Source organism: Symphalangus syndactylus, chromosome 8, assembly GCF_028878055.3.
Source record: "Symphalangus syndactylus isolate Jambi chromosome 8, NHGRI_mSymSyn1-v2.1_pri, whole genome shotgun sequence".
NCBI classification, from domain to species: Eukaryota; Metazoa; Chordata; class Mammalia; order Primates; family Hylobatidae; genus Symphalangus; species Symphalangus syndactylus.
In genome coordinates, this window is record NC_072430.2 from 146,050,486 (window position 1) to 146,327,847 (window position 277,362).

The following is a 277,362-nucleotide window of genomic DNA, read 5'->3' on the forward strand; positions in this document are numbered from 1 at the left end:
CTGTAAGAAGAAAGAAAAGGGAAGAGATTCATCCCTTCTTAATTTCTTTTTTTTTTTTTTTTTCAGACAGAGTCTTGCTCTTGTCTCCCAGGCTGGAGTGCATGGTGCGCTCTTGGCTCACTGCAACCTCCAACTCCTGGGTTCAAGCGATTCTCCTGCCTCAGCCTCCCGAGTAGCTGGGATTACAGGCATGCGCCACCACACCCGGCTAATTTTTTGTATTTTAAGTAGAGGCGGGGTTTCTCCATGTTGGTCAGGCTGGTCTCGAACTCCTGACCTCAGGTGATCCACCAGCCTTGGTCTCCCATAGTACTGGGATTACAGGCGTGAGCCACTACACCCAGCCCCCTTCTTAATTTCTTAGGGAACACTTTGGAAAACAAACATCAGCAGAAAAAAAACATGTACAGCCTACACAAATGATAATATTCAAAATCCTCAGCCATAAAAATAAAGGCCTTTTATTTGGTTTTTCTATGCCAGTACAGAAACATCTGGACCACACTCTTGAGCCTGCAGAGGCTCACGGCCACACCCACTTCTGCTGCAGGGACTGTCTGCCGAGGAGCCGAACCGTTGAGACACAGTAGCCAGGCCCTCCTGAGGGCTCCAGAAGCTCTAGGTTACGGGGTCACCTTCTTGTAGGTGACGTGAAGATGCTGAGTCATTGGCTGTGTAGTGGTTGCCATGGAGACTGTCTGTTCAAGTTTGCCTTCAGAATTCAGCCTGAACTTCCGGGTAATCTGAGCAGGAGAATGAAACAAAAATACCTTAGTTTTATCTTCAGAAGATTCAATCAATGCCTGTGTGCCCACTGCATGCCACACACTCGTCATGGGCTGTGAGCCAGGCAGTGGCCCTGCCAGAGGAGGACAGACACACAGCCCAGGGCCCCTGGGCATGTCACAATCCAGGTGCCCCTCAGCTGCCTCCAGAGGACCACCAGGTGAACACAGGGATTGTTTATTTAGAAGTCACCTTTTTTGTCGATGGCCATACTACCCTGAACGCACCCGATCTCGTCTGACATCAGAAGCTAAGGAGGGTTGGGCCTGGTTAGTACTTGGATGGAACAAGTCACCTTTTTTTGGTCTCTACAAATTATATACCTGATCAGACAAGTGCTGAGCTTCCAACGCTTCCCTTCTCCATTGCCTCCCACTTTCACTGTAACTAGAACTGATGTCCAGTGTGTTCTTGGAAAGCTCAGAAACAGCATCTTTGGAACAGTAATTCATCAGAATAAATTATAGCAGCTGCTTCCAACAAGAATCCAAGCCTATGGCAGCTAAATCCTGAATGAGTCAGCCCTACATGCCCGGAACGTTTGCTGGCAGATTGCGAGAGTGACCACTGTCAAAAGACAATTCTCTGATGGGCACTATCTCTCTAGTGCCCCAGACGTGTAGGGGTCATGTGGGGGGCACCAGAAGTGGATGAGACGGAGTTCTACTTATGGCCACGGCTGGCTACTCTGTAACTGACCGACCCTCTTGCAGATAACAACCCAGGTTTTAGGAAGTTCCTTTAAAGGTATCAGAGAACCACCAAGTCAGTGAGGACCAGCACCCCAAAGAGAAGGAAGTGTGGAGGTGAGACCCAATTTGGAGCAACTGGCCCTGATGCTTTTGCTGCCTGGAAGTCAAGGGGTTCAAGGGGTGGAGGCTGAGAGGGATGTGGTAGCTAAGAGGCTGAGAAGCTGAGTGGGGCCCTCTCGGACTCATGGAGCTAGAGGGACAAACACTGGAATTCAGTGTCCGTCTAGGAGGAGAGGCACAGCCGGGCGTGGTGGCATGCACATGTACTCCCAGCTACTCGGCAAGCTGAGGCAGGAGAATTGCTTGAACCCGGGAGGTGGAGGTTGCAGTGAGCCGAGATCGTGCCACTGCACTTCAGCCTGGCTGACGGAGCAAGACTCCATCTCAAAAAAAAAAAAAGCACCCCAAGCTTGGGCGCAGTGGCTCACGCCTGTAATCCCAGCACTTTGGGAGGCCGAGGCAGGCAGATCACGAGGTCAGGAGATCGAGACCATCCTGGCTAACAGGGTAAAACCCCGTCTCTACTAAAAATACAAAAAAACATTAGCCAGGTGTGGTGGCGGGTGCCTGTAGTCTCAGCTACTCGGGAGGCTGAGGTAGGAGAATGGTGTGAACCCAGGAGGTGGAGCTTGCAGTGAGCCGAGATCGCACCACTGCACTCCAGCCTGAGCAACAGAGTGAGACTCCATCTCAGAAAAAAAAACACAAAAAAACAACAACAAAAAACACACCCCAGCTTTGGGTGGGGTCTCTGAAGGGTCCCCTCCCAGAAACAGGCTGGGAAGTCCGGTTTCAAACCAGCTCAGCCTCTACTGAACACGAGCTGTCCATCCTTGACTGACAGGCAGAAGCACAGAACTGCTCTTTGGTGAGGATAACATCAAAGAAAGCCTCAAGTCATCTCTACAATTTTTCATACATAATGTCTAGAATCCAAGAAAAAAAGAAAAACTCTTTAGGTTACTAGGAGTTAAGATCAAAAGAAAAAACAGGAAATAGACACCTCCCCCACCCTCACCCAGGGGATGCCAATATTGGAGTTGTTAGAAGACAATACGGAGAATTTCTGCAGATAATCAGAATTTTATCAAAAAGATTAAAATATAAATTCTACAACTGAAAAACATAATAACTCAAATTAAGGCCCCAATAATGAAATAAACAGATTAGACACAGATGAAGAAAGGATTAGTAAACTGGAAAATGATCAGTAGGAAATATCCACATTGAAGCTTATAGAATAATGGAAAATATGGATGAAAGCATAAGGGACACACTGAAAACTGCAGAAGATTGAACACATGTGTAACCAGAGACCCAGAAGAAGACAGGAAAGAAAACAGAACACAAGCAATATTTGAACAGATCACGGCCAATTTTCTGAGCCTAACAAAATATATCAAGCCACAAATTCTAATTATATCACAGCAAAACTTTGGCTGATAATCAAAGGCAAGACAATACAAACTTGAAAGCAGCCAGGGGTGGGTGTGGGTGTCATGGTTAATTTTAGGTGTCAAATTGACCAATTAAGGAACACCTAGAAACCTGGTAAAGGATTATTTTGAGTATGACTGAGAAGATGTTTCCAGAGGTGACTGACCAGGTGAGGAAGATCTACCCTCCGTGAGGGTGGGCACCATCCAATAGGCTGGGGGCCCAGATAAAATAAAAACAAAGACAAGGCGAACATGTCCATCTGTTTGCTGGAGCTGGGATACACTCTTCCTCCCCCGTCCTTGGACAACTCCAGGCCCCCCGACCTTTGGACTCCCAGATGTCACCAGCACTTCCTCTCTCCTCAGGGCTCTGAGGCCTTTGGCCCGGGATCAAGAGTGACACCACTGACTTCCCTGGTTCTGAAGCCTTTGGACTTGGACTGAGCCAGGACACTGGCATCCCAGGGTTTCCAGCTTGCAGAGGGGACTTTTATAACTATTGAATGCTACATTCGTTAAGTGTACATGAGATATTCATGAAGTTAGGTCATATACTAGGGCATAAAATAAGTCTCCAACATTTTTTAACAGACTAAAATATTAGAGGGTATGTTGTCTGGGCCTTATAGAATTGAATGAAAAATCCTGAGCAATAGAATCTATTTTAAAAATTCTCAAATATTTGGAAAATAACATATCTCTAAATAACCCTGTTCAAAGAAAAAAAATCACTACAAAATTAGCCAGGTGTGGTGGCACATGCCTTTAATCCCAGCTACAAGGGAGGCTGAGACAGGAGAATCGCTTGAACCGGGGAGGTGGGGGTTGCAGTGAGCCAAGATCGTGCCACTGCACTCCAGCCTGGGCAACAAGAGAGAAACTCCATCTCAAAAAAAAGAAAAAGAAAAAGAAAAAAGAAAAAAATCACTAGAGAATAGCCACTGTACTCCAGCCTGGGCAACACAGAAGACCTTGTTTATATTGAAAGAAAAAAGAAAAAAGGAGAGAAAAGAAGGAAGGAAGGAAGGCAGGGAGGGAGGGAAGGAAAAGAAGGAAAAGAAAGAAACTACAGAAATGAATGAATTTAACAAAGTCACATGATACAAGATCAATATGCAACAGCTAATTGTACTTCTATATACTTGCAACAAATAACTGGAAAATTTAAAAATCATTTATAATATCATCCCAAACCACAAAATACGTAGGAATAAATTTAACAAAATGTGTGCAAAACCAATACGTTGAAAACTACAAGAAAATATAGGATGAGACTGATCTAAATAAATGGAGCACCTTACCATGGCACTGGATTGGAGGACTCAGTTTGCCTAAGATGACACTTCTTCCCAAATTTATTTAGAAATTCAAGTAATTCCAATGAAAATGTTTCTAGAAACTGACAAGCTGATTCTGAAATTCATATGGAAATGCAAAGGGTCCTAGGATAGCCAAAACAATTTTGGAAAAAAGAAAAAGAAGAAAAGTTGGGTATCTTCTACCACCTGACTCAATATAAAGCTACAGTGATCAAGACAGCATGTTAACAGTATAAAGACCGAAACAGAGAAGAGAGAGTTCTGGGGAAGAACCACACACACAAAGTGAGTTGCTTTTCGACAAATGCACCGCATACTTTAATTAAAGTTAAGGGTTCTCTTTTCAACAAATGGTGCTGGAAACGAGGTATCTGTATGAGGAAAAATGGAAAAAATGTGACTACTACCTCATACCATCTAGAATTAGCAATTCCAAATAGCATATATCTTAAAGTAAAACTATAAAACTTTTTGAAGAAAATGCAGGTGAAAATCTTTGCTGCCTGGGCTAGGTGAAAAATTTTAAGACATGACACAAAAAGCACTAACTAGAGAAGAAAAAATGGTTAACAAAATTAAAACATTTGGTTCTAGACTGCGCATGGTGGCTCACGCCTGTAATCTCAGCGCTTTGGGAGACCAAGGAGGGTGGATCACCTGATGTCAGGTTGAGACCGGCCTGGCCAACATGGTGAAACCCTGTCTTTACTAAAAATACAAAAAATTAGCTGGCCATGGTGGTGGGAGCCTGTAATCCCAGCTACTTGGTAGGCTGAAAGAGGATAATCGCTTGAACCCGGGAGGTGGAGGCTGCAGTGAGCTGAGATCACGCCACTGCACTCTAGCCTGGGCAACAAGAGCAAACGATGTCTCAAAAAAAAAAAAAAAAAAAACCCCAAAAAAGAAAAACAACATTTGGTTCTTCAAATGGAACTGTCTAGGAAACAGAAAGGCAAGGCACAGGGCAGGAACATCGTGTTGGCAAGTGCACCTGATAAAGGACTTATACCCAGAACAAACAACACTTACAACTCAGGAATAACACAAACACTCAAACAAATGGGCAAAGATCTGAATGTTCATTTCACAAAACAAGAAATACAAGTAGCAGATAAGTACAACAAAAAGAGAGCAGCATCGTTACTCAGCAGGGAAGTGCAAATTAACATCACAATGAAATACCACCTTGTAGTGGCCAGGATAAAACTCAAAGGCCAACCCTTGGCGAGGCTGTGGGACAACCTTGCTGGGGTGTCAAGGGGGACAGCCACTCTGGAAGAGATTGGTGTTTATCACAGAACCCAGCAGTTCCAATCCCAGGTATGCACCCAAGAGGAAAAAAAAACATGTGTCCACACAAAGGTCTACACATGCTTACGGCTTTATTCCTAATAGCCTGGAACTGGAAACAAATCAAATAAACATCCATCAACAGAAAGGATAAACAACTGACACACTCACTGGTGGACCACCACACAGCAACAAGCAGATGTGGCACATGCAGCAGAACTGTTGAATCTTGACAGCATTTCAGTGAGGAAAGGAGATCGGAAACAAATGAGTGCCTGTGCTGTGGCTCCACTGATGATGATGAGCACTAGGACACTCAGAGCTGCTCGGTCTGCAGTGGCAGAAACCCGGCCGGGGGCTGCGAGAGGGCAGCGGGGGCTGCGAGAGGGCAGCGGGGGCTGCCTACGGAGCACACGGACTTTCTAGGGCGCTGGGACTGTTCTCAGTCTTGACTGGGGCAGTGTTACAAGATTATATATGCTGTCCAAATGTATCAAACTGCACACTTGAAGTGTGTGCATTTATTCCATATAAAGTATACCTCAATAGAGGTGATTTTTAAAATGCAGAAGCCATGATAATGAAGACAGGTGGTACCAGCACAGGGACTGACAAACAGACCACCTGGAACCAGGGAGAGAGTGACAAGCAGACCCCGATGAAGGATACTGAGGCGCTCGGGGGGCGGCTGCATGGGTGAACAGTGGGGCCAGGCTCTTCAGGCAGGGTGCAGGGCAGCTGGCCCTCATCTGAGAACAAGGAGAGGGGACAGCACTTCACACAATACACACCACTCAACCCCAGGTGGATTAATGACCTAAAGGAAAGATTTTAGGTTGAACTGTGAAGCTTCCAGAAAAATTCAGAATACATATTTTGACCTGTTAGTAAGGAAAGACTGCTTAACTAAGACACATTAAAAACAGAATCCATAAAGGAAGAGACTGGCAAACCGAACCACATAAAATCCAGAGCCTCTGTTCTTCAAAAACAATTGTAAAACTCAAAAGATAATCACAGACCGAAAAAGCTATTTGCAACACATTTAGCTAACAAAGAGCTTTATTCAAATTATATAAAGAACTCTGACATGTCAGCCAGAAGAGGCACAGTGGAAAATGGTCACCAGACCTCAACAGGCACCTCGCTGGAGGATGACCCAGCAACGACGTGAAAAGATGCTCAAGCTCACAGGTCACCGGTGGCAGCCCAGGCTGCAAAGCTAGGTCCAGAGCCACCCACATAAGGCAGGAAGCGGGGAGGCTCTGCCAGGCTGGGGGCCTCTCTGAGCCTCACTGTAAAATGGGGCCTGGGCCTGGACCTGCCTCTTCTCAGGGCTGCTGCAAGGCACGTGCTGCACAAACTGCACGGGGCCCTGAAGTTACAAAGCACATACACACACAGCACAGGGAATGTGCAGGTCAGTGGGAGCCTGGGGACCCCTCAGGCCCTCCCCAAAAGAGTCACATGAGCCTCTCCCAACACGCTCAGTTCTCCCCTGGGGTCTGCCACCACTGCTCAGTCACTAGACATGAACGACAAGCTGTCCCTGGGGCAAGCTGGCCAGGGATCCTCGGCAGCTCATAGGCTCCACCAGGCTCAGTACACAGCTCGTGAAGGCACTGCTACCCTCTGCGGGGCCTGCAGTCTGGGCCATGCCCACCAACACCCACACAAACAGTAAAGACACTCACACGTCCCGTCCCACCCTGATCCCCCAGATGCCACGGAGCAGCTAAGGGAAGGCCTCACTTCCCCAATACAAGCCTCGCTCTCTTCAAGAGGTTCCAGCCCACTCCTCCAGAGCGAGGGGGAAAACTGGGTGCCTCTGCATCCACATGCAGACACCGTGTCTGAGGCTATGGCCGGCAGCATCAATCCTCACAGCCGAGGAGGAGAAATGCCCCAAACAGCAGTCAGCGGAACCACAGTGCCTAACAAGGGCCACAGGACAGCTGTACGGGGAAAAAGGGAAAATGGGACCGCTACCTCACACTACAGAGAAACAATAATCCCAAATACCATGTATCTTAAAGGAAAAACTGGCCAGGCATGGTGGCTCACACCTATAACCACAGCACTTTGGGAAGCCGAGGCGGGTCGATCACTTGAGGCCATGAGTTTGAGACCAGCCTGAGCAACAAAGTGAGACCCCCATCTCTATTAAAAATACAAAAAATTAGCTGGGAGTGGTGCTGAACGCCTGTAGTCTCAGCTACTTGGGAGGAAGATGTGGGAGAATCGCTTGAGCCCAGGAGGTGGAGGCTACAGTGAGCCGAGATCAGACTGCTGCACTCCAGCCTGGGTGACCGTGCAAGGCTCTGTCTAAAAAAAAAGTAATAATAAAATAAAAAGTAGAAAATTTTAAAAAAAGGTAAAATGTAGATGAAAATCTTGCTCACCCAGCAACCCGGCACAGAGCTCTGAGGTGAGGCCTCCCGGGTGAGGACAGCGCTGTGGCTCCTGCATGGCCCCTACTGGAATGGCAGTGAAGGAATGCTGTCCACAGCGTGAATCCACAGGAGAAAGAGGGGAGGCGGCACAGCCACAGAACGTGAGGGGCTGGAAATGAGACGCACGGGGAACTGACGCAGCCGACCCAGCAAGGCCGAGGCTGAATGCAGCACCGGGACAGGCCAACAGCCTGCCTTACGCCCCACAAAAGCTCCGTGGCATGGCCTGAGTGTCTCTACGAGTGGCTGTGGATGAAGGCTGAAAACAGCAGGTTTGCTTGAAAATGTGTTTCAGAGGCAATTCAGTATTATTTCATGTATTTATTTTGAGACAGGGTCTCACTCTGTCACCCAGGCTGGAGTGCAGTGGCATGATCACTGCTCACTGCAACCTCCGGCTCCCAGGCTCAAGCGATTCTCCCATCTCACCCTCTCAAGTAGCTGGAACTACAGGCATGCCTCCCCAAGCCCGGCTACTTTTTGTGTTTTTTGTAGAAACAGGTTTTGCTATGTTGTCCAGGCTGGTCTTGAACTCCTGGGCTCAAGCAATCTCCTGCCTCAGCCCCACAAAGTGTTGGGATTACAGGCGTGAGCCACCACGGGAGGCACAGTATTCGTCTTAACAGCCAAGATTCAGTTAACAACCAACTTGCCCATCAATGAGGAATGGATAAACAAAATACAGCACATCATCAATGGAATAATTCAGCCATGAAAAGGAGTGAGGCCTGAGGCATGTTCCAAGTTGGATACACCCTGGAAACCTTACACTAAGTGACAGTCTATGGCCCCAATTCTTTTTTTTTTTTTGAAACGGAGTCTCGCTGTCGCCCAGGCTGGAGTGCAGTGGCGCAATCTCCGCTCACTGCAGGCTCTGCCTATGGCCCCAATTCTATGAAATGCTCAAGACAAGCAATCTACAGAGAAGGTAGATTAGTGGTAGCCAGGGGTTGGGGGAGATGGAAGTTGGGGCCGACAGCTAAAGGGTACCAGGTATTTTTTTGGGGTATAAAAAATGTTCTGGCCAGGGGTCGTGGCTCACACCTGTAATTCCAGCACTTTGGGAGGCCAAGGCAGGAGGATTGCTTAAGCCCAGGAGTTCGAGACCAGCCTGGGTAACATGGCAAAACCTTGTCTCTATAAAAAATACAAAAAAATTAGCCGTGCTCATTGGGTGGCTCATGCCTGTAATCCCAGCATCTTGGGAGGCCCAGGTGGGTATACGGCTTGAGTTTAGGAGTTCCAAGACCTGCCTGGGCAATGTGGCGAGACCCCATCTCTACTAAAAATACAAAAAACAAACAAAAAAACCGGGCATGGTGGTGCACACCTGTGGCCCCAGCTACTTGGGAGGGTGAGGTGGGAGGATCGCTCAAGCCTGGGAGGTGGAGGTTGCAGTGTGCCAAGATCTTGCTACTGTATTCCAGCCTAGGTGACAGAATGAGACCCTCTCTTAAAAAAAAAAAAAAAAAAAAAAATTAGCCAGGTGTGGTGGTGTGCATTTGCAGTCCCAGCTACTGAGGCTGAGGTGGGAGGATCACCTGAGTCCAGGGGGGTTGAGGCTGCAGTGAGTTGTGATTGTGCCACAAAAGATAAATGTTCTAAAATTAATTGTAGTGATGGGTACAAAGTGCTATGAATATACCAAAAACCACAGAATTGCACACTTTGAGCGATTTGAATAGTATGTGAATATCCTTTTTTTTCTTTTCTGATAATGGAGTCTCGCTCGGTCGCCCAGGCTGGAGTGCTGTGGCGCCATCTCAGCTCACTGCAACCTCTGCCTCCCAGGTTCAAGCAATTCTCCTGCCTCAGCCTCCTCAGTAGCTGGGATTACGGGCATCTGTCACCACGCCTGGCTAATTTTTTTGTATTCTTAGTAGAGATGGGTTTTTACCATGTTGTCCAGGCTGGTCTCGAATTTCTGACCTTAGGTGATATGCCCACCTTGGCCTCCTAAAGAGCAGGGATTACAGGCGTGAGCCACCGAGCTCAGCCCTGCATTATATCTTTAAAAAGCTGTTAAAAATACATGAGACAGCTGGGTGTGGTGGCTCAGCACTTTGGGAGGCTGAGCTGGGCAGATCACCTAAAGTCAGGAGTTCAAGACCAGCCTGACCACCATGGAGAAACCCCGTCTTTAATAAAAATATTAAATTAGCCCAGCATGGTGGCACATGCCTGTAATCCCAGCTACTCAGGAGGCTGAGGCAGGAGAATTGCTTGAACCCAGGAGGCAGAGGTTGCAATGAGCTGAGATGGCGCCACTGCACTCCAGCCTGGGCAACAAGAGCGAAACTCCGTCTCAAAAAAAAAAAAGAAGAAATACATGAGACATGCTGAGTGACAGGTATACGGCAAACAAACATGGACACAAACAAGGCAGCAGCAGTCACTCCCCAGCTTCCGCTACCAGCTCCCCGTACCAAGGCAACTGTGCCTCCCTCTACTGGCAGAGGGTGACATGAGAATCTGGGCCTCGGCTGTGCCCAAACACTGGGAGCAAGAACCAGGCAGAGGCTGCTGCAAGACCAGCCCTGGAACGACCCCGGGCACTGAGGTTCTGAAGGCCTTCCCTAGTTGGGACACTTCACTCCTGTCGCTACAATATGATGCTGGGCAATGGAGCGCGTCCTGTGGGCTGCATGTGGAAAGGATGCTGGAAGCTCCAGACTCTGCCCCGTGCCCTGCCCTGTGCTGACCGTGCTCCACATCCTTCCGCTGTAGTAAGTCAGCTCCTGTCACGTCCTATGAGGCCTCCCAGTGAACCTGGATGGGGGTGGTCCGAGGGACCCCAGACATCTAAAGGCGGCCTATAAGATGCAATCCAGAACCAAAACAAACATTAAAAGCAACTTGGGGCGGGGCACGGTGGCTCACGCCTGTAATCCCAGCATTCTGGGAGGCCAAGGAGGGCGGATCACCTGACATCAGGAGTTTGAGAACAGCCTGGCCAACATGGTGAAACCCTGTCTCTACTAAAAATATAAAATTTAGCCAGGCATGGTGGCACATGCCTGTAATCCCAGCTACTTAGGAGGCTGAGGAAGGAGAACCGCTTGAACCTCGGAGGCAGAGGTTGCAGTGAGCCGAGATTATGCCACTGCACTCCAGCCTGGGCGACAAGAGTGAGACTCTGTCTCAAAAAAAAAGGCCAGGTGCGGTGGCTCACGGCTGTAATCCCAACACTTTGGGGAGGCTGAGGTGGGCAGATCACCTGAGGTCAGGACCAGCCTGGCCAACATGGTGAAACCCTGTCTCTACTAAAAATACAAAAATTAGCCAGACATGGTATCGCACGCCTGTAATCCCAGCTACTCGGGAGACTGAGGCAGGAGCATCGCTTGAACCCGGGAGGCGGAGGTTGCAGTCAGCTGAGATCATGCCATTGTACGCCAGCCTGGGTGACAGAGTGAGACTCCGTCTCAAAAAAAAAAAAAAAAAACAAAAAAAAAAAAACAACTTGGAAGGAATACAGGTATGGAGGAGGAAGAAGAAAACCAAAGTCTCCCATTAATGTCCTTGGGGAGGTAGAGAAATTGTTGTGTCCATGAATGAAATGAGAACAGGACGCCAAGGACGAGGTGCATGGAAGACAAAGGGAGCTCACAGAGTATGAGTTCAACAGCAAAACAAAATCTTCCATACAACTACCAGACATCAACAACGAGGAAACCTCCCAGAAAACAGCAAGAGATGGGAGGAAAAGAAAGGGAGATTAGAAAACAAAAGGCCACTTCAGGAGTTCCAGGAGAAGGGGGGGTAGTGGGGAGGGAGTCTCAGGACGGCAGCTCTACTCCTTGGTCTCAACAGAGCAGACCAAGCAGCTCTGAGAGTTCTGCAGGTGGAATTCAGGTATCACATGAGTACCCAAGCTGAGTTTTAGATACCGGCAGAACGCACGGTGCTGACTCAGGGATAAGCACGTAAACATTGAGAAAACAAACAAAAAAATAACATTTTTAACTCAAAAAAGGTGCACGGAAAAGGAACAGCCATTGTGGAGCCCGTGATCTGGCTGTGAGCGTGGGGACTTGGCTGTGACAGTGGCAAGCCAGTGAAATCAGGACACACACTCTCCGGGAAGGCGGGAGTAGGACATGCATGGGAACCGAGCTGGGGTCTTGGGTACCACAGCAGAATCTTCTTCATCCACGGCGAGCAGGCGCTCGGTCAGTAAGGTGTAGTCGGCAATGTTAAGAGGGGGCAATCAACACACCTCACGGCTAGATATGGAGCTAAAAACTAAATGAATCAGTTAAAAGAGTTGAGACCGTTTACCTCTAACGAACAAGAAACAGGGTGAGCTGAGTGAGAACACTATGTAACAGAACTCACACTGACAGATGAAGAAGAAAAAAGAGCCAAAGAGAATTTCAATCACATGATTAGAAAGTCTGATTTAAAGACAAACAGCCACACGTTGCTTAAGGACAGATGCATTCTGAGAAATGTGCCATTTGGTGATGTCATCATTGTGCGAACATCACAGCGTGCACCTACACAAACCTAGATGGAATGGCCTCCTCCACACTTCAGCTCTCTGGGACAGCCCATGACTCCTTGGCTAGAAAAACCTGCACAGCATGTAGTCACGTGTATATGTATATGTACCATATATAGACTGTACTATATACTATAGGCAACTGTAACACAATGCAAAGTATCTGTGCATCTAAACATAGGAAAGGTACAGTAAAAATTCGGTATAAAAGATTTTTAGGCCAGGCGCGATGGCTCATGCCTGTAATCCCAGCACTTTGGGAGGCTGAGGCGGGCGGATCACAAGATCAGGAGATCGAGACCACGATGAAACCCCGTTTCTACTAAAAATACAAAAAATTAGCCAGGCGTGGTGGCGGGCGCCTGTAGTCCCAGCTACTCAGAGAGGCTGAGGCAGGAGAATGGCATGAACCCGGGAGGCGGAGCTTACAGTGAGCCGAGATTGCACCACTGCACTCCAGCCTGGGCCACAGAGCGAGACTCCGTCTCAAAAACAACAACAACAAAAAGTCCACCTGTCTGGGGCATGAACCATGAGTGGAGCTGGCGGGACTGGCAGATGGTCTGGGTGAGTCAGTGAGTGAGTGGTGGGTGAATGTGAAGGTCTAGGACATGACTACCATAGACTTTATAAATACAGTACAGTTAGGCTGCATTAAATTTATAAACATATTTTTATTTTTAAAAGGTAATTGTGCTACATTAGATGGCTTCTCACTCATGAAGTGAGAAATTTTTCAGCTCCATTACAATCTTATGGCCTGACCATCATACGTGGGGTCTGTCAGTTCGTCACTGAGGGAAACTTCTTCTTTCCCGAGATGGAATTTCGCTCTTGTCGCCCAGGCTGGAGTGCAGTGGCACGATCTTGGCTCACTGCAACCTCCGCCGCCTACCGGTTTCAAGTGAGTCTCCTGCTTCAGCCTCCCGAGTAGCTGGGATTACAAGCACCCGCCACCACGCCTGGCTAATTTTTGTATTTTTAGTAGAGACAGGGTTTCACCATGTTAGCCAGACTCATCTCGAGCTCCTGACCTCAGGTGATCCACCTGCCTCAGCCTCCCAAAGTGCTGGGATTAGAGGTGTGAGCCACTGCGCCCAGCTGGAAAACTTCTTTATGCAGCACATAAAGCTACAGAACTCTGAACCTAACAAGGAAGACACATTTCCCCCAATACATATTGGAAACACGATAAACACTGACTTTGTATTTGGCTACAAACAAAGTCCCAGGAAATTCCCCCAACACTGTAATAACAGGGACAGCTCCTTTCACCCCCGCACAACCCTAGTAGGACAGGCCCTCCAAGACCCAGCTCTTGCCTCCTGCTCTCCTTCTAGCCTCAAGGTCCCTGCCTTCTGTGTGTGCTTCCTGGCTTCCTTGGTCCTGCTGATGTCAACCCAATGGGGATGCCCAGCCCCTCAGGTTGTGCTTCCAGCTTCTGTCCATTAAGTCGCTCCGCAGAGGACCCCAAAGCCCCCAGGGTGCAGGGGCCGCATGGCACAGAGCCTTCCCCTGAGCGCCACGCCCAGGCTTGCCAACTCCATTGTCTCTGTCTCCTCCCTCTATTTGCAGAAAAAGAGGCACTTTTTGTTTAATTAATAAAACCCAAATCTAGTTATTTAGCAAAAATAAGCAAACAAAAAAAAACCCAAAACACCCTGGTAAAATAGATAACCTCTGACAAATACGATCAAGAAAAAGAGAAAACACACACAAAACATCAGTAAAAGAGAAGTGACACAGAACGGCAGATCAAGAGAAAACAGTATCTATTACTTCTTCCAAAAATTCTGAAAATCTCATGAAACGGACACTTTTCCAGGAGAACATGAGTTTGCAGATGGAGTGAAGTAAGAAAGTGGAGAGATGAGCATCATGGAACAAAGTAAAAGCACAGCTGAGGTCTGTGTCCCAGACACCTTCCCACAGAGGCCGACCAACTCCGACGGGGCCACCCTTCGCCAGATAACATTTGCAAAAGCTAAGAAGCTCCCAGCTAGCCTGTGAATAACTCCAGTACCAAAATGGACAATGATGTCTAAAAACAACAGATCATGACAACTCAGGGTTATCCCCCAAAAACAACCATGATCCAACAGTGATGAGCTATTAATATAATTTATTACAGCAGTCCCCAAACTTTTTGGCCCCAGAAACTGGTTTCATGGAAGACAATTTTTCCACAGCTGTGGGGGTGGGGGTGGGGGTGGGGGTGGTTTCGGGATGAAACTGTTCCATCTCAGATCATCAGGCATTAGATTCTCATTAGAAGCAATACCTAGATCCCTCATACGTGCAATTCACAGCAGGGTTCGTGCTCCTACGAGAATCTAATGCTGCCACCTGATGGACAGGAGGTGGAGCTCGGGAGGTCATGCCCACTCACCTGCTGGCCACTCACCTCCTGCAGTGAGGACTGGTTCTTAAGCTGCATTAACAGCTTCAAGAGGAAGACAAGGGGGAAAAACATAGACTCATCCCCAAAAGGTTATAAAAGCATTTGATGAAATTCAAAATTCATTTCTGAATACAATTCTTAGCATACTAGAAACTGAATCTTCTTAACCTGAAAAAGACTGCCTTCACGAAGATATGCACCTGCACTGGAAAAAAAAAGTAGAAAAATTTTACCACTAAAAAAAAGGCTATCCAGCTGGGCGCAGTGGCTCATGCCCAATCCCAACACTTTAGGAAGCTGAGGCGGGTGGCTTGCTTGAGATCAGGAATTCGAGATCAGCCTGGCCAACATGGTGAAACCCCGTCTCTACTAAAAATACAAAAATTAGCTGGGTATGGTGGTGCACGCCTGTAACCCCAGCTACTCGGGAGGCTGAGGCATGAAAATCACTTGAATTCAGGAGGCGGAGGTTGCAGCGAGCCACGATCGCGCCACTGCACTCCAGCCTGGGCAACAGAGTGAGACTCTGTCTCAAAAAAAAAAAAAGCCACCTTCTTATCTACCAGTAAGTAATCTACAGTGAGCATTTTACAGGTGGTGACACACAGAACTATTTCCACTAGAGTCAGGGACAAGCATGCAACAAACATTCACGCCTGTTGTTCTATCTGTGCTGTGCCTAAGATCCTGGCTGTCTGAAAGTTACACAAGTGGCCCAGTTCAACACAGAGAAATCAGAAGTGTCCATACAATTATCAATAATCAATTTGAAGATTAAATGGGAAAAAATCTATTCACAAGCAACAAAAATGATAAAGCACTTGAGTTTACCCTAACATGAAATGTACAAGACCTGTATAATTAAAACTATAAAGAAATAAAGCTTTTCTATATACTAAAATACACAAAACATGACCTAAAGTCACCGTAATACACTGCCATGCTGCTGTGTATTGCTACCCATGAAAATATGTCAATTCTCCCCAAATTCATTCATGTATTCAGTGCAGTGTTGATGCACATTTTATAAGCCTTGAGATGTTTATTCAAAAGTTCACCTAGAAGAGGAAATGCTTAAGAATGAGTAAGAAAATTTGGAGAAAAAATGTGGGAAACATTCCCTTAGACATTAACGTGTAATATACGGCTGTGAGAGCTAAAAATGTGTTACTGGTAAGGAAGTGGACAAGCAGACGAAGAAAGACAAACAAGGCTGGGCACAGTGGCTCATGCCTGTAATCCCAGCACTTGGGAGGCTGAGGCAGGCGGATCACTTGAGGTCAGGAGTTTGTGACCAGCCTGGTCAACATGGCTACTAAAAATAGAAAAATTAGCCGAGCGTGGTGGCGCGTGCCTGTAATCCCAGCTACTCGGGAGGCTGAGGCAGGAGAATGGCGTGAACCCGGGAGGCGGAGCTTGCAGTGAGCCGAGATTGCGCCATTGCACTCCAGCCTGGGCGACAGAGCGAGACTCCATCTCAAAAAAAAAAAGAAAAAAAAAAAGACAACGACAGAGTATTTTTATAATTTTGGAGTGGACAACAACTTCCTTAGCAAGAACTGAAATCCAGACATTGTAAAGGAAACAGCCCAGAGGCAACAACAGGAAAGCTGGGCACCTGTGGGGCGCAGCCCATCATGGACCAGGCTGCAGACCAGGGAAGTATGTGTCACAAATAAAGCAGACAAGAGATTAACCCATGGCATATAGAAAGCTCCTACAAATCCTTAAAAAAAAAGGACGATCTGGCTGGGCGCAGTTGTTCACACCTGGAATCCCAGCACTTTGGGAGGCTGAGGCGGGTGGATCACCTGAAGTCAGGAATTCAAGACCAGCCTGACCAACATGGAGAAACCCTGTCTCTACTAATAATACAAAATTAGCCAGGCGTGGTAGTGCATGCCTGTAAACCCAGCTACCCGGGAGGCCGAGGCAGGAGAATCACTTGAACCTGAGAGGTGGTGGTTGCGATGAGCCAAGATCCCACCATTGCATTCCAGCCTGGGCAACCGAGCGAAACTCCGCCTCAAAAAAGGACAACCCATAGAAAAACAGGCAAAGACTTTCAGTATCAAGTGCACAGAATTAAGAAGCACAAACGGCCAATGAGCATGGGGAATGAGCCCTCCCGCTTCTAAGTTAGATTCAAAACACGAGTGAGATTTCATCTTTTATTCTCAGATCTGAAAGGACCGAAATTCTGAAAATATGCCATGCTGTTAAGGAGTGGGGAACCAGCTGCCCTCACGCAAGAGATAGTGGGAGGATAATCATGAAGAAATACAATCTAACAGTGTGTATCAAATTTAAAATGTACCTGTCCTTTGATCCAGCAATTTAACTGGGAAAAATCTGTCAATAGATATGGATATATCTGCAAACGTGGACAACCCAAATGTAAAAGGATGTTTGTGACAAACAACAAACCTCGAAAAAACCACACCACCGACCAGCCAAGGAGTAGGCAATGAAATTAGGGAACATCCACCCTGGGATGGTCCGAGAAGGGAAAAGAATGAGACAGTGAAGACAGGCCTGTGAGACACAGTAGCAAGACACGCGCTACCTCATGGAAGAGGAAGAGGCTGACTCCACAGACCGCTGCAAACACAAGACAGGAGCGTGCTGGGGGCAGGGCTGGACTCACCTGCTCTACGTGGGGCTCCTTGGCGAAGGAGATCCTGGCAATGGAGTGGGATGCGATGCACAGCTCCTGCCCGTTCACCTCGCCCTCCTCCACTTCCACCACACCTGCAAGGGAAGGGTGGTCAAGCTCACACGGCAGCTGCTCGGCTCGCAGAGGGGCAGCCTTGACTCTCCTTGCCTGCAAGCCAGGACTCCACAGGAGGCCCCAGCTCTGCAGCTGTGGAGGCAACGACATTTCTCCTCCTCCCCACGTCACCCTGTGGGTGCGGAGGGAAAGACACAACTCTCCTCACGGCACAGGAAGGTGCTCTATGGAAGGCCGCCCTCTCCAGACTGGGCGCCAGCCCTCCCACCTCCACCCACCAGTCAGCCTGCAGAACCACCCCGAGCACATGCAGTGGCAGGAGTCGCCGGTGGGAATGGACGTCCAGAAGAAACACTGATCTAGAGTCACGCAGGCTGTTTTTTCTTTCTTTTTTTTGAGACAGAATCTCGCTCTGTTGCCCAGGCTAGAGTGCAGTGGTGCAGTCTTGGCTCACTGCAACCTCTGCCTCCCAGGTTCAAGTGATTCTCCTGCCTCAGCCTCCCAAGTGGCTGGGATTACAGGCATGCACCACCACACCCAGCTAATTTTTGTATTTTTAGTAGAGACAGGATTTCAGTATGTTGGCCAGGCTGGTCTTGAACTCCTGACCTCAAGTGATGTGCCCGCCTCAGCCTCCCAAAGTGCTGGGATTACAGGCGTGAGCCACTGTGCCCAACCTGTTTTCCAGCGATTCCTAATGAACACACATAGCGGATGGCCATTTCTGCAGACGTGGCACTGGGTAAACAAGCCCTCACGGTCAGGGGGCTGCATGCACACAACTTGTGTGCAGGAGGCCCCTGCAGCTACACAGTCGGCCCCGCAGGCTCCCACGACCACTCTCAACACTCAGGGCCAGCCCCACGGTCCCCACCAGCACGCGCCTCAGCAGGGTTGCACATGGGCATCCCTGCACCCTGCTTAGAATGCAGGCAGCGGCCTCCCACGGCCAGCACTCCCACCCCACAAGCCGGGCCTCACCTGTGTTCTGGGCGCTGACAAAGGCCACCTTGTTGGTGTCGGGCTTGAGGCGGATGAAGCCACACTCTCTGTGCATCGGCTTGCGCGTGTCCGGGTGGAAGGAGTTGAACCTGGACGGGAAGTTGGGGATGGGAAGCCCAGGCACTGGCCTCCAAGATGGCGTGGGCTGCGTGGATGCCAGGACTGTCCAGGCTGCCCTCCAGATGGCTGCTCCAGCCACGCCCGCACACCTGCCTGCCCCCACCACCACCTTGCTCATTGTGGCTGTGTCTGTCTTACCTGCTGACCCTCCACTCCTGAAGACGGGCTGTTCCAGCCATGCCCACACAACTGCCTGCCTCCTCCACCACCTTGCTCATTTTGGCTGTGTCTGTCTTACCTGCTGACCCTCAGCTCCTGAAGACAGGATTGTTCTTAATCACCTCAGGGCATATCCTTGCCCTAGGCCCGTTAGCCCAGGCCTCACACAGTGTCAGCCCTCAGCACTCCCTGGCAGTAAACCTCACCCTAACACAATCTTTCTCTTTTGAGCTATGTTCTCGTGTAAGAATCTAATCAATTCCTACGGTAAAAAACAGAGCAGGTGCTGAGTTACGGTATGGTTTCTTATCACCCTTCATCATTAGTGCAAATTCTCAACAGTAAAAGACAGGTACCTGCATCGTGAACTGAGGGCACAAACCCACGGCTTAAAATCTAACTCACTGGCATGGTGACTCAAGGCTGTAATCCCAGCACTTCCAGGATACCAGTCAGGTAGATCTCTTGAGCCTAGGAATTCGAGACAGGGCTGGGCAACACAGACCCTGTTTCTACAAAAATAAAAACAAAAAAACCAAACCAAAAAAAACCAAAGCCTCATTTATCATTTCACCAACCTTATGAGTTTCTACAGGGAATCCATCTCTATGATTCTTAGAGATAAACTTTATTTATTTATTTTTTTGCTCTGTCACCCAGGCTTGTCACGGTCTCAGCTCACTGCAACCTCCGCTTCTTGGGTTCAAGTGATTCTCCTGTCTCAGCCTCCTGAGTAGCTGGGATTACAGGTGCCCACCACCACACTTGGCTAATTTACTTATTTATTTATTTATTTTTTGAGACAGAGTTTCTCTCTTGTTGCATGATCTTGGCTCACTGCAACCTCCACCTCCTGGGTTCAAGTGATTCTCCTGCCTCAGCCCTCCCGAGTAGCTGGGATTACAGGCATGCGCCCCCATGCCCAGCTAATTTTGTAATCTTAGTAGAGACCAGGTTTCTCCATGTTGGTCAGGCTGATCTTGAACTCCCAACCTCAGGTGATCCGCCTGCCTCAGCCTCTCAAAGTTCTGGGATTACAGGTGTGAGCCATTGCACCTGGCCACACACCCGGCTAATTTTTGTATTTTTGTATTTTTTTTTTAGTGGAGACACAATTTCACCCCATTGGCCAGGCTGGTCTCGAACTCCTGACTTCTAGTGATCCACCTGCCTTGGCCTCCCAAAGTGCTGGGATTACAGGCGTGAGCCACCGCACCCGGCCAAGACAAACTTCTTATTTATTAAAAAAAATTTTTTTAGGGTCTCACTGTGTTGCCCAGGCTGGTCTTGGACTCCTGGACTCAAGTGATCCACCCGCCTTGGCCTCCCAAAGTGCTGGGATTACAGGCACAAGACACTGCACTGGGCCAAGATAAACTTCTGCTGGGCTAGTGATGGTGCTACACCTTCTAGAATGGTACATGCTAACATAACCCCGACAAAGAAATACATTTACACCATATTCTAGGACACACACACAAACACACATACCATCACATTTACTGAAATATATTTTCCACTGTGGTTCATTTTTCTTCAAATGCTAGTCACAAAATTGACTTTCTGACCTTTTCGTGGGTTATAATCTATAGTTTAAAAAAGACTGCTTGGGTTCTGGGTTATTTTGTATTACCCAGAATTCTCACCTTTTGGTTTATGTGCAGATATATTACTTTGATCTCATCCATTCAATCAGTAATAATATAAAAAGGTATGAGATATTTTTAAAAACAAGGAGATCTTCTAAAAGGGGATGGAGGGTCTCAGAGCTGGGGGTCCGAGAGCCAGGTGCCCAGCCCCGTTCTGAAACTGCTAGGCATTATACAAATAGTACCAAGTTGGTTTAATAAGATTCTTAACATACAGTTGTGTAATGGAGACTGAGGAAGGAAGAGTTTGCTTTTTATACTTTATTGTTTAAACTTTAAAAAAACTGTGTATTACTTCTATAATTAAAAAATAAAGATACTTCAACCACTCCCCATCCCTGGTGGCTCCCCTCTACTTCAGAGGCCCACACTGCTATCTCCCTAAAAGCAGGCAATTTCTCCAACTGTGGGGTGGAGGTGGTGGGAAGGGATACTGAGGGACCTCAAGGGGCTTTTGCTTTCTTGTATGGTAAGAATATGAGAACCACATACTAACAGCTTCCTTGTGACCCCAAATAGCTCAGGGGTATGTGTAAAATACAACCACGCACTATTATTTTCAGTAATACTGGGTGACTAATTTTTTTCTTTTTTTTTGAGACAAGTTCTCACTCTGTCACCCAGGCTGGAGTACAGTGTTATGATCACGGCTCACTGTAGCCTTGGCCCTCCCTGGGTTCAAGCAATCCTCCCACCTCAGTTTCTTGAGTAGCTGGGACTACAGGCATGTGTCACCACGCCTGGCTAAATATTTACTTTTCAGTAGAGACAAGGTCTCACTATGTTGCCCAGGCTGGTCTTCAATTCCTAAGCTCAAGCAATCCTCCTGACTCGGCCTCCAAAGTGCTGGGATTACAGGTATGAGTTACCGCACTGGCCAGAGTGATTAATTTTGATACATAAATTAAGTACATGCATTTGTTTTTATGTTTGGATTAACAAGCCTGTAATTTGGTGGTCAGCTTAATATCTCCAAAACTATGACAGAACCAGAAAGTATCATTTTTACCAACTCTGTGTCTCAGTTGCACATTCGGGCAAGAGGACACCTTTCTGAAATAGATGGACAAGTTCCTTTTACATCTTCCTGCTTGGCCTTTGTCTTTGATCAGTCTGGAATTATTTTCAGAGACCTAGGCGGCCCACGAGTCAAGCAGCGTGGGGTGGAGGGAGACAACTTACGAGAAGTTCAGCATGGGCTGGCCCACGTGGGAGATGTGAACCTCCTCCAGGTACTGGAAGGGCTGCAGTGTGGGGTAGGTCCCGGCTCCAGGTGGGTCCGACAGCCAGGTGCCCAGCATCCAGGACAGTGGTTCCACCACTGGGTTCATCTTGGGGGGCTCTGAGGACAAAAGAATGAGACTGTCAGTGGCCTCCCTCCAACAACACCTTGCTGAGCTTTAAGCAGGATGCACATTCCATATTGATGCTTGCTTCTGGTGGCCACAGCTAATCCTGGGGGACCTGTCAAGAGGGGGAGAAAATGGTCAAGCAACTGTAAATGTCATACTGAGAGATCCAGCCTCAGAAGCCTCTGCAGTTCCCGCAGAAAAAAGAGATCCAAGAGAGGCCAGGCGGGGCGCAAGCAAAGCCAGAGGCCTCGTGTCCTACAGCAAGGCAGAAAGCAGCTCACATGGGAGGCACGGTGCCCTGGCATGAAGAGTGCGTGAAGGAGACAAAGAGCACGAGGGAGAAAATGAAAAGGGGACGCAGGGTCTCAGAGCAGGTAGAGCGTGAGGAGCCCAGGGGTAGGCGGGGTTTAAACAGGAAGTAAGATCCCGCTTCCCCGAGGAGGGGCTGGGGCTTCACAGCAGCCTGTGTAGTGGCCAGGAGACCCCTTTAGGAGGTCTCCTGTGGGGGTTCAGTCTCTCATCCCACTAAGTGTGAAGGATGACGCCACAGGCCTGGAACTGAGGTGGGGGTGCAGTGACAGGACAGCAGGGAGGTGCGGCTGGGTTGGCTGTTCTGCTGGGCGAACTCAAAGGGACCCCTGCTTCCCGCCTCGCTCAGCAAGGACGGGGTGCTCCCGAGCGGCTTTTCAGGATTCACTCACATGACCCTCGCCCTGGCTGGATGCACGGGCCCTGCTCTTACTCATTTTCTAAGGGAGACCTGTGCGGGGACCACAGCAAAGCCCCACTGCGTGCCACCCACCAAGGGCGCTGGAAGAGAAGGACTGATCCCCAGAGGCAATCCCAAAGACCTGCTTCCCAGGCCTGCTTATCCCTCAAGTCTCAGTGCTTCAACTGACAGAACGGACACTGACACCCAGGAGCAGCAGCAGGGAGAGAAGCAGCTCTGTGGCCGCACGAGCCTCATCTACGGAGCCCACAGATGCCCAAGCACAGAGACTGGCCTGCGCATCAGGACTGACCCCCGGTGTCTCCTCCAGGCCTGCACAAGCAGAAGACGGCTGATGGGGACAGGATCAGGACTGACCACCCGTTTCCTCCAGGCCCATGCAAGCAGAAGACAGACTGACGGGGACAGGAGTTTTTGGAACCATCGCAGCTTCTGAACTATAAGTTCCAGGCAGTCTGGGAAAAGGAGATCTGGGGAAAGGAAAGCAAAGGCTCTGGGGGTGGAGGAGACCACGTCCAAGAACAGCTTGGCATTGAGGAGGGCCGCACACGTGGCCTGGCCCAGTGGCCGAGCCCTGGGGCCCAGAGTGAGAACCGCGGGTGGAGAGCAGGTGATCAGCACTCCGCCTGCTGGCTGCACAGGGCAAACGTAGGTGCCCTGGGGCAGGAGGGTGGGAGAGTCCGTCCCTTTTCTAGACTGGCCTGTGGTCTTTCAATATTTCCTTTTTTGTTTTTTTTAAATGATGATTAAAAAAATTTTTTTTTTCAGTATTTCCTCCTCAAACTCCCTGTGAAAAGTAGGAAGGTGAGGATGGGAATATTTGGATTTTAATAAAACTTTCCTAATTAGACAATAAGAGAATTTTTAAATCAAGATTTTCATTGCAATCTTTCATAGAAATAAGGAATAGAAGCTTCTGAATCCAATGTGTGACAGCCTCTGGAACTAGGCTTGTGATCTATCATTCTTTCATCATTCAACGTGCTGGACACTCTTCCAGGGAGAAGCTAACGGGACAGTCATACATCCCTACGGAGCATAATCCTAGCGAGGGCAGACAATACACAAGAAATGAGTGAGTGATGCAGAACTGAATGTACATTAGGAGATGAGGCAGAATGGCAGTCGGGGCTGTTGGGGCACTGTGAAAACCTACCCAAAAATGACAAGGACACCCTCCCTGAGAAGTGTGCACAGACCAGGCAGGGGATCAGGGTCCCTGCAGCTACCCTGGAGAAGAGCAGACCAGGTGGAAGTGCCAGAGACAGAGGTCCTGGGTGCACAGGCCTGGCCTTGCTGGGGAGGAACAGGAGGCCAGTGTGGCCGGGGGAAAGAGATCCTCGCCCCTCGGAAGGGCCGTGACTTTGACTCTGAGCAGACAGAAGCCCTTGAGAAGGCTGAGTGGGAGGGACGAGGTCTCTGATCGCAACCACAGGAAGCCAGGGAGGGCAATGGCAAAAACCCTGGTGGCAGAGGAGGGTGGCCTGGGCCAGGTGGCTGTAGTGGAGGCAATGGAAAGGACCTAGATTCTGGATCTATCAGAGCCACCCGGATGTGCTGATGGTCTGGATGTGAAACACGTAAGAGAAAACGGTAATGGAGGTTTCTGGCCTGAGCAACTGAGAAGACAAGTTACCATCAATGGAGAAAAGGAAGAATGAGAGAAGAATCTTGGGAGGTGTGAAACGTGCTGATTTTCTAACAGCAAAACTCAGTTACCTGGGATAGCCCAAGTCCCAAGATGGGCTAAACAAACACCATAATTTCTCAGACAGCCAGTTATAGCCTTGGAGACCTTTCAGTTTGGTAGACTTTATCTAGCTCAGCACTGAAAAGAAAGAGGCTTTGGGCAGGGCGCAGTGGCTCACTGAACCTGTAATCCCAGCACTTTGGGATGCCGAGACAGGCAGATCACCTCAGGTCAGGAGTGTGAGACCAGCGTGGCCAACATGGTGAAACCGTGTCTCTATTAAAAATACAAAAATTAGCCGGGCGTGGTGGTGCACGCCTGTAATCCCAGCTACTCGGGAGGCTGAGGTACAAGAATTTCTTGAACCCGGAGGAGGAGGTTGCAGTGAACCGAGATTGTGCCACTGCTCTCCAGCCTGGGCGACAGAGACTTTTTCTCAAAAAAAAAAAAAAAAAAAAAAAGAAAGAAAGGCTTTGCAAATCTCAGGTTTTTGAGCCAGCTCTCTGGCCTGTGCGGAGCACACCCCACAGCGACTGCCACGGGGCTCTGGCTCTCCTGGGACCGGGTGGACTCACTTCCACTGGCGAGTGCAGCCTGCATGGGAGCTGAACCCTGTGGGAAGCGGCACCCTGGGCGCTGGGGAGCAGCGATCCAGAGTCCAGGTTCTGAGCTGCTGCACCAGGGCCGCGATCTCCACCCCTCACGCCCGAGTCCCCGGCACGGCCACCACCGGCGCCTGGGTCCCGAGGGCCCCGAGGAAGAGGCTAAGGGGCCTGGCGGCGCCCCCCAGGGTCCCAGTGGAACAGGTGCGCCAGGGCCGTGGCGCCGGGCATGGCCTTCACAGTCCCCACGGGGCAGGACAGCCCTGGGCTGGGGTGAGCGGCGCGCGCCGCAAGTCCTGCCTCTGCTCCGGGGCGGCCCCCTCCAGCCTCCGCCGGCCCCGCCCCGGAAGCGCAGCCCCGCCTCAGGCGCCGCAGCTCCGCCCTCTCTTGCGCCTGCGGGACCGGGTGGGCCGCGCTCGCCCCCTAGCGCCAGGGTCACGCCACCGCGCCCTGTTTGGGGAGCGGCGGAGAGTCAGGGCGGCGCTGGGCGGCTGGGCGCGCTCACTGGCTGCCACCTCACCTAGCAGGCGTCACAGGGCTCACTCGAGACCTCCAGCAAGAGCACAGGCGGGAGCCTCGCCAGCCCCTCCACAGACCACAGCGACTGCGCCCCACGGCCCGCGAGCCCCCGCCCTCCCCACTCCTGCTTCCCCGGCCACGGGGTCTTCTCCCGGCCCCTCATCTACTTGGCAGACGCCTCTCACCGGCACCCTCTGCCTCCCCCTGGTCTTTCCCTCCCACCACCCACCGTGGAGTCCTCTCCGGGAGGCCCTGTCCTCCATCCAGCGCTCCTCAGAGGGGACCGGAGAGGAGGCGCTCCTTAAATGGGGGAGAAAGACGGACAGAGCCAGGGACAGCGAGAGACGGGACGGGGACAGAGACAGACAGACACAGACAGAGACAGAGAGAGACAGGGCCAGAGAGACACGGGGATGGGGCCAGAGACAGACGCAGAAAGGGATCTTACTCTTTCTTCCCTTAAAACCAGAGTCTCTGGGGGTCTCCGAGGGGGACCCTCAGGTAAGTAACAATATTATCACCTTCCCTCCCAAGAATTAAAAAAATAATAAAAACGAAAAAACCTTTTCCCTGAACTTGATTTTGAGGGAAAATAGGTCACAGATAACCCACAGCCACCAAAACACACATACGGATGCTGTGAGAAGTGGTAGGTCAGTGCCTCGCTGGAGGACAGGAGGGGCCTCTGCGAGCTGGGGCAGCGGCCCCTGAGGAGAAGCCTCACGGTCTGGCCTGGCTCAGAGGCCTGGGGCAGAGTGGGGAGCCCTGGAGGCTCTTCTGGCCCCTGCTCTGCCACAGGGAGCTCCTGCAAACAGCAGGCCCAGGGCACCCCACGCGTCCGCCCAGGACACCCCAGGTGTTTGCCCAGGTGCTGAAGGGCCAGGCTGGCCTCCATGCAGGGCTACCCACCACCTGCCATCGAGAAGTAATGCGCCACTCCGAAAGAAAGGGGTGCTGCCGGCCGGGCGCGGTGGCTCACGCCTATAATCCCAGCACTTTGGGAGGCCAAGGCGGGTAGATCATCTGAAGTCAGGAGTTCGAGACCGGCCTGGCCAACATGGTGAAATCCCGTCTCTACTAAAAATATAAAAAACTAGTGGGGCATGGTGGCGGGTGCCTGTAGTCCCAGCTACTAGGGAGGCTAAGGCAGGAGAATCACTTGAACACCGGAGGCAGAGGTTGCGGTGAGCCGAGATTGTGCCACTGCACTCCAGCCTGGGTGACAGGGTGAGACTCTGTCTCAAAAAAAAAAAAAAAAAAAAAAAAAAAAGAAAGAAAGAAAGAAAGAAAAAGGCGTGCTGCCCCTGAAGACTTTCTGCTTCTCCAGCAATGGACTAATGGACTATAAGACACTGCCTGAGTTCAGAGATGGACAAAAGGTGACAAGACACCAAGTGTGAACAAGAGCAGTAAAACAAACTGCAAAATGTTGATGGGGCAAAGGTGAAACTAAGAGAAAGGGTCTTGCTCTGTCACCCAGGCTGGAGTGCAGTGGCATGAATACAGTTCACTGCAGCCTTGACCACTGGGGCTCAAGTGATTCTCCCGCCGCAGCCTCCCAAGTAGTTGAATGAAGCTGCTCCATGAAGAAAGACCACTAACTAAACATGTAAGAACTCAGGAGAGAAACGGCAAGGAAAGAGAAGGTGAAATGTGACCTGGCAGAAGTCGAGAAAGTAAAAGAAAAAAAATCCAGCCACCACCCAAACGAAGTGGAGATTGGAAGGAGCGCAGGGAGAAACAAACAGCGGAACACAGAGGACAGAGATGAGTCAAAAAAAAGAGATAAAAGATAGAAAAACGGAAACAAAGTTAGAAGGACGGGAACGCCTGGCACACTGCTGATGGGGACGTGAACTGGCACAGCCTAGTGAAGGCTGTCTGGCACGTGCTTGAGAGGTTAAGCGTGGAGCAGTGGCCCAGGACTGCCACTCCTGGAGACATGCGTACCCAGCAGAAATGACACACCTGTCCCCACAAGACGCTGCCCATGAATGTTTACAGCAGCACCATTCCCAACAGCCCCAAGGTGGAAACAACACAGATGTCCGTCAACCAATGAGTAAACAAACTGCAGTATATCCAGACAATGAAATGTTATTTGGCCATAAAAATGAAGTACTAATACAAGCTGCAATTCAGATGACCCTTGACAACACACCATGTGAAAGCAATCAGGCTCAAAAGAGCACATATTCTGCAATTCCATTTCTGTGAAAGGTGCAGAACCCACACATCTACAGAGACAGAACGTGGGTTAGTGTTTCTCCACAGCCGCGCTCTGTGGCAGAAGATGCTAGTCACACGTAGAAGGCGCATGAGGAGGGAAGGTGAGTGGCAAGGATGCTATGGCTGGCCACAACGATCCTTCCAGATGGCAGGCGCATGAGCTGGTTCACTGACACGTGCAGTGAGTGCAAGCTACAAACTGGATTCCGAAAACTCAGTCCAAAAAGTCTTCAAATAATTCCATAATCTTATATTATCGGTGGTTGCCTGTTGAAATAATTTTTAGATAGTATCAGGTTAAATAAAATATATTATTAAAATCGATTTCACTTGTTTCTTTTTACCTTTTTAATGTGGCTATTAGAAAATATTAAACTACCTAAGAGACTCATTCTCTAGACCTTTTCGACAGTGCGGGAATGGAGTTTCAACTCTCAGCACGCAGGGAGCTTTGTTTCTATGTCTTCTTCCTGAGGACATTACCAGCAGCTGGATGTCATCAGGAGACAACAGGGAAATGATGTGGAAAGAAACCTCCGTAAACACTGAATGTGCTAAGCCAAAAAAAAAAAAAAAATGCGGTTATAGACACAACAAAAAAAAATGGTTATAGGTGGTAGATGCCGGGTCGTACAGGCATGACACTCAACTCACAGGACCCTTGAAGGGGCAGAACCCCCGGCTGGTCTTGTCCCTGAGAGCTGACACTGCAGAGGCTTACAAATGTAGTAGTAGTAGAAGATTTCATTTTAAAAACTGGGCCAGTCGCAGTGGCTCACACCTGTAATCCCAGCACTTTGGGAGGCCGAGGAGGGCGGATCGCCTGAGCTAGGAGTTTGAGACCAGCCCAGGCAACATAGCAAAACCATCTCTACTAGAACTACAAAAAATTGGCTGGGCGTGGTGGCACGTGCCTGTCGTCCCAGCTACTCAGGAGGCTGAGATGGGAGGATCACTTGGGCCTGGGAGGCAGAGGTCGCAATGAGCCGAGATGACATCACTGCAATCCAACCTGCGTGACAGAGCGAGACCCTGTCTCAGAAACAAAACAAAAACAAACCAAAAAAAAACTAAAACACAACAAGCATAATATAAAATAAGATGACAGAACCAAGACTAAAAATGCTTGAACTTACATATTAAAAAGCTTTTCAGGGCCAGGCATGATGGCTCATACCTATAATCCCAAAACTTTGAGAGACCAAGGTGGGTGGACTGCTTGAGTCCAGAAATTTGAGACCAGCCTGGGCAACATAGTGAAACCCCATCTCTACTAGAAATACAAAAAAATTAGCCAGGCATGGTGGTGCGTGTCTGTAGTCCCCGCTACTTGGCAGGGTAGGTGGGGAGAATCACTTGCGCCCAGGAGGTTGAGGCTGCAGTGAGCCAAGATCGCGCCACTGCACTCCAGTATGGGCCAACTGGAGAGACACCCTGCCTTGAGGGAAAAAAAAAAAGGGCTTTTCAGACTGGACCACAAAGCAAGACCCTCACCTCTTTTGCTGTAAATGAGAGATGCACCTAAAATAAAGCAATTCAGAGAGACATTCCAGAAAGCTGGGCAATAAGCAATAAGGAAGCAGGCTTCCCGATCTTACCATCACGTAAAACGCATGGAACTAGACAAAGAACGGCTCTTCCGAATGAAGGGCAGAATGCACAATGAAGACGTAACCGTGAAGGATACTCATGCACCAAGCACAGCAACATCTATAAAGCAGAAATTACTGATGACACACGAAGATGTCGAGAAAGAAACTAAATGAAACTGCAATTCACCTGTAAGTCTGAACGAATACAAATAAAACAAAATTCCCAAATAATATAATTAATAAGGTAGTTCTGACTGATACATATTGAATTCTGTAGCTTACAACTAGGGAATACTGCCGGGCGCAGTGGCTCATGCCTGTAATCCCAGCACTTTGGGAGGCTGAGGCGGGTGGATCACCTGAGGTCAGGAGTTCAAGACCAGCCTGACCAACATGATGAAACCCTGTCTCTACTAAAAACTCAAAAAAAATTAGCCGGGCGTGGTCGCGCATGCCTGTAATCCCAGCTACTTGGGAGGCTGAGGCAAGAGAATCGCTTTAACCTGGGAGGCAAAGGTTGCAGTGAGCCGAGACTGCACCATTGCACTCCAGTCTAGGTGACAAAAGTGAAACTCTGTCTCAAAAAAAACCCACAAAAACACAAAAACAAACAACTAGGGAATGCCTTCTTCAAGTTCCTCTGGAACAGTCATGCAAACTGGCCTTCTAAATGGTCAAAGCCTGTAAGTTCCAGAAAGCAAAAAGAAGTCTACTGTCTGATCACAATACAGTGAGACTAGAAATGAAAATGAATCAGGTGTCCCTTGAAAACACTGCGCTAAAAGAAGACAGACAAAAATGTATATATTCTATGATTCCAATTAGATGAAATTTGAGACCAGGCAAAATGGATGGAGGGTGGGGGAATCTGAACAGTGATGGGGAGGGGCTTGAGGGGAGTGCAAAGGAGAACGTGGACTGCTGGACGTGGGTGTGGCTGCACAGGCGCCTGCACCTGCCAAAACTCACCACGGGAACACGTAGGAGCTTGTGTTTCACTTAGGCGAATTATACCTCAATAAAAATGTTATAAAGAAAAACCTCCCCAAAGAAATTAATATTTCAAAAAGCAGAAAACTAAAAAAAACTAAAAGCATTTTATCCCAAGAGTGTTTAATATGTTACTGCAGCACAGGGCTCTGGGCAGCCTCAGAGCAGGGGATGTGGTGGGGAGTGGGGTTGGCCTCACAGCTCAGGGCCTTGGCTCCTGGCCCCAGGGTCTGCTGCCACCCAAGCTGCAGCCCCTACTGTAGATCTAATATTTCGAGAAAAGCCAGAGGCTGATTTTGGGCTAAAATATCCCAATTTCTAAACATCTGTTCAAATTAAAACAAATGACACCACTGTGGCGTGAGTCGCATACTTTGGGGCAGGTGCAGAGGGCCAGAGAGGGCTGGAGCCACACACAGCGCCCTGCCCGGTGCCTCTCACCTCCCACCTCTCTTCTCCACTCCTCTCTTCTCCCAGGTGGGAGTGAGGACGCCACTGGCGGCCACCCAGCACATCCCCGCGCCCCAAGCCCACAGTTCCCAACACATCAGGAGAGCTCTTCGCTGCCCTCAGCCGTGTTTCTGAGTAGGTTTCGCGTTCCTCAGGATGCTGGGGAGCTGGCTGTAGACACAGGCCCAGCCCGGCTGGCCCGGCAGCAGGGAGGGTGCCCCGGGGACACACTCTGCCCCAGTCCTGCAGCCGGAGCAGCCCAGAGCCCCTGCCATAAGACGCCTGGGAGAACTCGGTCAGGGGGCTGGCAAGGACAGGTGAGCACAGCTGGCTCCTCTGAAGAACTGGGCTTATCTGAAGTCTGGTCAAGTTGAACTGGACCATCTATTCCCCCAGGTGGGCCTGGATGGGCCAGCGCCTTTTACCTAGAAGGAGGGACATGGCCCGGGCTTTCTGCCTCAACCCTGCCTCGACGACTAGCCCAAGGGAGATGGAAATGAGAGTGAGACGAGAGGGATGGGTGGGCTGGAGATGGCCAGCAGCTGGCATTGCTGGCAGCTTGGAAGGGGACCCGTGACATCAGTGAGAAGGGCGGGTGCAGGCGCACGAGAGCTGAGGGCGAGCCCTGGCGTCAGGACCAGAGAGGCCACCACAGAGTGGGTAAGCAGTGGCGCCTGCGCAGGGGGATGGTGTCCCGGTAAGAGCAGGTAGGGAGAGTCTGCCTCAAAAATTCTGGCTAAAAGTGAGCTTTTAAGTGGACTTCGCTACGCGCATGCCAGGTCAGGGAAGCAAGTCCCGCGGGCCCTCGAGAGGAGCTACCCTGCAGGCGGCTGCTGCTTCGGGAGCACGGGGCCCACACCACACTTGGGGACAGGACAGGACGCAGCACTTTGGGGGCACGGGGCCCACACCACACTTGGGGACAGGACGCAGCACTTATGTGGCAATTTCTTTTTAAAAAACTAGAGAATTCTAAGATGGCTCTGAAATTCAGAAGGAACGCTTTTGAGTAGAAAAAATAACATCTGACTGGAAAGGAAGGAGCACGAGGCTAAGCAACTAGATGGAGGCTTATGGCTGTGACCATCTAATGGCTGTGAGAAATACTTCCCGTCCTGTTGCCCTCCCGGCTTGCTGTTATTTGCTCTGAATCTTAATGGAGTTTAATTTGGACACGGACAACAGGTCGGGCAGTAAACAAGCAGTGGCGGCGCCTCCTTCTGGCTACGCTGCACCTCACCAGGTTAACCTGCTCCTGGGGCCGCTCCCCCTGCACCCTCCACCACTTCAGGCTGCGCGGAACGTGGCAGCATCCTAGCCACTGTCCCTCCTTGTTGTCACTGAAGCATGGGTGGGGGTGAGGACGAGGTCGACCAGTAAGAGAATTTTAGAATCCAGACAACCAGTAAGAGAATTTTAGAATCTGGATGACCAGTAAGAGAATTTTAGAATCTAAACATCAGGTTACGTGAGTCTAGATATATGTTAAGATCCATCAAACTGTGACCTCAATATCTGTGTATTTTACTCTCTGTAAATTATACTTCGTTAGAGAAAAATAAATTTAAACATGAAACAAAAAATACTATAAAGGACCTAGTCTATTTGTCACTTTCCACCTCTTTAAATAAACCAGACAGGCTTTTCTAGGCATTTCTTTTCTGATTTCATTTTTCTTTTATTAAAATCTCAACCAAAATGCAAAAACAAATTTAAATTTCCTGCAAGAAATTTAAATTTTCATGTTTTGGCCCAAGACACTGAAAGTAGGCTTACCCATCCCTAAGTTTTCTAAACTCCGGACACTCGTCAAGGTTCCTCAAGGTTGTTTTCTGCCAATTGACAGGAAATGTTTGCACCTGGCTCTTAATGGCTCTGCAGGAAGTGAATGCTAACTTTAAATGGTGCATTCTGGGAATTGTAGTTCCACTATGAAAGATCATCTCTCAGAAGAAAGTAAAAGACAATGACAGCTCAGATCACAGAATTTTGGAGCTGGAAGGAGCTTTGGAGGTTAGGTGAATTTTATGAAAGAGGGACTGGCCAGAGGTCTGGGCGGAGTGACGAGTGCGGCTTCTACCCTCAGGCCTCCTCCACCAGCTACATCAGAGGAAGGCAACACCACAGAGCCAGGCACATCCTAAATGCTTTCTCTCTCCAGAGCAGTCTCTCTGGTCACCCCTGGCATGTTCTTTTCTGTCTCTTAGAGGCTGGCTGGCGACTCATCTTCACCTGGATGTGGAGGCTCAGGCTGTTCTGTCTCCCGGCAAGCGGCCCGGGAACCCAGGACAGGAAGTGGGCAAATGCACCCACAGGGACCTGGGGACGGCTCCTTCCTGGAGCTCCCACCCTCACATCTCTTTGTGTTAGTGACACGGTGTTTCCTGCCAAGGCACACACAGAAAGGGACACTTGCTGCTTGGTACAATAGGGTGCATGGAAGCTGAGGCTGCGCAGCCTGCGCTGGCTGTCCCAGGTGGGGAGGAGCCGTCCAGGAACACCATACTAGGTTTGGGCCCACTGACAAGGCATACCAGCAGGGAACTGTCGTTTTAAAGTGACACCAAGGCCCTCAACTTATCAACCATGAAACGGAAGGAGCTGCATGCCCAGGGGAAAAACAGAAATCATGATGGAGAGAAAACACAGCAAGTATTTCTATAAAATATAAAAAGGACATAAAGTGGGTACACATAATTTGCAAATATTATGTTTGATTACCTCGTTAATCCGAGTCTCAATTGAAGAACTATTAGAATCTACAAGTGAATTTGATAAGATGGCCAATTACTAAAATTGGTAGCTTTCCCACATGCTAGCAATAACTGAAAAATAATGGGGAGTAAGCTTCCGGTTTCAACTCTCACATGTAAAGAGCTTAGGAGTCATATACCACAGCCTTAAAACTGCAGCAAAAAACACTGAAAGAAGTGAAAATCAACAACTTTTCTCGGATCCATAAGGAAATGAGGTCACACATGTCTCTCCTGCCACAGAGAATAGCAGTGAGATCAGCTCACGTGGAGCAGAATCTACAGTCTACAGGGGACAGAACTGGTGGGAACTTGATTTGGACAAAATGCTGGAGGCTGAACATGGCAGGAGTGAGAATCTCCTGCGGTCCTACATTTTCACAGGTTTCACCTCCAGGAACCCCATCAGGTTCTCCCCATGAAAAGCCAAGAAAAAAAAATCACCTCATGTCTCTGGGATGAGGAGGGGGAGGTGACCACCTTGAAATAAGCCCAGAGCGTTCTCCAGGCAAAGGCCAGGCCTGCTCCGCAGCGAAGCCGACTTCACCAGGAACTCATCTCAGCTGGGAAGGTGGGAAGGGCATTTCACCACTCCAGCCCCACCAGTCTCCTGTCTCACCCAAGCGGGGAGGAGAAAGGGAGGGACACATATGAAGGTCACAGCTCAGGGACACAGGCCACTAAAGGGCTTAAATCGACTCACAGGCTGGAGCCTGCTTCCCCTCCCAGCCCTGTAGGCTCCAGCATAACATCCTGGGTGGGAGTGGAAAGGGCCCAGGCGCAGGCTGTGGAAGGCACGCTCGGAGAAACTCCACAACAGGGAGACAAAACAAGGACCCTCGAGGAATTGTACAGCCACTGCAGGATTAAACACAGCCCGACTGCCAGCCAGGTTAAGGGGATGCCTTCCAAAGAAGGCTCACTTACTTCACCTTTCAGTCACGCAGCCCTCACCGATGGGGGATGCGTTGACAAATGCGTCACGAGGCAAGTTCATCATTGTACAAACGTCACAGAGTGCACTTACCACGTACCGCGCACCTAGGCTGTATGGCAGAGCCTGTGCTCCCAGGCTACAAACCCCAGCGTGTTACTGAATACTGTAGGCAGTTGTAACACAATGCCAAGTGTGTGTGTACCTAAAACACATCTAAACATAGAAAACCTACGGTAAAAATATGGTATAAGAGACAATGGTTCACCTGCAGGGGGGCACTCACCAGCATTGGAGTGTGCAGCACGGGCAGTTGCTCTGGGTGAGTCGGTGAGTGAGGGGTGAGTGAGGGGTGAGTGAGGGGTGAGTGAGGGGTGAGTGAGGGGTGAGTGAGTCGGTGAGTGAGGGGTGAGTGAGGGGTGAGTGAGGTGGTGAGTGAGGGGTGAGTGAGGGGTGAGTGAGGGGTGAGTGAGTCGGTGAGTGAGGGGTGAGTGAGGGGTGAGTGAGGGGTGAGTGAGGCGGTGAGCGAGTTGGTGACTGAGGTGGTGAGTGAGGTGGTGAGTGAGGGGTGAGTGAGGGGTGAGTGAGGGGTGAGTGAGGGGTGAGTGAGGGGTGACTGAGGTGGTGAGTGAGGGGTGAGTGAGGGGTGAGTGAGGGGTGAGTGAGTCGGTGAGTGAGGGGTGAGTGAGGGGTGAGTGAGGGGTGAGTGAGGCGGTGAGTGAGGGGTGAGTGAGGTGGTGAGTGAGTCGGTGAGTGAGTCGGTGAGTGAGGGGTGAGTGAGGGGGTGAGTGAGGGGTGAGTGAGGGGTGAGTGAGGCGGTGAGTGAGGGGTGAGTGAGTCGGTGAGTGAGGGGTGAGTGAGGGGTGAGTGAGGGGTGAGTGAGGGGTGAGTGAGGGGTGAGTGAGGGGTGACTGAGGCGGTGAGTGAGGGGTGAGTGAGGGGTGAGTGAGGGGTGAGTGAGGGGTGAGTGAGGGGTGAGTGAGGGGTGAGTGAGGCGGTGAGTGAGGGGTGAGTGAGGGGTGAGTGAGGGGTGAGGGGTGAGTGAGGGGTGAGTGAGGGGTGAGTGAGGGGTGAGTGAGGGGTGAGTGAGGCGGTGAGTGAGGGGTGAGTGAGGGGTGAGTGAGGGGTGAGTGAGGGGTGAGTGAGGGGTGAGTGAGGGGTGAGTGAGGGGTGAGTGAGGGGTGAGTGAGTCGGTGAGTGAGGGGTGAGTGAGGGGTGAGTGAGGGGTGAGTGAGGCGGTGAGTGAGGGGTGAGTGAGTCGGTGAGTGAGGGGTGAGTGAGGGGTGAGTGAGGGGTGAGTGAGGGGTGAGTGAGGGGTGAGTGAGGGGTGAGTGAGGGGTGAGTGAGGGGTGAGTGAGGCGGTGAGTGAGGGGTGAGTGAGTCGGTGAGTGAGGGGTGAGTGAGGGGTGAGTGAGGGGTGAGTGAGGGGTGAGTGAGGGGTGACTGAGGTGGTGAGTGAGGGGTGAGTGAGGGGTGAGTGAGGGGTGAGTGAGGGGTGAGTGAGGCGGTGAGTGAGGCGGTGAGTGAGGCGGTGAGTGAGGGGTGAGTGAGGGGTGAGTGAGGGGTGAGTGAGGCGGTGAGTGAGGGGTGAGTCGGTGAGTGAGGGGTGAGTGAGTCGGTGAGTGAGGGGTGAGTGAGGGGTGAGTGAGGGGGTGAGTGAGGGGTGACTGAGGGGTGAGTGAGGGGTGAGTGAGGGGTGAGTGAGGGGTGAGTGAGTCGGTGAGTGAGGGGTGAGTGAGGGGTGAGTGAGGCGGTGAGTGAGGGGTGAGTGAGTCGGTGAGTGAGGGGTGAGTGAGGGGTGAGTGAGGGGTGAGTGAGGGGTGAGTGAGGGGTGAGTGAGGGGTGAGTGAGGCGGTGAGTGAGGGGTGAGTGAGGCGGTGAGTGAGGGGTGAGTGAGTCGGTGAGTGAGGGGTGAGTGAGGGGTGAGTGAGGGGTGAGTGAGGGGTGAGTGAGGGGTGAGTGAGGGGTGACTGAGGTGGTGAGTGAGGGGTGAGTGAGGGGTGAGTGAGGGGTGAGTGAGGCGGTGAGTGAGGCGGTGAGTGAGGCGGTGAGTGAGGGGTGAGTGAGGGGTGAGTGAGGGGTGAGTGAGGGGTGAGTGAGGCGGTGACTGAGGCGGTGAGTGAGGTGGTGACTGAGGCGGTGAGTGAATGCGAAGGCCTGGGAGATGACTGTACACTATGGTAGACTTTCTCAACACTGCACACTGAGGCTACACTAAATCGACTAAAAAAAATTATACTACGATGTTACAATGGCTACAATGTCACTAGGTGACAGGACTCTTTCAGCTCCATTAACATCTTATGGGACTACCATGGTGTATGTGGTCTGTCATTGACCAAAACATCATCATGTAGCACACGGCTAGATCTGATGTATCATGTCTACCTCGCGACCAAAAATTACAAGACATGCTAAGAGGCAAAAAAAAACATCTGAAGAGACAGAGTGAGCATCAGACCCAGACTCAGGTATGGCAGAGATTTTAGAATTACCACATGGAAAAATTAAAATCACTGGTTAGTTCGGGCGTGGTGGCTCACATCTGTAATCCCAGCACTTCGGGAGGCCGAGGTGGGTGGATCACTTGAGGTCAGGAGTTCAAGACCAGCCTGGCCAACATGGTGAAACCCCATCTCTACTAAAAATACAAAAATTAGCCGGGCGAGGTGGCAGGCGCCTGTATCCCAGCTACTTGGGAGGCCGAGGTAGGAGAATTGCTTGAGCCCAGGAGGCACAGGTTGTAGTGAGCCGAGATTGCGCCACTGCACTCCAGCCTGGGCAACAGAGCAAGACTCCATCTCAAAAAAAAAAAAATAATAATAATAATAAGTATGATTAATATGCTAAGGGCTCTACTGGAAAAAGTGGGTGATAGGCAAGAAAACATGGGCAACGTAAATGGACAAAAGAACAGAAAGGAAATTGCTGCAAACCAAAAACACTAACAGAAATGAAGAATCTCTAAAGGCTCATCAACAGGATGGATATGGCTAAAGAAAGAATCACTGAATTGAAGATGTCAATAGAAACTTCCCAAAATGATACGCAGAGAAAAAAATGGCAAAAAAACCCCCCAGAATATTGGAGAATTGTGGGGCAAAAGTGTTACATGAGCATAATGGGAATGCCAGAAAGAGATGAAAGGAGCAGAAGTATTTAAATTAACCATAGTTCAGAGTTTTCCAAAATTATCGACAGACACCAAACCACAGATCCAGGAAGCTCGGAAAACATCAAGCAAGATAAATACCAAAGAATCTACACATAGGCATGTCATACTCAAACTGCAGAAAACCAAAGACTAAGAGAATCAAAAGAAAAAAAATCCTTACACGTAGAGCAGAAAGAGTAAGAATTACAGGCCGGGTGCGGTGGCTCAAGCCTGTAATCCCAGCACTTTGGGAGGCCGAGGCGGGTGGATCACGAGGTCAAGAGATCGAGACTATCCTGGCTAACACGGTGAAACCCCGTCTCTACTAAAAAATACAAAAAAATTAGCCAGGCGTGTTGGTGGGCGCCTGTGGTCCCAGCTACTCGGGAGGCTGAGGCAGGAGAATGGTGTGAACCCAGGAGGTGGAGGTTGCGGTGAGCCGAGATTGCGCCACCGCACTCCAGCCTGGGGGACAGAGAAAGACTCCATCTCAAAAAAAAAAAAAAAAAAAAAAAAAGAATTACAGCGGACTTGTCAGAAACCACGCAAGAAAAAAAAAAAACCAAACCAAACCAAAAACATATAATTCTATATCCAGTGAAACTATCCTTCAGGTGCAAAGGAGGAGTAAAGAACTTACATTTTTCCTACTTTTTTTTCTAAATCTCTGAAAAAGAAACTCAGTATAAAGACTTATTTAGGCCGGGTGCGGTGGCTCACGCCTGTAATCCCAACACTTTGGGAGGCCAAGGCAGGTGGATCGCCTGAGGTCAGGAGTTCGAGACCAGCCTGGCCAACATGGTGAAACCCCGTCTCTACTAAAAATACAAAAAAAAAACACTGGGCCTGGTGGCGGGTGCCTGTGATCCCAGCTACTTGGGAAACTGAGGCAGGAGAATCGCTTGAGCCCAGGAGGCGGAGGTTGCAGTGAGCCGAGATGATCACACCACTGCACCCCAGCCTGGTGACAGAGCGAGGCTCTGTCTCAAAACAAAACAAACAAACAAACAAAAAAAAACTTTAAATAAAAACAGAGGATTCACTGCCAGTACCTCTCCCCTTTGAGAAATATTGAAAGTTCTTCAGGGAGAAGGAATATGATATATGTCAGAAACTAAAATGTATGTTAAAAAAAAAAGGGAGAGCATCAGAGAGGAGTAAGTGAAGGTAAAATAAAATCTTTTCTTATTCTTAATTGACCTAATAGAAAACAAAAAAAAAAAGTTTTTTTTTTTTTTTGAGATAGGGTCTTGTTCTGTTGCCCAGGCTGGAGTGCAGTGGCATAATTACGGATCACTGCAGCTTCAACCTCCTGGGCTCACGCGATCCTCCCACCTCAGCCTCCTGTGTAGCTGGGACTACAGGTGTGCACCACCATGCCTAGCTAATTTTCTTTTTTTTTTTTTTTTTTGTAGAGATGGGGTCTCACTATATTGCCCAGGCTGGTCTCAAACTCCTGGGCTCAAGCAATCCTCACACCTCAGCCTCTCAAAGCTGGGATTACAGGTGTGAGCCACCTCACTTGGTCCCAAATATATGTTGACTATAAGAAACCCACTTTGAGGCCGGGCACGGTGGCTCACGCCTGTAATCCCAGCACTTTGGGAGGCCGAGGCGGGGGGATCACAATGTCAGGAGATCGAGACCACCCTGGCCAACATGGTGAAACCCTGTCTCAAATAAAAATACAAAAATTAGCTGGGTGTAGTAGCGCATACCTGTCATCCCAGCTACTCAGGAAGCTGAGGCAGGAGAATCACTTGAACCAGGGAGTCGGAGGCTGCAGTGAGCCAACGCTGCACCACAGCACTCCAGCCTGGTTACACAGTGAGACTCTGTCAAATAATAATAATAATAAAAATAAAACGACAAAAAAACCCACTTTGAATATAAAGACATAGATTAAAAGTAAAGGGATAGGCCAGCACGGTGGCTCACGCCTGTAATCCCAGCTCTTTGGGAGGCTGAGCCAGGCAGATAGCTTGAGCTAGGAGTTCCAGACCAGCTTGGGCAACATGGCAAAACCCTGTCTCTACAAAACATACAAAAATTAGCAGGGCATGGTGGCACGCATCTGTAGTCCCAGCTACTTAGGAGGCTAAGTGGGAGGACCACCTCAGCTCAGGAGGTGGAAGTTGCAGTGAGCCGAAATCACACCAGTGACCTTCAGCCTGGGTGTCAGAGCAAGACCCTGTCTCAAGAAAGAAAAAAGGAAAAAAAAAAAAAAAAAAAAAGAGAGACGGTACAAATTATTGATATCATTAAAAAAAAGAGAGAGGAGGGGGTCAATCGCTGTTAATCCCATGGCCATTAAAAGGTTAATAGAGCAGTATTATAAACACCTCCATGCCCACAAATTTAATAATATAGATGAGATGGACGAATTCCTTGAAAGATACATCCACCAAAACTCACACAAGAAGAAATAGATAATCTGAACAGGCCTATATTGAATATAGGGAAAAAAACAATCTTTTTCTCTATATGCACACTCTCAGGACACTTCTATGGCCACAGGCAGGTCTTTTCCCACACTGACCAATTCTCTGATACCATTTAGGTGTCCTGCACGTCAATGCAGTTCTGACACCAACTGGAGTTCGTACACATCCCACAGGTAAAGGGCTCAGTCCCACAAGACTGCCCCCATCTGAGGACGATGGCAAGTAGTGGGTTCCAGGTTACTCACAGCCTCTGTCCCACCTGGCTACTAATCCAGGATTCCCACAGCCCCTTCCCCGGGTTTGATAATCTGCTAGAAGGCTCACAGAACCCAGAAAAAGAGTTTATTTACTAATGCCAATTTATTACAAAGGATATTTTAAAAGACATAAATAGCCGGGCGCGGTGGCTCACGCCTGTAATCCCAGCACTTTGGGAGGCCGAGGCGGGCGGATCACAAGGTCAGGAGATTGAGACCATCCTGGCTAACATGGTGAAACACCGTCTCTACTAAAAATACAAAAAATTAGCTGGGTGTGGTGGCGCGTGCCTGTACTCCCAGCTACTCAGGAGGCTGTGAGGCAGGAGAATCGCTTGAACCCGGGAGGCGGAGGTTGCAATGAGCCCAGATCGCGCCACTGTACTCCAGCCTGGCAACACAGCGAGCCTCTGTCTCAAAAAGAAAAAAAAAAAGATACAAATAAACAGAGGAAGAGCTCAGGGAGAGGTCTGGAAGGGTCCTGGGCAAGGGGCGTCTGTCCCTGTGGAGTTGGGGTGCACCACCACCTCATCCAGCACATGGATGTTCACCAACCTGGAAGCTCTCCAATCCTGCAGTTCTGAAGTTTTCATGGAGACTTAATTACACAGGCATGATCAGTTATTAACTCTACCCCACTCCCCTTCCTGCAGGACGGAGGCGTGGGGCTCAAAGCCCCTAGCTTCTGTTTATGGCCTGGTCTTTCTGGTGAGCAGCCCTCATCTGCGAGCCCCCAAGAATCACTTTATTAGAACATTCCAAGGGATGAGGAGCTCTGTATGAGGAACAGAGCAAAGACCGACTCTGAGAACGGAAGGTGGCCGGAACGCCGTTTTGCTCAGGAGACGACAAGGGTTTTAGGAGCTCTGTGCCGTATTCTGGGGCAGAGACTAAATATATTTTTTTACTACGTCACAGCATCTATTACAGAAATGGAAAAATTAATAGCTTTCCAAAACAGAAAGCACCAAGCCCTGCTAGCTTCATTGGTGGATTCTACCAAGCATTAAAGGAAGAAATGAAACCAGAAAACAGTAGCAGAGGAAATGCTTCCTAACTCATTCTATGTGTCCAGCAGGGCCCTAATACCAAAACACACACACTACAAGAAAACTACAGGCCGGGTGTGATGGCTCACACCTGTAGTCCCAACACTTTCAGAGGCCAAGCTGGGAGAATCACTTGGACCCAGGAGTTCGAGACCAGCCTGGGCAACAGGCTGGGACCCTGTCGTACAAAAAAATTAAAAAACTAGCCAGTGTGACGGCATGTGTCCATAGTCCCAGCTACTTGAGAGGCTGTGGCAGGAGGGTCACCTGAGCCGAGGAGGTTGAGGCAGCAGTGAGCCGAGGTCACACCTCTGCACTATGCACTCCAGCCTGGGTGACACAGTGAGACGCTATCTCAAAAAAAAAAAAAAAAAAAAAAAAAAAAAAAAAAAAAAAAAAAAAAAAAAAAAAAAGAAAAAAGAGGCCAGGTGTGGTGGCTCACGCCTGTAATCCCAGCATTTTGGGAGGCCAAGGCGGGCAGATCATGAGGTCAGGAGATTGAGACCATACTGGCTAACACAGTGAAATCCCACCTCTACTAAAAAATATAAAAAATACAAAAAATTAGCCGGGCATCATGGCAGGCGCCTGTGGTCCCAGCTACTCGGGAGGCTGAGGCAGAAGAATCGCTTGAACCCGGGAGGTGGATCTTGCAGTGAGCTGAGATCGCGCCACTGCACTCCAGCCTGGGCAACAGAGCAAGACTCTGTCCCAAAAAAAAAAAAAAAAAAAAAGAAAAAGAAAAAAGAAAATTACAAATATCTCTCATGAACACAGATGCAAAAATCTTTAAGAAAACATTTGCGATTGAATAAAAAAATGTATAAAAAGAATTGTATGCCATGACCCAGTGAGATCTATTCCAGGTATGCAAGGCTGGCTCTGTGCTCTAAAATTGATTAACATAACCCGTCACATTAACAGGCAAATCATCTGACCATAAATCACAGGATCACATTAATAGGTGCAAACAAATCATCTGACACATTCCAACATCCCATCCATGATAACAGCTCTCAGCAACAGGAATAAATGGGAATTTTGTCAACTTGATAAAGGACATATAAAAAAACTACAGCTTGGTGGCTCAGGCCTGTAATCCCAGCACTTTGGGAGGCTGAGGTGGGTGGATCATGAGGTCAGGAGATTGAGACCAGCCTGGCCAACATGGTGAAATCCCACCTCTACTAAAAATACAAAAATTAGCTGGACATGGTGGCACATGCCTGTAATCCCAGCTACTTGGGAGGGTGAGGCAGGAGAATTGCTTTAACCAGGGAGTCGGAGGTTGCAGTGAGCCTAGATCTCGCCATTGCACTCCAGCCTGGGCAACAAGAGCGAAACTACATCTCAAAACAAAAACAAAAACAAAACAAAACAAAAAAACCAAAAACCAAACAACAACAACAAAACACTACAGCCAACATCATAAGAAGGAAAAAAATCAGTTATTCTTTCTACTATTTCTTAACAGTATTTTTTTTTTTTTGAGATGGAGTCTCGCTCTGTAACCCAGGATGGAGTGCAGTGGCGTGATCTCAACTCACTGCAACCTCCACCTCCCGGGTTCAAGTGATCCTCCTGCCTTAGCCTCCTGAGAAGCTGGGATTATAGGCACGTGTCACCACGCCCAGCTAATTTTTGCATTTTTAGTAGAGATGGGGTTTCACCCTGTTGGCCAGGCTGGCCTCAAACTCTTGACCTTAAGTGATCTGCCTGCCTCGGCCTCCCAAAGTGTTGGGATTACAGGCATGAGTCACTGAGCCCAGCTAATCTAGATTTTTGAACAACTTTTTATTGTGAAAAATCTTGAACATTACAAACTAAACAGAATAGTGTAATAAATCCACACACCTGTCCCTAGTTTCACCATTTATCACTCTTCTGACATTCCTGTTTTGTCTGCACTTCTCCAAACTCTTCAGCTTCCATTTATTATTTATTAACAGATTGTTTTTAGGACAGAAAAATCCAGCAGGTAGTACAGAGAATTCCTTCACCCTCTCACCCCCTGCCCTGTTCCCCTATGATTAACATCTTGCATTAGTGTGCTATGTGTGTCTCAAGTTACGAACCAATACTGATTCATTGCTACAAATAGGGTCCATAGTTTACATTAAGGTTCACCTGTTTTGTACTTGGATTTTGAAAATCCAGATTTCAAGTATTATATGTAGATAATGAATCCATAAAGGAATAAAAAGAAAACAGATTTTGAAGCAAGTGTTAAATTACTGAACTTAGGAAACAGGTGAATAATATTTAACAGGCGTTGGTATCCTTACTGTATCAAGAACATTTATAACTCAGTGGGCAAGCAAGACCGCGAACATGTGGTTCATAGAAGTCCTAACAATGTACCCTCAAGGAATTGCCGCTGGCGGAGAACAACACCACGTCCACAGAACGCCAGCGGGCACTGCCTCTGGAGGGTGGCTTCGACCCACCTCTAAAGCCCACTGGCCCGGATCCTTCAGTTTGGGGAACCTGCCCAAAAGTAGACACTGGCTAACGAGCTGAATAGACACATGTGTAGCCCTTTCCACATAAATCCCTAAAGAATGACCCAAAGATTCTGTCGCTTAAGAACAAATCCACACGGGCAGCAAGAACCACAGAGAGTGCAGACCCCGGGGCCTGCGACACAGGAGGCAGACGGTGTGACAGACTGCAACCCCAGGGAGAGGATGTCCTCTTCCCACCACATCCTCGCTCCTGACACCCCCGTGCCCACGCCGCATGCCCAGCCGTGGCCTGGCCTCACCTTTGGAGGCGCACAGGGCATGCAGGGTGGTGCCTGCACCTGTCCCTTGCTCTCCGGAGCCTGGCCCTTCACAGCCCTCCCCACTGACACACTCTCTCTGGAGCCACACTCCCTCTGGCTCCTGTCTACTCACCTCACTCCTCTTCACGGCCAAACCTGGCCCTGACCCCTCATCACTGGCCCCCTCTCCGCCCTGTTCCACCGGCCTCTCCCGTGAGATTCTAGTCACCAGTGACCCTGGGAGCGCGTCCAGCCCCCTTCTCTCCATTCTGGTCAGAGTAGCACCCAGCACAGCAGGGCACCCTTCTTTCCTGAACAACTCCTCGGCCTTTCCCTGGACCCGCCTCGGCTGCCCCTCTCTCAGCGAGGCCTGCTCCTGGGCCAGGCACTGAAGCCCAGCCTAGAACCACACTCGACCCCAAGGCCTCAAACACCTCTGCCCTCCACCCCCACACTCACATGCCCAAATCCCAGAAGCCAGCTGCTGGCCTCAGACTGCCTGTTCAAATCCTGGCCTCAGCGCCCAAGAGCATCTCAAATTCCGTTCCTCATCCCCGTCTCCTGCTCCTCCCCAAAAGCCTCTCCCACTCGGCACCCTCCAGGTGCTCAAGCCTCATCCCTGTAGCTGGCCTGCTGCTCTTTTGCTTCTCAACCCCCTGAACCCAGCCAGTCCTCTAGCATTGCTACCACCGCCACTCTCTCCCTCAAGTCTGAGCCATCGCCATCTACCCTGGGACGGCCACAACAGTCACCAGCACCCCCCTCAAAACTGTACTGGAATAGGAATTTTTTTTTTTAAAAGTCATGGCTGGGTGCAGTGGCTTACCTGGCCAACATGGTGAAACCCCGTCTCTACAAAAAAAAAAAAATACAAAAAAAAATACAAACAATTAGCCGGGCATGACGGCACATGCCTGTAGTCCCAGCTACACAGGAGGCTCAGGTGAGAGGATCGCTGGAGCCCAGGGGGTGGTGGCCGCAGTAAGCCGAGATCATGCCACTGCACTCCAGTCTGAGATTGTCTCAAAACAACAACAACAAAAAAGTCATTAAATACTGCCAAAAAGGTGGGGAAACTTGGATACAATAAACAATAGTAAATAAAGTAACCAGTAAAATGTATACTTCAATCTAATAATCATGGCTGCTTGATGGGGGGAATAAGAAGCACCTGGAACTAAGATTGCATACAGCCTCCATCTAGGGAAGGTGGCACACAGGACCGATCAGCTCTCAATAGTTACACAAAGAGTTACAAAAAGGCTCATGTGTTTGTTTTTAAAACTGAAAGATGGGCTGGGCACAGTGGCTCACAACCGTAAACCCAGAGCTTTGGGAGACTGAGACGGGAAGATCACTTGAAGCCAAGGGTTCAAGACCAGCCCAGGCAACACAGTAAGACCCTGTTGCTACAAAAAATTTAAAAAATTAGCTGGATGTGGTGGTACGCGCCTGTAGGCCCAGCTACTCGGGAGGCTGAGGTGGGAGGATGGCTTGGGCCCAGGAGGTCAAGGCTGCAGTGAGCTGTGATAGAACCACCACACTCCAGCCTGGGTGACAGAGCAAACCCCTGTCTCTTAAAAAAAAAGAAAAGAAAAAATTGAAACGTATCCACTAGAAGAATAGTAAGAAAACGGTGAGGAAGCCTAACAAATTAAAAAGGTAGGCCCGAATTCCCACTTATCAGTAATCACAATTATAAATGACTAAATTACTCTACAAAAAGACTTTTGGATTGAGTTAAAAATATAAGTATAAAATAAGATGAAAAGGTTGAAAATAAGGAAATGAAGAAATAAGACTTTAAATGGGACAAAAAGGAGTTTCTTGTGTTGGTAACAGGAAAACTTATGCATCAAACAGCATGGTCTTGAGGCGGAAAGCAAAACTTGGACATACAAGCAGAAACGGGCACCTCCAGAACCACAGGGGAGGCCTACCTCACCTTTCTCGGAAATCAGCAGACCGAGGGCCTGACAAGGAGCTAGGGAACGCTCTGGTCCGCTGACTAACACAAGTAAGCAAGTGCCCAGCTTCAGGCGGGAACAATGTAACCAAGGAGTGGTGAGGACACATTCTTCTAGCACCACACTGCAACAGTCACAAAAAGGGACTGTGTTAGCCACAGTGAAGTCTCAAAGGATTCCAAAAAGCAGAACTCCTTCAGATCTTACCATTAGACCTTAATGCAATCAAATTATAAAGTAACTACAAAAAAATTAGCTCCTCTCCTCCAATCTGTGTGCACTTAAAAATCTGTCAACACCCTTTTAAATAACCACAGGGTTAAAGGGGGCATCAAGGCTGGAATTACAAACGATTCAGAAATGAACAGCAACAAAAGCAGAGAGAGGCAGATCCACGGCGCGTAGCCAAAGGAACAGAAGAGCCACAGCCTCCGCTGCAGGGTTAAGGAACACACCAGGAACAGAACTACAAGAAAAAAACCCAAGAAAGTAAAAAGATGTAAAACTTAATGAGCATAAATAACAACTCAGAGACACGAAGGGCTGGCTGTTTGGAAAAACCTGTAATGGTAACAAACTTCAGGAAGTTTAACCAAGAGGAACAGAGAGAAGGTGTCAAAAGCAGCATCAGCTCTGATAACTATAAACAGCTTTAAAATTCCAAGAGAAGCTGGGAGGCCGAGGCAGGTGGATCACCTGAGGTTAGGAGTTCGAGACCAGCCTGACCAACATGGAGAAACCACTGTCTCTACTAAAAATACAAAATTATCCGGGCATGGTGGTGCGTGCCTGTAATCCCAGCTACTCAGGAGGCTGAGGCAGGAGAATCGCTTGAACCTGGGAGGTGGAGGTTGCGGTGAGCCAAGATTGCACCATTGCACTCCAGCCGGGGCAACAAGAGCAAAACACTGTCTTAAAAAAAAAAAAAAAAATTCCGAGAGAAGGCCTGGTGTGGTGGCTCACACCTGTAGCCAACATGGTGAAACATCATCTCTACTAAAAATATAAAAATTAGCCGGGTGTGGTGATGGGGGCCTGTAATCCTAGCTACTTGGGAGGCTGAGGTAGGAGAACTGCTTGAACCCAGGAGGCAGAGGTTGCAGTTAGCTGAGATCTCACCACTGCATTCCAGCCTCGGCAACAGAGTGAGATGATTTCAAAAAATAAAATAAAATTCCAAGAGAAAATAGTATACAATTTCAACCTGAGAATCAGGAAATCTAGATTTGATCTGAAAATCTAGGTCAGCAGTACTCAGTGGCACTGCTCCTCCCCAGGACACATCTGGACAACATGTCGGACGGGCTTTGTTTTCGGTTGTGCTAACGGCTGTTACCCTGAGGATCCAGGAGGTCCTGAAAATCTTGTTCCACTATCAGATACTTATTGACAAGCATTGATCCAGATGAAGTCAACAATGTGGTAGGAATATGATTGTCCTATGTATAGGACAGGCAAAGGAAACCACCCGCCATATGTAAACATCTAGAAATCAATTTTAAGAAGTACTTAACAGTAAAATACGGGAAAAAACAGAAATAGAGCTAATAAGCATACAAAGATTACACAGGAAATTGTTTTTCGAGACAGGGTCTGTCACCCAGGCTGGAGTACAGTGGTGCGATCACAGTTCACTACAGCCTCGACCTCCCAGGCTCAAGCTATCCTGCCTCAGTCTCCCAAGTAGTTGGGACCACAGGTGTGCAACACGATACTTGGCTAATTTTTAAATCATTTATAGAGATGGGGTCTCCCTGACGGAGCTTGCAGTGAGCTGAGACCGCACCACTGAACTCCAGCCTGGGCGACAGAGTGAGACTCCGTCTCAAAAAAAAAAAAAAAGAGATGGGGTCTCCCTATGTTGCCCAGGCTGGTTTGAACTTCTGGACTCAAGTAATCTTCCCTCTTCGGCCTCCCAAAGTGCAGAGATTACAGGCAAGAGCTACCAAATTTTTAATAACAACAAGGAATAGAACTTGGGAGGTGGCTGAGAAACAATTTTTTACCACTTCTTAGTCTACATTTCTGCAGTTTTAATTTTTGCAACAGAGAATGTATTGTATTTTTTTTTTTTTTTTTTTGAGACAAAGTTGTGCTCTCTGTCACCCAGGCTGGAGTGCTGTGGCGCCATCTCAGCTCACTGCAACCTCCGCCTCCCAGGTTCAAGCTATTCTCCTGCCTCAGCCTCCTGAGTAGCTGGGATTACAGGAGTATGCCACCACGCCCGGCTGAGAATGTGTTTCAATAGATGTGTTTTGTTTTGTTTTTTTTTTTTTTGAGACAGAGTCTCACTCTGTCACCCAGGCCAGAGTGAAGTGGTGCAATCCTGGCTCACAGCAACCTCTGCCTCCCAAGTTCAAACGATCTGCCTGCCCCAGCCTCCCCAATAACTGGGATTACAGGCGTGCACCACCATGTGCAGCTAATTTTTGTATGTTTTAGTAGTATGTTTTTGTATGTTTCACCATATTGGCCAGGGTGGTCTCGAACTCCTGACCTCAAGTGATCCGCCCACCTCAGCCTCCCAAAGTGCTGGGATTACAGGTGTGAGCCACTGAATCCAGCCTCAATAGATGCTTTAATTGAATAGATGTTAAAATAATTATTAATGTTCATGATGATTTAACTTCAAGGATATTCATTAAAACGTGAACGGAAAGAACCTCCTCATGATTTTAACAGTTTCTGATATTTGCTTTTTCTGAGCGTTTACTCTCTTATTTTCCATCTAGCTCCTAACTCATCTGGAATTTCTGTTGCATAAGGTATGAAACAGAAGCTATCTTTCCCTGTGCACTCTCCACGGAGGCATTCAGGCGCTCCCGGCTGATGCGTGCTGCCTGCCTCCTTCATGGCCTACATCCCTACACACACGGATGCCTCTTGTGGGACCGGCTGCAGTGAGGCCTGCTTTCTAACCTGGGTTCCCTCATCCACAAGGTGTGGCTACGACCAGAGCTTCCTCCTGAGAGCACAGGGAGCTTGTGACACCCCCCAGAAATGCTCAGGGGACGTCGGCCACCTTGCAGAGAAACCCCTCCTAACAGGAAGAGAGCATGGGTACGCGAGGCTCCGGTACTGACCGCGGCTGGGCGACAGCAGGCCACTCGGGTAGGGGACGCTCACTCTCCTCAGCTCATCCAGCTTCTCCTGTAGCTTCCGCACCTGGCTGTCAGAGCGGCTGACCCTCTGCCGCAGGCTCTTCAGCTCACCGTTCTTCTTCTCCACCTGCTCCCGCAGGCAGCACACCTGGCTCTTGTTCTGCCGGGAGGAGAAGCAGTAGGAGTGCAGTGAGTCGATAAGCTTGCAGGCCCCTGACGCCGACAGGATGACCTCATTGATGGACATGGGGCTGGCGTCGCTGTGCTCGCTCTGCACGGCTTCTGTGGCTGGCTTCGGGGTGACGTCGGCAGGAGGGGCAGAGGGGCTCTGGGAAGGCTTCTGCGGTGTCGCGGTAAGTGATGAGCTGGGGGGGCTCTGGGCCAGGCCCTTGTCGGGCCCCAGGCTGCTCCCACTGCAGCTTGGTTCCACATCTTTCTTCGGCCTCTTGCGGTCAATGGGCTCTCGGGGGACAGATGGCCTTTCTCGGGTGTGCTTGGAGGAGAAACTGTACGAATGAAGTGAGCCGATAAATTTGCACGCCCCAGATCCTGGGGGCGTAAAGTCATCCATGGAAATGCCACTCTTATCTGCCACGCCCCCTTCGACGGAGGAGGTGGCGCTCTCATCACCAGCATCTGTGGCAGACGCTTCTGCTTTTCCCTGGCTGCCTGCCACCATGGTGGCCAGTCCATCTCCTGGAGTTCGTTCCAGGGCTTGCTGGGCCTGCTCCTGGCTGGCGGCCTCCTGGGCCGCCCTGAGTGCGGCTTCACCCTGCAGAGCAGCTCGCTTCAACCTGCGGGACTCTGGCTTGGCCATCGGGTTTTCACTCGAGGACGGGGACCAACCTGCAGCTCCTCTGCCGGTGGCGGCACTCGAGTGTCCCCTCACACCCCCTGTGGCCTTGCTGGCATCTTTTCTCCGGATGCGGCCATGGCCTCCAGCCCCCCTCTTCTTCTCGGTCAGGTGGAAGATGGATGGCACGGCCGTGGGCTTCAGCAGGCGATGCTGGTCCTCCAGCCTCTTGGAGAAGCTGTCTTTGGTGAAATGCTCACTACAGAGAAATGAATACTTAGTGGGAGTCCAGTTATCCCTCTGAACAGCTTTTAACCATTGGATTAGACGTTTTGAGTCCTTTAGGGGGAACCTACAGGACAAATGACAAAAAGTAATTAGAAATAATTAAATGTCTCCCCTTAAAATAATCAACTGTAAAAGCAAAACAAGTATTTTTGAAAGCACCCTAAGCCGTATTGACTTTATCCACTTAAAAGAATACTTCAAAAAGATTTAAGGAACATCTTCTACCCCAAGTTATTACTGGAGTAGAAATCTGAAAGACCTGTTGTCTACCCATACAGAGCTTATAGTCTGTAGGGCGGATGGGAAAGAAGGTAACTAACTGCTCCCCAGGCTGTGGTGAATGCCCTATGGGGACACAGGACGCTGAGAGACAGTGCCAGAATGGCCTCAGGACAGCAGGAAATAGCTCCTAGAAGCTGACTGCTAACCAACCCTCCCACCCTGCCTGGAAGGTAGGACTCTGGGTACCAAAACCAGGGCCAGTGTCCACAGAGACTAGGGCGTGACCGGTCAGGACTGCACGGAGGCAGCCCTGGCTGTGCGCAAGCAGCTAAGAATCTGGAGACCTCCAGAAGACTCCAGAGCTACAGTTCTGTGTTCCTGTTGCATGCCCACCTCCAAGAGTAAAAATGCTCCTTTTAAAAGTCAACCAGCCCAGGGACAGGGCACAGTGGTGCTCGCCTGCAGTTCCAAGTACTTGGGAGCCTGAGGCTTGAGGGTTCTTTGAGCCCAGAAATTCGAAGTTACAGTGAGCTAAGACTGTACCACCGCTCCCCATCCTGGAGAACAGACTGAAAAAAAAAAATCAACCAATTCAGATGAACCTTGAGGACATTATACTGAATGAAATAGGGCAGTTGCAGAAGACAAACACTGCATGATACCACTCACATGAGGTACTCAGAGTAATCGAATTCACAGAGACAGGAGAATGCGGGTTACCAGAGCCTAAGGAGAGGAGGACTGGGGTATTAGTGTTTAATGAGTGCAGAGATTCGGCTTTACAAAATAAAAATAATTCTGGAGATGGATGGTGGTGACAGCTGCACAACAATGTGAATGTATTTGTTGCCATGAACTGCACACTGAAAAAGTGGTAGGAAAGGCTGGGAGCCGTAGCTCATGCCTGTGATCCCAGCTACTCTGGAGGCTGAGATGGGAGGACCACTTGGGTCCAGGAGGTTGAGGCTGCAGTGAGCTACGGTCATACCATTGCACTCCAGCCTGAGTGACAGAGTGGGACTCTGTCTCCAAAAAAATTTAGGATGCTAAATTTCATGTTACATGTATTATACCATAATTTAAAAACTGTGGGAGAAAACCAACCAGCACAGGAAGATACTGAATAGGATGCTTAGTCATTTCTTCTTTATTACCTAATAAAGATCCTTCATAACCATTTCTTCATTAAGGCAAGCTCTGTGTTTAAGAAAACAGGCCTGGGCCGGGCGGGGTGGCTCATGCCTGTAATCCCAGCACTTTGGGAGGCCGAGGCAGGCGGATCACCTGAGGTCAGGACTTTGAGGCCAGAGTTCGAGACCAGCCTGGCCAATATGGCGAAACCCTGTCTCTACCAAAAATACAAAAAAATTAGATGGGCGTGGTAGCGCGTGCCTGTAATCCCAGCTACTTGGGAGGCTGAAGCAGGAGAGTCGCTTGAACCCAGGAGCGGAGGTTGCAGTGAGCCGAGATCGCACCAATGCACTCCAGCCTGGGCGACAGAGGGTGACTCCATCTCGAGAAAAAAAAAAACCCAGGCCCTAATGTGCACATAAGGGACAGGGTGGTCAGTTCTAACTGCTATTTGCTCTACCTGAGGCCAGTGTGGACCAGGACAAATCCTAACAGGATGGACTGGGCCGTTCTAAGCAACAGGACCTTCTAACCTCCTTTCTGAATGCTTTGTGAGGCCAACTCCAAAGGTACGCCCCCCACCCCCAATTCCGATGTCCTTTCCTCCCATACCATGTTAGACCCTTGCAACACGTTGCCTCGTTTTCAAGAAACAATAACAAAACTTCTAGGACACAAGCTCTGAAGGAAATTGTCAAGAAAGTGCGCTGGCTGACTTGTGAAATAATCTAATGTTATTAATTCTTATAATACATTGCAATGATTTAAGACTTACAGCAAACTACTGTGAACTTTCAATAACACTATAAATAACACGTGCCATTCCCGTCTTTAAAACTTAAATAACACCAGGCAACATAAAACAGAAACATCTGCAAAGTGGTTTTTAAAGTCTGTTCGCGGTTCTGGTGCCTCCCGCGTGTAATCCGCAGAAATCTCACTCAAATAGGCTGAACTCACAAGGCCTTAGGGGGGTTTGGGCCCTGCTGCGGGGGCCCACGTGGGAAGCGGCCGAGAGCCCCGGGCCAGGCTCTAAGGGAGCGCAGGAGGATGCCGTCCCTAGCCGGCCGTCCCGTAGACTTTCCGCGCGTACCCGCGTCCTGGGCTCGGGGGCCCAGTCCCGGAAAGCCCTCCCGGGGGCTGTCAGCTAGGGAGGCGCAGGTCGCATCTGCCCGGTCGCTCCTGCTCGCAGACATCCAGGCCGACCGCCCGCGCGATCCGGAGAGGCAGCAGTCGCGGCCGAGCAGGACAATCGGCCCAGGACCTGCGCTTCCACAGCGTGCGGCTTCTGAAGCCGCGGCGCCGGCCGGATCGAACGCGCGCAGGGCGGACCCAGGCGGCCGGGGTGGGGGCGGCTGCGCTGTCCGAGGCGCCCGGCCCAGAGACGGCGGCCGGGCCAAGGTCACACAGCGCCCACGCCCGCTCCCCCGCGCCCCGGCCGCCAAGGCCCGGCGCCCCCGCCCCCCGCGTTCGGGACGGCCGCGGGGCCTCAGTTTCCCCGCAGGGCCGGGTCGGGGCGGGGGCGTGGCGGCCCGGGGCCCGCGTACCTGTGGAAAGAGACGGCGCGCTTCTCGCCCTTTCCCTGCCGGTTGGAGCAGTTCACGGCCGCACAGCAGATCACCATCGCGGGCCTTGGCCCAGCCGCGCAGCCAGGCCCCGGCCCTAGCCGCCCGCCCGCCCGCGGACCGCCCCGAGGGAGGGAGCGCGGCGGCGACACGGCTCGGGACGTGGGCCGGCCCGCGGCGTCCGCGCCGTACGGCAAGATGGAGGCGCAGGCGCCCGCCGCGAGCCCGCCCCCGCCCCCGCCCCCGCCCGCGTCCTCGCCAGCCGCGGGTTCGGGCGTCTTCGGGACCAGCGGGGCGCAGCAGGCCCCTCGCAGCGTCCGCCGGCAGGCGGGCAGGCGGGCGGGGGAGTCGCCCCGGCGGGGCAAGTCCGTACGGCGACATGGGCGCGCCGAGCACGTCCGTACTGCAAGATGGCTGCTCGGACGGGGACCGAGCTCGCCTCTGCCGCCTCGACAACTGCTCCCGGGTCCTCTAAGAGGAGGAAGCGCCACCCATGGCACGCAGTGTCCCGTCGGACAGCAGAGCGAGCCGTCGTCCCGCGACACGACCTCACGCTGCCCGCAGGGCGCCCCGGGGCTCGCGTCGGCCCGGCCGTACGCCAAAATGGCGGCTCCCACGTATTTCCGCTCGCGCGCCGTATTGTTTTCGCCGCCTGCGCCGGCGCTCCGATTGGCCCCCGCGGCATCCCGTCGCCGCGTCGCGTTGCGGGCCAGTCGGAGCGACGCCGCTCGGGTCAGTCGGCGGCCGGACTGGGAAGATGGACGCAGGTGAGGAGTTGCCGGGGGTCGGTCTTTCCGCAGGAGGTGCTCCCCTTGTCATTGTCCTCCCCTGCTCGGGCCTGGCTGCCGCGACTCGCCTTGGGGCACGCCGGTGCGGGCCAGGCTGGGCCGGGGAGGCGGGCGCTGCGGGAGCGCGGGGCGGTGTTGGTGGCTGGTGGGCGGTGGGCGGTGGGAGCGGGAGGGGGACGGCGGCGCCCTGCGCCGCGGAACCGGCCGTCGGTTGCGCTGGAGCTTCTCCTGCTTTTCCGGTCCCGTCCGGAGCGCTCCGGAGGTTGTGGCTGCACAGGCCCTTGCGACAGGTCGGCCGTGGAGGGCGGCGGAGCCTGCCGGGCGGGGAGAGGCGCGGCGGCGGACGGGGCGGCCGCGATCCGGGCCGGGGACACGAGCGGCGGGCGAAAGCGTAGCCTTTCCGCAGCTGAGCGTGAAGGGATGGAAACTCTTTAACTTTTATGAAGTTATTGGTAGGTTGGAGGTGAGAAACATGACGTGTTCATCACAGTATACGCATCTTTTTTGTTTTTGTCTTCAATTTAGTAACCAGTAGATTCTCCAAGCTGCTTTTCCGTGACGAGAAAGAGAAACAGTGAATTTGTATCATCGGGTCTTAGTTTCTTGGGGCCCTAAGAGAGAGAGAAAGAGAGGGAGTGTGTGTGTGTGTGCGTGTGTGTGTGTGTGTGTAGGGAGTGTTGGGTTTTTTTCCTATCCTTTCATGCTTCCACTCCATTTTTGCTAGCAAGATATTTTAAGTCAGTGACAAACTCATCGCTTGCCCAGTAGCCCTAGAAATATTTTTACACAGATGTTTTAGCCCATTCATTCTTTGTGGGAACTGATTTGCCTTTTATCAAGTATCCCCCATCTGTAAAGAAAGATTTTCATCTGGTTTAATTCTGTCGTTCTGAATGGGATTGATTTTACTTTTTATTTTTCTGGTAGTTACAACATAAATTTATTAACATCTGAGTTGGAAAACTGTAATGTGTATTGCCAGTATCTGCTTAAATGATTTGTAGCAGCTCACCACTTAAATGTGGTAGGTGGCTGGAGGAAACAGCCCTGACTCCCTAAGGAGCATGTTGATCAGGTGTATATCTTGTGAAGTTTGTTTTTTGGAATAACTGTCAGACACGGTTGAACTATTTGCAGCTGTGTACTATTTGTTGTTTACTTTTTTACAGCTGTTGTATTATATCTTTTTAGGTATTATTGTTTGTGATGCAGGATTTTTCTCAGCCACTTTGCCAGCCAGAGACCTCCGGCTGGCGAGGCCCCTGCCCAGGCCTTAATTGGGTCCTGGCTCGCCGCAGGAGATGCCCCATCTACTTGGTCCACCGATGGGCACCTGGTTTGCACTATGGCACGGATACCATGGCCACCATGACTGTATGCTCAGCCCCTCGCGGGAGTGGGTGTGTGGGTGAGTGAGTGCCGGGTCCTGCCAGCTGTTTAAAGCACAGGCACCAGAGTGGGCTCTGCAGAGCTTACAGCTAGACATGTGGCAAGCAACTCCTGCAGTGGACTCCAGCGTCCAGACAAGGGGACAGTAGATTCTGGTTTCCAGACAAGAGGAAGGCAGTGGTGCCCAAGCAGGGGTGCTTGCAACCCTGAAGCCCAAGAGGGGGTGTTGCAGAGTGTCAGCAGCCCTGTTACTCCCATTGCCCTGCTCCAGGCTATAGCTCTGGGGCTGCCTCCGTCCCCCGCTGCTTCCCGTTGCTGCCTCCTGTCATGTGGGCTGTGACGTGGGGCGGCTGCCCTTTGCCGGCAGAGGGCCAAGGGCCACAGTGTTACAGCCTTCTTTGTACCTGCATTCATTGGGTCCCTAGTTCTTGTCCCACGTCCAAGAAGAATGAGATTACACTTACACTGACAAAGGGTGAGGAGGATGGAGAATAGTTTCATTGAGTGATGAAACACCTCTCAGCAGAGAGGGGACTCAAGGGTGGTCTTCCACCCAAAGTCGGGTGGTCTCCCTTTGTGTGGCTGGGTCCAGGGCTTTTATGGGCTCAGAATGGGGAATGTGTGCTGATTTTTTTGTGAGTATGCAAAAAAGGCTAAAACAAAGTCACCACTCAAAGGTGGGCACAACAGTGTAATAAACCAATTAGAGAAGGGTAGGTATATGTAAAATAGGTGAAGGGTGGGGATTAATTAGAGGAAAGCACACCAAACAGGAAGAGAGGTTCGCAGTCCAGTCTGTGGATTTATCTGAGACTCATCGCTTGGCTTTCAGGCTTTAAGCTGTGGCTTGAAGGTTGGGTTTCACTGGTGACCCGCCCCTCTCTGCCTAGGATTTGTCTGTCTCCTGCCTGTATCATTTCGATACCTTGAGGCTGGAGTATCATGAGAGACTTGGCTAAGGTCAAAAACACAGTTCAGTGTCGGTCATATGACCTAAAATGTGAAAATCATCATGTTCAAGTTAGGAGAACAGTTATGTTGTTACATGACGATACTTTATCTTTTAAATTTTCCTTTGACAACCATATTGACACGATGATACTTTAATAGGACATGGGATGCTGCTGCATGTGGGATCAGAGTAGAAAAGGTGTTTGCATTTAAAGGTCTCTGTTTATGCTGATAAAAACGTATATGATGTTTGTAGGATATCATGAGGAATTTTCCTTCGGACTTGATGCTGTATTTCCTTTCAGAGATGATTAATGATCTGCCCTCCTCTGATCGCTAGAGTTCTTGAAGATTCTGCCTTCCTTGACCATGTGTAATACAGTTTTTGTTTGTTCTGATAGTCATTCATTCAGTACACTGCTTATTACTGACTGTCAGGTATGTGTTAGGCATTGTTCTAGGCACTAGGACTACAGAAGTAACAACAGATGAAAACCATTGCCCTGGGGTAGCTAACGTTCTAGACATGAGACCACAATTAGCAGTGAAGTGTGTGGGTCCTGGGGGACGGTGATTTGGACCAAGGATGAGGAGGATTGGAATTGTAGCCAGGATGGTCAGGAAGGGTCACTCTGAAGGCTAAGTTTTGACCGAGACTTAAAGCAGTGTAGGAGGAAGGGCAGGTAGCAAGAGCCTGGTGTGGCTCAGGTGCAGCAGGTGGCTGTGGGAGAAGCAGGAACTGAAGATAGAATGGTGACTTAGGCTAGGTCATAGTGAGGACTTCAGTGTTTGTTCTGGATAGGGTGGCAACCCTTTGGAAGGTTTTGTTCTAGAGGAGGAGTAACATGATAGACTGTGTTTAACAGGCTTCTCTGGCATCTCTTTTGAGAATGTACTGCAGAGGGACGAGGGCAGCTAAGAGACTGTTAAACAAGGCAGCAAGGAGATGCCAGTGGATTAGCTCAGGGTGGGTGAGAGGTTGACTTCGGCATGTGTTTTGGAGGTTGAGACAATAGGATTTGTTTGTAGATTGGAAGTTGGGAGAGGGATGGGTGGAGAGGGAGGAGTTAAAGATGGCCCCAAAGTGTATGGCCTGAGCTAAGCAACTCAGATGGGGGCCGGGCGCGTGGCTCCCGCCTGTCATCCCAGCACTGTAGGGGGCCGGGCGCGTGGCTCCCGCCTGTCATCCCAGCACTGTAGGAGGCCAGGCGCGGTGGCTCCCGCCTATAATCCCAGCACTGTAGGGGGCCGGGCGCGGTGGCTCCCGCCTGTCATCCCAGCACTGTAGGAGGCCGGGCGCGTGGCTCCCGCCTGTAATCCCAGCACTGTAGGGGGCCGGGCGCGGTGGCTCCCGCCTGGAATCCCAGCACTGTAGGAGGCTGGGCGCGGTGGCTCACACCTGTCATCCCAGCACTGTAGGAGGCCGGGCACGGTGGCTCACGCCTGTAATCCCAGCACTGTAGGAGGCCGGGCACGGTGGCTCACGCCTGTAATCCCAGCATTTTGGGAGGCTGAGGCGGGCGGATCACAAGGTCAGGAGATCGAGACCATCCTGGCTAACATGGTGAAACCCTGTCTCTACTAAAAATACAAAAAATTAGCCGGGCGTGGTGGCGGGTACCTGTGGTCCCAGCTACGCAGGAGGCTGAGGCAGGAGAATGGCGTGAACCCGGAAGGCGGAGCTTGCAGTGAGCCAAGACTGCACCACTGCACTCCAGCCTGGGTGACAGAGCGAGACTCCCTCTCAAAAAAAAAGAAACTCAGATGGGGAAGACTTGGGGAGGTCCTGTCTGGTGGGAAGCTTTCTGTTGTGAGTTTGGATTTATGTGTGTTGAATGTGAGGTGCACGTTAGACATCCTTGTAGAGCAGTGTCCAGTGGGCTTTTGGGTCTGCAGGTTTGGAGCTAAAAGAATAGGCCTGGGCTGGAGATAGACTGGAGGTCACATCAGATGAGGTCACCCAGGGTCTGAATGTGGGTGGGAATGAAAAGAGGCAAAGGGCTTCTGCAGGTGTGGAGAGGTTCAAGAGGTGGCAGGCAGACCACACAGTGTGGCTGTGTTCTCCACCAGTCCCTAGCACTGTCCCTAAAAGCACGCTCCACATGCAGAGGACTGGCAGGTGCCAGCACTTAAATAGCCACACTGCCCATTCCTTGAGGACAGAGCTGGCATCTTGTGCTTGCATTTCCAGTGCATCACTTGTGTCTGTGGTTGGTAATCAGAAAAAACAGAACTTGAATTAATAATAACCTACACATTCCCCTACTATAAAAACTTTCAGTTTGTAGAATTTAACATGAATGCAGTATGTTAGCATAACGTGTAATGAATGCAGAGGCTGCTGGGGAGTGGGTTTTTTTTTTTTCTTGAGGTGGAGTCTTGCTCTGTCGCCCAGGCTGGCGTGTGGTGGGTGCGATCTTGGGGAGTGGGTTTTAATGTCCACAGTCTGCCCAGTGTGTGCACTGAAACAGTGTTTTCTAGTTTTCCGATGTAGCTAAATTTGGAGTTCCTTTCTCTCTCTATTTTCATTCAGGACTGAACTACTAGCATTCTCATGTAAACTCTTGGAGATTAAAAAAAAAGTAGTAAACCTAAGAGTTTTCTAAAGGAAAAGAAGAACCCTTTGTTGAATTTATAAAATATAAATCTCTTGGAAAATAACTTCTAAGTGTTTTAGGAAGGTTTCTTCGAAAGGAAGTGCTTAACAGTAAGCTCTTAAATTTACTCTTTTTTTTTTTTTTTTTGTAGTCCTCTCTGGTTGAATGAAGTGTAATTGGTACTAAATGGAGAGAAGTTGGTTAAATTCATTGAGTACAATTCCCTACATTTCTGCCTGTCAGATTAATAATACTAAGTCACATTTTTTTTCTGATGGAATTACTATATTATTAAAATGCCATCTGCCGTCTTCTGCTGGTGATCACAGAAGTCCCAGGGAAGAGGGTGTGGAAAATCAAGTGTCTGGGATCCAGCCGACCAAATGGGAGAACTGCTTCTAAGGGGGAGTCTTTCTTAAGGTGTGCAGTACCTCTCCGTCTTTTTTTTTTTTTTTTTTTTAAGACGGAGTCTCACTGTCGCCCAGACTGGCTGGAGTGCAGTGGCTCTATCTCGGCTCACTGCAGCCTTCGCCTCCTGGGTTCAAGAGATTCTCCTACCTCAGCCTCCCGAGTAGCTGGGATTACAGGTGTGCACCACCATGCCTGGCTAATTTTTTTATATTTTTAGTAGGGATGGGGTTTCACCATGTTGGCCAGGCTGTTCTTGAACTTCTGACCTCAAGTGATCTGCCTGCCTCGGCCTCCCAAAGTGCTGGGATTACAGGCGTGAGCCACTGCACCCAGCCTGCCTCTTCATTTTGTTCCTCCTGCGTGTCATCTTTTTTTGATTTTTTTGAGGCAGGGTCTCACTTCATCGCTCAGACTGGAGTACAGTGTTGCAGCCACAGCTCATTGCAGCCTTGGCCTCCTGGGCTCAAGTGATCTTCTTGCCTCACATTCCTCAGTAGCTAAGACTACAGGTGTCCACGCCTAGCTAATTTTTTTTTTTTTTTTTAAGAGAGACAGGGTCTCCCTGTGTTGCCCAGGCCGGTCTCAAACTCCTGGGCTCAAGTGATCCTCCCATCTTGGCCTCTTAAAGTGCTGGGATTACAGGCATGAGCCACCGCGCCTGGCCTTACATGTCATCTTACTTCAAATTAAAATAATTACCTGGGAGTCTAGAGATGGGTGTGTGTGTGTGTGCGTGTGTGTGCGTGTGTGCATGTGTGTACGTGTGGGTGTGTGTGCGCGTGCGTGTGCGTGCATGCTCGTGTGCGTGTGTGTGTGCGTGTATATATATATATATATATATATTTATCCATCTGTCGTCCAGGCTGGAGTGCAGTGGCGTGATCTCGGCTCACTGCAACAGGGTTTTGCCATGTTGGCCAGGCTGGTCTTGAACCCTTGACCTCAGGTGATCCACCCACCTCGGCCTCCTAAAGTGCTGGGATTATAGGTGTGAGCCACTGCGCCCGGCCAGTGGGTATTTTCTTCGAAGCTTGACTCCTTTTCTGTCAGGAGCTATGTGAATTACCTTATAAATCACGTGATGTAGCATGTGAAGATGATGAAATTATGACGGGGCTGTGAAATAAGACAAGGGACCCTCTCCATGGAGAATTGCTGAGGCACCTGGCCTCAGGCCTAAGTGGATCTCATTCATCTGAGAGTCAGTGAAGGAACCTGGCTGGGCTTGGTGGCTCACACTTGTAGTCCCAGCACTTTGGGAGGCTGAGGTGGGTGGATCACTGGAGCCCAGGAGTTTGAGACCAGCCTGGTTAACATAGCGAAACCCCACCTCTACAAAAAATACAAAAATTAGGCATGGTGGTGCATGCCTGTAGTCCCAGCTACTCAGGAGGCTGAGGTGGGAGGATCCCTTGAGGCCGGGAGGGGGAGGTTGCAGTGAGCTGAGATCACACCACTGCACTCCAGCTTGGGTGACAGAGCCAGAACCTGTGTCAAAAAAAAAAAAAAGAAGGAACGTTTGGGAATGGAATCATCGTGTTGGTCCATCTGCAAATGTTAGTGATTGTGAGCGTTAGTTTTGCACCCATTGTGGGTTCTCACCCCACTGGGAAAACTGGTGGCTGTGCCCCATTTCATGGGTGAGGAGACCGAGGCTGGAAGAAGTCCAGGCCTGTGTCTGTCCTGTAGCTATCGAGCAGGCACTCAGACTCCAGAAGGAAACCTCAGTAGAAATCAGAAGTGTCGGCTGGGCGCGGTGGCTCATGCCTGTAATCCCAGCACTTTGGGAGGCTGAGGTGGGCGGATCATCTGAGATGAGGAATTCGAGACCAGCCTGACCAACATGGGAGAAACCCATCTCTACTAAAAATACAAAATTAACCAGGCGTGGTGGCACACACCTGTAATCCCAGCTACTTGGGAGGCTGAGGCAGGAGAATCGCTTGAACCCGGGAGGCGGAGGTTGCAGTGAGCCAAGATCGCGCTATTGCACTCCAGCCTGGGCGACAGAGCGAGACTCCGTCTCAAAAAAAAAAAAAAAAGGAAGAAATTAGAAGTGTTGGCCGGGCGCGGTGGCTCACACTTGTAATCCCAGCACTTTGGGAGGCCGAGGCGGGCGGATCCCGAGGTCAGGAGATCAAGACCACGGTGAAACCCTGTCTCTACTAAAAATACAAAAAATTAGCCGGGCGTGGTGGCGGGCGCCTGTAGTCCCAGCTACTCGGAGAGGCTGAGGCAGGAGAATGGCGTGAACCCGGGAGGCGGAGCTTCAGTGAGCCAAGATTGGGCCACTGCACTCCAGCCTGGGCGACAGAGCGAGACTCCGTCTCAAAAAAAAAAAAAAAAAAAAGAAATTAGAAGTGTTAATTCCAAAAAAGTTATCTTCCTCCATTATAAAGTAGGATCTGGAAGGTCAGAGAGGTCTCTGTACCGTTCCGATGCCTCAGTCCATGGCTCCTTGTGGTCTTCCTCTTCAGCTGCAGCTGTGAGGGTGTCCAGGAGGGGTGACTGCTGCTCGGAGGGCCTGCCAAGGGCATTCCCTCCTGTCCTCCAGCATGAGAGGGACAATGTGGGGCCCCTAGAGTACGGGGAAGACCTCCTCCTAGCTGAAGGGATGCGAGTCTGAGAGTTTATTGGCTCTTTTGTAGGAATCGCTGCAGGTCTCTCTGGTCCTTGGAGCTAGCCCGGGAAGCGGGTGGCAGGCTCTTGCTCTCTAGATGCAGTCACTCTTGGAGGAAAGGGCGTTATGTTGGATTCAGTGTTAGTAGAAAGACTCATGTTTGGTCGGGTCTCTGTTGACCTTGTGCTCCGTGCTGCACCTCCGCTTACGGAACACCTCCCATCCATGCTGGGTCATGACCGCGCACCCGTTTCAGTGATCTGAGAAGGCTGGCCCCGAAAGAGCGGTTACTGCTCCTGTGCGGTTTAGAGCTCTTCCTGTGCCTTAACTTGTCCGTCTCACAGTGAGGACACCGAGTCGCAGGAAGGTCACCAGCCTGTATGGTTGCGTGACTGCTCAGTGGTGGGTTCGGACTTCTGACTCCACAGCTGGCGCTCCAGCTGTCAGGAACGTGCTCCAGGTGTGACGTGTGGACACTCCCCACTTGCAGCGTCCTCCACAGTACAGAGAGGAGGGTGCAGTGTGGTGGGAGAAGCAAGGGATCGTGTTTTCAGGGTGTCCGCCGCTAGCCCAGGGGAATGTGTGACTCACTCCCAACAGAGGGCAGGATTCTGGGAGAGGGCAGGAGTGCGTTTCTCTAGACGGAGAAGCAGCGCAGCTTGGGGCACAGTGGTGTGGGAGCCCTCCTTAGGGACCCCATGGGTCGTGTTCGCCGTGGCTGCGTTGCTCCTGTTCGCTGTCAAGCACTGTGATTGCTCCTTGGTTTTGCTCCCCTCGGGTTTCCTGGTCTCCTTGATGGTTTATGCAGTGAGGAATCTGAGGCCACACACCCGTAATTTTCACAGTTACAGCTGGAGGTGTGGTGGTGTATTTGAACTTAATGGAACACCTTATTCCCTTCACTCTGAAGTTGGCTTCCTTGCCTATAAAGTTTGCTAATAAACCCAAGAAATACACCTTCTTTGCATCTTACTGCTTCCGTGATGAAAATCCCTTAACTTCACAGCCGCTCAGGCCGCGTAACCCTACTTTCAGAGGGAGCTTTTTTCCTTTTCTTCCTTATCTATACTTCTCTCATTCCTTTATCATTTATATTTTTAATATGGGAAACTAGACATCCCAGAAATTTCTCAGTTTCCAGATTCTGATACTGCAGACTGTTACTGATTCAACAGTGTGGTCTTTTTTCTGATGACATACACCACATTCTTCTGAAATACAGATGGTCTCCAAACTACCATGGTTTGACTTACAATTTTTTGACTTTATGATAGTGTGAAAGCAGTATGCATTCTATAGAAACCATACTTCACGTTTTGAATTTTGATCTTTTCCTGGGCTAGTAGTATGCCCCCAGATACTCTGGAGATGCCAGATAGCTCCTCTTCAGCCACATGATGAGGAGGGGGAATGACCCCTGCTCTCCAGGGCACTGTGTTGCCAGCTGAGTTTGCCTAACTGTAGGCCAATGTAAGTGTTCTGAGCACATTTAAGGCAGGCTAGGTTAAGCTATGACGTTAGGTAGGTTACATGTATTCAATGCTTTTTTTTTTTTTTTTTTGAAATAGAGTTTCACTCGCCCACCTGGGCTGAAATGCAGTGGCGCGATCTCAGCTCACTGCAGCCTCCGCCTCCTGGGTTTAAGCAATTCTTCTGCCTCAGCCTCCCAAGTAGCTGGGATTACAGGCGCCTGCCACCATGCCCGAGTAATTTTTTGTGTTTTTAATGGAGATGGGATTTCACCATGTTGACCAGGCTGGTCTCGAACTCCTGACCTCAGGTGATCCAACCGCCTTTGCCTCCCAAAGTGCTGGGATTACAGGTGTGAGCCCCTGTGCCTGGCCTCAGTGCATTTTTGACTTAAGTATTTTCAACTTACAATGGGTTTATTGGACATAATCCCATCCTAATTAAGGAACATCTGTAGTCTACAAAGAGATACTTGCCAGTGTTCATTTAGCTCTGCTGTACTTTAAATAAAAGATATGTGTATCTTTAGTTCAAAGCTGGTGCCTTGGAACAGTCTCAAACATGAGAAGAATGTTCCAACAGCAAGATGGAATCATTGTCCTGCATTGTTGAAATTAGACCGGTGGTGTCCAGGCACAGTGGCTCACACCTGTAATCCCAGCACTTTGGGAGGCCGAGGTGGGCGGATCACTTGAGGTCAGGAGATCGAGACCATCTTGGCTAACACGGTGAAACCCCGTCTCTACTAAAAAAAAATACAAAAAATTAGCTGGGCGTGGTGGTGGGTGCCTGTAGTCCTAGCTACTCGGGAGGCTGAGGCAGGAGAATGGCGTGAACCGGGAGGCGGAGCTTGCAGTGAGCTGAGATCACGCCACTGCACTCCAGCCTGGCGGGCGACAGAGCGAGACTCTGTCTCAAAAAAAAAAAAAAAAAAAAGAAATTAGACCGGTGGTGTTTTCATCCTTTTTCCTTGAGAATAAATTTTCTGGATTTTAGTCTATATATTGAATAAAGCCTAGAGGTCAAAGAATATTAGGGACTTCTGAAAATTCAGGAGTGGCTTTAGAGAGGTAGCAGGGACATCATGATGTTTTTCAGCTCTTTAAAAAGATAGGAGTGGGCCGGGTGCGGTGGCTCACGCCTGTAATCCCAGCACTTTGGGAGGCCGAGGTGGGTGGATCACTTGAGGTCAGGAGATCGAGACCAGCCTGGCTAACATGGTGAAACCCTGTCTCTACTAAAAATACAAAAATTAGCCGGGCATGGTGGCAGATGTCTGTAATCCCATCTACTCGGGAGGATGAGGCAGGAGAATTGCTTGAACCCGGAAGGCGGAGGTTGCAGGGAGCCAGGATCATGCCACTGCACTCCAGCCTGGGCAACAGAGTGAGACTCCATCACACACACACACACACACACACACACACACACACACAAGGCATGGACCTTAATTCATCCCAATTCAGTTTTTATAATCATGTGGAGAAACAAGTAACATATGTATAAAAAGGCAGGAGAGAATGTAAACTTGGACTTTATTCACAGTCACCAAGCAGTTTGGTTGATATTGTCTCTGAAAGCATGGACAAGTGAAATGTATAAGAGCGGAGCTCTTGGGGGCCAGGTGCAGTGGCTCACGCCTGTAATCCCAGCCTTCGGGAGGCTAAGGCAGGTGGATCGCCGGAGCCTAGGAGTTTGAGACCAGCTTGACAACATGATGAGACCTCATCTCTACAAAAAATACAAAAATTAGCTGTGTGTGGTGGCACATGCCTGTAGTCTCAGCTGCTCAGGAGGCTGAGACCGGAGAATTCATTGAGCCTGAGAGTTTGAGGCTGCAGTAAGCTGTGATTGCACCACTGTACTCCAGCCTGGGTGACAAAATGAGACCCTGTCTCGAAAAAAAAAGGAGCAGAGCTCTTGGACAAAGCCCTGCTGTGGAAAGCTTGCTTCATCTGGCTCCAGCCACTCCACAACGCCTGTCACCTTGCTCAGGAAGCCACAGCACTACTCTAGGAAAAGGGCGGAGAGGGGCCTGGGTCTCCCACAGCTGAGAATCCTTTAAACAATGTCTGTAGTGCCCTCTGTTGTGGATTTGGTAGTTCTGCCTGTACTGAGGGAGATGCTTGCAGGTGCTTCTGAACCCTGTGTTTGGGAATTAGCTGCGCATACAATTAAGGCTTTTGGGTATAGTAAAATGTGTGTGCCTTTGACCCTGTGGTTCTGAGTCCTTGATGTTAATGACAGAGCTGACATTGGAGCCCTTCTGTCTGCCAGCCAGCACCTCATTGGAAATGTTTCATGGAAATGTCACAGCCACATGCTGAGGCTGTCCTGTTATTATCCCATTTTATGGATGAGGGAACATTCACACTTAGAAGTTAAGTGGCCCAGGAAACTACAATTTACCAGTACCCAAGCTGGGCTTTAAATTCTGACTGCCCCTGCCTCCCCAAGGGGATTGTGCACAGCACAGAGGTACACACACTATGCTTTATAGTATCAGCTTAGGTGGAGATGTGTGTTTACGTAGAATGCTGAGGAAACCTCAGGCATGGTATGATTTCACGTATGAACCTGTGCATAAAGACTTCTGGAAAGAGTCATTGCTGGGCGACGAGGCTTCACGTGATTTGTGTATTTTTGTAGTCTTCGGTATTTTTTATAATTAGCGTATGTCATTCTTATCGAAGTGTGGGGTTGTTACCAAAAAGTAAATTTAGATGTGGGAGAAATTCATATGTGATTGATTTCAAAAGATTGCTGTAAAGCTGCTGGTGAGGGATGAGTGATCAGGCACCATCAGAGCTGGAGAGGCAGCAGATGGGAATTGTGTGTTCCCGGTTCTGAGAGCAGCTGGAGAGAGATGCCTCTGGTGCCGCTCCAGAATACGCGATGGGCGTCTCGCCACATGGGTGTTTGGGCTGGTGCATTGCTGCTGGCTGGCGCCTTCTTTTCAGGAACATCGTGGGACATGGGTATCCTCAGCCACAGTTCTGTGGACAGGAAGACCCTGGGCCTCTCTAGTTTCTTTCTTTTTTCTTTTTCTTTTTTTCTTTTTTGAGATGGAGTTTCACTCTTGTCACCCAGGCTGGAGTGCAGTGGCACAATCTCAGCTCACTGCAGCCTCCACCTTCTGGGTTCAAGTGATTCTCTTGTTTCAGTCTCCCTAGTAGCTGGGATTACAGGCGCCTGCCACCACGCCCGGCTAATTTTTGTACTTTTAGTAGAGACGGAGTTTCACCATGTTGACCAGGCTGGTCTCAAACTCCTGGCCTCAGGTGATCCGCCCACCTCGGCCTCCCAGAGTGCTGGGATTACAGGCATGAGCCACTGTGCCTGGCCTAGTTTCTTAATTGAAGTAAAACAGAGTGGCTCTGCATCCAGCTGCCTCCTTGGAAAGTGGGGTGTTGCCCCATGGAAGTAGTGGCATGCCCTTCTGGTAGCATTGTTGACATGAAAACAGGTTCAGTCCTTGATCACTAGGCTTTTTGTACCCTGGTACCTCTGGGGACTTGGCAGAGTTTGATCTCTCAGTGTCCAGGGGTTAACTTTCTACCTGGGAATAGCACCCCATTGCTTCTCCAGCACCTGCTCCTAACCAGGAAATTGGGGTAGACCAGAACCCCCAGTCTTCCCAGCAGCTCAGTGTTTCTTGCCCTGGAGCATCTGCCTTCATCACAGTGACTCTGAACACGCTGCCATGGTGACATCTGGTAAACCTTAGGATGGCCATGAAAAATGACTCTGCTCTGTTTCTTCTGTGGCTTCCCTTGTGTACAAGGATGAAGGAGGTGGTTTCACTTTATTTTTGTCCTTTACGTTTTAAACATGTTTAGGTCTAAAGTAAGTGCTTGAATCGGGTGGCTTTTTATTTTTTTGCTTTCTCACCCCTCAGGTTGGCCCCTAACTTGGCCTCTCATCCTCGTGTCAGCTGTTAGACACTGACTCAGTGGCTCAGAATGTGAAAGGCTCACGAAGTAGCATGCTGGCCCTACCTCCCTGTCCCCATACCTTAGCAGAGCAGCTGCCCAGCAGGGCCTCCTGCGCTTTCCCAAGAGTTTACTCCATCCATGGTGGGTGTCTTGGTAGGCCTGAGATACGAGAGGGTGTGCTGCTGTTGAAGAATTTACGATTGTTCTCTTCAGCACAGAAATGCTGTAAACGGCCTCTTTCGATACTAGTTTATGAAATTAGAAGTGTCTGATGATTGTGCATCTTTGGTTTCAACAGCTACTCTGACCTACGACACTCTCCGGTTTGCCGAGTTTGAAGATTTTCCTGAGACCTCAGAGCCCGTTTGGATACTGGGTAGAAAATACAGCATTTTCACAGGTATCGGCCATGCTGGAGCCCACCCTGGTCTGACCGCTTGGCCTGCAGAAGCATTTTGTGATCATTGTTCTCTGCTAACTCTGCCATAACTTGTGACTTGCAGACTTAAGGTGTTGTGTGTGTGTGTTCTTTTTTCTTTTCAACAACCTCTAGAAAAGGACGAGATCTTGTCTGATGTGGCATCTAGACTTTGGTTTACATACAGGAAAAACTTTCCAGCCATTGGTAAGTAGTCTGTTTTATTACAACGCGGGACAAAATATACATGTTTTTAGGAAGAAGGAAAACTTATGTTTGTAGATTGGACTTCAATATGCCACTGACTTCATTTGAATCTTCACAGCAGTCCTGGTGAAATGAATTGGCCGAGGCCTCACATGTAGTAGTGGCAAAGCTAGAACCCACGGCTCCTGACTCTAGGCCAGTGTTTTTCCAGCTGCAAATCACAGCTTATTACTGGAGCTGGAAATCAGTGTCATGAGTTACGACCAACATTGTTTTAAATGTAGGACAGAATGGCATAGAAAGCAGTGTGTGTCCGCCGTGGGCGGGCAGCATGTCGCTTCAGGGAGTTTAGTTTTAGTTTGCATATTTGAATGTGTGTTCTGGGTCACAGCTGTGCAATGTGTTTCTTACTTAGGTCCAGAATGTTTGGAAGCCATTCTCTGTAGCCCTTATCTTTTTTAGTATTTTCCACACTTAACCTATGGGGAGATTTGAAGGGCCAGGTGAATGTGCCATGTTTTTATGTAACACTAAGGTACATTCTGTTAAAAGCCATTCATCATTGTTGTCTACCCTGGCGCTAGAAGGAGATGGGGACTGGTTCTCAGCCTTGACTCTCACCGGCAGAGAACTGAGGCCGGAGGTGAGGGCCGGGCTGGCGTCATGCTTCCTCAGTGCCGGGTCAGGGTTTGGTCCCTCTTCTAGGGATGGTTTCTTTCTTTATCCCAAAGTGAGGTGGAAGTCAGATAGCCACAGCGGCTTGACATTGGAGAACACTGACGCGTAGGGACATACGACAGTGTCTCCTTAAGTTGATACTTAATGATACACCTTGTGAGATGTGCCCTGGGAATATTGATATTTAATGATATATTTTAATGACATACCTTGTCAGATGTGCCCTAGGAATAGTTGCTCATTCCACAGTTTCCGCTTCTTCCGCAGCTGCGCCGAACCTGCTCTCTTGGTGGCCTTGGATGCAGGTTTGTCCCCAGCTTCCATCTCCTTCAAAGCTACCCTGCCGTGTGCTGGGAAGGAGAACAGGACTGGAGCGAAGCCTTTCTGGTTTGGCAGAGGCCTTGTGGAGGAGGTAGAGGCTGGGGATGAACCCTGCAGATGAAGCAGCCCTGTTGCAGTTCTGAAGGGCAAGTGTGGTGTGTTTCCTTCTTAGCCCCACAGAGATAATTTTTTAAAATTATTAATTTCGTTTTTTTAATAGATGGGGTTTCGCTATGTTGCCCAGGCTGGACTTGAACTCCTGGGCTCAAGCAGTTCTCCCTCCTCAGCCTCGTGAGTGTCTGGGACTGCAGGTGCACACCACCACGCCTGGCTCCGAGATACGTTTTGATCAGCAGTGGAGCGATCAGCAGTGGAGCGAGGGTGATCATGGGCACTGCTGATTGGGTTGTTGGTGGGTGATGGCCACCACCACCCCAAGACAGGGTTTATTGTCCTTGCCAGTGCGTGGAGAAGCTGCCGGAAGCCCAAAGGTGGCACAGGGCGAACCTTGTGGTCTGACCCCTGAATCTCTGCTTCTCACCCTGGTGTGCAGCCACCTACCAGCCTCTTGTCTGCTGCACAGGTGGCCCTCTCTGTTGTCACAGCTGTGCAGTGGCATTCCACTGGACCCCTGCTGTGGGCTGGCACTGTTTCCCACGTGCCTGTCACATGCCGTGCAGTTCCATGGTGCATGTTGTCCATCTTTCTGGGCAGGGTTTGGCTGTGAGGGCAGGGCCCAGTCACCTGTGCTGGAAAGGCTGAGTTGCTGCCCTTGTGGCCCTTCCTGTGCTCTCAGCAGCACTGGTTGTCATCAAGCCTTTGAATTTCTGCCTTTCTGGTAATTGGAAAATGCCTTGTTTTGTTTAACTTTGCATTTTCTGGATGACTTACGCGGGTCAGTGTCTTCGTATGTTTGTCAGACATTCCTTTTGCTCTGTGACTGACTTGTTCATGTGTTTTGCCCATTTTGAGGAGGTTGTCGGGACATTTCACTCCCCAGTAAATGTGGCCCTTGGCGTTACTGAGTCCTAAGAGGTGTGTGTTGCCCCAGGTGGAGCTGATGGATGAGGGAGTCGGTGCCTGTGGTGTGGGACTGACCCCCTGCCTCCTGCCAGTGGGCTCGTGGCCTGTGGGGCCATCTGGCCATGAGCACTTCTCTCTCTGTCTGCCATGACAGGGGGGACAGGCCCCACCTCGGACACAGGCTGGGGCTGCATGCTGCGGTGTGGACAGATGATCTTTGCCCAAGCCCTGGTGTGCCGGCACCTAGGCCGAGGTGAGTCACAGCCCTGGGGAGGGCGCATGGCCACGGCGTTCTCAGGAAGCAAAGGGGACTGTGGGGTCAGGGCTCTTTAGAACAGGCCACAGGTAAAACACTGAGTAGAACTTGGGGGTTTCTTGAGTAATGAGCCACTTGTTTTTATTGATTTGAAAAACTGACTTTAAAGAATGCTGATAAATCAGCCTGGGCAACATGGCGAGACCCCGTCTCACAAAAAATACAAAAATTAGCCAGGCGTGGTGGCTCCTGCCTGTAGTCCCAGCTACTTGGGAGGCTGATAAGGAGAATTGCTAGAACCCGGGAGATGGAGGCTGCAGTGAGCTGAGATCGCACCACTGCACTCCAGCCTCTGCAGCAGAGTTAGACCCTATCTGAAAAAAAAAAAGAAGAAGAAGAATGCTAATAAATGTTTTAAATTACCGAAACTGTTTTCCGTACAGGTTTGTTTTGATAACTTGGCATATATGTATTTGAAATCCTGGAGAACATGGGTTTTTACTTTTAAAAGATTCTGGGCCGGGCGCGGTGGCTCACGCCTGTGATCCCAGCACTTGGGATGCCGAGGCGGGTGGATCACGAGGTCAGGAGATCAGGACCATCCTGGCCAGCACAGTGAAACCCCATCTCTACTAAAAATACAAAAATTAGCTGGGCGTGGTGGCAGGCGCCTGTAGTCCCAGCTACTCAGGTGGCTGAGGCAGGAGAATCGCTTGAACCCGGGAGGCGGAGTTTGCAGTGACCCGAGATCACGCCACTGCACTCCATCCTGGGTGAGAGAGCGAGACTCTGTTTCAAAAAAAAAAAAAAAAAAAAAAAAAAAAGATTCTGAAAAAGGTTTGGATGCCATCTGTATCTTGAGTGTGAAAGTGAAAACTTGTTTCTCATATTTATGGTAGAGCTGACCTGTAATTTTTTTTCCAATAGATTGGAGGTGGACACAAAGGAAGAGGCAGCCAGACAGCTACTTCAGCGTCCTCAACGCATTCATCGACAGGAAGGACAGTTACTACTCTATTCACCAGATAGGTGGGAGGCTGCAGATTGTGCTAGGCCCCACCTTGGCTGCTTGGAGAGGGTGGAGTGGTCGGTTTCCCCTAAGAGCTTTTCTGGTGTGGGATGTGGAGCAGGAGGCTGTAAACACTGACCTCTGACCGCCTGTGCGCTGCTGTCACATCACCCCCATGTCATCCCACATCACCCCCGTCCCACCCAGGCCCAGACCCTGGGCTTTGCTCTTCCTGCTGTCCATGCGGCTTGCAGTGCCTGGTGCTCGGCACAGTCTGGGGAAACTGGCCTCGCCAGTTGAATGCTCAGATTGAAGTGGAGTGAGTAAAGAGGAGCTGGCCTTTCTTGCAAGCAAGGCCGGCTTTTGAGCACTGTGTTTTCACTTATAGAAGGAAGTGGTCCCTTCATTTCCCCTCCTTTCCTAAGTTCATAGTGAGGGACAGTCCCCGAGACCGTGTTTGCCCCCTCATGCCTCCCCCGATCTTGTTGGGTCATCCTTCCATCTGGAGGCTGGGTAGGGTGCTGTCCAGGCCTTCCTGTGATGTGTCTCCTGTCACCACATGCCACCAGAGGTCAGGGCTGGGGTTGTTAGGATGGTCAGGGCGGGTGTGTGTTGCTAATGTGTATCTGTTCCCTGCAGCGCAAATGGGAGTTGGCGAAGGCAAGTCCATAGGCCAGTGGTACGGGCCGAACACTGTCGCCCAGGTCCTCAAGTATGTACTGCACTTCCACTGCCGAGCATGGGGGCAGCAGGGATGTTCCCTGGGGGTTAAATTCTCCTTGAGTCTTCATGGCTACAGGAAATCAGGGGTCTCTAATTATTTACTTCATGGCCCTCGGAAGGTTTCTCAGAGATGACTATGTCAAGGGGTCTTGTGAATAGGAATTTATGTTTTCTAACAAAATGAATGGCATAGTCCACATCCTGGCTGGCACACTGGACCCTTGTTCTTTGTCTGCCACGTGGAGCCACCTGTAATGGTGGCTTCTGATGGGATGGGCAGCTGAAGCTAGTCTGCAGCCTGTCTGTGTGGGTGCCAGGCCCTTCCACCTCTGCGGGCTTGTTGGAGGCTGCCCTCCACGGGCCTTGCCACCTGCCTTTCTCACTTTACCCAGAGACTCCCTGTAGCCTCGCTCACCTTCCCATGCACCTCAACGTCTGAAAGTCTGCTCTGCATCTGCTCTGCACCTGCTCCCTCTCACGCCTCACTCATCCCCATTGCATGCCCGCCCCCCCAGATTCCTCTGAGATGACCCTCCCTGCAGTTCCAGAAACTTGCCTGTGGTTTCAGCTTCGTGTCCCCTCTTCATTCCTCTTGACCCATCCAGGGTCATTTGGTCTGATTCCATGTGTCCTGGCATCCCAGCATTTTTGGGGAGGCTCTGGCCAGTTCCCCCAGGACTTGTCCCCTCAGGGTCTCCTCCCCACTGGTCCAAGGGCCAGCATCTCCCCAGCCTGTCTTCAGCCACGGCTCCCTTGAAGCCTCTCCTTCTGCGTCTGCCTGTTCCGTATCCCACTCGAGGCCCTCAGGCACCCCACGTTCCACGTTCCTGAAATGGCCCTGTCTCCCCTCACCCACAGCCTTCTCCTCAGCATGGCAGTCACTGTCTCCACCCAGCTTTTCTGTCAGGTTCCCTGGGGTCCTGCACAAGTCTGTCTCTCCCACATCGCACGTCACCCCCGTCCCACATCCCCAGCCTGCTGCTCCCTCCGTCTCCTGGGCCCTCCTTGTGTTTGGCGTGGCACCTGCTCAGTCCCTGCGTGTCCTTCAGAGTCCTCTGTCCAGCAGCTCCCCAGCCCCCACCACACCCTCCACTCACACTTCTCGCTGCTGCCTGGCGTGGCCCCGTCAAGTCAGCGCTGTTTCTCTGGAAGCACCAGGCCACTCGCCATGCTCACTGTTTCTCCTGGTGCCCTGCCCGGTCCCCACCAGCCCCCGCCCCTGTTGCTGGATGATGCTCCCCAACCTGCACGTGCTGTGGCACCCAGGCACACGGACGGCTTCCAGGGCTGATTTCTCCCTGGACTCCAGGCTCAGGTCCAGCTGCTTATTCTGCATTTCCACCTGGGTATCTGTGAGGATGGTGACCCGACAGCCAGAGCTCGTACTGGCCCCAGCCTGCTTCTCCTACAGTGGTCCTTCAGGTGCTCAGACCAAAATCTGGGATTCTTGTAGACCCCTCTTTGTTTTGGAGATGGAGTTTTGCTCTGTCACCAGGCTGGAGTGCAGTGGTGTGATCTCGGCTCACTGCAGCCTCTGCCTCCTGGATTCAAGTGATTCTCCTGCCTCAGCCTCCTGAAGTGCTGGGAGTACAGACGTGAGCCACCGTGCCTGGCCAGGACTCCTCTTTCTTTTTTTTTTTTTTTTTTTGAGACCGTCTAGCTCAGTAGCCCAGGCTGGAATGCAGTGGCGTGATCTCAGGATCACTGCTTCCTCCGCCTCCCAGGTCCTGGTTCAAGCAGTTCTCCTGCTTCAGCCTCCCCAGTACCTGGGATTACAGGCACCCGCCACCATGCCCAGCTAATTTTTTTAATTTTTAGTAGAAACGGCGTTTCACCATGTTGGCCAGGCTGGTCTTGAACTCCTGACCTCGTGATCCACCTGCCTCCGCCACCCAGAGTGCTGGGATTACAGGCACGAGCCACCGCACCCGGCCAGGACTCCTCTTTCTTTCTTTCTTTTTTTTTTTTTGAGACGGAGTCTAGCTCTGTAGCCCAGGCTGGAGTGCAGTGGTGCAATCTTGGGCTCACTGCTACCTCCATCTCCCGGGTCCCAGTTCAAGCAATTCTTCTGCCTTAGCCTCTTCAGTAGCTGGGATTACACGCACGTGCCACCATGCCCAACTAATTTTTGTATTTTTAGTAGAGACAAGGTTTCATCATGTTAGCCAGGCTGGTCTTGAACTCCTGACCTCATGATCCACCTGCCTCGTCCTCCCAAAGTGCTGGGATTACAGGCATGAGCCATTGCGCCTGGCCAATTCCTCTTTATTTCAATGGGCCCATTCAAAATACCAATTCCTCTTTCTTTCAGTGGGCCCATTCGAAATATGTCCAGACTCTGACCAGTGTTCATCCTTTCACTCCCTGTGCTGGTCCCGGCCCCATCTTCTTCCTTCTTGTTGATCTTCCTTCTCTCTTTGTCATCCTGGAGTCTCTTTAGCAAATAACAGCAGAGCCATCTGCATAAAACACATTGGCCACCACTCTGCCCTGAACCGCCCTGGCACTTAGCTGCTGACTCAGGCGGGGCTCTACCCCACCTCCCTGGCATGACACCTTGTGCTCCTGGGACACACCAGCCTCAGGGCCTTTGCATGTGTGGTGCCTGGCACTTGGACCCTGTTCCCCCCACACCTGCCTGGGTTGCGCCCCATGTCTGCCCAGGTACCCTTTAGCACCAAGGTCTTCCCTGTGGCCACGTTAGTAGCGCCACTCCCCGTTCCTGCGTTACTGTTCTCCACAGTGTTGACCACCGGCCCACGTGGCTGCTGCTTCCTTGTTTGCCCTCCGTCAGGTCAGCTTTGCCAGTGCTGCTGTGTCCCTTGTGTGTGGGTGCGTCTTCAGCACTGCATCTGGGCTGGAGGTGGGAGGAGGAAGGTGGTGTGGGGGTGGGGCGGGGAAGCAGGCTGTCCTCCCATCTTCAGCACTGCAGCTGGGCCGGAGATAGGAGGAGGAAGGTGGTGGGGGAGGGGACAGTGGGGGGGCAGGCTGTCCTCCCAGTGTCCCCTCTGGGCTTAGGCATTGGGAGGGGCTCTGTGTGGTCACCCCAGTCCCGTGCTCCACCCCCACCCAACCTGCCTCCACAGGTCTTGCATTTTGCCCCCAGGAGCACCAGGTCCTTGCTGCCTCAGGGCCTTTTCTGTTGTTTTACCTTTTGTTGAGGTCCTCTGACCCCACCTCCACCAGACCTGAGATGAGATCAGAGTCCCGTTAGACTTTTGGCTGCAGAATCTGCCCTTCCCTCAGAACGGGAAATCCGCGGCCACAGTTCCTCCTCACTGGCGTGCACAGTCGTGCTTCCCACTAAGCTGCAGGTTTCTCTGTAAGGACTCAGATTCCTTGGTTGTCAGCTCAGCGTGTTTGGTGGAGGGGAGAGCAGAGCAGAGCGTGAAGGTGCTGGGGAGGCCTGCCTCAAAGTTGGCAAAACCCACAGCGTCTCAGAGCTGGGTTCGTGTTCTAGTTCCTGCCTCTGTGCCAGTGAGACCAGGAAACCAGGCCGCTCAAAAGCCTCTTGCGTGTGCTCTCTATGAATGGAGGCTGGGGCAAGGGCAGGACCTCTGGGCCTCAGGCGAGAAGAAGCAGATTTACCTACAGCTTTCTTCCTGTCTGTGGCATTGGCTGTGCCCCGGACTTTAGGAGCCTTGGCCCTTCTCATCCGAGAAGCACCTCTAACGCGAACGCTCCTTCCCACAGCTGTCACTGCCAAGATGAACCGTCTTTGAATTGTACAAAAGCTTATGGTCATTCTCCTATCTCTGCAGGAAGCTTGCTGTCTTCGACACGTGGAGCTCCTTGGCGGTCCACATTGCAATGGACAACACTGTGGTGATGGAGGAAATCAGTAAGTGGCTCGGGGTTTCCATGAACAAGAAAGTTGAAATTATGGGCAACACACACACTTCCTCGCCTGAGTCCCCACGGAAGCCTCGGCGAGTGTTGTCAGTCGCCCCGTGCCGTGCAGGCGCTCCGTGGGGCCTGCGTGCCAAGCCAGATGCACGGTGGCCTCGCTCTCCTATCCCGGCGGTCATACCAAGAGAGGAGAGCCCAGGCTCTCTGGAGGCCGTGACTTGGTATCTCACGTCATGTTTTGTGTCTTGGTTACAAATCATTTGTGAAGGCGTGCTGTGCTTGGGCGCCCTCGTGTGGGAATTCTGGTGAAGTTCTTTCGCGTGCCTTGATGTGCAACCATCTCGAGCAAAGGCACATCGTGAAGGCAGAGCTCTTTTCAGCTTTCTGGAAGAAAGGTCTGCTGCAACCCTGAAGGAACCTAGGCGTGGCAACATTTACATCTAGGAGGAAAATGGTGGCTCAGTTTTAACAAATGGGCTCATTGAGTAAGTTCCAAATTGATGTTTCACTTTCCATGATGTAGCCAAGCTGGGAACTCTTAAATATGCCTCACTACCTTTTTTACTCACGGCCACCTTTTTCCCAAGGAACTTCTCAAAACTCCAATTCCAATTTTATTGAAGTTCTACATGTAGGCTATTGCCTTGAATCCAATTTTCCATAAGAAAGGGTTCATTTAGGCCGGGCGCAGTGGCTCATGCCTGTAATCCCAGCACCTTGGGAGGCCAAGGCGGGTGGATCATGAGGTCAGGAGTTCAAGACCAGCCTGGCCAACATGGTGAAACCCCGTCTCTACTAAAAATACAGAAACTAGCTGGGCATGGTGGCATGCGCCTATAGTCCCAGCTACTCGGGAGGCTGAGGCAGAAGAATCGCTTGAACCTGGGGAGGGGGAGGTTGCAGTGATCCTTGATCACGCCACTGCACTCTAGCCTGGCCACAGAATGAGACTCCGTCTCAAAAAAAAAAAAATACCTCATTCAGAGCCACAGCCGTAACTGCGCACAGATTCACAGTGAGAGTGGGTACTGCCCTGTGTCTGGGTGTGCCAGGTCACCACACAGGTGTGTGCTGGGTCACAGACGCACCCCTTCCCTGCCTCTCCATTCTGTTTCTTCGTAGTCTGGCCGTCCTCGGGGGCGTCGTGACACAGTGAGGGGGGTGAGGCCGGACTTTCTCAGGGAGAGTGAGGCCGGCTTCTGCAGCATTGAGAGCTTTGCTGCAGCAGGCTCCCCTTCCAGGATTCTGTTCCTCAGAGACTTGAACTTGGGGTCATAACCAAAGGGTGTTTTTCTTCCATCTGCCTTTTCCCTCCATTCTGTTTCTTGAAATTTTTATAAAACATTGGAAACATAGGAAGAGTACAAAGAAAGAGAAAAATTACTGATTTTACCACTCAGAAATAACTCATATGAGCATTTTGACATTCTTAACTCTCAGTATTTCTCCTGTGCTTTTCAAAAACTTACATAGTTTCCTAAGTATTTTCTCCTGGACATGAGCGACAGCATTATAATGATTAACTGGCTACACAATATATTATTACACCTTAGTTCCCTGTTCACTCCCCCACCCTCCCTCCCGTTTTTGGGGAAATCACTTACCCCCTCATTCCTTACCCATGCTCAGCATCTTACCAAGTCACACCTCAGTCCCTGGCCTCAGATTAGGGAGGCTGTTGACTGGGTGCAGTGGCCAGGAAGGCGCACGGATCAGGGCTTCCTAGAATCTCCGTCCTCTGGGTGCAGGTAGCACGGGAAGGAGTCTTGGGGGCAGCTCGACTGTGTGGACTCCAGCTCCATCTCTTCGGCAGTCTCAGGGCTGCCCAAAGCAGTGCTGCTGAAACGTGGCTTGTCAGAGTGAGGGTGGGGTCAGGTCCTGGAAGAACTTGAATCTGCATTTCTCAGCCCCTGGGGATGGCGGCTCCCGGGAGGATGTGGAGGCTGCCTGGTCTGACCGGCTTAGTCTCACTGCGTCAGCTGCCTGAAAGGATACTGTTCCTCATAGGCGCATGTGGAAGGTGCCTGACGCCCCCATTTAGGAAGAAGGGCATCCACATCCAGCCAGCAAAGGCACTGGCATTGATGCACAAGGCCTGGGTTTCTGGGTTCCTGAGTGTGGCGTGGTGTTGTGAGGAGGACATCGGGGTCGTTCTGAATGACCCCTACCAAAAGCCCCAGGAGGGAGTAGTGGGGGGAAGGCAGGAAGCAGACTGCTTTTTTCAGTTGTGCTGGTAAGAGTGCGCAAGGGAGGACGTCTGAGAAAGAAGTCCGCAAAGCCGAAGCTAGAGAGACAGGTCCTTGGCCAAGCAAGGACTTTTCTTCTAGTTTCTCAGAACTGCTTGTGGAAGAAGCAGTTAGACAGGAGAAGGCTGATGCCATTCAGAAATTCCACTAAAGCTTCTTCCTCCAGCGAAAGAGCTGCCTGACGGTGTTCCCACTCAGAAATTCCACTAAAGCTTCTTCCTCCAGCGAAAGAGCTGCCTGACGCTGTTCCCACTCAGATTTTAGGTGAAGCCTGTGGGGTAAGGGGAGACCTTACTGCCTACAGTGTCCCTGTCCACCAGCCCATCTGCGCCCCTGCTCATCCTTCTGTCCACCCCCAGTCAAAGGCCAGCCAGGACATCCTTAGCATGCTCTTCTTGTCCTTAACGTTGACGGGCTTAGACCTTTCTAACGACAGTAGACAGAATGTCACTGAATGTAGGGAGGAAATACAGATTGGAAAACGTGTCAGTCTGGCAGTGAGGACAAATGACTCCAATGAAAGAAAATACCAGAGCAAGCACAGTCAGAGAAACAGAGTGGGGAGGAGAGTCACGGTAGCTGAAACTCAACTCTCTGAGAGGCAGTGCAGCAAAATAGAGGCAGCTGAAAGCAGAGTGTGTGAATTGGAACTTTTCGGGAGAGTTGACCCCTGAAGGAATAGGAGAAATTCCCCTGCATTGGTGAGAGTTGAGTCCTTAGAGCTAAAGACTCCACATTTTTTTCAGACGTACTTAAACATGCATGTTCCTGATAGTATTTCCCAATTGCAGAAATGAGGGAAACTTCTCTAAACATCCAAATAATGGTGTTACTACTAAGCTGCTTTGAAGAAAGGCAGAGTCTCAACTGTCCAGGGCACTTCGTCTTCGTGCCACACCAGATGCTACCGGAAAATGTTTAGAATGCTGGGAAAAGACCTGGCTTCATGAGGTGACAGTAGGTATATGTACTGTGTAGTTGTCATTGATAGAGAAATAGAAATGTGAAATGTGTTCAAAGTATAAAGAGAACATGAGAAAATTTCAAGTGGTGGCAGGAATAGGCAAAAGCACGTTGCACCCTGTTGACAGCAGGGTGTTTGTGACGTGGTAGGTCACACACTCAGTGCTGGGCTTTGCAGGCACAGAAGCAACCGGCCCGGCTACACATCAGCCCTCGAGCGGATCCGTGTGTTCGATCATGTTCCTGAGACAGTAGGGTCTGTGCAGGTAACAAAGCATGAGTCAGCAGGAAAATGCCACCACTGGGAAGTCTTTCTACCAAAACATAACTTCAAAATCAATAAAGCGGGCCGGGCGCGGTGGCTTACGCCTATAATCCCAGCACTTCAGGAGGCCAAGGTGGGTAGATCACATGAGGTCAGGAGTTCAAGACCAGCCTGGTCAACGTCGTAAAACCTGTGTCTACTGACAAAAAAAAAAAAAAAAAAATTAGCTGGGCATGGTGGCATGCCCTTGTAATCCCAGCTACTCGGGAGGCTGAGGCACGAGAATTTCTTGAACCTGGGAGGTGGAGGCTACAGTGAGCTGAGATCATGCCACTGCACTCCAGCCTGTGTGACACAGTAAGACTATCTCAACCAAAACAACAAAAAATAATAAAGCAAAATATATAGAAAACAGAATAATTAACAGATTAGATATAGAAAGATCAAAGCTACAGGGGACCCAGATAACACAATAAACAGAGTTTAGTAGATACTGTCAAACCCTAGATTGTGACAGCAGAGCGTACCTGGGAATTTCTATGAAACTAATGCAGAATAAAATGAAAAAAGGATACAACCCTGCTGCCTGGAAATGTGAAACCTCAAAAAAGTCAAGTGTGCAGACCATAACTCTCTGAATCTGATGTGTACAGAACTCAGAAGAAAACCTGTGTACCTTCAATACTAGTATATGGGTTCTTTTACAAAGTGAAAATTAATGAAATGAGCATACAACTCAAGAATTCGTAAAAAGCAAAATTAACTGAAGAAACCAAAGAATGGTATTAAAGACAAACACAGAAATTAATGATTTGAAGGAAGAAATGTATTTTTTTTTTTTTTTTTTTTTTTGAGACAGAGTCTCGCTCTGTCGCCCGGGCTGGAGTGCAGTGGCGCAATCTCGGCTCACTGCAAGCTCCGCCTCCCGGGTTCACGCCATTCTCCTGCCTCAGCCTCCGAGTAGCTGGGACTACAGGCGCCCGCCACCGCGCCCGGCTAATTTTTTGTATTTTTTAGTAGAGACGGGGTTTCACCGTGGTCTCGATCTCCTGACCTCGTGATCCGCCCGCCTCGGCCTCCCAAAGTGCTGGGATTACAAGCGTGAGCCACCGCGCCCGGCCAGGAAGAAATGTATTAGGCCTGGTGCAGTGGCTCATGTTTGTAATCCCAGCACTTTGGGAGGCTGCGGCAGGAGGATGGCTTAAAGCCAGGAATTCAAGGCCAGCCTGGGCAGCATAGCCAGATGTCTTTTTTTTTTTTGGAAACAGAGTCTTGCTCTGTCGCCAGACTGGAGTGCAGTGGCGTGATCTTGGCTCACTGCAACTTCTGCTGCCCAGGTTCAAGTGATTCCCCTGCCTCAGCCTCCTGAGTAGCTGAGAGTACAGGTGCCCACCACCACACCTGGCTAATTTTTTGTATTTTAGTAGAGATGGGGTTTCACCATATTTCACCATGTTGGCCAGGATGGTCTTGATCTCCTGACCTCATGATCTGCCCACCTCGGCCTCCCAAAGTGCTGGGATTACAGGTGTGAGCCACTGTGCCTGGACCTCATTCTATAAAATATTTTAAAAATAAATTTTAAAATTAAAAAAATTTATTAGAACTAACATATTAGAACTGGCTCTTTGAAGCAATAACATATATGTTTAAAAAATCAAAGTTAAAATCCCTCCTTTGGCTAAGCGCTGTGGCTCCCGCCCGTAATCCTAGCACTTTGGGAGGTGGAGGCAGGCAAATTGCTTGAGTCCAGGAGTTTGAGACCAGCCGCCTGGGTAACATGGTAAAACCTCATCTCTACAAAACAAAACAAAACAAAAAAAAAACTAGCCGGACATAGGGGCATGTACCTGTAGTCCTACTCAGGAGTCTGAGGTGGGAGGATCGCATGAGCCTGGGAGGTTGAGGCTGCAGTGAGACGTGATTGCACCACTTCACTCCAGCGTGGGTGACAGTAAGACCCTGTCTCAAAAACCAAACAGAAACCCAAACAACTCCCTTAAGGCTGGGCATGGTAGCTCCTACCCGTAATCCCACCCCTCAGGGATGCTGAGTTGGAGGGTTGCTTGAGACCAGCCTGGACAACTCCCTGTCTGTAAGAAACAGAAAAATCAGGCCAGGCACAGTGGCTCATGTCTGTAATCTCAGCACTTTGGGAGGCTGAGGCGAGCAGATCACTTGAGGTCAGGAGTTCAAGACCAGCCCGGCCAAGATGGCAAAACCCCGTCCCTACTAAAAATAGAAAAATTAGCTGGGCATGGTGACACACACCTGTAATCCCAGCTACTGGGGAGGCTGAGGCAGGAGAATTGCTTGAGCCCAGAAGGCGGAGGTTGCAGTGAACCGAGATTATGCCACTGCACTCCAGCCTGGGCGACAGAGAATCGGCTTCAAAAAAAAAAAAAAAATCAGTGGGGCACAGTGGCCCACACCTGTTATTCCAGCTACTCGGGAGGCTGAGGCAGGAGGATTGCTTAAGCGCAGGTGTTTGAGGCTGCAGTGAGCTGTGATTGCGCCACTGCACTGCAGCCTGGGTGACAGAGTGAGACCCTGTCTCTAAAAGAAATTTAAAAATTTCTGTCTCAGAATCCTTGTTTTCCAGTTGTCTGTTTTGAGAAATTTGAGTCCTACAAAAAAGTTCAGTGAGTCATGGCCACAAACCCTCCACCTAGATCCACCAATTGTATGTTGACACGCTTGATTTTTATGAGCAAGCCTACGAATGAGAGTGTTCCTCAGAGCCACACAGCCTCATCACCACAAAAGAGGTGACGCCACGACTAACCAGGGTCCGTCTTGTCCCCTTGCTGTCCCGGGAACAACCCGTGCAGCTGATTTGTGTTCCTGGTTGAGGGTCCGGTGCTGTGTGTATGTAGTTGCGATGTCTTTCTAGTCTTTAATTGAGAAGGTTCTGCCTCTTTGTTGTTGTCGTTGCTGCTTCGTGGCATTTTTGAAGAGTTCGGGTCAGCTGACCATCCTGCACGCTGGATTTGTCTGCTTCCTCACAGCTGGGCTTGGGTTGAGCCTGTGGCTGAGAGTAGCCTCTGGGTGGCAGTGTCCTCTGCCATCCCGTCCAGGGCCTGCAGTGGGACACTATGTCAGATCCCCGGAGATGCTGTCTTTTTTCCTTTGTAATTAATGAATAATCCAGTGGGGACCCTGAGCGTGTCCTGGTGAGCTGTGTGACTGCTGCCTGGTAATGGTGGTTTTTCTAGCCTGTCCTTTCCTTTCACGTTTATTGGTTGGCGTTCTTGAGAAGAGCCGCCTTTTCTCCCATCACTTAGTGTGCATGTGCTACCTGTCACTGTCCCCTGTCTGTCACTGTCACCTGTCGGTCATTGTCACCTGTCACTGTCACCCGTCACTGCCCATCTTTTTGATGCTTGACGGTCCCACCTTTGGCCGGTGGCCACCTCAGTCTCATGGTGTCTTTTGCCGTGTTCTGGCGTTTTTTGTTTATGTTTTGAGCCCTCCCTTACGTTCTGGGTTAAGCAGATGCTGCAGGCGCCTCTGAACATTCCCTGCCTGGCCCTGGAACCAGCCTGGCTCCTTTGAGTGGGGAGTGGCGTTGAGAACCCTCGATCTAGACGCCGGGCATGCTCCATGCTCCCGGAGCGTCTTCTCCCATCACCGCACCCTCCGGCTGATGTGTCCTCCGGACCATTGACTCACGGGTGTGTGTAGGCGGAAGGGGTGGGAGCAAGGAAAGGGGTTGCTGAGGAGGCCCGGAGGGAGCGGGTTCTGGCTGTGCTGGCACTAGCCAGGCTGGTGGGCTGCGTGGGTACAGGCTGGCAGGCTGCGTGGATACTTCTGTGATTTTCCTCTCAAGTGCACGTGGCTTTTTCTTGCACCGTTTTGTGTGTGTGCTTTATTTCACAATAAAACTCTTGAATTAAGTATGCATAGAAAATATTTCTTTTTTCTCTGGGTGGCAAGATTATGAAAAGGTTTTCTTACACTTTTCTATATTTTCCAAGTTTGAATTTCACTGTAAGCACCTGGCTTTGTACTGCCCTTTTGCTGTTACACAATCATTTGCTTGCTTGTGGGAGCACTTTCGTGCAGGTCTGCTTGGTTAGTGAAAACACGTCTCCCTTTCTAGGAAGGTTGTGCAGGACCAGTGTTCCCTGTGCAGGCGCCACTGCGTTTCCTGCAGATTCCGACCGGCACTGCAACGGATTCCCTGCCGGAGCTGAGGTCACCAACAGGCTGTCGCCATGGAGACCCCTGGTACTTCTCATTCCCCTGCGCCTGGGGCTCACGGACATCAACGAGGCCTATGTGGAGACGCTGAAGGTGGGTCCTGCCGTGCGGCGCTAGCCCTGGGTCCCCGTCCCCTTCTCCCAGTTTTTAGTCACTTTCAGCGCGTCGTCGTCACGTGGCCATTTGTGCAGCCGGCTCTCGGGGGGGAGTAAACAACCGTGGTTTACACCATTTCCCAAGGGGTGAGTGGGCGTGAGGCACATCCATTGATAGGCGCGTGCTGCTTTGGTTCTGCAAGTGTCAAGGCGAATGTCGAGGATGAAAGCATGAGGCGCTTGTAGGGGGTCCTCGGAACCAGATACCACTCCTCAGCCTGACAGGGAGCTCTGCCCTCTCCTGGGTCTCCACTGTGCCCCGGCCACGCCTGCCCCTCTCCCCCACGGCCCTCTTGGCCTGAGCTCCCTTCGGAGGGTGGGTTGGCCTGTGAGGAAGGGACTTGTGGGCAGGGCTTGGGGATGGGCAGGGCTCTGTGAGGAGCTCCAGCCACAGGCTCCCCCATGTCATGAAAGCAAAAGGCGGCCCGGCGCGGTGGCTCACGCCTGTAATCTCAGCACTTTGGGAGGCCAAAGCGGGCAGATCACGAGGTCAGGAGTTTGAGACCAGCCTGGCCAACATGGTGAAACCCCGTCTCTACTAAAAATATAAAAATTAGCTGGGCGTGCTGGCGTGCGCCTGTAGTCCCAGCTACTCAGGAGGGTGAGGCAGGAGAATCTCTTGAACCCAGGAGGCGGAGCTTGCAGTGACCCGAGATCATGCCATTTCACTCCATCCTGGGTGACAGTGAGACTCCATCTCAAAAAAAAAAAAAAGCAGAAGGGAAAACCATCCTTTTTTCAGTTAACTCAAATTTTAGACCAAGGAGACACATTTGTATGGAACTGAAATGTGGCTTTCTGTTAAAATTATTCAGTTGTCTGAACTTGGCCCCTCCCTCCAGCCTTCTGCCCATCCTGTGGTGTCTCAGCTGCCCCCACACATAGGCCCTGTCTTCATCGCTTCTGCCCTGTCAGGTCAAAGCACTCATCAGGGCCGCCTCCCCCACCCCTGCTCACATCTGCCAGCACCCCTCACTCCCAGCCTCCCCAAAGCCCACCTCCGACATGAAGCTTCCCTGAGCTGAGCCTGCAGATTGGGTTTCTTGTGCCTGTGGGATGTCCTGTGGTCTTTCCTGGACAGTAAGCTCTTTGGGACCATGTCCTCTCCTGTCCCCTCTTGTGTCACCCAGTTGGGCCTCAGCAGGCCCTTGGGCCCCCTATGGCAGTGGGTGGGGGGACCGTCTGCTCCCGCCTGGGACCTGTGCTCAGTCCCCCGCCCTCCACAGCACTGCTTCATGATGCCCCAGTCCCTGGGCGTCATCGGAGGGAAGCCCAACAGCGCCCACTACTTCATCGGCTACGTTGGTGAGTCCAGGGTTCCCACCGTGTCCCTGTGGGCGTGTGCCCTTGAAGGGCATTCTGTGAGCAGGTCCCACACTCCAGGTGGCCACTTGAGCCCACTGGTGGAAAAGCAGCATGCCCTGAGGCATTTTCAGCCTGGTTGCGGGCGGCCTCCTGTGTGCCCCTTTCCCTGATGGTCTGGTGCCCTCGGCTCCCTCCCTACCTCCTGCCCACTGCTTCTCAGCGTGATGTGGGTGCAGTGGGTCTGAAGCGCGGCCTCCTCTGTCCCTTTCCTCTGCTGGCTCGGCCGCCCAGGTGAGGAGCTCATCTACCTGGACCCCCACACCACGCAGCCAGCCGTGGAGCCCACTGACGGCTGCTTCATCCCGGACGAGAGCTTCCACTGCCAGCACCCGCCGTGCCGCATGAGCATCGCAGAGCTTGACCCGTCCATCGCTGTGGTACGTGGCGGCCACCTGAGCACACAGGCATTTTGTGCTGAATGCTGTTTGGGAATGACGAGGAAAACTTTTGGATTTTTGCTTTTTTTTTTCAACATGCTGGGATAAGTACTGTGTTCATGTGGTTGGGAATCTGAAGGGCACAAGAGCCTGAACTGTGTCCTTGCACCCTCACGTCCCTCCCCCAGGCACCACCTCCTGTGCAGCCTTCATGGCCTTTGAGTGGCCCGGAGAGCGTGTGTCTGGATGTGAGTGTGTGTAGGCACGTGCTGAGTGTGCATGGATGAGTGTGAGCCATGGTGAGTGTGTCCCCCTCACACCCACATTTAAAGACATGGGCAGTCCCTCCACCCACTCCTGCGCCACCTTCGTCACACCCACATTTAAACACTGCCTCATTCCCGGAAGATTGGGTGAGGTTTAACAAATGCACACCACATAACATCTCATGGGTGAATCAAGGCACAGCAACGTAGTGGAGCCTGAGGGGAGCCAGGCACTGGTGCAGGGGGCCATGCAGAGGGCACCCTCGGAGCTCTGTTCCCGGCCACAGGAGCCAAGGCAGGCTGGAGTGTCCAGCACCTGCATGCTGGGGGCCTCTGCTGTGCCACTGGCAGTGGGAATGGAAGCCCCCACCTCTTAGCTGACTGCAGATGGGGGTGTCCTGTTCTGCTTGTCATTTCGTTTTAGGGGTTTTTCTGTAAGACTGAATGCAGATGGGGGTGTCCTGTTCTGCTCATCGTCATGTCGTTTTAGGGGTTTTTCTGTAAGACTGAAGATGACTTCAACGACTGGTGCCAGCAAGTCAAAAAGGTTTGTAGCCGCCCCACCACCCACAGCCGAGCTGAGCCACCCGGGGGTGTGCAGGGGTCAAAGGCCAGCGTCCAGGTCTCAGGCAGCCTCACTGGGCCGTGGGGAGCTTTGTCCCGCCTGGCACAGCTATGTGGCTGAACAGGGTGGGGCGTCCCGGATTGCCCACCTGGCAACACGGTTAACAACCCTGGGGACGGATGTTGCGTGTTGACTTTAGAATGGGATTTCCAGCATCCTCATCTCCTGTTGAGATGGGGGTGGTGATGGGGTGCTGAGCTGCGCTGGCCTAGTGCGTGTGGCCCACCCTCCTCTGCCATTGCAGTCAGACTGCTGTGTGTTGATAACCACATTGGGTTCTCATGTAGCCTTTAGTGTGGAAGCTACCTCTGTTTTCTCATCAGTGAGATGGGATGACAGTCAGGTTTGTCCACTGGCTGTGGCCGGCCGGCCCCTTTCTCTTGGCTGCAGCAAGGACTGGGGTGAGGCTGCACCTAACGGCCATGTCTCGCTAATAGCTGTCTCTGCTCGGAGGCGCCCTGCCCATGTTTGAGCTGGTGGAGCAGCAGCCTTCACACCTGGCCTGCCCCGACGTCCTGAACCTGTCCCTAGGTGAGAGCTGGCAAGTCCAGGTGGGGTCCCTCGGGGGTACGATCTGTGCCCTTGCTTCCCCAGTCCTGGCCCCCTTGGTTTTGACCATTAAGGTGTGTGTGAGCCTGAGCCGTGAGCACTTGGCAGTGGTTTGCCTGTGAGACCAGGTATGGAGTGGAGCGTCCCCTCCTCCAAGCTTGCGCCCAGCAGCCCAGGACCCACCTCATCTTCCCCACCTGCGCTGCCTGCCCAGGGCACTGTGGAGCTGGGCGTGCTCCCATGGAGTCCTCAGGGCTCTGGAGCAGACAGAACATGCAGGCTCTGTGATGACGCAGTCCTGGGTGGGGGACTGGTCCACTTGGGCACCACTGGCCATGGGTGGCGTAGACCCCTTGGACCATGACCAGCATGCCGAAGGAGCCGGCCTGGGCTCGTGCAATGAAGTGAGTGGCCGTGAGCTCGTCCTCCTCATGCCTGTCTCACTGTGAGAAACTCTACAAGGCAATGACAATGGAACCACTCCTGATGACCACAAGGGTCAGGGTGCAGCGAGGGAGACGTGGGACAGAGGCCCCCTCAGGCCTGAGATTGTGCCGGCCGCCCCCTGCCCTCCTCACCCTGTCCTGTTCCTCTTCTCTGCTCCCTCCCCCCATCCGCAGGTCTCCACAACCCCCCAGGCCTGTTCACACTCGCATGGGGACAGCTGTCTGTGGGCTGCAGAGCAGGCGCTGCTCAGTCCGCCCCGCGCCAAGAGCACTTGACTCACACCCAGGTGTCCCACCCAAGATGCCTGATGAGCTGTGTCCTGTTCCTTCTAGATTCTTCTGATGTAGAGCGACTGGAAAGATTCTTCGACTCAGAAGATGAAGACTTTGAAATCCTGTCCCTTTGAAAATCCTGGGGTCGGGGGTGGCACCTGTGAGAGCCTGGGGCTCCTGGTGCCGCCACGTTTCATCCATCCCGCCCGCTCGCCTGCCGAGGGCCGCGCCCCGTGCTGCCTCCCCCCAGAGGGCCACCCGCTCTGCTCGTGGACTGAGGCTGCGCTGCCCGGGAGGCCTTACTGCTTGGTGTCAGACTGCCCAGCTCAGAGTGCCCGTCAGGGCCTGTGCATCTGCACGCAGAGCCGTCTGTTAGGAGCTTCCAGAGCGTTCTCTCGACACTGCCAGCCCCGCGTTAGCGCCTGGGCCTCAGTCCCACTTGCTCCCAGGCGCCGGTTCTGTGGTTGGTTTGGAATTAAAGGCCTGTTTGAAGTTGTCAGACACAGACATGAATTTGTGGGGCGCTTCCTGAGTCAGAGTCTCAGAAGACCCGTGCAGGCTGGCGTGAGAGGAGCGACAGCCACGCTGCAGCCCCATGCCCAAGGACTGGGCTGCTCTCAAGGGGAGCGCCCACCGCTGTGTCCTGTCTGCCCAGCCTGGCTCACCAAGGGCTACCTCAGTGGGAGATGAGGTTGGAGGAACGAAGGCAAGGTTCCTCCTTGCTTTGGGGAGAAAAGTATTCAGGAAGTGGGTGTGTGGGAAACCTGAAGATGGCGTGCACGGGACACGGCGTGGGCGTCCTGGGCAGAAGGGCGGCTGGCTGTCCTGGAGCTGCTGCTGGAGCCTGCCCTCAGAGTGTCCCTTTCCAGTGCTGTGGCATTCTGTGGCAGCTTCCCCAGGTGTGGTGACGGGTGGGGCAGGGCCTCCACCTGTGACAGGCTTGAGGGTGGACGGCGTGCCTCTCCCAGGAGCCTTCCCCGTGTCCTTGCCTTGCTGAGAATTGCCCTCCCATGTCACTGCGGTGTTAGGTGGTTTAGGGCCAAAAGGGGAAAACCACTTGAGCCTTGTGGTGTGTAGTGGGCAGACACCACAGGGTGGCATCACCTGATGGCATTTCCAGAACCTCAGCCCTGATTCCAGCACCCACCACCGCCTGACCCTGTGTAACCTGCTGTCCTGGGTCCCAGAGTGCACTCTGCCCCGCTGCTCTGCTGCCTGTCCTGGGAAAGTAGCTTTGCCCTGCTAGGAAATGTAAACAGGAGGGCTTGGGGAGCATGGGCACCTTTCTCATGAGCAGCTACTGCGGTGTTGGCAGGACTCGCTGCTGCTGCTGCTGCTTGTGTAGGTGGGGGAACCAGAGATCCCTGCGGACATTCGCCAGACACTCGGACACTCGGCACTGACCGGCCCACCTGGGTAGCAGAGGACACCCCAGCCCCCCCAAGCATTGAAGACATAGTTTATTTCCTCGTATCCTTTCTCCCTTGGGTGTAGTTGGGGTGGGGAAGGAGGGAAGGCTGGGGCGATCTCCATTCCTTGGGCCCTGTGTCCGGGTTCGTGGTGCGCCGCTGTGCTGGGAGCTGTGGGGCCTGCTGCAGTGGGAGTGTGTGGGACACCTTGACCAAAGGGGAGCTTTGTCTTGTGTGTTTTGAAAAAGGCTTAATGAAGAGAATGTTGTTCGTTCTTAGTAGTATAGTTTGCAATTCTTAATGGCAAATAATAAGTTTCAGTAGAAAACAAACCTTGTGTCTATTTTTTCCTCAAGTTATAATTGAATGTGATTTCCAGAAAAAAATAAGTGAATGTTTTAGCCCGTAGTATCACATGTAAAGGATGTGGCTGCCTGTGTGGTGGGCTGTGGGAGCCTGAGCAGGTGTGTCCCCAGCCCTGGCGGGGGTCTGTCCTGCCTGCAGCCTGGCTCTCTACGAGCCGTGGCATCCGTCCTCTCATACAACCCTAGAAGGAAAAAGTGCAAGGGAAATAGGATTTTAGGGAAGTAAAATGGCAGTTCCCGTTCTTCAGCAGGAGGAAGTCGCAGAAAGTGCCTGGAGTTGCAGGGCTTGCCTCGATTTGAATCACAGCAAAGCCTTCCCCAAGCGAGCAGTGACTGTCCTGGCCTGTGGGAGACCATGCCTGGGGCACAGCAGGGGGCTTGGTGAGGACATTGCTCACTCTGGCCAGTGCATCCCGGTGGGCAGCCCTGGTATAGGTGTGAAGGGCCCAAAGCCAGACAGGAGGGGGCCCTGCTGGGTCCCCGGTGAGGTGGCTGAGGACTTGTGGCCTCTCAGATGCTCGTATTCGCTTCTTGTGGCTGCTCTAAAAGATGACCACATTCAGTGCCTGGAACAGCACAGCCTCTTCCAGACCCGGAGGGCAGCCACGTGGTGCTGTGGGCTCTAGGGGAGAACGCTGCTGTGCCCTTCTAGCTCCTGGATGCCAGAAACTGCTTGGCTCATGGCTCTTGCCTCCAGCCTCAGCCAGCAACATGGCATCTCTCCGGCTTCTGCTGCTGGCATCTCACTTCCTGACTCGGACCGCCTGTCTCCCTGTTACACGGACCCCTGTGATGGGCCAGGCATGGTGGCGCCAGCCTGTAATCCCAGCTCTTTTGGGAGGCTAAGGTGGGAGGATCACTTGAGCCCAGGAAAGAGAGGCTGCAGTGAGTCAAGACTGCACCACTGGACTCCAGCCTGGGCGACAGAGCGAGAGTCAGTCTTAAGACAACAAAAAAAGGCCTCTGTGATGACACTGGGCCCACTGGATAGTCCAGGAAAGTCTCCCATCTGAAGGTTCCTCACCCAGGCCCATCCCACAGCCCCTGGCAATGCTCACCCAAGAGTGAAATCCTGTCGTTCTGCCTGGATTTGTCTCTTGGCCACAGAAGGGTGCTGAGACCCACAGCTGCTGCCCCCACAGATGGGGGACCCTGCCTGCCTTCTACTCCAGCACACTGTGTGCTGCTGTCTACCCGGAGAGTGCTGTGGGACAGATTCTACCAAGAGTGTCAAATCATTCCTTCTAAAAGTGTCATTTAAAAGGGGATGCAATGGGCCGGCATGGTGGCTCATGCGTGTACTCCCAGCACTTTGGGAGGCCAAGGCAGGTGGATCACTGAGCCCAGGAGTTTAAGACGAGCCTGGTTGGCAACATAGCGAAATCCTGTCTCTACAAAAAATTAGCCAGGCATGGTGAAGGCCTGTAGGCCTTGCTACTCAGCAGGCTGAAGTGGGAGGATCACCTGAGCCCAGGAGGTCAAGGCTGCAGTGAGCCACGATCGTGCCACAGCACTCCAGCCTGGGCGACAGACCGTTTCCAAAAAAAAATAAAAAATAAATGATTGATAGGATGAGAAGTTAAGCTCCAGGGTTGCAATGAAAATAGCAGTTAACTTAGGTACGTTCAGGATGTAAGCTGTGATGACACTCGGATGTAGCCTGGCTGGACCCAGTGCGCCCAGGGCATGGCTGTGACTGTTCAGACCCACAGTGGGACTCCCTCAACTAGGCAGGAACCAAGGTCCAGAAAGGCCCTGCTGGGCCCAATGAAGGCTCTTCTCTCCTGGGACGGAGGTTCCCATTCAAAGCCAGCTCCATCCTCAGTCTAAGAAAAGTGAAGCATTCCTCCTTTCGGCCGGAACCGCTGTCTTCCAGTAATTCACCAAAATGACAAACACAAAGGGAAAGAGGAGAGGCACCCGATATATGTTCTCTAGGCCTTTTAGAAAACATGGAGTTGTTCCTTTGGCCACATATATGCGAATCTATAAGAAAGGTGATATTGTAGACATCAAGGGAATGGGTACTGTTCAAAAAGGAATGCCCCACAAGTGTTACATGGCAAAACCGGAAGTCTACGGTGTTACCCAGCATGCCGTTGGCATTGCTGTAAACAAACAAGGGCAAGATTCTTGCCAAGAGAATTAATGTGTGTATTGAGCACTCTAAGAGCCAAGATAGCTTCCTGAAACGCGTGAAGGAAAATGATCAGAAAAAGAAAGAAGCCCAAAGAGAAAGGTACCTGGGTTCAACTAAAGCGCCAGCCTGCTCCACCCAGAGAAGCACACTTTGCGAGAACCAATGGGAAGGAGCCTGAGCTGCTGGAACCTATTCCCTATGAATTCATGGCATAATAGGTGTTAAAAAAATAAAGGACCTCTGGGCTGTAAAAAAAAAAAAAAAAAGTGAAGCGTTCCACAAACAATTTCCAGGTCAATTTTTACTAGTGTCTGGAAGACATTTAGGAGAATTCCAACTGATTACCATTTACAATGATCACAATGAAACTGCTCAGAGTTACCACTGAACTTCAGTAAGAAAATACAACAGAGTGCCATCAGGACAGGGGAGAGGGCAGGAGACCGCTCCATCGCTCTGCTCATGTCCACACTGCCAAGGTCCCCACCATGGGGGTCCCCAGTGCACCCCAGCTCCGGGGCAGAAGAGGCAGCCTGCAGATCTCGCTGCTGGGAAAGAGCTCCTGAAGTTGGGTCTGGATACCGCTGGGGACGGGGCCTTCCGCGAGTCTCCCACCTCTCGAGGGACTGCAGGGACAGGCGTCTCCAGTGGGCAGCCTCAGGTTACTTCCACAGCTCCCCCAGCGGCTTCTCTGTGGCGGTGCGGATGGCATCCTCAGAGAGCACACGGATGTCCTCATGGAGAGCTTCGATGCTTTTGGAAGCATCCACCATCTGTTCCCACCGGGGTTTCAGGAGAAAAAGAGGCTCATCAGCACATTCCAGGCTGGTCACGGGAGCCCACGCCTGTAATCCCAGCACTTTGGGAGGCCCATGAGGGAGGACTGCTTGTACCCAGGAGTTTAAGACCAGCCTGGGCTACACAGGGACACCCCATCTCTACGAAAAATGTGGCACCACTGTACTCCAGCCTGGGTGACACAGTAAGACCCTGTCTCAAAACACCACGTTTCATTCTGTCCTCTGTGCTCGTGGGGATTTCACACAGGCCGGGCTCTGGAAGGCCAACCTGAACCTCCTGGCACAGTGTGGTGACCTCACCTTTCTTGGAACCTCAACCTTGACGGTGTCCACAGCAGAGTCACCTGGCATTCCTGCCACAGCCCTGATGCAGGAGAAACATGACATGCCAACTGCCCACTCCTGCTTTAAGCCGACCTCGGCCTCCTTGTGACCCCAACTCCGATGAGTGCCCACTTGCAGGACTGAGGCGCAGCCCACAGCACAGCCAGGCCCACGCAGCCCACCAGGTCGAAGTGACTGTCCCTCCAGCTCGCAAGCGGCGAGTCGGAGCAGAGGGCACACGCTGCCCTGCCCACGCTCCTGTGGCTCCTGGGCACGGCCTGGAATGTGAGGAAGTTTCCGCAGCAGAAGCCAGACAGCAGGACCAGTGCAACACTGGGCCTGATCATCCTTGAGGGGAAGATGAATTTGGTCCTAACAGCTGTGCTGCACAATGGCGTGAAGGGTGCAAGGAATGTGGGGAGGGCCTGAGCCCGCAGGACAGCCTTCTCTCCACCAGAAGGCAGGCAGTGAGAGGGACTCAGAAGCGCTGGTGTCTCAACGGCATCCCGGCTTCTGCTGTCGGGTGGCACAGGACCCTCCTCAAGCTTCTGGGACAGCAAATTCTAGAAAATCTGCCAGGGGCGTAGAAGGCACTTGGAAGAATCTAACCATTTCATGAGGTGTGACCGTGATGGAAGGAGAGTGACTCTCTACACAAGGGCCACCTTCCCAGATGCCTCTCGCTGGCCACTGTGCAGCCACACAGCTGTCGCCCAGAACCGCCCAAGATGAGGCTCTCCAGGCAGATGACTGCCAGAGAGAATCCCACACTGCCAGAAGAGGGCGCTGCTATCCCGCCTGTGTTCCGGGAAATGCAAAGCTGCGTGACCAGCATCATCTGCAGGCACAGCCAGTGGGGCTGGGGCGAGACCCTTGGCCCTGCTATGGTGGAGGAGCTCAAGGGACTGAAGCTCCGCGGGCTGTGGCCACAAGCGACAGTGCTGGCGCCCGACATGCCAGAAGCCCTGGCTGCCGTCCAGAAAGAGGCCATGTGGGCAGTGGTGGGCACGGGCAACCGGGGTCTGGGGGAGAGGTGGGGGCTGCGGTTGGGAGGAGCAGAGGCGGCCGGCCTGCGTGTCCACTGGGAGCGGAGAGTCCAGCGTCCTGGGAGTGGACAGAGAGTGGAGCCAGACCTGGGACTGCTGAGACTGAAGGAGGCAGGGCTGAAGGGAAAGCCAGCACACAGCACCCTCCTAAACTCAGACAGCCAGGTGCGGCTGCAGGGCCCATGCCCAGCGAGAGGCCCGCACCAGAGGACACAGTGGCAGGAGCAGGCAGGCGCTTGTGTCTGAACAGGGGCTGAGGATGTGGAGGATTGCGCAGACTGTCACCTGACCCACCAGACAAAGCGCCAAATGTCAACATTTAGCAAAACTCACGGGGTTAGAATTTGCTGGCACTGGCTGCGTGAGGTGGCACACGCCTATAATCCCAGCACTTTGGGAGGCCGAGGCGGGCAGATCACCTGAGGTCAGGAGTTGGAGACCAGCCTGTCTCTACAAAAAAAAGTAGCCAGGCATGATGGCAGGTGCCTGTAATCCCAGCTACTCGGGAGGCTGAGGCAGGAGAATCACTTGAACCCAGGAAGCGGAGGTTGCAGTGAACCGAGATTGTGCCACTGCACTCCAGCCTGGGTGACAGAGCGAGATTCTGTCTCAAAAAAAAAAAAAAAAAAAAAAAAATTTGCTGGTACTGAGAACCCCAAACGACTCCCGGGGCTCCACATCTGGGAAGACCAGACAGAAACGGCAGCAGCTTCGCTGGCACAACTGTGCCAGTCACCACAGGGTGTAACCCTGCACCATTTCTCAATGGTTCCTAGTGTGCAATTCTGGGATTCTCACCTTCCAGTTCAAAGTTGTGTCTCTCATGAGCTGGTGGAAACACTGGAGCGCCCGCTCCTGGAACGCCCCGTTCTCATAGCGCTCGTGGCCAAACGCTCCCCGCTTGGCAGCATCCGCCAGCTGTAACTGGAGGAATAGGACCAGGTCGGGTTTGGGAAGGCCCACGTCTGGCTGTTTACACCAATCTAGGGAAAAATTCTGCCAAGAAAGAACCCAACAGTTAAAGCTTAGTGTGGTCTTGGTTTTTGTTTCAAAAGTCATAAAAACAGGAAAAAATGAGGGGACATTTGGTGAGGTACCAAGACATGAGACTGTTTATATTGTGGCTCGTTAAATTTTTTTTTTAGACGGAGTCTCACTCTGTCGCCCAGGCTGGAGTGCAGTGGCGCGATCTCGGCTCACTGCAAGCTCCGCCTCCCGGGTTCACGCCATTCTCCTGCCTCAGCCTCTCCGAGTAGCTGGGACTACAGGCGCCCGCCACCACGCCTGGCTAATTTTTTGTATTTTTAGTAAAGACGGGGTTTCACCGTGGTCTCCATCTCCTGACCTCGTGATCTGCCCGCCTCGGCCTCCCAAAGTGCTGGGATTACAAGCGTGAGCCACTGTGCCCGGCTCGTTTAATTTTTTTTTTTTTTTTTTTTTGAGACGGAGTCTCGCTGTCACCCAGGCTGGAGTGCAGTGGCGTGATCTCGGCTCACTGCAAGCTCCGCCTCCCAGGTTCACGCCATTCTCCTGCCTCAGCCTCCTGAGTAGTTGGGACTACAGGCGCCCACCACCACGCCCGGCTAATTTTTGTATTTTTAGTAGAGACGGGGTTTCACCGTGTTAGCCAGGATGGTCTCGATCTCCTGACCTCGTGATCCGCCCGCCTCGGCCTCCCAAAGTGCTGGGATTACAGGCATGAGCCACCACGCCCGGCCCGGCTCGTTTAATTTTTAAAACCTCAAATGTGTTGGTTTCTCCAATGTCACCTTCTCGTTTTTCCTTTGTAAACAGACAAGCGGACAGAAAAGTAGGTAGGTAGAATGGCTCCCGGCCCCCGCCACCCACAGCCCAGGCTCCATGGAGGCCCTCCTAGCGCAGCTACAGGCCTGCCGGCCAGGAGGAAGCAGTCTATGTACAGAGCCCCTGGAGACCCCCGGCCTAGGACGCCCGCAGCAGAGAGCAGCTGGGTCTGGACACAGGCACGAGGTCCTTGGCAGTGTCTTTTCTGCCACACACAGGCCAGGGTCTCATCTCCCATGGAAGAGCAGGAAGAAGACAGGCACTCCTAGAGCCTGTCATGTGCCAGCCCTGTGCCAGCCTAGACTCATCCACTGGCCCTCCTTGCCAGGGCTGTGTGAGCACCCTCTCTCCCTCCCTTACTCATCCCATCTCCCTCCAAATGCTGTCCGGCTTCCAGAGGAAAGGTAGGACCAGAAAGGCTGTGACTCCAGGCCACACATCACACAACGGCACGAGCTGAGGGAAGGCGTCCACCAGCACCTCCCATAGAGCCTGCGGCTCTGTCAGCTGATCCGCAAGCAGGAAGAAGCAAAGGAATCATAAGCCTTGTCCTCCTTATTACACAATATTTCAGAAGGGAAGGACTCAAGCTAACACATGAAGAAATGGCAGAATTAAAAAGTGAGGGCGTGGCCGGGCACGGCGGTTCATGCCTGTAATCCCAGCACTTTGGGAGGCTGAGGCGGGTGGATCACGAGGTCAGGAGATCGAGACCATCCTGGCTAACACGGTGAAACCCTATCTCTACTAAAAATTAAAAAAAAAATTAGCCAGGCGTGGTGGCAGGTGCCTGTAGTCCCAGCTACTCAGGAGGCTGAGGCAGGAGAATGGCGTGAAGCTGGGAGGCGGAGCTTACAGTGAGCCGAGATCACACCACTGCACTCCAGCCTGGGCGAGAGAGCGAGACTCTGTCTAAACAAAAAACAAATAAATAAAAAGTGAGGGCGGTTATCATGAAAAATAACCACATTATCCTTCTTTTTACTGTCTCTTTAAGGGACAGAGCTGGGCGCGGTGGCTCACAGCTGTAATCCCAGCACTTTGGGAGGCTGAGGTGGGAGGATCACTTGGGCCCAAGAGTTGAAGGTTATAGCAAGCTTTGATTGTTCCACTGCACTCCAGCCTGGGCAACAGAGGGAGACGCCCTCTTTCAAAAAAAGGAGAAAAAAAGTACTACAAATGAACCATCTTTGAAAATGCATCTGGAGGCTGGGTGCAGTGGCTCATGCCTGTAATCCCGGCACTTTGGGAGGCTGAGATGGGTGGATCACTTGAGGTCAGGAGTTTGAGACCAGCCCGGCCAACATGGTAAAACCCCGTCTCTACTAAAAATAGGAAAATTAGCTGGGCACGGTGGCGCGTGCCTATAATCCCAGATACTCGGGAGACTGAGGCAGGATAATCGCTTGAACCCGGGAGGCAGAGGTTGCAATGAGCTGAGATCGCGCCACTGCACTCCAGCCTGGGTGACAGAATGAGACTCCGTCTCCAAAAAAAAAGCATGTGGATCCAAATAATCCAAATAACAACCATGGTTCTATCTGTGAAACAATCTCTAGCTACATAAATGTTTGCTCTTCTTATTGATAAAACCAAATTAATCTAGCAAAGAGATAAAAGGAATGTAAGAATCACAAAACTCTGCAGAGTACTCTGAGGCATATCACTCGTACTCGCATTCAAGGGCAGTCCTGGGTCCATACATCTGTGCTCACCCGACAGGAGGCCAAGTGGCACTCACCTCCTTGGCACCGGTGAAGGCCACACCAGAAAATGCGTATCTGTCCACGACGAGGGTCACACCCTGGCTCAACTTTTCCTTAATTAACGGCCTGAAAAACAGAGGATGCTCCTGAGCCCTGGTCCTGGTTTCATAGGCCTTGAACTGTCAAGCTTAAATTATCCTAACAGGCCATGCACTGTGGCTCACCCCTATAATCCCAGCACTTTGGGAGGCTGAGGCGGGCGGATCACAGGGTCAGGAGATCAAGACTATCCTTGCTAACACGGTGAAACCCCGTCTCTACTAATACAAAAAATTAGCTGGACATGGTGGCAGGCACCTGTAATCCCAGCTACTCGGGAGGCTGAGGCAGAAGAATTGCTTGAACCCAGGAGGTGGAGGTTGCAGTGAGCCGAGATCACACCACTGCATTCCAGCCTGGGTGACACAGCGAGACTCCATCTCAAAAAAAGAAAAAAAAATTATCCCAACAATACAACTCAGAAATCTCATACGACAACAAGTACAGCACAGTGATTTGTAACCTTACTTTTAATCCAAAAAGGTCTGGATCTTCTCTAGAAGATGCCATACCCACCCCTCCAGCAAAACTCAACATGGAAAAGATAACCTTACTAAATAGTAACAAACGCAACTGGTAAAGTTCAATGTTCCAGAAACACGGCAGGGGAAAGGAGAAGCACTGTCAGCTGTCTGGGCAGAGAGCCAGCACTACCCTGTGGAGGAAGAGGAAAGCACAGGCCAAGAAGAGCGCAGAGGATGACGGCGGGGAAGCGTGGGCACAGCCAGCAGGTGACTCGTCCATGGAGGGAAGCACAGGCCAAGGAGAGCGCAGAGGATGATGGCGGGGAAGCGTGGGCACAGCCAGCAGGTGACTCGTCCACGCTCATGACCCCTAGCCTGGACTGCAAGGATGTTCTCAACCAAATACCGCAAGTCCACCATCATCCCTACAGCCGCCAAGATCACGGATGTACAAAGACACGGGGCCTGACACTAGTGAGAAGCACTGCTCAAGACAGAGAAAGAAAAGTCCGATTCATTCGACTCAGCCAGTCTCACTGGGGCCTTCAAATCACAGGGGCACCCACATAAGGAGTCAATTGGCCTCTGACAAAGCAGCAGAGGGATGCAATGGCGCAAACGCGTTTTCCTCAACAAACGCTACTGGAACAACTGGACATCCTCATGAAACAGAATAAATCTACACCAGACCGTATACCCTCCACAAATATAAATTCAAAATGAATCGCAGGCCTGGCACAGTGGCTCATGCCTGTAATCCCAGCTGTCAAGGAGGCAGAGGCGGGAGGATTGCTTCAGCCCAGGAGCCCCAGACCTGCCTGGGCAATATAGTGAGACCCCATTCTCCACAAAAAGGGAAAAAAAAAAAAAAAAAGACAAAATGAATCACAGACCCAAATGTAAAATGCAAAACTATGTAACACAGGAGAAAACTTAGATCACCTGGGGTTTGGCAGACTGTTTAGATACAAAAACCAAAGGCACAACCCATGAGAGAATTGATTAAGGTGGACTTCACAAAAATAAAAGCTTTCTGCTTTGTGAGAGACAGTGTCAAGAGAAGGACAGGACAGCCGGGCGTGGTGGCTCATGCCTGTGAGCCCAGCACTTTTGGAAGCCATTTGGTGGGATGGATCCCTTGAGACCAGGTGTTTGAGACCAGCCTGAGTAACAACAGTGAGACCCCATCTCTACAAAAAAGGTAAAAATTAGCCAGGGATAGTGGCACGCACCTGCAATCCTAGCTACTTGAGGCTGAGGCACCCCGGAGTTTAACGGTGCGTAAGCTGTGATCATGCCACAACATTCCAGCCTGGGCAACAGAGCAAGACATTTCTCTTACAAAAAATAAGGCCAGGCAGGGTGGCTCATGCCTCTAATCACAGCACTTTGGGAAACCAAGGCAGGAGGACTGCTTGGGTCCAGGAGTTCAAGACCAGCCTGGCAACAACAGTGAGACTCCATCGCTACAAAAAATTTTACAAGAATTAGCCAAGTGTGTTAACGTGCCTGCAGTTGCAGCTACTTGGGAGGCTGAGGTGAGAAGATCACTTGAGCCCGGGAGGTCGAGGCTGCAGTAAGCTGTGATTGCGCACTGCACTCAGCCTGCATGACACAGAGACCCTGTCTAAAAAAAGAAAGGAGAGAGAGAGAAAACGGAAAAGGCAAACCACAGCCTAGGAGAAAATATGTATAAAAGACATTTTATAAAGGACTGTTACCTAAAGCATACAAAGAATTCTTAAAACTCAAAAATAAGAAAACAATCAACCCCCTTAAAAAGTGGGCCAAGGCTGGGCGTAATGGCTCATGCCTATATTCCCAACATTTTGGGAGGTGAAGACAGGTTCATCACTTGAGCCCAGGAATTTGAGTCCAACCTGGGCAACATGGTGAAACCACATTTCCTCAAAAAATACAAAATTGGCGGGGCATGGTGGCTCATGCCTATAATCCCAGCACTTTGGGAGGCTGAGGCGGGTGGATCACCTGAGGTCAGGAGTTCAAGACCAGTCTGGCCAACATGGCGAAATCCCCATCACTAATTAAAAAATAGAAAAATTGGCCGGGCATGGTGGTGGGCACCTGTAATCCCAGCTACTTGGGAGGGTGAGGCAGGAGAATTGCTTGAACCTGGGAGGCGTAGGTTGCAGTGAGCCAAGATCGCCCCATTGCACTCCAGTCTAGGCGACAAGAATGAAACTCTGTCTCAGGAGAAAAAAAGAAAGAAATACAAAACTTAGCATGGTGGCGTGCACCTGTAGTCCCAGCTACTTGGGAGGCTAAGGCAGGAGGATCGCTTGAGCCTAGGGCAGTGAGCCAAGACTGTGCCACTGTACTCCAGCCTGGTTGAGACCCTGTCCCAAAAAAAAAACAGTAGGCCAAAGCACTTAACAGATACCTTATGAAACCAGATACACAGATGGCAAACAAGCATATGAAGATACACCACATCATACGTCAGCAGGGAAATGCAAACTAGAACAATGAGATACCACACACACCTATCAGAATGACAAACATCCAAACACTGACAACACCAAATGCTGGTGAGGATCTGGAAAAATAGGAACCCTCGTTCACTGCTGGTGAGAATGCAAAACGCTGCAGCCACTTTGGAAGACAGTTTAGCACAAGCTTGTCCAACCCGAGGCCCACAGGCTGCATACAGCCCAACACGAATTCATAAGCTTTCTTAGAACATTACGAGTTTTTTTTTTTTTTTTTAGCTCATCAGCAATTGTTAGTGTATTTTATGCATGGCCCAAGACAGTTCTTCCAATGTGGCCCAGGGAAGCCAAAAGACTGGACACCCATGGTTTAGCAGTTCTTTACAAAAATTAATAGTCTTACCACATATTGAAGCAATGATGCTCCCTGGCATTTACCCAAAAGAAGCTAAAGCTTATGATCACACAAAATCCTGCACGAGGATGTTTACAACAGATTGATAACTGCCAAAACTCGGAAGCAACAAAAATGTCCTTTTAGTAGGTGAATGAACTATGGTACATCCAAACAATGGACTATTAATTAGGGCAAAAAAGACATGAACTATTGGTCAGGCATGGTGGCTCATGCCTGTAATCCCAGCACTGTGGGAGGCCGACGTGGGAGGATCACTTGAGGTCAGGAGTTCAAGACCAGTCTGGCCAACATGGTGAAACCCTGTCTCTACTAAAACATAAAAATTAGCTGTGCATGGTCGTACGTGCCTGTAATCCCAGCTACTCAGGAGGCTGAGGCAGGAGAATCGCTTGAACCCGGGAGGCAGAGGTTGCAGTGAGCCGAGACTGCACCACTGCACTCCAACCTGAGCAACACAGCAAGACTCTTGTCTCAAAAAGAAATAAACTATCAAGCCACGGTTAGACATAGAGGAAACTTAAATATCTATTAGAGAAACATGTAACCTGTAGGAGAATAGATGGGCAAAAGAGATGTAGCCCTGGGTACCTGGGATAAGATTATTATCTAAAAAGTAAAATCAGGATTATTCTTCATTTTAAATTGGGCATATACATGTTTCATCACTTTTCTACAAAGCCACAAAAAGCAAAATCAGAAGAACAATTGCCTCCATAAATTCTAGATGTGTTAAAAAGATTATAAAAATGGTCTCATTTTCATTTAAGACTTGGAGTGGGGACAGCCTTTCCAAGCAAGACACAAAGCTAAGCCAGAGAGTAATGCAGTGTTTCATGTAACACGGATGATGAGGAACCAGTGAAAGTTCACCAGCAGGGAACTGGCTAAATGCATCATGGAACAGCTTTTCTAGAGAACATGCTACAGTTAAAAAGAATGAGAAGGGCAGAGTTAGGGGATCTGTAAGTGCAGAAATCTGTAAGGCAGAGTTAGAAAGAAAGCTGTCAAATAATTTGTACGGTATGACCTCATTTATGTTAAAAAACAAAATTCTAACTATAGTAGTTTCTACATAGGTATATAAATGTAAATAAAAACATCTGAAAGAACATACATCAACATTAAGTGTTGAATGAAGAGGAAACCTACTACGATGAGGTAAAACAAAAGTGGTAGGACAGTTCATATAAACTCAATTACTAATGTATCAATATTGGTTATCAGTTTTAACAAATGTAACAGCACATAAATAATGGGAAGGGGGGAAGGCAGGGGTAGTATGTAGTGAGCTCTCTACATACTCTACTTTTTGATCAGTTTTTCTATATACCTAAAGCTGTCTTTAAAACATTAAGTCTATGAGGCCAGGGGTTTGAGACCAGCCTGGGCGATATGGTGTGACCTTGACTCTACATTAAAAAAAAAAAAAATTAGCTGGGCCTGGTAGCATACGCCTATGGTCACAAGCTACTCAGGATGCTGAGGTGGGAGGACTGCTTGAGCCTAGGAAGTTGAGGCTGCAGTGAGCCATGATCGTGCGCCACTGCACTCCAGCCTGGGCCACAGAGCAATACCTTGTCTTAAAAAAAAAAAAAGAAGGCCAGGTGCAGTGGCTCACACCTGCTGTAATCCCAGAACTTCGGGAGGCCGAGGTGAGTGGATCACAAGGTCGAGAGAGACCATCCTGGCCAACATGGTGAAACCCTGTCTCTACTAAAAATACAAAAATTAAATTAAACAATAAAATAAATTAAAATTACAAAAATTAGCTGAGCATGGTGGCACGCGCCTGTAGTCCCAGCTACTCGGGAGGCTGAGGCAGGAGAATCGCTTGAACGTGGGAGGCAGAGGTAGCAGTGAGCCGAGATCGCACCTCTGCCTGGCGACAGAGCGAAACTCCGTCTAAAAAAACCCCAGAAAATGAAGTCTATTAGTTATGGGGTGTGGGGAGCAGGAGGAAGAAACAGCATTCACTAGCGCTCTTTGGGAACTAGGGCGCTTCACCACCTCTGCTCACAGGACTGCTAAATAAAAGAACCTCAGGCCCCAGCATTACTGTCATTGTCATTCAGAATCAAGTGCGGCATTCACTGAATCTCAGGAGGAAGGAAAGTGGCAGGGGCAGAGGCAGCAATGTGCAATGGTTTTTACACTTGTTCCCAGCGATTTGCAGAAAAAAGCAGGTGCACCGAGTGATCCTCCACGTCACTTTTCTTTTGCAAGTAGGAACTCAGTAGTTTGCCGATTTCAGTTGATCTTTCTAGAAAAAAAGTAAAACACACAAAATACAAGTGAGATCAGGCTTTCCCTCTGCATTACAACATAGTTTGGGCTGAATTTCTCCTGGACTCAGGTCTCACTTTGAATTTTACTTTACTAAATCTCTAGACAGGCTTGGATCTTCTGCGGAAGCCAAAGGAATTTCTCTGAGAAATAACAGCAATCTGCAAACAAGCTAGGATGAAAAATGCTTTAGGAAAAAAGAACTCGGTTAGAAAGTAGAGACTTCAAAGAAAGCATTTATAAAATTTGTGGACTGGGTGCCCTAAGATTAAGGTCAACGCTTCACTTGAAAACTTTAAAATACGTGCTATAAAACCCCTGAAAGCGCGAACAGCCATCAAACAAAACACCAGAAAAACCCACAAACACGAAACATGGACTACAAAAGAGCTGGAGGTAACTTCTGGGGGGGCAGACCACGGTTTCGCGCGGGTTTACACGTCCGTCATCACCATACTCGGCGCTTAAAGACACGCAGCGTGGACCCGGCGCGGTGGCGCGGGCCTGTGGTCCCGGCTACCCGGGAGGCTGAGGCGGGAGGATCGCTTGAGCCCGGGAGGTCCGAGATGGCGCCACTGCACTCCAGCCTGGGCGAGACAGCGAGAGCCCGTCTTTTAAAATAAAAACCGCGCAGTTCACAGCACGTCAACCGCAGACAACGAAGCGGAGCACAGAGCCCTGGGAGGGCAGAGGCACCGAAAGCCGCGGCGCACCCCCCGCCGCGCGCACCCACCCGGGAACCGGAGCAGTTCGGCGCGGTGGCCCGCGGCGCACAGCGCTTCCACCAGCTTGCGGCTCTGCGTGCTCTTCCCGGCGCGGTCCACGCCCTCCAGCACTATGAGAGCCCCGCGCCGGGCCGCCATGATCGGCCACCGCCCGCCGCCTGCGTCTCCGCACCGCCTTCCGGAGCTCCCATTGGCCGGCGTCAACAGCGCGCGCCGTGATTGGCTAGTATTTCCCGGCCTCGGCTGCATTCGAAGGGATTGGCCGGGGCTGGGGCGAGGACGACGCGCGGTGGGGCCGACACCGCGCCTGCGCCCTGGGCGGCGCCGCCACTACCGCAGGGTCCTGGGCTTCCGGGGCGGAAACCCGCGCCCCGTGTCCCGTGCGGGCCTCCGTCCTCGGGCGAGCAGGGCCCTTCGCTCCGGGAGGGCAGGTGGCGCGGCGCGGGCTGGACGGCCGGAGACGCGGGGTCAGGGCGCGGACAAGGGGAGAGCAGGGTCGGAGGGGCTCCCGGGCGCTGTTTGCGCAGCGTCGGCTCTCGTTGGCCCCTGGCTGCGCGCAGCGGGCCCGACTCTCACGGCCCTGCGGTGCCCGCTGCAAGCGGGAGGGCTCCGGTCACGCGGCGCGCGAGACGAACGAGCGAGGTGCTTCCCGAAGCGCGGGGCCCAGTGCAGGGGCTCAGCCGGGGCTCCTCCCAGAGCTCACCTGGAGCCCACCACGACTGCGTTCTGGAAACGCTGTGTTTGACAGCGGGCAGGACAGGGGGCTGTGTAGACACTGGCCAGGTGGCAATTGTAGGAAAACCATGGGATGGATAAATGTTCACTGTTGTCCCTGAAGCGCAAAACTGCAGGGCTCTGAAAAGTCCGTGTGTGTGTTTTTGTTGTTGTTTTTGTTTGTTTGAGACAGAGTCTCGCTCTTTCACCCAGGCTGGAGTGCAATGGCGCGATCTCAGCTCACTGCAACCTCAGCCTCCCGGGTTCAAGCGATTATCCTGCCTCAGCCTCCCGACTAGCTGGGACTGCAGGCGGCCGCCACCATGCCCGGCTAATTTTTTTGTATTTTTAGTAGAGACGGAGTTTCACCGTGTTAGCCAGGATGGTCTTGATCTGACCTCGTGATCTGCCCGCCTCGGCATGGGATTACAGGCGTGAGCCACCGCGCCCGGCCGAAAAGTCCGTTTTAAAAGATGATGTATACAAATTATAGAACGGAGAGAGAACAGGCAAGTTGTTTCCTCTTTCCATGCCTCCAACTCCTCCGAAATGTGGGTCATGATAATAATAGGAAAAACTGTCTCTGCCATAAAGAGGTGGAAAAAGTCCTGCGAAGTGTCCCTGGTATCTAGAAAGCACTCAGTAGTGTTTGTTGTTATCTTAGGGATATCAGGCTGCCTGGACATTTCTCAGATGAAACTTTTGTTATTTTAGATATTTAAAATACTACTATCTACATGTGCCAAATTCTCAGTTGTCAGCTAGACATCACTTTCTCTGCTTAGCAGAAGAAATGGTAGGAACTGCATTTCCCAGAATCATCTGTGTAGCCCTGGATTACAGTCTACCAGACAGAGGCACTCGTACCTTTCGAGGCGATTATTCTTGGGAGGCACCCTCAGCCAGAAATATAGATGAAATTCAGGGCTGTTTTCTAATGAGCTTTTGAGAACCACCTGCCTCTCTGCTGTAGACCAAGAAATTGCTGGTAGCTTTCTAAGTGTTGAGTTTGCACTGGTTTCCCCGTGAGCTCTTGAGACCACCACCCACTTAAGTGCTTTGGGCTGAGGTCATTGGCAACAGTTTCCCCGACTACTCCCAGCGTTTGTGTAAAGCCCCGATTACATTATCACTGCATACCTAGAGTACCTAGAGTAGCTTTATGTTTTCCAGACTGAACCCTGCCCAATTCAGTTTGGGGTTCTGGAAGGATGTGGGTTATATTATTATTACCAGTTATGCCCTTTCTTCCTTTTTAATTTACTTTTATTGTTTTTATTTTGTTTGAGACGGAGTCCTGCTCTGTCGCCCAGGCTGGAGTGCAGTGGTGCAATCTCAGCTCACCGCAACCTCCACCTCCCGGCTTCAAGCTATTCTGCCTCAGCCTCCTGAGTAGCTGGGATTACAGGCACCCACCATCACACCCGGCTAATTTTTGTATTTTTAATTTATTTTATTTGTATTTGTATTTGTATTTTTTTAGATAGAGTCTTGTTCTGTCGCCCAGGCTGGAGTGCAGTGGCGCAATCTCGGCTCACTGCAAGCTCTGCCTTCTGCCATTCTCCTGCCTCAGGCTTCCCAGTAGCTGGGACTACAGGTGCCTCCCACCACGCCCAGCTAAATTTTTTTATATTTTGTAGTAGAGACGGGGTTTCACCGTGTTAGCCAGGATGGTCTCGATCTCCTGACCTCATGATCCACCCACTTCAGCCTCCCAAAGTGCTGAGATTACAGGCGTGAGCCACCGTGCCCGGCCAATTTATTTTTTAGTTTTATTTATTTATTTTTTTGAGACAGAGTTTCTCTCTTGTGGCCCAGAGTGGAGTGCAATGGCATGATCTCGGCTTACTGCAACCTCCACTTCGCAGGTTCAACCTGTTCTCCTGTGTCAACCTCCCAAGTAGCTGAGATTACAGGCGCCTGCCACCATGCCCAGCTAATTTTTGTATTAGTAGAAATGGGGTTTCACCATGTTTGCCAGGCTGGTCTCGAACTCCTGACCTCGGGTGATCCACCCACGTCAGCCTCCCTAAGTGCTGGGATTACAGACGTGAACCACCGCACCTGGCCTACTCTTTCTTCCTTTACATCAAGCTTAGCTGTGAGACTTCCAAATGGTAACATAAAGTAGTATGCTGTCATGTGCCCTGTTCAGGCAGAAGCTTTAAAAGGTGTTTTGTGGTTTGGTCCCTCCCGTTCTGCCCCCAACATGAACACCGCATGTGCACAGTGAGGGCTGATTTTTCATCCCAGATCCTGTAACAAAGGCCCATAAAGTACAGCTGTTGTAGCTGATGGGCAGCACCAGCAAGAAGTAAACCATTGTGATTTCGAGTCACTGAGACTTCGGGATCCTTTGTTACCACAGCACAACCTAGCGAACGCTTACGAGTACTAAGACTAGTACTTATTATTCTCTTACATAGATAAGTAATAAAAGTAATATCCTTTTTTCTGACTGATGTCTCCTTATAAAATTCCGTCTTGTTGCCTTCCAAAGGATGAAGGGGATTGTAATGAAGACCACCTTCCCGGGGCTGGGCAAGGCTGCAGTACTGCCTCTCAGGCCCAGGAGGACGCAGCAGGCTGATGAGGAAGAACACAGCGCATCCGCCTTGGTGGATGCATGGCTTTCCTGGCTCCCCTGGGACAGGGGAGGAAGGTGAAGATGGAGGGAATCTGGCTGGCTGGGCCTTGTGTTCTGGAGGGTGGAGGGCCCCTGTGACTGCAGGAATTGCTCAAGCACATAAACACCTTGAAGTGTGTTACTAAGATACAACACACTTCAAGGTGTTTTTTTTTTTTGCTTTTGCTATTGCCTGTTCCAGCATGGTGTACCTCTCTTAGGATACCTTTTAGCACAGGTGGCAGAATACCAGCCAGCCTACTGTGGCTCACAGTATTAAGATATTTAATCATCTGACATTACATGAATTCCAGTGTCAGGCAGGACCTGCTCCCATGACTCAGTGACATCAGGTTGGTCCACATCCTAGCAGTTCTCTTGGCGTTCCTGTGTGATCAAAGGATGACTGCCACACTCCAGCCTGCTGACCTCAGTCCTGGCGTGGGCGTAGGAGGGTCTGTGTGGCTGAGCATCCAGTGTCCTTCGTCCTGCCACACTGACAGCCTCAGGCCTGATTTCCAGCACCGTCTGTCCTGGAGCAATGGGAGCAAGAGTCACTCCACAAGACCCTGGAGGCCTGAGAGGCGAGTATATCCACTTTAGAGGGGAAATGGTGGGATGCTGGGTCTGTGTGGTCAGAGATACAGGTGAAATGGAGTTGGCCACAGGCTGATAATTGCAGAAAGATGCAGGTGAACACATGGGTTCATGGGTTCATTAGATTCTCTGCTTGCTTTTTTTTTTTTTTCCCCCCAGGCAGAGCCTCAGTCTGTTACCCAGGCTGGAGTCCAGTGGTGTGATCTCGGCTCGGTGCAACATCCACCTCCTGGGTTCAAACGATTCTCCTGCCTCAGCCTCCCAAGTAGCTGGGATTTACAGGCGCCCGCCACAACACCCAGCTAACTTTTTGTATTTTTAGTAGAGACGGGATTTCACCATGTTGGCCAGGCTGGTCTTGAACTCCTAACCTCAGGTGATCCACCTGCCTTGGCCTCTCAAAGCGCTGGGATTACAGGCATGAGCCAGCGCACCCAGCCAGATTCTCTGCTTTCTTGTGTTTGAGATTTTCCATTAAAAAAAAGGACCTGGGCATAGTAGCTGACACCTGTAGTCCCAGCACTTTGGGAGGCCAAGGTGGGTGAATCACTTGAGGTCAGGAGTTCGAGACTGGCCTGGACAACATGGTGAAACCCCGTCTCTATTAAAAATACAAAAATTAGCTGGGTGTAGTGGTGAATGCGTGTAATCCCAGCTACTTGGGAGGCTGAGATGAGAATTGCTTAAACCTGGGAGGTGGAGGTTGCAGTGAGCTGAGATCATGCCACTGCACTCCAGCCTGGGTGACAGAGTGAGACACTGTCTCAAAAAAAAAAAAAAAAAAAAAAAAAACTGAAGGAGCAGGAAAGCTGTTTTGCTAGTCCCTGTTTCTTAGTGTGCTGCAACTTCCACCACACAGGAAATAAAGTCTTCCTCACTGTCAGTGGGCTCGGGCTGTCACGACAAACTACCTTAGACTGGGGAACTGAAGCAGTAGGCATTTATTGGCTGGAAGTCCAAGATTAAGGTGCCCGACAGATTGCTGCCTGGTAAGGGCTGTCTTTAGAGTTGCACATAGCAAAGAGAATGCTCTGGTACCTCTTGCTTTTCTCATGAGGGTACCAGCCCTATCGGATTAGGGTCACACCCTTACTGAAACCATCCCTGGCCAGGCACGGTGGCTCACACCTGCAATCCCAGCACTTTGGGAGGCAGGTAGATTGCTTGAGCTCAGGAGTTTGAGACCAGCCTGGGCAACATAGACTTACTATGTGTAGATTTATTTATCTCTACAAAATAAATAGGTGGGGGTGCCTATAGTCCCAGCTACTTGGGAAGCTGAGGTGGGAGGATCACTTGAGTCTAGGACACTGAGGCTTCAGTGAGCCATGGTTGCGCCACTGCACTCCAGCCCCGGTGACAGAGTGAGATCCTGTCTCAATTTTTTAAAAAATATAAAAAAAGAAAACCATCACTAAAAACACAAAATTAATCAAGGAAGAGGGGGCCGGGCGCGGTGGCTCACGCCTGTAATCCCAGCACTTTGGGAGGCCGAGGCAGGTGGATCACAAGGTCAGGAGATCAAGACCATCCTGCCTAACACGGTGAAACCCTGTCTCTACTAAAAATACAAAAAATTAGCCGGGCGAGGTGGCGGGTGCCTATAGTCCCAGCTATGCAGGAGGCTGAGGCAGGAGAATGGCGTGAACCCCGGCGGGCGGAGCCTGCAGTGAGCCGAGATCGCGCCACTGCACTCCAGCCTGAGCGACAGCGAGACTCCGTCTCAAAAAAAAAAAAAAAAAAAAAAATCAAGGAAGAGGGGAGGGAAATGGAATAACCAAGCTTGCAGCGCGCGCAGCACCTGTCATGGGTGAGCCCCTCTGAGCTGGCGCCTCGTGCCTCAGAATCAGGTAGACTGTGTTACAAGATTACAGTTACCCTTAACTGCTCCAGAGATAACAACTTGAACATTATGAAACCTTAACTTTTCCCTTTGAGATTTTTTTTATTTTAATTTTTTTTTTCTTTTTAGAGACAGGGTCTCACTCTTGTTCAGGCTGAAGTGCAGTGGCACAGTCACAGCTCACTGCCGCCTTGAGGTTCTAGGCTCAAGTGATCCTCCTGCTTCAGCATCTGAAGTATCTGGAACTACAGGCACACACATCCGGCTTTTTTCTTTTTTTAAATTTTTATAGTGACAGGGGTCTTGCCCTGTTGCCCAGGCCGGTCTTGAACTGCTGGGCCCAAGCGGTCATCCTGCCTCGGCCTCCTGAAGCCCTGGGATTGCAGGCATGAGCCACCACACCCAGCCTGAGATTCTTTCAGGTCTTGCATACCAGTGAAAGTACCGATGCCAGCAGCTCTGAAGGACCCCACAGGAGCTGACTCAGCAAGGAAGGCAGTTCCACATTCTAATGAGTCCTCTTTACCCTGGCCAATCAGCGACCCCCATTTTCCAGCCCCTCACCTTCCATGATCCCCTTAAAAACCTTAGCTCAGAACTCCTCAGGGAGATGTATTTGAGGAGAGGTCTCCTTTCACCTCCTCACCTGGGCCTTGTTAAAACTCTTTCTCTGCTGCAAACCCTGCTGTCTCAGCATCCTGGGTCTGTTAACTGTGCAGCAGCCACACGAAAACGGTTGGTCCTATCACATTAGGACTTCATTTAACCTTAATTAGCTCCTTGGCCAGGCACGTTGGCTCACGCCTATAATCCCAGCACTTTGGGAGGCCGAGGTGGGCAGATCACGAGATCAGGAGCTCAAGACCAGCCTGGCCAATGTGGTGAAACTCCGTCTCTACTAAACATACACAAATTAGCTGGGTGTGGTAGCGGGCGCCTGTAATCCTAGCTACTCAGAAGGCTGAGGCAGGAGAATCGCTTGACCCCAGGAGGCAGAGGTTGCAGCTGAGATCGCCCCATTGCACTCCAGCCTGGGCGACAGGGCGAGCCTGTCTCAAAAAAAAAAAAAAAAAGCAAGCTCCTTAAGGACCCTATCTACAGTCACATTGGGGGTCAGGGCTTCAACACAGGAATTTGGATGGTCACAGTTCAGTCCATGTCCTCACCTGCTCCCAGGAGCGTCAAGTTGTGCTGGTACTCGCTGCTCTGCTAAACTCCCAGCCCTCCTCGCAGGTAGATGTGGCATGTGGACCTTCACACAGCAGGCTTGCATCCCCTACACTCTCCGACATACCCCTTGTTGCAACCCAGCCTTGACCAGACAGACGATGGCAAGGCCCTTTGTGGACAGACAACATATAAGAAGGAATGTGGGTCCCCGAGGGACCCCATGGAGTGTGCTGGCCTGCCTGTTCACATTGGAGCTGTTGCACTGAGATATACAATTCTATCCTTTCTTTTTTTTTTTTTTTTTTTTTTTTTTGAGACTGAGTCTTGCTCTATCGCCCGGGCTAGAGTGTGGTGGCGCAATCTCGGCTCACTGCAACCTCCACCTCCCAGGTTCAAGCAATTCTCGTGCCTCAGCCTCCCGAGTAGCTGGGATTACAGGCTCATGCCACCATGCCCGGCTAATTTTTGTATTTTTAGTAGAGACGGGGTTTTACTACGTTGGCCAGGCTGGTCTCAAACTCCTGACCTCGTGATCCACCTTGGCCTCCCAAAGTGCTGGGATTACAGGCATGAGCCAGCGCGCCCGGCCAGGATTCTGTCTTTTCTAAGCCACTGTATTTCACTGAGTTTCTTTGTTAGAGTAACTTAGCCTTCCTCTGAAGCACTGGTTCTCAACCGGGGGTGGTTTTGTCCCCAAGAGGACATGCAGTGATGTCTGGGGACATTCGGATTGGGGTGGGGGTGCTAACAGCATCTAGTAGATATAGGCCAGGGATGCTGGGTAAACGTCCTGTGAAGCACGACGTGGCCTCACACAGCGAAGTGTCATCAGACCCAAAGTGTCCCTTGTGCCAAGGTGGAGAAACCTGCTCTAAGCAGACCGCAGCAGGCACGAGAGGGGCAGTAAGGGAGCCATCTCCCTGGCAGTTTCTTTTTCTTCTTCTTTTTTTTTTTTAAAACAGAGTTTCGCTCTTGTTACCCAGACTAGAGTGCAGTGGCGCAATCTTGGCTCACTGCAACCTCTGCCTCCCAAGTTCAAGGGATTCGCCTGCCTCAGCCTCCCAAGTAGCTGGGATTACAGGCACCCACCACCATGCCCGGCTAATTTTGTATTTTTAGTAGAGACGGGGTTTCACCATGTTGGCCAGGCTGGTCTCGAACTCCTGACCTCAGGTGATCCTCCTGCCTTGGCCTCCTAAAGTGCTGGGATTACAGGCGTGAGCCACTGCGCCTGGCCCTCTCTGGCAGTTTCTTTTTTTTTTTTTTTTTGAGACAGTGTCTCACTCTGTCACCCAGGTTGGAGTGCAGTGGCCCGATCTCGGCTCACTGCAAGCACTGCCTCCCAGGTTCATGCCATTCTCCTGCCTCAGCCTCCTGAGTAGCTGGGACTATAGGCGCCCGCCACCACGCCCAGCTAATTTTTTGTATTTTTAGTAGAGACAAGGTTTCACCGTGTTAGCCAGGACGGTCTCGATCTCCTGACCTTGTGATCTGCCCGCCTTGGCCTCCCAAAGTGCTGGGATTACAGGCGTGAGCCACCGCGCCCGGCCCCTCTCTGGCAGTTTCTAAAACAGGGTCCCTTCAAAAGGGTTTGCCAGTTGTGTGTGTGAATGAAAGAAGACAAATTGATCTCTGGGAGAATTACATTTAATATATGATATGTTGTAGGGACCAGCCCCACAGGGTTGGTGGGTCTCTCCCTGTGTGCAGCGACGAGAGAGTGTGGAGATAAAGACACAAGACAGAGATAAAAGAAAAGGCAGCTGGGCCCGGGGGACCACTACCACCAATGCGCGGAGACCGGTAGTGGCCCCGAATGTCTGGCTTCATTGTTATTTATTGGATACAAAGCAAAAGGGGCGGGGTAAAGTGTGAGTCATCTCCAATGATAGGTAAGGTCACGTGGGGCACGTGTCCACAGGACAGGGGGCCCTTCCCTGCCTGGCAGCCGAGGCAGAGAGAGAGAAGACAAAGAGAAAGACAGCTTACGCCATTATTTCTACATATCAGAGACTATTAGTACTTTCACTAATTTACTACTGCTATCTAGAAGGCAGGGCCAGGTGTACAGGATGGAACATGAAGGCAGACTAGGAGCGTGACCACTGAAGCACAGCATCACAGGGAGACGGTTAGGCCTCTGGATAACTGCGAGAAAGCCTGACTGGTGTCAGGCCCTCCACAAGAGGTGGAGGAGCAGAGTCTTCTCTAAACTCCCCCGGGGAAAAGGAGACTCCCTTTCCCGGTCTGCTAAGTAGCGGGTGTTGTTCCTTGACACCTTTTGCTACCACTAGACCACGGGTCCGCCTGGCAACAGGCATCTTCCCAGACGCTGGCATCACCGCTAGACCAAGGAGCCCTCTGGTGGCCCTGTCCGGGCATAACAGAAGGCTCTTGTCTTCTGGTCACACCTCACTATGTCCCCTCAGCTCCTATCTCTGTATGGCCTGGTTTTTCCTAGGTTATGATTATAGAGCAGGGATTATTATAATATTGGAATAAAGAGCAATTGCTACCAACTAATGATCAATGATATTCATCTATAATCATATCTAAGATCTATATCTGGTGTGACTATTCTTGTTTTATATTTTATTATCCTGGAACAGCTCGTGTCCTCGGTCTCTTGCCTCGGCGCCTGGGTGGCTTGCCGCCCACGATATGTGAGGGCCAATAACCCTTAATAATAAAGATTTTTTTTTTAGACAAACTACATGAAGACCAGTTTCTACACAGACAATCAGTAAAAGATGGGAGGTCAGGCACAGTTCACGCCTGTAATCCCAGCACTTTGGGAGGCCGAGGCAGGCGAATCATGAGGTTAGCAGATCGAGACCACCCTGGCTAACATGGTGAAACCCCGTCTCTACTAAAAATACAAAAAATTAGCCGGGCGTGGTGGCGTGCGCCTGTAGTCCCAGCTACTCGAGAGGCTGAGGCAGGAGAATGGTGTGAACCCGCGAGGCAGAGCTTGCAGTGAGCCGAGATTGCGCCACTGCACTTCAGCCTGGGTGACAGAGCGAGACTCCATCTCAAAAAAAAAAAGAAAGAATCAGTAAAAGATATAAAGGAGAAAAGGATGGAACTACAAATAGGCAACAAATATGTTAAAAAAAAGTTTAGCTGCACTTAAAATGAAATAAATGTGATTAAAATATTTAAGGTTGGCATTTCCCCCCCTCTAATGAGTTAGCGAAGGTTAAAAATTTTAAAAGCCTGATGAAATCTAGGGTTGGCAGAAGTGTGGAAAGCAACCAGTGGCCGTGCCAGTTGGTATAACCTTCCCTTTGGGCAATTCATTTAAAAGTACCAGCACTTAAAATGTGCAATACTCGGCCAGGCACGGTGGCTCACACCTGTAATCCCAGCACTTTGGGAGGCCGAGGTGAGTAGATGATGAGGTCAGGAGTTCGAGACCAGCCTGGCCAACATAGTGAAAACCCGTCTCTACTAAAAATGCAAATAAATTAGTAGGGCTTGGTGGCGGGCACCTGTAGTCCCAGCTACTCAAGAGGCTGAGGCAGGAGAATCACTTGAATCCGGGAGGCAGAGGTTGCAGTGAGCCGAGATCACGCCATTGCACTCCAGCCTGGGCAACACAGTGAGACTCTGTCTCAAAAAAAAAAGTGCAGTACTCCCTGAGCCTGCAGTACCATTTCTTTTTTTTCTTTTTTTTTTGTTTTTGTTTTTTTTGTTTTTTATGAGACGGAGCCTCGCTCTGTCGCCCAGGCTGATCAATGGCGTGATCTTGGCTCACTGTAACCTCTGCCTCCTGGATTCAAGCGGTTCTCCTGCCTCAGCCTCCCAAGTAGCTGGGATCACAGGCGCACGCCACCACCATGCCCGGCTAATTTATGGTATTTTTAGTAGAGATGGGGTTTTACCATGTTGGCCAGGATGGTCTTGATCTCTTGACCTCGTGATCTGCCCTCCTTGGTTTCCCAAAGTGCTAGGATTACAGGCGTGAGCCACCGTGCCCGGCTCTACCAGTTCTTTAGAATAAGTTATTAGAAATAGTACTGCAGGCCAGGCGAGATGGCTCATGCCTGTAATCCCAGCACTTTGGGAGGCCAAGGCCGGTGGGTCAACAAGGTCAAGAGATCGAGACCATCCTGGCCAACATGGTAAAACCCCATCTCTACTAAAGATACAATAAATTATCTGGGCATGGTGGTGGGTGCCTGTAGTCCCAGCTACTTGGGAGGCTGAGGCAGGAGAATCGCTTGAACCCAGGAGGCGGAGGTTGCAGTGAGCCGAGATCGCGCCATTACACTCCAGCCTGGGGGACAGAGCGAGACTCCGTCTCAAAAAAAAGAACTGGTTAGACAATGTGGTATCCTTGCTCCTCCTCCCATTGTTACTTGTGGGTATAATGTTTCTCCCATTCAACCTGGGTCGGCCCCAGTGACTTGCTTGACCAATAGAATGTAGTGAGGTGATGTCTTAGGGCTACCAAAGTGAGGTCACAAGAGCCGGGTGGCTTCCACCCCAGCTCCCTGGGACTCTGTGAGACCCGCTGCTACTGAGACTGCTGTGCTGGAGAGGCCACATGTGGGTGTTCTGGCCCACGGTGCCAGCTGACATCAGCCTTCTAGCCACCCCAGTGATCTCTGTTCTATCACACTGGACAGGATGATCACCCAGTGGAGTTGCTGAAATTCCTGGCACACTGTCACATATAACAAAATGGTTCTTGGCGGGGTGCAGTGGTTCACGCCTGTAATCCCAGCATTTTGGGAGGCCAAGGTGGGTGGATCACAAGGTCAGGAGTTCAAGACCAGCCTGGCCAATTTGGTGAAAGCCCATCTCTACTAAAAATACAAAAATTAGCTAGGCATGGTGGCGGGCACCTATAGTCCCACCTACTCAGGAAGCTGAGGCAGCAGAACTGCTTGAATCCGGGGGGTGGAGGTTGCAGTGAGGCGAGATTGCACCACTGCACTCCAGCCTGGGTGACAGAGCAAGATTCCGTCTAAAAAAAAATGATTCTTTTAAACAACTAAGTTTTCAGGAGTCTGTAACACGATGATACATAATGGGAACAGATACATGCAGTTACATGTATAACCATGTTCATTAGAGCATGATTTATGATACCGAAAGATTGGGAACACCTGTAAAGAGTTTGTTAAAGTCTGATACACCACTACAGTGAAATAAATCTAGTCAGTGGGACAAAGCAGGGTGAGTAAAAAGCAGGGCCAGATGCTCACAAGGAGTATTTAGCTAAAAATGTAAGTCAGGCCGGGTGCGGCAGCTTATACCTACAGTCCCAGCATTTGCAGAGGCCAAGGCAAGAGGATTGCTTGAGCCCAGGAGGTCAAGCTGCGGTGAACTGTGATCACACCACTGTCCTCCAGCCTGGGCGACAATGTGAGATCCTGTCTCAAAAACTAAAACAGGCTGGGCTTGGTGGCTCACGCCTGTAATCCCACCACTTTGGAAGGCTGAGGCGGGCATATCACGAGGTGAGGAGTTCGAGACCAGCCTGGCCAACATAGTGAAACCCCGTGTCTACTAAAAATACAAACAATTAGCCGGGTGTGGTGGTGGGCGCCTGTAATCGTAGCTACTCAGGAGGCCAAGGCCGGAGAATCGTTTGAACCTGGGAGGTGGAGGGTGCAGCAAGCCGGGATCTTACCACTGCACTCCAGCCGGGGTGACAGTGCAAGACTCCACCTCAAAAACAAAACCAAAAACAAACAAAAAACCCCAGAAACAAAAAACAAAACAAAATGAAAAGTAGTAGAAAAATGGTACTGTGAGTCAATAAAAGAACAACCCAATGAAAAAATGGGCAAAAGTGCTGGGCACGGTGGCTCATGTCTGTAATCCCAGCACTTGGGGAGGCTGAGGCTGGAGAAGTGCTTGAACCCAGGAGTTGGAGACCAGCCTGGGCAACATAGATATCCCAACTCTACAGAAAAAAATTAAAAATTAGCCAGGTGTCATGGTGCGTGCTTGTAGTCCCAGATATTCAGGGCTGAGGCAACAGGTCCTTTGAACCCAGGAGGTCGAGGCTGCATGAGCCATGATTGTGCCGCTGCACTTCAGCCTGGGTGACAGAGCGAGACCCTGACTCTAAGAATAATAATAACCAAGACTGGGCACGGTGGCTCAGGATGGGCGCGGTGGCTCAGGACGGGCGCGGTGGCTCAGGACGGGCGCCGTGGCTCAGGACGGGCGCCGTGGCTCAGGACGGGCACCGTGGCTCGCGCCTGTCATCCCAGCACTGTGGGAGGCCGAGGCGGGCAGATCACGAGGTCAAGAGATAGAGACCATCTTGGCTAATGTGGTGAAACCCTGTCTGTACTAAAAATACAAAAATTAGCTGGGCATGGTGGCAGGCACCTGTAATCCCAGCTGCTTGGGAGGGAGAGGCAGGAGAATTGCTTTAACCCGGGAGGCAGAGGTTGCAGTGAGCCAAGATCGCGCCACGGCACTCCAGCTTGGGTGACTGAGAGAGACTCCGTTTCAAAATAATAATAATAATAATATAATAATAACCAAAAATTGGAAGCAACCAAGATGTTATTCCATAAGTACATGGGTGGCCGGGGGCTGTGGGTCACGCCTGTAATCCTAGCACTTTGGGAGGCCAGGGCAGGCGGATCACAAGGCCAGGAGATTTAGACCATCCTGGCTAACACAGTGAAACCCCATCTTTACTAAAAATACAAAGAATTAGCTGGGCGTGGTGGCAGGCGCCTGTAGTCCCAGCTACGGGGGAGGCTGAGGCGGGAGAATGGTGTGAACCCGGGAGGCGGAGCTTGCAGTGAGCCGAGATTGTGCCACTGCACTCCAGCCTGGGTGACAGAGCGAGACTCCATCTCAAAAAAAAAAAAAAAAAAAAAAAAAAGTACATGGTTAAACTGTGGAACATCCAGACGTTGGAATATTTTTCAAATTAAACATGAACTAGCTATTAAGCCATGGAAAGGCATGCTGGGACCTTAAATGCATATTGCTGAGTGAAAGAAGCCATTCTGAAAAGGCTCGTACTCTGTGATTCCAATGACATGACATTCTGGAAAAAGCAAACTGGAAACAGTAGAATGATCAGTGGTTACCAGGGGCCTCAGGGGAGGGGGAGAAGGATGAATAGGGAAGTGCAGGGGATTTTTAGGGCCACAAAACTATGCTGTATGACATGTAATGGGGGGTAGCTGACATTATACATTTGTCAAAACGTGTAAGAATGGACAAGGCACTGGGCGTGGTGGCTCACGCCCGTCATCCCAGCACTTTGGAAGGCTGATGCCAGTGGATCACCTGAGTTTAGGAGTTTGAAACCAGCCTGGCCAACAGGGTGAAACCCCATCTCTGCTTAAAATACAAAACCTAGCCAGGCATGGTGGTGCCTGCCTGTAATTCCAGCTACTCGGGAGGCTGAGGCAGGAGAATCGCTGGAACCCAGGAGGCAGAGGTTGTAGTAAGCCAAGATTGCACCACTGCACTCCATCCTGGGTGAAGAAGCTAGGCTCCATCTCAAAAAAAAAAAAAAAAAAAAATGCACAAGGTAGAGTGAACCCTTATGGAAATAATGATGGACTTTGGTTAATAATAACGTATCAGGGGCTGGGTGCAGTGGCTCACCCCTGTAAGCCCAGCACTTTGGGAGGCCGAGGCAGGCGGATCACGAGGTCAGGAGATCGAGACCATCCTGGCTAAGCCCGTCTCTACTAAAAATACAAAAAATTAGCCAGGTGTGGTAGCGGGCGCCTATAGTCCCAGCTACTCGGGAGGCTGAGGCAGGAGAATGGCGTGGACCCGGGAGGTGGAGCTTGCAGTGAGCCGAGATGGCGTCACTGCACTCCAGCCTGGGCAACACAGTGAGACTCTGTCTCAAAAAAAAAAAAAAAAGTATCAATATTGTTTCATCAATTGTAACAAATGTATCACATTAATGCAAAATGTTTATAATAGAGGAATCTGTGTGTGTGTGTGTGTGTGTGTGTGTGTGTGGAGGAGTATATGAGAACTCTACTTTCTGTTCAACTTTTCAGTATACCTAAAACTGATGGAAAACGTCTATAATTAAATGAGGCCAGTAAGGATGTACTCAAACTGCTAACATTAGGACTGAAAGGTGAATAAGGCAATCACAGTCCTGCTCCCTGGGGAGGTGGGAAGCTACAAGTTCCTGTATTGTTTGATTTTTTGTTTTTGAGACAGAGTCTTGCTCTTGTTGCCCAGGCTGGAATGCAATGGCATGATTTCGGCTCACCGCAACCTCTGCCTCCTGGGTTCAAGTGATTCTCCTGCTTCACCTTCCCAAGTAGCTGGGATTACAGGCAGCCACCACCACAGCCAGCTAATTTTGTATTTTTAGTAGAGATGGGGTGTCTCCATATTAGTCAGGCTGGTCTCGAACTCCTGACCTCAGGTGATCCACCCACCTTGGCCTTCCAAAGTGCTGGGATTACAGATGTGAGCCACCACCCCCGCCGATTTGTTTGTTTGTTTTTTTGGAGTTTTGCTCTTGTAGCCCAGGCTGGAGTGCAATGGCACGACCTCAGCTCACTGCATCCTCCGCCTCCTAGGTTCAAATGATTCTCCTGCCTCAGGCTCCCGAACAGCTGAGATTGCAGGCCTGTGCCACCACGCCTGGCTAATTTTGTATTTTTAGTAGAGACTGGGTTTCTCCGTGTTGGTCAGGCTGGTCTCAAACTCCCGACCTCAGGTGATCCATCCACCTCATCCTCCCAAAGTGCTGGGATTACAGGCGTGACCCACCATGCCTGGCCTGAATTTTTATAATGAACATAATAGTGGCAACGACATTGTTTCTGGTTTTCCATATTTGACTGGGGTTTAGGGAAGAGTTCACCAAGGGGGACATAGCTTGTTTTTTTAGATGGGGGGTCTTTGTCACCCAGGCAAGAGTACAGTGGTTTGATCATGGCTCATTGCAGCCTAGACCTCCTGGGCTCAAGCCATCCTCCCGCCTCAGCCTCTCATGGTGATCATACAGATTTGAGTCACAGCACCTGGCTTAATAGCTTTAAAAATGCATTTTAAATCAGGAAAGTACCGCTCCTTTGAGCAGGTTATGCTAATTTACGTGACCAGCAATGTTGCATCTCGGAAGTGAAGGATGTGGCTGGGGGTGGGGTGGGGGGTTCTGGGGCTTACACTTCCCATCTAGTGGTCATCAGTTCTTGGAGCCTTTGGGACGTCCTCTTGAGATCACAGGGAGTGGAGATAGGACTGGGAAGTGACACACACTTCACCCACTAAAGACCTGCCAGAGATGAGTTGGAACCCCAGCTTGGGGACGTCCAGTGGTGAAGTGGGAAGAGGAGTAACATGGGTACTGGTGAGCACTACATGATGATGCTACACAAAGTTTGGAGGCAGAGAAGAATCGCCCCAAAGACTAATATTTAAGCATTTTTAATTATTTTATTTTATATTTTAAGATGGAGTCTCGCTCTGTCACCCAGGCTGGAGTGCAGTGGCGCGATCTCGGCTCACTGCAATCTCCAAGCACCAGGCTCAAGTGATTCTCCTTCCTCAGCCTCCTGGGTAGCTAGGATTACAGGCACCAGCCATTATGCCCTGCTAAATTTTGTATTATTTTGAGGGGGGGGGACGGAGTCTTGCTCTGTCACCCAGGCTGGAGTGCAGTGGCGCGATCTCGGCTCACCGCAAGCTTGGCCTCCTGGGTTCACGCCATTCTCCTGCCTCAGCCTCCCGAGTAGCTCGGATTATAGGCGCCCACCACCATGCTCGGCTAACTTTTTTGTATTTTTAGTAGAGACGGGGTTTCACCGTGTTAGGCAGGATGGTCTCGATCTCCTGACCTAGTGATCTGCCCGCCTCGGCCTCCCAAAGTGCTGGGATTACAGGCGTGAGCCACCGCACCTGCCCAATTTTATTTTATTTTTGAGATGGAATCTTGCTCTGCCGCCCAGGCTGGAGTGCAGTGGTGCAATCTCGGCTCACTGCAACCTCCGCCTCCCAGGCTCAAGCGATTCTCGTGCTTCAGCCTCCCGAGTAGCTGGGATTACAGGCACCTGCCACCATGCCCGGCTAGTTTTTGTATTATTATTATTATTATTATTAATTTTGAGACGGAGTCTTGCTGTTGTAACCCAAGCTGCAATGCAGTTACGTGATCTCTTCTCACTGCAACCTCCCCCTCCCAAGTTCAAGTAATTTTCCTGCCTCAGTCTCCGAGTAGTTGGGAGTACAGGCGCCCGCCACCACGCCCGGGTAATTTTTGTATTTTTAGTAGAGACATGATTTCGCCACGTTGGCCAGGCTGGTCTCAAATTCCTGCCCTCAAGTGATCCGCCCGCCTCGGCCTCCCAAAGTGTTGGGATTACAGGCGTGAGCCACCGCGCCGAGTCCGAAGCATATTTTAATTATGTTTCTCCAGTAATTTTTTTTTCTTTTTTTTTTGGAGACAGTCTTGCTCTGTCGCCCAGGCTGGAGCGCAGACGCGATCTCAGCTCACTACAACCTCCGCCTCCCGGGCTCAGCCTCCGGAGTAGCTGGGACTACAGGCGTGCGCCACCACGCTTGGCTAATTTTTTTTTTTGTATTTTTAGTAGAGTCGGGGTTTCGCCACGTTGGCCAGGCTGGTCTCTAACTCCTGGCCTCAAGTGATCCGCCGGCCTTGGCCTCCCAAAGTGATGGGATTCCGGGCGTGCGCCAGCGCGCCGGCCTTCTCCAGTATTGTTGCATGCATCTTACTGCACACCTTTGCACGCCATCTTATTAACTATATCATACTGCTGCACGTGCCTTTTCGGCCAAGGCATCCAGATGGTGCGGGTCCTGCCTGCCTCGAGAGGTGGCAGCAAAGGAGCCAGTGCCCTCACTGGTGCCGGGCGGGGCGGCCGCGTTCCTCTGAGGGAAGGGGCGGCGTTGGCGGGGGAGGGACCCAGGGCCCAGGCCCTGAGGGAGGGGGCAGCTCGCCCGGGCCATGCGGTGCCGGCCCTCGGCTCAGGCCAGGCTGAGGCCCCGGGGGCTCGGGGTCCGGAGGGAAGGCGCTGAGCCAGACAGGTCCCAAGGAGCCTTCGGGAAGGGGGCGGCCCCCTGGCGGCCTGTCCGGGATCCGGCCCGGAGCAGGGGTCGCGTGGGCGCCGCGGCAGCGCCGTCAGGACGGGCGTGAGGTCCCCGGGGCCACGTGTTGGCGTTTGGTGGCCCAGGTGTCGCTGGCAGGTGCGCAGGGGAGACGCCCACCTGGGTGCTGTGGGCCGCACGGCGGGCGGTGGGGCCGGGCACCCCTGCTCCTCCTCGGCCTCCGATCCGCTGCGGCCCTCGGTCCTGCTCGCTGCCCGACGCCGCCGCCACAACCTCCGCCCGGGCCCCGCAGCCAGCCGCCCGCCGGAAGCTGAAAGGCGTGTCCGACCCCGCCCCCGGCCGCGGCCAATCAACGCGCGCGACTCATGAATAGTGAGCGCGCGGGCACCGCCCCGCCCCCGCCTCCCGCGGCACCGCCCGCCCGCGCAGACCCCGAGCGCGGCCGCGGACGAAGATGGCGACCGCCATGTACTTGGAGCACTATCTGGACAGTAAGCGCGCCCCGCGGGCCCCGCGCCCGTCGCCCACGCGGAGCCCTCCGTGCCGCAGCCCCCCGCGCGCCGGGCACCGCATGCAGACCTCGTGGGCTCGCGAGGGCGGCGGGCGCGGCCGGGTGCGACTAGGGGCGCGCGGACGGGGCGGGGCAGGGCCGCAAGGGAGGGGAGGGTGCGGGGGGCGGGCGCGGGGGGTCCCGCCGGCTGGGTCGCGCCAATTCCAAGTGCGTCACGGCGGGGCGGGGCCTGGCGGTGCTGGGCGGGGCTTGCGGCCTCGACCCCGCCCACAGCTCAGGTCTCGCCCCTACCCAGGCCCCGCCTCATCTCCGCCCCCAGCTCCGGCCCCGGCGCCGCCAGGTCCCGCCCGTCCCTGTCCCGTCTGCAGGTGGAGCTGCCGCCCGCTGCGGGGCTCCGGGCCTTGGGGGCTCCGGGGTCCGGGCCTCCGCCTGGCTGTGCGCTCGTGTGCGCCGGCCTCTTGTGTGACCGCGGCTGGGGAGGGCGTGTGGGCCGCGGGGCGTCTCTCCCCGGCACTGGGGACTGCGGCGGGGAGGCGGGGAGGGCGGTGCCGAGTCTGCCCTGGTGGGCGGGCTGTGCTGTTTCCAGGTGGCAGCAGGTCGGCGCCCCCAGCGGCTGAGCGGACTGTGCTTTCCCTCACTTTACACACCAGGGAAGGCCCAGCGCTGCCGAGCAGCCTGCTCAGGGTCTCCCGCTCGTAGAGGGGCAGACTCCACGCGGGACCCCTGACGTCGGCCCGGGATGGGCACAGCTTTGGGGTCGCGGTGTTTGGGGTTGTGCCGGCTGGCTCTGGAGGGCCCTTGTAGGGGCGCTGCACTGGGGATCCTCATGGTCTTCGGCCTGGCACCCGCCCAGGGGCTGAGACATTGGCGAATGAGCCGTGGCCTGGAGCTGGAGACCCCTGCCCCAGAGGGACGCCCGGTTCTGTCCATGTGCTCCGCTGTCTCGTGGGGGTCTGAGTAGTGGGTGGTTCCCCAGGTAGAAGGGTCAAGCTGGGGAGCACGCTGGAGGGGAGGCCTTCTCTATCCTGGTGCCCAGGCAGTGGGCTGGCCTCCCAAGGAGGGTTGACTGTATGTGTGCCTGGGAGGCTGTGCCAGCCGGGAGACTGTGCCTCTGTGCTCTAGGCGAGCTGGGAAAACACTGGGGCTGGAAGCGTCAGATGCATAAGATAGAGTTAGGTTTACAATGATTGCCTGGTAACTGTGAACAGCAGATGGAAGGGTGGCCACGACTGGAGGAGGCAGCCCCCCAGGAGCCTGTGTCAGCTGTGCAGGGGGCGGAGGTTGGCCTGGTCTAGGGGGTAAAAATGCAGATGGGAAAGCAGCACGGGGGTCCTCCTGGCAGACTGTCGGAGATGGTTGCGCTAGCCACAGGGACTATTTAAGTAAAATTAAAAATTGAATGGCGTTAGTCCCATTTCCAGTACTCAGCAGCTCCGTATGGCCACCACTGTCTTGGGCAGCTCAGAGAGAGAACATTTTTCTTTTTCTTTTTTTGTTTTGTTTTTTTTTTGAAATGGAGTCTCACCCTGTTGCCCAGGCTGGAGGGTGTGATCTCACCACACTGCAACCTCCGCCTCCCGGGTTCAAACAATTCTCATGCCCTAGCCTCCCTAGTAGCTGGGACTGGAGGTGTGCACCACCGCCCCTGGATAATTTTTGTATTTTTAGTAGAGACGGGGTTTCACCACGTTGGCCAGGCTGGTCTTGAACTCCTGACCTCAAGTGATTTGCCTGCCTTGATCTCCCAAAGTGCTGGGATTACAGGCATGAGCCACCGCGCCTGGCCGAGAGAGAAAACATTTCTATCCTTGCATAAATCGCATGGGCAGCGTGGCTACACTGCTCGATGCACTGGATTTCTGGGTAAAGTGGGGGAAGATCAAGGAGGACCCAGGGGATTTTGGCCTGAGCCTTGGAGGATGCTGCTCACTGATGTGGGGTAGTCTAGAGGGTGGGGCCAGGTGGCCTCCCCTGCCTGTGCTGTTGGTTTCCAAGTTTCCCTCACCCTTCTTTGACTTCTGACAGCTTCTGAAGTGTGCACACAGCCTCTTGTCAGCAGTTTGGTACCTGAGTCTAAAAAAGATCACAATCCTTCCGCTCCCCAAACCCCAACAGAGACAGAAGACAGAGTGGGCTTGTTATTTTAGACCTTAAGTATAAAACTTTTGGCCAGGCCTGGTGGCTCACGCCTGTAATCCCAGCACTTTGAGAGGCCCAGGTGGGCGGATCACCTGAGGTCAGGAGTTTGAGACAAGCCTGGCCAACCTGGTGAAACCGTCTCTACTAAAAATACAAAAACTAGCTGAGCGTGGTGGCAGGTGCCTGTAATCCCAGCTACTCAGGAGGCTGAGGCGTGAGAATCACTTGAACCCGGGAGGTGGAGGTTGCAGTGAGCCAGGATTGCACCACTCTACTCCAGCCTGGGCAACAAGAGCGAAACTCCGTCTCAAAAGACAAAAAACCTTTGGAGGTGAATTTTTGTCCTGCTGCTGAGAGGTACATGGCTTCTATGTTTTTGTGTTTCAGGTATCGAGAACCTTCCCTGCGAACTTCAGAGGAACTTCCAGCTGATGCGAGAGCTGGACCAGAGGACGGAAGGTGGGTTCAGGCCTCTCAGTACAACCAGAACTGGGTTCTGACAGCTGGGAGCCAGCAGCTCCTGAAGGCTGGGGGCAGAGGGTTTTGAGGGGACCCAGGTTCGTGGGGCATTGGCCTAGCCCTGGGCTGTGGGTATCACTCAGTGCCTTGCAGTAGGTGTTGATACCTTTGAAGCCACATTTAGTTTCTTGGGTTCTTACACATCTTTGTATCATGTTTTTATAACCATCACTCTTTCCGATCCAAATATTTATTGCCATTTTTTTCTTTTACAGATTTTCAATTTTCAAAGTGTGTAGTGTGTGCATTGTTTTAAAAGTTTGGTAGTACTTTTTGGCCTTTTGGTGCTTAACTGTTTCTTTTTTTTTTGAAACGGAGTCTCGCTTTGTTGACCAGGCTGGAGTACAGTGGCGCGATCTCGGCTCACTGCAAACTCCGCCTCCTGGGTTCACGCCATTCTCCTGCCTCAGCCTCCCGAGTAGCTGGGACTACAGATGCCCACCACCACGCCCAGCTAATTTTTTTTGTATTTTTAGTAGAGACGGGGTTTCACTGTGTTAGCCAGGATGGTCTTGATCTCATGATCTGCCCGCCTCAGCCTCCCAAAGTGCTGGGATTACAAGCGTGAGCCACTGCGCCTGGCCCTAACTCCGTTTCTTTTTTTCTTTTCTTTTCTTTTTTTTTTGAGACAGTCTCACTCTGTCGTCCGGGCTGGAGTGCAGTGGCATGATCTTGGCTCACTGCAACCTCCACCTCCCAGGTTCAAGTGATTCTCCTGCCTCAGCCTCCCGAGTAGCTGGGACCACAGGCACATGCCACCACACCCGGCTAATTTTTTGTATTTTTAGTAGAGACAGGGTTTCACCATGTTTACCATGTTAGCCAGGATGGTCTTGATCTCCTGACCTCATGATCCGCCTGCCTAGGCCCCCCAAAGTGCTGGGATTACAGGCACGAGCCACCGCGCCCGGCCCTTAAACTCCCTGTTTCTAAACAACATGTTTTTGTTGCTGTTTCTTATTTTATCTCTCGTCAGTTTTAGACGTTGTTCAGCCGTATATGGCACATGCAGCTGTACTCCAGTGGCCCCACACCCTCACATGCCTGCACCTTGCGCCCCCATCTCCTGGCTGTAGTTTGTTACAATCTGTGGTGAGACCAGTGGTGGGACTTCCATTGGGCAGCTGTGTAGGTACTTAACACTGAGCCATGCCACCTGCTGTGCTTATATGACCCCTTTGGAATAATTTTGTGTATTTCTTAGAGTTACTCATTGCCCAGTTTGTTGGCTTTGTTTTCTGCATTCGACCCTTATCTCCCCGGCTGGGCTTTTCCGTGTGGTCTGTCAGGCTATCTACCCTGACAGGTGTGTGTGTGCCTTCTTCCCATGGAGCCCTCTGTCCTGGAGGCCACAGTCCTGATTGTTTCCGTGCCGACTGCACACTTGTTGCCCTGAGGTTTTCCTGGGATCTCCTCTCACCCCTCTTCAGTGTGGGACCCTCTTCCCTGAATCTTAAATGTCCTCTTTTTTTCCTTGCTCTCCTGTTTTGATAGAGCCTTTCCTTTGGTAGGTTCCTGAAAAAAAGGAACATAGGAAGGTAGATTTTCTTGGCCAGGCGTGGTGGCTCATGCCTGTAATCCCAGCACTTTGGGAGGCTGAGGTGGGCGGATCACCTGAGGCCAGGAGTTCGAGACCAGCCTGATCAGCATGGAGAAACTCGGTCTCTACTAAAAATACAAAATTAGCCGGGTATGGTGGCGCGTGCCTGTAATCCCAGCTAATTGGGAGGCTGAGGCAGGAGAATCACTTGAACCTGGAGACGAAGGTTGCACCTGGAGATTGCACCATTGCACTGCACCCTGGGCAACAAGAGCGAAACTCCATCTCAGAAACAAAAAAAAAAAAGAAAAAAAAGGAAGGTAGATTTTCTTGTAACATTGCATGTCTGAAAATGTGTTTGTTCTAGCATCATACTCAGCTGGTAGTTTGGCTGGGTATAGAATCCCAGGTTGACAATTGTTTTCACTCAGGATGTTGGTGGCATTGCTGCCTTGTCTGCTAGCTTCCACATTGCTGCAGAAAATCTGGTGCTATTTGGATTCTTGGTCCTTTATATGTGTGATCTATTTTTTTGTTGTTATTCCTATTCAGAAGCTTTTGAGATGTTTCCTTTATCTCTGAAGTTTTAAATTTCATGGTAATGTGTTTTGGTGTGGGAATTTTTTTTTTTTTTTTTTTTTGAGATGGAGTTTCACTCTTGTTGCCCAGGCTGGCGTGCGATGGCACGATCTTGGCTCAACACAACCTCTGCCTCCCAGGTTCAAGCAATTCTCCTTCCTCAGCCTCCTGAGTAGCTGGAATTACAGGCATGCGCCACCACACCCTGCTAATTTTTTGTATTTTAAGTAGAGATGGGGTTTCTCCATGTTGGTCGGCTGGTCTCGAACTCCTGACCTCAGGTGATCCGCCCACCTCGGCCTCCCAAAGTGCTGGGATTACAGGTGTGAGCACCACGCCCGGCCTGGGCACATGTTTTGCAAGACTGAGATAGCTGTGTTCTTTTGCTTAGGTACGGCATCTTGACTAGGGAATATAGAGAGTTATTTTATTGTGAAATGTAACATATATTCAGGAAATGAGTGTGCAACATTTATAGATTGCTTAACAAATATTACCAGGTGAACCTCTCTGTTTTCTGCTACTGAGATGGAGAAGTCAAGCCCTTTAGCACCTGAAGGCCTTTGTGACCCTCTTAGTCATCACACCCCTCCTCAAACAAGGGGTGACCATCCTGAGTTTGGTGACAGTCACCTTCCACCTTTAACAGTAGTTTTCTTTCTTTCTTTTTTTTTTTCTGGAAAAAAAAAAAAAAAAAAGTCTCGCTCTGTCGCCAGGCTGGAGTGCAGTGGCACGGTCTCGGCTCACTGCAACCTCTGCCTCCTGGGTTCAAGTGATTCTTCTGCCTCAGCCTCCTGAGTAGCTGGGACTATAGGCACGTAACACCACGCCCAGCTAATTTTTGTATTTTTAGAAGAGACGGGGTTTCACCACGTTGGCCAGGATGGTTTCCATCTCAACCTCGTGATCTGCCCGCCTTGGCCTCTCAAAGTGCTGGGATTACAGGCGTGAGCCACCACGCACAGCCCTCAACAGTTTTCTTACCCCTCTAAACCGAAGAGTTAAGAGTTGTGTCTGTTTCTGCCCTTCGTATTAATGGAATCATCCAGTATGTTTTCTTTTGTTTCTTGCTCTTTTTGCTCCATGTCACCTTCTGTGGGAATCATCCGTGTTGCTGTGTGTGGCTGTAGTTTGCTCTTTTTGTTGCTGAGTAGCACTCTGTTGTCTGAAGGGACCACAGCTTATTTCTCCATTTTACTGAGGATTGGACATTTGGGTTGTTTTCTGTTTTCTGCTCTTATGAATGTTTTCCCGTGTGTATTTCTTTAGGTTACGTAAGGTTTTTGTAGGGTATTTAAGAGTAGTGTGTTCTTTCTTGACTGCTCTACCAGAAAAAAAGAAAAGAAGCCGGGCGCGGTGGCTCATGCCTGTAACCCCAGCACTTTGGGAGGCCGAGGCGGGCGGATCACGAGGTCAGGAGATCGAGACCATCCTGGCTAACATAGTGAAACCCCGTCTCTACTAAAAATACAAAAAAATTAGCCAGCGAGGTGGCGGGCACCTGTAGTCCCAGCTACTCGGGAGGCTGAGGCAGGAGAATGGCGTGAACCCCAGGGGGCGGAGCTTGCAGTGAGCCGAGATCGCGCCACTGCCCTCCAGCCTGGGTGACAGCGAGACTGTCTCAAAATAAAAAATAAAAAGAAAAGAAAAAGAAGAGTAGTATGCCAGGTCATAGGAAAGGTGACTACAAATTATTCACACAGGATGTTTGAGAGTCGAGGAGGGCACTGTGACCACTTGCTGTGTAACATTCAGAACTGGGACTGTCCTAGGCACGTTGCTATAAAGTCTGCACAGCCACACGATCCCAGAACGGTTCTGCCCACTTGCGCTCCCACCAGCACAGCGTGAGTCCGCGTCAGCCTACATTTTTGCCACAACTTGGTGTTGGCTGACTTTAGTTGTTGCTGGTCTGGTGAGCATATCATGGTGTCTTGTGCAGGGCTAGCTTTTCCCCCATTTCTCCATCAGATAAGAAAGCAGAGATTGACATCCTGGCTGCAGAGTACATCTCCACAGTGAAGACGCTGTCTCCAGACCAGCGCGTGGAGCGCCTGCAGAAGATCCAGAACGCCTACAGCAAGTGCAAGGAATACAGTGACGACAAAGTGCAGCTGGCTATGCAGACCTACGAGATGGTGAGGGCAGGGCCGGGGCCACGGCTTTCTCGGTGATGGCAGAGTGCCGCTGGCTGCTCAGACCTACGAGATGGTGAGGGCAGGGCGGGGGCCACGGCTTTCTCGGCGATGACAGAGTGCCGCTGGCTGCTCAGACCTACGAGATGGTGAGGGCAGGGCGGGGGCCACGGCTTTCTCGGCGATGACAGAGTGCCGTTGGCTGCTCAGACCTACGAGATGGTGAGGGCAGGGCGGGGGCCACGGCTTTCTCGGCGATGACAGAGTGCCGTTGGCTGCTCAGACCTACGAGATGGTGAGGGCGGGGCGGGGGCCATGGCTCTTCCTCTGACCTCTACTCCTGCCTGTCATGCAACAAAATGTAAAAACTGCCCAGAAATGGGCATAGCCAAGTGGAAGGCTGGCTTTGGTAGCCTGACGCTGCTGGAGGAAGTGCAGATGGGATACACTTCATGTAGGACCATCCCTGTTTTTTTTTTTTTTTTTTTTTTTTTTCTGTGCCCTTTTTGTTTGTGTATCTGCTCGGAGGAACCATTTGGGTTTTTTTTGAGACAGTCTCACTTTGTTGTCCATGCTGGAGTACAGTGGTGTGATTTCAGCTCAGTGCAACCTCTGCCTCCTAGGCTCAAGTAATTCTCGTGCCTTAGCCTCCCGAGTAGCTGGGATTACAGGCATGCAGCACCACACCCAGCTAATTTTTGTATTTTTAGAAAAGGTGGGGTTTCACCCTGTTGGCCACTCTGGTCTCGAACTCCTAACTTCAAGTGATCCACCCGCCTCAGCCTCCCAAAATACTGGGATTACAGGCATGAGCCACCGTGCCCGACCTCCAGGTGGCCATATTTTATTTTATTTTATTTTTTTCTTCTTTTTTTTTTTATTTTTTGTGCATACAAAAACAATAAACATTTTCTAAAAATACATACAAACAAAAAGATGCGTATCAAACATACTAGGAAGGTTGCACATGGGAAGTCGGGGAATAGAAATGGGGGTGGGAGTTAAATGAGAGAGGGACTTTATATGGATCAGTGATAATAACTCAATCCTCTATTTGACAAAGAAGAGGGAGAAGGAAGAGGAAGAAAAAGAAAGTGGGATAAAGGATCAGAAAGGGAGGAAAATAGAAAAAATTAGAGTATGACTCCAGGGTAGACCTGTTTTGTTGTCATTGAGTTGGTTGGTTGGTTTGTCTGTTGTATTCTTCATGTTTCGCCAAGTTGGCCAGACTGGTCTCGAACTCCTAGCCCGAAGTGATCAACCCGCCTCGCCCCCCAGAGTGCCGGGACCACAGGCGTCAGCCACCACGTCCAGCCCCCACATTGCTTCTGGCCTCCGTGGTAGACCTCCCAGACGGAGCGGCCAGGCAGAGGAGCTCCTCACTTCTACCCAGACACCGGGCGGCCGGGCAGAGGGGCTCCTCACTTCCCAGACGGGGTGGCCAGGTAGAGACGCTCGTCACTTCTTCCCAGACGATAGGTGGCCGGGCAGAGGCACTCCTCACTTCCCAGACGATGGGCGGCCGGGCAGAGGCGCTCCTCACCTCCCAGACGATGGGTGGCCGGGCAGAGGCACTCCTCACTTCCCAGATGGGGCAGCCGGGCAGAGGCGCTCCTCACTTTCCAGACAATGGGTGGCCGGGCAGAGGCGCTCCTCACCTCCCAGACGATGGGTGGCCGGGCAGAGGCGCTCCTCACCTCCCAGATGGGGCGGCCGGGCAGAGGCGCTCCTCACTTCTTCCCAGACGGGGCGGCCGGGCAGAGGCGCTCCTCACTTCTCCCCGACGGGGCGGCCGGGCAGAGGCGCTCCTCACTTCTTCCCGGACGGGGCGGCCGGGCAGAGGCGCTCCTCACTTCTTCCCGGACGGGGCGGCCGGGCAGAGGCGCTCCTCACTTCTTCCTGGATGGGGCGGCCGGGCAGAGGCGCTCCTCACTTCTTCCCGGACGGGGCGGCCGGGCAGAGGCGCTCCTCACTTCCCAGACGGTGGGTGGCCGGGCAGAGGCGCTCCTCACTTCCCAGACGATGGGTGGCCGGGCAGAGGCGCTCCTCACTTCTTCCCGGATGGGGCGGCCGGGCAGAGGCGCTCCTCACTTCTTCCTGGATGGGGCACCCGGGCAGAGGCGCTCCTCATTTCTTCCCGGACGAGGCGGCCTGGCAGAGGCGCTCCTCACTTCCCAGACGGGGCAGCTGGGCAGAGGCGCTCCTCACTTCTTCCCGGACGGGGCGGCCGGGCAGAGGCGCTCCTCACTTCTTCCCGGACGGGGCGGCCGGGCAGAGGCGCTCCTCACTTCTTCCTGGACGGGGCGGCCGGGCAGAGGCGCGCCTCACTTCCTCCCGGACGGGGCGGCCGGGCAGAGGCGCTCCTCACCTCCCAGACGATGGGAGGCCGGGCAGAGGCGCTCCTCACTTCCCAGACGATGGGTGGCCGGGCAGAGGCGCTCCTCATTTCCCAGACGGGGCGGCCAGGCAGAGGCGCTCCTCACTTCCCAGACGGGGCGGCCGGGCAGAGGCGCTCCTCACTTCCAGACGATGGGCGGCCGGGCAGAGGCGCTCCTCACTTCCCAGACGGTGGGCGGCCGGGCAGAGGCGCTCCTCACTTCCCAGACGGTGGGTGGCCGGGCAGAGGCGCTCCTCACTTCCCAGACGGGGCGGCCGGGCAGAGGCGCTCCTCACTTCTTCCCGGACAGGGCGGCCGGGCAGAGGCGCTCCTCACTTCTTCCCGGACGGGGTGGCCGGGCAGAGGCGCGCCTCACTTCCTCCCGGACGGGGCGGCCGGGCAGAGGCGCGCCTCACTTCCTCCCGGACGGGGCGGCCGGGCAGAGGCGCTCCTCACTTCCTCCCGGACGGGGCGGCCGGGCAGAGGCGCTCCTCACCTCCCAGACGATGGGAGGCCGGGCAGAGGCGCTCCTCACTTCCCAGACGATGGGTGGCCGGGCAGAGGCGCTCCTCACTTCCCAGACGGTGGGTGGCCGGGCAGAGGCGCTCCTCACTTCCCAGACGGGGTGGCCGGGCAGAGGCGCTCCTCACTTCCAGACGATGGGTGGCCGGGCAGAGGCGCTCCTCACTTCCCAGACGATGGGTGGCCGGGCAGAGGCGCTCCTCACTTCCCAGACGGTGGGTGGCCGGGCAGAGGCGCTCCTCACTTCCCAGACGGTGGGTGGCCGGGCAGAGGCGCTCCTCACTTCCCAGACGGTGGGTGGCCGGGCAGAGGCGCTCCTCACTTCCCAGACGGGGCGGCCGGGCAGAGGCGCTCCTCACTTCCTCCCAGACGGGGCGGCCGGGCAGAGGCGCTCCTCACTTCCTCCCGGACGGGGCGGCCGGGCAGAGGCGCTCCTCACTTCCTCCCGGACGGGGCGGCCGGGCAGAGGCGCTCCTCACTTCCTCCCGGACGGGGCGGCCGGGCAGAGGCGCGCCTCATTTCCTCCCGGACGGGGCGGCCGGGCAGAGGCGCGCCTCACTTCCTCCCGGACGGGGCGGCCGGGCAGAGGCGCTCCTCACTTCCTCCCGGACGGGGCGGCCGGGCAGAGGCGCTCCTCACCTCCCAGACGATGGGCGGCCGGGCAGAGGCGCTCCTCACTTCCCAGACGATGGGTGGCCGGGCAGAGGCGCTCCTCACTTCCCAGACGGGGCGGCCGGGCAGAGGCGCTCCTCACTTCCAGACGATGGGCGGCCGGGCAGAGGCGCTCCTCACTTCCCAGACGGTGGGCGGCCGGGCAGAGGCGCTCCTCACTTCCCAGACGGTGGGCGGCCGGGCAGAGGCGCTCCTCACTTCCCAGACGGTGGGCGGCCGGGCAGAGGCGCTCCTCACTTCCCAGACGGTGGGCGGCCGGGCAGAGGCGCTCCTCACTTCCTCCCGGACGGGGCGGCCGGGCAGAGGCGCTCCTCACCTCCCAGACGATGGGCGGCCGGGCAGAGGCGCTCCTCACCTCCCAGACGATGGGTGGCCGGGCAGAGGCGCTCCTCATTTCCCAGACGGGGCGGCCAGGCAGAGGCGCTCCTCACTTCCCAGACGGGGCGGCCGGGCAGAGGCGCTCCTCACTTCCAGACGATGGGCGGCCGGGCAGAGGCGCTCCTCACTTCCCAGACGGTGGGCGGCCGGGCAGAGGCGCTCCTCACTTCCCAGACGGTGGGCGGCCGGGCAGAGGCGCTCCTCACTTCCCAGACGGTGGGCGGCCGGGCAGAGGCGCTCCTCACTTCCCAGACGGTGGGCGGCCGGGCAGAGGCGCTCCTCACTTCCCAGACGGTGGGCGGCCGGGCAGAGGCGCTCCTCACTTCCCAGACGGTGGGCGGCCGGGCAGAGGCGCTCCTCACTTCCCAGACGGTGGGCGGCCGGGCAGAGGCGCTCCTCACTTCCCAGACGGTGGGCGGCCGGGCAGAGGCGCTCCTCACTTCCCAGACGGTGGGCGGCCGGGCAGAGGCGCTCCTCACTTCCCAGACGGTGGGCGGCCGGGCAGAGGCGCTCCTCACTTCCCAGACGGTGGGCGGCCGGGCAGAGGCGCTCCTCACTTCCCAGACGGTGGGCGGCCGGGCAGAGGCGCTCCTCACTTCCCAGACGGTGGGCGGCCGGGCAGAGGCGCTCCTCACTTCCCAGACGGTGGGCGGCCGGGCAGAGGCGCTCCTCACTTCCCAGACGGTGGGTGGCCGGTCAGAGGCGCTCCTCACTTCCCAGACGGGGCGGCCGGGCAGAGGCTCTCCTCACTTCCCAGACGGTGGGTGGCCGGGCAGAGGCGCTCCTCACTTCCCAGACGATGGGTGGCCGGGCAGAGGCGCTCCTCACTTCTTCCCGGATGGGGCGGCCGGGCAGAGGCGCTCCTCACTTCTTCCCGGATGGGGCGCCCGGGCAGAGGCGCTCCTCATTTCTTCCCGGACGGGGCGGCCGGGCAGAGGCGCTCCTCACTTCCCAGACGGGGTGGCCGGGCAGAGGCGCTCCTCACTTCTTCCCGGACGGGGCGGCCAGGCAGAGGCGCTCCTCACTTCTTCCCGGACGGGGCGCCCGGGCAGAGGCGCTCCTCATTTCTTCCCGGACGGGGCGGCCGGGCAGAGGCGCTCCTCACATCCCAGACGGGGCGGCCGGGCAGAGGCGCTCCTCACTTCTTCCCAGACGGGGTGGCCGGGCAGAGGCGCTGCTCACTTCCCAGACGGGGCGGCCGGGCAGAGGCACTCCTCACTTCCCAGACGGGGCGGCCGGGCAGAGGCGCTCCTCACTTCCCAGACGGGGCGGCCGGGCAGAGGCGCTCCTCACTTCCCAGACGGTGGGTGGCCGGGCAGAGGCGCTCCTCACTTCCCAGACGATGGGTGGCCGGGCAGAGGCGCTCCTCACTTCTTCCCGGATGGGGCGGCCGGGCAGAGGCACTCCTCACTTCTTCCCAGATGGGGCGGCCGGGCAGAGGCGCTCCTCACTTCTTCCCGGACGGGGTGGCCGGGCAGAGGCGCTGCTCACTTCCCAGACGGGGCGGCCGGGCAGAGGCACTCCTCACTTCCCAGACGGGGCGGCCGGGCAGAGGCGCTCCTCACTTCCCAGACGGTGGGTGGCCGGGCAGAGGCGCTCCTCACTTCCCAGACGATGGGTGGCCGGGCAGAGGCGCTCCTCACTTCTTCCCGGATCGGGCGGCCGGGCAGAGGCGCTCCTCACTTCTTCCCGGATGGGGCGCCCGGGCAGAGGCGCTCCTCATTTCTTCCCGGACGGGGTGGCCGGGCAGAGGCGCTCCTCACTTCCCAGACGAGGCGGCCGGGCAGAGGCGCTCCTCACTTCTTCCCGGACGGGGCGGCCGGGCAGAGGCGCTCCTCACTTCTTCCCGGACGGGGCGCCCGGGCAGAGGCGCTCCTCACTTCTTCCCGGACGGGGCGGCGGGGCAGAGGCGCTCCTCACTTCCCAGACGGGGCGGCCGGGCAGAGGCTCTCCTCACTTCCCAGACGGTGGGTGGCTGGGCAGAGGCGCTCCTCACTTCCCAGACGATGGGTGGCCGGGCAGAGGCGCTCCTCACTTCTTCCCGGATGGGGCGGCCGGGCAGAGGCGCTCCTCACTTCTTCCCGGATGGGGCGCCCGGGCAGAGGCGCTCCTCATTTCTTCCCGGACGGGGCGGCCGGGCAGAGGCGCTCCTCACTTCCCAGACGGGGTGGCCGGGCAGAGGCGCTCCTCACTTCTTCCCGGACAGGGCGGCCAGGCAGAGGCGCTCCTCACTTCTTCCCGGACGGGGCGCCCGGGCAGAGGCGCTCCTCATTTCTTCCCGGACGGGGCGGCCGGGCAGAGGCGCTCCTCACATCCCAGACGGGGCGGCCGGGCAGAGGCGCTCCTCACTTCTTCCCAGACGGGGTGGCCGCGCAGAGGCGCTGCTCACTTCCCAGACGGGGCGGCCGGGCAGAGGCACTCCTCACTTCCCAGACGGGGCGGCCGGGCAGAGGCACTCCTCACTTCCCAGACGGGGCGGCCGGGCAGAGGCGCTCCTCACTTCCCAGACGATGGGTGGCCGGGCAGAGGCGCTCCTCACTTCTTCCCGGATCGGGCGGCCGGGCAGAGGCGCTCCTCACTTCTTCCCGGATGGGGCGCCCGGGCAGAGGCGCTCCTCATTTCTTCCCGGACGGGGTGGCCGGGCAGAGGCGCTCCTCACTTCCCAGACGGGGCGGCCGGGCAGAGGCGCTCCTCACTTCTTCCCGGACGGGGCGGCCGGGCAGAGGCGCTCCTCACTTCTTCCCGGACGGGGCGCCCGGGCAGAGGCGCTCCTCACTTCTTCCCGGACGGGGCGGCGGGGCAGAGGCGCTCCTCACTTCCCAGACGGGGCGGCCGGGCAGAGGCGCTCCTCACTTCCCAGACAGGGTGGCCGGGCAGAGGCGCTCCTCACTTCCCAGACGATGGGTGGCCGGGCAGAGGCGCTCCTCACTTCCCAGACGATGGGTGGCCGGGCAGAGGCGCTCCTCACTTCCCAGACGGTGGGTGGCCGGGCAGAGGCGCTCCTCACTTCCCAGACGGTGGGTGGCCGGGCAGAGGCGCTCCTCACTTCCCAGACGGTGGGTGGCCGGGCAGAGGCGCTCCTCACCTCCCAGACGGTGGGTGGCCGGGCAGAGGCGCTCCTCACTTCCCAGACGGTCGGTTGCCGGTCAGAGGCGCTCCTCACTTCCCAGACGGGGCGGCCGGGCAGAGGCGCTCCTCACTTCCCAGACGGTGGGTGGCCGGGCAGAGGCGCTCCTCACTTCCCAGACGGTGGGTGGCCGGGCAGAGGTGCTCCTCACTTCCCAGACGGGGCGGCCGGGCAGAGGCGCTCCTCACTTCCCAGACGGGGCAGCCGGGCAGAGGTGCTCCTCACCTCCCAGACGGGGCGGCCGGGCAGAGGCGCTCCCCACCTTCCAGATGGGGCGGCGGCCGGGCAGGGGCTGCAATCCCAGCACCCTGGCAGGCCAAGGCAGGCGGCTGGGGGGTAGAGGCTGCCGCGAGGCCAGACCACGCCACCGCACTCCAGCCCGGGCAACACCGAGCACTGGGTGAGCGAGACTCCGTCTGTAGTCCCAGTACCTCGGGAGGCTGAGGGGGGCAGAGCACTCGGCGTCAGGAGCTGGCGACCAGCGTGGCCAAGATGGCGAACGCGTGCCTGCATCCAAAGGAGAAAAGGCAGGCAGCGGTGGCGCGCGCGGGCAGTCCCAGGCAGTCGGCGGCGCGGGCAGCAGCAAGCCGAGTAGATTGTAGCCTGAGCCAGAGAGGGAAAGAAAGAAAGGAAGAAAGGAAGAAAGGAAGAAAGGAAGAAAGGAAGGAAGGAAGGGAGGAAGGGAGGAAGGAAGGGAGGAAGGAAGGGAGGAAGGAAGGGAGGAAGGATTTTATTTTAATTATTATTATTTTTTGCGACAGAGTCTTGCTCTATCGCCCAGGCTGGAGTGCAGTGGTGTGATCTCGGCTCACTGCAACCTCTGCCTCCCGGGTTCAAGTGATTCTCCTGCCTCAGCCTGCTGAGTAGCTGAGATTACAGGCATGCAGTAGCCATACTTTATTATTATTATTATTATTTTTGAGATGGACTTTTGCTCTTGTTGCCCAGGCTGGAGTGCAATGGTGTAATCTCGGCTCACTGCAACCTGTGCCTCCTAGGTTCAAGCGATTCTCCTGTCTCAGCCTCCTGAGTAGCTGGGATTACAGTCACCCACGACGAAGCCTGGCTAATTTTTGTAGTTTTATTTTTTTATTTTTGTATTATTTATTTAGTTTTTGAGACAGGGCCTCACTGTGTCGCCCAGACTAGGGTGCAGTGGCGTGGTTGCAGTTTGCTGCAACCTCCACTTCCAGGCTCAAGCGATTCTCCTGCTTCAGCCTCCTAAATAGCTGGGATTACAGGCGTGCACCACTACCAACAGGCTAATTTTTGTTTTTGTTTTTGTTTTTTTTTTTTTTTGAGACAGAGCTTCGCTCTTATTGCTCAGGCTGGAGTGCAATGCCACAATCTCGGCTCACTGCAACCTCTGCCTCCTGGGTTCAAGCGATTCTCCCGCTTCAGCCTCCTGAGTAGCTGGGATTACAGGCATGTGCCACCAAGCCTGGCTAATTTTGTATGTTTGGTAGAGATGGGGTTGCTCCATGTTGGTCAGGCTGGTCTCGGAACTCCCGACCTCAGGTGATTCACCTGCCTCAGCCTCCCAAAGTGCTGGGATTACAGGTATGAGCCATTGTGCCTGGCCTGTATTTTTAATAGAGATGGAGTTTTTCCATGTTGGCCAGGCTGGTCTCGAATTCCTGACCTCAAATGATCCACCCACCTCGGTCTCCCAGCATGCTGGGACTACAGGCATGAGCCACCGCGCCTGCCCTAATTTTTGTATTTTTATTAGAGACGGGATTTTATCATGTTGGTCAGGCTGGTTTTGAACTCCTGACCTCAGGTGATCCACCCACCTCGACCTCCCAAAGTGCTGGGATTACAGGTGTGAGCCGCTGCACCTGGCCTCCAGGTAGCCATATTTTAAAGTAGGATTCAGCGTCAGATATCCCAGGCCTTGTTCACCGCATTTCACTACTCTGCTTCTCATTATTGCCCACACTCATGTCTTTTCCCTAAATGGGATTTATTGCATTGGAGTGTCAAAATATGCAGAAAAAGCACAAGACCCTTGCATGGACTTTGAAATAGTGGGCCTTGTTTTAGCAGAGGTTTGTTCATTGGAGACTCAATTAAAGGGCAAGACGGTGTTTCCTGGTGGATTCTTTTGTACATTCATGATTTCTGAGGTGTTTTGGTTTTACTTTAAAATAAGACTTTGGGTGTCCTTTTGTAGGTGGATAAACACATTCGAAGGCTTGACGCAGACCTGGCGCGCTTTGAGGCAGATCTGAAGGACAAGATGGAGGGCAGTGATTTTGAAAGCTCCGGAGGGCGAGGGTTAAAAAGCAAGTCTGTTAATTTTTTTTCTTTATTTATTACTGTTAACTATGGAGTTTTGAAGAGTCTTGTCACGGTAAATCATTAAAGTATGATCACTAGGGTAAGTATCATATTTGGGTAAACCTTGTCTTGCAGGCTGGGCGTGGTGGCTCATGCCTGTAACCCCAGCACTTTGGGAGGCTGAGGCAGGAGGATCACTTGAGGGTAGGAGTTTGAGACCGACCTGGGCAACATAGTGAGACCTCGTCTCACAAAAAATTTAAAAATTAGCTGGGTGTGGTGGTGCACACCTGTGGTCCCAGCTACTTGGGAGGCTGAGGTGGGTGGATTGCTTGAGCCCAGGAAGTCAAGACTGTGGTGAGCTATGATTGCTCCATTGCACTCCAGCCAGCCTGGGAGACAGAGTGAGACCCCTTCTTAAAAACAAAACACAAAACTTGCCTTGCTTTAGAGAATTCTATAAAAATAATTTGTGTCTTGATTATTTTTCAGAAGGCCGGGGTCAGAAAGAAAAAAGAGGGTCCCGGGGCCGAGGCAGGAGGACATCAGAGGAAGATACACCAAAGAAAAAGAAGCATAAAGGAGGGTAAGAGGCTTTCCCCCCTTTTTCCCAAAAGAACAAATACCCATAGCCTGTATCCCGGATGTAGAAACACTGATGGAAGCTGAGCCCTGAGTGAAGTGCACACTGTGCGCTGGGTGGTATTCTGGTTCTTATGCTGTGCGCCTGTCGTCAGCCTGTCCTCACCGCAGCCTTTGAGGGGGTGCCATTGTCAGGGGCGTTTTCAGTGTCGCAGGGACCTGCCCAGGCTTTAGAGCTGCTGTGGTGCGGCCGGGCCTGCACCTGGAGTCTGACTCCAGTGCCTGTCCTCTTAGCCACAGTGTGTGCTGCCCCGCTAGGGACAGTAGGATGGTGAGCAATGTGTTGTTGACAGAGGCCAATGTAAACCACGCTTTAAGTAGCTAGATTTCTGTATATCTGTCAGTTATTTTATGTGTCAATATATAGTTTGCATATATTCATTGTTTATTATGTGGCCACATTTATTAAATAGACATGTCATTTAACTTGAAGTTTTTTGAGATACTTTATTTATTTATTTATTTATTTATTTATTTATTTATTTTTTTTTTTGAGACGGAGTCTCGCTCTGTCGCCCAGGCTGGAGTGCAGTGGCGCAATCTCGGCTCACTGCAAGCTCCGCCTCCCGGGCTCACGCCATTCTCCTGCCTCAGCCTCCCGAGTAGCTGGGACTACAGGCGCCCGCCACCACGCCCGGCTAATTTTTTGTATTTTTAGTAGAGACGGGGTTTCACCGTGGTCTCGATCTCCTGACCTCGTGATCCGCCCGCCTCGGCCGTCCAAAGTGCTGGGATTACAAGCGTGAGCCACCACGCCCGGCCAAGAGATACTTTATTTAAAGCATTCTCCCACTGACACCCTCCCTGCCAAAGGTATTGTATACCCTCCAAAGAGATTGTAGTATTACCTCAGAGGAGTGACATTTAGACTAAAGAGAAAATGATGAAATGCCATGAAGCCTCTATGGAGATGATTCTCACAGGGGGAGGGGTCAAAGAGTGTAAGTTTTGGGCATGGTGGCTCATGCCTATAATTCCAGCACTTTGAGAGGCCAAGGTGGGAGGATCACTTGAGCCCAGGAATCTGAGACCAGTCTGGGCAACAAAGTGAGACCCCCCCATCTCTACAAAAAAATAGAAAAAATTAGCTGAGTGTGGTGGCGTGGGCTGTAGTCCCAGCTACTAGGGAAAGCTGAGCTGGGAGGATCATGAGCCATGACCGCACAACTACATTCCAGCCTGGGCCACAACGTGAGACTCTGTCTCAAAAAAAAAAAAATAAAGAGAAAAAAAAGTTCTTCTTGACAAAAAAGGGACAATTTTCTTTTTTTTTTTTTTTTTTGAGATGGGGTTTCGCTCTTGTTGCCCAAGCTGGAGTGCAATGGTGCCATCTCGGCTCACTGCAACCTCTGCCTCCTAGGTTCAAGCGATTCTCCTGCCTCACCCTCCTGGACAGCTGGAACTACAAGTGCGTGCCACCATGCCCGGCTAAGTTTTTGTATTTTTAGTAGAGATGGGATTTCACCATGTTAGCCAGGCTGGTCTCGAACTCCTGACCTCAGGTGATCCACCTGCCTCGGCCTCCCAAAGTGCTGGGATTACAGGCGTGAGCCATCACACCCGACCCAATTTTCAGTTTTTTGTTTGTTTGTTTGTTTTTGAGATGGAGTCTTGCTCTGTCAGTCAGGCTGGAGTGTGATGGTGCAATCTCGGTTCACTGCAAACTCTGCCTCCCAGGATCAAGCAGTTCTCCTCCCTGAGCCTCCCAAGTAGCTGGGACTACAGGTGCATGCCACCACACCCAGCTAATTTTTTTTTATTTTTGTAGAGATGAGGTTTCACCTTGTTAGCCAGGATGGTTTTGATCTCCTGACCTCGTGATCCACCCGCCTTGGCCTCCCAAAGTGCTGGGATTACAGGTGTGAGCCACCGTGCCCAGCCCCAATTTTCAGTTTTTTTTAGCTAGTGCTTAGCCTTTTGGCTGGGCACAGTGGCTCATGCCTGTAATTGGAGCACTTTGGGAGGCCAAGGCAGGTTAATCACCTGAGGTCAGGAGTTCAAGACCAGCCTGACCAACATGGTGAAACCCCATCTCTACCAAAAATGCAAAATACTTAGCTGAGTGTGGTGGCAGCTGCCTGTAATCCCAGCTACTTGGGAGGCTGACGCAGGGAGATTGCTTGAACCCGGGAGGTGGAGGTTGCAGTGAGTCAAGATCACACCACTGCACCCCAGCCTGGGTGACACAGCGAAACTCCATCTCAAAAAAAAAAAAAAAAAAAAATCCCAACAGTCTTGTATTGTAAAGTAGTGCACAGATACAGAAAACCGCACAGAACAAACATGGTTTAATTAATTTCCGTAAAGTGAAGATCTTTGTAAGTAGCACCTAGTCAGTGATTAACTGCTGCTGGAAGGCCTTCCATGTGCCCTGTTAAAATCATAAACTCTTCCTGCCCCCAAATAAACATGATCCAGATTTCTATAGTGTTTATTTCCTCGTTTCTTTAATAGTTTTATAGTGCATTCCTAGACACTATACATTATAGTTTAGTCCCGCTGTTTTTCTAACCTTTTAAATTAATTTTATTAAGAAATAATTCACATACAATAAAATGTTATTCTAAGTGTACAGTTTGATGTTGCATTCAGTTCTTAAAGTTATGGAAGTATTCAGGCTTTCTATTTCTTCTCGAGTCAGTTTTGGAAAAAATCTGTGTCTTTCTTTTTTTTTTTTTTTTTTTTTTGAGACGGAGTCTCGCTCTGTTGCCCAGGCTGGGGTGCAGTGGCGCAATCTCGGCTCACTGCAAGCTCCGCTTCCTGGATTCACGCCATTCTCCTGCCTCAGCCTCTCCGAATAGCTGGGACTACAGGCACCCGCCACCATGCCCGGCCAATTTTTTTGTATTTTTAGTAGAGACGGGGTTTCACCGTGGTCTCGATCTCCTGACCTCGTGATCCGCCCGCCTCGGCCTCCCAAAGTGCTGGGATTACAAGCGTGAGCCACCGCGCCCGGCAAATCTGTGTCTTTCAAGAAATTTGTTTCATGTAAATTGTCAGATTTTTTTGACATCGGGTTGTTAATAATTTTGCATTATTATGGTTCTGATGTGGTGTCTGTTATGATGACCCCTCTTTCAGTCCTGATATTGGTAATTTATGTTTCTCTCATTTTGTCTTGATCCTTTTTTTTTTTTTTTTTTTTTTCCTGAGGCAGGGTCTAGCTGTGTCACCTAGGCTGGAGTGCAGTGGCATGCACATGGCTCACTGCAGCCTCCACCTCCCCGTCCCCAGGCTCAAGCGATTCTCCCACCTCAGCCTCCCGTGTAGCTGGGACGACAGACACGTGCCACTATGCCTGGCTAATGTTTTGTAGAGACAAGGTTTCATCATGTTGCCCAGGCTGGTCTCAAACATCTGGGCTCAAGCAGTCCGCCTGCCTCAACCTCTCAGTGTGTTGAGATTACAGGCGTGAGCCACTGCGTCTGGCCGTCTTGATCTTTTTAGAGAACTAGCTTTTAGTTTCATTATTTTTATTGTTTTCTCTATTTTTTTGTTTGCTATTGCATTTGTTTCTACTCTCTATTTCCTTTTTTCTACTCGGGTTTACTTTGCCTATACTATTCTAGCTTTTTAAGGTGGAAGTAGCTTGGATAATTGATTTTTATATCTTCCTTGTTCTAATTATTATTTTTGTTGCACTCCACAAATTTTGATATATTATGATTTTGATATAATTTTGATATTGTTTTTATTTTTTATTTTGTTTACCTATTTAAAATATTTTAGAATGTTTTCCTTGTTTTTTGAAATGAGGTCTCACTCTGTCACCCAGGCTGGAGTGTAGTGGCACGATCTTGGCTCATTGCAGCCTCCACCTCCTGGGCTCAAGAGATCCTCCCACTTCGGCCTCCCAAGTAGCTGGGACGACAAGTGCATGACACCATGCCTGGCTAATTTTTTATATTTTTGGTAGAGATGGAGTTTCGCCATGTTGCCCAGGGTGGTCTTAAACTCCTGAGCTCAAGTGATCCACCCACGTTGGCCTCCCAAAGTGCTGGAATCGAATTTTTGTGTGTGTGTGTGAGACGGAGCCTCACTCTGTTGCCCAGGCTTGAGTGCAGTGGTGTGATCTTGGCTCACTGCAACCTCCGCCTCCTGGGTTCAAGCAATTCTCTTGCCTCAGCCTTCTGAGTAGCTGGGATTACAAGCACGTATCACCATGCCTGGCTAATTGTTTTTTTGTATTTTCAGTAGAGACAGGGTTTCACCATGTTGGCCAGGCGGGTCTTGAACTCCTGACCTCAGGTGATCCGCCTGCCTTGGCCTCCCAACGTACTGGGATTACAGGTGTGAGCCACCGCACCTGGCCTAGAATTTTTTTTTTTTTCATGCTGCTTCTTTGCCCTATAACTTATGTAGAAGTATGTGTCTCGATTTCCAAATAATTTGGGATTTTTCAGATACCTTTCTCATTTTAATTTTTAGTTGAGTTCTGTTGTGGTCAAAGAACATTATATAATTGAAATCCTTTGAAGGCCAGCTAATTTTTGTATTTTTAATAGAGACAGGATTTCACCATGCTGGGTAGGCTGGTCTCAAACTCCTGACCTCAAGTGATCTGCCCACCTCGGCCTCCCCTCCCTGTAAAGTGCTGGGATTACAGGCATGAGCCACTGCACCCGGCCTTCATTGCAATATTTGGTCTGTTCATATTTAACATAATTAATGATATGGTGGGATTTAGATTCACCATCTTGCTATTAGTTTTCTGTTTGTTCCTTCTGCTCCTTTCCTGTCTTCTTTTGGAATAATGAAGTATTTTTTTAGTATTCCGTTTTTTTCCCACTCTTGTCTTACTAGCTGTGCTTGTTTTTTTTTTTTTTTTTTTCCCCCGAGACGGAGTCTTGCACTGTTGCCCAGGCTGGAGTGCAATTTTCAATGGCGTGATCTTGGCTCACTACAACCTCTGCTTCCCAGGTTCAAGCGATTCTCATGCCTCAGCCTCCCCAGTAGCTGGGATTATAGGTGTGCGCCACCACACCTGGCTAATGTTTTTGTATTTTTAGTAGAGACGGGTTTTCACCAGTTTGGCCAGGCTGGTCTCGAACCCCTGACCTCAAGTGATCCACCCACCTCGGCCTCCCAAAGTGCTAGGATTACAGGCGTGAGCCACCACCCCGGCCCGTGTGTTTTAAGGATTGCTCTAGTGTGTGCACTCAGTTTCCTTAAGTGGCCACAGTGAGCTTCAGATATTACACTATTCGACGTTTAACGTGAGGCTGTTGTCCTTCATTTTGCTTCTGCATGAGATCTAAGCTTCACAATACGTGTTATTACCTTAGATGCAAACCACTGATTATGTTAAACACATTTTAAAATATATGTGGAATGTAAAGATGTCGAACTCACAGAAGTAGAGAGTAGAATGGTGGTCAGGCGCTGGGGTGGTCAGGGCAGATGTTGGATACAGAATTTCATTTATATAGGAGGAATAAGTTCAAAAGATCTGTTTTACAACATGGTGACTATAGTTAATAACAATATAGTCTCAAAAAAATGTGTAGATTTTAAGTGTTCTTGCCACGAAAGTCACCCCATATATAGTTACCCCATATAGTTGCCATTTCTGGTAACCTTCATTTTTTTTTGAGAGAGTCTTGCTCTGTGGCCCAGGCGGGAGTGCAGTGGTATGATCTCAGCTCACTGCAACCTCTGCCTCCCGGGTTCAAGTGATTCTCGTGCCTCAGCCTCCTGAGTAGCTGGGATTACAGGCACCTACCACCACACCTAGTTAATTTTTGTATTTTTAGTAGAGGTGGGGTTTCGCCATGTTTGCCAGGCTGGTCTCAAACTCCTGGCCTCCAGTGACCCTCTCACCTCAGCCTCCCAAAGTGGCGGGATTACAGGCATGAGCCACTATGCCTGGCCCAACTTTTATTTCTTAATATTTATTTTATTTTCTTTCTTTAAAATTTTTTTTTCCATACATATTCTGCTTATATATATTTCTTTATGTGGATGCAAATTTCTGTCTTGTCATTTCTCCTCTGCTGAAGAACTTTACATTTTTTACAGTACATGTATGCTGATGGTGATGAATTCTCTCAGTTTTTGTTTCTCTGAAAATGCTTTTATTTCGCTGCATATAGAATTTTAGGTTGACCTTTTTTTCTTTTATCACTAAAGATGTTCTCTCATCTTCTTCTGGCTTTCATTGATTCTGATGATAAATTCGTGAGAATGATTATTTTTGGTGGTTTCTTGGTTTTTTTTGCTTTCAAGATTTCTCATTGTCACTGGCTCTTAACAGTTTGGTTATGAGGTGTATTGGTGTGATTTTTTGTGTATATTTTGCGTGCAACTTGTTGAGCATCTTTGAACTGTTGGTTTATACTTTGCATCAAATTTGGAAAATTTTCAGACAGTTCTTCCAATATTTTTGTGCTCTCCTTTCTCATCTTCCTGCTATCCAGCTCCCTGTGTGTTCTGTAGCTTAGATTTTCTCACAGCTCACTGAGGCTCTGCTTACTTTCTGTAAGCTTTTTTATTTCTGTACTTCAGTTTGATTTGTTTCTATTACTTTATGTATTTATGAGACAGGTTCTGGCTCTGTCACCCAGGCTGGAGTGCAATGGTGCAGTGTCGGCTCACCGCAGCCTCTGCCTCCCGGGTTCAAGCCATTCTCCCGCCTCAGCCTTCCAAGTAGCTGGGATTACAGGTGAGCGTCACCGCACCCGGCTAATTTTTGTATTTTTAGTACAGCCGGGGTTTCAGCATGTTGGCCAGGCTGGTTTCAAACTCCTGGCCTCAAGTGATCCGCCCAGCTCGGCCTCTCACCTGCCCTTTCCTTCCTCCCTCCCTTCCTCCCTTCCTCCCTCCCTCCCTCCCTCCCTCCCTTCCTCCCTTCCTCCCTTCCTCCCTCCCTCCCTCCCTCCCTCCCTTCCTCCCTTCCTTCCTTCCTTCCTTCCTTCTTTTCTCTCTCTCTTTTTTCTCTGAGAAGGTCTTGCTTAGTCGCCCAGGCTGGAGTGCACTGGTACAATCTTGGCTCACTGCAAGCTCCGCCTCCCGAGTTCAAGTGATTCTCTGCCTCAGCCTCCCACGTAGCTGGAATTACAGGCGCGTGCCACCATGACTGGCTAATTTTGTATTTTTAGTATAGACAGGGTTTCACTGTGTTATGCAGGCTGGTCGCGAACTCCTGTGCCACCATTCCTTGGTAACCAGCTTTTAAAAAAACATCATCAGCCCTATTTCCCTGCTGAGTGTATGTGTCTTATGATTTGTTATTAGCTGTCTGACCTTAGGTATAAAGGAAGCGTGGAGAGGGAAATTTCTGTTCTCCCCAGGAGGTATTCATTCTGTTTTAGTCCAGGCCAGTAGGGCTGGGGGCCTGGGGCCGGGCAGGGTCTCAGCTTCACCTCCACCCACACCCCTTGAGGACCTTGAGATTTCCTCTCTGGCCTCCTGCCCCAGCGGCTTCCACAGTTGGTAGAAGTGCGGGGGAGGAGACCGGCCGTGCCGAGCAGACCCCTTCCTCGAGAACTCGGAGGTTGCAGGGATTTTCCTTCTGCTTTTAGTTGCTCTGTGCAGCCTCTGGACTATAAATGTCGGTGGGGACGCGGCCGCCATGTGTGGCTGTGTGGGCTCAGCGTGGCCCAGTGGCCAGCCCAGCCCTGGCTCAGTGCATGAGGCAGGCGGACGCCCCCCAGCCCCCAACCCCCCCCTCCGGCGCAGGTCCTCCAGCTCTGTTGCTCCACAGCCCCCAGCCCTCACTCAGTGCGTGAGGCAGGTGGACACCCCCTAGCCCCCAACCCCCCCTCTGGCTGCAGGTCCTCCAGCTCTGTTGCTTCACAGCTCCCGGCATCTTTGAGAAGGTGGTTTTTGTGACTTGCTGGGTTTTGTGTTTTCTAACTCAGTGGCAACAGCGTTCTGAGTCTTCCTGCTCCTTCCTGCTCGGAACCTGAAGGTCCTGTCCCGACCGTGCCTTTTCTGCGTGAAAGTGGGACTCCTCCTGGTCTCCTCCTCACCCAGTGCTGTTTCTCAAGGGTATGCTAGGCATAAGGAATGCAGGCACTGGGGGTCCTCGTGGTGGTGAAGGAGACTCCAGCTCCCTGTTGGGGTCAGGGCTTCCTCCCTGAGGGCTCTGCCCTGCTTCGGAGACCTCAGGAACAGCCAGCACCTCTGCAGACACAGGAAGATCCACTGGGGCCTCATGGCCTTTCCTGTCAGCACTGTTTAGCAGCAATGCGGAGCCTGGGAGCTCAGCGCTGCCTGCCGGGCAGCTCGCAGTAGTGACAGATGAGAAGGGTGATCACCGATGGTGACAGTTGCGGGGCCCCTGCGGCTCTGGATCTAGCTTGTGTGTGAATCTCTTTCTTCTCTGTGCCCCCAAGTGGCAGTGCTGCTCCTGTCCCATTGCAAGACGTCAAGATGGGCTGGTAAGGCCAGCTCTGAAGCTGGGCTCTGATGCCCAAGGCGCCAAGCAGGCCCCTTCCAGAGGGACAGGAGGCTGGTGCAGGTGGGCAGACGGGTCATCCTGAGGACCAGTCGGTTGGACCCAAAGCCTGGCTTGCCGGGGCGGCAGTCTGCACTCGTGTGCCTCCAAGGGCATCATCCTGGGTGTGCGCAGTAGCCCGCCTGCCCCTGGGCTCTGGAGTTCCGTGGCGTGCGTCCCTGACCCAGCAGCACAGTGGGTTTTCACGCCCCTCGTGGTCACGCTGTGGGGCCAGGCCACTCTGCCTCAAGGCGGGTCCTGTTCCCTGCTGGGGACCCGGGAGCATCCTGTCCCTGTGGCCTGCCCTGTTCAGGCCCGTTCCCCACGTGCCCGGGGCTCTTCCTGGAATGCAGTGTTCCTAGACTGCACAGATGCTCCGTGTCTCGTCTGAGATCCCGTGACCTGAGGCTGCCCCCTGCACTGTTGCTGCCCTGTGGCCTTGCTCTGGCGAGGCAGAACCTGTGTGTGTGGATGAAGGGCAGTGTCACCTGTAGCACCTGGAATCCCGGAGCTTGGACAGGCAGCCAGCCCCCTGCTAGGAGCTACGTGGAGTGCTGGGAAGCCATCGGGGCCGGGCACGGAAGGGCTTGCTGGCACCGTCTGGCGAGGGGTGCCTGCCACACCCTGGGGAATTAGCACAGAGGGTGCCTCTTGTGGCAGTGGTGCCGAAGGGAGTCAGCAGCCGCTGACAATTGGGGTCACCCTGGCCTGTGCAAGGGACAGGGCTCCCCATGGCCTACTGGTTGCCTCCCTCAGGGTTGCTAGCAGCACTCCCTGGCCACACGCCATGGCGCTCCCTCAGGCGAGACTGGAGAGGCCAATGAGGCCTGCACACTGGCCTCACCTTCTGGGGTGCCCTTGCTGGGCGGTCCCCTCAGGCCCCCGGCCGTCTCACAGCCGTCAAATCTGGCCAGCGCCCTCGAACCTGGTGATGCTGAGACACAGGTCATGTAGCAGCCCAAGATGTCGGGTCGGGCTTTGTGGACAGAATTGGACTCGGCACAGAAGAGGAGGGCGTCAGAGAGCGTTTCGGGGACGGTTGGCAGCAGAGGGTGCTGCCCTGCTCTCCGCGGGTGAGAGGTGACTCGAGACCGCAGGAGCCCCTTGGAGGTGAAGCCACAGGTGGCATCCCGGAATCGGCAGGAGGCTGAGACGTAGACCCTTGCGAGCCGCTGCTGGAGGACAGACCCGAAGACTGCTTGAGACTGTTGCTTGAATGCAGTGTCGGCAGCACCTGGACCTGGACTTGGGACACTGATGGATTTCAGCTCTAAAGAGAAAGCCCTGTCTATTCCCAGACAGAGAGAAAGAGCAGAAGAGCAGATTACCCGCAAAGGACAGACTTAGGTGGGCGCCCCTGTGCCAGAGGGCAGCGGGGAGGCCGGGTGCATGCAGAGCCTGAGCATGTGTGTATGTGTACAGGCAATTGCAAAGGTGTAGAAAAGCTTCAGACGGCTATCTAAGGAAAAGCTGAGTGTTGGTTCCCTCTGGGACCCAGACTTCTGCCCCTTGGCTTTCCCCGATCGTGACTGTTTTTCTCACGGCCACATTCCTCCTGCTAACCTGCCGTGTTTACATAGCAACTGGATATTCTTGGGTTGGAGGGTGGGATAGGGAAGATACTTTTTCTTTCTGTACTAATGGGAATACACTGTCTATAGTACCTGCAGCTTGTAAGTTTATTTGAAAAATACTGAAATATAAAAGCGTAAATTTCCCCCTAAGTGCATCCCTTTCAAGCGGGGAAGTCTGCACCTGAGGTCTGTGGTCCTGGCAGGGCGGCCGTGGTGCTACAGGTGGCAGACTTGGAGGGAGGCATCGACAGGGTGGAACACCCGCCAGGCTGCTGTGTGGAAACCCACGTGGGAGCTGATGGGGATGGAGCAGTGACAAGGATGGCGTGTGGTCGGAAGGGGCCCGGTGCCAGGTGGACAGCTGGGTGGGTGGTGGGCGGGCCGGGGAGTGTGTGGGGAGCTGCTGGTTGAGTCGGTATTGGGGCAGAGGTCCCTGAGTAGGTGCGTGGAGGGCCCGGGTGCAGGACGCACGGCTGTTCTCTTGGGAGGAGGTCACAGTTACGGGAGAGCTGTTGACTGTGCGGGCCGCTCTGACACCCGTCAGTCTGGGGTGGGAGGCTGGCAGGCTTCTCTCAGGTGTCAGCCGTCTGCTGGCGGAGATGACATGTGCTTGTTTCCAAAGGGGCCAGGGTCTTTGGAGGGATGGCCCAGAAGTGGGGTGAGTCCAGAGGTCCCGGGGGAGTCCCGTCTGGGAGGAGGGACCAAGATGAGTGTGGACTCGTCCCCAGAGAGGGACCAGAACCCCGGTGCTGTGGGTGAGTGCTGCGCTTCACAGCCTCTTGGGGGCCCTCTGTGCCCCCATGTCCCCACCTGGGTCCGAAGGTGGAGGCGAGGTCTCCACCCCTCTGCTGCCAGCTGCTGCTGTTCCTGGATTTTTGTGGGTAACAGTGTTCTTTCTAGCATCAGCTGACAATCTGTTCATATCCTTAATGATTTTCTTGCTGCGCCTTAGAACATTGCGTGTTCAGAGGGGTTATTGAGGTTTTGAAAATGTGTGCTCCAGGAAGAAAACGTCCACAAGGTGTGTATTCAGTTAGTGCATGACCGCAGTGGCCGGCCCTGGAGTTGCATTCATTTCTAAAGCACAATGGGAAAATGGAAGCAAGCTTATTCATTATGTGTCACGCAGAGCACGGTACCAATTTCCCCCTTGGGATGATTGTCTTCACAGTTTTGGGGTGAGGGGGCCTTAAGTCAGAGACAGAAGGGCCCGTGGTGTCCGTGCCGTCTCACTTCCTCTGTGGCCTTCAGCGGTGCCTGTGCCCTGTCTGCTGCAGGTCTGAGTTCACTGACACCATCCTGTCCGTGCACCCCTCCGACGTGCTGGACATGCCCGTGGACCCGAATGAACCCACGTACTGCCTGTGCCACCAGGTCTCCTACGGGGAGATGATTGGCTGTGACAATCCAGACGTGAGTGTCACCTGCGGGATTCGTGCCGTGGGGCGGGGTCTTGTGTGTGGGGGGGTGCTGGTGGGTGTTGGCATTTGTTGTGTTTCGTGTACAGAACAGGAGGCGTGTTGACTGCGGTTTCTCCCTTTACTTTGCAGTGTCCGATTGAGTGGTTTCACTTTGCCTGCGTGGACCTCACCACGAAACCCAAAGGAAAATGGTGAGTGTGGGGACGCTCGCTCTGTTTTCCCCCAGCCTGCTGGGTGTTGCGCTGCTGGCCTCCCCGGGAGAAGGTGCTAGATGGCAGAATCTTGCCGGGCTTAGCAGGGTGCAGTAGCCATGTAGGCATGCCCCACGGTGGCCTCAAGGAGTGTGGCTGGCTGCTCTGCGTGTGGCTTTTTCCCCCCTTTGCTGCTGTGCCTGTCCGAGCTGGCAGAGGGATGCTGTCACCCAGGGATGGCGGTTACCAGGTTACGTAATATTCACGTTAACGGCCCCTCGTGAAGGACAACCTTCTGGACTCTGTGGGAGGTAGGGATCGTCTTACATCAGAAATGAGAGGTTCTTGTCCCCTAGGGAAATTTGGGAAAGAGAGCATGAGCTGTGAGCCCTGAAGCCGGGGCGTGGATCTAGGGCTCTGCCCCTGGCTTTGTCTAGTGGAGAAGCAGCAGGTGCCAGGAGCATTTTCTCTTCCTGACCCTTGCATCCCCTTGGCAATGGCAACTTTCTGCATTGTTGTTCCTCAGATTTCATTTAAATAAAAACCTGTAGTCTGGGCAACATCAGGAGACCCCAACTCTACAAAAAATACAAAAATTAGCTGGGCGTGGTGGTGCGTGCCTGTGGTCCCAGCTACCTGGGAGGCAGAGGCGGGAGGATGGCTTGAGCCTGGAAGTCCGAGGCTTCAGTGAGCTGAGATCGTGCCACTGCACTCCAGCCTAGGCGAGAGAGCAAGACCCTGTCTCAAATAAATAAATAAAAAGATAAAAACCTGGCTTTGTTTGCCTGTGCTGAAAATCTAAAAATGGATATATATGTTCTGAAAATGAAATCAGAATGTGCTCTTCTGTGTGGCACTCCGAGGTCATCGCGGCAGCGTGTTTGAAACTCCGGCAGACTCGCCCGAGTTGGTAAGAGCCAGTTATCCTTGGTGTTCGGTGTGGGGACACAGGGAAAGGATGCTGTGTCTCAGAGGCTGGCCAAGCTCACGGTGTCACGGTGACACAGGCTGTCCTGTCACTGGTGCCCCACACCGTGCGGCTGGGGGACGGTGTACCGGGGGTTTTGAGAAGGGGTACGGAGGCTGTTAGGGCGGAGGGCCCTGGGCAGGCTTGGGCCTGGGCCAGGCAGGGGTTGACGGTTGCCGTCACATGCGAGTCGGCTGCCTCCTGTGTGGGGAACCTATGGAATGTCCTCTGTGGTCGGCAGCTGCCTCTGTTCAGGAGCCCTTTGTGCATGTGGTTCCAGAACTTGCTCAGAGTCACCAGGGAGCACTTGTGAGACGGCAGCTTCCAGGGCCAGTGCAGGGTGCCTGGCTGGGTTTCCGTGGGCCTGAGGGGCTGCCATGCTCATGCGTGCTTGGTCCCTGCAGCCCCCACAGACTCCAGACAGAGGGCACCAGCGACCCTGCCATCGGCCGGGGAAGGAGGACCCAACTGTTCAGGAGGAACGCCTGGGTTTCAAATCGGTTTTGCTCATTGATGTGTATCTGTCAACTTCAGAACCGGCGTCCTGCATAGAGCCGCACGTGCATCGGCGCGTTTTCCCTGCAGGAGGGCCGCAGCCCCACTGCGTGTGCCTCTCCTGGTGCCCTCCTGCTGGCGTGCAGCAGCCCTAGGAGACAGGGGGAGGCGGGCCCTGGGCACCCTGCGCGCTGGCAGAAATGGCGCCCGGAGCCTCATTGCGCCTTTCTTGTCACAGGTTCTGTCCGCGGTGTGTCCAGGAAAAGAGGAAGAAGAAGTAGGAGGAGCTGTGTGCCCGGATCCGAGGAGCAAGTTAATCTATTCCTTCGTTCGTGTTGCAATATTTCCCTTCGTTTTAAAACTACCTTGTTTGGTTGATACTTAGTAACTCAGTGGCCAGTTGAAATGCTGGATGTTTCCTAGAACAAGAACCCACCAAACCCTGTTCGCACAGAAGGGCGACCTTGCGGGGACTCGCCACCGCGACGTTAGTGTGGCTTTTACAGGACTTCCCCTGAGCGTCAGCAGGGAGCCCCGACGGACGTGGGCGGGCGCTCTGAGCTCGGGCTGCCCGGCCAGGCGTGCGGGCGGGGACGTGGTAACCTGGTCCACGACAACCTGGTCCACGGCCGCTGCTCTGCAGTGTGCAGCGCCACCGTCGCATAGCTTTCCTGTGGTTTTCTAGGACTGTTTGGTACAGCCCGGGCTCCGCGTGCCTCAACCGCTGGAGCACACCTGCCACTGAGAGGCGCGTGTGGGGCCATTGCCGTGGCAGCCGGCTGCCGTCCTCACACTCAGCTCCGTGCCGCATCCGGCCACCGTGCGCTCCTGCATGGGGCGCCTCTGACAGGCCCAGGAGGGCTGGGGGCTCTTCCCCGGAGGAAGTGGCCTCCGCCTCACTGTGCGCTGCCTTTTTAGCTTGGACTTCAGTCCTCCCTTGGGGGATTCACCTCTGGAGTAAACGGCTCTTCATTAGCTTGGAGTAGCTGTGGGTCCTGTGACCAGCGCCCACAAGACCCTGTGCAACAGCTGGGCTGATGTTCCGTTTCTCTGGGAATTGGTGACGTTTTTACTGTGAAGATGAAATTATTGTAATAGCATGAAGATCGTGGGTCTGTGTGTCTGTGAAGTGAGTCCCATCTGCCAGGAGCTGACGAACCACGGATGCGTCTGCCTGTGCTGTGCATTCCTAGGCCCGCGGCTCCCGTTCAAGGGGACTCCGATGTGAATTTGTTGTGAATTTATTGTGCCACAATAGCAGTTCTGGAATGAAGCTAGGAAACTCGAGTGTGCTTTTTGTTTAATTAGCGTTCACCAAGCTGAGCCGGAGCCATCCTTTCAGTGGTAGTTGGGGAAGGCTGTGCAGATTTGCTCTGCTGTGATGCATTGGTGACGGTGCCCAGCCTGCAGTTCTCAACAGCATTGCAGGCTCTCGGAAATCCTCTCCTGTGCCTTTAGAGGAAGGAGAGGATTCCTGAGGAATGCAGGGAAGCCTGTTTCTGTCCTCACACCACAGAAAGAAACCTGAGGGAAAACTGAGACGTGAGGGTCCCAATTTAAGAAAAGCCTGGTTTTCTTCATGGTGGGGGGCCATTTGGAATGACAGTCTCACTTCCTTCTGATGGCTACAGCTGTATCTTTTCCTCCTGTGTTTAATGTTTCACTAGGGAGAGGAAATAAAGCAGAAGGAACGTGTGAAGCTCTGTGTCTCAGACGGGGCCCTCCCCTCGAGAAGGTAGTCAGTGAGTGAGAACGAGAACAAGAACATCTGAACAGTCCTGGTTGGGATGGTGTCCACATTCATGTTCTGCGGTTCTTGAACACACGGATGTCTCTGGGCCGCCTGTCCTTTTCCGAGGGTGTGGGTGGGAGTGGATCCTCCGGGCGCAGGTGCCAGGCAGGTGCAGGCGGGCGGTCGGCCACTGCCGCTGCTCGTCCCTGCCAGTGTCTGGGGCTTGAAGGGGCTCCCTCCAAGCGGTGCCTTCCTGCGGCTTAGAAGGGAAAGCGCCAGAGAGGGCAGGCTACAGTGCTTCACACCCTCAGCCACGGCTGTGAAACTGGAGATGGGCGGGTTTTGTATGTTAATTTTTTTTTTTTTTGAGATGGAGTTTTGCTCTGTCACCCAGGCTGGAGTACAGTGGCATGATCTTGGCTCACTGCAAGCTCCGCCTCCCGGGTTCACGCCATTCTCCTGCCTCAGTCTCCCGAGTAGCTGGGACTACAGGCGCCCGCCAACATGCCCGGCTGATTTTTAAAATATTTTTAGTAGAGATCGGGTTTCACCATGTTAGCCAGGATGGTCTCCATCTTCTGACCTTGTGATTTGCCCGCCTTGGCCTCCCAAAGTGCTGGGATTACAGGCGTGAGCCACCGCGCCCGGCCACCCAGCTAAGTTTTGTATTTTTGTTGGAGACGGTGTTTCACCATGTTGGCCAGACTGGTCTCAAACTCCTGGGGTCAAATGATCTACCTGCGTCGGCCTCCCAAAGTGCTGGGATTACAGGTGTGAGCCACTGCACTCAGCTGGGAGATGAATTTTCATTTAATGACAACTTTTTGTTAACACAGGTTTTGTGTGTGTGTGTGTCTTTTTTTGTTTGTTTTTTTGTTTTGTGTTTTTGAGACGGAGTTTTACTTTTGTCACCCAGGCTGGAATGCAATGGCACCATCTTGGCTCACTGCAACCTCCGCTTCCTGGGTTCAGGTGATTCTCTTGCCTTAGCCTCCTGAGTAGCTGGGATTATAGGCGCCCACCACCACGCCTGGCTAATTTTTGTATTTTTAGTAGAAATGGGGTTTCACCATGTGTGGCCAGGCTGGTCTCGAACTCCTGACCTGAAGTGATCCACCTGCCTCGGCCTCCCAAAGTGCTGGGATGACGGGCATGAGCCACCGCACCCGGCCAACACAGATGCTTAATGATGGTGGAGGATACATTGTGGAAAACGTTTTTCTCTCTTTTACCATTTTTGGGAAGAGGGATAGGTAAGTGCAGGGAGTTTGTGCTGAAACAGTGCCTGGCAGTTTTTCAGAAATGAATTTGATATTGTGCTCCACCTTTGAGCTGTTCACGCCTGTGGCCACCCCTGGAAAGCGCTGGGGTTGTTGGTGCTTTCGGCTGCCCGGCTTCCTGAGGTCTCGCTGCTTTCTGGGGAAAGATGACTGGCTTCCGTGTGGGAAGCTTTTGTCTGACACGTGGCGATGTGGGCCTGCCTGCCACTGTGCACCATCCCAGGTATTGAATTTTGACCTTTTCTTTTCAAGTTTCTGTGCTTAGGTGTTTTTAATGTTTACTTTTGCCACTTACAATAATATCACCAAAATAATATGCATAGAGTTTTGGAAGAAACACAGAAAGCATGAGCAGAATGAGACAATTCCTTGGGCTGTAGTTTGGACCCAACTGAATCCTGGGTGCTCTGTGGCCGATGCTGTCTACCCGTAGGAGAGACACACTCAGGAGTGGCCATTTGGCCAGAAAAGAAGGTCATGGCCCCTGGCCTGGCCCCAGCCCTGCAGGGACACAGGAGCCACACCGTTTGCACCATCCACGCCTTGCTTCAGAAGGCCTGGCCGCCTTCTCCCTGTGGGTGATTCAGGGATTTAGTCTTGGACCAGACCCCCCTCCACAGCTGCCCAGCCCCAGACCCATCTCTTGGATTGAGGGTGTGTGGGCTGGACCCAGTGGGTCACTCTGGAGCTTCATCTGAGCCGAAGGTGTGGGTCCTCTGTGGCTGTGCGATTGGCCTCTATGGGAAGGAGCGTTCTGCCCATTTTCTTGCTTTCAGTGCTGCGGTATCAGTCAGTAATCTGAGGGAATCCTGTAGGGAAGGCAGGCTGCAGTGAAAACAGGAGCTGGTGAAACTGAGCCCTCTGCATCTGCGAATGTGCCCCAGGTGCTGCTGCTGGGGACATGGATGCTGAGCGGAGGCCTGCGTGGCTGCCTGAGCGGCAGCTGACCGCCCGTCTCACTGTTGGCCAGGGCTCTGTGGCGTGGGTGTTTTCCAGTCCACCTGGAGCAGCGAGAAGCAGCTGTGCAGACCGGTGGCGGTGGGAGGGTTTGCTGGGACGGATGGGGACACCGGCCAGCTTGTCTTCTGTCCAGCAGCCCCGTCGGACTTGGCCTCCTGTCCTGTCGTTGGGAGCCCCGGCTGGGGCTGCTTTCAGCAATGACGCTGGCCCAGAGCAGCTTCCCACGTGACCATAGAGCCGAGGGTCTGTCCTGTCCTAGGTTAGGTCTTCATGGTTTAGAATAAAACCGTGAGGGATGTTAATTATGGGCATTGAAGACTTAAGGTTTTCCTAAATTTTTAGTGAGCAGTGATTGGCCTTCAATACTTGTGCTGAGAGGAATTTTAAGCCAGGGGAAGTGTAAGAAAATGTTCCCATTCAAGAGAGATTGTATTGGAGTTTCTTTCTTCCTCTGTATGTATTTTGTGGTGTTCACCTTTAACCACATTTCATCCAAAAAGATGATGCAGCTTTAACATGAATGTTACATTTTTATTTTCAAGGAATTATTATCTATGTTCCCTTTGTAAAGGAAAGACAATGTTGTAAATCTTTTTATTAGATAATGTAAAGATGTATATCAGTATTTTTGGATCATGTTATAGATTATGGATATATTGTTTAATAAATAAAGTATTTTTTGGAACAAACAATTGAAAGTGCATCTGTATTAGCCCGTTTTCACGCTGCTGATAAAGACATACCCGAGACTGGGTAATTTATAAAGAAAAAGAGGTTTTTTTAAAAAAAAATTTTTCTTTTCTTTTTTTGAGACGGAGTCTTGCTCTGTCACCCAGTCTGGAGTGCAGTGGCACTGCGTGATTTAGGCTCACTAACGTCTGCCTCCTGGGTTCAAGCGATTCTCCTGCCTCCGCCTCCTGAGCAGCTGGGATGACAGGCATGTGCCACCATGCCGTGCTAATTTTTGTATTTTTAGTAGAGATGGGGTTTCGCCATGTTGGCCAGGCTGGTCTTGAACTCCAGACCTCAGGTGATCTGCCTGCGTCAGCCTCCCAAAGTGTTGGGATTACAGGCGTGAGCCACCGCACCTGACAGAAAAAGAGGTCTAGTGGACCCTCAGTTCCACATGGCTGGGGAGGCCTCACAATCGTGGCGGGAGGCGAAAGGCACATCTTACATGGCAGCAGACGAGAGAATGAGAGCCGAGTGAAAGGGGCTTCCCCTTATAAAACCATTGGATCTCATGAGACTTACTACCACGAGGAAAGTATGGGGGGACCACACCCATGATTCAGCATCATTTTGGGAAACAGGTGTAAAATGTCAGTGTTGTGCCCAGAGGCAGGTGTGTGAAGTTGAATTCTGAAGGGGTATGCAGTGATTGGAGCGTGGTTTGCGGCGCTTGCTGGCTGGGGGTCTGGGGAGGACCCTGTGCCTTACCTTGGGTGGTTGCTCAGGAAGCTCAGTGGCCAGTGCTGGGGCTCAAGTTGACTTCCAAGGAAGACGTGTGAGAATGCTGCAGTTGCTTTTTTTCTTTTTCTTTTTTTTTTTTTTGAGATGGAGTCTTGCTCTGTCACCCAGGCTGGAGTGCAGTGGCGCAATCTCTGCTCACTGCAAGCTCCGTCTCCCAGGTTCACGGCATTCTCCTGCCTCAGCGTCCCAAGTAGCTGGGACTACAGGCGCCCGCCACCACACCCGGCTAATATTTTGTATGTTTAGTAGAGACGGGGTTTCACCGTGTTAGCCAGGATGGTCTCGATCTCCTGACCTCGTGATCCGCCCGCCTCAGCCTCCCAAAGTGCTGGGATTACAGGCGTGAGCCACCGCGCCCGGCCGCTGCAGTTGCTTTCTAAAGGAGTACTGTGCTTGCTCTGGAAAGGCAAGACTTAACTGTGTTGCACTTGCCCTTTGGAAGCTGCTGGAGTCAGCTTGGGCTCTGTATTAGTCCATTCTTGTATTGCTATAAAGAACGACCTGAGACTGTGTAATTTATAAAGAAATGAGGTTTAATTGACTCACAGTTCTGCAGGCTGTACAGGAAGCGTGGTGCGGAGGCCTCAGGAAACTTACATCATGGCAGAAGGCGAAGGGGAAGCAAGCACGTTTTACCATGGTGGACCAGGAGAGAGAGGGAGCAAAGCGGAAAGGAGCCACACTTTTAAACAAGCAAGTCTCCTGAGAGTTCACTCACTTTCACAAGAACAGCAAGGGGGAAATCTGCCCCCATGAGCCAATCACCTCCTACTAGGCCCCTCCCCCAACACTGAGGATTATAATTCAACATAAGATTTGGGCGGGGACACAAATCCAAACCATATCAGGCTGTTACCACAATACCACAGACTGGAAGGCTTAACAAAAATGTCTCGTATTTCTGGAGATTGGAAGTCCAAGATTAAGGCGCTGGTGTTGTCTGGTGCCTGTCCAGGGCTCTTCCCTTGGGTTGCAAACGCTGCCTTCTCATGTGTGCCTACATGAGTGACTGGGAGAGGGAGCTCTCTGGTGTCTCTTTTTTACGGATGCCTGTCCTGTCCGATCAGGACCCCACCCTTGTGACTGACTTTAACCTTAATTACTTCTTCAGAAGTCCCATCTCCAAATACGGCCATATTGGGGGTTACGAATTCTGGGGGACACAAACATAACAGGAGCTGATGGGTCTCAAGATGTTGCCTTGAGGAGTGCATTAACAGAACCTGGGAAGAGCTTGGTCATCACGAGGTACAGTCGGCCTCTCACCCACCGTCCAGGTGAAAACCAATCAGCAGACCGGAGTCCTTGCTGGAAGAGGAGACTGAGGTGCTGGGGGAAGGCCCCACAACGTCGAAACCAGCACATGCCATATTTTCCTCCAAGCATTCTCCGAGGGTACAAGTGGGCTTTGCTAGGGTGACTGTGCCCTGGGAAAAAGAAAAATCAGTTGTTATTATTTTTTGAGACAGTTTTTTTTTTTTTTTTTTGAGACAGAGTCTCGCTCTGTTGCCAGGCTAGAATGCAGTGACATGATCTCAGCTCACTGCAACCTCTGCCTCCCAGGTTCAAGCCATTCTCTTCCCTCAGTCTCCCAAGTAGCTGGGATTATAGGCGCCAACCACCATGCCCAGCTAATTTTTGTATTGTTGGTAGAGACAGGGTTTCACCATGTTGGCCAGGTTGGTGTAGGGACCAGCCCCACAGGGTCGGTGGGTCCCTCCCCATGTGTGGAGACGAGAGAGTGTAGAAATAAAGACACGAGACAAAGAAATAAAAGGCAGCTGAGCCCAGGGGACCACTACCACCAAGTCGCAGAGACTGGTAGTGGCCCCGAATGCCAAGCTGCACTGATATTTATTGGATACAAGACAAAGGGGCAGGATAAGGAGAGTGAGCCATCTCCAATGATAGGTAAGGCCACGTGGGTCACGTGTCCACTGGACGGGGGCCCTTCCCTGCCTGGCAGCTGAGGTAGAGAGAGAGGAGACAGAGAGACAGCTTACGCCATTATTTCTGCTTATTAGAGACTTTTAGTACTTTCACTAATTTTGCTACTGCTATCTAAAAGGCAGAGCCAGGTGTATAGGATGGAACATGAAGGCGGATTAGGAGCGTGACCACTGAAGCACAGCATCACAGGGAGACGGTTAGGCCTCCGGATAACTGCGGGAAAGCCTGACTGGTGTCAGGCCCTCCATAAGAGGTGGAGGAGCAGAGTCTTCTCTAAACTCCCCCGGGAAAAGGAGACTCCCTTTCCCGGTCTGCTAAGTAGCCGGTGTTTTTCCTTGACATTTAACACTGGCTGCCGCTAGACCACGTTCCGCTTGGCAACGGGCGTCTTCCCAGACGCTGGCGTTACCGCTAGACCAAGGAGCCCTCTGGTGGCCCTGTCCGGGCATAACAGAAGGCTCGCCCTATTGTCTTCTGGTCACACCTCACTATGTCCCCTCAGCTCCTATCTCTGTATGGCCTGGTTTTTCCTAGGTTATGATTATAGAGCGAGGATTATAATAATATTGGAATAAAGAGCAATTGCTACCAACTAATGACTAATGATATTCATCTATAATCATATCTAAGATCTGTATCTGGTGTGACTATTCTTGTTTTATATTTTATTATCTTGGAACAGCTCGTGTCCTCGGTCTCTTGCCTCGGCGCCTGGGTGGCTTGCCGCCCACAGTTGGTCTTGAACTCCTGACCTCAGGTGATCCACCTGCCTCAGCCTTCCAAAGTGCTGGGATTATGGGCATGAGCCACCGTGCCTGCCAGAAAAATCAGTTATTTTAGGGGATGGTATGGGTGGTAATCTTTATGGGTTCTGAATCATTCCTAATCCCAGGGGTCCAAGATGCCACTGGCCTGCTAGTCAAAGGGAGGGCGTGTGGAGGTCAGGTGGTAAGGGGGTCCACAAACCTCATCTGTGGTCATCTTTCCAGTTCCTGAATATGTAATTGAAACTGTTACACTTGACAATGGGCAAACTCCCACACTTATCTGCAGATCAAGGGCCAGCCAGGTAGGAAGGGCCAGGTGGACGTCTCCTTAGGGTTGTAGTCCAAAGGCAAAATGCATTGCTGACTTGGAAGAGTCTTGCATGGGTGATTCACCTGGGAAGAAGGTGAGTGGCCCCTGGGGATGTGGTTAAGGAGGACAGGAATGACTCCATGCAACTGCTGCTCCAGAGCCTCATCACCAGGACACATCCAGCTCGCCGGTTTTCTGTGTGACTACCGGGACCCATCTGCTGTCACTGGCGTAGCCTCCACCTCCTGCACAGCTCCGCAGTCCTGCCTCGGGCCGAGTGTGGGTTCCTGCTCTCTGCCCTCATCTGCTCAGAGATCTGCATCGTCTGCACCCCCTAGGGTTCTATGGAATTGGGTGAGCTGAAGTAACAAGTGCTTTGGGAGGCCAAGGCGGGCGGATCGCTTGAGTCCAGGAGTTAGAGACCAGCCTGGGCAGAACATGAGACCCCATCTCTACCAAATTACAACAACAACAAAAAATTAGCCGGGTGTGGTGGCGCACGCCTGTAATCCCAGCTACTTGGGTGGCCGAGGTGGGAGGATGGTTTGAGCTCGGGAGGCAGAGGTTGCAGTGAGCTGAGATCACCCCCGGAACTCCAGCCTGGGCAACAGAGCTAGACCCTGTCTCAAAAAACCACAAAACAAATGCTGGTGATGCCTCAGGCAGGGGAGCCCAGGCCGGGAGGCTCCTGGGGACAGCAGTTACTGCGTCAGGAGGGCAGGAGCCCCCCAGGTGTGCAAAGGGTTTGAGGGCACGGAGGGCTGAACAGGCAGAAGGGGACACGGAGGCAAGAAAACACCTGCAGGAGGCAGCTGCCCCCTAAGCTAAGGCTGGGGACCCAGGAGGGGTGGTCCGTGCAGGAGCTGGGGGAGGCCGCTGGGGAAAGGGGCGCCCCCGGGTTTGGCCTCGGAGGAGCGGGCCGGCCCCCAGGTCCCTCGGACAAGCCCCCGTCCCGCGCCTCGTTCTGAAGAACGCTCCAGTTGCTGCTTGGGCGTCTTGGGCTGCGCTCAGCCTAGTCCGTTCTCTACCTGGAAGGATGCGCCCGACAGCCGGGGCGCCGGATGCCCTCAGGGAACGCAGGACGAGGGAGTGGCCGTCAACCCTCCGGTGCCAGTCGGGGCGGGGCTTGGACGGCGGGGCGGGGACTGTAGACGCGCGGGGCGGGGCCTGGAGGTCGGGCGGGGACTGTAGGCGCGCGGGGCGGGGCGGGGACTGTAGGCGCGCGGGGCGGGGCTTCGGCCGCGGGGCGGAGCCGTCAATGCGCACGCGCGGCGTCTCCCCGCCCACTCCGGCTCGGCGGCTCTGGGCCTGCCGCGGACGCTGCGGGTTGGAGCCCGGGACGTGGTCGTGGGTGCGTGCGCGCGGCCACGCGGAGCGCTGGGCTGGGGGTCCCGGGCTGCGGTTCAGCCGCGGGTCGGGGTGGGGGGGCGCGATCTCGGGCGCCGTCAGCCAGTCGGTGCCTGTGGGGGGAGGGGGACGGCGCTGCAGCTCGTCACGTGACCGCGTGGAACACGCGCGCGTCCGCGGGGTCCCGTCGGGGGCGAGCGTGGCGGATCGGGGTCCTGGGCAAGGTCCCGGCGAGGCCGCCCCGAGCCTGCGCGTCGCTAAGTCCAGGCCGGCTGCGTGGGGCTTCGCGCGCTCGCGGGGTTGCGGCCCGCGCTGGGGGAGGGCCCGGGTGCTCGGAGCCTTCGCTGCCCTCCTGCCCCCTCCCTGCTTCTGCAAGCGTGTTTCAATTTGTACAACGTGCATAAAACGTGAAATTCCCCTTGGCCACTTCCAGGCGCGCAGCCAGCGGCTCCCGGCCCTTCGCCTCCGGGCCCCGAGTACCAGCCCCCCTCAAGGAGGAGCCCGAGGTCTCCGTCCCGGCGGCGATGCTGCCCCGTCGGCCGCTGGCGTGGCCCGCGTGGCTGTTGCGGGGTGTCCCGGGAGCCGCGGGTTCTTGGGGTCGGCCGGTTGGCCCCCTGGCCCGCAGGGGCTGCTGCTCCGCCCCCGGGACCCCCGAGGTGCCGCTGACCCGGGAGCGCTACCCCGTGCGGCGCTTGCCGTTCTCCACGGTGTCTCAGCAGGACCTGGCCGCCTTTGAGCGCATCGTGCCCGGCGGGGTCGTCACGGACCCGGAGGCGCTGCAGGCTCCCAACGTGGACTGGCTGCGGACGCTGCGAGGTGGGTGAGGCTTGGGAAGCTGCGGCGCGGCCGCGTCCCTGCTCCCCTGCGCCTTCCCGTGGAGGCTTCAAAGCGGGCTGAGAACAAGCTGGGTGGGGATGCCAGCCTTGCGAAGAGAGGGGCGTGGGCACCGCCACAGGCTGCTGGAATAAATGACCACGAACGAGTCGCTTAGAACAACCCAAGTTTTGTTGTTGTTTTGTTTTTTTCTTTTTTTTTGAGACGGAGTCTCACTCTGTCGCCAGGCCGGAGCGCAGTGGCGCGATGTCGGCTCACTGCAACCTCTGCCTCCAGGGTTCAAGCGATTTGCTTGCCTCAGCCTCCCTAGTAGCTGCGACTACAGGCGCCCGCCACCATGTCCCGCTAATTTTTGTATTTTTAGTAGAGACAGGGTGTCACTATGTTGGCCAGGATGGTCTCGATCTGTCGACCTCGTGATCCGTCCGCCTCGGCCTCCCAAATTGCTGGGATTACAGGCGTGAGCCACTGCGCCCTGCCAACAACCCAAGTTTGCCTGGCGCAGTGGCTCTGCCTGTAGTCTCAGCTGCCCTGGAGGCTGAAGCCAGAAGTTTAAGACCAGCCTGGGCAGCATAGCCAGAACCCCCGCCCCCCTCACCTCTAAAAATAAAAATAAATAAATAAAATTAGCCGGCCCAGGATTAAAAAAACAAAAAGTAAAAAAGTTACTCCAGCCCAGGAGTTCAAGAGTGGACTGTGATCTCACCACTGCATTCCAGCCTGGGCAACAGAGCAAGACTACATCTCTAAAACAAAACAGAATTCCCCTCCCTACCAAACCCCACAAGTTTATTCTCTAAGCTCTGGAGGCCAAAAGTGTGAAATCAGGGTATCACAGGGCTGCGCTCCCTCCACTGCCTCCAAAGCCTCCAGAGGAGGCTCCTTCCTGCCTCTTCTAGCTCTAGCTCCTGGTGGCCCCAGGTACCAAATTACTCCAGTCTCTGCCTCTGTTTTTCATACAGGTTTCTCTTCTCTGTGACTCTTCTCCAGTTATATAAAGACACTTCTCATTGGATTGAGGGCCCACCCTAATCCAGGATGATCGCATCTCAGTACTGTCAACTTAATTACATCTGCAAAGACCGTTTTTTCCTTTTTTTTTTTTTTTTTTTTTGAGTTGAAGTCTCCCTCTTGTTGCCCAAGCTGGAGTGCAATGGTGCGATCTTGGCTCACTGCAACCTTCCCCTCCTGGGTGCAAGCAATTCTCCTGCTTTAGCCTCCCAAGTAACTGGGATTACAGGTGCCCGCCACCATGCCCGGCTAATTTTTATATTTTTAGTAGAGACAGAGTTTCACCATGTTGACCAGGCTGGTCTCGAACTCCTGACCAGGTGATCAGGTGATCCACTCACACTGGCCTCCCAAAGTGCTGAGATGACAGGCATGAGCCACTGCACTTAGCTGGACCGTTTTTTCTTTTTGTTTTTTTGAGATGGAGTCTTGCTCTGTCGCCCAGGCTGGAGTGCAATGGCGTGATCTCGGCTTACTGCAAGCTCTGCCTCCTGGCTTCATGCCATTCTCTTGCCTCCGCCTCCGGAGTAGCTGGGACTACAGGCACCCACCACCTCGCCCGGCTAATTGTTTTTGTATGTTTAGTAGAGACAGGGTTTCACCGTGTTAGCCAGAGTGGTCTCAATCTCCTGACCTTGTGATCCACCTGCCTCGGCCTCCCAAAGTGCTGGGATTACAGGCATGAGCCACCGTGCCTAGCAGCCCCGTTTTTTCAAATAAGGTCCCATTCACAGGTCTTGGGGCATTGGGAAGCGGACGTATCTTTTTGGAGCCCATCAGATAAGATGCAGGGCTCCTGGCCAGCCATGCCTGCTCTTCTCCTCCCACTGCACTCCTGCCCACTGGCATACAAGTCTGTGCACGAATGAAGGACTTGTCAGCCTCTGGGGCTGGCACTTCCTTTTGGTAACAGTGCCCAGTTTTCTCTTATTTTATTTATTTTTTTGAGACGGAGTCTTGCCCTGTCACTCAGGGTGGAGTGCAGTGGCACCATCTCCCCTTACTGCAACCTCCACCTCCTGGGGTCAAGCGATTTTCCTGTCTCAGCCTCCTGAGTAGCTGGGACTACAGCTGGGTTACACGCCTGTAACCCAGTTCTGTGGGAGATCGCTTGAGCCCAGGAGTTCAAGACCAGCCTGGGCAACGTGGAGAAACTCTATCTCTACAAAAAATTAAAAATTAGCCGGGTGTGGTGGCATGTGTCTGTGGTCCCAGCTACTTGGGAGGCTGAGGTGGGAGGACGGCTTGAGCCTGGGAGGTTGAGGCTGCGGTAACTGTGATAGTGCCACTGCTCTCTAGCCTGGGTGACAGAAAAAGAAAATGATTTCTGAGATAACCTACGTGCTTACACAACTTGAAAAAATCTACCTGGTGTTCTTGCTAAAATAGTAAAGCGAGGTAGAAGAGAATTGGTTGACTCTTAATTTACAACAAAATGATGTATTTAAACCTGTAGCACTGGCACCAGGTCCTGGGGCTAAATGTAGGGTGTGCTGTCATTGGGAAGATCTGGAATTGTTTTTATCTTTTTTGTTGGCCCTTGTAGAAGATTGAAATTATTAAGAACACTCAGAAGGTTTCTAGACCGTGTAATCTGGGAGTGCAGTGTATGCTAAAACAGTTCAGAAAGTTAGCAAGTTGAACTGGGGTCTAGGCTCAGCTAATGGAAGCAGCTCTTTCTCTGCAGAAAACCTGGGAGTCACTGGAAATCGCTGGACCAATGGTCACTGTGTAGGAGCTGTCTTGAGTGGAATGGCCCCCACCCTCACCCTGCCCCCTAAGTAAGGGCCCCTCTGGGGTGATCTCAAGCTGCCGCCTTGAGCGCCCACCATGGCCCAGGGCCTGCGGGCTCACGAATGTTGTCCCCGGAGGCAGGTGAGGATGGACGCCCACCCTGGGCTTGGCTAAGTCGGGCCCCAGTCCTGGCTCAGCATTGCTGTCAGGGTGGCCCTAGGCAGATGACCCTCAGTGCATGCCCTACAAAATGGGACTTGGAGTCACTGCCTCAGGAACGCCGTGAGGGTAAGTGGGGCAGGAACCTAGCATGAGCTCTGAGCACAAGGCTTGGGTTCCCGTGCTCCCATCCTGCTCGGAGGCCAGTACCCTGGGCTATGCCGCTGCTGCCCTAGTGGGCAAGGGGCCCCCCCCGGGGCTTGCAGGAGCAGGGAGGAAGCTGTAACTGAGATTGAGGGGTGACCATACTCTTCCTCTCCTCTGCCTTGCCTGAGCCTGACTGGGCAAGAACTGGCTGTCCCCCTGGGTCCCCTCTCTCTGGTCAGCACCTTTCTGGGAATCCGTGGCCATGGACACCCTGTCCTGCTGCAGGGCTGCCCCTCGGTGTCTGTGTGCGCCTGTGGGAGGGCGCCTTCCTCTGCGTCCTGCTGCCCTGAGTTTGGTGAGGACAAGGCCGAATTTCACTCATCTTTGAGTCCACAGGTTTGGTCCTGAATGTCTGCTCAGTAGGTGTTTGCTGATGTGAGGCCTAGTTGTTGAATTTTAGATGAATTATCCCTTCATGTGGCTTGCTTTTGGAGAGAGAGCTTGTCTAGACTTTTGAAAACTCATTAAGCATCATATTAAAAAATCTAGACCATTGCTCAGGATGGATGCTGCAGACGTTTAGTGAGCACGCCTGCACTGGCGGGAAGGTGGGAGCTTCGAGGTGTGAAAACAGGCTGGGCCCTTGCGTCACCTCTGGCGGCTCTGCCCCCATGGCCCCCTCTCTCGGTGGGGCTCCCATCGTTAACACTGGACAACCGGGAGGGAGCCCTCCTTTTCATCTTTCCCGTTAGAAGGTAAACATCACAGGAGTGGGAAATTCTGTCCTCATTCTGTGTCTGGAACGCGGCCTGGCCTGCATTCTTGGGGGGTACTCATGTTTGTGTTGAGAACCCTGCCACAGGCGCGTCACAAGTGTGCCCGAGTCGAAAGCTTTGCCATGAGTCCTGGGGCCCCTGAGCCCACTCGGGGACAGGGACACCGTGAGCTCAGGTGCCAGAGTTCCCTCAGGTGCTGCGCTGAAGTGTCGGGCCGAGGTCCAGGCGCCCAGCAGGTACCTCTGCAAAAATTGCTCATTTGATGAAAGAGAGATAAGTGGCTTTCCAATCAGAAAAGTAAGGTGGACACCACAGCCTGGTTCTCAGGGCTCCATGAAGCGGTGACAGGCACCTGTGACTGCACCTGCTGCCTCTCTGCAGCCCCCCATCACCTGGGAAAGTCGTCTCAAGGAAACCCAAAGGCAGAAAGACGCCTGCTCACTTGGGGCAGCAGTGGTTAGCAACACCGGCCAACTAGCTTAGACGGCTCTTGCTGGTCACATCCAGGCATTCAGCAAATAAGGCAGCCAAGACTTATAGTCCAGTAAATAAAATGAGAAGCTGAGAGCCCACATCACTGTGAATAAGCAGCTACATAAACACGTCAGTGGGAGCGAGGGGAAAGCCCTCCCTCGTGGCAGAGTCAGCTAAGAGGCTGGGCGCGGCGACTTATGCCTGTAACCCCAGCCCTTAGGGAGGCTGAGGTGGGTGGATTGCTTGAGGCCATGAGTTCAAGACCAGCCTGGGGAACATGGCGAAACCCTGTTTCTACTAAAAATATCAAAATTAGCCCGGCATGGTGGCAGGCACCTGTAGTCCCAGCTGCTTGGGAGGCTGAAGCGGGAGGATCTCTTGAGCCCAGGAGGTTGAGGCTGCGGTGAGTTGTGATTGTGTCACTGTACTCCAGCCTGGGTGACAGAGTGAGACCCTGCCTCAAAAGAAAAGGAAATGTAGGTGGACGGATGGATTTAGGAAAATCACCATTTGGGAACCACGCTAGTAACTGATTTGGTCTAAGATAATCAAAGATGTCAATGGGTGAAGCTTGAGGAGCAGCAGGTTGTCCATGTAGTCTCAAGCGTCTCCTTGTGAGGTGCACACACATCACAAAAGGAAGTGTGGTGGCGTGGCAGGAGGGAAGCCTGCAGACACCCTGTTACCATGGGACCGAGCCGACCTCACCACAAGTGGGTGGGCAACCTCGGAGCTGCCAATGCCTGGCCTGTGGGAGTCTCCCCCATGGGCCCAGCCTCACCCACCTCTGCACACTGCCCAGTGCCCGGCCCGCCACCTCCCACGTGGGACCTAGTTTTGGTTTTTTTGAGATGGGTTCTCGCTCTGTCACCCAGGCTGGAGTGCAGTGTTACGATCATAGCTCACTGCAGCCTCGACCTCCTGGGCTCAGATGATTCTCCCTCCTCAGCTTCCCAAATAAGATCACTCTCTGGGGGCTGGGCAAGGTGGCTCACGCCTGTAATCCCAACACTTTGGGAGGCTGCGGTGGGCGGATCACGAGGTCAGGAGTTCGAGACCAGCCTGGCCGACGTGGTGAAACCCTCTCTCTACTAAAAATACAAAAATTAGCCAGGTGTGGTGGTGGGTGCCTATAATCCCAGCTACTCGGGAGGCTGAGGCAGGAGAATCGCTTGAACCTGGGAGGGAGAGGTTGCAGTGAGTCAGGATCGTGGCACTTCAGCCTGGGCAACAGAGTGAGAGTCCGTCTCCAAAAAAAAAAAAAAAAGCTCGCTCTCTGGGGCGAGCGACCACTGGCCTCATCTGTAGCTCCCCCCACGCTGTCTCACAGGGTCTCCTTCCTGTCACAGGCTGTAGCAAGGTGCTGCTGAGGCCACGGACGTCGGAGGAGGTGTCCCACATCCTCAGGTGAGGTGGTGGCGCCCGGCTCCCCGAGCCGTTTTATGTTGTCTGTGGGTCATTTCCTTATGGACCCTGCGGGCAGCTGGGGTGACGTGGTGCGAAGCCAGCCGATGACATCTTGGTTTGTGTGTCAGTGTTCTGTGGTTTTTCGGTGCTGTCTCAATGCATCTGTGTTGTGTAATCATTTCCCCCCATTTGGCAATGCCCATACCCATTTCTTGGCACCATCTGTAACAGCAAAGCTCCTCCCCCATGAACACACTACAGGGCGGCGCTGGTCTCCAGGTTTCCATGATTGTAGACAGTGCTTTAGACCATCCTCAGCAGGTGCTTTGGGGCAATGGGCACTTACTCTGTTAAACTCCATCCCTGGGGCTTGCTGCCTCCAGGGTTGATTTCATGTACGTGGGCAGATTCCTCTCCCCAGGGCACGGAACTTTGGTTTCTCCAAACCCCTACCCACTGGGTGTGCTCAAGGCTTTGGGGCTTTGCAAAGGTGCAGACTGGTTGGGAGGGAGGTATCCTTGGGCACACATCTGGGGGATGATGGGCCAAGGGTCGGGAGATGCAGGCGGAGGGTGGAAGGGAGTGGGGGCAGTGCGGTCAAGGAGCCCTGAGCTGGACCCTCTGTGAGCACGGTGTGAATGGGAAGGATGGGAGCCGGGCGTGTAGGACATTCTGTCCTTTGAGGGAAGCCTTGTAGGACATTAGAATCGGGGCCTCCACTTCCGTCTCCCTGTGCACAGCTTTCGGATTGGCAGATGCGTGGGGCGGGGAGGAGTCCCCGTTGAGGCTGCAGGGTGCTGGGTAATCAGGGTTTGGGGTCAGGCACTGGTCCTGCAGCATGTCTTTGGGGATAGTGGCGTGGGGGTGGGGACAGAGCCCCGATGTCCCTCCTGTCCTCATCCCAGGCACTGCCATGAGAGGAACCTGGCCGTGAACCCACAGGGGGGCAACACAGGCATGGTGGGTGGCAGCGTCCCTGTCTTTGACGAGATCATCCTCTCCACTGCCCGCATGAACCGGGTCCTCAGCTTCCACAGCGTGTCTGGTAAGCCTGTGCCGCCCGTCGGGGCCCAGGAATCCCTCCTGGTGCTGGTGGAGTTCTTCCTTGCCAGCGTCTGCGACTGTGGGGTGCTTGGGTGGGTGTGGCGCTGGGGAAAGAACCAGTGTCTGTAGTCTGGCCGCCTGGCCCCACCTCGCCTGGCCCCTCCAGACGTGCCTGCTGGTGAGGGCTTGTCACTCTGGTCCCTTCCGACTCCATCCTGCTCTGGAGGTGTGTGAGGTGCAGAGAGTGGCAGGTGTGAGCGGATCCTGACCCAGGGCGTCAGGGCGTGGAAGGCCTGAGGGGATCCTGACCCAGGGCGTCAGGGCGTGGCAGGCGTGAGTGGATCCTCTCCCCACAAGGCCGGGCTCCAGGCCCCGGTCACTCTGTGGTCGGGCGCCTGCACTGTAGGGTGTTGAGCAGCATCTTTGGCCTCCGCCTACAAGGTGCCCGTGGCGCCCCCAACCCGGAATGTCTCCAGACATTGTCCCACGTGCCCAGGGGCAGGATCAGCCCCAGCTGAGAATCTTCCCTCTTCTACTCCTTTCCACGAGCGTGTGTGGGGGTGGGAAGTTTTTTCCTCTCTTTTCATGTCACCCATTTTTCTTCTGTGTCACTATAATCATAAAGGTCCCGTTAGGCCCAGACGTTTTCATCCTTGGGCCAGCGATGTGGGGGCACCTCTTCTCCTCGGCCCTGGCGCTGAGGCTGATGTTCCTTCTGGGTGGCTTGCCTGTGCAGGACGGGGGGTGGGACCCACCAGCCCGGGGGCCCACTGGGAGCCGAGTGCTGCGGCAGCCTGGTCACTCTCTGCAGGAATTCTGGTTTGCCAGGCGGGCTGCGTCCTGGAGGAGCTGAGCCGGTACGTGGAGGAACGGGACTTCATCATGCCGCTGGACTTAGGAGCCAAGGGCAGCTGCCACATCGGGGGAAACGTGGCAACCAACGCCGGAGGCCTGCGGTTTCTTCGCTACGGCTCACTGCACGGGACTGTCCTGGGCCTGGAAGTGGTGAGCTGGGGCAGCTGCTTGGTGCAGAGGTCGCCACGGGGTGTCCTCTCAAGGCTCTCGTGGGCCCACGTGGTGGCTCAGGTGCATGGGGCCCCTCAAGGACATGCAGGCTACGTACACCCCCATCCTGAGGGAGGCCTGCCCTGCCTTGTCCTCCCACGAGAGGGTGATTTTGTGTCCACTGCCTCGGGGCCACACAGAGAGGACGCAGTTACAGGGGACACCGCCCCGGCAGCGGCGGGCTTCCGGGAGCCGGGTGTGAAGGAAAGCTCATCCAGGGTCAGCTTTGTGACCTTCTGCCGCCCACTGTTCCTCCAGGGCCCCTCTGTTTACCTGCACCCTCGCCAACCGAGTGTCACGGGCAGAGCTGTCTGTCCTGTTTACCCAAGTGGACAAAGCAAACACAAAACCATGCTTTGCTGCCATCCAGTAAATTGTGATGCTCCAGTAGCTTTTTTTTCTGGCCAGCCACTGATTATCTTTATTGTAAATTACTTTTTTGCACTCACGAGCTGTATAAGCCTCCCACTGACAGTCCCAGCACACAGGACTCGGAGAGGCCCGCAGCTCGGGAGCTTTGATGCCTTATGGCTGGTGGGTCCGGAGGTGGCTGGGCTCACTGGGCTCATGCCCCACTCCCAGGGAGCCTCCCCACTGCCCCCGACCCTGGGCATGCTCCCCGGGCAGTGAGGTGCCGTGTGTGGAGGGGTGTCACTCGTACGGGAGGAAAGTCTGTCCTTCAGCCTCTTGGCATGACCTCAGGCTGTTGCAGAAGTGACACCTGGCCCCAGAGGTGACTGACGTCTTGGCAGGAGGCTGGCACGTGGGTGAACATGCTTCTCTTCGCCCCCAGGTGCTGGCCGACGGCACTGTCCTGGACTGCCTGACCTCCCTGAGGAAGGACAACACGGGCTATGACCTGAAGCAGCTGTTCATTGGGTCGGAGGGCACTTTGGGGGTCATCACCGCAGTGTCCATCTTGTGTCCACCCAAGCCCAGGGCTGTGAACGTGGCTTTCCTCGGTGGGTTTTCTCGATTGGTGCCTTGAGATGGGTGGTTGGGCTCGAGCGTCTGCTCTGATGGTGCCGCTGTGGGTGTGAGGAAGGGGACGGAGGGACCCCCCCAGGACAGTTGGCCCCCGTGTCTCCTGACATCTCTGCTTCCAAAGGAATCAGGAATCCAGGGCCTGGCCTTCCTGGTGGTCACGGGTAAAGGTGTGGAGTGAGGCCTCTCTCTGTCTCTGGTCAGAGGACACTTCATTTCATAACAAAACCGAGGCTTGTGTTGCCTCCTTCACCCCGTCGTGTTGGTTAAGTAGCTTGTGGCATAAGATTGAGGGGCATGCTGTCATTTGGCCTCAGTTCAGGACACCACTCTTAGTTACAGCGGGGATAAAGAATTCCCTCCTGCATGGGGGGCTTCCCCAGTCAGCCCAGATTGGGGGTCTCCGCAGACCTGCCTGCTGCCCCGTCTCCACAGGCCTGCTTCCCTCACAGCCACTTCTTTGGTTCTCCCGGGACCTGCCTTCGGCTCCTTTCTTGCTCCATTTGAATCGGGCGGGTTTATCCAGCATTTTCTCCTCAGGAGTTCAGAAGTCGCACAGCCCAGCAGTCTTCGCACAGGAGGTGTCGGGTCTAGCTCACCAACTCCCAGTTCAGTGTCTTGAGCTGCCGGAAGGTTGGGCAGCCCTGGAGGATGCCGAGACTCTGCGTGCTTGTTCCCTCGGCCGCCTACATCTTCTTCTTGTGATGTGTGTTCCGTGTTTTAAACAGTCTCACCAGGATTATTATTTTATGGCCACTTTCTCTGCCCTCCACTCTCTCACGTCCGATCTTCCGTTTGGGATATGTTGCAGACGTATCCTCGTTCATTTCCTGCGGTAAAGTCTCCTGGTGACCACTTCCTCACTTCTGCTGTGTCTGAAAATACGTTTATTTCACCCCCATTCTTGAAGGCTGTTTTCCGCAGGCGCATGGCTTCCGGCTGGCGTTTGTTTTCTTTCATGCCGGTGGAATGCTGGCCCGCCGTCCTCTGCCCTCCTCGCTGTTGGGAACTTTCGCTGTCGGTAGCCGCTGCTGTGAAGGGAGTCTGCCTCTCTCCCGGCCCGCCTTGGGCCACTTAAAGATCATTCTTTCTGATCTTCTAAAGTTTTCAGTGTGTGGTATGTGTGTATATATGTTCTTTTTCATCTCTTTGGAATTACTGAATTTCTTAAACCTGTGGCTTGATATCTTTTACCAGTTCTAGAAATTCTTGGCCATTATTGCTTCAGATATTGCCTGTGTTTTCCTCTCCTTTTGGGACTGTGATTCAGCATAGAGTGTCTCAGTCCGTCTTCTGTGTCTCTTAATCTGCCCTCCATATTGTCATCATCGTGTCTCTCTGCTGCATTCTGCGCAGTTTCTTCTCATCTGTCTTCCAGTTCACGAATGCCCTCTTCTGCTGTGTTTTATATGCTGCTGAACCCCTCCGTGGGTGGTTCCCTCCGTCCATTGAGTTTTACATTTTGATTATGAAAGTTTTCATTTCTAAAAGTTTTATTTTTTTTTTAAATCTGCAATGTTACTTTTTATAGTTTTCTATTCTAGGTATTCTCAAGCTCACCACTTGTGTCTTTAAACATAGTTTGATGTCTGTAATCCCAGCACTTTGGGAGGCCAAGGCGGGTGGGTCATTTGAGGTCAGGAGTTGGAGACCAGTCTGGCCAACATGATGAAACCCCATCTCTACTAAAAGTACAAAAATTAGGCTGGGCACAGTGGCTCACGCCTGTAATCCCAGCGCTTTGGGAGGCTGAGGCAGGTGGATCACGAGGTCAGGAGTTCGAGACCAGCCTGGTCAACAGGGTGAAACCCCGTCTCTACTAAAAATACAAAAACTAGCCAGGCATGGCGGCGGACGCCTGTAATCCCACCTACTTGGGAGGCTGAGGCAGGAGAATCACTTGAAACCGGAAGGCAGAGGTTGCAGTGAGCTGAGATCACGCCACTGCACTCCAGCCTAGGTGACAGAGCAAGACTCCGTCTCAAAAAAAAAAAACTTTGAATAATTTTTTATGATGTTTTATAATCAGGCAATTCCATTTTTTCAAGTCTGTGTAGTCTGTAAAAGTTTTTTTTAGAGACAAGGTCTCACTCTGTTGCCCAAGCTGGAGTGCAATGGTGTGGTCATAGCCCCTGGGCTGAAGCCATCCTCTTGAGTAGCTGGGATTACAGGTGCACACCACCACGCCTAGGTAATTACAAAAATTTCTGTGTGTAGAAACAGGGTCTCATTATGTTGCCTAGGCTGCTCTTGAACTCCTGGGCTCAAACGGTCCTCCCACCGTGGCCTCCTAAAGCGTGGGGGTTATACGTGTGAGCCTGAGCCGCTGCACCCAACCTGTGTGGTCTGCTTTTAGTGTCTGTTGTTTCTGCTGGTTCATGCTCCTGGCTCCTTAGTTTCTTGTGTGCTTGGCTGTCTGGCAGTGTGCAGCTCATTATGTGTGAAGAATTATTTGTAGGGGTTCCTAGATGCCAAAGACGAGGTACCTTCCTCCAGAGAGGGTTTGCTTTTGCTTTTGCTAGGGGGCTTTGTGTCTGTTCAGCCTGGGAGTGACCAAGTTCACAGGATGAAATTCTGTGAACCTCCCAGGCAGCCGGTCAGTGTAGGGCTGCGTAGGGCTGATCCATGGTCATGATTTATCAGGAGAGGTTTTTTTTTATTACATTATTCTTCTGTATTTTTTTGAGAGACAAGGTCTCGCTCTGTCACCCAGGCTGGAGTGCAGTGGTGCAATGGTGGCTCACTGCAGCCTTGACCTCCTGCGCTGAAGGGATCCTCCTGCCTCAGCCTCCCACGTAGCTGGGACCAGGTGTGTACCACCATGCCTGGCTAAATTTTTAAAATTGTGTTATAGAGACAGGGTCTCCCGTGATGCCCAGGCTGGTCTTGAACTCCTGAGCTCAAACAGTTCTCGTGCCTTGGCCTCCCAAAGTGCTGGGGCTACAGGCATGAGCGCCTGCGCTGGCTCCATTCTGCCTTTTTCTCATTGTGTTCAGCCACTTCCCCTGCAGTCTTCAGGGCAAGTTGGTTGGGACAGGCTTGCTTCTGGCCCTGACTCCTAAGATGTGGCCCTGTGGGGGTCTCCTGGATTCCTCACTCTGGGTAGGCTGGGAAGCTTGAGGCCAAACCTGCTGGCGGGGCAAGGGCTGTCGGCCGAGAGCGTTGGCTTGTGCTGTTCAGCCCCCAGGTCAGACTCTTCCCTCGCTCTTGATGCTCTTCAGCGTTTTTTTGTTTTTGTTTTTGTTTTTGAGACACAGTCTCACTCTTGTCCCCCAGGCTGGAGTGCAGTGGCATGATCTCGGCTCACTGAAACCTCCGCCTCCTGGTTCAAGCGATTCTCCTGCCTCAGCCTCCCAAGTAGCTGGGATTACAGGCGCCTGCCACCACGCCCAGCTAATTTTTGTATTTTTAGTAGAGACAGGGTTTCACCATGTTGGCCAGGCTGGCCTCCAACTCCTGACCTCAAGTGATCTGCCCGCCTCGGCCTCCCAAAGTGCTGGGATTACAGGCGTGAGCCACCGCCTCGGCCTCCCGAAGTGCTGGGATCACAGGCGTGAGCCACCGCGCCAGCCTCTTCAGCGTTTTTCTTTGGTGTTTTTGGCCCAGCATTTGTGGTGTTTTCACTGGGCACTGGGTCACGTGGTCTAGCCCATTGCTGCTGGGTGGAGGCCCCTTCTTCTGGATCTGCCCTAATCAGGCCTTGCCCACTTCCCCAGTGCCCCTCCCACCATGGCTGCCACTGTCCTCCCACAGCCAACCCAGCCGTCAGTTCTCATTGCCCCTCTCGCCCATTACCTCTGGCACAAGCCTGGCCTGTGATGCTGCCCCCACACCCCCTCCTTGCCCACCCTCCACCTTCAGCCCCTGGTGCGGCTCCTCACCCCCGGACCCCGGAACGGCTGGGGCAGCCCTGGCTGCTTCTGCCGACTTACTCTCTGGGTGGCAGTGCCATCTGGATCAGTGGTTCCTCTTCATCCACGTTTTCTGTTTTCTGCTCTGATCCCACTCCGACTGCAGACACCTGTGTGCCGCCCGCCTGTGGTCCTGGGAGCCCGAGGCCAGCCCGGCTGCCGCATCCTGCTCTTCCCACCTCCAGCTCTCAGATAGGAGTCACTCGCCTCTTTGTGCCACACCCACATTCAAACCGTGTAGAACAGGCCCCCATGAGGTTGGCCCTGGTGTCCCTCATGCTCGTGGGTTCGGTCTGGCTCTCCAGGGCCCCGGCCAGCCCTGGCTCCTGCCCTCCTGCAGCTGGGGCGACTTCCGACGAGGCACTCTTGTCCCACTTCCTGGGGCTTCCTACCCGCTCTGAGCAAGATGCCGAGTCCTCACCACCAGACCCTCCAACACCACCGCCACCTCCCACACCCCCGCCCTCTATGCGTCTGCAGCCACACCTGGACATGGTGCTCGGGTCACAGGCCTTGAGGTGTTCCTGTGCCACCCAGTGCAGGTGTCTGCCCCCAGGCTCTGCACTTGTGAGACCTTCTCTCTGGAAAATTCTTCTCTGATATCCACATGCCTTCAGGTTGCCTCCCTGTCTTGCCCTGAAAGATGGGCACAGGCCCCCTCCTACTGCAGCGTCTCTGGGGCTGCCCGCCTGTAGACACCTCCACTCAGTTCCTTTCCATCTTTGCCCTTGAGGGTCGGCTTCCCCAGGGCAGCGGCCTCGCTGGTAGCCCCCCCAACCCTGGAGCACCAACACGCCTGTTGGATGAGGTCCCAAGTGCAGGGAAGACCTGAGTGCTGATTGTGTTAAGAGAAATGCAGCCATTCCCAAAGGCTGCCTGTTGCTGGCTCTGTGTTTGCAGAAATCCCAGGATATGCCCCCTCTGAGTCCCACTGCCATCTCAGGTGCTGTGTGGTTCTTTGGCGCCTTCCCCTCCTGATCAGATGCTGGTGGTGACACCAGGCATGCACCTGCCCCTCCTGATCAGATGCTGGTGGTGACACCAGGCGTGCACCTGCCCCTCCTGATCTGATGCTGGTGGTGACACCAGGCGTGCACCTGCCCCTCCTGATCTGATGCTGGTGGTGACACCAGGCGTGCACCTGCCCCTCCTGATCAGATGCTGGTGGTGACACCAGGCGTGCACCTGCCCCTCCTGATCAGATGCTGGTGGTGACACCAGGCGTGCACCTGCCCCTCCTGATCAGATGCTGGTGGTGACACCAGGCGTGCACCTGCCCCTCCTGATCAGATGCTGGTGGTGACACCAGGCGTGCACCTGCCAGGCAAACCCTGGGCTGTTTGTTGCAATGCCAGTCCTCGCGCTCCTCACGGCTGCCCAGCTCACCCACATGAGTCAGGCTGATATTGCTGCTTTGAAGGGGGACTTGGGTGGGCTGGGTTTGGCTCTGTGCGGTGCTTGACGTGCTGTGACCCGTTTCAGGCTGCCCAGGCTTTGCTGAGGTTCTGCAGACCTTCAGCACCTGCAAAGGGATGCTGGGCGAGATCCTGTCTGCATTCGAGTTCATGGATGCTGTGTGCATGCAGCTGGTCGGGCGCCATCTCCATCTGGCCAGCCCGGTGCAAGGTACTGACCCCTCACACAGGGGGCAGCTGGTCCTGCAGCTGCTTCTGCATGTCTGGACACATGGGACAGCTCAGAGACCCCGGGTGGGTGGGGGGTCCTCGGGCGGGTGGAGGGTCCCCGGGCGGAGCATGGAGTGGCCATTGGGCTCATGTGTAAGAAAGCTGCTCTTAACATATTTAGGACAGAGAATAGGCTGCCCTGGTCCTGTGTAAGGTTTGTAGTTACACAGATTTCCTGATCTTCTGCAGGAAGGACGGGAAGGAACTAAGTGGCTATTTTTGGTGAGCTGGGAGACTTTCTTTCCATTTCTACTTTTTTTTGTTTTCCCATGTTGCTTTCTGTAAGCATGTTTTACTTTTATGCTGGGAAAAAGGCCAATAATTTTTTTTTGTTGAGGGATGGAGTTTCGCATTGTGGCCCAGGCTGAAGTGCAATGCCACGATCTTGGCTCACTGCAGCCTCCACCTCCCGGGTTCAAACGATTCTCCTGCCTCTGCAGCCTCCACCTCCCGGGTTCAAACGATTCTCCTGCCTCTGCAGCCTCCACCTCCCGGGTTCAAACGATTCTCCTGCTTCTGCAGCCTCCACCTCCCGGGTTCAAACGATTCTCCTGCCTCTGCAGCCTCCTGAGTAGCTGGGATTACGGGCACCTGCCACCACACTCTGCTAATTTTTGTATTTTTAGTACAGACAGGGTTTTGCCATGTTGTCCAGGCTGGTCTCGAACTCGTGACCTCAGGTGATCCACCCACCTCAGCCACCCAAAGTGCTGGAATTACAGGTGTGAGCCACTGTGCCCAGCCAAAGACGACTTTTTAAACCTTCTGAAAGTCAGCTTAGCCAGAGAGCTGTGTGCTCCGCAGGCTGCCTGGGTCTTTCTTGGCCACGAAAGATCAGTGGTTTCTATTACAGCCATTCTGCCCGAGCAGCCCTGATTCTTGCCCTGGCAGCCGGAGCCTCTGCTCACTCTGCCTTCCTTGCTCACTTCTAGAGAGTCCGTTTTACGTCCTCATCGAGACTTCAGGCTCCAACGCAGGCCACGATGCTGAGAAGCTGGGCCACTTCCTGGAGCACGCGCTGAGCTCTGGCCTGGTGACCGATGGGACCATGGCCACCAACCAGAGGAAAGTCAAGGTGCCCTGTGTTCTGCCCGCAGGTCCCCCCTCTCTGTCCGGCCAGTCCAGCCTTGTCTTGGGATGCCTGGAGGGTCATTGGTGCAGCCTAGACAGTGTGGAATGTGGCTGAAATGTGACTGGGTTTCATGGCTTTGAGGGAGTAGCCTCTCTGGATGGAAAATGTATTCCTGGTGTCTAGGCCATTTTCATTAATATTTAAAAAGTACTTCTTCCCCACCGTGTTCCTCCCCAACCCCATGCTATGGGATGAGCAAGGGGACTGCCCCATTGCTGGTCCGCTGCAGCCTGTATTTCAGCGGCCAGTCAGCAGCAGCTCCACATAGAGTTGTGTGGAAGGAGTGGAGCAGGAGGAGCCCCTGGGGCTGTGGAGGCTTAGCCTGGACCTCAGGAGTCCTAGGGTGGGCAGTTTTCCGGAGGAAGGGGCGTTGACTGTGTTGCCAGATGATTTGGCCTTTTGAGGCCAAAGGAAGGAGGGGCAAGGCCTGGGCCAGTGAGAGACCCCAGTCACCGTCACCAGGGCCTGGGCAGGGGGATCCCTTGGTCACCATCACTGGGGCCTGGATAGTGGTAGCCCTCGCTCAGCATTACCAGGACCTGGGCAGTGGGAGCCATCAGTCACCGTTACCAGGGCGTGGATGGGAGGAACCCTCAGTTACCTTCACCAGGGCCTGGGCAGTGGGAGGCGCCCTCGGTCACCATCACTGGGGCCTGGGCAGTGAGTGCAGGCCTTTACTCCCGCTTAGTTGATTCCAGGCTCGTGTTAGCCTGGGTGTTGCCCTTACCATCTTCCCCCCTCACCTTTGCCGCCTGACTGTCGTGATTCCAGTGCTTCTGGGCAAAATGGTGTCTGCTCCCGAGGGCTGGGGTGCGGTCGGCTGGGCTCACTCGTGTGTCCTGGTGCCCAGCCCAGGGGCATCCTCTGGGCGAATGGCAGCTGTATGATGCCGTCTCTGTTGACTGAGAGGCATGATCAAGTGTGCGTCCTTCCCAGGTCTCTGCCTGCCATTCCTGCATTTTTCTAAGTGGACTGTGACAGTCAGCTCCCTTACATTCTGCCGCAGTAACAAGCAGTCCTCAGGCCCCAGTGACCACACGAACAGAGGCTCACCCTCCCTTGCGTTCTGTGTGGGTGATCGCGGTGGCTGCATCTGCTCCTGTGCCTTCCAATCCAGGGGCCCGGGCTGAAGCAGCTGTTCAGCCAGTCTGTCTGTTTTCCCAGCAGAAAGAGCAGGATGGCCGCCGGGGCTTCTCTCAGCTTATGCTTGAGATGGGGCGGGAACGTGAGCCCAACCGCCCTTGGTGGTGCAGGCGGGGACCCTCATCCCGCACTGGCTGCTTTGCTGGAGTGGCAAGAGTCATGCAGCCCCCACACCACCCCCAGGAGGGCGACCCTGACACCCCGGCCTCCACACATCAGCCCCCACCCCAAAGGAAGGCTGCCCCCAACACCCCCAACCTCTCTACCAGCCCCCACGCCACCCCCAGGGCGGACTGTCCCCCACGCCCCCAGCCTGTGCACATCATCCCCCACGCCACCCCCAGGGCGGACTGTCCCCAACGCCCCCAGCCTCTGCACATCAGTCCCCACGCCACCCCCAGGGCGGACTGTCCCCAACGCTCCCAGCCTCTGCACATCAGTCCCCAGCCCCTCCACAGCCTGGTCCAGTCCTAGACTTGTGCCTTGAACATTAATGCCCAGAGCCAGGTTCATGACCAGGACAGGGCCGGGCGGGGCTGGTCCTGTGTTTACAAAGTCACCTCCAGAAGCTTCCTGGGACAGGTTTAGGAGAGGCCTTGCATGTCTGTCAGTACCTCGTTCTGGCTCATGCTCGACGGGTAGGTTATCTGGCCTTTGTTTTATGCAGATAGCAAAACCACCCTTTCTTAGGTGTGCGGCTCGATGGCTTGGCCCGGATATGCGGTTGTGTGCAGTTGCTCTGAGGCTTTTCTCTGCTGTTGTCCGGCATTGGCGAGGCTCTGGGCAGGTCCTGAGGCATTCTGCTTTCCACTCTGTGGTCTTTCCCTTCTGGGAGCCCTGGGTTTTTGGACGTGTTGAGACAATGGGGCTTGCGCAGGTGCAGCCGCTGCCGCAGGGGTCCTGCATTTAACGGGGGACTCTCAGCCCTGCCCAGGCCCCGCTGTAGCCTCAGCCCACCTGAGTGGAAGCCACACTGGTCATGCCAGATGCCCCAGGCTCCTCCGAGTAGTGACCACGGCGGGTCTCATTGGCACTGCCTGTCCACCCGTCACGTGTCATTCAGTTAGCAAACGTGTTAGGGAGATGCCTCCCGTGCCCCGTGCCTGCCGGGCGACAGCAGTGACCAGGGCGGGAGAAGCCTTGCCCCATAAAACTTACGCAGCAGAAGGAACAAGCTCAGCCCATGGCCCCTCAGAGCCAGGAAGCGCTGGGGAGGAGGGCAGGGCCAGGCAGGGTCATGGGGTGTGCCTGGGAGTGCCGGGAGGGCTGGAAAGATGACCCTGAGGGGTCATTTCAGCAAAGACGGGGTGTGGGGAGCAGAAAGTCTGGTGCAGGAGCACCAAGGCCCTGAGGGGCACGTGCCTGCCATGTTTTAGAACCTTCCAGAGATGGTGGGTGTGGAGCCGAGTGACTGAGGCATGAGCAGACAAGGGTAGAACCCATCTTGTGGCCACGGGGACACATGGGGCGGCCGGTCTGAGGAGGAGGTGAGAAGGCCCCGCAGGCCGCTGGTGCCTGCCAGACCGTGGAGGCGGAAGCCGGCCTTGCAGCCATGCCCGTGTGGTGTGACGAAGGGTCTGTAGGAGGTGCTCTTGCTCAGGGCATGGCGTGACCCAGGGGTCTGATCTGACGGAACTAGCTCTAAAAGTTTATGAGAGGGGCTGGGCATGGTGGCTCATGCCTGTAATCCCAGAGCTTTGGGAGGCCGAAGCAGGAGGATCACTTGAGCCCAGGAGTTTGAGACCAGCCTGGGCAACATGGTAAGACTTCAAAAAAATAAAAAATGGATGGTGGGGAAATGGGGGAATTTTGGACACTGGCTGGATTCCCAGTGGTGGTGAGGAGTTGTTATTTTTTTAAGTGTCAGTGTGGCATTGTGGTTATCTCAATAAAACAGTCTTTTTTTTTTTTTTTTTTTGAGACAGGGTCTCACTGTCACCCAGGCTGGAGTGCAGTGACACAGTCGCAGCTCACTGCAGCCTCGACCTCCTGGGCTCAAGCGATCCTCCTACCTCAGCCTCCTGAGTAGCTGAGTCTATAGGTGCCCACCACCAAACCCAGCTGATTTTTATTGTTTTCAAGAGACGGGGTCTCCCTATGTGGCTCAGGCTGGTCTCAAACTCCTGGGCTCAAGTGATCCTCCTGCCTCAGCCTCCCAAAGTTCTGGGAATACAGGCGTGAGCCACTGCGCCCGGCCAAGTCTTTCTCTTAGAATTTCCTGAAATGATGGGGTCTCTGGAGGGGCAGGTGCTGGGCTTGAGCCCTGTGTGGGACCCTGCAGGGGGAGGTGGTCCTGCAGCCCAGAGAGGATGGCTCTGTCCTCTTCCTCGTGGTGCAGATCTCCACAATGGAAGTTCCAAGCAAGCCAAAGCCACGCAAGCCCCAGGCCGATCTGTCTGAGCCCCAGGATTTGTCCCCAGGTTCCGCTTCAGCCAGCACCGTCTGCTCCTCCCCAGAATCCTTCCTCCCCCTTGGCCCGCCTGCCGTGTCCCTCCTCCCCCACGACCCGCCCACCATGTGCTTCCCTCCCCCGTGGCCCGCCCGCCGTGTCCCTGCCTCCCACCCCGACATGCCCCTTGAGCTGCCTGGGCCCTGCTGTCGTCCCCACTGCCTGTGTGACTCTTTGCGCCCCTTCCCTACCCTGCCCCGCCCTGGTTCAGGGAGCGTCCAGGCCCATCCTCATCCTCAGGGCCTTCCCTGGCCCCTGCCAGTCCGTGCCGTGACATGAGCTGAAGCTGCAGGTGGGCACCTCCCCCTTCCGTCATCGCTGTCCCCCTTCTGTGAGGTGTCCCAGCCGCCTGATTGCCAGAGTCCCAGGGTGCTCGGTGCGGTCGTGGAGCCTGGGACGTTCCCTGTCTGGGGTTGATTCCGGGGTTGGAGCCACGCGTGGTCTGGGGCATTTGCTGTCCTGGGTCAGAGCCACACGTGGTCTGGGGCGTTTGCTGTCCTGGGTCGGAGCCACGCGTGGTCTGGGGCGTTTGCTGTCCTGGGTCGGAGCCACACCTGGGGCATTCGCTGTCCTGGGTCGGAGCCACACGTGGTCTGGGGCGTTTGCTGTCCTGGGTCGGAGCCACACCTGGGGCATTCGCTGTCCTGGGTCGGAGCCACACGTGGTCTGGGGCGTTCGCTGTCCTGGGTCGGAGCCACGCGTGGTCTGGGGCGTTCGCTGTCCTGGGTCGATTCCGGGGTCGGAGCCTCACCTGGTGAAGATACAGAACGTGCTGCTGCCCTAACCCCGTGCGGTGTGCCCCCTGTCCCCGGGTGTCGTTCCCATAGCCAGCCCATGTCTCATCTGGTCTCATCCTCTAGATGCTGTGGGCCCTGAGGGAAAGGATCACAGAGGCGCTGAGCCAGGACGGCTACGTGTACAAGTACGACCTCTCCCTCCCCGTGGAGCGGCTCTACGACATCGTGAATGACCTGCGCGCCCGCCTCGGCCCACACGCCAAGCATGTGGTGGGCTACGGCCACCTCGGTGAGCGGCGCCCCGGGGCCACGGTCCTGTGTGTGCTGGGTGGTGAGCGCCACGGTCACCGTCACCCCCCAGGCTGCGAGGCAGGGCAGATGGACCGTGGTCTCTGGCTTAGCATATCTCCCGTAGACACTGGCAGGACCACGGTGTCTAACAGGGAAGGGAAAATCCTAATCGTTGTCCTGGCTCGTTTTGAGTATTTTGGAAAAGACTGCCATCCTGCACTTTTAATGGCAGAGTGCATGGCTCAGCCAGAACATTCTGGGATCTTCACTGGGATGCAGGGTTGGAGGGCATCAGCCTTAACCCCAGAGTCCAGGATGCGGGTCTCAGGGGCTCTCTCACGGGGCCCGGCCCCGAGGCCTTTTCAGGGCTTGGTGAGCAGCCCCCAGCTGCGGCTACCCCTTCTGATGGGAGAGTTTCAAAACCACGTTCAGATCGTCTTTTTTTTGCAGAAAAATCATGGTTTAACTTGCAAGCTATTAATTCATAGGAAGAAAATGTTTCAATCCTATCAGTTCTTTTTTTTGAGACGCAGTTTCACTCTTGTCACCCAGGCTGGAGTGCAGTGGCGCAATCTCGGCTCGCTGCAACCTCCACCTCCCATGTTCAAGCAATTCTGCCGCAGCCTCCCGAGTTGCCGGGATTACAGGCGCCCACCACCAGGCCTGGCTAATTTTTATATTTTTAGAAGAGACAGGGTTTTGCCATGTTGGCCAGGCTAATCTCGAACTCCTGACCTCTGGTGATCTGCCCACCTCGGCCTCTCAAAGTGCTGGGATTACAGGAGTGAGCCATCGTGCCCAGCTGTTTTCCTGTCAGTTCTTTGGAGCGTTGGAGCGAGGTGTCCAAAAGGTCAGCTTATAGGGCAGGGCTGGGGGCAGGGCTGGGGGTGTGGAACGTGGCTTTGGGGCCTGACAGGTGCTCACTCTGGCTTCTTCCCTGGCCTGGTGGCACTGGAGTCACTGACCTGAAGCCTCCATCCACCTGCCAGTAAATGGGATTCAGGTGCCACCTCTGTGGTTACAGGAGGGTCTAGGGTTTTGTGCGTGACAATGATAACACGTATCACTTACGAAGGACCTGTGCTGTCCCAGGCATCATTCTAAGCACCTGATGTGGAGAAAGTTCTCTGCACAACAGCTGTCAGGACTGGTGTTGTTGCTTCCCTTTTACACACCTGTAAACAGGTTCAGAGAATTTAAGTAACTTGCCCAAAGTTGCCCAGCCTGCGGAGGGGTACATCTGGAGGATTTGACATAGATGGATAGTAATCTTCTGTGATAGGAAGGCAGGACTCCTGAATGGGAAGGGGGTAAGGGCATGATCCAGAGAAGAGGGGTGCGGGAGCCCTAATATTTCAGAATATGACCTCAAGCCAGGAGGCTTCCTCCTGTCCAGGTAACTTCAGTCTCTCTTGGCCACAGATGAAGCAGACCATCTTGGTCAGAAATGGAATGAGCCCTCTGTTACTTTGTAAAAGCAAGAATGGGCCGGGCGCAGTGGCTCATGCCTGTAATCCCAGCACTTTGGGAGGCTGAGGCAGGTGGATCACCTGAGTTCGAGACCAGCCTGGCCAACATGATGAAACCCCGTCTCTACTAAAAATACAAAAAATTAACCGGGCATGGTGGCAGGCACCTGTAATCCCAGCTACTCGAGAGGCTGAAGTAGGAGAATCACTTGAACCCAGGAGGCAAAGGTTGCAGTGAGCAGAGATTGCACCATTGCACTCCAGCCTGGGCGACGAGTGAAACTCCATCTCAAAAAAGAAAAAAAAAAAAGCAAGAATGAATGTTGAATTTTTAAACTGCTTTTCCTGCATCCACCATGGTGACCAGGTGCTTGTCTACCTGTAATCAGTGTGGTAAGTGACACTGATTGGTCCCCCTGGAGTCAGAGGAGTCTGTGTTTCTGGGGTAGGCCCAAGGTGGCCATGATCCTTTTTGTATCTTGCTAGATGAGTTTGTTTATGTTTGGTGTGGCATTTTGACGGGGGTCTTGGTGGGCGATTCTGTTCCACGCTGTTCCTTTCTTCTGTCCATGCTGGATTTTGGTATCAAACTCATAACGTGAATAGCCTGGAGGTTTTTTGGGGGGAGTATTTTAAAATTATAGCTCAGTTTCTTCAATAGCTGTAGGACTTTCAAGCTTTCTTCTAGATTGGTATTGCTAATTTTTTTTCCATATTGGCATAAAGTTGTTCAAATATTCTTTTGTTGTCTTTGTATCTAGCATTTGTGGGATGCCCCCGACACCGTTTTTTTTTTGTGGGGGCAGCGTCTCGCTGTCACCCAGGCTGTAGTGCAGTGGCTCACCACAGCCTCGACCTTCTGGGATCAAGCAGGCCCGCCACCTCACACACGCCAGCAGGCCTGGCTAACTAAAAAAAAATTTTTTTGTAGGCCTGGTGCAGTGGCTCACGCCTATAATCTCAGTACTTCAAGAAGCCAAGGTGGGAGGATCACTGGAGTGGGCAACACAGTGAGATCTGATGTATACCGCACCCCCCCACACACAATATATGTGTGTGTGTGTGTGTGTGTGTGTGTATACATATATATGTAGAGCCAGAGTCATGTAGAGCCAGTTGTGTGGCCAGACCGGTCTTGAACTCTGGGGCCTCAAGCAATGCTCCCTCCTTGGCCTCTAAAAGCGAGAGATTACAGGCGTGAGGTACTGTGCCTGGCATTATTTGCTGCTTGCATTATCATTTCTTCTTTGACCCATGAGTTATGCAGACGTGTATTTCTTAATTTCCAAACGTGGTGGTTTTCTAGTTATTTTAAAAATTATTGATTTCTTTTTTATTGCATTATACCCAGGAAACTTGGTCCTTATCAAATCAGATTTTTGAAACTTGGTCAGTGGCCAGCTTGTGATCAGCTTTCATAACTGTGGAGGGCTTGAAAAGAATGTGCTCTCTGCAGTTGGTGGAATCAGTGTTTGTACAGATCCATCAGATAAAATGTATACGTCGCGTGTTCATTCTACATCCTGCTGACCTGTCACTCCCTGAGGGAGGTGTTAGAAATCCGCTGACAACAGACTAATCTGTTCCTCCTGTAGCGTTGCCAGTTCTGGAGACGTGTTCTTAGGGGCATAGGACATGAGGTTCGTCTCTTTGTTCTGGGAAACTGAATCTCCTAACGCGATGGACTCACTCTTTGTCTCCAGCATTGCCCGCTGCCTTGGTGTCTGCTTTGCTTATTACACAGTGATGCTAACTTTCTTTTATTTAGTGTTTGCCTGACATGTTGTTTTTCCTCCTGTTAGTTTCAGCTTTTCCATCCTTAGTGATTGAGATGTGTTTCTTGTGGACGCCCCCGGACAGGTTTCTCACGTGCTTGTTTGCCGTCTTGAATGAGAGCGTTTGGCTGCTGAGCACGTGCTGTGGCCCACTGTTTGGATTTGTTTACTTCACCCTGCTCTTTGTCTCTCACTTCTTGTCTGTTTTTTCCTCTGTATTTTGCTCTTCTTCTGGTTTATGTTCTTTGTTATTTAGCTTTTTGCCGTTTACTAACTGTTGGTGGTCGCCCTAGCACCACAGTGGGCATTTCTAGCCCTCTGGGTTTGAGGTTAATCAGAGTCACTGTCTTCCTCCCAAACAATGTGTGATGGTGAATTCTCTGTGTCCGCTTGTCTGGGCCCTGGTACCCTCGTTTGGTCAAACTCCAGTCTGGATGTTTCTGTGAGGATATTTTTTATGTGTGATTAACATTTAAATCAGTAGATGTTGAATACAGGAGATCTCCCACCACAGCGTGGGTGGGCCTTACCCAATGAGTCGAAGGCCTTTGCTACAGTCTGGGTGGGCCTTACCCAATCAGTCGAAGGCCTTCGCCACAGTGTGGGTGGGCCTTACCCAATGAGTCAAAGGCCTTTGCTAGTGTGGGTGGGCCTTACCCAATCAGTCGAAGGCCTTCGCCACAGTGTGGGTGGGCCTTGCTCAGTCAAAGGCCTTTGCTATGGTGTGGGCGGGCCTTACCCAATCAGTCAAAGGCCTTTGCCACAGTGTGGGTGGGCCTTACCCAATCAGTTGAAGGCCTTTGCCACAGTGTGGGTGGGCCTTACCCAATCAGTTGAAGGCCGTAGCCACAGCGTGGGTGGGCCTTACCCAATCACTTGAAGGCCGTAGCCACAGTGTGGGTGGGCCTTAATCAGTCGAAGGCCTTTGCTACAGTGTGGATGGGCCTTAATCAGTCGAAGGCCTTCACCACAGTATGGGTGGGCCTTACCCAATCAGTCGAAGGCCACAAGAGCAAAAATCTAAGATCTCTCAAGGAAGAGAGGATTCTGACCCAGATGGAGACTCGAGCTGCAGCACCAGCTCCTGCTGGGATCTCCAGCCTGCTGACCTGGACTTCAGATTTTAGACTTCGCTCCCTCAGTCACATGAGTCAGTTCATTAAAATCAGTGTCTGTCATCTCTCTGTTCTCAGTGTGTCTCTCCATCTTTCTCTCTCTGTATCTTTCTCTAAAGATGTATAATCTCACTCTCTTGCTCGCTCTGTCTGTACACACACATCCTGCTGGTTCTGCCTCTCTGGGAGCCCTGATGGCTGCATAGTGAGAGGACTTCAGGGCCCCGTCACTTTGGCTGTCGTTTACCCCCCAGTTTATGGTGGCCCCTGTATTTGCGGGCTCCACATCTGCAGATTCAACCATAAAAATAACAATACAACAATAAAAAATAAACAAAAGACGATGTAGTATAACAGTGACAGACACAGCATTTCCATCGTACCAGGAATCGTAAGTAATCTAGAGGTGATTTAAAGTATACAGGAGGGGCCGGGCACGGTGGCTCACGTCTGTAATCCCAGCAGTACGGGAGGCCAAAGTGGGTGGATCACCGGAGGTCGGGAGTTCAAGACCAGCCTGGCCAACATGGTGAAACCCCATCTCTACTAAAAATACAAAAATTAGCCAGGTGTGGTGGCGTGTGCCTGTAATCCCAGCTGCTTGGGAGGCTGAGGCAGGAGAATTGCTTGAACCTGGGAGGCGGAGGTTGCAGTGAGCCGAGGTTGTGCCACTTCACTCCAGCCTGGGCAAAAGAGCGAAACTCCGTCTCAAGAAAAAAAATATACAGGAGGATGTGTGTAGTTTATATGCAAATCCCATGCCATTTCATGTCAGAGACTTGAGCATCTGAGGATTTTGATATCTGAGGGGTCCTGTATCCAGTCCCCCAGGGACACTGAGGGGCACCTGCATGCTGTTCGGTGGTGTATTCTGGTTCTGCCTTGTTCAGTCACGCATAACCCTGTCACCGTGTCACCGTCCTGATTCTGCGTAGCCAGTTTGCACACAGCTTCTGCTTGAATCTCAGCCTCCAGAATTTTCCCTGGCATGGAAAAATAGGTGACGGAACAGCTCAGATTTTGTCTGGAAATGTACTGATTTAGTTGATGAAAATGTCTTTTCCTCAGTGGATTTCAGTGGTTCTGGGTTGACAGTTGCTTCCCAGTGGCAGAAGGGAGCCTCTGTTCTCTCTTCTGATGTCTGCTGGTGCGGAGACAGCCTCAGTGCAGGGCTGTTCCCCTCGGGGGAATGGAGAGAATGGAGGGAAATAAATAATTTCTTTCTTTTTCTTTTCCTTTTTTTTTTTTTTTGAGTTGGAGTCCCGCTCTGTCACCCAGGCTGGAGTGAAGTGGTGTGATCTCGGCTCACTGCAACCTCTGCCTCCCGGGTTCAGGCGATTCTCCTGCCTCAGCCTCCCAAGCAGCTGGGATTACAGGCATGCGCCACCACGCCCAGCTAATTTTTGTATTTTTAGTAGAGATGGGGTTTCACCATATTGGCCAGGCTGGTCTCGAACTCCTGACCTCGTGATCCACCTGCCACGGTGTCCCAAAGTGCTGGGATTGCAGGCGTGAGCCGCCACGCCCGGCCCGCTTTTTCCTTTTGGCTGCTTTCAGCTCCTTCCGTTGTCTTTGGGGTTCCGCGGTTTCACTCTGGTTCGGTCGGGTGTCGGCCGGGTGAGTGTTTACCTGCCTGTGGGCCGGGTGAGTGTTTGTTTACCTGCCTGGCACTTGTGGGGCCCTGGGGTCTTGCTGGCTTTAGAAATTCCTCAGCCACCAGAGTCTCTTCAAACACCGTTTCTCCCTCCCTCTGTTCTCTTCCTGGAACTCAGTCCCAGCCCCCTCATTTCTTGTCCGCCGCTGCCAGGGTCCCGCCTCTGGCGTTTGGATGCTATTTGCAGTGTCTCCAGCTTGGCGTTCTCTGCCGTGTGTGATCGGCCGTCAGACCTGTCTGCTAAGGTCCACAGGCCAGCCATGATGCGTTTCATCTCCGGAAGATTGGCGTGGATATTTAAAAATTGCTTGGTCAGATTTTTTGGTTTTATATTTTTGTCTTATTTCTTTACACATGACACATTTGTGTTCTGTGTCTGGAAATGACAGCGTCTGAGGTGTTTGTGGGTCTGATTCTGACCCTACCCGTGGTGGTTTGTCTTCTTGTGTGTGTGATTTTTGGCATGAGCTCATATTCGTTAGATTTTTATCTGTAGGAATTATTTGAGGCCTGCAGGGGTGGTGGTTTGCTTCTGCAGTGGGTGGGGAGGGTGAGGGCCTGGGCCCTGCCCGGAACCTCTTTAATCTGCGCATTCTCAGCCTTTGGGACCCGAGGCAGTGTGAGTTCCGGGTGCAGGCTGGCGGTTGCTTGGGAATACAGTTGGGTGTTGCTGAGTGATGGGGATGCGTCCTGAGAAATGTGTCATTAGGTGGTTTCGTTTTGTGCGAACATCACGGAGGGCACTCACACCCAGATGGGACAGCCTCTTCCACCCCAAGGCTGTGTGGTGTAGCCATTGCCCCTAGGTGACAAACCACAGCTGTCATCCACTTAATTCCGGAAGCAGTTGTGACATGATGCTGAGTATGTGCCTGAACACAAAAGCTAATCCTAGAAAAGGGACCATAAAAATATGGTATAAAAGGTAAAAATGCCACACCTGCGTGGGGTGCTCATCACGAGTGGGTCTCGCGGGACTGGAGGTTGCTCTGGCGAGGCAGTCGGGTGAGGGGTGAGGGATTGCGAAGGCCTAGATTACCCTACTCTACTCTAGACTTTATAAACACCGCACACTGAGGCTACACTAAACTGATATTAACAAGTAATTGTGCTACAACATGGTGACATCATCATTAAGGTGATGGCAATTTTTCAGCTCCATTTTAATGTCATGGGACCAGCATCATCTCTGTGGTCCGGTGTTGGGGGAAACGTTGTTATGAAGCGTGACTGTATTCACATACTTTGTGGACGCCAGGCACGTGGCTCACGCCTGTAATCCTAGCGCTTTGGGAAGCTGAGGTGGGAGGATTGCTTGAGGTCAGGAGTTCAAGACCAGCCTGGGCAACATGATGAGACCGGCCCCCCCTCCCCACCACCCGCCGTTTCTACAAAAAAAATAACCAGCCAGGCATGGTGGTACATGCCTGAAGTTCCAACTACTCAGGAGGCAGAGGTAGGAGGACTGCTTGAGCTCAGGAGGTTGAAGTGTGAGCTAGGATTGCTCTATTGCCCTCTGGCCTGGGTGACAGAGGGGGACCCTGTCTCAAAAAAACAAAACAAAACGAACACATTCTGTGGATGTGGTTTTTCTTCTTTCACAACCAGTCCTTCCTGGGCAAGTCCCTGGGCAGGGGTTGTGTTCAGCCCTCTCTGGCCTGAGCACGCGTCCGTGGGGACTGTGGGAGGGGTGGGGACTGTGGGAGGGGCGGGGACGGTGAGAGGGGCGGGGACGGTGTGAGGGGCGGGGACGGTGAGGGGCGGGGACTGTGGGAGGGGCGGGGACGGTGAGGAGGCGGGGACGGTGTGAGGGGCGGGGACGGTGTGAGGGGCGGGGACGGTGAGGGGCGGGGACTGTGGGAGGGGTGGGGACTGTGGGAGGGGCGGGGACTGTGAGGGATGGGGACTGGGAGGGGCGGGGACTGTGGGAGGGGCGGGGACTGTGGGAGGGGCGGGGACTGGGAGGGGCGGGGACTGAGGGGTGGGGACTGGGAGGGGTGGGGACTGGGAGGGGCGGGGACTGTGGGGGGGACTGGGAGAGGGGCGGGGACTGTGGGAGGGACGGGGACTGGGAGAGGGGTGGGGACTGAGAGGGGTGGGGACTGTGGGAGGGGCGGGGACTGTGGGAGGGGCGGGGACAGAGGGGCGGGGACTGGGAGACGGGTGGGGACTGTGGGAGGGGCGGGGACTGGGAGAGGGGCGGGGACTGTGAGGGGTGGGGACTGTGGGAGGGGTCCCTGCTGTGCTCCCTGCCTCGCGTTTGTTCTCGTAGAGATGGAGAAATAGTTTTCTGTCTACCTTTTCGAGTTCCCAGCTGGGATAGACCCTGCAGCTACAGGCAGATTAACAGGAGAAATACAGAGGCTCATGACGTGCATGTTTCACATCTACTTGGGAGTGGCCAGGGAATGAGTGATTCTCAAAGAGCTGGCTGTGAATTCAGGCCCACGTGGCGTCTTCAACAAACAGTCAAGTTTTAGGGACGTCACATGACAGGACATGGACTATGAGTCTCCAGGTGGCATCTCGGAGGAGGCAGGGAGCTGGCAGAGGACGGCAGGGCCTGAAGCTGCCTTGACCTTTGTCGGCTCTGGTGGAGGGAGGGGCCTTGCCCTTGTCAGTCATTCCTGTGCTGCTCTGAGGCAGGACCTGAGTTGGCGGAGCTTTTCTTGGATTTGCCGCTTCTCAGTTGCCTTTGTGGGAAAACAGCCCTCACCCCAACATGGCACAGTTTGGGGTGGTGCGTCCTTGTTTGCCTCTGGGGCTCCTCCTCAGTGTGCACCTCTGCGTTAAAAGCCACTGGCCTCGTCTGGGCAGCCCTTGAGCTGGTTTCTGGCTCCCTCTCATGCTGGCCCGGGGGTGGGCTGGGGTCCTCACTTGACTCTGACGCTGGCGCTCCCCAGCCTCTTCTCTGAGCCATCGCTTTCTTGACCTCTGAGGTCAGAAGAGGAGGTTGTGCGTGGGGCGGGCCAGGGTGTGCTTGGAGAGCCACTGCCCTGGGGGCTCAGTGTGGGGTAAGTGGACCAGAGAGGAGGCGGCTGGGAGCCAGGGCTTCGTCTGCAGTGGGCACTGGCTGGGCAGCTCCAGGGGTGACGCCTGTGGGGTGGGGGCATCCAGATAGAGCTGCCCTGGGCGCCACTGTGGACCCCTCCATCTGACCAGGTGCTGGGGGTACAGACTGGGAGACGGTCTGGGCTCTTCCAGCTCGGGAGGGAGGCAGTGGTGGGCCCTGCGGTAACTCATGTGGTCACTCTCCGCCTGGGGAGATGGGGGCCCTGGGCAGAGGCAGTAGGAAGCGGGGAGAACTTGGGGAGAGAAGCAGGGAGAAGCCAAGGTAGCAGCGGCCCCAGAGGAGGGGTCAGCACGTCCGGGATGAGTGGCATGAGGGTGAGGCTCAGCCAGGGGTCTCGGGGTTGCTGGGGAGGGGATCTTGGGGAGGGGCTGTTGGGGGAGGAGTGGGGTCCTGGGGGCTGCCCTGCCCAGCCTGACCCGTGTGCCCTTGTCCCTCCAGGAGATGGTAACCTGCACCTCAATGTGACAGCGGAGGCCTTCAGCCCGTCGCTCCTGGGTGCCCTGGAGCCCCACGTGTATGAGTGGACGGCCGGGCAGCAGGGCAGCGTCAGCGCGGAGCACGGCGTGGGCTTCAGGAAGAGGGATGTCCTGGGCTACAGCAAGCCCCCCGAGGTCCTGCAGCTGATGCAGCAACTCAAGGTCCTGCTGGACCCCAAGGGCATCCTCAACCCCTACAAGACGCTGCCCAGCCAGGCCTGATGGCCGCTCCCGCTGCTGCCAAGGCCCACTGGGGGTCAGCGGATGGCTCTCGGGCGAGGGTGTTGTGGTGGCTCTGAGTGGTGAGCCAGCAGTGGGCAGGGGACCAGACACCTGGTCGAAGGGACCGGGAGACCCCATTGGGGAACTGCCGGACGCAGGCCCTCGGGCAGGAGCGTCTGGCAGAATGGGGAGCGTGGCAGGCTCCCTCCTTTGCAGGGCAAGGTGGGGCTTCTGCAGCCATCCTGGACAGGCCGGTGTGGCGGCAGCTTTGCCCACGTGGAAGCGAGGCTGGGTTTCACTTGCGTGGTAGTGGTCCCTGGCTCCACCTTGCCTGCTGCAGCCTGGGGAGAGGCACTGGGTGGTTATTCCACCTATTTGCTGCTCGTTCCCCGGGCATGCGTGGGCAGCGGGGGGCTGTGGGCAGGACCCCATGGGCCGTGATCGTGGGTTGCCGAGAGGACCCGAGGGCTGTGGCTCTGCTGAATGGAGCCGGGTCCCTCAGGCCGTGGACGCCCTTGGGAGGGTGACTGTGGCTTATGTCTGGGCCTGAGTGACAGGAATGTCATTTCCCGCCCCTTCTAGAGGGCTGCCAGCTGGGAAGACAGTTATCAGGGCAAGCTGTGCTCTGAGTCTCGGGTTCTGCTTCTACAAAGAATGTGTGGTGCTTCGGGCGAGGCCCCGGCACGGGCAAGGGCCGCTGCAGCGTGCGTTTCTGCTCGTCAGCCGCCCTGGGCAGCGGATGGGCTGGGCGACGCAGCTGGACGCACATCTCTTTCTGTCATGAATGTCCAGTAAAAATCTGAATTGGTTGCAGCCTTCTCTTTGCTTCTGTTACTGGAAAATCATCTTTCAGAGCCCATTGTGAAGGGCCTGTGCATCCCATTCCCACAGCCCCTGGACCACTGGGGCCATAGTGTGGCCGGGCCTGACACTCCTGTGACTGTCACTGTGCCTCCTGTCCCCGTGCACTGTCCTGGGGGCGGCTGAGCTCCCACCGGCTGCACAGGGCAGGCCTGGACATGGAACGGGCACCTCGTAGCCCTTGGTGGCCCTGGAGGCCCTCGGCGGCTGGGCCTGACCGAGGTGGATCCACGGGCCCCTCCTGTCCCTGTGGGCATTGAGGACCTCGGATCCTGCTCAGAGGGGGAGACGTACCTCTGACCCGCCGCCCTGCAGAGCGCGCCTGCCTAGCCGGGGCCTCTGTGTGGACAGGCCACGTCCTCCTGGTGGAGGTCCTCGGGGGGGGTGGGTGGGGGCCTTGGTCCAGCATGATTTTTTTTTTTTTGAGACAGGATCTCACTCTGTCACCCAGGCTGGAGTGCAGGGGTATAGTCACAGCTCACTGCAGCCTCGACCTCCTGGGCTCAAGTGATCCTCCCACCTCAGCCTCCTGAGTAGCTGGGAGTACAGGTGTGAGCCATCATGCCCAGATAATTTTTTTTTTTGAGACGGAGTCTCATTCTGTCGCCCAGGCTGGAGTGCAGTGGCGTGATCTCAGCTCACTGCAAGTTCCACCTCCCGGGTTTACGCCATTCTCCTGCCTCAGCCTCCCAAGTAGCTGGGACTACAGGCGCCTGCCACCGAGCCCGGCTAATTTTTTGTATTTTTAGTAGAGACGGGGTTTCACCGTGTTAGCCAGGATGGTCTCGATCTCCTGACCTCATGATCCGCCCGCCTCAGCCTCCCAAAGTGCTGGGATTACAGGCGTGAGCCTCTGTGTCCAGCCGATCCAGCATGCTTTGAAGGCACAAATCAGGGGCACTTTGATGCTGGCCCAGCAGAGCCAGTGGGTCCCGCTCGATGCCTGGGCTACTTCCTGCTGTGCCTGGGGGCACCTGGGGCTGTCCTGCCTTGCTGGCCAAGGCCCAGCTCTGTCCCTGGGCTCTGGCCACTGTTCTGCCATCCCAGGCTGGGTACCCATGGGCAGCCCTACAGTATCTGTTGCACAGAGCAGACCCCAGGCCCCATGGGTGCCTGGCACAAAGCCCCACAGCATGTGCCCGTGTCCCCCGAGGTCAGCCACTCGTGTCCTCTGAGGTCAGCTGGCGGCTCCTGCCCTTCACTCTGACCTCTGGCTGGGGCCGGCCATTTTTCTGCTTGTTCCTCTAGCTCTGCTACTGGGCACATGGTCCCTGCTGGGTAGGCCGCAGGCCAGGGGGAGTTGCTGACCCGCTGACCCTGGCTGTGTACCTGCCCTCCTGCCCTGGGTGGCTGCTGCTGGCCCAGGGGTGACTTGGGGACTTTCAAGCTTCTGCCCATGCTGGCCGCGCGACCCCACGTCCCACCCCGCGTAGGGACTTGTGATTCTCAGACCTGGGGTCCACTGCTCTCCTAAGGACCCCCGGCCCTGGCCATGGTCTAAATGCTCACTCCTGTTGCTGGAGAGGCCAGCCGGGTGACAGCGAAAAGCCCAGAGCCCCGGGCTTGCCGTGAGGATCTGGGCTCAGCATGGGCTGTGGGGCTGCAGAGGCCTGGCCTTGCCTGCTGAGGGCGGAGGAGGGATTCCTTCCTCTAGTGCCCTCTGGACCCTGGGAGAGCAGGACCTCTGCGTCCACACTGCCTGCCGCTGGGCCTCTGGGGACTGGGAAAGCAGACACAGTCCCAGGACTGTTGGAGGAGGAAGAGGCCGTGGCTGCTCTTCCCTGGGGTCTGGCTCCAGGAGGCTGCGGTGGCCATTGGGCCGGAGCAGGCCAGTGCCGGGCATGTCCTGCCAGTGCCAGCCCTGCCACCAGCTGTGGGCACTTGTTCCTGGAGCTCTGTGGTTGGGTCCCGCCGTCTCCGCTGCTGCCCTGCCCTGCCATGTTCGCCTCCAGTTTATCCAGCAATGGGGAGAGGGGCTTCTTAGATTCCCCTCAGGCTTTTCTTTTGTTCCTTTAGATGATGTGAACTGCAACACAGCCAGGCGAAGCAGGTGCCGGTGAGACACCTGGCTGGCCCGAGCTGGCCCGAAGAACGGCCTGTCTGCCGTGAGGAAAACCCACACTGTGTGGTGGATGGGAGGCCAGTTTTCACATGCCAGAAACCTGTTAGATTTCTCTACCTGACAGCAGGAAAACCTGATGAGACCCGATCACATCCAGGCAGACTGTGCCTCGCAACCCGCGGAGTTAACACAGTGACCCCAATGCGGGAGAACTCGGTGGATCTGCGTGAGGCCAGCCACCGGCCTTGGTGCCCCGGAGACAGCTCCGCCAGCGGCCATGTACGGCGTTGAGCGTCCGTGGTCAGGTGTGTGTAAAAGACGCGCAGAGAATTCCACACCGCCCCAACCTCCCAGCCGGAGGCTCTGACAAGGCCTGCAGCCACGCGGAAAGAGCAATGAAGAGCAGAGTGTGTGGGGAGGAAGGCGGGTTCTGACCCTGTTCCTTCGTTCCTTCCGCAGCGGCTCCCGCCAGGCAGGTTCTGATGGAATTCTGCAGCGGCTCCAGCCAGGGTCGTCGGGGCGGGGTAGGTGCCGAGGGGTGGCCTTTGTGTTCGGATTAGAAACTGGTGATTGTCACATTAAGACCTCTAAGCTGCTGCAACGTGAGAAGATGTTACACAACCAGGGCCCCTGAGCTGAGGCCGAGGAGGGGGCCAGGAGAGTGGCGGGAGGGGCCCCAGGCAGGGCCAGAGATGCCCATGTGCAGCAGGGGAGAGGGGAGAAGGTGCGGGCCTGGTGGTCTCAGCCCCAGGGAGAGTGGAGTGTGGGGGAGAAGACTGCCCGCCCCTCCCCTCCCCCAGGACGGCTGCCCATGGGAGAGCCCCTGGGGGAGCCAGTTTCCTGTAAGCAGAAGGGCAAGTGGTCGGGACCCAGGGGTGTCTGACGGTTGTGGACTCAGCACCCAGCGGAAGGGTTTGGGGTTTGGGGCCCTTGTGACCCCGCAGGCCCCTGAGGGTCCTGTGGAGATGAGAGATTGTAATAAATAAAGACACAAGATAAAGAGATAAAGAGAAAGCAGCTGGGCCCCAGGGACCACTACCATCAAGACGCAGGGACCGGTAGTGGTTCCAGACGGCTGGGCCCGCTGATATTTATTACATACAAGACAAGGGGGCAGGGTAAGGAGGGTGAATCTTCTAAGTGATTGACAAGGTGAAGTAAGGCACGTGATTACAGGACAGGGGGCCCTTCCCTCTTAGGTAGCTAAAGCAGAGCGGGAAGGCAGCAAACGTCAGCATTTTCTTCTCTGCACTTATAAGAAAGATCAAAGACTTTAAGACTTTCACTATTTCTTTTACTGCTATCTGCTACGAACTTCAAAGAGGAACCAGGAGTACAGGAGGAGTATGAAATGCAACAAAGAGTAATATTAAAAGCTAATGATTAATAATGTTTATAATAATGATTGATAATTGTCCATGATCATCTCTCTCTATCTAATTTGTATTATGACTATTCTTATTCTAACTATTTTCTTTACTATACTGAAACAGTTTGTGCCTTCAGTCTCTTGCCTCGGCACCTAGGTACTTTCGCCCACATGGAGGCAGAGGTGGCAGGCGTGCAGGGCAGTGAGTCTGGACCCAGATGGCAGGCACGTTAACGACCAGCGACCAGGGCTCTGCCCACCTGGCCCGGCGCGTTGGCCCCCCAGCGATGCGGCTTCACGCCAGCTGCCTTCCTGAGCACTCAGGGTTTAGGTCCTGTTCTGCTGCCTCTGGGCGCCTGTGACCTGCAAAGGCCCTACCCTCGGCCTGGGTCCCTTGGGGTACCACTGACCTTCTGGGACCCTGAAGCTGCCTGTGTGGCAGGCCTGTCCACTCCCACACCCGCCCAAACAACGCAGAGGAATGAAAAATGATTCCTCAAGGAGCCAGTCCAGGGCCAGGTGCGGTGGCTCACGCCTGGAATCCCAGCACTTTGAGGGGCCGAGGTGGGAGGATTGCTTGATCCCAGGAGTTTGAGAACAGCTTGGGCAACATGGTGAGACTCTGTCTCTGCCAAAAATTAAAAATAGCCAGGCGCGGTGGCACGCACCTAGAGTTCCAGCTGCAGGAGGCTCTTACAGGGAGGAGGGACAAGCCTGACTCCAGCCTGGGTGACAGAGCGAGACCCTCTCTGGAAAAATAAAAAGGAGCTGGACAGGGAGGCTGAGAGCAAATAGCTGCAAGAATGTGGTGCTGCCCGGGGTGGGGAGGGCTGGGGAACCCTGGGGTTGACCAGGAGCCTGAATTGAGGGTTGGGGGCAGGTGGAGGGGCCGGGAGGCCCGGGGCTGTCTTAGGAGAGCCCTCCTGACACCTAGGCCCTGGGCCGGGTTCCTCCCGGTGGAACATCCAAGACCTGAGCCCTCCCGCTCACTTTTCCCTGGACCCACATGCAAGGAGCTGGGGCGGCTGTCTGCTCCCAGGCTGAGGCCCCAGGATGGGCCCTTCCTCGCTTTGGTAGCCGGTCAGACCCAGGGCAAGCGCAAGCCCTTGGCAATGCTCCCCGACACTGCCATTTGGACCTCAGGGGTGTGGGGAGGACAGACCAGGGCAGGACCCAGGAGGCCACGAGGGCTGGTAGGGGTCATGGTCCTGGCAGTCCCACAGTCAAGGGCTCTGCCCTCCTGCACGCACCCCCAGAGGGGGATCCTCTCGAGGGAGCATGGGCCCTGTCTCCCCACCTGCCCTTCTGGGAGATCAAGAGTTGCTGTGAAGTTTCTAGAACAGTGCCCAGCCTGGCGGACGGGCATGCAGGTGCCTCCTGGGTGTGCCTGGGTGCGGCCTGACAGGGCTGGGGTCCTGTTGGGCTGTGGGCAGGTCCTCAGACGGCCTCCTGGCTCCTGCTTTGCCCCCTCCCCATGGGCCCTGTGCCAGCGGCTGTGCAAACAGAGGCCAGGAAGCGAGGTGATGCTCCCTTTGTTTCTGGCAAAGTGTGTGGCACCTGGAGCCACCTTCCGGGTTCCACGGCCCTGGGGCCTTGGGGCTCTGGGGACAGGGAGGGAATGGGGTGCACAGCGGCCAGGGATGTTCAGCGTCACCGGTGGAAGGGGTGAAACCCGTTCTTCCTGGTGGTGAGGGTTTGCCCCCTGACTCCGGAAAGCAGAGATTGTGGAGCAGGGCACACTTCAAAGCACAGGGCTGGGGGCTGTGGCCTCGGCCCTCTGTGGATGTGGGCGGATGGGTGGCCCTGGACTGGTGAAGGACTGGCCGGGAGTTCTGTAGGGGCCCCCCCTCCTGCCAGCCCCCAGCCCACAGTCGACCACTGCCTGCCCCAGGGCAGGAGACTTCCTTCCTGCAGCTCCGGACCTGGGATCTGAGACCCAGAAGCTGACTCCATCCTTTGTTCTGAGTTAGGCCACCCCTGCCCCTGCCCCGAGGTGGCCCTGGGCTTGCCCGCCTGCCTGCAGTGTCGGCTGAAGAGGGCAACGTGCATGCGCCCCAGCTGCTCCTGGCTGCTCCCGGCTGTTCCCCGGCTGTTCCCCGGCTGTTCCCCGGCTGTTCCCCGGCTGCTCCCGGCTGTTTCCCGGCTGCTCTACGGCTGCTCTTGGCTGCTCCACGGCTGCTCCCCGCCGGCCTTGGGTCTGGTGGGTGCAGCCCTCCTGGTGGGACCAGGCCACACACTGGAGCACATGGGCATGGCGATGCGGATGCCGATGGAGGCGGGTTCCTGGGCATGTGGACCTGTCCCTTACACGAAGCAGCTGAGAGGCCTCCAGCCAGCCCCGCCCCCACCCCAGGGGTTAGGGCTCTGCCATGGGGGTGTGGGCATCTGCTCTGACAAACGACGTGTGCATTTGATTGGTGTTCCTGAGTCACCGTGGACCAGGCAGGCTGCCAGAGTAGCTGATTCTTAGCGGGGAGCTGGGGCTGGGCAGACACCCTGACTCCTGGGGCTCCCAGCAGGGCCCCACTGGCAACAGGCAGCCTCCTCCCTCTGGCCGCCAGGCCTCTGTCCCTTTCCCAGCCTGGGGCTGGGGCCACCACTCCACGCCACACCGCACTGTCCCTGTCTGCCCCAGCTGGGGGTGAAGGTGGCTGGTGGCTGAGGACCCCCTGCCCAGGCCCACATTTCTTGCGCAGGCCCCATAAGTCACTTGGGATCTGGAGAGCTGGGGACTTTGACCTGGGAGGGAGGTGCCCGGCCGTGACCCTCAGGCGTGTGTAGGGAGGTGCCCGGCTGTGACCCTCAGGCCGTGACCCTCAGGCGTGTGTCCCTGGCAAGTTGCTCTCCACCGGCCCCACCGTTTGTAACATGCGGCTCGGCCAAGGTTATTCTGGGGTAAGGACCCATGAAGTGCCGTCTTCTTTGTTCCTAGGCTGAGCCTGTGGTGCCCTGGGCAGGGTGGGTGGAGGAAGCAGCAGGGAGGCTCCTTAATGATGGAGTGAACGCCCACACGGATGTCTCTGGATAGCGGAATGTGGAGGATGCAGGGCACGCCGGTGGAGAGCTGCCCAGCCGTGCCAGCAAGGCCCCAGCGTCCCCCGGCCTGCTGTTAGCACCGGAGCTGCTCTGCTGGCCCCTCCCACAGACTCGGGCTCTGGAGGTCTACAGAGCAGCTGGGAGGGTGATGCCTAAGGTGGGGGCGGAGACGCCAGGCCCCTGGGCTGCAGGTGGAGGTAAATGGGGAAGGGAGGCCGGGGGTCTCTGGGCATCTCGCCAGCAGCCGCCCAGCCCAGGGTCTCTGATGCCAGGGAGTCCATGTCTGCTCGGCCGCTCCTCTGAGCCCCTCAGCCCACCCTCGTTTCTGCCTCCATGGCTGTGGGGCCTGCACCCATCCGAGCCAGGCACTGGCTGGGGCAAGGAGGCCGCCTTGGGCTGGGGCCAATCCCAGAATCCAGGCTCAGTTGGCACCAACAGGGAGGGGTTGTGGGAAGGTGGCCAGCCGTGTGGAGAGCTTGGCGTCGGAGGGCATGGCAGGCACCAGGGCTGGTGGGATGCGGCGAGGGTGGTGCTGACTCGTGGCCCGTGCCTCTGAGGAGCATTCGCGTTTTCCTGTGGGTTTGCTGTAGTGCCTGGTCACAATGTTGCAGCATTTCTGTGGCTGCTTGTCTTGGAATTAATATCTATTTCTTGAAAAGAGAAATGAACTTTCATGCAGTAAAATCTAAACAAATATTTATATTTATTTTCCACCTCTGTGTCCTGTTTCAAATTTATTGTCCAGCCCGAGATTTTAAAAAGTCAGATTTTCTTTTGGTATGAAGCAGGTTCAGGACGAGGAGGGGGAGGAAGAAGAGGAGGACGAGGAGGGGGAGGAGGGGGAGGAAGAAGAGGAGGATGAGGAGGGGGAGGAGGGGGAGGAAGCTGGGAATTGGGCTGAGCTTTCCTTGCTCATCCTCCCAATGGCCACAGGGCCCTCTGCCCTCTCGTCTGTGTCAGGTCCTGAGTTCTGAGTCCAGAAGCCCTCGCTGTGCTGTTGGAGCCCACCAAGCCGGTCCCTGGTGGGGACAGCTCCCTCCAAGCCCCCCGGGGGGGTGGACGCTGAGGGTGGGGCAGGGGGGCAGGGGTAGGCCCAGGCAGGTCCTCCCAGGGCCTGGGGAACACAGGGGCCCATCGAGGGCTCCCCAGACGCCCTCAGCCAGTTCTTCCCGAGAACAGATCAGTTAAAACCGAGCCCTCCGGCCGGGCGTGGTGGCTCACGCTTGTAATCCCAGCACTTTGGGGGGCCGAGGCGGGTGGATCACGAGGTCAGGAGATCGAGACCATGGTGAAACCCCGTCTCTACTAAAAATACAAAAAATTAGCCGGGCGTGGTGGCGGGCGCCTGTAGTCCCAGCTACTTGGAGGGGCTGAGGCAGGAGAATGGCGTGAACCCGGGAGGCGGAGCTTGCAGTGAGCCGAGATTGCGCCACTGCACTCCAGCCTGGGTGACAGAGCAAGACTCCGTCTCAAGAAAAAAAAAAAAAAAAAAAAAAAAAACCGAGCCCTCCGATGGAGGTGCGGGGAGAGGGCGTGGCTGCCGTCCCAGGAGGCAGGTGAGCTTCTGAGGATTCCAGTTCACCTGCCCCACAGCTGCACCCTGCCTGTGCCTGCGTCCCGGGGAGCCCAGAGCCGGCATGGGCCGAGGTGGTGGGACCTCGGGGGAGCTGAAGTCTCGACTGCTCCTCGCTGGAGGCCATGCTGGGCGGCTTGCAGAGGTAAGGGGAGGGCACCTGGACCCTCCCAGGTGGACAAAGTGTTTCATCTGTGGCTATTCTGAGAGACTGACAGGAGTGGGGTTTTGTGTTTGTCTTTTGAAGGAAGTGTCTTGGATTTGGAGGCTGTTCCTACTCAGGCTTCCCTGAATTCACCTGCCTTGGCTTCGTTTCAGAAGTAGGGGGCCCCTCCTGCCCAGGTCTGGGGCTGCTTCTGGGTATTTGGGGGTTCTGGGATGTGGGGCCCAGTGAGAAAGCTGCCCCCCAACACTGTGGTATGGAGACGCTCGAGTGTCCGCGTGACGGCCGGGGAGGGCGAGACCTGCCGGGCTTGGGACCTCCCGGCCTGGGTCTGCGGCTCAGGCCCGTGGCTGGGCGGTGTTGGTGGGAGTGCCGGGCGCTTGCTGGAGCGTTGGTCGTGCGTGCGCTTTAGGATGCTCCGGGGGCTGTGGGTGGTGAGGGGGAGGCTGGGCTCTGCTGTGCTGTCTCCCTTCTGTAAACAGAGGGGAGGTGGATTTCTTCCCAGTTAGGTTTGGAGGGGTGGTGGGTGTGGCTAGGAATGCCTTGCGTTTTCCTTCTGCTCGCCATCCTGTCTGGGGTGATTCCAGGGCAGTTTGAAGCCGTCCCTGCGCTGGCAGGTCCCTGCCTCCCCGGGGCGTGTGCCGCCATGAATTCAGTTACCTTCCTTTAAGGGGTGACTTAAGACCAGCTGCTGGGACACTGGCCCAGGACACCCCGTCACAGGGCTGAGAGGTGTGGGGCCGGCTGCCTGGCCTGGACCATCCTAGGTGGCCCCTCCTGTGGACATTGTGACCATATTGTGAAGAAGAGGCCCAGGGGCTGGGGAATCAGGCTCACCTGATTAGCTGGGGGCCCCCTGAGGTCGGCCAGGGCGGGTGTGCCTGACCCCAGCGGAGACTCTGTGGGTGACATGGGAGGCATTGCAGCCGAAGGCCCTCGGGGAGCCCAGGGCACAGGCTCCTCGGCTGCTGGTCTCACTGCCTGGCAGGATGGGCTATTGCAGGCTGCACGTCCCACACTAAGGCCAGGGAGCTTTGGCTCCGGGTGTCCCAGGCTTCACTGAGCACGGCCCCCAGGAGGGAAGCCCCGAGTCACTTCCCCACAGCCCTGGACAGCAGCCTTCCTGAGCCTCGCATTTATGTTCCTGGGATTGGGCAAGTGTAGGAGGCTCACCTCGCTTGTCCCAGCTTGCTTGGCCTGTGGATGGAACAAATCAACAGCCCTGGGGACAAAGGGGACAGTAGTGTGTGGTGCTGCCGGCACCCACCTGGGTGGTTCAAGGAGCCGCCCAGAACAGAGGAGAGACTTTGCCTGCGCTAGTGAGGCCTCGTCTTGACCACCGGCCACGGGAAATCCAGGCCGCCGGGCAAAGTGCTCACCTGGATGCTTGCTGATCTTTTGTTTTGCTGGTGATGATTCAGGCACAAAACTCTGAGCTATGGCACTTGGGGGTGTTGCCTCCCTGGGGTGTGGCCAGGTATCTGTGGCGAGGAAGGGACTCATGATCAGAGAAGATGTGGTACAGAGCCCATGGGGGTCACCATGCCGGTGTGAACCCCCAAAATTTGACACAGGTCTTGGTTAATTTAGAAAGTTTATTTTGCCAAGAGTGAGGACGTGCGCCTGTGACCCAGGCTCAGGAGGTCCTGATGACGTGTGCCCAAGGTGGTCAGAGCACAGTTTGGCTTTATACATTGTAGGGAGACATGAGACATCAGTCAGCATATGCAGGACGAACATTGGTTCGGTCTGGAGAGGTGGGACAACTCGAAGCAAAGGCAGGAAGACTCCAAGTGGGGAGGGGACTTCCAGGTCATAGGCAGGTAAGAGACAAATGGTTGCATTCTTTTGAGTTTCTGATGAGCCTCTCCAAAGGAGGCAGTCAGATAGGCATTTATCTCAGTGAGCAGAGGGGAGACTTTGAATACAATGGGGGCAGGTTTGTCCTGAGCAGTTCCCACTTTGGCTTTTCCTTTTAGCTTAGTGATCTGGGAGCCCCCAAGATTTATTTTCCTTCCACATTTCCCCTCATTTCTTTTTAAAAATCTTTTAGAGAAAGTATTTTAGAAGAAAATGAGTCTCTGGTCCCAGGTTTTGTCTGATCTCTCACAGCTAGGATAGTTTATTTCTAGACGGGCAGGTCCTGAGTTACTAGGAAAGGTCATTTTTTTTTTTGAGACGGAGTCTCGCTCTGTCACCCAGGCTGGAGTGCAGTGGCGCAATCTCAGCTCACTGCAAGCTCCGCCTCCCGGGTTCACGTCATTCTCCTGCCTCAGCCTCCCGAGTAGCTGGGACTACAGGCGCCCGCCACCACGCCGGGCTAATTTTTTGTATTTTTAGTAGAGACGGGGTTTCACCTTGTTAGCCAGGATGGTCTCGATCTCCTGACCTCGTGATCCACCCACCTTGGCCTCCCAAAGTGCTGGGATTACAGGCGTGAGCCACTGTGCCCAGCCCTAGGAAGTTCATTTTTTAGCAGGTTGTGAAGTGTCAAGTCCTAGGAAGACAAAATAGGAGAAGGAAGGGAGAAAACAACAAAGAAAAGTGCAATCCTGGAAAATCGATACAGGCCACACTGCTCCGAAGTCCAAACATCAGTAGGCAAACATGAAAGTGGCGTATGTGGCCGGGCGCGGTGGCTCACACCTGTAATCCCAGCACTTTGTGAGGCCGAGGCAGGTGGATCACCTGAGATCAGGAGTTTGAGACCAGCCTGACCAACATGGAGAAACCCCGTCTCTACTAAAAAATACAAAATTAGCCGTGCATGATGGTGCAGCCTGTAATCCCAGTTACTCAGGAGGCTGAGGCAGGAGAATCGCTTGAACCTGGGAAGCGGAGGTTGCGGTGAGCCGAGATCGCGCCATTGCACTCCAGCCTGGGCAACAAGAGCAAATTCCCGTCTCAAAAAAAAAAAAAAAAAAAAAGTGGATTATGTAGTAAATAGATTACTGTTATTTTCTTCTGAAGTTTAAGTTGTCTAGCTTATTCCAAATCAGGACTCTCCGTGAGGGTCCTGACAGTTTTTTCCTCTATTCTGATGACACAGTCTCCAACATCAGAACCCTGTATTTAAGAACACCTGTTAGAGTTCTATAGCTGATTATAAAACCACCGTAAAGAGGACCAAAACAGGACAACAATTGTCTGTGGATGATAAAAAGTTTTAGGACAGCCATAGTCAAAGACACAATTGACAAGGAAATTGTTTACCTTTGTGGCACAGTATAATTTAACATAAGAATTATAAATATTATTGATAACATACATTAAATTATATCAGAATTATAGGAGTTTCCCATAATTTTGGTACACATACCAATAACATATTTATACAAATACAGCCTAAAGAAAACCAAATACCATTTCATACTTGACAATGCTTCCTTTATAACTTTTATACCAAATAAGCCAAACTATGTCATTTTTGGACTTTAGCAAACCTAATGTCTTAAGGGATTAATTAGGTCAGAAAAAGACATAATTTATAATTTGATTTTGGAAAGTTTGTCAAGTATCAAAGGTTTAAAACACTTTATATCACAAAACAGGATCATTCATTTAACCAAGGTGATAACTCAAGGATTTCAAAACAGGCCAAAGCCTTCATTCTTTGAGAGAGGCAACTTAGTGTTCCAAACAATAAGCCCTAATAAAAACAGCATGAAGCCAACGTAATTTGCTTTTCAAAATTTTACACATGATCTATAACATTTTAATCTTGATCATAAGATACAACTTCCATAAGCCTTTATAACTTTTATTTAGGAGTCGGTTAATGCTTCAAGAAAACCTTGTTAATCTGACACAGGCCCATATGCTGGTCTTGCATCAGTGTGTCTTTGACGTTAATGATTAATTTATAGAGAAACAACTTATTTTATCTCTCAAAATCAGCCCTTATAATCTCACACACCTGGCCGGGCGCGGTGGCTCACGCTTGTAATCCCAGCACTTTGGGGGGCCGAGGCGGGCGGATCACGAGGTCAGGAGATCGAGACCATGGTGAAACCCCGTCTCTACTAAAAATACAAAAAATTAGCCTGGCGTGGTGGCGGGCGCCTGTAGTCCCAGCTACTCGGAGAGGCTGAGGCAGGAGAATGGCGTGAACCCGGGAGGCGGAGCTTGCAGTGAGCCGAGATTGCGCCACTGCACTTCAGCCTGGGTGACAGAGCAAGACTCTGTCTCAAAAAAAAAAAAATAATAAAAAAAAAAAATAATCTCACACACCTACCTCTTCTGCGATGAGATAAGTATGAAATTGCTTGATTAATAAATGCAAACAAAAATGGATGCTGGCAAATTCTTAAGACATTTCTAGTATTATTTTACCAATGATTTAAAATCCAACCTATTACAGATTTGACTTAAGTCGTGTGAACTTGAAAGGCATTTGACTAGTCTTTTTTCTTTAGTATCTAAGTACTTTTATTTTTTAAGCCAATTAATTGAGCTCTTTTATATGTTTTTACTAGTGAACACTGTGTACACAACACATAAATACATAGACATATTAGGCATGCGAATAGAAGTACATCTTACTGATTTGTAAAGACTTTTTCTTTTTTTATCTCAGACTTTCAGATTCTCAATGACCTGTTTCAGAACCCTAGGCAGTTGTTAGCTAGTCTTAAATTTGCATATTAAAGGAAACAACTCTGGTGAAAATCAAATAGCAAAATTTAGAACATATGATATGGAGAGAACAAGTCTGGTGTGCTAGAGGGAGGTTAAAGATGGATGCCAAGTCAAACATAAAATTATAAAAATCTACCATTGGATTATATAAGGAGACCAGTTTTATTTAGACAGGGACTACCTGTGTTGTAACTGGACCTCTGAGCTCTGGGGCAGAGCCCACACTGAATCCTGGGTTTCCAAAAAGGGAGAATTATTATGAGGCTAGATCACGTGATGCTTTTACAGTGCACTTAATTTTTTTTAAACAAAAACATTTCTAAGTGTCTAAACTACACTCTTCTGTAAAAACCCAAGAGTAGCCTCTGTTTCAAATAACTATTTTAGTCAATAAATCAGGTAACACAATACAAAAGCAAGCAGCTTAAAAGCTAAAACAGCCTGGGTGTGGTGGCTCACACCTGTAATCCCTGCATTTTGGGAGGCCGAGGTGGGTGGATCACCTGAGGTCAGGAGTTCAAGACCAGCCTGGCCAACATGATGAAACCTTGTCTCTACTAAAACTACAAAAAATTAGCCAGGTGTGGTGGTAGGCACCTGTAATCCCAGCTACTCAGGAGGCAGAAGCAGGAGACTCACTTGAACCTGAGAGGCAGAGGTTTATTGAGCTGAGATTGCACCACTGCACTCCAGCCTGGGCAACAAGAATGAAACTCCGTTTCAAAAAAAAAAAAAAAAAAAAGCTGAGACGAACTTGTCTGTTTACACATTTGGGGTTCCACAGGAACCCAAAGGGAGTCTGGCGCCTTCTTGGTTTTCTTTAAGGAACCTCAGGCTCTTATAAAGTATTTTAGGTCTCTCGTGCAGCAGAGGGTGCAAGAGAAAGGAGAGACAGCAGAAGTAAATAAAGAAAAACAGAACTCTGTCAACTGAGAAAAAACAAAAAGCTTTTGCTCAAAAAAAGGACAAGGTCCTAGGAGAGACAAAAAACCCAAAAACATGAAGAACATGAAGAAGGCCTTTTAAATACACACACACACACACACACACCCCTTGGATGTTAGCTTTTAATTAAGCTGACTTTAACAGTTGAGCTCCTTTAAAAAAATGTTTTCAAATCTCATTACCATATTTCACCTGGGACAAGTTGCTGCTGTTTCAGAAATACAGACATTGCTCTTTCAATTTGGTCTGGCTAGCAAAAACGGGTCTTGTTATGTAAATAAAGTCCCTTTAGTAGTAAAAATAAAAAATATTTCCTCTTTTTTTTCTTTTGGCTGGCATCTTTCTCCCCCACCACACACCTTTTGTGTGTGTGTGTGGCGGTGGGGGGGGGAACTTAACCATTTGACAGGTCTTGTTCCCAATAATTTGGAACTTTTCTTCAGATTTGATAAAGTCAGATAGAGTTGGTCAAACCCAATGGGAAAAAGACTGAAAAAACAACAAAAACAGAGACAAACAACAACAACAACAACAAACAGTTCAGTAAAACAATCACACAACTTATATACTTACTGAGTGCTCTAATGGTAAGAGAAATTAAGACCAGCTGATTGATAACTTTAGCCAAGACAGAACCCCAGTTCGGCTACTTACCTAGGGATGGGCCTCAGGCTGATAACTCTTTACCATCTTAGAAGCAGGAACAAAAGAAAAACCTCATCTTCCCTGTTGGAAACAAGCTCCAACTCCACAAAGGAGTTACCTGCCTTCCATCGTCATGGAAGCAGGAGAACTGGCCCTCCTTGTTGGAAGCAAGTAAAACTCCAAAAAAAATAGGGAGTTGTACAGCAAAATAAACTTTAGATCTTGACCAAATTTTGGGAGATCAGGGATTTTTTGGAGGGGTGCTCCCAGACCTCAGCAAATTGTCCTATTGGTTTGAGCCATAAAGTTAGCTCATGTCAGTACCAAGCTCCAATAGGAGGTTTGCCAAAGGTCAGGGGCATCTCCACCCAGAATCCCTCCGTGGTTACTGAAATGCAAACCCTGAAAATTTGAGATAGGTCTACAAAAGGAAAATATCTTGGGCCCCTGAAATCACTACGCTAAAGCAAAATGTCAAACTGGGAACTGCTTAGGGCCAACCTGCCTCCCATTCTCTTCAGAGTCTCCCCTCTGCTCACTGAGACAAATGCATCTCTGATTGCATCCTTTGGAGAGGCTCATGAGAAACTCAGAAGAATGCAACTGTTTGTCTCTTACCTACCTATGACCTGGAAGCCCTTCCCCGCTTCGAGTTGTCCTGCTTTTGCTTCCAGTTGTCACACCTTCCCAGACCAAACCAATGTTCATCTTGCATATGTTGATTGATGTCTCATGTTGCCCTACAATGTATAAAAAAAAAAAAAGCCAAGCTGTGCTCTGACTACCTTGGGCACATGTGTTCAGGACTCCCTGAGGCTGGCAAACAAACATCAACCTTGGCACAGTAAACTTTCTAAGTTAACTGAGACGTGTCTCACATTTTTAGGTTCACATTTTGGTAACCACAGAGGGATTCTGACCTTTGACAAATCTATTGGTGCTTGGTACTGACATGAACTAACTTTATGGCTCAAATCAATAGGGTAATTTCCTGACGTCCGGAAGCATCCCCTCCAGAGAATCCCTGATCTCCCCGCATTGGTCAAGATATAAAGTTTATTTTGCTGTACAACTCCTCCTCCTCCTTTTTTTTTTGGAGTTTTACTTGCTTCCAACAAGGAGGGCAAGTTCTCCTGCTTCCATGACGATGGAAGGCAGGTAACTCCTTTGTGGAGTTGGAGTTTGTTTCCAACAGGGAAGATGAGGTTTTTCTTTTTTTCCTGCTTCTAAGATGGTAAAGAGTTATCAGCCTGAGGCCCATCCCTAGGTAAGTAACTGAACCAGGCTTCTGTCTTGGCTAACGAGACAACCAGCTGGTCTTAATTTCTCCTTTTTCCGTCAGAGCACCCAGTGATGTATTGCTGGGGGATTTTGTTGTTGTTGTTCTTGTCTTTCTCTCATTGGATTTGACCAACTCAGCCTGACTTGGTCAAATCCGAGTGAGAATTCCAAATTGTGGGTAACAAGACCTCTCTAATTGGGCTAAAATTCCTTGCAACTGCAAAGGGGGAAAAAGATCAAACATAAAAGCATGTGTTTGGTTTCTGTGCTTGCTTTCTGTCTTAAAAAACCAGTTGTTCATTCATTTACTTTTCTTCCATCCTATACCTCCTTCCCCCTTTGCCATCTGCAGTACCAAGGACTCTAGAGAAGGCTTCTAGTGACTTGAACCCCTTTAAATTATTCAGAACAAGGGCACCACTCACCCCTTTTGGGGTGTTCTGTCTTCATTGTGGAGTTTCAAGAGTCATGGGCAGGTTCTTCTTAGGTCCAAAGCTCTGTTTCCCTGTATTGCATGACCTGACCTCTTTGGCTTTGGGGGTACCATAGATGACCTTGCACTGTGAGAGGGTTTGACCTTGGTGTGTATAATGGCAGATGAGAGCTACAAAGTTATGGGTGGCTGAATACAGTTCACAGGAAGTGGCCTTGGCTGTATTTTTTTTTTCTTTTCTCTCCTAGGAGGTTGTTGTTTAAGGATCCCAATTCTAGTTCAGAGATGCATTCTAAAGGGTCTTCTTTATTGCTTTTCTCCCAACATTAATCTCAGTTTGGTTTGTCTGTGTGCATTTGTGTGAGGAACTGAACTGTTGTTTTCATAGGTAAATGAGAGACTGAGTTTTTCAGCTCCAAAGAGAAAGGGTATTGCTTCTCCCAGCCAAAGGTGCCCCTGGGTGACCAGGGGGCCTCATGGGAGTGTCTAGGGGGTTGACCCCCCTGCAACATGCAGCAGCCCTTCAGGGAAATCCCCCCAAAAGTTAATTTAAAAATAGTTCATCCAGGAAACGCATGTAGAGGCTGATCACCCAGCGTTTTGAGCCCTCTCTGAGGTCATAGATCTCTGGAGAGAGAAACCGAGACTCGTAAGAGGGCAGAAATGACTCAGTGGTGGCACGCTGTGGAGTCCTGTCCACAAGCAGCACACATCAGTCCACCACACAAAAACCTAGGCCACAGCTCAGTTCTGCCTTTTAAGAAAAAAAAAGCGGGAAACAAATAATCCAAGAATGAGGAGAAAACACAGAGAATGATCCCCTTTTGAGCACTCTGTAGGTTTTAAGGCACATCTACTTGCCAGAGTAAAATGGAAGTAATACAGTCTTTGTGCACATTTACATTAAGGAAAAAAGAGCCCTAACGTCAACCCCAAACCAATAGAGTTCTAACGTCCCCTTTTCCCCCATTTTCTTTTCTGCCTGCTTTAAATCTGCTGTTACCTTTCTAGTGAGATAAAAACCACTGTTTCGATCTAGCAGGTCTTTTTTTGCAAGCCAGTGAACTTATATTTATCTCATGGCTAAAGTACTGAAGTGAAAGCTATAGAATCTTTGTGTGTGTGTATGTGTGATATATATGTCTGTGTGTGTGTATAGTTGAAGGCCTTTTTAATAGACTTATATAACTTTATGTTCAATTGGCAATTAAATCTGCTTTAGTTTCCCTCTAGCTCACCAGACTTTCTCTTCGTACTTTACTATGTGAATTTTGCTATTTGACTTTCATCTGAGTTGTTTCCTTTAATATGCAAATTTAAGACTATTTAGCTGACAACTGCCTTAGGGTTGTGAAACAGGTTATCAAGAATTTGAAAGTCTAAGATAGGGAAAAAAATGGCCATTATGAATCTATAACATGTACTTCTGGCTGGGTGTGGTGGCTTACGCCTATAATCCCAGCACTTTGGGAGGCCAAGGAGGGTGGATCACATGAGGTCAGGAGTTCAAGACCAGCCTGGCCAACGTGGTGAAACCCCGTCCCTACTAAAAATACAAAAATTAGTGGGGCATGGTGGTGTAATCTCAGCTGTAATCTCAGCTACTCGGGAGGCTGAGGCAGGAAAATTGTTGGAACCCAGGAGGCAGAGGTTGCAGTGTGCTGAGATTGTGCCACTGCACTCCAGCCTGGGCTGATAACAGCGAGACTCCGTCTCAAAAAAAAAAAAAAGAAAGAAAAAATGTACTTCTATCAGCATGCCTAATATGTCTATGTATTTATGTGTTGTGTGCACAATGTTTCACTAATCTAAGTAAATGAGTAAAATAAGATAATTAGGGAAATGTAATAGGATAAATACTTGTAGACAAACTTGTCATAATTTAGAATCTTAAGTTATATTAAATTAAAAAATAGATATTTCATTATTTATTTTCCAACAAAAATATATTGTAGGAAAACATTCTTACTGGAAAAAAGGCGTCCTTTTAAAAAGGTGAATAATTTTGGTCTAATTCAAAGCTTATTTAAAAGTTATATATGAAACAAGATAGAAAGTTATACAAATAATGAGTTTTTTTTGGTAAGAAAGCTTAAAGAGAAATAATTTCATATTAGAATCTTGTATGATAAATTTAGTCCTAAAGTAAAATGACTGGCTAAGAAGGAGGGAAGTTCAGGACAAACCAGAAAATCCAAGCATGTCATGAATGGTCTGTGTAAGTCACAATAAGAGGATTTATATAAAAAGAAACCAAAAACTTTTATGTGATCAAGTTGTCACATTATTATTAAATTTTGGTTTGCTTAGAAAAAAAAACTGGGATTAAATTTTTTTTTAAACTAAGGTTATTACTTCTGTGTATCTCTCTATATGTGCTTTTAAAGTACTTCTGATATGAGTTACAGGACTTTGACTCCTGAGTGTGAAAAGGACACCAAGTCCTGCTACGTTTTCAACACTGACAGTAATTAAAGCCCCATCTTCTGGCCCAGTAGAAGATGCTAATCAAAATAAACTGCATTCTTGAAACACAGAGTCAGAAATTAAAGCTATTCAACTCCCTGAGGCCAGGCATGGTAGCTCACGCTTGTAATCTGGGCACTTTAGGAGGCTGAGGCAGGTGGATCACCTCAGGTCAGGAGTTCAAGACCAGCCTGGCCAACATGGCAAAACCCCAACTCTACTAAAAATACAAAAAATAGCTGGATGTGGTGGCAGGCACCTGTAATCCCAGCTACTTGGGAGGCTGAGGCAGGGGAATTGCTTGAACCTGGGAGCTGCAGGTTGTAGTGAGCCGAGATCACGCCATTGCACTGCAGCCTGGGCAACAAGAGTGAAACTCTGTCTCAAAAATAAATAAATAAATAACAAATTTAATTGACTTCTTACTGTTTTTATTAGGCTTATTGTTTGGAACATTAAATCTCCTCTCTCAAAAAGAGAAGGCTTTTGCCTTTTTTGAAATCCTTGAGTTACCACTTTGGTTAAATGAATGATCTAATTTGTGATATCAAGTATTTTAAACCTTTGATATTTGACAAACTTCCAAAATCCAATTATAAATTATGTCTTTTTCTGACTTAATTAACCCTTTAAGATATTAGGTTTACTAAAGTCCAACAGTGACATAGTTTGGCTTATTTGGTATAAAAATTACACAGGAAGCATTGTCAAATATGAAATGGTACTTGGTTTTCTTTAGGCTGTGTTTGTATAAATACGTTATTGGTATGTGTTCCAAAATTATGGAAAACTCCTATGATTCTGATATAACTTAGTATGCTTTATCAGTAACAATTATAATTGTTATGTTAAGTTATTGTATACCACAGAGGAAACAAATTTCCTTGTCAATTGTGTCTTTGACTATGGTTGCCCTAAAACTTTTTGTCATCCATGGACATTTGTTGTCTTGTTTTGGTCCTCCTTAGAAGGTGGTTTTGTAATCAGCTATAGAACTCTAACAGGTGTTCTTAAATATAGGATTCTGATAACTTTGGAGATTGTGGCATTAGAATAGAGAAATAAACTTTCCAGACTCTCATGGAGAGTGGAAATGTTCATGAATATCAAGCAGAACAGGAGTTAACTGTGTAAACTGAACTGACAGAAGACTAAAGAATCTTTTTGAGCTTTGCTTTAAATGTTGCTGATTCTTTCTTTTGTATTTTTCAGAGCTGAGAAAATTTTTCTTTTGAGCTATTGACAGCTTTTTACAATTCAGTATACTCCTATGAACAAAATTTGGGGTATATTTGTTTCTCTTAAGGACTAAGCTCTGATTTTGTATCTTGCCCAAATTCCTGTCTAAGAGGTCTGGGAGTCATGTCCTACAAACCATAAATTCTCATCAGATGGCTTTTATTTGACCCTGTATATCATGATTTACTTTCCAATCTGACTCTGGCATAACAAGGAAGAAAATAAAAATGTTTTACCCCAAAATCTATTTCCTTGCCATGCCTTGAAATTGCCCTACGACGTCACTTGTAGGAAAAATCCACATTCTATAGAGAATCACCTTTCTCCTTTGTTTTCCTTTCTTCCAAGATCCAGGAGATAATCAGCTAAGAGCCAAGCACCCTTTTAGGTCTGATAAGAAACATTTTACAACCTGCTGCCTCTCTGAAGTCTGCTATCTGAGAGCTCCCTCTCTGCACAATAAAACTTGGTCTCCACAATCCTTTACCTTAACCCGAACATTCCTTACTGTTGATCCCAGGTCTTCAGATAAACTCAACCAATTGTCATCCAGAAAATGTTTAAATTTCCCTGTAGTCTGGAAGCCCCTGCTTTGATTTGTCCCACCTTTCTCAATCAAACCAATGTATTTCTTAAATGTATTTGATTGATGTCTCATGTCTCCCTAAAAATGTTTTAAACCAAGCTGTACCCCTACCAACTTGGGCACATGTTCTCAGGACCTCCTGAGGGCTGTGTCATGGGCCATAATCACTCATTTTGGCTCAGAATAGATCTCTGCAATTATTTTACAGTTTGACTCTTTTTGTCAACACTCTCTACCTGGTTTCCCCAGAATTTGGAAACTATTTGTGAGTATTTTTAATTTATGGGAGTACAGTTATTTGTATAAGTGCAATAAGATTTTGTTTTCATTTTGCAACAGGACACAATTGGAGAAACTGGTTACTCCAATGTACTAAGGCTTTGACTGGAATGGTGAGCTTTTATTTAAGGAATCAAACTTGACTTACGGAGCCAATGAAAGCCCCTTGGAAAAACTGGCCTTATACCTTTGTCTACAGAGTCCCTGTACAGGGTTCCTGACCTGTGGCAAGAAAAGAATATCACTTTCTGACAGGTCCAGGAGCCCCAGGTTTATCCTGGAACCTCAAGCGATGAGGATGACTCAGCTCATAGGTATTTGATGGCACAAATTCGTGGCTGGGCTCGGCTTTAAAAAAGTCTTATCTGAGATTCCGCCTGTGGAGCAAAGTTCCATCAAAGCCAATTTAAAAGCCTAGGTAAAAAGTAATTATTCTTGCTGCACTGTGTGCAAATAATTAGGCCAAGTATAATAAAGCACACTAGTCTTACCATGATTCGTCTTTAGTGAAAATGGGAAACTGGAGAGAGAAAAATTAGGTTTCAAAACTATGGTACACCTATTTTTAGATTCCAGTCTTGCCTAATGTTTTCAATTTTTATTATTTTCTACAGTTTGGACCAAATTCTAATTTTCCTTGGCTACAAGTCTTCAAAATAATGTTTGCAATTTTTTTCTTTGTTTTCCCCACCCCCCATTTTTCTGTTTTCTTTTCTTTCTTTTTTTTTTCTGAGACGGAGTTTTGCTCTTGTCACCCAGGCTGGAGTGCAGTGGCATGATCTCGGCTCACTGCAACCTCTGCCTCCCGGGTTCAAGCAATTCTCCTCCCTCAGCCTCCCTAGTAGCTGGGATTACAGGCACCTGCTACCATGCCCAGCTAATTTTTGTATTGTTATTATTATTTAGTAAAGATGGGGTTTCACTATGTTGGCCAGGCTGGTCTCAAACTCCTGAACTCAGGTGATCCACCTGCCTCAGCCTCCCAAAGTGCTGGGATTACAGACGTGAACCACCACACCCACCCGCCCCCCTCATTTTTCCTAATTTGGAGTCACTAAAACCTAAGCTGTGCTTTCTTAAAGCCCTGTGAACTGAAGCCAGACAACTTAAGCTTCAGAAGAAAATAACAGCAACCTATTTTCATACATAAGCCACTTTGATGGCCTACCAATGTATGGACTTTAAAGTTATGTGGACTTATTGTGGTCTATATAGATTTTTGCACGATTATTCTTCGGTTTGTTGTTGTTTTCTTTCTTCCTCCCCCTATTTTCTCTTCCTAGGACATGAGACTTCACAAACTGCTAAAAATGAGCTTTCCTAATAACTTAGGACCAGCCCATCTAGGAATAACCCATCCTAGCCATGAGAGATCAGATGAAACCTGGGACCAAAGACTCATTTTCTTCTAGAATGCTTTCTCCAAGATTTTAAAGAGAAAATGGGGGGAAATGTGAAAGGAAAATATCTTGAACCCCCAGATCACTGTAAGCTAAAGGGAGGAGTCAAGCTGGGAACTGCTTAGGGTCAACCTGCCCCCCATTGTATTCAAAGTCTCCCCTCTGCTCACTGAGATAAATGCCTATCTGACTGCCAGAGGCTCATCAGAAACTCCAAACAATGCAACCATTTGTCTCTTACCTGCCTGTGACCTGGAAGTCCCCTCCCCACTTGGAGTCTTCCTGCGTTCTGAATTGTCCCACCTCTCCAGACCGAACCAATGTTCGTCCTGCACATGCTGACTGATGTCGCATGTCTCCCCACCATGTATAAAGCCAAACTGTGCTCTGACCACCTTGGGCACACGTCATCAGGACCTCCTGAGCCTGGGTCATGGGTGTTCGTCAACCCTGGCAAAATAAACTTTCTAAATTAACTGAGACCTATGAACCTCCCAAATTTGAGACAGGTCTCAGTTAATTTAGAAAGTTTATTTTGCCATAAAGTTCATCCATGTCCAGTGAGCTGGTCAGAAGGAACCGCAGGGGGATGTGTGTGTCCGTGTGTATGTGTGTATGTGTATGTATCTGTATGTATGTGTGTGTATTGTGTGTATATGTATGTATTGTGTACGTGTGTGTGTATATGTATGTATACGTGTATGTGTGTGTATATTGTGTATGTGTATGTATTGTGTATGCATGTGTATTGTATGTACATATTGTGTGTGTGTGTATGTGTGTGTGTATTGTGTGTATATGTATGTGTGTATATGTGCGCTTATATGTGTGTATGTATATGTGTATGTGTGTGTACGTATTGTTTGTGTGTACATATTGTGTATGTGTATATGTGTGTGTATGCACGTATTGTGTATGTGTGTGTATATGTGTATGTACGTATTGTGTATGCATGTGTGTATATGTATGTATGTGTATTGTGTGTGTGTGTATGTGTGTGTATATGCATGTATGTGTATATGTGTGCTTATATGTGTGTACGTATGTGTATATGTGTGTGTACATATTGTGTTTGTGTGTACATATTGTGTATGTGTATATGTGTGTATGCACGTATTGTGTGTGTGTGTGTGTGTATGTACGTATTGTGTATGCATGTGTGTGTATGTATGTGTGTGTGTATTGTGTATGTGTAGTGTGTATTATTTGTGTGTGTGTATTGTGTGTGTGTGTGTGTGTGTGTGTTTAATCCTGGAGTGTAAAAAACCATCGCCATAAGAATTTGCATGAGTCTTCCTCATAGTCAACAAGGTTTCTAAAACCAGAATTTCCCTGAGCTGGAGATGGGATGTCTTAAGGCGTTTTTGTTGTTGTTGTTGTTTATTTATTTTTTGAGACAGAGACTGGCTGTGTGACCTGGGCTGGAGTGCGGTGGTGAGAGCAAGCCTCACTGCAGCCTCCACCTCCCTGGCTCAGGTGATCCTCCTGCATCAGCCTCTCGAGCAGCTGGGACCACAGTCTGGAGCCATCACATCTGGCTAATTTTTGTATTTTTCGTAGAGATGGGGGTCTCACTGTACCACCTAGGCTGGTCTTGAACTCCTTGACTCAATTGATCCTCCCACCTCAGCCTCCTGAAGTGCTGGGATCAGAGGTGTAAGCCACCACACCTGGCCAAGACTTTATTACCCCTAATTTTAGATATTTTGTTGGTTCTGACTGAGAAGTTGCAGGATTCTCCCTGCATGCCCTGGGAACTGCTGTCCTGCAGGCACTCACAGGTCACTGGGCTGTGCTCGCAGGGCTGGGGCCTGGGCCTGGTGCCTCAAGCTGTCCCCTCTGTCCCCACTGGAACTGGGCCAGTGCCTCCCTGGCCTCTCTGCTCTTTCTCTTGGGGAGCCTCAGGGACTTGCTGGGGCCATTTGTCCGGGGCTGGTGCACTGTGGCCGCTGATGGCCCTGCCTGATCAAGAACCATCAGCCCCTAGCAACCTGCCCAGAGCTGGAAAGCCAGACCTTCTGGGCGCTCCCAGTGAGGCAGCAGGTCAGTGGCCTCCAAGCCCCGAGGCTCCAACAGCAGGAAGTTTGAGGCTCCTTGGGAAGCACTGAGCTACTCTGGCAACCCCCAGAGCAAAGGCAGCAGGGCCTGGCCGCAGTCCCCACAGCTGTGAGTCCCATAAGGCAGCTTCAGCTTGAGGGGAGGGTCTCTGGGGACTTAGGAAGCCCCTAAAAGCTAAAGGCACTTGAAAGCAATGTCAAATGGTTTATAATTTTTGGCAATATTTCATTTTCCCTCCACAATCATTAGCTTTCAAGTTTTTTAGCAGCTGAACTCTTTAACATTTTTAATTGATTTTTTATTTTTTTAACATCCTTATTGAGATGCAATTCACATACTCAAGAATTTACCCAATTAAAGTGCACAGTTCGGTGGTTTTTAGTAAATTCACAGTAGTGCAGTCACAGGCTCTCCTTAAAGAATGTGTAACAATGTGTAACTCCTGTGTGTAAGGACAGAGACACCATCTCTCTGCTTGTAGAACACATCACCCATTTACTGCCCCACAGTGCTCTGGGTCGGTCAAGTGCACCTGTGGCTGGGCTCACCTCCTGGGTCCCCAGGTCACCCCCTTCCCAGTTGCTCCAACACTGACCACCCTAACTGACCCCTGCAGGTGTGGGACCAGCAGGTCTTTTGGCAAGGGAAGAGCCCGCCTTGAGAAAGCTGTAGCATTTCTCCGGAAACGTCATTGTTTTAATTGGGCAGTTGCAAAGAACAGAGACAGATTCATGTTGCCCCAAGGCCAAGGTGGGTATTGTTAAGTGTGAAAGCAACGTCTTAAACAGATGGCCAGTGCGCCCCATAAAAGTGCAGAGGGGCTATAAAAGTGCAGAGGGGCTATAAAAGTGCAGAGTGAGGGGCCATAAAGGTACAGGGTGTTTGAGGAAGGAGTTGACTGTGGCAGAAGGAAGTGACGGCCAAGGGTGGCGGCTGAGAGACGCTGCTGGTGAAGTCCTGTGTGGGCCTTATCAGTGGGTTAATCTCTAACTGCGGGGAGCCGTAAAACTGCCCTTCCCACCCCCTGCAGCCACTCTCCCGGGAAGGGTTCTGGGAAGTCCGCAGAAGTGGCCCAACGGCACAGCAGAAGCTCTGCTCTCAGTGTGGGGCCTCGTTTGGGTTTGGGAAAACATGTCCTCTCTCACGAAGATGTGGGTGTCTCCAGCGGGACCCTGATCCCGCGTCGGGCGCATGGCCCTCTCTGCTCTGCGGCCCCTCCCGCTCTCCTCTCTGTGCTTGGGAATTCTAGTGTTCACTGGGCCTTGGCCGCTGGGAACCTCTTCAAGGTCGTTCTGTTTGGACGTAAGGACGGGAGGGGTTCATTGAAGAATTGTAGAGTGGAGGCGAAGGGAGGGCCGGGAAGCTCCTGTCCCGTCTCCTAGAAGCGTGGCTGTGGTGGCGCTGGCATTGGAGTCTGAGGTGCCGTGTGTGCCATGAGGATGAAATGTGAGAAATTATGGGAGGTCCTAGTTCTACCATCCCCAGTGTCTTCGAGACCCACACCCTTGGTGTGGAAGAAAGGAGACAAGATGTCATAGGAAGAGGTTCTGTTGAAAGATGCAGTCTTGGAGCTGGAGGTTCCGGTGTGGACTCATGAGGGGTTCCGTCTTCGTATGTGTAGCTCTGAGCTCTGACTGTGGAGAAGGCCCAGACATACGACCTTCTCAGGGCAGTGGGCACCCCAGCACCCCGACTGTGGCCCCTAAAGGCCACTTCCTACCAGCGGGACCCAGAGCTCCTTGGAGACGCAGCTGACTCCAGACCTGGGCCAGGAGACGTACAAAGCAGGCTGGGAGCATCCTGGTCAGCGGGAAGCCGTCGAGGACCAGAGCCCTCCCTGGGCCGGCCACGGAGCTGATGGTTCTCACGTATCAGGGCTCTGTTCAGTCATGGGAACTGAGTCGCTGCCACATTTCTGTGGTGAGCAGCTTCTGCAGAAGACAGATTTGTTTCATCCAAAGTTATTTATTCTGCTGTCATAGGTGGAGCCTGGTACACCCACGTCCCCACATCCCACTGTTCTCTCCCCGATGGCCGGCGGGGAGCAGGGCCAGCTCTGGTCTTGTGTGATAGGGAGGCACAGAGCAGGGCCATCGGCTGGGGTCGGGGGAAACACAACGGCCCTGACCAGCAGCTGAACGCCCGGGATAGATGGTTACTGGGTGGTTCCCGTGGGGGGCTGGGCTGTTGGCGGCCCTGAGCTGGCCTCATGTGGGGTCAGCTAGTGGCTGGGTGAGGCAGGCATTTGACCAGAGCCTTGCGTGGCCAGCTCACTGCTGTGGCCACAGCCCCACGGGTGCCTTGAGGTCCCATGCAGGGTGAGGGGACTGCGGGGGCTTGAGGCCCTGAGGGCTGCCCCGTTTGCTGTCAGAATGCACCTGGCCGCCCTGGCGCAGCCGTCCTTGGAACATTCTGACAGCAATGTTTTAAGAATGTAGAGATGGGGTCTCACCATATTGCCCAGGCTGGCCTCAAACTCCTGGGCTCAAGCAATTCTCCCACTTCTGCCTCCCAAAATGTTAGGATTACAGGCGTGAGCCGCCACGCCTGGCCTGAAACATTACGTGTTTGCCAGATTTGTCTTTCTTTTCTTCATACCCTCTTGGTTTTGTGTCTTGCTTAGACGGCAGCCTCATTCTCCTTTATCCTCCGACTTCGGTGGTTTTATTTTTTTACATTAAATTTTGACCCATGTGGAACTGACTCTGATCTATGGAGCAGATCTGGGAGAGCCGATGTTCGTCATCATGACTGTTTAGAATTTTTCTGGCCATCACTATATGTTTTTTGTCCATTTGAACTTTAGAAGCGACTTCTTAGTTAAAAATTCTCTTCTTGGGGATTATGCTAAAATTCAAGATTGTTTTATGCAAAAATCATCTCCTTTCCCCAAAAGGAGAGGAGTGCCGGGCCTGCGTGTGGGAGTGAGGACCTGCTGCTCAGGAACTCTTCCTGGGCAGGGGCCAGTGGGGCCGGGCAGAGCCAGCCCAGCCCTCCCCGCGGCTCCCATGGCAGAGCCAGCCCAGCCCTCCCCGCGGCTCCCATGGCAGAGCCAGCCCAGCCCTCCCCGCGGCTCCCATGGCAGAGCCAGCCCAGCCCTCCCCGCGGCTCCCATGGCAGAGCCAGCCCAGCCCTCCCCGCGGCTCCCATGGCAGTGCATGAATGGTCGTGTGACCACTGAGCAGCGGGGCTGATACTAACCCAATTCCACGTGCCGGGGAGGGTGAAGAGTGACGTTGCATTGGGCCCGGGTCCTGCCTCCCTGCTGTTCTATAGCACCCCCAGCTCCCTGGCCCGCTTTGCCTTGCTTACAATTCCTCCTTCCCCACTGGCTTGTTGTGCTCCTACGTACCCTGTAAAGCCCCATGCAAAGGCCCCAGTCCGAGCAGGAAGCTCACCCCTTGTGTCCTCTCCAGATGCTGAGCTCGCCGAGTGCAGGTGTGGTGTCTGGTTCCCTTGTAGCCTGTGCCTGACCTGCACTGAGACGCTACGGCCCACGTGGCAACCCCCACCCCATCACGGAGGGGCCCCTTTGCTGCTCTCTACTGATGGGGGGCTTTGCCCAGAGGATGGGGGACCCTGGCTCCCCGCCCGACTCCGCGGTCAGGCCTTATCCAGATCTGCTCTTCCCTGGTTTGGCTGCACCTGCTGGGTTCCTGGGACCCATGCCAGACCTCCTCAGGCCTCCTCATGTGGGCCCCGCCTCTCTGTTTGGAGACATCATGCTTCCTCCAGGCCCAGTCTGCCTGGGCTGCCACAGCAGACACCACAGACAGGGTGGCCCCAGCAGCAGACATGTGCTTCTCACAGTTCTGGAGGCCAGAAGGCGTGTGATCTCGAGCCAGCGTGGCGGGTCCCTGGGGAGGGCCCTCCTGGCCTGCAGACGCCACTTTCTCTCTGTGCCACCATATGGGGAGAGAGGGTGGGGAGTGGAAGCTGCACTCTGGTCTCTTCCTTGTCTTAGAAGGACACGAATCCCATTACAGGGACTCCACCTGCCCTCAAACCTCATCCAACCCTGACACCTCCCAGAGGCCCCACCTCCAGGCACCATCACGCTGCGTGTTAGGGGTTTGGCCTGTGGATTTTGGGGGCGCACAGTCCATTGCACCAAACTCTCAGCCTCTCCAGATCTCCTGGGGGTCTGGGGGTCTCCGTCCCATCACAGTCTCCCAGGGGGCCCTGCGTGGGTAGAGGTCCCTGACCTGCTCCCACCTCTGGTCCCAGGAGCGTGGCCCTGTCAGCTCCCGAACCCCAGGGAAGGGGATGGCTCACCCACTAGGCTCTTTCCGGCCCTAAGCCATTCAGGGGTGGTCGGGGTGGGGTCAGATTCAGGCCTGTCCTGGGTTGAGACTCTCTACCCCCTGGGCCGGCACCCAGTGGGTTTGAGGACAAGATGTTACAGAGAAGAGGGGAGGCCCAGACCTGTGTGGCCCAAAGACCTGGGCTTGGCCGCAGGATGGGAGGTGGGGGTGGGGCTGGCGCGACCTAGCCTGGGCACTCACGGCCTGCCCTTCCCACAGGTACCTCCGGGTCCTGCTCCTGCTCCTCCTGGCCCTGACTGTGCTCCTGCTGGCCAGATTCCTGCACTTGGACCCAGAGCTGGACACACCGTAAGTCCCGCCCCGGGCGCCTCCTGACAGCCCCGAGGGCAGAGCCCAGGACCCCAGCATGGTCACGCCTCCCCACTGGGCCTGTCTCCCTCTGGAAGAGGAGGGGTGGATGGGCCCTTCCTTGGGGGGACCCTGAGAGTCTCCTGTTAGCCACAAACCCACCTGGGCCTCTGGGGAGGGCTCTGGGGAGAGGGGCCGGGTCTGGGTTTGGGGGCAGAGCCAGTGTGTGCAGAGGGTCCCTACGTGTGGGGGGCACAACTTCTTGCTCCCCACAACAGAGGTGGCCTGTGGGCCTGGGCTGGGCCAGGGCTGGGATCTGGGAAGGAAAAGGTCAGAACCGTGCTCAGGACAGACCTTGCAGCATGGGCCCACCTGGGACCCTCTCCCCTGCCTGCCCATGGCACATCCTCTGTGGAGCCCGTGCTGCATGGAGGTGCCCACCTCGCAGCCCAGCTGTGCCTCCAGACAGGGCTTTAACCAGCCCGTCTGGTTGGAGGAGAGAGGGGAAGCACCAATCCCTCTGGGCCGAGCTGCTGGAGACATGTCCCAAGGACCCTGTCTTTGCTCACCCCCGTTGCCCAGGCTGGCCAGGCCTGGGGACCCTGACCCCACCATCCTGGTCACTTCTGCTGGCCCTGCTCTGGGGCAGGGAGGGCACCTGCTACTCCAGGCCCACTGGGTGGGTGTCGTGATGGGGTTCTAGGAGTGGGCCCAGCGTCTACTCCAGCCCTACATCTGGTTGCCGGTATCGGCTTTGGGGTCCTTCCTTTTCCTGGTGTGAAGGGACAAGAAGCACTGCATGTGTGGCTGAGGTCACAGAGCCAGCTGCATGTTCGTGCCTGGGCACCAGGGAGAAGGATGTGGGCCAGAGGGTGTAGCCCCTGAGGGAAAGAGATGGGTCTGAGGGCACAGTCTCCGTGGGGCCCTGAGGCTGGGGCTGAGGGTCTCTAGGTTGTGGGGTGCAGTGATGGGTCTGGTGGGGGTTTCAGGGTTGGGGGTGTCGACTGAAGAATCATGACATCTATAAATTTGGAGAGGAGACTTTGTTTCTCATAAAGTGTGGACATCCCACAGGCTGGCAGCACAGCCGCCGACACAGGCGGTGAGCGGGCACTTCGAGGGAGGGGGTGGGACAGGGGCTTACGCTGAAAGGCTTGGCCAAGTACACGTTCAGCAGGTGACGGGAGGAGCTGCGGATATTCATGAAGGGGGTCCTGACGCATGTGTCCTGAACAAACACGTGTGTTACTTGTGACCCACGTTCACCTTGGGGTGGAGACTGCACATCTAACTGCGTTACAATTAGGCCCTGCACGTCAGAAGGTGAAGCTGGGATGGGAAGCACTCGGTGCACAGCCTCCGTAAACCGCCAGAACCAGTCCGGGGCTGGGGGTCCCTGCCCAGGAGACAGTTACTGAAATGAGGCCCTTGTCCGATTGCAGCTGTGGTTCTGGCTGGTGGAGCGGGGGTCAGCGAGGCAGCGTCTGGCAGGGGGTGAGCTGTACCTGCTTTAATGTTGTTCATCTCAAGGCCAGCGTTTGGCTGCCAGAGAAAAAGAAAAGCTTGTGGCAGAGGGAGAACCTGGTTACTCCTTTAAGTGCAGTGTGTGTGATTTCGCCCCTGCCTGGTGTGGCCTCAGGTCCTGTTGATAATTTGGTGTCTTATGGCCACAGTCGGTTCTGCTGGGCTATGGTCTATTTTTTAATTTTTTAAAAATGTACTTTAAGTTCTGGTACATGTGCAGAACGTGCAGGTTTGTTACACAGGTATACATGTGCCATGGTAGTTTACTGCACCTATTAACCCGTCCTCTAGGTTTCAAGCCCCGCACGCATTAGGTATTTGTCCTAATGCTTTCCCTCCCCTTGCCCCCCACCCCCCGACAGGCCCTGGTATGTGATGTTCCCCTCTCTGTGTCCATGTGTTCTCATTGTTCAAGTCCCACTTATGAGTGAGAACATGCACTGTTTGGTTTTCTGTTCCTGTGTTAGTTTGCTAAGGACGATGGTTTCCAGCTTCATCCATGTCCCTGCAAAGGACATGAACTCATTCTTTTTTATGGCTGCATCGTATTCCATGGTGTAGATGTGCCACATTTTCTTTATGGTCTCTATTTAACATTCACACTGGGCAGCTGCTGTGTCTAAACCGCAAAGGGGAGGGGGTGTGATGAGGTGTCTGACCTCCCATCCCATCACTGCTGGGAACGCAGTTTTAAGGTGGGTCTGGGGTCCCCTTGGCCAAGATGGGGTTCATTTAGGGTTTTATTTTTAGTTCTCGGGGGCACAGGGTTGGGGAGCATGTTTACGGGACCCACAGTTGGGGGAGTTTGTGTTCGGGCCACCAGATGGGAGGTTGTGGAGTGGGGCAAGGATTGGGGCCATGGGTCGGTGCTTACCCAGTTGGCCCCCTGGCCTAGAGTTGGGGGGCTCAGGTTGGGAGGTCTCTCGTTGCGGTTGCTGGGCTGGGGGTCGCCGTTGGGCGGGGGTTGGGGCATCTGCACCCTTGCTGAAGGCTGCGTGTGCCTTCCCTCCCAGCCTGTTTGGGGGCCAGGCCGAGGGGCCGCCGGTCACCCACATCATGTTCCTGAAGACGCACAAGACGGCCAGCAGCACGGTGCTCAACATCCTCTACCGCTTCGCCGAGACCCACAACCTGTCTGTGGCGCTGCCCGCCGGCTCGCGCGTCCACCTGGGCTACCCCTGGTGCTTCCTGGCACGCTACGTGGAAGGTGTGGGGTCGCAGCAGCAATTCAACATCATGTGCAACCACCTGAGGTTCAACCTGCCTGAGGTGCCGCGGGCCTGCTGGGGAGGAGGGCGGGCTGCGGCCGTGACTGTGGCTGTGGGGTCGGGGTGGTGTAGCCTGGAGGCTGGAGAGAAGGGGTGTAAGCCTTGGGGGCGGGGCGTGCAGAGAGTGGGTGGGGAGGGCCTGGGCCGCACGCCCTGCTGAGCCAACCCCTGCCCCTCCAGGCGGCCAGTCGCCTGCCATTGCTCTTGCAAGGAGACCTGGGAGCCCCGCAGCCCCTGCCCAAGGGCGTCCCAAGGGCGTCCCCAGCGCTCCTCCGCTTCTTTGGCCTCCTCTGGTTCTGCACAGGCCCGGCTCTCCCCACCCCGTGACCTTCGCTCCTGTGGCTGCAGGCCCTTCTTTGTGTCCCTTGGGTCTCAGCATAGAGCCGGCATCCCCCCAGGGCTTCCCTGACCTTCCTTACAAAAGAAGCAGGGCACGGAGTGTGGGGGGAGGGCTGTGGGCAGGCACAGGTGTTTTAGGGTCACCCCGAGTGCTCTGTGGAGAATGGCCAGCAGAGGCCAGGTGACCAGGCGGGGCCAGAGGGAGGCCCGGTGGGGAGAGGTGATGGGCAGAGAGGGGGGCAGCTTGGGTGTGCTGTGGGGTGGGGGCTGCGGGGCAGAGGGAGGAGGAGGGCCCGGGAGGAGAGGAAGGAAGAGGGTGGGGGCAGGGAGGAGGCCTCCCACTGTTCTCTCCCTGGGTTTCTGAGGGTGGAGGAGCAGGTGGTGTAGTTGGGCGTGACTTTCTGCAAGACTTCACTTTCTGTGGGTCGGGTACATCCTCTAGGACCTCTGAGGGGGCACAAGCGAGGGTGAGTCCAGACCCACCCTGCGGGGAACCTGGGTCAGGGACCTTCTCTGAGCCTCAGTTTGTCTGTTAGGTGGGTGTCACCCTGGCCTGTGGGCAGCTGGTGCAGTGCTGAAGCCCCCTGTGCCAGGGGCCCATGGAGGGCCCTTCGTGCTGTCTGTGCGCCACAGCATCCCACCCCTAGAGGCCCTAGAGATGCCAGTGGAAGCTCCTCCTCCCTCCTCCTGCTCTGCCCACGGCTTCCTCCTGAGGCCTCTTCCTGGCGTCCTTGGCCTGTTCTGGGCGCCCGGGAACCAGTGACTGGGCTGCAGGACCTGCGTGTGGCCCTGGCTCTGCTCCCGGAGCTGCCGCACGAGGAGGCGCCAGGCCCAGGTTCCTCCGCAGATGTGAGGATGGGGGTGCTCCTTGAGCGGGTGTGGCCAGGGCGCGCCTCCTCCCCGCGGGTGGGCCACCCTGGCCTGGGCCCGCGGTCCGCAGCCTGCCTCTCTGTCGCCACACAGGTGCAGAAAGTCATGCCCAACGACACCTTCTACTTCTCCATCCTGAGGAACCCCGTGTTCCAGATGGAGTCCTCCTTCATCTACTACAAAACCTAGGTCCCCGCCTTCTGGGGCGCCCCGAGCCTGGACGCGTTCCTGGCCTCGCCGCGGACGTTCTACAACGACAGCCGCCTCCTCAGGAACGTCTACGCCAAGAACAACATGTGGTTCGACTTCGGCTTCGACCCCAACGCGCCGCCCGAGGAGGGCTACGTGCGCGCGCGCATCGCCGAGGTGGAGCGGCGCTTCCAGCTGGTGCTCATCGCCGAGCACCTGGACGAGTCCCTGGTGCTGCTGCGGCGCCGGCTGCGCTGGGCGCTGGACGACGTGGTGGCCTTCAGGCTCAACTCCCGCAGCGCGCGCTCCGTGACCCGCCTGGCGCCCGAGACCCGGGAGCGCGCGCGGAGCTGGTGCGCACTGGACTGGCGCCTGTACGAGCATTTCAACCGCACCCTGTGGGGGCAGCTGCGCGCCGAGCTGGGGCCGCGGCGGCTGCGCGAGGAGGTGGAACGGCTGCGCGCCCGGAGACGCGAACTCGCGACCCTGTGCCTGCAGGACGGCGGCGCGCCCAAGAACCACACGCAGATCAGAGACCCGCGCCTGCGCCCCTACCAGCCCGGCAGGGCCGACATCCTGGGCTACAACCTCCGGCCGGGCCTGGACAACCAGACGCTGGGCGTGTGCCAGAGGCTTGTGATGCCTGAGCTCCAGTACATGGCCCGCCTGTACGCCCTGCAGTTCCCCGAGAAGCCCCGCAAGAACATCCCGTTCCCGGGGGCGTAGAGGGGCCAGGCCGGGGACGAGGCCTCCTGCGGACACCAGCCTCTCTCTCCGCCGTCGGATCCTCGCAGGGCTTCTGGGGCGTTGGGAAACCCAGGCCCGCCGGCCACGGCTCTAAAATGAAGAGGGCGGAGACCCCAGTGAGAAGCACCCCCCACAGTCCGCCCAGATCCCTCCCAGAGGGGGCCCTGAGCCCAGGCGGCAGCCACCCGCCCCCCCTTCCGAGGCTGTGCCTCTGTTTACTGAATAGAACTGAACACGAGGGTGGGGACTGGGGGATGTTGGATCACAGGTCAGCACCTGCCCGGCAGGACGCGCCTGCCCGTGAGCCCCGGGACTCCCCAGGGTCCTGGGCACTGGGGCTGTGGGTCCTCGGAGGAACTCAGAGTGGTTCCCCTGAATTTCCCGGCCCTGGCGACAAGGTGCTGGTCCCACAGACAGGTGCAGGCACAGGCAGTGCCACAAAGACCGGCCCGGGAGCGGGGCAGGGGCCAGGGCTCAGCCGCTCCCGAACAGCTCCGCATCTTTCGCTGTAGGAGGTTTGGTTCTGATGGAAGGACGTTTCCTACAGAGAGATGGCACAACTGCTCACAAGACCAGGGCTCTAGCTGGAGCCCAGTTCGAGCTTGGCTCCACGACCCCCACTAGTCAGCCCCTAATGCCTCGTGAATGAGAGGGGTCTCACTTGCCAAAGGAGGATGGAGTGGTTGGGGGTCCACACACCCTTGGTTGCCTTGGAGACCATGTTGGGTGTGGTGCCAGAGGGCAGCTGTGGGCACCCCTCTTTGTCATTCACAGGGAGGGACAGAGCCTCCCTGCCTGGCAGGACGTGATCCCTGGCTGCCAGGGGCTCAGCGGGTAAAGGGGGTGCACTCACCAGGACCAGCCGATGCCTGGGGCACCCAGGAAACGCAGCTACTCTGAAGCACACTCAGCCTGGAGGCTGAGACCCCAGCAGTGGGTCTAGGCCTGCAGGTCTAGGTGTGTCCATGGTTTTTTGGGGGCGGGAAACCAGCATTTCAAGAAGGGAGAGAACCTGAAACAGCAGCATAGGTGGCTCCCTCGGACCCCAGTGTAATGGGGGAGCTTCAGGAAGAGTGAATTTTCAGTGAGAGTCGGCCGTGAAGAATGGCAGGAGCTGCGCTGAGTCAGAGTCAGCCAGGGACCTCTGCAGGCCACCCTCCCTCCCCCCTCAGCCCAGGGACCTCTGCAGGCCACCCTTCCTCTCCCCTCAGCCCAGGGACCTCTGCAGGCCACCCTTCCTCTCCCCTCAGCCCAGGGACCTCTGCAGGCCACCCTCCCTCCCCCCTCAGCCCAGGGACCTCTGCAGGTCACCCTTCCTCTCCCCTCAGCCCAGGGAAGGCACAGGAGAGGATCTGCCAGGTAAAGGGAAAGCGGCCCAGGAGGCGCCCACATGCCAACAACAGGAGTCCCAGAAGACAGAAAAGACCACATATGAGAAAGCAGGTCACGCAGAGAACAAAACATTCCCAGACCAAACCCAGGGTCGGGCTGCTCATTCCCGAGGCCCGACAGCGAGATGCAGATGAACTGGGGAAGAAGAGAGATTTTATTTCTGTAACTGGTTACAGGGAGAAGGCCTGGAAATGATCGCCAGACCAACTCCAGATTACAGAGTTTTTCCAGAGCTTATACACCTTCTAAGCTCTATGTCTACGTGTAAGTGTGCATTCATCTAAAGACATACGTGATTAAATTCTTCTAATCTCTAACCGAGGTCTGAGTCCTGAAGACCTTCCTCTGGAACCTCAGTAAATTTACTTGATCTAAATGGGCCCAGGTGTTTACCCTTATCTTGTCTTCTGCTAAATGTGGAGGTTTGGGGAGTTCCTTCAGACCTCAGTAAACTTGTTTGTGGAGGCCTGGGGAGTTTTTTCAGACCCCCAATAAAACTTGTTTAATCCTAAACGGGTCCTGCTAAGAATTCCTTCGTGGTCTCGTCATGCTTCAAGGCCCAGGAAAGCCCTGGGCAAAACTCTTGGTGGACTTTTGTTACGTCCCAGCCTTCGTGTGAGGGCGCTGGCTCACAGCTTTCAGTATTTCACTTCACCCTCAGTCAGTGCAGAACAGCTGTCGTGGAAGCCTGCGTGAGTGAGGCCCGGCCTGCCCTGGAAACATTCCCCTGAGGTGGTGAAAGACTCACAGTTTTCAGCAACCAGTTACTCTCTCAGCATCAGGCAGAACCCGCCGGCCCCAAAACCAGGCCCCCTTGGCACCCGTGGGCCCGAGTGAGTCCAGCATGAGGAGGTGCCACTTCTGAGCAGAGCGCAGGTCGTCTCTGGGAGGAGGAGCGAGGGTTGGACGCGGTGGCCGCTGCGGTGGCCGCCCTGTCCCCAGGCGTGGACTCTGCCCTCAGCTTCACAGTCACTGAAGAAATGAAGTCACAGGAGGGGCGCACCGTCCTTTCGTCTCTGCCTTCGAGGTTGGCGGGAGCTGAAACTGGTACCATCTTTTTGAATAGAAATTTGGGGTCTTTCTGGTGACGTAAAACTATGTGTGGTTTGCAGTAGAGAGTGTTGAGAACGGCCTGTCTGGGTTGTGCATTGAGAAGGGGCGGTTAAAATGCCACCACGTCGTGCAGCCCGTAAAAGGGGGAAACACAGAGTAGCCGAAACTGCTCTTGGGGGAGGGGGCACGTCCCAGCCTTCTGTGTGATGCTGGGGTCGGCGTGGCCCCTCGGCTGCCAGAGCTCACAAAGACGGTTAAGGAAAGCGTCCCCATAGCGGCTTTCACCCCACGAGGACAGAGCCTCAGATGTGCCCAGGGACCTCTGAGCAGCCGTGGGCCACGGGGTGACAGTTGGGGGTTGGTGGGACCCGTGGCTGGCATATACCCCGGGTAAACGGTGGCTTGTCCAGGCAGAGATGCCCAGGGGAAGTGGGTGGCACCTGAGGGCAGATCTGACTTTTCAAGAGAAGCTGAAAACATGGGTTTTTCTGTGAAATCTCTAGATTGAAAAAAGTGGGTTTGAAAAGCCTGGAGCAGAGGGAGTGAGGCCTGCCCCGCACCCTAGCTCTGTGGGCACACCCTGGTCAGACAGCCCTGCTCCAGACCCGGCCTCTGTCTCAGGGTGGCCCAGGAGGGGGCTTTGCAAGGTGACGTGGGGCTTGGAGGCCCCGTTTCTCTGTAAGCCTGGGTACTTAGGGGATGGCCCTGGTCAGACTCCACCAGTCCCAGACCTGGGGGACAGGAGAAGGGAGATGGGCTGCCCAGTTCTGGTTGGGCTGGGGTGGGGCTTCTGAGGGGTGGGGAGCTCGTCCCTTCCCACCCACCTGCCCCTGCCCCAGGATTCTCGGCTGTGAGTGGGAGGATGTGTGCAATGGCCAAGTTGCCTGGATTCTGTCCGCCCCTCCTGGGGCTGTGAGTGCACAGGGTACTGGTGAGCGGCCCACGGGGGCATGCAGATGAGTCGGAAGGAGCTGGGGCCCACCCCTCCGGCTTCCCTCTCCCCACATCCTCCCCGCCCCCCTCCCAGCTCCCCCCAGTAAATCCCCTCAGGCCCCTAGGACCTGGAGGGACACAGCAGGTTTATCATCTCAGCGTGGAAACCACGTGACCTACCTGTTTCCCACCACAGCCCCCCAGGTTTCAGAAGCAGCTGAGGATGCCCTTCGCAGGGGAGGGAGGGACAGTGAGAAAGGAGGGTGTTCAGGGCCCAGGGAGCCCCCGCGGAGGCTGCCCCAGAGAGCGTCCCGGGGACCTGTGGCCTCCTCTGAGATTCTGGCCTGGGCAGTGGCCACTGGAGCATCGGTTACCAAGGCTGCCTCCGAAATGGCAGGCCGGGGGCAGGCCAGCGTGAATGGGACTGGCAGGAGTCCTGCGGGGGGCAGCTGTGCTGGGGAGGGGCCACCCGTGCTGGGGAGGGGTCACCCGTGCTGGGGAGGGGTCACCCGTGCTGGGGAGGGGTCACCCTGGGCCCTGAGAGGCACAGGACATTGCGATGGGGTGCTGGCCTGCCAGGAGCACAGATACAGAGCTAGAACCCAGTGAGGCCTGTGCTGTGAGGGGCGGTGCTGTGCCAGGGGAGGCCCCGTACCCGGGAAGCCCAGAAGAGAGTGAGCACTCACGGAGCCCTCCTGGCAGGGCCGCGTCTCTGGAGCAGCAGACCCCTGTGTCCCCCTGGGAGGTCAACTGTGGCCTCACAGCTGGGCCTGTTCCAGCACAGCCCTTGTTGGAGGGCACACCCCTGTGTCCTCAGCACCCTAGCGTTGAGCGCATTGACCTGCAGAGGGGAGCCTGTGCTGGTCCCGGGCATCTATGTGGCTCCGGGGTGCCTATCTGCACCCCTGGCCCTGCTCTGGGCTTCAGCGGAGCTGTGCCACCGTGGGAGTGTCCAGGGTCCTGACGTAGCCCTGTGACGTGGCCAGCTCCCTGGCCTGCTGCCTGCACAGTGGGCCCTTGTCTCTGCTCTGGGTCAGGCGAGGCAGCCACCCATGATGAGCTCTGCAGCCTTCCCGAGGTGGCCGGTGAGTCCCTGCCCTTTGCACCCCCAGCACCCTCACCCCTCTACCCTGGCGCTCGGGGTCAGGACCCGCTCCTGAGGTATCTGTCCCGCTGGCCACCCCTTCTGTCTGGGGGTGCTGGATGAGTCCCACCCCTTGCCAACCCCAGGGTGGCTCCTCAGCTCTCAAACAAGGGGCGGGCTGCATGGATTCCGAGGGCCCCTCCAGCAAGAGGTCCCACATGCATCTCCCAATGGGACACTTTCCTGGCCCACAGGGTGGGTGTGACACTGAGGGTTCCTGGGGGCAGATTTAGGGCATGGGATGGAGACAGACCTGTTGTGAGGGGCCCAATGCAGGGGGCCGGCCCCAGCCCACAGGGTCGTTCTGCAGATGGGCTGGTCGGGGACGCTCTACCAGGTGAAGGGTCTATGGTCGGAATCTTGGCCCTGGCCAGGGCACAGGACGCTCACGGTGCAGGCTGAGGGTCAGAGCCGCCGAGGGCCACCTGCCGGGATTCTGCGCAAAGGGCCTCTGCACTTGACGTGGGCGCATGTGAATGCCCCTCGCCAAGATGTCCTACCCTGCACCTGACACGTCCCACGACAAGAAGTGCGGACCCCAGAGGGTGTGTGCGGAGGGCCTGGGCTGACCTCAGGGCTCTAGGGGGTGCCCACACAGGATGGGCTGTGAAGGGTTGGGGGGGGGGTCTGTGATGGCCCCCTGCCGAGCCAGAGTGACCCCTACAATCGGTCCAGGGGTCCAGGGGCCAGAAGGCCAGGTTCTCCTGGAGGTCTCATCTCCCCCGGGCCTCGGTTTCCCCTTCTGTGACTCCATGCCCCCAAGGAGAGCCCGGTCAGGGAGGGTGGGGGTCACTGGTTAATGTCCAGGACACGGCTGTCCCAGTCAAGCCAAACCCCTGGAATGTGCTGAACTGGCCACACTGAGCAGGGCTGGTCCCCAAGACGGAGGGACCTCCTGAGGGCACGGAGGCTCTGTGGAACCCAGGGCCTGGCCGTGGCAAGGAAGCCCCAAGCCAAGTGTGTGGCAGCCTTGTCCTCTCTGTGGGCCTCAGTTTCTCCTCTGTGCAACGAGGAGAGTGACCAGCTGGTTTCTGGAGACTCCTTCCCTCCCTCTCTGTCCTCAGGGGTGGGCCTGGGCCTCGTGTCTGCCGGGGGTGCTGACACCTGCTCCTGTGGTCTGGGCCTTGGGGAGGGAGCCAAGTGCAGAGAGAATGTCTTGCTTGTGCCTGCTCAGCCCAGAGGGCCACGTGGCGTCTGCACCTGCTTCCCGCTTGGGCATAATTGCCCTTTGAGAGCAGAGCCAGGGGCTTCTTGGGGACAGGAAGCTGCTCTCAGAAGCCGTGCACTGGTGGTGGGGGGAGCGGCAGGAAGGGGCTGGCCAGCTGTCCTAGCCAAGAGCCTTTCAGGAACCGGTGGCCCAGGGCAGAGGTGGCTGGAGGTGGAGCTGTGTGTTCGGGCCTCAGGTGTGGGGGCAAGGCCTGCTCGGGTGTTGCGCCTTTACCCGGGTCTCTATCGGTGGGTCCCGCCTGACTTGTGAGTGTACATGGGTCCCCGTCGTAGGCAGGCATTGTGCCCTGGCCAGGCGTGGTGTCCGGCATCCGGCCATCTCCCTCCTCCCTCCTTCCCTTAGCCTCTCATCCAGGTGCCCCATGTGCCTGGCCTGGGTGGCTGGCCGTGGCTCTGACTGCTCCTGCATGGTGGGTACCAGCGTTCCCACTGTCTGCAGCTGCGCCACCTCCCTGTGCCAGGCTGTGCGTGCTCACGCTCGGCCCGGTCTGCCTTTGTGCGGTCAGACTGAGAGACCCCCAGGCAGGTCCTGCCTGCAACAAGCAGACCCCATGTGTGCCCCAAATGCCCCCTCACCCAGACCCTGCCCTGGTGGGTGTTGCTTGGGAGCAAACCCCCAGAATGGCTGCCAGGCCCCACTCGGCTTTGGAGCTTCTGATTCCTATGGGTGCTTCTCAGGTGCTCCTCAGGTCAGGGCCCTGCAGGTGGGAAGCACCAGACACCAGGGTAAGGGCACTCTGGTGCCAGCTGCCTGCAGGCAGGGGTCTGATTACCAAGTGCCTGTTCCCTGCAGGATCCCTGGCTGTGGCGACCCGATGACGTTGAGGAAGTGGGAGCGGATCCCCTTTCCCCAGAGGGCCCCGTGGCTCCCCCGATGACATTCAGGAAGTGGGAGCGGATCCCCTGTCCCCAGTGAGCCCTGTGGCTCCCCCGATGACATTCAGGAAGTGGGAGCGGATCCCCTGTCCCCAGAGGGCCCCGTGGCTCCCCCGATGACATTCAGGAAGTGGGAGTGGATCCCCTGTCCTCAGAGAGCCCCATGGCTCCCCCGATGATGTTCAGGAAGTGGGAGCAGATCCCCTGTCCCCAGAGAACCCCGTGGCTCCCACGGGTCCCTGTGGGCTCACCTCTTTGTGTCTCTGTTTGCTGTGGCTTCCACGGTGCTGTGGCCTCTATTCTGGGGACACTGAGCTCCTCCTTGCTCGAGGTTTTGGGTCCTCATTGTCCACATGACCTCCTGCTGGGCGAATTCTGGGATGACCCTGTGTCCTGGGCACATGGCTGGCAGGGTCCTGGGGGCTCTCTGGCCAGCATCCCCTGCACTCCGGCACCAACCAGCCTGGCCGAGGGACAGCTCCCAGAGCCGTGTTGAGAGGGGAAGGGGCTGATTCCACAGACATTTGGGGTGCAGTGGGTGCGAGGGAGGGTGGGGGAGGGGCCGCTCCAGATCTGGGGTGAGGGAGTCAGCAACAGGGCTGACCCCAAGGTGGGTGCAGGAAGAGGCCCAGGTGTGAGGTGTGGGCAGGAGCTGTCTGCACCTCCTGAGCCCCTTCCCCAATCCAGACGGGGAGCGAGTGTGGGGCTCCCTGGGTCTGTCTTGCTGACCTGTGGCCCTGTACTGACCAGCAGAGCATGGGGGCCCCTCGTACCCCTTCACGGACAGTGCTCTTCGAGCGGGAGAGGACGGGCCTGACCTACCGCGTGCCCTCGCTGCTCCCTGTGCCCCCCGGGCCCACCCTGCTGGCCTTTGTGGAGCAGCGGCTCAGCCCTGACGACTCCCACGCCCACCGCCTGGTGCTGAGGAGGGGCACGCTGGCCGGGGGCTCCGTGCGGGTGAGTGGCTGGTGGGGGCTCCGTGCGGGTGAGTGAGCGGCCGGGGCCTCCGTGCGGGTGAGTGAGCGGCCGGCGTGGGGGGGGCTCCGTGCGGGTGAGTGAGTGGCCGGGGGCTCCGTGTGGGTGAGTGAGTGGCCGGGGGCTCTGTGCGGGTGAGTGAGTGGCCGGCGTGGGGGGGCTCCGTGCGGGTGAGTGGCCGGATCCGCTGGGGCTGCGTACTCCGGGACAGGGGCGGGGGTGGCGGCGGCAGGCAGATGCCCGAGGTAGAGGTGAGCAAACCAGGCTCAGCAATCCCGGGTGCCCTGCGGGGGGCTGTGCCCAGGTCCCTGGACGTCCTGGTAGCGGAACTTCCTCCTCTGGGCAGTGGGGCGCGCTGCACGTGCTGGGGACGGCGGCCCTGGCGGAGCACCGGTCCATGAACCCCTGCCCTGTGCACGATGCTGGCACGGGCACCGTCTTCCTCTTCTTCATCGCGGTACTGGGCCACACGCCTGAGGCCGTGCAGATCGCCACGGGAAGGAACGCCGCGCGCCTCTGCTGTGTGGCCAGCCGTGACGCCGGCCTCTCGTGGGGCAGCGCCCGGGACCTCACCGAGGAGGCCATCGGTGGTGCCGTGCAGGGTAGGAGGGCAGGTGCCGGTCTGGGTCCCTTTGATTGGCCGTGGTCCACATGGAAGGGAGATTTCAGCTGGAAATTTCCATTCTGCCCCACCCTGCCTCCAGCCACAAGGGAACCAAAGGTCCCTCTCCCCAGGACTGTCCTGTGCCTCCCATCCCAGTCAAATGGGTATTGATTGCGCCCCAGTCACCCAGTGGGCAGGAGCAGGCCCTCTATGGCTGACCCAAGACTCTCTCTCATCCCCCCCGGTAATCTCTTTATCTGCAGAGGAGAAGGCTGGACGCTGAGGTGTCTCTCAGCTCCCAAACCAACAGCCACCCCGCCCCACCCCTTCCTCTTATTCTTTACTCCCTTCTCACCCTGCCCAGAGCCTGGCCAGGCCTCACCCACAGCTTTCCCTCCACCCCGTCCTCTGTGGCCACCTGACCCTGGCCCGTGGGAGCCACAGCAGGGAGTGGAGCAGACACATGGCCGATCCAGGGACCCCACCGCAGGGCCTCATGCCCCCCGCCTGCCTTTCGCTCTCTTTGTGTGGGCAGTGCTCGCCATCCTCCCTGGGTGCCGTCCACCTGGGCTCGGCTGCTAAGGGCTGTGAGAGGCTTGTTCAGCCTGGGAGGACTCAGAGTGGCTGGGATGAGTCGTGTGGAAGGGCGGTCAGAGTGCGACGGTCCTAACCCGAGGCACCAGCCCCTCCTTCCCCGTCCCCCTGTGCCTTCCTCCATCCCCCTGACCTCGGGGACCCGGCAGCCCCTCCCACCTCCGCCCTCCTCCCTGCAGACTGGGCCACGTTCGCCGTGGGTCCCGGCCATGGCGTGCAGCTGCCCTCAGGCCGCCTGCTGGTGCCCGCCTACACCTACCGTGTGGACCGCCGAGAGTGTTTTGGCAAGATCTGCCGGACCAGCCCCCACTCCTTCGCCTTCTACAGCGATGACCACGGCCGCACCTGGCGCTGTGGAGGCCTCGTGCCCAACCTGCGCTCAGGCGAGTGCCAGCTGGCGGCGGTGGACGGTGGGCAGGCCGGCAGCTTCCTCTACTGCAACGCCCGGAGCTCCCTGGGCAGCCGCGTGCAGGCGCTCAGCACTGACGAGGGCACCTCCTTCCTGCCCGCAGAGCGCGTGGCTTCCCTGCCCGAGACTGCCTGGGGCTGCCAGGGCAGCATCGTGGGCTTCCCAGCCCCCGCCCCCAGCAGGCCACAGGATGACGGTTGGTCAGTGGGCCCCGGGAGTCCCCTCCACCCTCCACTCCTCGGTCCTGGAGTCCGTGAACCCCCAGAGGAGGCTGCTGGAGGCCAGGTGCCTGGTGGGCCCGTCAGCCGTCTGCAGCCTCGGGGGGATGGCCCCACGCCTGGGGTCAGTGGGGACGTGGGGTCCTGGACCCTGGCACTCCCCATGCCCTTTGCTGACCTACCCCAGAGCCCCACGTGGCTGCTGTACTCCCACCCAGTGGGGCGCAGGGCTCGGCTACACATGGGTATCCGCCTGAGCCAGTCCCCGCTGGACCCGCACAGCTGGACAGAGCCCTGGGTGATCTACGAGGGCCCCAGCGGCTACTCTGACCTGGCGTCCATTGGGCCAGCCCCTGGGGGGGGCCTGGTTTTCGCCTGCCTGTACGAGAGCGGGGCCAGGACCTCCTATGATGAGATTTCCTTTTGTACATTCTCCCTACGTGACGTCCTGGAGAACGTGCCCGCCAGCCCCGAGCTGCCCAACCTTGGGGACAAGCCCCGGGGGTGCTGCTGGCCCTCCTGACAGGCCTTCTGGCCGTGCCCATGCCCCTTGGGTGCCCGGGGCAGAGGGCTGGAATACGCTGGGGTGCCCCAGGATGGATGTGGGGGGCTCTTAGTGCGGGGTCCTGTGGATTAGAAGCAAGTTGCTCCTCAGAGCTCTCAAGCAGCGGCTGGGAGTGAGCAGGGCAGGGTGGGGGCAGGAAGTGGGCCCGGGCGACCCCCACAGCTCCCTTCCGAGGCTGCAGGGCCAGGGGCAGGACTGGGAGTGAGCAGGGCAGGGTGGGGGCACGAAGTGGGCCCGGGCGACCCCCACAGCTCCCTTCCGAGGCTGCAGGGCCAGGCGCAGGACTGGGAGTGAGCAGGGCAGGGTGGGGGCACGAAGTGGGCCCGGGCGACCCCCACAGCTCCCTTCCGAGGCTGCAGGGCCAGGCGCAGGACCGCAGGTAGCCCAGGGCGTTGTGGGTGGCAGCACTTCTTACTGGCTGCTTTCTGGCTTGAAATAAAGGAATCGTGCTTGTGTCGGGGTAGACGTTTCTTTCCTTTTCCGGTTCCAGCCCTGGGGAGGGGAGCTCTGCTGTAGCCCACTTCTCTGACCCCCATCCCAAAATCTCGCTGCCTTAGCAAAGCTCTGCTCCTAAACGTCCTGGGGCCAGCAGAGGGAGGGCAGGAGGGAGGAAGCGGCCTCCACCCTTGGCCTCCGGTGAGGGTGATTTGCAAGTGGTCTGCTGCGCTCTCTGAAATTCCTGCCCGAGGAGTAGGAGGTAGGGCCTCTCCCCGCAGCGCTGGACGCCAGGAGGGGGCCGCCTTCCAGGACCAGCCCAGTGTCCCGCCCCCCTGACCCCACCCTGGAGGACGCTTGGCCTCCACTGGGGCTGTTTCCCCAGGAAAGTTCCTTTTTATTTCTTCTCCTTTTATAGTCTTCATTTCTGATGATAAAAGCAACATATGCTTACTGTAGAAAATCTGGAAAATGAGACAGGCGCGGTGGCTCACGCCTGTAATCCCAGCACTTTGGGAGGCCAAAGCAGGTGGATCACTTGAGGTCAGGAGTTCGAGACCAGCCTGGCCAACATGGTGAAATCCCTTCTCTACTAAAAATACAAAAATTAGCTGGGTGTGGTGGTATGTAATCCCAGTTACTTGGGAGGCTGAGGCAGGAGAATCACTTTAACCTAGGAGGTGGAGGTTGCAGTGAGCCAAGATTGTGCCACTGCACTCCAGCCTGGGTGACAGAATGAGACTCCAAAAAAAAAAAAAAAAAGAAAATCTGGAAAATGTAGAAAGCTATAAAGAAGAAATAGAAGTGAGCCCCTGGGCCCCTCTCCCTACAGGCCCTTCCTTCTGGCTTCATCGATCCTGCCCAGCCTGCTGTCATTCCCATGGACAACGGCGCCAGCCGGGGGGTGCACACGTGTGTCACGCCTGTGGACAATGGCATCAGCCGGGGGGTGCACACGTGTGTCACCCCTGTGGACAATGGCATCAGCCGGGGGGTGCACACGTGTGCCACCTTCTTCCCGGCCCTGAATTGTGTGTGATGGGCTCCTTTGCGTGTCTCTGGGTCTGGTCACCCCTTGGGCTGGCTTCGGTGACCATTCCCAAGGGTGGGGACCCACGGCCAGTCCCCAGCAGTGCGGGGCGTCCGGGTGGTCTCTGAGTCGCCGAGGGTCCCCAGGGGAGCAGAGATGACCTCACCTTGAGGCCCCCCTTTTCCCCAGCAACTGCCCTGCCGGGAGGGCTGCTGCCTGAGAGGGGCCACCACTGGGTTCCAGGCATGGGCAGGAAGGGGGCCTGGATCCGGGGCCCCTGACAGCCCTGAGTTCCCACAGTCACCCCAGGCCCCTCCCCACCTCAGGCAGCCTCAGCCCCTCATACGAGGGGCCCCTTGCCCGGGCCCTGGCAGTGCTGGTTTTAGAGGGGTCTGTGTCTTAGTCCCTTGGGGCTGCCAAAATGAAATACACAGACCAGGGAGCTTGGAAACAACAGAAATGTATTTCTCATGGTTCCGGAGGCCGTAAGTCCAAGGTCAAAGTCTGTGATCATGAGGGCAGGCTCCGTGTCTGGTCAGGGCCCAGTTTCCGGCTCATGGATGGCGGCCTCTGGCTGTGTCACACATGGCGGGAGGGAGAGGTCTCTCCTGGGTCTCCTGTATGGGACACTATCCCGTTCATGAGGGCTCCACCCTCCCAGGAGGCCCCACCTCCTGACCTTATCACTTTGGGGTTAATATTTCAACATGGGAATCTGGGGTGCACGTGTGGATCACGTGCTGGGTGCATCGTGTCATGCATGTGTCCTGCCTCATGGTGCGTGTGTAGATCACGTGCTGGGTGCATGGTGTCACGCGTGTGTCCTGGCTCATGGTGTGCGTGTAGATCACGTGCTGGGTACATTGTGTCATGCACGTGTCCTGGCTTGTGACGTGTATGTAAGTCGTGTGCTGGGTGTATCCTGTCATGTGTGTGTCCTGCCTCGTGGAGCGTGTGTAGGTTGTGTGCTGGGTGCATTGTGTCATGTGTGTGTCCTGGCTCGTGGCACATGTAGGTCGTGTGCTGGGTGCATCCTGTCATGCATGTGTCCTGGCTTGTGGCGCGTGTGTAGATCACGTGCTGGGTGCATCGTGTCAAGTGTGTGTCCTGGCTCATGGTGTGTGTGTAGATCACGTGCTGGGTACATTGTGTCATGCATGTGTCCTGGCTTGTGATGTGTATGTAAGTCGTGTGCTGGGTGCATCCTGTCACACGTGTGTCCTGGCTCATGGTGTGTGTGTAGATCACGGGCTGGGTGCATTGCGTCACGTGTGTGTCCTGGCTTGTGGCACGTCTATAGGTCGTGTGCTGGGTGCATCCTGTCATGCGTGTGTCCTGGCTCGTGGTGTGTGTGTAGGTCGTGTGCTGGGTGCATCCTGTCACGTGTGTGTCCTGGCTCGTGGCTAGCAGGGTCATCACAGTCCACTCTTCTGCCTTCAGATCCGAACCAAAGGAGCCACAGGCCTCTCTGGGGTTCTGGAAGCCGTGGAGCCCACTGCGGCTCTGCATGGCCCATTCTTCGTCATTTGCTTCTATACTGGGGTGAGCGGCGTCCCCAGATTCATGTCCCCCTGGAAGCTCAGACTCTGCTACTTTATTTGCAAGTAGGGCCTTTGCAGACGTGATGGAGGTAAGAGGAGGTCATACTGGATTGCAGTGGGTTTAGCCCGGTGACGACTGTCCTTGTGAGCCACAGACGCAGGGAGAAGCCGTTTGAAGGCAGAGGCAGAGGCTGCAGTGATGCTGCCACCAGCCACGGGGGCTGCTCAGAGCTGGAAGAGGCTGAAGGACCCTGTGCTGCAGCCTTCAGAGAGGGTGCAGGCCTGTCACCCTTGGCTTCAGACGGCCTCCAGAGCCGCGAGAGGACATATTGGCATCGCTTCAGCCGCCAGGCGGTGAGATTTATCGCAGCAGCCTGGGAAGCAGCACAGCTTCCCGCCTTTGCCGTCTGTCCATCCGTCCGTCCATCCACGTGGGCCTCAGACCCCGGGGGTCCTGGCCGTCACTGCCTGGCGGTGTGCAGCCTCGGCCTGTGTCAGACAGACTTGGGCTCGAGGTCCCCAGGAGCTCTGGTCACCGTGGTGGAGCCTCTCGACGTCCCGGGCTCTCCGTGGCTGGAGCACCCTCTGAGCTGGGGTTGGGTCAGGTCTGAAGAAGGGGCCGGAGCTGGCCCTGCCAAGGGCCCCTCCCAGCAGCCGTGGCCTCCTCAGGTGGGCCCTTCCTTGCCCTCCTGCCACTGCCCCAGCTGCGGCGGGCTCAGAACATCTGGTGTCTGCTGGTGGGGGATCGCTGTGCCTGGGGACAGTCCTCCCCCATGCTGTTCCTCTGGCATCCTGGGAGGCCTGTGCCTCCAGAGAGACCAGCCCCCTAGATTCCCCCACCACGGGCGGCTCCCCTGGCACCTGACCGGCTCCTGAACCCCTGCCCCACCTCCACACTCCCGACGGCTGCTCTCCCAGCCTCTTTTCCTTCCTTCCACCCCATATGATTTTGATCTGTGTCCCCTCCCAAATCTTATGTCGAATTGTAATTCCCAGTGTTGGAGGTGGGGCCTGGTGGGAGGTGATTGGATCACGGGGTGGATTCTCATGAGGGTTTACTGCCGTCGCCTCAGTGCTGTCCCCACGACAGTGAGTTCCCCTGAGACCTGTTTAAAGGTGTGCGGCACCTCCCCACCTGCTCCTGCTTTCACCATGTGACGCGCCTGCTCCCCCTTCTCTTCCACCAGGATTGGGGGTTTCCTGGGGCTTCCCCGGAAGCTGAGCAGATGCCCGCACCACGCTTCCTGTAGAGCCTCAGAACTGGGAGCCGATTAAACTTCTTTTCTTTAAGAATCACCCAGCCTCCGGTGTTCCTTCACAGTAGGGTGAGGGGGCAGACGCACACCCTGAGCCTTAGGGGCAACCCCTGCTACTGTCCCCAGGCCGGGCAGTGGTTCAGGAACGTGGCGGGGAACACGGTGCCAGCGCCGGGGTCAGGGCTCTTTCATGGAGGCAGGATGTCTCTGTGGTTCCTTCCTAACCCTCATCCTTTTACCTCTTGTCCTGGCTTACTGGGCTGGCAAGGACCTCTAGGAAGATGGTAAACAGCCTTGATATCTGACAGGCCAAACAAGGGCCTGGAAGCCGTCTGCGTCCTCACTCCGGGGCCTGCACCATGACGTCATGGTGAAGGGCTGCGCCGAGGGGGCCGTGAGAAATCATCCTGGTCATCTGGGTGGGCCCAGGGTCTCACCAGAGTCCTTATGGGAGGGGACAGAGGGTGGGAGAGGAGTGAGAGGCCTTGGAGCTGGGTTTGAAGATGGAGGACGGGCAGCAGCTGAGGAGCCAGTGGCCTCTGGAAGCTGGGAAAGGCGGGAAGTGAAGCCCCGCGGACCCGTTGATGTTAGCTCGGGGAGGCTGTGTCAGACCCTCGGCCTCCAGAAATTCTGGGGATGCATTTGTGTCGTTTCAAGCTCCAGGTCTGTGTGATTTGCTACGCAGCCTCAGGAAACAGCTGTGTGGCCACCAGAGTCCCACCTTGCTCCCGCCTTCTGGGCTCCAGGACGCAGGCGTGGGACCTCTCACCGCCGCATGGCCCTCTGCTGTGCACTCTCCTCGTTCGTGTCTGTGCTATGTTCTGGTTGGGTTTTCTTGGCTTTTTTTTTTTTCTAGTTCACTAATTCTCTCTTTGCTGTGTTTAGTCAGCTGGGAGTTACTCTCTTGCTCTCTCTCTCCCTCCCCCACCCTTTCTCTGTCCTTGTCTCTCTGTCTCTGTGTCTGTTTCCCTTTGTGTTTGTGTCTTTCTCTGTCTCTGTGTCTCGGACTGTCTCTCTCTGTGTTTGTGTCTGTCTCTTTCCTTGACTCTGTCTGTCTCTCTGTGTCTCTGTCTCTCTGTGTCTCTGTCTCTCTGTGTCTCTGTCTTTGTTTCTCTGTCTCTCTCTGTGTCTCTGTCTCTGTGTCTCTGTCTCTCTGTGTCTCTCTCTGTGTCTCTGTCTCTGTGTCTCTGTCTCTCTGTGTCTCTCTCTGTGTCTCTGTCTCTGTCTCTCTCTGTGTCTCTGTCTCTCTCTGTGTCTCTGTCTCTCTCTGTGTCTCTGTCTCTCTCTGTGTCTCTGTCTCTCTCTGTGTCTCTGTCTCTCTCTGTGTCTCTCTCTGCGTCTCTGTCTCTGTCTGCGTCTCTGTCTCTCTCTCTGTGTCTCTGTCTCCCTGTCTCTGTGTCTTTGTTTGTCTCTGTGTCTGCGTCTCTGTCTCTCTCTTTCTCTGTCTCTCTGTCTCCCTGTGTCTCTAACTCTGTGTCTCCCTTTCTGTTCTTCTCCACCAAGTTCTCTTTGTTGGACTTTCTGCTCCTGCCCTGTGCGCATGCGCAGAAGGCTCGCTGCGCGCCCCGTGCTTCCAGTGCGTTGTTCCATTTAGAATTAAATAAAGCCCCGCGGGGCGGAGAACATTTCTGTTTTCCAGATGTGGAGATGAAGGCCCAGCCAGTCCTCTGTCGTTCACGGCTCTCAGGTGGTAGACACCATCTCGCGGCCCAGCTGCGTGGCTTCCGGAACCATTCTCCTAAGCGTTTTCCACTTCATGTGATTAAAAAAGTTATCATGGCCCCAAGCACTTGCTTTACCTGCTCAAACCGGAGTGTCATTCCATCCCATTCATTCCACAGCTTTCCCCAAACGCACACGGGTGAAATGTAAATGTCAGCGTGTGTATCTATCTCCCGTTTCTCCCAAGGCGAGATCGTCCGCTGCTTTTACTGCACAGCGATGCGGGGACCAGGCCCCGCCCCTTCAGCCCCAGGCAACCGTAATTGCTGTAGGAATGCTCATGAATAGTTTTTGAATTCTGGAGGTGGAAGGTAGAGAGAGAAAGCTGAGCTTCGTTATTTTACTCAGTTTCTGTCACCTATAAATAGGTTAAAAGAAAAAAGGTTTTCTTGACTTTGGAAAACAAAACAAAGAATCGGTAACATTTTAAATAAAAAGGCCATAAGCGCTGTTCAGTTCTGATAAGAACAGGAAAAGGAAGCTCATAGGTAGCTAAACGTCTGAAGTATATAGGACTAAGACATAGAGCAAATTATATTGATTCAGATAGAGGGAAAACTGTGAGGTGTCTTAACGTCTTGGAGTACAAGCCCAGCCCTGTGTCTCATGAAAGCCGTTCCCTTCGATGGTTGTCTTCCCCCAGATCTGAAGACGAGGCTTTGGTTAGCTTGAGTCTGGTTCCAGATACCAGTGTGGAATGCTCAAGATCCAGCAGGAGTTGGTGCCTTTTTTAGATGATGCGATAGGGTTTGGCTCTGTGTCCCCACCCAAATCTCATCTCGAATTGTAATCCCCACGTGTGGAGGGAGGGACCTGGTGGGAGCTGATTGGGTCATGGGAGCTTGTTTCCCCCACGCTGTTCTCGTGGTACTGAGTTCTCACGAGATCTGGTGGTTCGATAAGAGGCTCTTCCCCCTTTGCTCTTTCTCTCTCCCCTGCCGTGATGAACAGGATGAACGCAAAATTAAATTAAGACGTGCCTTGCTTCCCCTTCACCTTCCACCATGATTCTAAGTTTCCTGAGGCTTCCCCAGCCATGGTGAACTGTGAGTTAATGAACCCTCTTTTGTTGACAAATTACCCCGCCTCAGGTAGTGTCTTTACAGCGTGTGAAATCGAACTCATACAGGCTCTCAGGGCATTTGTAGCTGCAATGCTCCCTGCCTGGATGCCTTTCCTTTACGTCTTCCTCTGGCTGTCATTTTGTTTATAAATTACCCAGTCTCGGGCAGTTCCCTATAGCAGTGTGAAAATGGACTCATACTCTATGTGTGCCCAGGAGTCAACTCCCTGTAACTTGGTAGCACATGGATTTGTTAATAGTACCTTTTAAGGACCCTTCCAAAGTCGGGGGGAAAGAGTCCTATAACTGATGTCTCTTCCAGTGTATGTAATCAGCAGGCTGGAGGTGGTGATTTTGGAGTTCATGACCCGACTGGAAGCTGCAAAAAGATTTTACAGGCTAGGTGTGGAGGCTCACTCCTATAATCCCAGCACTTTGGGTTCACTTGAACCCAGGAGTTTGAGGCTGCAGTGAGCTATGACTGTGCCACTGCACTCCAGCCTGGGCAACAGAGTGAGACTCTGTCTCAAAAAAATATGTATAATCTTGTAATGATTCATTTTTATAGCTTTGATGATCCTGCCTGCAATAAGTCTAAGTCAGATGCTTAATGCAGGATTTGATTTTGTGGACTCTTGTGAAAGATGTTAAAAGGCTCAAAACATTTGATCAAAATAGAATCCTAGGTCATTGTAAGATAATAGTTACTCATGTAACCATTGCCATGTTCAATGGCAAGGCAGAAAGTTACACAGATGTAAAAACAAGCTCAGTTTTCATAAGCAATCAAAAAACCAAATAAAAATGACACTGGAAATTATCTTGATAAAATGCAAAATCTTCGTTTTTTGAGGCCAGTTACTCAAAAGGCAAAGAAACGCCTTCTGCAGTGATTGCTTCTCCTCTGGAAGCCCACTGAGCTAATCTGGAAGTCAAACCTGATGTAAAAGGATATTTGAATTTAATCAGGTGTAGGAAGAGTGTGTCCAGGGTCACGAGTGTACCTGATATCACAGAGGAAAGTAAACAAGAAAACCAGCACCTTGAGCAGGGCAATGCGTGACTCTTAGTCACAGCATGAGGACTTTCCTGGCTATGCTGAACAATGTATAACAAGAAAAGCCAAGAGTACAGAATCAAGTTACATTGAAGGAAAACATTGCTTTTCTAGACCTTTGAGATCAACAGTTCAGCATCAGGCCACAACAGTAGTTACAATTGGAAAAGAAAGTTACAGAGCTGATGAAAAGGCTGAAAGGGAAGGTTATCATCCCAACCAAGCAGAAAGATACACCTTGGCAAGGGCACAAGAGCAGAAGGCAAGGATGAACGCAGAATTAAACATCAATTTTTTTTTTTTTTTTTGAGATGGAGTCTCGCTTTGTTATCAGGCTGGAGTGCAGTGGCACGATCTTGGCTCATTGCAACCTCCGCCTCCCAGGTTCAAGCGATTCTCCTGCCTCAGGCTCCTGAGTAGCTGGGATTACAGGTGTCTGCCACCACGCCCAGCTAACTTTTGTATTTTTAGTAGAGACGGGGTTTCACCATGTTGGTCAGGCTGGTCTCAAACTTCTGACTTCAGGTGATCCACTTGCCTCGGCCTCCCAAAATGTTGGGATTACAGGTGTGAGCCACCACGCCCAGCCTAAACATCAAATTTTATTAATAGCAAATTATTATTTTAACAAAACTTTTCTCTAACCGAATACTTTGGTTTTATATTAATTAGTGTATTTTTTTTTTTTTTTTTGAGATGGAGTCTCGCCCTGTTGCCCAGGCTGGAGTACAATGGCACCATCTCAGCTCACTGCAACTTCCGCCTCCCGGGTTCAAACGATTCTTCTGCCTCAGCCTCCTGAGTAGCTGGGATTACAGGTGCCCACCACCACATTCAGCTAATTTTTGTATTTTCAGTGTAGACAGGGTTTCACCATGTTGGCCAGGCTGGTCTCAAACTCCTGACCTTATGATCCGCCCACCTCGGCCTCCTGAGTGGCGGGATTACAGGCGTGAGCCACTGCATCCGGCCCAATTAGTGTACTTTTAATATCAAAGTTCAATCTTTAGAAAGACTGTTATAAGCAATTTCCTTTTAGTAATAGCCAATTTAAACATATACAAAATTCCTTTCATACTTAAAAAAAATTTTTTTTTGAGACAGGGTCTTTCTCTGTGTCCCAGGCTGGAATGCAGTGGTGCCATCTCAGCTCACTGCAGCCTCTGCCTCCCGGATTCATGCCATTCTCCTGTCTCAGACTCCCGAGTAGCTGGGATTACAAGCGTGCACAACCACACCAGGCTAATTTTTGTAATTTAGTAGAGATGGAGTTTCACCAAGTTGCCCAGGCTGGTCTTGAACTCCTGGGCTCAAGTAATCTGCCCACCTTGGCCTCTCAAAGTGCTAGGATTACAGGTGTACATTTTTTTTTATGAACCTTATCACAACTTACACGGACCGTTTACGACATGCTGGACTTAATGGTTTGTCCTGTACTCTTGCTTTCTTAAATAACCAGTCATTTCACTTTAGGACAAAAATTTACCACACAAGATTCCTTTTCATAGAAAAGTTACAGAAATCAGTCTCTTGTCCAATCAAAGTGGTCATTAGTGCTGGTGGCCGAGGGGAGCGGGTCATGAGCCAGCGTCTGGTGGCAGGTGAGATGCAGCTGTGCGAATGTGGCTTCACTAGAGGCTGGTGCTCGTTTAGCTGCTAGAGAAAAAGAAAACCTCGGCCGGGCACGGTGGTTCACGCCTGTAATCCCAGCACTTTGGGAGGCCGAGGCTGGCAGATCACGAGGTCAGATCAAGACCAGCCTGGCCAACATGGTAAAATCCTGTCTACTAAAAATACAAAAATTAGCCGGGTGTAGTGGCGCATGCCCATAATCCCAGCTACTCGGGAGGCTGAGGCAGGAGAATGGCATGAATCTGGGAGGCGGAGGTTGCAGTGAGCCGAGATGGCCCCACTGCACTCCAGCCTGGGCAACGGAGTGAGACTCCACCTCAGAAAAAGAAAAAAGAAAACCTCACGGCAGGCAGGACATAAGTCAGCACAGTGTGTGTGACTTCACCCTGCCTAGTGCGGCCTCAGGTCCTGTTGATAATTTGGCATCTTACTGCTGTATTCAGTCCTGCCAATTTTTTTTTTTTTTTTTTTTTTTTGACAGAGTCTCACTCTGTCTCCCACGCCGGAGTGCAGTGGTGCGATCTCGGCTCACTGAAACCTCCGCCTCCCAGGTTCAAGCGATTCTCCTGCCTCAGCCTCCCGAGTAGCTGGGATTATAGGCGCCTGCCACCACGGCCAGCTAATTTTTTTATTTTTAGTAAAGATGGGGTTTCACCACGTTGGCCAGGCTGGTCTTGAACTCCTGACCTCTAGTGATCCACCCACCTCATCCTCCCAAAGTGCTGGGATTACAGGCATGAACCACCACGCCTGGCCCAGTCCTGCCAGTCTTATGGTCTCTATTTCAACATTCACTCTGGGCATTTGTGTCTAAACCACAAAAGGGAGGGGCTCTAACGAGGTGTATCTGCTCTCCTGTCCCGTCCTAGCTGGGAACTCAGGTGTTAAGGTTTCTCTGGGGTCTCCTTGGCTAATAGGTGTCCTTTTAGTTGACTGGGGGCTTAGAATTTTATTTTATTTTATTTTATTTTGTTTTATTTTATTTTTGAGACGGAGTCTCGCTCTGTCACCCAGGCTGGAGTGCAGTGGCGCTATCTCGACTCACTGCAAGCTCCATCTCCCGGGTTCACTCCATTCTCCTGCCTCAGCCTCTTCGAGTAGCTGGGACTACAGGCGCCCGCCACCACGCCCGGCTAATTTTTTTTGTATTTTTAGTAGAGACGGGGTTTCACCGTGGTCTCGATCTCCTGACCTCGTGATCCGCCCGCCTCGGCCTCCCAAAGTGCTGGGATTACAAGTGTGAGCCACCGCACCCGGCCTATTTTTAGTTCTCAAAGCTAATCTGAAAAGGCTGCATACTGCATGATTCCAACTATACAACATTCCGGGAGAGGCAATCTAAGGAGACAGTAAAAATCCTCAGTGGTTGCCAGGGAAGGGAGGGGTGAATAGTGGAGCTCGGGGGAATTTCGGGGCAGGGGAGCCGCTCCTGACACCATCATGGTGGATACCTGACCTTATGTACTTGCCAGGGAGTCCCAGAACGCAAGACGCCAAGACTGGCCCCCAGTTCGAGCTGTGGACCCTGCGTGACGGGGCCAGGTCAGTGCAGATTCGTCGCACAGCAAGTACCCAGCACCAAGGCAAGGCACTAACAAAAGGGGTGCAGAGTCTGCGTGAGGGGCGAGGCGAGGGGCACTGTCTACTTTCCGCTCAGCTTTTCCATAAACCCCAAACTGCTTTAGATAGTAGAGCCTACTAATTTTTTTTTTTTTTTTTTTTTTTTTTGAGACGGAGTCTCGCTCTGTCGCCCAGGCTAGAGTGCAGTGGCGCAATCTCGGCTCACTGCAAGCTCCGCCTCCCGGGTTCACGCCATTCTCCTGCCTCAGCCTCTCCGAGTAGCTGGGACTACAGGCGCCCGCCACCGCGCCCGGCTAATTTTTTGTATTTTTAGTAGAGACGGGGTTTCACCGTGGTCTCGATCTCCTGACCTCGTGATCCGCCCGCCTTGGCCTCCCAAAGTGCTGGGATTACAAGCGTGAGCCACCGCGCCCGGCCTGAGCCTACTAATTTTTTAAAAAGTATAGCTATAAAAACTCCAAGAAAAGAGAAGGAAAAAAGTGGATGACAATTGGTATAATCTTGAGGGCATCCACATGGCCACTGGACTTGTGAAAATGTGATCGGCTGCAGGCCCGCCTTGGCTGAGGGACCCCCTGCAGCACCGGCCATTCCCCCCACGAGCCCAGACGTCCTGGAAGAGCTGGGGTCCTGCGTGCCACCTGCTCTGCCTCCTCCGGCCTGCAATGCTTCATTCTGTGTCAGCTTGGCCAGGCTGCAGGACTCTGATGTCGGTCAAACAGCAGTCCAGATGTTTCAGTGAAGGTATTTTTCGAAGATAAAATTACCACTGAAATCAGTAGACTTCGAATCAGGAGGTCAGCCTCCGCGACACAGGAGTCTCATCCAGTCTATAAAGGCCGGAGAGAAAGGAGAGAAAGGAGGATGGAATCCTGCCTGCAGGCGTCTTTGGATTTGAGTGGCTACTTCAGCTCCTCCTGCGTCCCCAGCCTGCCTGCCTGCCACAGTTATGTGAGCCAATTTCTCCAAGTAAGTTTCTCTCTCTGTCTCCACATTCTATTGGTTCTTTTTTTTTTTTTCTTTTTTTGAGATGGAGTTTTGTTCTTGTTGCCCAGGCTGGAGTGCAATGGTGCGATCTCGGCTCACTGCAACCTCCACCTCCTGGTTTCAAGCGATTCTCCTGCCTCAACCTCCCAAGTACCTGGAATTACAGGCATGTGCCACCACATACGGCTAATTGTGTATTTTTAGTACAGATAGGGTTTCTCCATGTTGGTCAGGCTGGTCTCGAACTCCTGACCTCAAGTGATCTGCCCGCCTTGACCTCCCAAAGTGCTGAGATTACAGGCATGAGCCACCACACCCCGCCTATTGGTTCTATTTCTCTAGAGAACGCTCACTACTACAGCTACACCTCCCTGGGCCTCAGTTTCCCCTTCTGTCCATCAGCGAGGCTGAAGGCTGCCATGGGCTGAGGGCTCACATCTGGCCCTCCTGCCCCTGCCCCTGACTCCAGGGCAGCTGCATAGGCCAGGCAGTGGCCGAGGCCCACTTTCCCCACCCAGCCACTGCGGTTCAGCGGTTCAGCAGTTCAGCGGCTGACCTCCCAGCCCAGAAACAGAAACTTTTTCTCTTGCAAAACGGAAAGTGTCCCCATTAAACACTCACTTCCCGCTGGCTCCCCCGCCCCGGGCCCCACCGTCTGCTTTTTCTGCCTATGAACCGGCCCACTCTGGGGACCTCGTGTGTGTGGAGTCACACAGTGTTTGTCCTTTTGTGGCTTGTGCCCCTTGGTGTGACATCTTCGAGGTTCCTCCACGCTGCGGCGGGTGTGGGAGCCCTTCCTTCCTGAGGTGACTTCCTCTGTGCGGAATCCCCGTGCTGTCTGCTCCTTCTTCCCGCGGTGGACACGGGGCTGCTGCTTCCACGTGGCGGCTGATTGTGAATTGCGCTGCTGTGAATGTGGTGCACTGACTTCCATCTTTTTAAGGCTGAATACTACTCCATGTACGTAATAACTTGGTTTTGCAGGTTGAATTGAGATAAAAACTTAAGACCCCAAACCAACCTTGGATTCTGTGGCTAAGTAGTTGGGGACGATGGTGCCCCGTGCCCGGGGCAGGCGTCCTGCGCTCTCACAGCCCTGGCCAGCGGCCCCGGCAGTGCCCCTCCGGCCACACCCCGGCCCGGTTTTCTAAGGCTGGACAAACACAGGGGCCCCCACTGGTGGGTGCGGCAGACTGACTGGGGTCAGAGGTTAGGGGAGGACACGTGGAGATCCACCCAAGAAGGTGAGCTCGTGGGCTCTGCGTCTGCACATGTTTGCCGGTGACCTCTGGGAAGTGTTTCTACGAGGACAGGGGGTTGAGGGGGCAAAGGTCACACGGCCTCGGTCACCCTCCAGAGGACCCTCCACATCCTGAACTCTCCAGAATCTCAGGAGCCTCACCCAGACGCAAAGTGAGGTGTGTCCACACTGGAGCCCTGACGCACGAGGGCAGAGACCACCAGGACTCCCACGGCAGCCCCTCATGCGGCTCCGCCAGCCCCCAAGGCCTCGGCGCTGCACCCAGATCGCCAGCCCTGTCTCCTGTAGCCCGAGGGTAGGTTCCCTTTCAGAGGCCCCCGCTGCTCACCTTCGCTCCTGCTGGGAGCCCTGGGCAGACTCCCCCCAACCCCGCCCAATTCCGAGGACCCTGGGCTCCATCCACGAGGCCCACAGGACCTGCGGTCCCCCGTGCAGAGTAAGGCGTCCAGCGCCCACGCACTCCGTAGACCGGGCCGGTGTGGCCGTGGGCGGGGTGGGGCGCAGGAGTGGGGGCGGCGCTGCAGGGTCGGGGCGCGGGGGCGCGGGGGCGCGGGGTGGGTGGAGCTGGCCGGGCTCAGGGGCCCGGGACACGGGGCGGGGCCGCCCCTCTCCCGCTCTGGATCCCACGCGCCCTGGCCTCCTCCCAGCACTGTCCCCCGGGGAGCCCGGAGGCCCGGCCACACCCAGGGCGCTCGGGGAGCCGCGGCAGCTGCTGAGCGAGGCCGGGACGACCCGCCTGGGGCGCGTGGGTGGGGCGGGAGCGCAGCCGCAGCCAGGCGGCGACACAGGCCCGGGGCCAGCCAGGGACGGAAAAAGTGAGTGCGCGGCGGCGCGGGGCGGCCTGACGGGAAGGCGGGAGGCGAAGTGCTGACTGCGCCGCGTTCTCTCAGCCGCCGCCACCGCGGACGCCCGCCCGGCCGGGGACAGCGACCGCTTCCTCCCTCCCCGCCCGCCTTGTCTCTTTTTGTGAGTATCGATCTGAGCTCATGTTCTTTTAAACATACTCAAAGTGTGTCAATCAATTAGGCTTTTTTTTTTTTTTGACAGGGTCTTGCTCTGTCGCCAAGGCTGGAGTCAGGGGCACCATCGTGGCTCATTGCGGCCCCCACCTCCGGGACCCCAGGGATCCTCCCGCCTCAGCCTCCCCGGGAGCTAGGACCACCGCACCTGGCTAATTTAAAAATTTTTTTTGTGGAGACAGGATCTCAGTTTGTGGCCCAGGCTGGTCTCAAACTCCTGGGCTCAAGCGACCCTCCCGCCTCGGCCTCCCAAAGTGCCACCGTGCCAAGCCTCAATTAGGTTTTTAATTTTAATTTGGCATTGTTTGATGCTCAGACTGCTGCCATGTCATTTTCACACGACGGCAAGTTGGGGACAGCGAGTTGTCCCGTCCTGCGCTTGCGTCCCCTCATGGTCTTGAGGGCCCTGACTTTCTGGGGAGCCCTGGGCCTCGGCTCTCAGCTGACGGAGACTCCAGGGCGGGCTCAAGCCCCTGGCTGGCTTTGGACGGCTTTGCCGTTGCCGAGCCAGCGCCGTGAGCTCGTGGGCTCTGCGTCTGCACGTGTTTGCCGGTGACCTCTGGGAAGTGTTTCTACGAGGACAGGGGGTTGAGGGGGCAAAGGGCAAGTGCCCAGCGCTTACCAGACAGCACGGGTGCGTCTCCAGCTCGGCTCCCCCGCCAGCCCCTCAGGCCTGCTCCCTGCAGCCTCGCAACAGCCGCACCGTTGTCAGAGCTCTGCCAGCCTGGTGGATGTAGTTTCAACTTGTATTTTTGTTATTATGAGAGAAACTGAACATCCTTTCATTGTTTAAGGGATATGTATATGCACGCATGCACTGCCGTATATACGTATATTGTAGATACACACATCCGCACACCTGTACACACACACCCCACACATACCCGTGTATGTACATATACACATTTGTATGTGCACATATGTCCACACACGTGTAGACACGTGCACACACAGGCTCACACACACACATTTTCTCTGAGCTGTTGGGCTATGTCTCCACTTTCTCGCGTACTTTTGCCCTTGCTTTTTCCAGACTCTTAGATCTTCCTACGACTGGCATATTCGCTCTTTTGTGGTGGTGCAAATATTTTCCCTCAGTTTGTTTATGTTTTTTTTGCTAAGCTAAAGTTTTTTGTTTTCCAATATATGGAGTTCAGTGTATCAGTCTTTTCTTTAATTGCTCCCTGATGTCCTTTATTCATTGGGAATGCCTTCCCCTCCCACACTGTAAGAATGCACCCACGGTTTCTTGTTTCTTGTAGGGTTCCTTTTTTTTTTTTTTTTTGAGACGGAGTCTCGCTCTGTCGCCCAGGCTGGAGTGCAGTGGCGCGATCTCGGCTCACTGCAAGCTCCGCCTCCCGGGTTCACGCCATTCTCCTGCCTTAGCCTCCCAAGTAGCTGGGACTACAGGTGCCTGCCACCACGCCCAGCTAATTTTTTGTATTTTTAGTAGAGATGGGGTTTCACCGTGTTAACCAGGATGGTCTGGATCTCCTGACCTCGTGGTCCGCCTGCCTCGGCCTCCCAAAGTGCTGGGATTACAGGCGTGAGCCACCGTGCCCGGCCAGGGTTCTTTTTTTATGCTTCTCTCTCTGCTGCATTTGGGATTTGTGCATATGAGTCTAACTTAATACCTTTCCAAATGGCTATCCCTATCCCTGGGCAGTTGGTTAAAGTCTTTTTCCCCCTCACCGATTTGGGTCGCAGGGACTGGCCTGTTCCTGTGTCTTCTGGTGCTTATCCCACCCTGTTTTCATTACAGTAAGTTTCCCCTGAGCTCATAAAGCTGGTCCTCTTTCACTTTCTTTTCATGGTTTTTTTGGCTGTTACTTGCTTGTTAATTTTTCCATATGAGCATGATAGTTCCAGAACTGTGGTTTTTACTGGGGTCGTGTTAAATTTACAAATTGCATCGGAAGAACGTGCATGTTTGCAGCTGTGGCGCCTCTTTGGGGCCCAGGGTCAGGGTGCCTTTGAGTTCAGCCTCTGCGGCAGCTTTCCCACATTTGTGGCTAGGTTTATGCCGGGAGCATCTTCTCTCTTGCTGTCCTAGATGAAACATCGCCCACCACTCCATCTCCTAGGGCACTGCGCTGTGAATGGGGTGAATGGGTGTATGAGAACCATGAGTTCTGGACGCGGGCGCGCTGCGCTGTGAATGGGTGTATGAGAGCCGTGAGTTCTGGACGCTGGCGGGCTGCGCTGTGAATGGGTGTATGAGAACCGTGAGTTCTGGACGCTGGCGCGCTGCGCTGTGAATGGGTGTATGAGAACCGTGAGTTCTGGACGCTGGCGGGTTGCACTGTGAATGGGTGTATGAGAACCGTGAGTTCTGGACGCGGGCGCGCTGCACTGTGAATGGGTGTATGAGAACCGTGAGTTCTGGACGCTGGCGCGCTGCACTGTGAATGGGTGTATGAGAACCGTGAGTTCTGGACGTGGGCGCGCTGCACTGTGAATGGGTGTATGAGAACCGTGAGTTCTGGACGCGGGCGCGCTGCGCTGTGAATGGGCAGCATTCCCTGCCAGGCCTGATCTGCGGGATCTCACCGGGAGTTCCCAGAGCTGCGAGGTCTGTGTGCCTGTCCCTGACACAGGCATGGGGATTCTAACCCTTGCCCCCTCCAGGACCGGGCTCCAGGGTGGCAAGCACAGAATGAATCCTGGGGCGGGGCAGTGGGTGGGTGGCTGCGGCGCCCGAGGGCCTGGCAGGGCTCCCTTCCCAGCACCGTCCCGGTTGAGGGGGCTCCAGCAGGTGTGACCCCGCCTCCCCCACTGCCCCCACCCTGTGTACTTGGGGAGGGACCCTCAGATGCTGTGTCCCTCATAGCCCAGGGCAGCCCTCCCACCCGGCTGTGGATGCCCTGGCACCAGGCACCACCCCTGCCCGGAGGGACTGGCAAGCATGGGGACACGGGGGCTATGGAGCAGGCACAGTCACTCAGGGACACCCATGCCTGGCCAGGAAGCCTGGGGATGGAGGCCGTGGGACCCCCCCAAAGGCCTGGGCTTGGGGAAGATGGTGCCCCCAGCCCCGTGATGTTGGAGGAATTTTTCACCGGAGGGCTGTATGTGTGAGTGGGGCAAACAGGGTGAGGAGGGCCTGTGTGTTTCTGGGACAGCGAGGAAAAGGCCTGACTCAGGCCAGGATCCAGGGGAGCCGCCAGCACCCTCCACACGCAGCCTCAGCCTGGCTGCAGCCTTGCCCCTCCCTGGAGGCCTCCCTCCCTCCTGCCCACTGCCCCCACAGCCACCGGACAGGACAGAACTCCTTAGCATGCTCTCATATTTAATTATAATTATAATATAATAGAACCACAGGGAAGGGGGGTCCCTTGTCCCAGCCACTCAGGTGCCCGTTGGCTGCCTGGATGCTGGTGGTCCTGCCCCATGAGTGGGGGTGCAGTGTGTGGATGTGAGGAGTGGATAGGCCGCGGCGGGGATACTAGGCCCCCGGGGGGAACGCCTGTACCTTCCCACCCAGGCCCTGGTGGGAGCCCGGCCAGACCCCTTTAAATAATTTCGGGAATGGGTTCCAAGGAGAGCTCCCAGGGTGAGCAAATGGGGGGGCTCTAGGTGCCTGCACTTCTGCCCTCACAACACCCAGGTGGCCACAGCTGGGAGGGGCCTGAGTCAGCCCCAGCCCTGCCCTCCTGACCTTGGGACCCTAGGATATCACTCTCCTTAGTGGTGTGAGGGGCTGGGGTGGAATGGGGTGGCGGGAGGCCAGAGTGCTGGCTGGGCCTGAAAGGCCTCCAGCTCTGCCTGCCTGCTTACTGCCTCAGTTTCCCTGCCCCACAAAGGGCCTGAGGTGCTGCCTGGGCACGTGTGAAGGTGGAGGGGTTTCCTGCCCCGCCTACCACAGCCAGGAGCTCTTCTGACCTTCCCTGAAACTTCTCTAGGCCTGTGGGGAGCAAATGACTCCCAGGGAGTCCCCAGCCCCATGCACCTCCCACCCCTGTGCCCAGTCTTGGGCCCTGTGTCCAGGGCGTCTCGGGATACCGCTGCCAGGGGTACCTTGGCTGCTCCAAGGCAGTCTCCAACCAGCCCCCAAGTTCAGGCAGGAGGCTCCGGGGGCATCAGGCAGGGCCACGGCGCCTTCAGCCCCGGGCCGCAGGCAGCAGCAGCAGCAGCAGCAGAGATTCAGGGAGCTGGACGCAGGCAGCTCTGTGCTGGCAGGACCTGAAGCAGTGACTGCATCTGGCCCTCCCTGTAGGGGATGGTGACACCTGCTGCCTGGCCTCACTGTGGGCATTGAGACATGAGTCCTGTGGTGGGGCTGTGCCTGGTGCCGGTGCAGGCTGGAGCCCCCTTCGCCCCCAGGCAGCTCGGCCCCTGGACGGCCTGCAAGGGCCCGTTCCCTGCCTGTTTCTCCTGAGGAAAGGCGCTGACCTGGGCTCATGGTGGAGGGTCTGTGAACACCGGTGGCCAAGGAAGCCGGTCAGAGGGGCCAAGAGCAGTGTCCATCCTCAGGCCTCAGTGGCTGGGGACTCCGAGGGCCGTCGGCTGAGCCCCTGCGGGCGGGGGACGAGGTGCCCATTCCACTAGGAAAGACGATGGTGGCATACTCCGTCTGCTCAGGGACACAGGGCACGGGGGGCTCCGGGGTCTTCTCTCGCCACTGGAAATCCAGCTCCCCATAGTCCACAGAGAACACAGGCACGGCCGAGGGGTCCTCCTTCTTTCAGGAGAAAGGGAGGGGGAGTCAGCCCCACGGCCCACCCCAGGAAGGAGGCCTGCGGCTCCACAGCCTGGCTGCAGCGCCGGCACCGAACCTGGGCCCCCCACTAAGAGCTGCTTGCTCTGAGCTGTCCCACCACTGCCCTTTGTGTGATCTGGGGACACCACCCCTCCTCTCTGGCTCAATGTCCCCGTTTTTTTTTTTTTTTTTTTGAGACGGAGTCTCGCTCTGTCGCCCAGGCTGGAGTGCAGAGGTGCGATCTGGGCTCACTGCAAGCTCCGCCTCCCGGGTTCACGCCATTCTCCTGCCTCAGCCTCCCGAGTAGCTGGGACTACAGGCACCCGCCACCACGCCCGGCTAATTTTTTGTATTTTTAGTACAGACGGAGTTTCACCATGTTAGCCAGGATGGTCTCGATCTCCTGACCTTGTGATCCGCCCGCCTCGGCCTCCCAAAGTGCTGGGATTACAGGCGTGAGCCACTGCGCCCGGCCAATGTCCCCTTCTGGAATGTCCCTGGCATTCTTGCAGATTTAGGATTCCAAAATGTGACTTTTCAAGCTCTCCTGTCTCCAATGTAAGACAAGAAATGACCACGCCCACCCCACGCCCTCGCAGGTGGGCACACGTGTGGGCTGGGCACCCCCGGAGACCGCAGGCGGGCTGAGGCCCCAGGTCGTGGCTTTAGGGATTGGGGTTGCTGCCTGGGGGCCGGGGAGGGGTCCTGGCTGTAATAGAGTGTGAGCCCTACAGGCCATGTGGTCCCAGCCTGTCTTCCACCTCTGTCCACCCAGGAAGGAAGGCACAGTGGATCATGCAGGAAAAGAGTGAGACTCACCAGGGGCTGGCCGGTGCGCCTGGCTCCTATGGTCCCTGCAGAGAAACACACTTGGGGTCACCAGGCCGACCCTGAGCTGTGCTCCCCAGGTGGGGTGTCTTAGCCCAGGGGCCTTCATCAGGGACTTAGCCTTGTGGGGAGGTTGGGGGAGGTGGGGTGGGGTGTGGGAAGGGTTGAGGGAGGGGAGGCGGGAGTGAGGGCCGCCAGCACGGTTAGGGCAGGGCAGGCCGAGGCGCTGGGATGACGTTACCTCGTGTGGTCCGGGAGCAGATGACGGCCAGGACCCAGGCTAGCAGCACCAGGCTGCCCAGCAGGCCGCCCACGACACCAACCACCAGGGCTTGGAACTGGCCGGCTGGCCTGGGTGAGGGGCTGGGGTGGGCTGTGGGCACTTCTGCCCTTCTCTCTGGAAGGACACAAAGGTCAGGGGTTAGGACGGGGTCAGGTTGGAGGGTCAGGGTCTGGGGTGAGGGCAGACTAGAGGGGCTGGGGTGCTTCCAGAGCGAGAGGACAGAGATGCGGGTCACCGTTCCCCAGGTGCAGGACAGAGCCCTGGACTGGAGCCGGGGGGTCCCTGCCCTACGACCCTGGAGCTCCTGATCCTGTGTAGGAGGGGACACCCACCCCAGGACCGGCTCAGCTCACCCCTGCCCCGGGCCCTCCGAGGCCGCACCTGTCACCCTGAGCTCTGCCCGCAGGCTCTCTTTGATCTGTGCCTTGGGGGCCAGGGAGATGGCCCCGCAGAGGTAGGTGCCGCTGTCATTGTGCCGGGCCCTGACCACGCTCATGTGGAAGTCGCGCCCGTTGGGCAGCTGTGTGACGCGGAAGCGGTGGTCCTGGCCGGGCTGGCTGCGGTCCTCGGGGAAGGCAGCCAGCTTGTCCGTCTGGTTGCTGGGGCTCATGCGGTACCAGTTCAGCACGAAGCTCTCCGATGCGTTGGAGAAGCTGCAGGTGAAGGTGGCATTGTCGCCTTCGGTCACCACGAGCAGGGCTGGGGAGAAGGTGGGGGCGTTCCAGGGCCTGTCCGGGGAGTCTGAGAGACAGAGAGAGGTGAGGAAGGGGCTGGGAGGTCCTGCAAAGCCTCCCGGCCACCTGCTCACATCCCTCGGGCAGCAAGGGCTCTGGAAGGGCCACCCCAGCTGGAATATGTCGTCGAGAAGTCTCTGATGGGGCCTCTGCTGCCCGGGGATGGGCACTCGCCTCCACTGCAGAGCCTCTTCCTTCGACGTGAGGCTGCGGCTTCTGCCCAGAGCCTGGCTCTGACTTGGGTCCCCCCGATTTCCTACTAAGAGCCTTTACCCCCTTCCCTGTTGAGGCCAGTCCCCCAGAAAGGGCTGTTTGGGGGCTACCCATCCCCAGCCCCTGACCCTCGGGCACCCTGGCCTGGTCCTGTCTGCACTGCTCTGGCACAGGGGAGTGTGACTGGGCTGGGTGGGTGGGGGGCTGCCATGGAGACTGCAGCCCTGGGAGGAGGGTGGCCCCTTGGCAGGCTCCGGGTCCAGTCTTTGCCCCCTTTTCAGGACAAGCTCAGAGCTGGGACCATGTGGTATGGGCATTGCTGCCCTGGGAAGTGGGCAGTGGGCAGTGGAGCCTCCACATTTTCCAGCAAGACAGTGGGGACTAGAGCTCACAGAAAAGATGCTTCAGAGGCGAGATGGGCCATTGATTCGGACGTGGACAGACATGGGGCCCCCAACCCTGGGATCCCAAGACAAGGACCTCCTGAGACATATGCCTGTGAGGGCCAGGGCCTGGGACGCCCGCATGGCAACGTGGGGGTCGCGGCTCTTCCGCCAGGCAGAAGCACCAACACAGGGGCTTAAGATCCAGGCCCGAGATGCCCTGCAGTGGGGTGATTTTCCTGGCTCACCCACACGTCCCATGCCACAGGGTTCCCCAGATATGGCGCCAGCCCCGCACTGTCAGACCCAGGCCACTGTCACTCAGCTCCGCCTCAGGCCTGGGCATGGCCCCCCCCGACGAGGTGCTACAGAGACCGGGCCCTGGTTGCCACAGCTGCGGTCCCTCTGCTTCCTGGGACAGATGGCCTCCATGGCAGGTGGTGGTGATGACTCAAGGAACCATCAGCTCAGAGGAGGAAGGGGCTGCTGCCCTCCTGTCCCTGCAGCCAGGCTGGACCAGGGCGTGCTGGCTGGACATCAGAGGTGGGTGGGTCTGTCGTGTGACCAGGACCAACTCCTAGTGCCAACCTCACTGGGCACCTCCCAGGGGACGAGTGAGGGGTCTGAAGTGACCTTGAGGCCACCCGGGTGTCCCTGTTCCCTCTGTGCCCCATGGCCTCCTGGCTGCCAAGCGCTCGCCTCCTTCACCTGCGTGCCCGTCCCCCATCTTCCTGGTGGTGTGCCCAGAGGTGGCAGGGGCGAGGGCCGGCTACACAAGGGGCTGCTGAGGTGAGCCCCCTCTCTGAGACCACCCTTGTCTGCCGGCCGGCCAGGGGAAGCTTCCTGCAGAGGCGTGTGCAGGGTGGGCCTGGGGAATCTCCCAGCCACTCCAGAGTGGATTTTGACCAAGGAGGGCTGTGGGGTAGTGTGACTCTCAGGGCCAGCGGGCAGCCAGGCCAGGGCACTCAGACCTGCCTGAATGGAGGAAGATGGGCTTCTGGCTTCAGGGCCAAGAGGGCTCCTGGGAGGCAGCCTGGGACAGGGTGGGCTGCAGCCCTTACTGGGACTAGGCTGGGGCTGGGTGGACTCAGCACAGAGCGGGGGAAATGCCCTGCCCTCTGGGTTTCTGGGAATGCAGTGGGGACCCAGGGGCCCCACCACCACAGGCAGCCCCTCAGGGTCTCCATCTCCCAGGCCAGGGCTGCCATGCAACTGTCGGGACAGACAGGCAGGTGAGGAACAGGGGTCATCACGGGAACTGTGAGCAGGGACCCTGCATGGCTAGGAAGTGCTGAGGGACCCCCCCCAGCTGTAGGGCGAGGTGCTGGCGGCAGGACCAAGGCTGCTGCGTGTCCACACCGCAATGTCCATTGAACCATCTGTGCATTGTTCGTGTAACTAGAAACTTAACTGCTATTTATTTGCACACATTGGTGGAGGGACCTGCCCCTGACTTGATCTGTGCTGGCGCTGACAGGCTCAACCCTTTTCCTGTCTGGCTTGCACCAGCGCTCAGCCGCTGGGCCTCTAGCCAGGACCCTGGGCTCCTGCGCCGCCCCCCCCACCCCCCATTTTGGAATCCACCCTGGGGAGCAGGCTCAGCTGGGCCCCTCGGCCTCCCCTGCCCCTAACGACTGGCTGGGTGGGGTGGGGGCTAGACCTTGGTGTCTGTGGTTCAAGCAACCCCCTCTCCCACCTCCCCCAGCCAGTCTCAGAGACTCTGGCTCCCGGGGAAGCCCAGTGTGGGGGTGTTGAGTGGTGACCCCCACGCAGGGCCTGCCTCACCTCAGTCCTCAGGCCACCTCCTCCAGGAAGCCTTCCTGGCCTCCCTTGGCTGGTAGCGTCTACTAGGAAGGTGAATATTCAGAAACGACCCCTGGCTGGTCCTGGGTCAAGTTAGATTTGCGGTGTTTCCCCAGGCGCTCCCTCTCGGACCCTCGGATCCATGTAGGATCATGGGTTGATGAGAGAGGGCTGTGCCCTATGCAGGGTCGGGAGGGAGACAGAGCCCATCCCAGGGCTGTGGAACAGGCCTGTGAGGCGGCGGTGGGGGTGCTCCCGCAGAGAGAGCACATTGCAGGACGTTGCTTTCCAGAAGCGCACGGAAGGCGTGCCTGCCCCGGGTGGGGGAACCTGCTGGCCCAGACCAGACCCAGCATCTCTGACTGTGGTTCCATTAGGGACAAGGAAACCGGCCCACGGGCTGTGCTGGGACGAGGACAGTGAGCTTGTCCCTAGAGGACCTGGCAGGGGCGAGGAGTGGGGTCTTCCAACTCCTCATAGTCGTGTGTGGGTGGAGGTGGGAAGGGCTGTGGGCCGAACCATGTCCCACAAATTCCTATGCAGAAGTCCTAACCCCGTGACCTCAGAAGCTGGCCTTATTAGGCATAGGGTGACGGCAGCTGGGACTAGGTAAGATGAGGGCACAGGGCCGGGTGGGCATTGGCCCAGCAGACCTGGCTTCCTGTACCAAGTCAGAGTCACCTGTGTGGAGATGAAGGCAGAGCCCGGGGGATGCTTCTGAACCCAGGAACACAGACGGTGGCCACAAAACCCCCCAGCCAAGAGGCTGAGCAGACCCCCTCAGAGCACAGGGAGCCCACCCCGCGGAGCTCCGTCCTGCGTGTCCAGCCCCCCCACAGTGGGAGGACAGGCTCTGTTTTAAAGCCACAGCCGGGAGAGGCTGAGCAGACCCCCTCAGAGCACAGGGAGCCCACCCCACGGAGCTCCGTCCTGCACGTCCAGCCGTCCGTCGGTGAGAGGACAGGCTCTGTTTTAAAGCCACAGCTGGGAGAGGCTGAGCAGACCCCCTCAGAGCACAGGGAGCCCACCCCGCGCAGCTCCGTCCTGCACGTCCAGCCGTCCGTCGGTGAGAGGGCAGGCTCTGTTTTAAGCCACTCGGTTGGTGGAGCTTTGTTATGGCAGCTCCAGCGGCCCAGTCCCCAAAGCAAATGTGTCAATATTCTTAGTTATTGATTCTGGGTGAGGGATATTCATTGTTTTTAAACTTTTTTGTATATTTTTCAAAATAGTCGGTTTAAAATCTGACTTTAAAAGTTTGACTTTAAAAATCGGACTTTAAAAATATGTGTCATGGAGGCCAGATGCAGTGGCTCACGCCCGTAATCCCAGTACTTTGGGAGGCTGAGGTGGGAGGACCATTTGAGCCCAGCCTGGGGAACATAGCGAGACCCTGTCTCTAAAAAAAATGGAAGAAATTAGCCTGGTAGGGTGGCACGTGCCTATAGTCCCGGCTGCTCTGGAGGCAGAGGTAGGAGAATTGCTTGAGCCCCGGAGGTCGAGGCTGCAGTGAGCCGAGATCACACCACTGCACTCCAGCCTGGGTGACAGAGCAAGACCCTGTCACTAAAAGAAACAAACAAAAAAGTGTCAGGGGCTGGGCTGGGCAGTTTCCACAGATGACCCGATTTAATCCTCAGGACGCAGCATTGCCAGGAGGCGCCCTCACCCATGACCCCAAAGCACACGGAGAAGTCAGTGAGGGGCCAAGTCCTGGCAAAGGTCCGGGGCTCAGCATGGCAGCGCTGACTGGAGCTCACAGTGGCCTCACACCAAAGCGGAGGCCCTTATTTACGCTCCTGCCCTCGGACGGGGCCAAGAAGCGGCCGGGTTGGGGATATCTCATAAAACCCAAGGGAAACACACACCTGAGGTGGGAGTGGTGACCGCGGGAATGACCAAATGGCAAATGCAGTGAATAGATGAGGAGGGAAGAGAGGCATCCCGGAATGAAGACCACTGCGGCCGGGGTGGCCACATCCGGGTCAGGACACACAGGACTCCAGTCATGCCCACTGCGCCTTGCTGAGTGCCCTGTGCTGAGTGTTACCGGTGGGGAAACTGAGGCATGCTACCTGTGAGAGTCTTGTCTGGCACAAGTGCGGGCACCTGAGGCATGAGTGTCTGGCTGCAGACACCTTGCTCTTATCTTTCCCGCCTGGGTCGGGGAGGGTGGCGTCTCGAGGACGTGCCTGAGGAGCCGGGACACAGGGGAGAGGCTCGGCTCCCCTCCTGTCTTACTCAGCTCCTCCTCCCCTGTGACGAGCGCCCCTCTGCACTCTGGTTCCCCCACGAACGTCTCCCTGGGATGCCTTTTGGCCGCAGGCCGTTTGTCCAGCATCTCCAGTTCTGAGTCCTGAGTGATCCACGGGCCTCCCTTAAGAGGTGGCTCTGAGGCAGAAAGGCAGGGCCCCCGGCGAGGATGCTGCCTCAGGTGCCAGGCAGCAGGTCTCAGGAGAGGGGCCGAGGTGGGGAACTCCCAGTCGCCTGCCACAGTGAAGGGGCACCAGGACCCCCGGGACAGGAGCCTCCGGGGGGTGTCAGGGCGGCCCCAGGGGTGCCCCTCATCTTGTCCTCCCAGTGGCGTCACACCCTGGTACCCAGCAGGGCCCAGAGGGACCGTCTTAGGCTTGGCCTGGGGAAAACCACCCTCCCCAGGCCTTGGCATCCCCAGGTGCAGGCCGGCTGGTCACAGAGGGCCCAGAGTCACGGGCAGCCCAGGAAGAGGCTCCCTCTCTCCTCGATCCCGGAGAGTGAGGCCAAGGCCTCCCCCATGGATGGTCTGAACAGGGCTCAGGGAGAGCCCTGGAATCTGGGCAGAGACCCAGGCGGGCACAATCCCCACCCAGGAGGGATCCTGGAGACAGAAGAACTGTCCTCACTCGAACAGGTACACTTTGGATATAATGAGAAAAATATCACCAGCTTATCTAAACTTTGACGTCCTAAAGCCAAGGTTAGTCCCACATGGGGCTCGTCCCATCCTTAGGAAAACTCGAGTGAGGACCAAGGATGCCTGGGCAAGGCAGAGCCGCCACGCAGACTCCCCACGGCCAAGGTTTGGGGTTCTGGCCAGCCTGACCCATCATTCCACAGAAACACGCAGCCCCAAGGACCGGCTGAGAGGGGACAGGGGTCCTGCCTGCCCAGGAGCAAAGAGGGGACTTGGGCCAGGGGAGGAGTTGGGGCCCAGAGAGGAACCCAGGAGTCTGAGCTGCCCAAACTTTGGGCGGTCACCTGCCCAAAGCCACACAGCTCAGGGTAAGGGGCAGAGCTGGGGGCCAGGGCGGGGCCGCCACAGCACCCCCCCGACCTGCCAGGGACTGAGGGTGGAAGGTCCCTCCAGACCCCTGGCTCCGGGACCCCTGACCGCCGACCCCACCTACCTAAGAACCATCCTGGCCGCCAGCCCAGTTGTAGCACCGCCCAGATGACCGGCCAGGGCGCCTGCGGGATCTGCATGCCTGGAGCAGCCCCACCAGAGCCGCCGCCTTCTCCACTGCTCAGGCAGATGTGAGCGGAAGGGAAACTGTCCCAGGTCAGGTCGAAGGGAGGGTGCCCGCCCCTTGCTCCCGCCCCCTCTTCCTCCACATCCACGTGGGCGGGAGTGACAGAGGCAGTGCTAGGGGAGGAGGGGTGAGGAGGGGGTAGGACGGGGGAGAGGGTGGGGGAGGGAGAGAGAGACAGAGACAGGGAGACAGAGGAGATGGGGAGGAGGTGGGCCGTGGTCCCCACCCCTTACCCCGTGGGGGTCTGCCCAGCTCAGGCCCTCCCTCCTCTGCGTCTCTGCTCACTGCTGTGGCCTCTTTCCACAACCCGCCCGAGCTGCCCCTCCTGAGGCTGCAGGGTGGGGGCAGGCCCTCCTCCTCCCCCGTCCCCCTCTTCTCCCTGGGGGCCCGGCCTCCCTGCCTGGGGAAGGTGGGTGGCCCCCTCTGGGCTCAGGTTCCTGGGCTGCAGTGAGGGGTGGGCTCGACCCCACTCCCATTCTGTCGGAGCCTCTGGGAGCCTCCCGGCTGCCCACAGCCTCTGCCTTCCCGGCCCAGCCCCCTTCGCTGGGGCACAAGTGGCCCTACTGAATGACAACTGTCCATGGCTAATCGGCTCCCCCTCAAAGCTTCCACCTTCTGGATGGCCCTACACCATGGCCACGGTTCCAGATCTTTCCACCGTGTGATGCCTCCAACAGCCTGACGGGGGCCTGGGCGGTGGCAGGGGCTGGCTGTGAGGCTGACCTCCCCTTCCAGCCTTGACCTTCTTCCCCGGGGCCCTGCCCTCCAGCCCACTCGTGCCAGGGTGGGGTGGTTCAGGGGGTCCAGTGCCTGGGCCTGGCTGACGGCCTGGCATTTGTGAAATGGCTTGCTTATCTCCTTGCATTCTGTGCTGAGCATTTTATTACAGCGAATGGAAAACAGGAGAAATGAAACTGCTGATATTAGTGATGAGATGCGTCAGGCTCATCAGCTTAAAATAACCGAAGCGAGGCTAGAAACCGCCTGACAGCTGGCGCGGCTGCCTGGCTCCGAGAGACACTCGGCCCGGCTGTGAAGGGAAAACATTAAAGCACCGAAACGGTGGAAAAAGAGCATCAAAGATGATGTCTGCGAGGCGCGGCCACGGCGAGGAAGCTCTCGCTTATGAACAAAGGGCCACTCTCGGGTCTCAGAGATGTGAAGCTGTGTGGGTGGCTTGGTGGGGAGGTGGGGGCGCCCGGCTGGCCAGGTGGGCTTGGCGGGGGGGCCCCCAGGGAGCCTGGCAGCACCCACTGTGCTGCCAGAGAGCTAAGGTGGCCCGCGGCACTTCTCCTGGCACACCTACCCTCGTGCCCCAGGGGCTGGGGCTTTGGGGCTGGAGAAGTATTGGTCGGTAGGTGCCTCCATAGCGCTGCGCCTCGCTCAGGCAGTGGATAAGGGGCTAAGCTGCCCCTGCTGGCTGTACTTGTCCTGAAGGCAGATTCTGGACAGAACCTTCCTCTGCCCCCAGCCCTGTAGAGCCTTGTTCCAGCCTCCATTAAATGCTGTCTCTGTTCTGGGGCAGCAGTGAGCCTTCCTCAAGGCTCTGAGCTTTGTGGGACAAAGCTGTCATCTGAGGACTGGGAATGCCACTGTGTGGGCTGGAGTGGGGGCTGGGCCCAGGAGGGAGGCTCTGAGATGGGAGATGCTATCAGACCCCTAGAAGGTCTCCTCACCACCAAGGCCCTGCCCCCACAATTCCACCTGCCAGGGCTTGGACACGTGTCCCGGAGTAGGGGGCGGGCACAGGGAGAAACCCAGCTTCCATCTTGCCCCTTCCTTCTCCTTCTCCCACCCCTCTCCTCTCTCTCTGCAGTTCCTCCCTGTCACCCGCTCTCCTTCCCTCTTCCCCTCAGTCCCACTGAAGGCCCCTGGCTCATGGGAGAGGAGACCTGGTGGGGTGGGCCCAGCGTGGAGCCAGGGGACTGTGGCCACTGAGGCCAGGGCTGCCTGATGGTCTCTCCACGTCGCCACTCACCGGAGCACCTGCAGAGGGACACGTGGACCCAGGGAGGGTCTGCAGGGCTGCGAGGGGTCTGGGGTCTGAGCCTGGAGAGCACAGGACCTGCAGGGATGCAGGCATTGGGCATTGGGCCTGGACTAGTAGGCTGAACCTACAGGGTCCTGGGACCCCACCCCAAAGCAGATAGGCGGTCCCAGGGCTCAGGTGTGGAGTGGGGACTCATGGAGCCTGCACCCCAATATCTCACTCCAGACCACTTATCGACACCCTCCCCCAAACACATACAGTGTCCCCAACACACATGATTTCCAACACACTACACCCCAACACACACAGTCCCCAACACACACACAATCCCCAACACACAATCCCCAACACACACAGTCCCCAACACACACACAATCCCCAACACACAATCCCCAACACACACAATCCCCAGCACACACACAATCCCCAACACACATACGAAATCTGCAATATACACACAATCCCCAACACACATACGAAATCTGCAATATACACACAATCCCCAACACACATGATTTCCAACACACTACACCCCAACACACACAGTCCCCAACACACACACAATCCCCAGCACACACACAATCCCCAACACACAGTCCCCAACACACACAGTCCCCAACACACACACAATCCCCAACACACACAATCCCCAGCACACACACAATCCCCAACACACATACGAAATCTGCAATATACACACAATCCCCAACACACATGATTTCCAACACACACAACCCCCAAATATACATGCTCCCAGCACACGCACTTTCCTCCCACACACATCCGAAGCCCGTGCCTTCCACCCAGTAGGCTTCCACTGTCTTCTGTCACAAGGAGGAAAGGCAGGTGGAGTCCAGGGAGCAGGGTGGATGGGGCTGAGGGGCCCTTGGCTGGCCGGCCCTGCCCACCCCTCCCCCATCTCCTTTTCTCAGCCTTCCTTCCCAGGGAACCTGGACACCCAGGCCCTTCCCCCACCACCTGCTCCTTCCACACAGAGGGTCATGCCCCCTCCAAATCACTGGCCCTGAGACGGGAGCGGCCAGATTCAATCCAGGGCGTTCAGTTAAAAGATAATTTACAACAAGCAAAGTTGTATGTGGTTTTTGTCTGTTTATTTTCTTTTAGAGACAGGGTCTTGCTCTGCACCCAGGCTGGAGTGCAGTGGTGTGATCTTGGCTCACTGCAGCCTCGACCTCCTGGGGTCAAGTGATCCTCTGAACTCAGCCTCCTGAGTAGCTGGGACCACAGGCGTGCACCCCGTGGCCAGCTCATACCTAACATTTTTTTTGTAGAGATTGGAGTGGGGGCAGGGGAGGCCTCTCTATGTTACCCAGGCTGGTCTCGAACTCCCGGCCTCCAGCAATTCTCCCACCTTGGACTCCCAAAGAGTTGGGATTACAGGCGTGAGCCACCACACCTGGCTGTTTTGGTTGAGTACTGTATCATTTACAATTGAGACAACTGTAGATTTACTTGCAGTTGTAAGAAATTACACAGATGTTTCCTCATAACTCTGCTCAGACTCTCGGAATGATAACAGTTTGGAAAACCACAGGACAACGTCACAACCAGGTTAATGACTTTGATGTGACGCCTTGATCCCATCCTGAGTCCCCGTTCCTGGCTGATGTGTGCCTATCAAAGGCTGCACGATGTGGGCACAAGCGAAGGCTCCTGCGTCCCCCGACAGCAAAGCTGCAGAACGTCCCCGTCACCACGGGGTCCTCGGGGTGCCCTTGGCAATATACCCACCTCCCTGCTGGTGGCCACTAGCCTGTGCTCCACCCCCATCACTGTTTCATTCCAGCCACAGCCGTGGGAAGGTGCGGTTCGCATCCTTCCGGGATTCCCTGGAGATGCCTCCAGCGCGTGTGTTTCAGCAGCCCGTTCCTCTCTGTGCCGAGCCATCCAGGCTGCGGTGTGGACCTACGTGCCATTCTTCAGTTTAAGTGAGTCTGGGTGGACTCCAGTTCTTGGTGACTATGAGTAAAGGCCCCGGAAGCCCTGTGTGGGCCAGGGCGCCCAGGAGGCCAGGGGATCTAGGACTGCCTTCCGAGACAGGGGCCTTGCTCTCCGGGGCCTGGAGAAGCTTCCCCTCGCTGGGGGCCCTGCCGTGCTCCTGGTCTGAGAAGAGAAACCCTAGAGTTTCCAAGGGCCTGCATGTCATGACGCATGGCGCCGGGCACACGGCGGTGATGAGATGGGCCCGGTGTGCTGGAACATGAGCCAGCGCCCATGGAAAGTGGCGGGGGGAGGGGAATCCCCGCGCTCGCTCGGGCCAGTGGGAAGTTTCCATCCGCGCAGGGACGGTCCGGGGAAGCACAGGAAACAGCAGGACCATCCCGAAACTGCTTCTGCAGTGGGAGGCGGCGGCGCCCGGCTGGCCGGGTGGAAACCGTGCTGCAGCCGCCGGGCCAAGGGCACCGCGGTGGGGAGGCAGCGCCTGATTCACAGCAATTTCTGAGGTTGGAACAGGAAATGGTTAATAGTGTTTGCAAATAAAAACTCTCTGTTCTATCCTGTTTTCGAAACATTTCCCAGAAGTTAAAAAATAACACCCAATTTATCTGCCCAATTTAAGAATAAACTTTTAAAAAATTGAATGAGATATTTCCACAATTTATTATACATAAAAATAAAAATCGTTGGGCTGTTTGTTAAGGTGGCAGGTGATTTCTACCCCCCGCCGCTGTTTTCTAAACTTTCTAGAATGTGGTTAGTAGTTTAAATGTCAATTTATGTTTTAAATCCCCCAGTGTGTACATGTATATGTGTGTGTAGGTGTGTGTGTTTATGTGTACTGTATGTGGTATGTGTATTGTGTGTGTTGGTGTGTAGGTATCTCTGTTCATGTATATTGTGTGTTGTGTGTGTTGTGTACAGTGTGTGTGGCGTGTGGTGAGTGTAGTGTGTGTGGTGTCTTGTGTGTGTGTGGCGCCCCTGCCTTCTCACTCCAGGGCAGTGGGTGTCACTCAGGCCCCTGCCGGTCCGCCTGCTGGTCCGCCTGCTGGTCCGCCTGCTGGGCTCCCAAGCCGCGCTGAGCTGCGGGGGATGCGCAGCGGTGAGTGAACGATCCCCCAGGGAGGGGTGCCCCGAGGCTGAGTGCAGGAGGTCCCTTGCATTGCTCCTTCGGAATGGCCTTCCCAGCCCCGCAGGACCGCGGGTTGGAGGGGAGAGCAAGCGGCCTCTTGGACAGTGGAAGCGCCTTCAGCAACAGAATGGCTGGACAGAGGCTGCGTCCCCAGCTGCCGGTCCTGGGATCCCCGCCCGCCTGGGCAGCGCAGGGGCAGACTTGCCCGTGGGGCCCGTGGGGCTGCAGGGCCTGGGGTCTGGGAGGCAGCCTTGTCCCTGCCGCTGCAGCCACGAGCTGAGGTCTGTGTTGGGAGGGTGAGCCCCAGCACCTGCGAACGGCCACCGTTCTCTGCCCGGCTCCTTTTCCTGCCGGTCTCTTTCTCCCTCTGAGCAAGGACCACCATCCCGTCAGCTGACCGGCCCTCTGGCCCCAGCGGGCCTTGGCGTTTGCTCCTCCGGGAGCTGCTGCCTCTACTCCTCCAGGCCCAGGCAGTGCATCCGTCCGGCAGGAGACTGTGGTGGGACTCACCTGAGCTGCAAGTTCTGTTTCCCAGCAGGGAGGGCTGTCCCCGCCTGCCAGCTGCCTTCCCCAGCAGCTGAGCTCAGGCAGACGGTACCAGCGTGTGAGGAAGGGGCCCCAGAAGGAGAGCATGTCTGCAGGGAGAGGGAGCGCTAAGCCACCACACCAGGTGGGCAGCAGTGCTGAAGAGGCACCCGGCTTCCCCTGACAGTTTCTTTTCCCTGTGGTCCGATCTCCCACGCCCATCTCACCCTGTCCGGAGCCAGCCTTCGGGGAGGCTGGGCAGGGAGTGGGGTCAGAAGGCGTCTGCCCCAGGCCTGGGTCCTGGGGCCTGTCCTTGGAGGGACCACACATGCCTGGTGAGAGGCTCCCGTGGCCGGCTCCAGGCGGGTGCTGAACAGAAGGCCCAAGGAGGACCCTGCCACACGTTGCGGGGGCCCGTGGCTGCTGTGCACACTCTGCCTTATCCGTCCCTGGCAAAGAAGAGGGTGCTCATGGCTGGCTGATTTGTGAGGGGGCCACATAAGCAGCTCTTACAGAGCGTGGCTTGTGGGTTTGGGAGACAGACAAATGGGCAGTCAGACAGAGGCGTGGACAGGATGCCCTCTCTGCTGTCTGCCGCCCAGGCCTCTGGAGGTGTTCTGGGATGGGTCTAAGGAAGACTCAATTCTTGAGCGAATAATGCCTGGGCAACTAGCTCCCTGTATTTCATAAGGGCCAGAATTGCCATCCAAAAGTTATTTTGGGTGACTGTGGTCAGTCATCATTCCAAAGCTTTTCCCTAAACTCAGAGCCAGGTGTGGCCTCCAGGGCTGAGGAGCCTGCGAGGTGGGACTGGCAGGCAGGGCTGTGGCCCCAGCGTGGCAGGGAAGCAGCCAGGAAACACTGGCTCTGGGGGGGCTGTGGTGGGAGGGGGTCCTCTGCAGGGGCCCTGTGGACCGAGGCTTTTGGAGGCCAGTGGACAGCAGGTGTCTCTTAGACCCCTGCAGGGGCACACGACCAGGACCCCAAGGGGCCCACACACGCACAGTGGCTCCGAGCCAACCAGCAATCCCCAGGACCTCAGGTGCAGCCCAGTGAGCGAGTTAGGATTGCTCCTGCCAGCTGTGTGATCATCCGCAGTGCCCGAGAACAGTGCCTGGAGACCACAGTGGCAGCTGGCTTACTTCTCATGTGAACAGGAAACCCAGAGGCGGGCGACCCTCTAGTGGTGTGACGACTCCATCTGTCACCACGGCCCCGGGCTCCTGCCTTCCTGCTCCTTGGGCTCACAGCCCTGTGCTCGAGGAGGGTCTAAGACAGGCTGGAGGACGGCCATCATCCCAGCACTGATGGATAGAAGAAAATGAAGCTGGGATGTGACACGCAGGGCTTTCCCGGGCAGTCTGGCCCTGTATGGAGGCCCCTTCCCAGAGCACGTCCCAGTGGCTTCCTCTTCTATCTTGCAGTCACACCTAGCTGCAAGGCAGGAAGATGTCACAGGTTTGAAAGGGCCGAAAGAAAGGTTCAGAAATGAAAACTATGACCAGGCACTTGCTTGCCAGCGCTAGCTGCAGAGTGGACAGAGACGAGGAGATAAGTGTGAAGTGGTAGAAAAATGAGAAGAGGTTGTTCAGTGTGCAGGGCAGAGAGAGGGCGAGATGGGAGCTGTGAGGAGAGCCGGGCGGCCTGGAGGCTCCCGGGGGCAGATCTGTGCTGAGGTTTTGCAGAGGGATCGGCTGGCTGTCTCCACCCCTGCACGTCCCGGCTCCTTCTCATCTCACCCTTTCTTGTTGTGCCATGACAGGTGGCTGCCATGCACAGCAGTGCTGTTGAATCTCACAAATTAAACAACCTGAAAAGGCATGAGAAGCTGGGCACACACATCAAGTGTTTATGTAAAGCTCAGAAGCTGCACAGCTAAAGGGCTCGGTGAGGGAGGCATCAAAGGTGTTGCAGCCTCAACATGGTCTGTGCAGGCACGGCCAAGCTGGTGGCACCTCTGCCAGGAGGGCAGGGGGTGGGGGTGGGGCCGTGGGCTGAAATCGGAGGGGAACAGGCAGAGGCTCTGGAGGCTGGCAGAGCAAGGTTCTGTTTCTTCCTCTAGGACGTGGCGACTTAAGACTTTAGAATAATTTGTGAAGCTCTGCATTTATGTTTTAGGCATTTTATGTAAATATTTTATGTTTCTCACTAGTAAAAAGTTTAAGAGAATACACCCACGGGACAATCTGCAATGATACATGTTCTATAAAGTTCTTCTCAGCTTTGTTTATGTGAAAAGCATTAGTGCTGTTTGCAGAGAGAAGCTGAGTGAATAAGTTACATGATAGCCACAAGCTGGGAAAATACCAAGTGTTCAGCAAGGGATGACTGTTGGCCACTGCTCCTGACGCACAGTAGAAAGAGAGGGCTGTGGATGATTCCTCGGTGCGATGTGTGAAAACACCCGGGCCACTACCCGCACAGGTCTGGGGAGGCCCCTGCGTGTCCACGGGCCCGCCACGGCGCTGCCACTGCCATGGTGCTGCCACGGGGATGCTCTCTGGGGGGTGGGGTCACGGGAGATTGCATTGTATTGTATTTTTCCTTTCCGCTTCCCATTTCTCGGAGACAAATCTGGTTGCCATGGAGACCGTGCTGTTGTCAAGGTGGCTGATTGGCCGGCGCCGGATGCGGGGACGTTTCCTTGGGCCCCCGGTGGGCACAGCCCTCAGCCCGCACTGCGGAGCCAGGCGACAGCATGGACAGGGCTGGGGCAGACATGTGGGCCAGCACCTTCACCCTGGCCATGGCCGAGAGGAAGCCCCAGGACGTCTGGGTTCTGCTACCTGAGCACAGCCTGGTCCCAGGATGCCTGGACGGCGGTGGTGTCCAATACCTGCTGGTGGGGCTCTCGAGGTGCGGCCAGAGGCTGGGGACCCTGGGAGAGGCAGGGGGCTGAAGGTGCTTTTCCACGGGACCTTGGGTGGTCCCAGAGGCTGGGTGGGGCTGTCGGGCCTCGACTTGTCCCCGAGACCGGAGGGTGGGGCTGGGTGCTCCTTCTCCCGCCTGAGCCCCTGCCTCACCATGCTGGGCACTCGGCTGCTGACGCAGGGGTCCTGGGGAAGACATGGCGGGTGCCTCATGGAGAGTTTGGTTTCCCTCACTCGGCTTCTCGGGCCAGCGCTGCCCTTGGACACAGGCTCATCTCCTGTTTCCATGGCACTGCCGTGGCCTTGCAGCCATCAGTGCTGACAGGTGGGCCCTGGGGCGTGCCGGAGCCTGTGTTCACCACCTGGCCCCGTGCTGCAGACAGCGGGGTGCTCGGCCCTGATTGGGGGTCTGGGGTGGCTGTGGGTCACATGTGAGCCTCATAGGCCATCGTCATGGTTGTGGTGCCGTCAGCGCAGCAGGGCGGGCGCCATGCGCTTCTCCACCTGGCAAGGCATCCACAGCTCTGCCGGGCGCCAGCCGGGAGGGGCGCAGGGCAGCTCCACAGCCTCGCAGATGCCCAGCCTGACGGGCCCCCAGGCTGCTGGCTGGTCAGTCCCTCTGTGGAGACACCCTGGGCAAAGGGGGTGTCGTCCTGCCCTTTGACACAGCTCCTCAGTGCCTGAGACCCCTGGAGCCAGGTGTGTGCAGAATCCCAGCTTTTTCAGAAGTTGGGAAAGTAATAACCCGTGCTGGGGGTCTGAGAAGTGCGGGGAAGCACATCACTGTTCCCACAGCCAGGGGGAGGTGGTTCTGAGCGGCTCCCAGCTGGCGGGAGAGAACCGAGGACGGCTGCCCCAACACGCAGCCGCAGCGCCTGTGGCTTTGGTTCCTCAGTCCCATTTAAATAAAGTCAGCAGTTAAGTTCCTCCAGCACAAACGTGTCCATGGGCTCTGTGGCCAGTGTGGTTGGAGGCTGCAGGCAGGGCAGTGTGGCTATAGAACACTCTGTCATCCAGAAAGTTCCACTGCGTGGAACTGAATCAGAGCCTCTCACTCATGCAGGGTTTCCTGAAGCTCACAGCTGCTTGTGTGACTAGCAAATGGTCACTGGTCTGATGACCGCCGTGGACAAGCCAACCCCTCCCAGTGCTGTCCCCAAATCTCCCCTCTCCTGGTGACGCCCAGCAGGTCTGCCTGGGCCATGACCACAGGCCTCCACGATATCCTTCCCCTCAGCTGGCAGGCGACCTCCTGGATGGCCTCCTCTCAGTCAGGACAGGGACCCTGACTTGCTGAACCCCCAGGAACAGCCCCCACATGCATGCTTTTCCCCTCCTAAGTGTGTCGGCAGGCCTGCCTCTTCCTGTGTTAACCCCAACTCACAAAACACCAGCAGAGCCACGCAGGCGGCAGGCTGCCGACACCTCACGGAGGCCAGGCTGGAGCGGGTTTTGTTGAAAAACTGCTGAGGGGAGGTTTGCTTTGCTTCTCAGCGCTCCACATGAGGGGGCTGCAGGCTAGTGTGCATGGGTCTGCTTTCGCCTGTGTGTGGCTGAGGGGTTGGTGGTTTCAGAGCCTCGGCACAGGCAGGAGCAGGTGCTAAGCTGCCTTGGCCGCGGCCCTGGGTGGCTGGTGGGTGAGGTTTGAGGTTTGAGGTTTGAGTGTGGGATGTGAGGCAGGGGGCAGCGAGGCGCTGGGGTCGGATGGCCAAGGAGGCCGCAGAGCAGAGTGCGAGGGACGGCCGTGGGGCCTCTTTCTCCCGCACTCACACACACTTCTTTCCCCCCTGCAGGCTCCAGTGCAGTCACTGTCCGGGGACCTGGGACTCGGCCCACATGCACGTCCTCTTCCACCTGTGGTGGGACAGGGCCAGCCGCCGGGGGCTGGTGAAGATGCGCATCTGGGGCCAGCGGTGCAGGCTGTGCCCTGCGCCCGGGGACTGCCAGGTGAGGCCCCCGGGCGAGCAGCCCTTCCTCAGCAGGCTGGTCTTGCACATCCTGCAGGACTGCTACGGGGATGGCCTCGGCCCAGCCCGGCACCCCAGGGAGGCCTATGAGGGCTGCTGTGAGGCCTGTGAGCTGGGGGTCTGCTTCCTCCAGAAGGCCCCAGACCCTGCCTGGAGCGCCAACACCACAAAAGGCAACTTCCCCGCCACGGCCTGGGATGGCAGTGGCGCCGTCTCCAGGGGCAAACCGCTGCCCACCCCTGGCGACGACCTCGGTGAGGGTGGCGGTGTCATCGCCATCCCCTTCTCCCTTGTGGGCACCAGCAATGACCAGGTGCCTGCCGCTGAGGGCCCTGCCACCCCTGCAGGGGCCTCTCTCCCTGTGACCGGCAGCCTTGGGGCCCTGCTCATCGGCCGGGGTTCCATCTACCTGTCTGGGGATTCTGTGGCCGTGCCTGGGGGCAAAGGCTTCCCGGTGGCCATTGGAGACCCCCTCCTCCACGGCCCCAGCCTCCTCGGCAGCAGCATCCAGACCTTCCAGCTCAAAGGCTTCCTCTTCAAGGGCCGGGGCTCCCTCTGCAGCCCCGTTTGCGTGGCCCAGGGCTGGGGCCCCATCTCCCTCAACAATGGCCTCGTCCCTGCGGGGAGACACACGCCCACAGTGTTCTACTGTGTGGGCCTCTCGGCCAGCGGGGAGGGCTCCCTCACCTTCCCCTCCTCCCTCACCAGCATCTTCACCAACACCCTCTCAGAGGCCACCGATGGCCCTGTGGCCACTAAAGAGGCCTCCATCACCTTCCCCTTCATCTTTACTGATGTCAAGGATGCTGTTGCTGAGGTGGCTGAAGGCAACGGGAAGGAAGGAGGCAGCCAGGGCCTCGCCCTTGCGGGTCACGACCCCCTGCCAGAGACCAGTGCTGGTGACCTCCCCTCCCAGGTCAAGGGCTCCCTTGCACCCTCCTTCCCTGTTGATGTCCAAGGCACAGATTCCTTTACTGACATCACTGAAGGCAAGGAGAAGGAAGGTGGCCTGGTCACCGCGGGTCACGACGCCCCTCTGGGGGCCAATGCCGAGGGCCCCATCACGGTTAGTGAGGGCTCCATCACCATCCCCTTCTCAGTCTTCGATGTCATAAAGCGCGAGGGCGGTGGCCACGTTGCCTACGGCCCCCAGGGCAATGGCTGCGTCTCCCAAGGCTATTACCAGAAGAGGCGGCTGAGGTCCAGGTTCCACAAGGCCCGCTGTGGGTGCCGCCGGGAGGAAGACGAGCGCCCTGGCCGCGCCTGCCGCAGGCTGCACGCCGAGCCCTCCGAGGACTTCTGGATCTGGGTGTCCATGACCGTGTGCGTCTTCTGGCTGATGTGCATGTGTCGGCTGAACCCCGGGATCTACCCGCAGCAAGTGTGACACCCCGAAGTTCAGGCAACCCTCGCCTCTGAGATCCCGCCTCGCCTCTGGGACCCCGCCTCGCCTCCGAGACACCCCCCCAACCCCGCCTTTGAGACGCCCGCCCCGCCTCCGAGACCCTGCCCCCGCCTCCGAGACCCCGCCCCCGCTTCTGAGACCCCACCCCGCCTCCGAGACCCCGCCCCCCGCCTCCGAGGCCCCGCCCCCGCCACCGAGACCCCGCCTCACCTCTGAGACCCCACCCCGCCTCCGAGACCCCGCCCCCGCCAGCAGCCCAGTCCCTCCTGTCTCTTTCCCCTGGTGGTTTTGTGGGTCTGCCCTGAGCTGTTCCTGTGTGCTCCAGCCTCTTCCTGTGTGTGTAACTCCAATAAAACCAAGCAAAGCCAGCCACGCAGCCCTCCACCCAGGGGAGGTTTCCAGGCCAGAGAAACCTGGGCCGGTCCTTCTGTCCCTCCAACCTGCAGGGGCCCCTCACGCCCACCGCTTCTTCCCCTGGGGAGAGCTCCCTCTTGGGGATTCCGAATTCCTGGCCATGTGTGGCTCCTGGGATAGGACAGGAAGCTTTGGCTCAGGCTCCGTGTCAGGTGCAAATTAACCTCCCTCCTGTGTGGACCCAGGGGGCTTGTGGAAGAGGCCACTTACCTCTCTCCAGGAAAGACTCAGGCCCCCGCTGACACTGGCCTGTCATGCCCTCCCTCTTCCCTCCAGCCTCAGTGTAGCCTCGGGAGGGATCTTGGCACCTCTCATCCAGAGGGTGGGGGGCCACGGTGGGGCTCTGAGCCTGTCTGGGTTTGAGAAATTCTATCCATTGCTGACGACAGAAAACTCTCCTGTTACTCAAAGCCACACACTGGATTTTCATTTTAAAAGAGCCCTGTTTCCATTTCCTAGGGGCAGGGGTGTTGGGATACCTGGCTGTCCCAGCCAGGTGGGGGCCTGAGAGTGGCAGTGTCTGGGTCCGACTGTCCGGCCTCTCAGGCAGGGTCAGCCCTGAGGGTCCTGGGAGGTTGGGAACTGCCTGGGGAGACCCTGGGGTCTGCGACTGGGGAAGCCCTGCCCTGTAGAAAGGGGAAGCCACGTCCAGGGCCCCTGGTGGGGAGGGGTCCAGCCCGGAGATTCTGCCTGCCAGGCTGGCCTGGACCGCTGGGGTGTGCGGGGGAGGCGTGGCGGGGGGGTTCTCCCACACAGCTGTGGTGGGCTCGGATGCAGGTGGTGCGGGGGCTTCAAGGGGAAGCAGCAGAACCTCTGGTTCCAA

General features: G+C 54.1%; 9 protein-coding genes and 1 long non-coding RNA gene across 24 annotated transcripts; 6 read left to right on the plus strand and 4 right to left on the minus strand.

The window, feature by feature from the left end:
• Positions 1–445: 445 nt before the first annotated feature.
• On the minus strand, positions 446–53,475 carry THAP4 (THAP domain containing 4). 2 transcript variants are annotated; one of them, XM_055291260.2, is made up of 6 exons: positions 53,164–53,475; positions 49,165–50,327; positions 21,788–21,947; positions 18,657–18,766; positions 17,592–17,695; positions 446–743 (listed from the first exon to the last, which is right to left on the minus strand). In XM_055291260.2, the coding sequence occupies exons 1-6, from the start codon at positions 53,238–53,240 to the stop codon at positions 624–626; spliced, it is 1,734 nt and encodes a 577-aa protein (XP_055147235.1). In that variant the 5' UTR covers positions 53,241–53,475; the 3' UTR covers positions 446–623. The 2 variants fall into 2 exon arrangements, with proteins under 2 accessions (XP_055147235.1, XP_055147236.1); XM_055291261.2 differs by lacking the exons at positions 49,165–50,327; positions 53,164–53,475 and adding an exon at positions 32,536–32,644.
• LOC129488688 (uncharacterized) lies at positions 27,207–32,359 on the minus strand. Its single transcript, XR_010122273.1, has 4 exons — positions 32,000–32,359; positions 29,326–29,437; positions 28,107–28,281; positions 27,207–27,994 (listed from the first exon to the last, which is right to left on the minus strand). It is a non-coding gene; the product is annotated as an uncharacterized lncRNA (long non-coding RNA).
• Positions 53,476–53,606: 131 nt separating the features above from the next.
• Positions 53,607–89,300, plus strand: ATG4B (autophagy related 4B cysteine peptidase). Its single transcript, XM_055291263.2, has 13 exons — positions 53,607–53,948; positions 67,641–67,742; positions 67,896–67,967; positions 70,144–70,242; positions 71,173–71,274; positions 71,894–71,966; positions 75,739–75,818; positions 83,403–83,596; positions 84,885–84,963; positions 85,255–85,400; positions 86,157–86,213; positions 86,729–86,822; positions 87,620–89,300. The coding sequence occupies exons 1-13, from the start codon at positions 53,675–53,677 to the stop codon at positions 87,691–87,693; spliced, it is 1,446 nt and encodes a 481-aa protein (XP_055147238.2). The 5' UTR covers positions 53,607–53,674; the 3' UTR covers positions 87,694–89,300.
• Positions 89,301–91,759: 2,459 nt separating this feature from the next.
• DTYMK (deoxythymidylate kinase) lies at positions 91,760–103,946 on the minus strand. Of its 4 annotated transcripts, none has more exons than XM_055291266.2 (5): positions 103,600–103,946; positions 102,735–102,843; positions 97,188–97,278; positions 94,442–94,567; positions 91,760–92,246 (listed from the first exon to the last, which is right to left on the minus strand). In XM_055291266.2, exons 1-5 carry the CDS (start codon positions 103,838–103,840, stop codon positions 92,136–92,138), a joined length of 678 nt encoding a protein of 225 aa, XP_055147241.2. In that variant the 5' UTR covers positions 103,841–103,946; the 3' UTR covers positions 91,760–92,135. The 4 variants fall into 4 exon arrangements, with proteins under 4 accessions (XP_055147241.2, XP_055147239.2, XP_055147240.2 ...); XM_055291264.2 differs by having other exon boundaries at positions 94,442–94,639; XM_055291265.2 differs by lacking the exon at positions 97,188–97,278 and adding an exon at positions 101,698–101,731 and having other exon boundaries at positions 94,442–94,639.
• Positions 103,947–121,450: 17,504 nt separating this feature from the next.
• ING5 (inhibitor of growth family member 5) lies at positions 121,451–156,748 on the plus strand. 5 transcript variants are annotated; one of them, XM_055291279.2, is made up of 8 exons: positions 121,451–122,066; positions 124,613–124,684; positions 128,835–129,001; positions 138,251–138,362; positions 138,850–138,943; positions 150,288–150,423; positions 150,561–150,622; positions 152,323–156,748. In XM_055291279.2, the coding sequence occupies exons 1-8, from the start codon at positions 122,030–122,032 to the stop codon at positions 152,363–152,365; spliced, it is 723 nt and encodes a 240-aa protein (XP_055147254.1). In that variant the 5' UTR covers positions 121,451–122,029; the 3' UTR covers positions 152,366–156,748. The 5 variants fall into 5 exon arrangements, with proteins under 5 accessions (XP_055147254.1, XP_063501439.1, XP_055147260.1 ...); XM_063645369.1 differs by having other exon boundaries at positions 121,646–121,713; XM_055291282.2 differs by having other exon boundaries at positions 121,910–122,066; positions 138,853–138,943.
• A 5,046-nt stretch (positions 156,749–161,794) lies between these two features.
• On the plus strand, positions 161,795–193,483 carry D2HGDH (D-2-hydroxyglutarate dehydrogenase). 2 transcript variants are annotated; one of them, XM_063645854.1, is made up of 10 exons: positions 161,795–161,907; positions 162,337–162,719; positions 168,388–168,445; positions 169,351–169,490; positions 170,301–170,494; positions 171,348–171,516; positions 176,932–177,075; positions 178,067–178,209; positions 182,719–182,884; positions 192,411–193,483. In XM_063645854.1, exons 2-10 carry the CDS (start codon positions 162,428–162,430, stop codon positions 192,668–192,670), a joined length of 1,566 nt encoding a protein of 521 aa, XP_063501924.1. In that variant the 5' UTR covers positions 161,795–161,907; positions 162,337–162,427; the 3' UTR covers positions 192,671–193,483. The 2 variants fall into 2 exon arrangements, with proteins under 2 accessions (XP_063501924.1, XP_063501925.1); XM_063645855.1 differs by lacking the exons at positions 161,795–161,907; positions 162,337–162,719; positions 168,388–168,445 and having other exon boundaries at positions 169,366–169,490; positions 170,318–170,494.
• Positions 193,484–221,273: 27,790 nt separating this feature from the next.
• GAL3ST2 (galactose-3-O-sulfotransferase 2) lies at positions 221,274–229,159 on the plus strand. The gene is given in 4 exon segments (XM_063645425.1): positions 221,274–221,396; positions 222,163–222,317; positions 224,855–225,110; positions 226,412–229,159. Coding segments are annotated over 4 exon segments (1,356 nt in total). The 3' UTR covers positions 227,234–229,159.
• A 260-nt stretch (positions 229,160–229,419) lies between these two features.
• RTP5 (receptor transporter protein 5 (putative)) lies at positions 229,420–276,493 on the plus strand. Of its 2 annotated transcripts, none has more exons than XM_063645345.1 (2): positions 229,420–229,693; positions 274,547–276,493. In XM_063645345.1, the coding sequence occupies exon 2, from the start codon at positions 274,590–274,592 to the stop codon at positions 276,105–276,107; it is 1,518 nt and encodes a 505-aa protein (XP_063501415.1). In that variant the 5' UTR covers positions 229,420–229,693; positions 274,547–274,589; the 3' UTR covers positions 276,108–276,493. The 2 variants fall into 2 exon arrangements, with proteins under 2 accessions (XP_063501415.1, XP_055147246.1); XM_055291271.2 differs by lacking the exon at positions 229,420–229,693 and adding an exon at positions 272,541–272,739.
• NEU4 (neuraminidase 4) lies at positions 231,200–237,704 on the plus strand. 3 transcript variants are annotated; one of them, XM_063645346.1, is made up of 4 exons: positions 231,200–231,717; positions 234,633–234,836; positions 235,159–235,456; positions 236,232–237,704. In XM_063645346.1, the coding sequence occupies exons 1-4, from the start codon at positions 231,685–231,687 to the stop codon at positions 237,200–237,202; spliced, it is 1,506 nt and encodes a 501-aa protein (XP_063501416.1). In that variant the 5' UTR covers positions 231,200–231,684; the 3' UTR covers positions 237,203–237,704. The 3 variants fall into 3 exon arrangements, with proteins under 3 accessions (XP_063501416.1, XP_055147247.1, XP_055147248.1); XM_055291272.2 differs by having other exon boundaries at positions 231,201–231,717; positions 234,630–234,836; positions 235,201–235,456; XM_055291273.2 differs by having other exon boundaries at positions 231,201–231,717; positions 235,201–235,456.
• Positions 251,621–264,320, minus strand: PDCD1 (programmed cell death 1). 3 transcript variants are annotated; one of them, XM_055291276.2, is made up of 6 exons: positions 264,155–264,300; positions 258,020–258,379; positions 257,597–257,752; positions 257,347–257,381; positions 256,221–256,509; positions 251,621–253,921 (listed from the first exon to the last, which is right to left on the minus strand). In XM_055291276.2, exons 1-5 carry the CDS (start codon positions 264,228–264,230, stop codon positions 256,270–256,272), a joined length of 867 nt encoding a protein of 288 aa, XP_055147251.1. In that variant the 5' UTR covers positions 264,231–264,300; the 3' UTR covers positions 251,621–253,921; positions 256,221–256,269. The 3 variants fall into 3 exon arrangements, with proteins under 3 accessions (XP_055147251.1, XP_063501437.1, XP_055147252.1); XM_063645367.1 differs by lacking the exon at positions 251,621–253,921 and having other exon boundaries at positions 255,101–256,509; positions 264,155–264,320; XM_055291277.2 differs by lacking the exon at positions 251,621–253,921 and having other exon boundaries at positions 255,101–256,506.
• Positions 276,494–277,362: the final 869 nt, after the last annotated feature.

Excerpts from the sequence above, each read along its gene's own strand:
- THAP4 (XM_055291260.2), bottom strand. The coding sequence starts at position 53,240 with ATGGTGATCTGCTGTGCGGCCGTGAACTGCTCCAACCGGCAGGGAAAG. Across the intron at positions 18,767-21,787 it reads CAGCCCATGCTGAACTTCTC|GTTCAACTCCTTCCACCCGG; the intron begins GTAAGTTGTCTC and ends CTTCCCGTCCAG. Across the intron at positions 744-17,591 it reads AGGAGCCCCACGTAGAGCAG|ATTACCCGGAAGTTCAGGCT; the intron begins GTGAGTCCAGCC and ends TCTCCTGCTCAG.
- ATG4B (XM_055291263.2), top strand. The coding sequence starts at position 53,675 with ATGGCACGCAGTGTCCCGTCGGACAGCAGAGCGAGCCGTCGTCCCGCG. Across the intron at positions 71,967-75,738 it reads ACTGTCGCCCAGGTCCTCAA|GAAGCTTGCTGTCTTCGACA; the intron begins GTATGTACTGCA and ends CTATCTCTGCAG. Across the intron at positions 75,819-83,402 it reads TGTGGTGATGGAGGAAATCA|GAAGGTTGTGCAGGACCAGT; the intron begins GTAAGTGGCTCG and ends CTCCCTTTCTAG.
- DTYMK (XM_055291264.2), bottom strand. The coding sequence starts at position 103,840 with ATGCAGCCGAGGCCGGGAAATACTAGCCAATCACGGCGCGCGCTGTTG. Across the intron at positions 102,844-103,599 it reads CGAACTGCTCCGGTTCCCGG|AAAGATCAACTGAAATCGGC; the intron begins GTGGGTGCGCGC and ends CTTTTTTTCTAG. Across the intron at positions 92,247-94,441 it reads ACACAACTTTGAACTGGAAG|ATGGTGGATGCTTCCAAAAG; the intron begins GTGAGAATCCCA and ends CGGTGGGAACAG.
- ING5 (XM_055291279.2), top strand. The coding sequence starts at position 122,030 with ATGGCGACCGCCATGTACTTGGAGCACTATCTGGACA. Across the intron at positions 138,363-138,849 it reads CGGAGGGCGAGGGTTAAAAA|AAGGCCGGGGTCAGAAAGAA; the intron begins GCAAGTCTGTTA and ends ATTATTTTTCAG. Across the intron at positions 150,424-150,560 it reads TTGGCTGTGACAATCCAGAC|TGTCCGATTGAGTGGTTTCA; the intron begins GTGAGTGTCACC and ends TTTACTTTGCAG.
- D2HGDH (XM_063645854.1), top strand. The coding sequence starts at position 162,428 with ATGCTGCCCCGTCGGCCGCTGGCGTGGCCCGCGTGGCTGTTGCGGGGT. Across the intron at positions 177,076-178,066 it reads TCTGGCCAGCCCGGTGCAAG|AGAGTCCGTTTTACGTCCTC; the intron begins GTACTGACCCCT and ends GCTCACTTCTAG. Across the intron at positions 178,210-182,718 it reads CCAACCAGAGGAAAGTCAAG|ATGCTGTGGGCCCTGAGGGA; the intron begins GTGCCCTGTGTT and ends CTCATCCTCTAG.
- NEU4 (XM_063645346.1), top strand. The coding sequence starts at position 231,685 with ATGATGAGCTCTGCAGCCTTCCCGAGGTGGCCG. Across the intron at positions 234,837-235,158 it reads TGGCCGGGGGCTCCGTGCGG|GTCCCTGGACGTCCTGGTAG; the intron begins GTGAGTGGCTGG and ends GGCTGTGCCCAG. Across the intron at positions 235,457-236,231 it reads CATCGGTGGTGCCGTGCAGG|ACTGGGCCACGTTCGCCGTG; the intron begins GTAGGAGGGCAG and ends TCCTCCCTGCAG.
- PDCD1 (XM_055291276.2), bottom strand. The coding sequence starts at position 264,230 with ATGCAGATCCCGCAGGCGCCCTGGCCGGTCATCTGGGCGGTGCTACAA. Across the intron at positions 257,382-257,596 it reads CTGCTCCCGGACCACACGAG|GGACCATAGGAGCCAGGCGC; the intron begins GTAACGTCATCC and ends GTTTCTCTGCAG. Across the intron at positions 256,510-257,346 it reads GGCGCACCGGCCAGCCCCTG|AAGGAGGACCCCTCGGCCGT; the intron begins GTGAGTCTCACT and ends TTCTCCTGAAAG.
- RTP5 (XM_055291271.2), top strand. The coding sequence starts at position 272,582 with ATGGACAGGGCTGGGGCAGACATGTGGGCCAGCACCTTCACCCTGGCC. Across the intron at positions 272,740-274,546 it reads CTGCTGGTGGGGCTCTCGAG|GCTCCAGTGCAGTCACTGTC; the intron begins GTGCGGCCAGAG and ends TCCCCCCTGCAG.